This window comes from Lepidochelys kempii, chromosome 6 (genome assembly GCF_965140265.1).
Source record: "Lepidochelys kempii isolate rLepKem1 chromosome 6, rLepKem1.hap2, whole genome shotgun sequence".
Taxonomy (NCBI): Eukaryota; Metazoa; Chordata; order Testudines; family Cheloniidae; genus Lepidochelys; species Lepidochelys kempii.
Window position 1 is genome coordinate 28,847,029 of NC_133261.1, and position 288,358 is coordinate 29,135,386.

General features: G+C 42.7%; 1 protein-coding gene across 7 annotated transcripts; it reads right to left on the reverse strand.

Moving 5' to 3' along the window:
- Window positions 1-3,867: 3,867 nt before the first annotated feature.
- Window positions 3,868-224,934, reverse strand: OSBPL5 (oxysterol binding protein like 5). Of its 7 annotated transcripts, none has more exons than XM_073347292.1 (23): window positions 223,758-224,266; window positions 143,088-143,261; window positions 106,144-106,300; window positions 87,800-87,873; window positions 70,425-70,505; window positions 68,975-69,076; window positions 65,621-65,824; window positions 56,949-57,033; window positions 38,850-39,021; window positions 31,254-31,470; window positions 27,304-27,488; window positions 25,813-25,894; window positions 24,964-25,062; window positions 24,102-24,198; window positions 22,699-22,797; window positions 20,318-20,415; window positions 18,125-18,214; window positions 15,370-15,506; window positions 10,993-11,178; window positions 10,116-10,254; window positions 8,548-8,665; window positions 7,679-7,781; window positions 3,868-5,190 (listed from the first exon to the last, which is right to left on the reverse strand). In XM_073347292.1, exons 3-23 carry the CDS (start codon window positions 106,277-106,279, stop codon window positions 5,055-5,057), a joined length of 2,640 nt encoding a protein of 879 aa, XP_073203393.1. In that variant the 5' UTR covers window positions 106,280-106,300; window positions 143,088-143,261; window positions 223,758-224,266; the 3' UTR covers window positions 3,868-5,054. The 7 variants fall into 7 exon arrangements, with proteins under 7 accessions (XP_073203393.1, XP_073203394.1, XP_073203395.1 ...); XM_073347293.1 differs by having other exon boundaries at window positions 143,088-143,264; XM_073347294.1 differs by lacking the exons at window positions 143,088-143,261; window positions 223,758-224,266 and adding an exon at window positions 224,822-224,934.
- Between the last annotated feature and the right edge of the window lie 63,424 nt (window positions 224,935-288,358).

The window sequence follows — 288,358 nt, forward strand, 5'->3', positions numbered from 1 at the left end:
CTGGGGTAAAAACGGCACCTGGGGCTACTGCTAGCCCAAGAACACACGGTGCAGGGAGCATTTTTTTTTTTCAAACATCAGAAATCCTTCTTTCTTAAACAGACCCATGAGCTAGCCTTTCTGCTGAGAAAACAGCCCAGATGAGGAGGGTGTTATATACTGAATTATACACTGCCTTTAATGAAGCCTATGGGCTTGTGTCACTGCTCATAACTATGGATAAGCCCACAACCCTATTAAGAATAGGGGCACCATCATGCTGAATGCAGGTGTAGACAGATGCAGTCCCTGATTCAAAACAATGATAGTGTAAGAAGCATGCTGCAGTTGGGTTAACTGGGCCACCAATGCCATGTCCACACTTAGGGAAAAGAAAAGAAAAAGTGTTAAAAGAAGATAGGACACATTTTAGTTTCACTTTAGGGTAGCTGGTTGAAATGAACATGCCTACTTTTCCCTAGTGTAGATGTGTCCAGAAATTAAGTCACAGCATTGTTGCTGAGAACTTTTCACGATGCAGAAAAAATGCCCCAAATCCAGGGTTACAGCTGCTTATAGCTGCAGTGAATTTGACCCCTGACCTTTAAGGTCAGAGCATATTCACTTAAAAAAAAATTCACCAGATACTAAATAGTAGCTACTTTTGTCAGATAGCAAGTACCAAACCTGAGAGGCAAAGATATATTGATCTCACATTACCTTGCTATGACTCATGCAACTGTGATGTCTGTGGGAGAGGCCTATCATAGAATATTAGGGTTGGAAGAGACCTCAGGAGGTCATCTAGTCCAACCTCCTGCCCAAAGCAGGACCAACACCGACTAAATCATCCCAGCCAAAGCTTTGTCAAGCCGGGCCTTAAAAACCTCTAAGGATGGAGATTCCACCACCTCCCTAGATAACCCATTCCAGTGCTTCACCCCCTCCTAGTGAAATAGTGTTTCCCAATACCCAACCTAGACCTCCCGCACGGCAACTTGAGACCATTGCTTCTTGTTCTGACCACCCACAAAACAGGGTCATTAGAGTATAGGACTCAATATGACCAGTTGTCTAAGGTACTTATATGGCTCCCATTGCTGGAGTATTGGAGCACCTCACAATTCCCCATTTTTACAACTGGAAGGGAGGAAAGAGGCTCAGTGACTTACCTAAAATCATTCAAACAATTCAAACACTTGTGGCAGAGCAGGGACTTGGAACACCAGTTTCCTAAATCCTAGATTAGTGCCCTAAACATTAGACCACCTTTCTCCTCTTCTTTGTACACTTTAATCTCCTCTTTACAAATTAAAGGCCTAATGCAACTCCCATTAAATTTAATGGGAAATGGCTCAGGCCTTAAAGCCACAAATCTTGCAAACTCTTATGCAGAGCCAACCCACAAGAGGACAGTGAGCTGTATTCTTTTAGTCCTTTTTGCACATTAATCTCAGAATTGTGTATTAAATGCCAAGCAGTTGCACTTGTACATTGCACTTGAAAACAAGGGGACTTCACAGCAGTTATTGATAGTAGGATTTGTACTGCAAAACTTTTATTATGGATGGGCGACGAGCTGCTTCCCACTTCTAAACTGCATGAGAAGATAAAAGTACACTAAAATTCCCCAATAGCACTTTTCAGTTTAAGCAATTCCTATGGACATATCAAGCAATTGTGAAGCACAGGAAAAATGGTAGGCAAGGCATTGTTTCAACTGTGTCCATTTTGTCATTTAATGCGAGGGATTATCCTCTGTGAAGGTGGAATAAGTAGTGCAATATAATGCCATGGCTTTACTCTGATCATGTCTGCCTACACTGGCTAGCCCCAGAAATAGTAAAATCCTGAGATTTAAAGGTGTGTCTCCTCTAGTTTGCATGGAAGGGCCTTGTACTTTTACCTTCTAAGGACCTACGCTGGATGCTCACAGATGACCATGAGAAGTATTTTCCATCTATGCTATACACTAAAAATGGCTCATCTCCCATGCCTGCTTGAATGTTCCCTTTCTGATTTCCATCTACAGCAATTGCTTGTTGATTATAATCCATCTGCTGTTTTAGAAGAATGTATGGGTTGTTTTTTTTACACTGGAATAATTTTGATCCCATGTGGGGAAACAGTGATAGATTTTGGAGACTTCCACCACGCCCCACTGCTGATGTGAAATTGGGGTATGTAGGTAACATTTCATTGGCTGCACTGCAAATCTCTTTGTAAAATCCTCTACAAAATTACTGCTAATAGGACTAATAAAAATAAATAATAGGTTTTAATGGAATTCCTTGAGAGTGCATATTGTTTCTTAAAGTGGAAGAGTTCCAACAACTTCAAGCATTTGCTTACTCAGCACCTGTTAATGGCTTCCCAATCAGCACCCCTGGCCCTTTGATTCAGACTGTTCTTGATATTCTTTTCCAAAATGTATGTCATAATCCTGTCCTGAAGACATAACACTCCTGCAAAAGAGAACAGGTTTCTATCAGCACATTCTTCGCTAGTCTAATGCAAGGTCTGGAAAGGAGATAAACACAAAAATATGAAAACATAAGAAAAGGGCACAGACAGCATTGACAGACGGGAGAGACCAGACAAGTGCCTGCTGCTGAAAATGAAAAGCTTGGAGGTAGGTTGTTTGGAATGAACACTCGTTAGAAAGTGGACGCTGGAACTACACTTGTTTGTGAAGCAGGTAGGCCAAGATTTTCAAGAGTGATTAGTGACCTTGGGCGTCCAGACTGAAACATTTAGGGTATGTCTTCACTAGCAACGTTAAAGTGCTGCTGTGTAGTCACGGCAGAGCGCGGGCGGAGTAGCTACCAGCACTGGGAGAGCGGCTTCCAGCACTCATGCACTGTCTACCCTGGCACGTTACAGTGCTGAAACTTGTAGTGCTCAGGGGGGTGTTTTCACACCCCTGAGTGAGAAAGTTGCAGCTCTGCAAAGTGGCAGTGTAGAGAAGGCCTTAGAGATGCTTGATTTTTAGAAAGTGCCGAGTTCCTGCCCTCTGAAAGCTGGCCCCCCTCATGGATATTAAGGCAAGAAGGGATCATTCTCATCAACTAGTCTGACCTCTTGTATGTCACAAGCCATAGAATTTCAGTTACCCCCTGTATTGAACCCAATAACTTGTGTTTGGCTAAAGCATACCCTCCAGAAAGGCTCTAGTCTTGATTTAAAGACCCGAAGAGATTGAGAGTCCACCACTTCCCTTAGTAATTTATTCATAACGTTAATCACTTAGAATTTGTGTATAATTTCTAATATGAATTTGTCTGACTTCAGCTTCCAGCCATTGGTTCTTGGTATGCCTTTCTCTGCTAGATGAAAGAGCCCTTTAGTACCAGGTTTCAGAGTAGCGGCCGTGTCAGTCTGTATTCGCAAAAAGAAAAGGAGTACTTGTGGCACCTTGGAGACTAACAAATTTATTTGAGCATAAGCTTTTGTGAGCTACAGCTCACTTCATCGTATTTTTTCCCTGTGAAGGCATTTTTCAAGAAAGTGCTAACTACTGTGGATCTTTAAGGTGTTTCAGCAGGACAGACATCCAAAAATCACCTGTTGCATTTGAAAAGCATGGCCTAATTTGAGAGTCAGAGAAATGTCAGATCATAGAATTTTGCTATTCCCATTCCATGCAAGATAGAGAACATCTGCCAAGCATTTCCATGAACCCCATCCATGAGCTGTTGCTCCTCCTTCAGGGAGGAAGACAACTCATTGTGTCACTCAGAACTTAGCATGGAATGCTTCTCTCTTCTGTGTACATACGCTAGCCAACTGTACATCTATTACTGTATACTATCTATTAGGAAAGCACGGCATAACTGCTACAAAATGAGAAAAATCCCAAACACAAATAATCCATCAAAGAAATGGTCATTGAAAGTTCGGTGTAATTTTATTTCAACATATCAAGCACAAACAGGTTTCCCCTAACTGGGGAACATGACAAGGAATGTAGTTAAAAATTTGGAAACATTTACATTTAAAGTTTGCCAATCTGGCACCATCACTAAGTATTTTAAGGCTGTATATATAGCAGTACTTACCACTTGGAACTACTTCAGGCCAGAAAATAAAGGCTTAGTACTGACTGCATTCTACAAAGAATATTGCAAATCTTTTAAAAAATGGTGTAAAATAGGAAGACTGTTAACAGAGTTAACAACGCAGTGGCAAAACCCTTACCCTTCCTGACCTTTAATAATAGATGTGCCTACGATCAAACACACATACTTGCTCCCTCTCCAAGGAGGCAATGGGAAATTTCAGAGGAATTCTGTACAATTCTTGTGTTATTATAATATAAAAACAGCCATATAGCCAAAAAAAAAAAAGTGACCAGGATTTATAAACAAATATGTCTGACATTTGACTCAGTGGGTCTAGTTCAGGACATTATCGGCTCTGTAACAGAATGAGGAGCTTTACTGAATGATTCCCATTTCCTAAAGGTGGCAACTTTTAGGAAATCGTGCATATTTACAATCTCTGTGCAGTGGAGTGTCATGCACATTTTCAAGTCCAACTGTGTGTGTGTCAACAGCAAGATCCAGGAGAAACCATGACCAATAACCAAGTGGTTGGATTTTTGGACCGTCTGATGTTCCCCTCCCATAACTAAATGTACCCAACAGACATCTTGAAAATGGACAATGAGAACCCTTCCCACCTCCCCCAACCCTTAGAGCTATAAAACAAAGCAATGGAACCATTCTAAAACCATGTGGTTGTTTGCCATTATTGGGGCACCAATACTGCTTGGTAATTATGGATTGCATCAGAAAATGACAAGACATAGAAAACAAATTGCACAATTAAAGCTACATTTGGCTTTAGCATTAAGGCCCGTACAGGTAAAGAGGTCCTTGAAGATGTACATGTAAAAAGGCAAATGACAATCTGAAGGAACTAAACTCTGTTGGTTCCCTGGTCCCCTTTTAGCCTGGCTCTTTCTTCCATCTCTGCTGCATTGGTTTTAAAGTGCTTGGTGCCTCGATGGGCTCCTTGCGCGAGTGTCCCCCTCCTGCAGCCAGTAACTTTTATTGCTGCCAAACGTAGTGCTTTTATTTGAAGACATAATTAATGAACAATTGACATGTAAGAAAGACGCAAATGAGAAACCAGCAGCGAGAGTCCAGGAGGAGGTTTTCGGAAGAGGCTTTCCTGTAGAAAGATTTTTTGTTCAGAGCAGTGAGGTTTCTGAAACAACAAATAATAAAAAGAAAAGGAGTACTTGTGGCACCTTAGAGACTAAACAATTTATTTGAGCATAAGCTTTCGTGAGCTACAGCTCACTTCATCGGATGCCATTTGCATGTAGGAAAGAATTTTACAGATATTCTTCCCTGCCCCTGTCCGCCCTGGACACACATGAACACTCAGCTACAGTTCCCAGTCCTGGAGATCCTACATAGGCAAGACTCCCTATGGCTTAAATTTACAAGCCTGTTTGACGAGTACAGGATTGGGCCCACGTGCTTTTCTCTTTTAACAAAGGAATAATATTAATATGTCCTTTCTCCTATCCTTTGTCTATCTTTTCTATATAGACCATCAGCTCTTTGGGACAGGGGTTGTCTCCCTATGTGCATGCACAGAACCCAGCACAATGGAGCCCCGATGTCAGTTAGGGTCTCATGGTGCTACTATAATACCAACAATTATTCTAAAAAAAGGGTTGATTCCCATGCAACAGAAACAGTAGGAACAGAATTTTCAGAAGGGCTCACCACCTGGAAAATCTGGCCCTCATTGTGGAACAGCCCAGGTCGAGCTCAGGCACCAAAATAAATGGCTGGGTTTTCCAGCGATCTCAGCATGGGCTGTTCAGGGAATCTGGCCCTCTCACAATGGGGACCGCTGGGTGCCGAGCACTTGTGAGGCTCAGTACCACCAACTGGGGCCAGGTTCCTTGAAAATCTAGCACTAGGAGTGAGAAAGGCAGCAAAGGCCAGAGTGCAGTGCAAAATTCAGGAATTGCCAACTCATTCTAAGACACTAAATTCTGGGTACTTGTGGCACCTTAGAGACTAATTCTGGGTACTTGCCAAGATTTAGTAACTCGAGGGAAGAATAGGTTTCTTGGCCTTGTCTACTGAAACAACATAATCTGCTGCACTTTATTCAAGCCTAAACAAACTCATTAGCTTTCCAAAGTCATCAGGAGGAGTACTGCCATTGGAAAAATCTTTACTAGTCTTGTCAAACAGCCTAAAATAGAATTAGCTTCCCAAAGGGTGTCTGAATGGTCACTAACCCTCACACTCCTCCCTCTGAGCAGTACTTTTTGGAACCATTCTGATGGACAGAATCAGCCTTCAAAGCCAGATGGCATGAGGCTGAGAAGGGAAGGAGGGCACAAGACATCTCCTCATTCTTGCATCCCCTCCACCCACAGCCAGACAATCCCATTCCTTGGCCTCCCGTGAATGCAGGGACTGGCTCCCTGCCAGCATGTCAATGGGCACCAGCCACCCCAAACATGGGAATGAGACAGTAAGCCTATGGCCCCACCCAGAGGCACCGACTTCCCCAGTTCCCAGGTGGTGCTTGACCCCCGCTCTGCCCCGGGCCCCGCCCTTACTCCACCCCTTCCTCCAAGCTCCCACCCCAGCCCTTTCCCCATTCCACCCCCTACCCCCACCTCTTCCTGCCCCCACTCCTCCCCTCCCTCAACACCTCCTGAACACTTCTGCTGAACAGCTGATCGCAGCAGGCAGGAGGTGCTGTGGGGGAGGAGGCGCTGATCCATGAGGTGACCGGTGGGTGCTGAGCAGCTCCAGCCCCGGAGCACCCACAGAGTCAGCACCTAGGACTCCACCCACTTCTGCACCTGGAGACTCTGCTGACCTGGCTCCTATTCCTGCCCCAGTGAAGTCAATGGGAACTTTCCAATGGACTTTATTGGACCCAAGATCAACCCATGGTGCACAGGAGAATGAATGCAGCCCCCTATATGGTATGTAGCAGCAGCCATGTTTCCCCCTGCATGCCTGGGAGCTCCATTTCCTTATACTCCTGCAGGGATGGGGTGGCAGCACCCTGACCCCGAGGCAAGTCAGAGTATAAAAGCCATAATGAACCCCTGCTGAAAACATGACCATTTCAGAAGGTGTAGCTCCAGTTTGCCAGTGAAGTAACCAGGTGTGATCACCAATCTCTCAGACATGGTATTAAACAGAGACCTTATTGAAAGCATGAACTGAATCTGTCAATACCCAATTACAGGCCCTCAGGCCTCTGTTTCTCCTGCAATGACTGGGCTGTCAGAGGAGAAATAGTGAAAGCAGTGCAGTGAGATCTCTGTGCAGCTCCCTTCCTACCTGGGGTTGCAAGTCAAATGTAGGCATGTTGGGTTCCTTGACGAATAGGGCCTTCTATGGCCAGCTAGCAATCACACTTCTAGCCAGTACTCTGGTGAGCTCCCCAGATGTCTGCATCTATGCAGTAGGTTTAAGAGTTGGAAGATCTGTAATGCTCCCAGATGGGGCTAAGAGAAGATCCTCTCCATGTTTTATGTGAAGGCTTACTAAGCCTTTTCTGGATTTTAATAGGATACTTATTGTTATACCTTGAAACTGCACCCCTCTGATTTAACCAGACTCCAAAGGCTGGCTCAGAGGAGTTAAACACCAAAGGTTATTTTGGTCTTACTGAGATCATGGTGCTAACAAATGCAAATCGCTACCTGTGTATGTCCTGCTGGGCTTTCTGTAGGGATAAGACAGTCATGTGGATTTCCTTCAGGTGATTCGTTTCCTTTCCGCACCGAGTACATGGACTTTCAAAACCTGCGGCAAACCATTGAAGGGACAAATAGATTTACCACACATCTCTGGTGATTGGGAGACCTGTGACACATGCCACAAAATCCCCCAGCAAGTGAGCAGCTGTATGCAGTGAAGTACTTCAGATAAAGGACACCACTAACATGGAACTTAATGCAGAATGGAATTTTCATCATGAAAACCAAGCCCCAGAGTGAGGCTGATATGAAGTCAGACTGGTAGTACCCCCTCAGCGCACAGAACCCCTGCCCCCCAAATATCCCTAGCTTCCTCCTTTGTAGGGTGAGCGCAATTATATAGTGGTTTGCAACCCCCCCCGCCCCGCTCTCTTCATCTTCAAGGGCACCTTGCTAGCCCCTTCAACAAAACCTAATGGGGGGGGGGGGCGGAGGAGAAGAGTAGTGGAAAAGGAGGCCTGCTCTCTTCCTAAATCTAGTGGCACTGAGTGGTCGCAGTGCACATTTCTCTACAATGTTTCATGCCACAGAAGTGATTGATATTGCTAAGTCAGCCCTCGGGAAGCCCTCAGAGGCACAATAGCCTGTCACTGACATGTGTGTTACTACTAGGAAGGAAGGAAGGAACGGACAGAACACAGAAATAGTGAGTGAGACGTATTTCTAATACAACAATCAGTAAAACAACGTCAAAGGAAGTCAATGGGCCAGATTCGGACACCAGTAATGAGACTGGGAAGTACCTTAGCTCCTCAAAGGAATAAGGTGCTAAATTTGAGCAAAATCTGGCCCAACGTTTGCCAAGTACTTGCCATCATCGTCCGACAGTTCCTGCACAGACTCTGGTGTTGAACAGCTGCTCTCAGTGTTCTGGCTGTGGTTGGATGGTTGGTCACTGGTTTTACGACGCCTGCATTCTTTCGCAGATCTCTAAATCAATGGGCATGATTAAAAGGAACACTGTCAAAAATTTGACAACAATTTGACTAAGTGTTATCCCGTCTCGTAGGGAACATTCTCTGGAATCTAGGAGTTTGATCATGAGGGGGACTGAACACTTGCTCAGAACCTCTCAGGATCAGATCTGAAATATCTAGTTTAGAGAGAGAGAGACAGAGACACACCCCCCCCCCCCCAAAAAAAAATTCCCAAAAGCTAAGATTTTTCAGTAACCACAAAATCCAGCCGGCCAAATTCATCCCCTGGTGTAACTTCAACAGGCTTTTACCAGGGATGAATTTGGCCTGCTGGATTTTGTGGTTCTCTTGCTGGCTCTAAATTATGCCACTAGTGTACAACAGGGATGGGCCCAGACCAATAGCCCAGATCTGGATCCAAATCTCATGAGGGAGATTTTCAAACGCACCAAAGAGATTTTAGGAGCCCAAGTCCATTAGGAGTCACAGGTACTTGTGTTCTCATTTCCCACATGCTTTCGAAAGTTCTACCCCATCTCTCTAGAACGGGAGAACCAAAGCTATATAGCCAAACACCAGGGAACACGGAGTTTGAAATCCCAATCCAAACCTAAACTTCCCCAAATTTCAGAGGTGTGCAGGCCATTATAAAAAGGCGTGAGCTATGTATCAAGATCCAGGTTCAGGATTTTGGTATGGGCTATATCTAACTCATATTTAGCACTTCTATATAGCTCTCCACATTTCAGAAGCACTTTACAAACCATAAATAACTAACAAGAACAAAGCAGGGACGTAGATATTGTTCCCTTTTACAAATGGGGAAAGTGGATAGACAGAGATTGCCAGGCTTGTCCAGAAGGAAGGAAGTGATAGAGTCAGGATTAGAATTTGAGTTCCAGGGCCTCCGTCCTCTGCTCAGACCCCTAGATCACATCCAGCCTAAAGAAGTGCTTTGTAAGTATTGAACAGTAAAGTTCATTTCAACCCCATTCACCACCCAACATAAGAAAATAATAAAAGTTTGTAAAATTATAGCAGGGAAGATATCTATTACAAATCGCATAGTGTCAATTAATCAAGGATTCTGATTTTATTTTAGATGTAAATAAGAAGTGTTGCCTATACCAAGCTCTAGGTGTTCTAGCATGTAATTAGTATTACAACAAATCCCAGCACAATTACAATGATCCTTCAAACAGGAACTCACCCAGCCAGCCTCTTACCAAAAAAATATTAGCAGATTAGCACCTGGAGTAGGCACCAGGAAAATATCAGAGGCAAAGTACAGCTAGAGAAACAAGCCTCTAATGGCAGAGGCAGCCCTTGGATTTTGTGGTGTCTAAGAAAACATGAAAAAATCAGAGCTGAGCACTTGATCAAAGAAATACAGGTATATGAAGAAAGATGCAAAGAAGAAAAAAACTTCCCAGAGAGGGGCTTTCTGGCTGAGTGATGGTTACCTTGTGTCGTATAACTTGGTTGTTTATACACATGGTTTTGTGGGACAACATCCTTGTGGATAGGTGCCTCTCCATGGTTTGAAGTATCCCATCTTTCTCAAACTGGGCAATGTCATTTAGAGGGTCCCAGGGCCTTAAACTTTGGAAGCAAAACGAAAGTATTAAAAAACAGAACCGCAGCAGGTTTATTAAAAGCAATGCATGAATTCCAAACACACAGGAGCAAATATTTAGCCGTGGGCTTAATGGGTGTACCCACAGAACTGGGGTGGGGGCAATTAGGCATTTATGAACATAAGTTGCTTCCATCCTAGCCCATCTGGGTGCCTCAGCTCCGAGCGAGACAGAGAGGTAACAAATCTAGAGTAGGAAGGCAGGGAAGTCTTCAGGTTCTCCAAGTCCTTGGTTTCTTTTCTTTGCCAAGGCTGCTAACAAGGGTGCTTATGGAGAACCAACTGCGGTGGAGGTTTTGCAATACGGATGCATCTTCAGCAAATTGAGCTGAGACTGACAACTCAGATCACACAGACTGCTAAACCTCCTGCAGCTGGTAACACACCTTCTCATCACTACAGATCTGTCCTCTATTTGTACCAATACAAAGGAGATATTCCACTGATCTGTCTACTCCTTTCATTTGAAAGGACTGCATGTTCAAGTACTCACTGGGGAGAATTCAGGAGGAAGGTTGCCTGATCAAGGTGCAATCTGGTCAAGAGCAAGACCAGTGTTCCCAAGCATCAGATGGAAGTGCAGCAGGCCAGTGTATGCCGTATGCATGTAGCACTTTGTATTTCTGACTGGAGCCCAAGAAGCAATGTCTGCACTTAACCCATTATAGCCACACTTATAACTATACATGCTTCGAGTCACTCACTCTTCATATTTGTAGTGCCATTCGTTGGTAGCAGCATCGTGTCGGAAGAGCAGTGGCTTCCACTCTGTGCCATTCTCCTTCCGCTCCCGCGAAGCGTTCCTCTGCTCTTCTTCCAATATAAATTTCTCCTGAGTTGCCTTGTGTTGATCTCCTTTGTTTATTGCACTTGTTACATGCTGCCAAAGTCTAGAAATAAACAGGGAATCAAATACAAACGGCCTCAAAACCAGCAACACACCCAGATAGCTGGAGCCTTAAAAAAAAAGTTTGTCTAGTCCACTGAGAGGCACTAGGAGAATAATAATAGGTTTAGTCAGCCTGAGCTTTGGCTTAAAATGGACTTTTATCAGGAGGATGAAAATGAATACAGCATATAAAGACCACCTTAAGAACTGGCCACCTAAACACTAAAGATAGTAAGGCAGTAGTGCGTAGTTGTCTGAGGCCAACGGTAAGTTTAAAAGGTGACCATAGTAAAAAGGAAAACCTTTTGTTGAACTGGCCCTTTTAACTATTTAAGTCTAGGAGACAGAGATTTGAGTCAGAGTTGCCTTGCAACCAGGGCTAAATTCTAGGAGTTTATGTGGGAAAAAATGCACGTGAAAGGACTGCAGCTGTATATGCAAATTGGATATTTGCACATGAAAATGTCTATTTAGATGGTCTAAATAACCAATTAAATATGTAATTTGCTGATTTGCACTTGCAAACACCATAAACTGAAGGCACAAATGTAGGCATCCAATTGCATGCATATATTTTCCTGTGCAGAAGGCTTCTAACTTGTAAGATTAGGCCCTTGATATTTTATTGACACTCCCCCCACCCCCATATTATTCCCTTCACCTTGGAAACACAAGTCAAATTGTGCCTCCCTTTCCACTGGAATCTAATAAATAATTCTGTTGCACTCTAAGCTTTAAACAAACATTAGTAAAGGGCTGAATAAGACTTGAAACACTGGTGAGATGGATGGCCATCCAAAAACAGCAGGGAATAATCTAGTGATTAGATTTTTACTGTTTCCTCTCTATGTGGGTCTTTCACATAGCAACAGGGGAGAGAAAGTTTTTGTTTTTGTTTTTTAAAAAACCTACACACATGCAGGAAAGTGATTCTACAAGCACAATAATTGGCCTAGAGACTTCCAGGGCAGGTGCAATATCCAAAGCTACCCATTGTTCTGTGTGGTTTTTGTCAACACAAGCTCTTGTCACGAGGACATGCAACACCAGCAAAAGCAGCCAAGTGTGCAAGTGCTCCATCATTTTAGCAACGGTGGCAGCTGTAAGCTAGCAAAAGTTCTGTCACCAAACTTTCTAGTATAGAAATGGCCTCATTATCTGAGATGAGTCTATTTTAAACTGAGGGTGTTCTTTAATTTATGTTTGTAAAGCACCCCGAGACCCTCAAATGATACGGTATCTGTGTTCTAGAACTGTCCTCAGGTACACAGGTGATGGCATATTCCAAACACCTAGACTAGACAGATGTGCAGAGTGTTAGCTTTTTTATTTGCTCCTTGATGTGCAGTTCATGTGCTGAACTGAGAGCAAGTAGGGCTTTCAGGCAATCATGAGGAAGATGTGAGCATATTTAGTATTCTGTGGACAGGATGGGGAAGATACGGCAGAACTCTTGGAATCTGAATCCTATGATTAGAGCACCCAGGATTCAGCAGAGACAGAGCAGCACACAGCTGAAAACTGCCAGTTGTCTGTCTGCTAGAAGCAGCTCAACTACAAGGGCCTACCTAGGGGATTGATGGGTTTGCACCAGATTAGCTAATCTGAGAACAAACACTCTCAGAGGTCCTCAAGGTTTTGGTGGATCAGTGGCTTTGTTTGGGTCCTCAGTGAGCTAAGTGCTGTACATAACATTTAGGAAGAGACACTACCTGCCCCACAGAGCTCGTAATCTACATAGACAAGACAAAGGGCTGGAGGCACAGAGAGGGGAAGTGACCTGCCCAAAGTCACCCAGCAGGTCAGTAGCAGAGCCAGGAAATGAATCCAGGACTCCAATGTCCCAACCTAGTGTTTCATCCATGGGACCATTCTGCCTGCCAGTAGCAATTCAGCCCTTGGTTTCACCCTCTGCGTTCTAGATTTCTGTTTGACACTGTCCAAAAAGAGGTGCTGGGGTGGTCTGCTCATTTGTACAGAAGATTTGCATAGCAAGTTTTCCAGTGAACATATACGTGTTCCTTAGAGTAACTAGAAGCACAAGGTGCATTGCTCTTGCTGAGTTACAGATCAAAGCCTCCCTGTATCCTAGGACTCCCAGCAGCTGAGATGGGAAGATGGCATTTTTAGAACAATGACACCATTACCCTTGTTCCAATAAGTCTGTGAGAAAAGGAAATGGCCTCCAGCTTTTTAGAACCTTTTACAGGGAAAACTGCCCATTCTTCAAACCTCAGAGAGAAGTACTTCCAGGGTTAGATCTGAACCAGACAAAGAGATAGCAATAAGAAGCAAGTTTAAAGCACAAAGAGCAGGGAATCACATCAGTGGAGAGGTGAACAGCGGTACCCTCTCCCTTGTTTTTTTCTTGTTAGGGAGCCTATTGCAGTCACTGTAGATAACAGTGCAGGCAAAGGAAGGCAGTGGAGTCTAGTGGGTACAGTACTGTCCTGCGAGCTAGAAGACCAGGGTTCCATTCCTGGTTTGGCCACTAACCTGCTGTGCAACCTTGGGCAAATCAGTTCACCTCTGTGCACCTTTGGTGCAGAGACTCTCTCACACTCTGCATTTGTATAGTGCAGTTGTACAGGACAATGGGGCCTCTAGGCACCACTATAATATGAATAGTAATAGGTGTGAGCCTGTGTCCAATAGTCTTAGCCTCTTGATGTCTTGCAAAAATTAGTTTTTGGACCCTGGTCTCCACTCTGTTATACTAGTGTATTACTGGTATAACTGCACCACACATCAATGTAGTGAAGAGTTAGGCCCAGATTTTTAAAGCTATTTAGGCACCAGTGTGCTCAGCATTGCCTGACTTCATTTTAGGAAGAGATTTAGGCTCCTGGGAGTTGACTGTCATGGCAGCATCTGAACAGCTTTAAAAATCTGGGTCTTCAAGCCTTTATTCTGAGGCTCAGAAGCAGCAGGAAAAACAAATTTTGTGACAAGGCCAGTTTTCTCCATCCCCTCAGAGAGCTGCAGATTCTATACAACCTGAGGCTTTCCATGCTCTGCTGCACAACAGCATACGCGTCACAGACTGCAAAGCTTACCCATGGGCAGGTGATATTCAGGGCTGTGAGATGAATAGCTGATTCAGTATTAGACTGCAATTCATTCACACAGCAACCACCATAACAGCCACTTCCCTCTGCCCCCCAAATACAACAGGTTGCACATATTAGACTTTGGCATGCTGAAGGGGGTCAGCCAGCTAGGCAGCTTTGGTGATACCCTGGTAAATAAAAACTACAAACTATTTGCCCCAAATTTGGAGAGATTTTCTTTGTTTTGGGGCGCCGGCGAATTATCTTTCACAATGATTTTTTTAAACAGTCTATGTTCTTTTGAAGTCAGCTTTATTCATTCGGTATTTAGAGCACTGCATGTGGACCTTATTGGTACAGTACTTTCATTTCACAGCTATTCCATTGCAATGGAGGCCTAGAAGTTCAGATGGCATTTCCTGACGTGCCTGCAAAGTGTGCAGGGGAATTCATTTCCACGCTGCCCCTGCATTTATGTATGCGGAGGTATATTTGCGTGTGTAATTCAGGTAGGCAGTTTCCTGATCAGCGTGTTAAATGCTGGGTTTTATATGTAAAAATGGTGTCTGCACTGGTGGAGGTCAATTGATGATTTTGGGGCTTACACATCTAAAGTCTCTTAGATTTTCAAAGCCAGAAGGGGCCATTGTGATCAAGCAGTCTGTGTAAAATTCTATGGCCTGTGTTATGCAGAAGGACAGCGATTCCTGTCTCTAGTCTAACAATTTATGATTGAAGCAGAGAACTTCTTTTAAAAAAGATATCCAAACTTGACTTAAAGAACTCCAGGTGAAGAATCTATCATATCCCCTGGTATTCAGTTCAGGTTATAACAGAGATTTCTTTTCATGGTCTCTGGAGTCCTGAAAAATGATCTTATTTTACTTGACAAAAAAGAGTGGCCTCTACCATTTCTGAAACCTAGGACTTGGTCATGCTATCATTAATACTCCTTGGAAATATTACATCATCGCTAATACATGAGGAACAAAAAACAACATACAGCAGGGAAATATGCACAGGTTAAGCAAGGCCATAATCCTTCCAGCATCTTGCTGGAGTCTCAGGACCCTCGTATTTAGTTCCAACTGTATGAAGACCAGCAGGAAGCTCAGCAGGCTGGTTTCCAGCAACCTACCCACCTCTCTGATTCAGAGTCTGTTTGCTCTTCAAATAGCACAATGTGGCGTTTCAGTCTTTGCCGCCGCACCTCACTGGTTGGGTTCCAGAATATTTCAGTGTTCCCATTTTTCAGGTCATTTATATACACTTCCCCATCCTGAGAAGGAAAATGAAAGGCAAGGTTTAGTGACTGCAGGAACACACAGGCAAATAATCCTGAGGAACACTGGCAGAAGGTTGGTGCCAGGCTGGGGAGTGGCACTTAGTTCGAAGGTCAGTACCCTCCCCATCTCCAGACAGGTTCACTAAATGTTTTCTGAAAACTATCCAATTGGAGCAGGGAGTTTACTGAAAATAAGAAACACTGGCCAAGTTCATCAGAGGGCTAAAAGAGAATGAACCACATTCATCCCTGCTGACCACATGTTCATCCCCACAAGACCATTTATATAGGTGCTAACAGGGCCCCCCTCAGTTTAGTATCTGAACACAAATACAGGAACCAAAAGCTCAACATCAGGCAACCTCCTCTCCTTCTTTACCAAACCTTTCTCCCTATCATCACTGCTGAAACCAAAGGAAAATTGCACAGCAGAGACTACAAAACCTCACAGTGCAATGTTAACAGAAATGGGAAATGTACCATGTGAAAGGGGACTCCGTTCTTCAGATGCCACCACCAGCCTTTCATCCACATTGCTTGTCAATTTATTTGGCAACTAACTACTAATAGAGCTCCACCGCTTACAGACTGATCAGGTGATGTCTTAGAGTCTCTGCCTCACTAAGTGAGTCGTAGGCCTGCCTACAGACGAAGCAACACCCCAAACAAAATGAGCCAGACTGGTAATTTACACAGCATATAGTGAACAGTGTGACATCCACGAGGCTGGAGTGAGTTATATATTATCGCATTTGCTGAACAGCATGAAGGTTGATGCCATTCAGCGATCTGAACATAGTGTGAGTATTGTCCATGCCATGTTTAGATCACGGATAGTTATTGCACCCATCACTGTCTACCCACCTGTCTCCCAGCTGCTTTCCTTCCTACGCAATGGACCTTGGTACACCTATAACTTGCTTCTTAGGCTCAGCTTCATTCCCACTTTATGCAAAGCTCCCAGCCACTTTCTGTCACTTACAGCTCCTCTTTCATCCCACACAAAGTCCCCCAGCCTCCTCCCCACCTGCAGATTCCTTCCAGAACCTTAATCCCTTCCACAGCCCTTCTCAGGTGAGACAAGATCTCAGTCTGGGAGCCAATCCCCTGGCTGGGGAAGAACAGAGGAGTTGGTTCCAAGTCAGGATAACAGATCCCCAAGATACTCTCCAGCTGTGGAGCTTGGAGGAGGCAGGTGCTAATAGTCTGAATGGCAGGTTTATAAAATCTGTATTTACAAGCCCATTAAAAAAACCAGGTGCACATCTTATAACAAGTGGCAGGTGCTGACAGCTTCCATGTGTACCTCATAGCCCAGAGTCTAGGGAAGCTTTGGAATTTGCTTCTTGACCAAGAACCAGCTCTTCTCCTTGTCTCCTGGGGATTGTGCTCCCAAAGCATGAAATCACCAGTGGCTCCTTTAAATTATGGAGGTGGATGGACAAGAGAGAGAGATTTTGCATGATGCTGGAGCAAAGCAGACAGAATTCAGAGAATAGGCTGATATTCTTATTTCCTGAACAACAACATCTCCTCCCCCTGTGCCACCCCAACACACACAGCACCAAAACCAAAGAGCATCTTACAGATTTGCTCTCTTGAAGCCATGGAGTTTACATAACACATTGTGCAAATTGTTCCTTGCAAAAGGCAAAGGAGGAACAAATTGTTTCAGGGTTGATGAAACCCAATTACAAATGCAGGAAGCCGAGCGGCACGCAAATGGATGGCATCAGACTCTAGGACAGCATGACTGTTTTATGTAATATAATCAACTGATTCACAGAAAACAGCATGGCCAATGTAATCTATAATCCAGCACTACTCAAAATTGCAAAGGCGCACAAAGTGGTGATTAGAGTTGGAATTGAACATACACACACACCCTGCCCCATGGTGAAGAGTGAATACATTCTGACTAAATTTCAAATACAGGTTAACATTGCATTTGAGGGGAAGGATGGTCCAGAGGTTGGGGTGCTAGCCTAGGTCTCTGGAGATCTGGGTTCAATTCATCTACAGACTATGGCATGACCTTTGCCAAGTCAGTCTCTCTGTCCCTCAGTTCCCCATCTGTGACATGGGGAGAATAGCACTGCCCTACGTCAGAGGGGTGTGGTGAGGATAAACGCATTAAAGATTGTGAGGCATTCAGAGACACTGGTAATGGAGGCCAGACAAGAATCCTGATCAGTTTAGGGCTGGCAATTTGCCAGCTCTTGTCTGCTGCCATCAATATCTGCTCTGGGCTGATGCAAAGATCACTGAAGTCATTGGAAAGACTCCCGTTAATGCCAATGGGCTTCTAAAAGTGCAGGTACTCAGACTATAGTCACCTGCACTTAAGTCTGATGAGGTTACCAGAGCTTTAAAGACCAGAGGTAGTCAGGACCTCTGTTTTATGTCCCATTGAACTCCATCCTCCGCTGTTAACTACAAATGATGTGGGGTAAGGCAGAGATGTTAGTGTGGAACCAGGCTCCGTTTCAAAACAATGAGAAAGTAACAAAATGCTCTTAAAGTTTTCAAGCTGTAATCCTCTCCCTCCCCACGACCACACAGAGTGTTGTTTTTTTTTTTTAATGTTAGTAGTGCAGATTAAGATGTGTTACCCAGTGTCCATCAAGGCTTGCTAACACTTCTTCTCCTGATTTAATCTTCCCAGAGATTTGATTAATGCTTGTGCTGCCACCAAAGAAGGGCTGTTGAGAGGAAAAAAAAAATACAAACTGGAAGAGAGCCAAAAAACAAACAGTACATAAGAACAAAGCTGAAAACTTGTCAGATTTCCAGTGTCACTGGGAGGAAAGACAAGAATTCTGGCATTTATACCCCTTACCAATGTGCCCCATCCTATCTGCCTCTGATACTGAAGTCGCTGTAGCAGACACAAGGGAAGAGGGACAGACTTTCAAATATATTAACATCCAACAATGTCTATGCTGGGAATTTGCCTCAATTTCATCCATTGGTGTCTAGACCCTGATCTAGCTTCACCCACCAGTGCTAACTCCTAGTGCAGACCGAGTAAACTCCTCCAGAATTAAGTTTGCAATAGTGCAGCTTAAGCCACATTTCAAGCAGGTGTAAACAGCAGCAATACAAATAGTGGTTTTCCCCGTTTATAGCAGGGTTTTGAACCAGAGCAACTATATCAGTGTCTGGCCACCAATGTAATGGGTGCAAATCCTCAGTGTAGACAAGGCTTAAGTAGGTAATGCAAAAGGGTATTTCCAGAGATTCCTTGGAACAATATAAAATTACTTTTCGCGTTGCACCTGGTTAACACAGGAAATGAAGGCAATAGAGTGACCAGCTGCTCCATTTCCACCACCCAATGATATTTCTTCATCAGTTCTAAATGCTGCTTTTCAACATTGTTTGCAAGTTGGAGCTGCACAGCATTATTTTATACTGTAAAACATTCATTACTGCATCATCCATGAAAAAGGATTCTTTGGTAATTAGCATGGCAGGAACAAACATATGTGATCCACCAGAGAACAGGCAAGCATCCAAATTAACAAGGCCACGAATCACATCTTTAATTGCTCACAAGTCTATTGCAAATGTGGCTAAGGCTCTAAGAAATAGCCATAGTATAGTATATGTAAATATCTGACATGCAAGCTACAGTGACCTCCCCAAACCAGATTTGGGCCATGACAGACAATTTTTAAGCCAGTAAAGGCAGGGTCTACACACATTTCAGGGTCATAAGCATTAAGTTATATCAGGTACTTGGAGTTCAATTTTATATGTAGAGGGCCTGATGCAAAGCCCACTGAAGTCAATGGAAAGACTTCCCTTAACTTCAGTCTTTCCATGGGCCTGATGCAAAATCCACTGGTTTGAAACCCAATGGCAGCCCCACTGCTGAAAAGGTATTTGAGGAAGCTATAGTGAACTGTGTAGCTTTTCCAATACAAGTTGAAAACAGTAAAACATTGTCCTTCCCTGCAGAATCCCGCAGGGAGAATTTGTAAAGGATTCAGCATTCACCGGAAATCTGTAACAATGCACCAGTTCTGCCCTAAGGGATCTACCCTACCTTGTGAGGCCTGTTGCCATCACAACTCTACTCCTTTGTATTTAGTTTGCAGCTAGGCAGAGACTGTTCATCAGAATAGGAGATGAACTGATGCTTTGTAAAAACCAATTTGAGTGTCTCTGAAAAGTGACAGGCCACTGCCCTCTCCTTTAATCCTTCCTGAATGCCCACTTCTATCAGGATGCCTACAAGAGTCCCCAGTGTTGCCTGAAAGCCACAAACTTTGACTTCACAGGTGACCTAAACTGAAAGCACAAATAACTGCACCCACGAAAATAGAGTCCAGGGTCTGAAAATCTGGCCCTAAGGGCACAGCTATACTTCAGCGAGGAGTATGCTTCCCAGCATGGGTAGACACACAGGCACTAGCTCTGCTTGAGCCAACATGCTAAAACCAGCCACGTAGCTGCGGCAGCACAGAGCAGCAGCTCGGGCTCACTGCCTGAGTACCCATACTGCTGCTACGGTGCGCATGTTAGATGCGCAGGCTCTGCTTGAGCTGCCTACCTGCGCTGGGAAGCACAGTCCCAGCTGCAGTGCAGAAGTAACTTGGCCCAGCAAATCAGTGACAGAGTTGGATGTAAAACTCAGGTCTCCTGACTGCTGGCCCTGTGCCTTAAATCACAAGGCTATGCCTCCTCCCTCACTAATGGGAAGTCCCATTATAAGATTCTTTGTGTGATTCCCGGATGTCTGGCACTGATAAGAAAGAACTGGAGGGTCTGAGACAGATCAAGGGCATTATGTCAATTACCTTGAGCTTGAACTCCAGCTCTGCCCTGTAGCTGCTTTTCTCACATTCGATAGTAACTTTCCCTCCAAGCTCCATTGTCATGGTACCATATAAAATTCCTAAAACAAAACAATAGGATGTGATGTTTGCAGAGGCAATGGGCTGGTTTCTAAATTCAGACATTCTTATAAATTCATAGATTCCAAGGCCAGAAGGGATCCGTGTGCTTATCTAGTCTCACCCCTCCGTAACACAGGCCACAGAACTTCTCCCGAATAATTCCTAGAGCAGATCTTCTAGAAAAACATCCAAGCCTGACTGTAAAATTGTGACTAATAGAGAATTTCACCACAACCTTTTGGTAAATTGTTCCAATTGTTAATTATTCTCACCATAAAAAAAAATATATGCCTTATTTTCAGTCTGAATTTGTCTAGCTTCACCTTCCGGCCATTGGATTATGATATACCTTTCTCTGCTAGATTGAAGAGCCCATTGTTAAATATTTGTTCCTCATGTAGATGCTTACAGAAAGCAATCAAGTCACCCCTTCCCCTTCTTTTTGTTAAGCTAAATAGATGGAGCTCCTTGTGTTTAGCACTGTAAAGTATATTTTCTAATCCTTTAATCTCTCTCGTGGCTCTTTTCTGGACCCTCTCTCCAATTTACCTTCTTGAATTGTGGACACCACAATGATGTTTAGTCAAAAAGGCATGAATTCTACAGCAAAGGCCTGGGATTTTTTAAAATTGGCCATGTAACCTAAACATAAAGCATCCACTCCTGTTCGGCTTCTCCACATGCTCTCAAAACCCTGCAGAGGGGTTCCAAGATGTTATCTTTAGAAAGAGATCAGTCACTCACAAGGGATGATCCTAGCTGTAGGATCCTGAAGGCAGAGAGGGGACAGTTTCAGAAGTGCTCAGCACCCAGCAGCTCCACTTATTTCAGTGCCTATTCTGGAGCTGAGCTCTTGTGAAAAGCCCTGTGAGTTGCAATGGATAGGAGGGGGAGGACTTTAACAAAAGGATTCTGGGCGTTCTCTTCTGGTAGACAAACACTCAACACCATCAAATTAGGCCTGAATAAAGACAGGGAGTGGCTGGGTCACTACAAAAAATAATTTCCCCTCTGTTGATATTCACCCCTTCTTGTCAACTATTGAGAATGGGCCACATCCACCCTAATTGAATTGGCCTCGTTAGCACTGACCCCCCACTTGGTAAAGCAACTCCCATCTTTTCATGTGCTGTATATTTATTCCTGCTTACTGTATTTTCCACTCCATGCATCTGATGAAGTGGGTTTTAGCCCACAAAAGCTTATGCCCAAATAAATGTGTTAGTCTCTAAGGTGCCACAAGGACTCCTCATTGTTTTTACTGATACAGACTAACACTGCTACCCCTCTGAAACCACTCAAGTTAAGCTTATATGAATTCCATATTTTTGCATGCTCATCACTGTGTGTGTGGAGGGAAGGGGGAATACGTACTTTTTCTGCTGGTGCTGTAAAAAGATAAAGACTTTGTGCATGCATAACTCAAAAACAGCATAATTTATAAAAGCTGAAGTTGTCCAGGTGGTTAATCTTCAAGGAAGGCTAGTCTCCAGGCCAAGAAAAGAAAAAGTGGTCTGAGCTTCTGAAAAATTGGCTTTAGTCATGCAGACCAACATATCAAGTTTAGCATTATTAGGACAAATTCTGTATTTAGCTACAATGTTGAGTCAGCAGTAGCTCCACTGACTACAATGGCATTACTGCATATTTGAACTAGTATAAACAGAGTAGATTTTGGTCTATACTATTTACATACAATATTGAATAGTAACCTCACTGTGGGTTTGGGCTGCTATTTTACTGTGGAATTCCAATTTCACAGACCTTTACCTACACAAAAATGGATTCAGGGTGAAATAAATAATAATAATAATAAAAATCCCCAAGTCTTTCTTAAAAAGCCAGAGAAGGGCATTAATTTAAGCTTTGTACTTTAATATCAAAATTTCAGTTATAAATACTCAAAAGCCAGGAAGTATAAAAGAAAATGTTCATTGTCACCTCACCCACAGTGCACATGACATATTCTGGATTACTAATTTCTGCATAGTGTTGATAGAAACATGCAACAGACAAATTCTGCCCTTAGACATGCTTAGCAACGTCAAATTACTTCAGTGAGAGTTGCCATACCTCTGTAACAAATGAGTGTTGTGTAATCCCGTCACCAGTACAGGGCTTGACTGTTGTAACTATCAATGCATTTAGTGTCCACTGACTTCACGTGGGACACATGAGAGAGCAGAACTACTGCAGAACTGAACCCAGAGTCATTAGGAGCCCATAATATTATTCTGCCTGCTTTCTTCAGACATAATATTTGAACTCAGTTCACATCCTACCTTTACAATGGGCATATGGCATTGTAATGATGTAGTCTTCACCCCTATTTAGAAACGTAAGCTTGGCTTTCCCATCCAATAATGCAGAAAGTGAGTTACCTATAGATATAGGAGTACAGATTAGCATTTGTGAATATTTGTAAAACAAACGTCTAAGCTAATTCACTCATTTTCCAGTTCTTAAAAATGAGACTTCAATTTAATGTAGGATCACTAATTAAATGAAATAAATAAACCCCATTGATTCAGGGCATAAACCAGCCACTAATTAATGGGAGTAGAAACCTATCTTGTGGGTAGGTTATTTTAAAATACTCCACTACAGGGATTCTTGCACCTTCCTTTGAAGCAACAGGTACTAGCTACTGCCAGAGAGAGGAAACTGGACTTGGCAGACTGTTGGTCTGATGTGGTAAGGCAATTCTTATGTTCTTATGTCATTTAGAGCTCAGTGGATTTTTTCCAAAGCCTTTATTATATAAGTTCTTTTAATTAGGTATGATTCCGAACAAGCATGCCATAAACATTGTAAGGACAGCAGTGACTGCTCACAAATTCCAGCCAGTGTAAACTCCTTGATGGATGTTGTATCATATGACAAACTAGTTTAAATAATTACATTATCTTTAGACCCCAAAGTAGCAGTGTCCTTTTACATATTCATATCTGCAGAGTCTGTTGTGGAACTTTAGGGCCCCATTCTTAGAAAGTTGAGATCAGAGGCAGTTGTGTATTTACACGTGCACACAAGTCAGGTATTTTGTGTGCACTAATGGGTATATGTAAAAGGCCTGATTTGTGAATACAATTGTGGTAATTGCACATGTAAAGCAGGTGTACAACTGAACACCCACAAATCCCTAAGAACCTTAAATTCTGGAGAAATCAGACCCTTACAGTCCTACAGCTCTATCTGAAAAATGCAGATGTGAAAAATCTGAGCTGAGATCTCGCTGCCAATCTCATCTTGAAGAATCATCTGAGTTGTGAAGAATTGTGTTGTGGGCTAAGTTCTGTACTTGCTGACATGTACAACCTTACTTAAACAAATGGGCTTGTCACGTGTGTAAATGAGAGCAGAATTTAGACCTCTACCTATCATTCCGTGTGGGCAACACAATTGAATTATTTGAATTTTTGCCAAGAGACGCCATAGAGCATTGCTGTTTTTGTAGATGACAGTTTCCCCAGCAAGTGTCCATTTTGCCCTGCTTGGAGGAGGTAACTGGAAAATCCAGTGGGAGCTCCAATGACATTTTAGGCTATACTGCTGACATGGACTTTATTTGGGCATTTTCTTTGCTCTTAATCTTCACCGTCCACTGGCATGAGTAAGAAGCCCATCAGAGGAAGCAAAAGAAACCAGCATGTAACCTTAAGGGTGTTTAGGTTTGAGATCTTACCATAAAACTTGGACTTGGCGAGAATGCTGCCAGTAATGCAGAACCCATCCTTCCTGTTACTGACGTGAAAGGCTGACACTGGTGGGTGATGAGATACCTACAAGGAAAAAAGGTAGCTCTGTGAAACTCTCAGCTTCCTCCATCATTAAAATAATTACATGCCCAGTTCAACTGGGGATTCAAAACCCTTTGGCAGCTTTGAAGAAGGGAAGAAAAAAAAAATCAGCCTTGCAGCCTATGTCATGAAGGGCTAAATCCCACACATACCATCTCTTTCATCCATGAAGAATAAGGGGCTAATTCCCCCATTTACACTGGCTGATGTCAGTGGGGCTGGACTGGGGTCAATCAATGCAGAATTTGATCCAATGTGATTCATACCCTGTGTAGACGCAAACCATACTAACTTGAATAGTATTCCATTAGTCAGAAGCGAGTGATGTGGCAGGCAGGAAAAGAGGCTTTATTAAACAGTCTGAAAGGCCAGTGTTACATGTTGAGCCTCTACTATTTGAATGGCAGCAGCCTGGCTCTGGTTTACATTCCTGAGCCTCTGGTGCCACAAACTAGATAGATCCCTGTTACAACTTGTTCTTTTTCCAGTTCCACTCATCATATTAGAAAGCAGCACAGAAGGATTTTAGCTGTGAAAAATCTCTAAAAAGTGTACATTGAAGCAAATGGCAAGCTAAGGAAATCTGGAGAGGGGAAAAAAAAAGACTAGTTTATGGCCATAACCTATTCTATATCCCTGTGCAAAAGACTCAGTCTCAGAGAAGGAGTACGAAACACTGTTGCTCACCCATCGGTTCAAGCAGTTCTAGTGCTTACAAAAGTCTGGATTGCAAACAAAGTTATTTACCTGTTCCGCGATGTAAAACGTGTGACTGTTTGTCTGTGGGTGAAACCAACAGCAGCGAAAGGTCTCTCCCAAAATGGGGTTATATGGCTTTTTTATTCCCTATAAAATAAAAAGACACAAATCTTACACACACACACACACACACAACTATGGGAATATTACAGCACAGAATGCACACCTGGGAGCTGTGTTGTTCTTGGTGTGGACATGGCCCCAGGACCCAAAAGTTACTACCAATGAAAACTGATTATCCAATCTTACAAATGGGGAAAAAACAGAAATAGAGCGATCAAGTGACTTTCCCACGGTTCTACAGCAAATCAAATGGCAGAGTCAGTGACAGAACCCCAGCGCGTCTGATTCTCACCCTCTGTCTAGTCTAACCACTTCCACCTGATGCACAGACTGATCTATAGCCTCTACTAACTTGGACATTGAAATCTATTGATGAAAAGAGTTACATTGTTATTACACACAGCAAGTACATTCAGATACAGAGATCTAGCAATATGTTTTTAGCACTTGAGAAGAGAAAAAAAGACTCCTGATATTGCACCATAAGAAGAGTTGACCCCAACAATTAAACATGGTGTTCTCTGTGGCACACGACCAGCCCTAGCTTCCTTTGTCCAGTGCAAGAGAGCTGAGCCCATTTCTGATAACCTGCTGCTATTCCCTGCTCCCCCTGCCCACCATATCCCCCGTAAATTCAGTTTTAAATAAGTAAAATGGTAAGAACAACAAAAGGAGAAATGAATGATCAAGAGAAAGGCAAGAAAATAAATCCAAACTATACAAGCAGTAAGTTTGAATGTTTATTATATCTACAAGGTTTATGCAATGTCTTACCTTTGGCTTCTTATAAAAGCCTGACAAATACCATCTCAACACTTGCTTGATTCGACTGTATGGATCGTCTTCGAGCGCAGCTCTGTGGGAGAAGGGACACAGGACATTTACTCAAAATGCTTTTTGTACCATTTACATGTCTGATTCATCACTGTGTGACTCCAATCTAATTCCAGTGTAATGCTATTGATTTTTCAGCATTGCACCAGCATAAAACTGAAGTAATGCAGTGATGAACCAGGCCCTACATGTCTTGACAAACACTATGCTGCTACTATTGAGGGGGAAAGCACCCCTCCCCCCGCAGTGGATATTGGTTTCTTAGTGGTGTACGCAAGTCAAACACACAAACTGTGGGATTTCTTGGAATTGACTAGTAGGTGTGTGCCCCTCTAAAAATCCCAAAGCAATAATCTCATCTTTAGGGCAATAATTGGCTTTAGGGTTGCCACTTGATCCGAAATTGTGTAGAGGTCATAAGATAGTAACTGGTCCAGTCCTATCACTCAAAATCAACCAACACCTTTAACTTCTTGGGAGAATCAGAAATTTAGCACTTGCCTGACCACTTTAAATCTTCCCAGTTTTAGATGGAGCAGGAAGTGATTATGTGATGAAACTGTCCTCAGTGTATTTCCAACCAGATACAAAACTGGTAGTCTACTGAGAAGTAACATCCAGACTTCAAGATGCTTATCTGAATAAAACCTCCAACCTTCCTGAGGTTCACCTAACCATCAGTAAGAGCCAGGGTAAACACAGCCACCTAGCAAGCTGCATCTTACAAACGGTGTAACTGGATCTTGACAAATAAGCTTGAAAATGCCCTGGGATTTTAAGAAAGGCTGAAGGCAACAGAATAAATAATAATAAAGCACAAACCCATCCATGTAATGTTATGAATGAATATTGAATAATTTCAATTTGTTAGAACATACCCAGCATGCCCATTCAAGAGGCAAAATATTTATTATTTTCCACTCTACCCTCCAAAACACTGCTCAGTTCAACAGAGTCAGAAGAAAAGCCCCTATTTATCTCCAAGTGCCACTAATTATATTGGTTTCAGGTGGTGGCAGGTTTGCTTAAACATATTCTCCTGTAAACTTTGTCCAAAAATCTCTTTCCACAGGTACAGCAGAAGGTGGAGTAGTACTATTATAACAAGCTTATAATAAATAACAGAACCTCTGTCCATTCCAGCCCATACTCGAGGGAAGGGTGCATAGGAAGCTTTGTCTAGAGTTTCCCGTTTTCCTTACTCCCCCCACCACATCACTGGTTTCCACGGGAACAGTCTGTTTTTAAAGGTCACTGATGTTGATTCCTAACCTAATTTACAGCTACACAGATCAAACTAGAGACTCATGCATTATTTGTGGGACTTCTCAAGCGTACAAATGGCCCAGCCAGAAACAGACTAATGCTCTCACACATGTTCACACAGCTGGGAAACACATCCCTGCTAAGCCTGCCATAAGTGCTGCTTACTGGGAAAGTAGGTCAGCATGGTAGTAATAATCAGAGAGTTTGTTGAGGAAAGAACGTGGCTCCAGGATGAAGGTGGGCAGAACCACGCGGGACAAGTCCATTCCAGGCCGCAGCTGCTTCAGCAGAATCCACATCAAGCTCTTGTTTTCTTCCGAGACCGTTTCTGTTTGAGAGGATTCACCCGTCTAAATGAAAGGAGAAAAAGTCAGCACAGAAAGCAACGGTTAAAGCAAAGCACATATGCCTGGATAGCCCAAGGGGATTGAGAATGGTAAAACCCTCTATGAAAACAGTTCAAACCTGCCTTAGGTCTACAGGGAGCAAAAGTCATTACAGTGTGTAACGGTGGGTTGTGTAGAATGAGTGGTATTCTCACTCTTACTCTGGACAGAAAATAAAACGACTGCAAAACCCACCATGTTGTTGACAAACTTAGCAGAGGGACCAGTGACCGAACAGACAATGGAGAGTGGAAGCGGTCCTTCACGGTCAAAACATACAGTGGGGCAAGTGGGACACAGCTTACACTGCCGTGGCCCTTGTGGAGGCAGTCATGTGGAATTAATCAAGAACTATAGCCTGCAGGACTCTCAATCCAGCACCTTTCACCAGCAGAAGTCAGGGACCACGTACTGCTTTCAGTTACACTTCGGTTTTTCCCTTGATTTCAACAGAATTACATGGATATCACTGAACAGAATGCACAGCCCCCTCAAGCAGCAGGATTAGAAGTTATACCGTGAAGTTCAACATTGCTATTAGTTATCAGAGCTAGTACACAAAGGCCACCCTGGGCATTAGAGTTAAATGAAGAAAGGGAACATAATGGTCTATTTATCTCATAAGGATTTCTGCTGCTTTTAGTGGCCCACGCAAAAGATTTCTACAGGGGAGTGAAATAGGTCCATTTCTGAAAATGCAATTTAGTTCTGGGGAGCAATGTGTTTTTACACCCTGCAATGGCCAGATTCTCAGGTGGTGTAAGTCAGTAGAGCGAATATACACCAGCAGCTGAGAATCTGCTCCCTCACTTCTTGCATTAGAGCAAGGTTTGGAAAAAGGGAAAAGTAGTATTTTAGAAAACTTGGGAATGAGGAACAGTGTAACTTTTTTATTATGTTACCATCCTTCTGGTGACAGAGACTCATGCAGCTTAAGCCTCAGAGAAGAAATGGAAACCACTAGAGAACTTATTACAATAGTGCTAGCTAGGACTTGATAATTCTGAGTCTGTCAGCTTGTTTCTTATTTACCCAGCTTTTCAGGTGTGTATATCTTGGCAATACAAATTAATTCCAGATTGGACTTGATATACAAGGATTTACCCTAAGAGTGAGTCATGAGGGGAAGGGGAGGGAGTAGGGGAGAGAAGCTTTCCAAATGAAGTTCTTTTTGCTGTCAGTCCATCTTGTAAAGATGTGTAATTTTTGATACTATGGGACAAATTCTGCAAGCAGGAATTTTATTCCTGCAATGGGTTTTGTGCTGCAGATTTCTAGCACAAATATGGAAGCTTAGTTAAGGCAAAGCTGAAAGTTAGGTAGAAGTGCATGTACATACCCCTCAATTGAGCTTCCATAACTTTGCTGAAAATCTGCAGAAAAAAAAAAAAAAAAAACAACCTACAAAATTTGGGCCATAGCATCAAAAGTTTATACAGCCTTCGTAGGGTAGAAAGCATGCACATATTTTAGGAGGATTATGTTGTAAATTGGCTACTGCAGCTCAATATCTCAGAACCATCCCAGTGCTGATAATGAAGTGTGGTATTGAAGGGAGGGGTGTGCTTCACTCGGCAGTGGCACCATGTAGTTGAGATATTACACCTAGGTCCCTTTCACCTGTCTCAGGTGCAAGTCCAGGTGGAAAAAAGATCAAGCATTCTCTCTAAACAGAAATATGAAAAACAGCACCCAATGATCAAAGCAGTGTATGAACAATTTGAGGGCATACTGGGTGCCAAATTTGCCTGCACAATCTGCTGCCAGTATTTATTTCATTTTAGGCTACACTCAGCATGAAAGGTGCCACTCCATACAACCAAAGTTTATTCCATTGCACTGAGCTTTTCCTATAGCTTAGGTAAACTTATTTAGAATTAAAAAGGGCACCACATACTTTAGTCAGGTGTACTCTCCACCACTGAATGGAGCAATTACAGTCAGCTGGGTCAAAAATCCACTTCTTCAAGAAGTGCCAAATTATCTACCCTGCTAACACATGACAGTCTATCATGTGACACAGACACGTTTTAGAAGTGGTCTAAATACTAATTTCCATGGACGGAATTAATTTCTCTTTGTTCCTGTGCATATTCTTACTCTGGAGTCATACTACTTTGTGTTGTAATTGCTTGCTGTACGTTAGGATTTGAAGGGAGCAAGACACAGCAGGAGCAGTGACCAAGCAGAAGAATGGCTGCCCCTGAACAACCTTTTTATTTATTTTTTCTTCCAGTCATGCCTCCTTAGCCATAAACACAGGTGGGAGGTCTCAAGCCATGAGACAGAGGCCTTGACTACACTGGGAGTTTGTCATGGTTCTGGCCACCAGCGTAGCTGCACTGATGCAACCTACTAATATAGACAGGTAACGCCACTATTTGCACCTGTACATAGCTTATCTTTGCAAGAAACCAGGGTCCAACTGCACTGGTACACGTCATGGCTTGTAGCTATTTACCCCATCTATGCTAAAGGTTTGGACTGCTGCAGCTACAGTGCTGTCTGGCCAGTGATGGCTGAAATCAGAGTAAATCCCCAGGGCAGACATCTCTATAGCAGAATGCTTCTCTGTGATGCATCAACAGGAATTTAATTTAATTGTTTAAACAGTGGGCCACATTCCGATTTCAGCTTTCCTGGTGTAAATCCAGAGTAACCCCTCTGGCTCCCAGCCTCCTCCAGCTGACTCTCGTCCAATGCTGTCAACTCCACAAGCTGCTCTAACATTATCTTCATCAAAGAAGTCACAGTGACAAAGCCAACAAAGGCCCTCACGTTGGACATGAATGCATTCTAATGTTAAACAGTTTGAAAAATGGATTCCTAAATGGCAGTTTCACGTAGGAGACCAAGTGGCTCAGATGTTCATTAGGACACACAAAAGGTTCATTTTGTGTAACGTGAATAAGAAAGTCCCATATCTTGCAGCGGGCAATGGACTGAAGCATCCTAATTGGTGAGGATACAGGCTTGGAATCAGGGCCATCCCTAGCTATTTTGGTGCTCTACGCAGCCCCCACCACGGAGGCCTGGGGCCAGCTCCCCCAGCTCCTGGAGGCCTGGGCCCCAGGCTGCTCTACTCTCCTGGCTCCCAGGCTTGGGGGAGGGTGGGGAAACTGCCCCCCAACACTCGCTGGCAGCGCGGCTGGGAGCCAGGGGAGCTGAGCAGGCTGGGGCCGGGTCGCTCCAGTTACACTAGGTGAGTGCAGGGTCGGGCCTGGCTGCAATCTTCAGGGGAGTGGGGGCGGGGGCTGGGGGGGGAGCAGGGGCCTGGGGAAGAGCCGAAGCAGGGGCTGGAGCAGCACCCAGCTGTGCAGGGCACCAGGAAATTTGGTGCCCCAAATTTCCTGGTGCCCTACGCAGCTGCGTGCTTTGTGTATGGGTAAGGACGACCCTGCCTGGAATGATACCTCCCTCCTGCAGTGTAATGAGCTGTGGCAATGCTATATAGCTCCTTAATGCAATGCCCAGTAGAAGTGCTCACTGACCCTGGAAACATGCCAAGGGTCAACAGGGGAGCTGCTGTTCGTAACACGCAATTACTGAATAAGAACAATTCAACAAAATTTGGCAGAAATCTTCAGATAACATTACCTGTAAAATATCTGAACTCACAGAGCAGTTTTCGACTGTCCTGCATCCAGGAGGCTGAATACAATGGAGAGATGAACACTATGAACCCAGAGATATTTCAGTGGAATAGATAGAGTTCAGAATGCTTTTTACCTCCCCAAATTCCTCATAGATCTGCTCCATATAGGTCGTCCCTTTCCTTTCCTGGGAGATATCCCCATGGATTTCAGACTGGTCACTCTCACTTTCATTCGTCTTCCGGCTGTTCTCATGAGTTTCATTCTCAGACTCCTCTATGTTGTCTCTCTCAGACTTGTCCGAAAAAGCATCATTTTCCACGTGGTGATTTTCCAGGGCTGATTCATTAAAACTGAAATACATGGTTTGTTACATTGCTCAATTTGATTTATGAAGCCAGATTATGAAAAGCATTTTAGCTAATATGAAAAAAGCCCCCAGGACTCAAAATAAGGCTTGCAACCAAAAAGAGTGAAGGACAACAGCTTGCTGAGTGGTTAGGTCTATACCATAGGAGCAGAAAAACATTTAGGTCACAATTCTCCTCTCAGTCCACACTGTGGAGCTCCACTGCATATCTGCATTTGCCCCATGAGAAACTCCTATTGGCTTCAATCAAAACTCGACATACAGAATGAATGCAAAAAGGCAACAGTGACTGCTTCTTCAGACAGAGATCTGCAGGGTGTCTCAGAGAAGAGAGATTTTTGCCTGCATAAGAACCAGCCAGTAGCACATAACATGTGGCAAAGGCAAAGGACGGCAAAAAGGAATACATTCTTTTCATCGTCATCACCACCACCACTACTATTCTACTTCAGTAGAGGAAGATGCTTAGTCAAAACAATAAAGGTCAAAGGAACATTCAATGGTAAATTTACTACTGATAAAAGGAAATGCTGCCCCCCTTCCATGATGCACAATTAACCTGTGGAACTCATTGCCACTAGATATTGACAACTCCAAGAGCTTAGCAGCATTCAAAACAAGGATTAGACATTTATGTGGAAAACAAGACTATCTAGAGTTCTGGTTTTTGTTTACTACTATGAGTTGGAAAGGATATAAGCCTTCATACTTCAGGGCATAATCCAACCTCCAAATAAAGAGGGTTAGGAGGAAGTTCTTTGGGGCAGGTTATCCTATGAATTGCCAACTGCAGGGTTTCTTGCACCTTCCTTTGAAGAAGCTAGTCCTGGTCAATGTCAGACAGGATACTAGACTAGACGGGCCACTGGTCTGACCCAGAGTGGCAGTTCCTATGTTTCAAAGTAAAACTTAGTGCCTAGTGCTCAGTTATTTTCCATATTAATACTTAGTTTTTCATAGATAAGAAACACTATTACTTTAAGTTTAGTTAATTTAAAATATGGCAAGGAAGGGGCTTACCACTCAGTCAATTAAGGCAATTCTATCAAATCTCACAGAGTTTTCTTTTCTGTTCATGAACCCAATGTTTCCCCCTACCCCTTCAATGGGTTATAAGATGGCAAGTCATCTGTAGCAACACAGATGTATCTATGTTCCCTCCAGCTCAGAGTCATACTCTGGGTCTCTGTGCAATTTAGAGTGCCAATATAAGACTCCCCCATGGAACTGTTTTATTGTGATATGGCCCATGTCTCTGTGACCAAGTGCACCCCTGCATCCACACCCTACATACTCTTGTAATAATCTTTGTAAAAAATATGCCTTGTGAAGTATTATTTGAAAACTAGTAAGTCACTGATCAATAATATCGGTGACATGTATGTAGCAACACTGTGTGAAAATGACAGGTTTCAGAGTAACAGCCGTGTTAGTCTGTATTCGCAAAAAGAAAAGGAGTACTTGTGGCACCTTAGAGACTAACCCATTTATTTGAGCATGAGCTTTCGTGCTAGCTCACGAAAGCTCATGCTCAAATAAATGGGTTAGTCTCTAAGGTGCCACAAGTACTCCTTTTCTTATTGTGTGAAAAGTTATAAAATCCACCCTGTATAATGTTAAAGGTACATGATCAAACTCACATAGTTAAAGGGACCTGCTCAATCTCAAGCCCCAATTGGGCACAAGTGTCAAGCAGGTCTTAAACAAAAGAATGTTTGTGGTTACCTCAATTTGCATATAAACTGTAAACAGAGTCTTCAGACACCAAGAGAGAAAAGAGAGGAGACAAAGAAAATCTACATCTCAGCAAGAAAACAACATGAAGCATCTTCCCTCAACAGATATCTACTTGCTCTCGACTGAAAATAACTTTATGAGGGGGACTGAAGTATAGAAGTGAGGGCCAAACACCCCACGGTATCTCTTGCCCTGTCCACCTCCCTCTTTGCATTTAAGAGGGCAAAAGATACGGCCGCTGGACTTTGGGGGAGGGGTCCTGACCCGAAAAGGTTGATCGGTTATGCTGTTGGAAGAATGTGGTAAGGACTGTACGTTGAATGAAGTATAGTTTGTTAAGTTAGGCACTAGGAAGCATTTTATATTGATTTTTCTTGTAACCATTTCTAACTTTTATGCATCATTGTTTGTACTCACTTAAAAACTCTTTGTAGTGAAATAAACTTGTTTTATTCTTTAATTGAAAACACACTGGGTTAGTCAAGTTAAATTGTCTGGGTAATTCCATTTAAGGTGGCAAGCTGTGTATTGTTCCCTTAAAAGGACAATGGACCTAATATCTCTGGACTGTCCAGGAGAGGACTAGCCAGTACAGAACACACACTAGGGGAGATGGGGGGAAATCTGGGACTGGGAGCATGTCAGGTCACCCTACAGGAGTAACCAAGGTTGGTAAAAGCCAGATTGTAAGCGAAGTGTGGCCGGCAGCCTGCAGTTACACACAGACACTCAGGGTGTGGCTTCCATGCTGGACGGCTGTTTGTGAGCAGGCCCAGGATGGAGCTACTGCTGTAAGGCATTGTAAGGCACCAAGGATGCAGAGCAGGGGTGACAGAGTCCCTCACTAGCCTGGATTGCACTCTGGAATGTCACAGACTCCTATGAAGCCTCCATGCAGTGTCTTGTTTTATATCCTTGGGAATTATCCCAGTGTGCAATATCAATGACTGTCTTAATTTTAATCAGTAGGTGATATTGACAGTAGAGATCATGATCTCTTGAACTATGCAATTTTACTAGCATAGACAAAGCTTATTAGGTTTCATCTTGCGAATCCTAAGAGGCACACAAGCTCTATGCATAATTTAAATACACGAGCCGCTCACTTACAGTAACAAAAGACTTTCTGCATTACCAACGTATTTCAGAGAATCAAAGAAAATGGAGATCGAAGAGACTCATTAGGTCACCTAGTCCGTCTCCCAGCCAAAGCAGGATCTCTCTTAAGTATATGAGAATGCTTTGTCTAGTTTTAAATGGCTCCATGATGGGTTTCCCCACCAGCTCTCTTTGGAGACATTGATGTTTTGATTCTATATTACTTTGAGAACTCGCTTGTGGTTATTGTGAGCTTGCGTTTGTGTTCTCTCTCTCTCTCTCGAATTGGTGTCAGATTGTCAGTGCCCATTTAGGCTCCCATATAAGGGCCAGGTGTTCAAAAAGTGCTCAGCACCCAACAGTCTCCATGGCAACACCGCTGGTCAGATTTCTAGAATAGCCCAGTACTCAGTCCGTTGTGCTCTTTTGACAGTCTGGCCAGTAGCGTCTTATACACGTGGGAGCTGTTTTTCTAATCTCTATATTTAAATGATAGTTTTTCGCAATAATCAATATGATTATAGATTTAGGGGCAGAGGATTAATGGCTATTACATTCCAGCACCGATGCTCTGATATTATAAACTATGCAGCTCCAATGACTTCAGTGCCAGGATCAGGCCTCTGTGTTTTGTTTCAGACAATGACTACCAGGCATGACGACTGAAAAGTTAATCTGAAGTTGAGTTTAGTGTATATGTGAATTTAAGACCATAAAAGAAGTGGGGGTGTGGAAGGCAGGGGATGGTGAGAGATGTGGGAGAGAAAGGAGGCAAGAGATTATCCCATTATCTCACAGTGCAGATACTTGCTGGTTTGGCAGATCATTTGTTTGTTGCTGACAATTCAGGCTTGATTTATTTTCTTTGGGGTCAACAATCAACACAATTTGTCATTGTTCTGCATTTGGTTGTTATGCTCCCTTCCCTTGTGAAAATCTTCTCCTTGGGATGTGTGTACTTGAGAGAAAGGTTCACAATATGGGCTAGTGTCAATGTTTGAGAAATAGCACATGCTTAAATAAACAGCATTTGTAAAAAGCCCAACATCTGTTAATTATGATCTTCCTTTAATTTGTGAGATGATTTAAACTTTCTGCTGGGGCACATCTTACTCCTTTTGTACTTCTGCTCTTTCCTAACCAAAAAAATCCTTCTGCAAAGACACTTTTCTGGAATTTCAGTTATTCCAGAGCAGTGGAACAGGAGGGAGTTAACTCATCTAAAATTCCCCAATTAACAACTCTGTGCAGTAATTACCACATCAGCCTTTTCTACACGCCAAACCTCAATATACTCAGAGCTATAGCACTACTGTGGGGAGCACAAAGGAAGACACATGCTATTCAGCATGAACATCAAACTTGACAGATGGGGAGAATGAAATGGAGCCACGCCATTTCAAACAGGATCATAAAAAATGAAAATTAAAAAAAAAAATCAGTAAATACATACATTAAAAACAAAAGCCAAATTATGGCCCTGATTCAAAATCCTTTGAAATCAATGGAAAGGCTCCAATTGGCTTTAATGGGCTTTGGGTCAAATCCCAAATGCAGAGCTGTAATAACAGTGTTTAAAAGCAGCAGAAGACCTTCGCTCGCTCAAACAAGAGTAAACCCTTTGTTTCAGGGCTATGTTACTGCCCTCCATCCACGTGTCCTGTATCAAAAGGCAGATTAGAAGTCTCTATTCCCCGTAAAGCCTCATGCTTAACATCAAGACGGATTTGTGCAGTGTTTTAGCCACCAATTTCCCATTTATTTCTAGGGGAGTCGAGAGGCTGTGACCCTGCAAGGTGCTTTGAAAGTTCACCCTCTTTTCCATTATTAAATAGATTGATTTTTGCTATTGTTGTCTCCTCTCTTTTTCCCACCAATACAGGAACAGAAATAGCGAGGGGAAAATTACAGTATTGGCTCAAGAGAAGATTTTTCCCCCAGGGGGAGCGGCGGCGCCCCCACCCCCCAATATAGAACATCTGTCTCCATTTTATTTTTTGGCAGAGTAGTTTGACTAATCTGAAGATACAGTTAAATGTAATTAACTGGTCCTCTAATAACAGCATGCCAACTTAATTGGGCAGGATTCCCTGAAGGGAAGACATTTAATTAGAATGAATGAGTCCCTGTGAGTGGCAAACCAAGAATCTCCTCAACACTTGGATAGCTGGTTTTCCACATACTCCCTCCCACCCCATTTTGCACCGCTGCTGCTGCTTTGGGGGATTTGTGCTCTCGTTACGTAGCTGCCAAATTCTCCAAGCCTCAAAAAATTGAGAAAAACTGAATCCCGTGGTAGAGCCACACAACACACCAGAACGGAGAGCGAGCTACACTGCTCGCCAGGCTCTGAAGAGGGTTAGCACCCAGAAGTATGGCCAAGGGGCTGAGCTCTTTTGAAATTCTGGCCCTATGGGAAGCTGCTAAGTTCAGGAGGCCCAAGTAGGGCCCTTAAAATTCAACCAATGAGCAGAGAACAGAGTAGCTGTTGTACATGCACGATTTATGTTTGAGTTAGAAGCTTAATGCATTCTCTTCTTTACCCTATACTTTCTATTAACTGCAGCTGTGGGTCTGAATGCACATTCCCAAGGCACCATTTTCCTTTCTGATCCACAGACACAGTAGTGGATTTATTTGTGGCATGACATCATAATGGTGCCCCTCAAGAGAAGGGGTGGCATATGGACTGTGAAGTATCCAGGGTGGGGCCAGTCTCTTTTACTCATCTGTACAGCACCTAGCACAATGGGACCCAAACCCTGGTTGAAGCCCCTAAGGACTAGTATTATATGAACAAACAAGCACAAACATACCCTCAGACAAAACTGCAGTAAACGCCAATAGCATTTCCATTACCAGCACACAGTATCTGATTTTACAGTCTTACACAGGATTGGCATATGCACATAACTGAAGAAAGGCACAAACTCTCTACCAAAACATATATCTCAGTGTTTCTTTTTAACTTAGAACCTTACAGTCAACCAATCCCCATTTAAAGGTTAGCTACACAACATTCATTAGTTCACTATCAACTAAAAGGCTCTCAGTGGAGGCATTATTATTTGTATACTTATTCTTAAGAAGAGAGTAGGAGATCTGAGACATCAACATCAAAGGACAGACCCATAAGATAAACACATACAAGCACAATTAAATCTGCAAGGCCAAGTAATACATCTGATTTCCTGCTGCTCTGTCTCACGCCATGTTATACCTTGGGGAACTAAAGAAAAGAAAAAGAAAAGAAAAGACACTCGGATCATTGTTTATGGTGCAAATTATAGCTGAGTATTGAAGAAAGTTCTGCTCAGCACTGAAGAATAATGGCAAGCATAAAGTGCTGAAAATACAACAGCCCTGCAAAACAAGGGAACTGCACATACATTGCTGCTTTGAGTCACCGAGCTTCTGACAAGTCTGTGTCCTGCCTTGTGATTAGCAAAGATGCTTCCACATTCTGAAAAGGACCTGGATTCTCCTATTGTTATAATATTCTTATATTCATAGTGTGGTATTGTCTACAGGCCAACACTGTGCTAGTTGCTGCATGTACACATAGCAAAAGACAATCCCTGCCCCCAAAAGCTTACAGTCTTAATGGAAAAGAGAGACAAAGGGTCGGGACAAGACAGACTCACAGGAAGACAAAATGCCTTGCCCAAGGTCACACAACTCAGAGACAGAACCAGGCTGTCTTTATGTTCAGTGTCCTATCCTCTAGACCAGAGAGATTTTTAAGGCAACCTATCTAGCTGTAAGGTGCAGAGAAAACCCTTGTGTTTACTCCAACAGTCTTTAAAGTGAAGTGCTAGGACATGCTGCTATAATATTAGGAGTGTGGATAGCAAGATGGTGGCAGTGACTTCTTTAATGAAAATTTTAATCTTATGATGCAGTTGGGGAACAGGCAGGAAACCATGAACTCACCAACTCAGTGGAGACAGCAGTTACGAAACCGTAGCCATGCAGCATGTGTGCTCTCCTGACTATAACACAGTACTACTATTAGCATGGAGAGAACATCACTATAATAAAAAAAAATCCAGACTCATGGCCATATCTACCAATTGGTGCCAGATGCTAGAGTGGGTACGTCCAGTTAGCATACTCCATTTGTTGGCTGGACTCACTGGTAGACTGATACGCTTTACATAGGTTATCCCCACCCCTACCCACCATCAGCTTCAACAGACGTTTGGCCCAACTAAGGCAATATGGGTCCTTTGTTATGCACATTCACACAGCTGGAACTCTAATCAAGCTGTTCATAGTTTGTCGGCTATAGGACAGCACCCAACAGAGAGCTATTCCCCATCTCCTGCAAAAGACACCCAGATGTTAGTGATGGGTGTGGTATAAGAACCCAGACAGAGACAGACCTTGAGACAGGTTAGTCTATAGCCCCTCACCAAGCCTGTGGTGGCTAGTGTGGATTCTGAAAAAATAATATGGTTAAAATCAGTCAAGTATACAAACCAACCGACACCTTTACATGTACAATAGCTGAAAGCATAGTCTTACTGGAAGAGCTCCTGGTCAGAGATGGTGGCTGTGTGCAACAGGTTATACAGCCCAGCATGTGAAGAATCAGAAGAGCAGTTCAGGTCTCCATCCTTCCCCTGTTTGGAGGTGCTGAGTCGGAAGAGACTGGAGCAACGCAGGGCAAGTTCCAGAGCATCCAACCAACATCGGCCTGTAGAACAACAGGACTTGTCAAAGCATAGGAGGACAGAGATGACAGCAAAAATATTCATCTAAGGTTTCTCAAAAGCTTCTCATTTGGGAGTCAAGAGTTCTAATTAATTTTCACTAATAGAGACATCAGGTAGAGTACTTTAAAGATTTAAATAGCTCAGAGTCTCCACAGTAGCCTAACAAAAGCAGAGTAAGTATTAAGATTTATATCGTTTTACATTCAGTGCCCTTGTCCACCTTTCTAGGTGTTGAGGTGTCATTCTGCACAGAAGTCCCAGAACCCTGTTCAGTTCTCCATGTGATCATTGAAAAGTTATTAGCCCCCAAAATCATGATCAGGCTGCTATCATCATAATTAGCAGTAACTCATGATGAGAGCCAAATTGTCAACATTTGCAAAGTGACGAAGACAAATATGAAAGCCCACGGGGTCTATTTATTGAGTTCTTTTCTTTTTTCCATTATTGCTTCCCTTCTTTCTCTCTGCCATTCTGCCCCCACCTTTTCCTTATCCCTTTAGGTGAATTTGGTAAAAGTCAATAGTACTAATGAAGCAAGGGCACTTATCTTAATCTGCATCTCTCATAATTCATATTTTGGGTCTAATTTACAAACACAGGCCCCATGCCTGCAACTTCTTAAGTGTGGTTAGACTACTGCTCTTGTGCGGAGCTTCCAATAAGCTCTGAGTAGTCCAGCAGTCAGCTGGCACACAAGTTGCAGGATGAGAAGCATAGGGACCTTAACTGAGCGATCCCTCATTTAAACATGCCACTCCACATGTAGTCATGGAAAATGAATACTTAGATGCTGAGTGTTGATCTGAGCATCAACATTCAGGATATGCATGGAGACTTTTAAAGGCACTTGCATATTGAGGAAATGGGAATCTTCAACTTTTGTTTTGTTTGCCATTAAACAATTACCCTAGTCTGCTTAGCAAAGAGACCATCTGTATTTTTGAAAATTAAAATACGTATAAACAGGAAGAATCAGACTCACTGATGGGCTGTGACCCAGGGAGCCCCTCAGTGACAACCGGCAGAGGGCACACCATACCATAACTCATTCATTGCTCCAACTCACTGTTAGAATCTGTAACTAAAAGGTGTCCCAGAAAGGTATCCTATGCACACTGGTAACATGCTGGCCATTAATATCATCGCATATATATGTATGGGGTGTTGTACAAAGAATACTAGATGTGTGCTAGAAATACGGTCTTAAAATGTGGATAAGCCCAGCCTGTTCTAGGCAAAGCTGTTTCGCCAGCTTTACAGTCTCTTCAATGTAAACTGAGCAAGGTGAGGCTAGAAACAGTGGAAGCACATTTACAGACAAGGTAAACAAAGCAAGCAGACTAGCAAGTGGGAGAGATGACCACTTCATGATCACAATGGGGGATGGAGATTGTACCCTAGGAAACCTTCCTGGCTCCTGAAACAGAGACAATGGGCTTTCAGCCAAGGGGGCCCGAAGGCTCTGCGAACTATTGATGAGAAAGCGACTAAAACAAAGATTAGGAGTACTTGTGGCACCTTAGAGACTAACCAATTTATTTGAGCATAAGCTTTCGTGAGCTACAGGGTGCCACAAGTACTCCTTTTCTTTTTGTGAATACAGACTAACAAGGCTGTTACTCTGAAACAAGACAAAGATTGTAATTTGCTGAAGTTTTAGTCTCTAGAAAGCGTGTTTTGTTTGCAACCTTTCATCTCTTTTCCACTCTTCCTTGAAATCACTTAAACCTATGTTCTTTATTAACAAACTTTTTCTTGGTTTATTACAAACCATCTCAGCTCTGTTATAGTCAAGGGAAGTGTGGGTCTTCAGATAACCTAACTTCTGTGAGTGTCCAGTGAGAGGAACTGGACACTGCAGAAAGCCATCAGTGGGGAAAACTCTGGAATTGAAGGGGTAACAGATTGCTCCCTGCAAGGCAAGATTTGGATTGGTGGAGTCCTGAAGAGTTTGCTGGCAGGGTGGACAAGCTGGTGCATCAGGGAGCTGACACATTGTTTATCAGCAGCAAAGCTCACTCTTCCTGAGGCAGAGTGGTAACACAGCGGCTCAGAATTCTGGGTGACATCAACAAGAGATCACAGAGGCCAGGACACCTGGCAAATTTGCAGCACATTCAAGAACTGAGGTATCAAGAGAGATACTCCATAATTTCTAACATGTACAATAGAGATCTTTTTATGCATCTCAGATTACATTACAGAATAATTAAAAATGTATTTGAGAGGCTGTAAAGAAAACAAGGGCAGACATAGCAATAGCAATGGAAAATACTGTAACACATGAATTTCACTATGGATCAAATCCCACTCTCAGGATGCACTGCCATGCAGGAAAGCAGATGCTTAATTTCAAGAACACACTTAAATCTCATTGACTTCAACCGCTTTCATAAGCAAAATCTCCAGTGGGAAAAACTTCCATTGACTTTAACAGAAACCATGCCCTGTGAGGACAGAAAATAGAGCTCAAAATAGGTCTGGGTCATTTGTTTACAAAAGAAATATTTATAATTCTACAATGTTTCTATGTTCTGATGAATCACTTTTTATAAAAGGCTACAGAAGAAAGAGAAAAAAAGGAATGAAGATTTTGAAGAATTCCAGTTTAATACCAAACCTTAAAACATCAGAGCTCAGTAATTTAGTCTTATTTCATCTTTGAAATTCCTTCAGCACTGGCTTCCTGTTTAATAATACCATGCATAATGTTTAATAAATGCTTAGGCAGGGTCAGGACTGCTGTAATTGATTTCATATTATTTTGTATTTTACAAGTATTGCATATCAAATGCTTTACATGCAGAGATTTATTCTCTTCACGCTACATGGAAGATTTACAAGGATAACTCATCAGTGTTAATGGGTGTTCTGAGCACAAATACACCTCCCCCCACACACACCTGACTCATCGAGAATCAATTTAGTTTACTCCATGTGTGGAAAAATGCACGGTAATTTAATCTTTTATGATTCAGTCTTATGGGATGGAAACTGCAGTAGTTTGCCATTAGGAAACACTGCGCATGCTATATTTGTTGTGCATTTTGTTCAGGCCAGGATTTTCAAAAATAGGAGTTCAAAAGCTAGGAGCCTATGTTCAAATAAAGACCTGGAATGTGGTCTGGTTTACACATCAGCAGCTCCCACTGATGACAATGCTACTTATTTAGGCCCCAATTCAGAAAAAAAGAACCACCAATGCGTGTACTTAAAACCTACTTAAGTCAAGCACATGCTTAAGACTCATTAAGAGCAGACATGGCTTTAGGCTCCCAATAAGGATTTAGCACCCAGATTTACAAAAAGGTATTTAGACACTTCTGTAGCTCCCACTAGGTGCCTCTCTGCACCTTTAGAAATCTGGCCTACAAGCTTGAATTTAGCAAACTGTTTTTGAAAAGCTTTGTTAGGTGTTTCTACATTTGAGCATTAAGAATGTCATTCTTAAACCCTACTCTAACGAGCATCTATTATAATACACTGTCCTTAGTTAGCATTCAAACTTGCTACTCACCCACAAAGCATATCAATAATATTCAAAGTATGGCAACTTATTCACTTTAAGCCAAAAGTGCATTCAAGAGAGACAGATCAGGATAAAAGGACTATAGCACAGCCCCCTGTCCATTGCGTGGTGCTGTGAATCTCGACTCAAATACCTGTCACAAAGTTAGAAGTGAAATGCAGCCTTTCCTCTGCAAAGAAGAAAGGGTCCATTCTGTGTAAGCTAACCACAACTGTGTGCTAATTTCAGCGCATTACACTGAAAACATACCATCTATAATTTTTAGGACTTGCAGGCTAGATAAACCTGTTGTATTACTGAAGAGCTGAACAGAACATGTCATACTGAAGTGATACTACTTCTTTTGTGTATGCCCACGCGTGCGCACACACACTTGTGTTTGCACACGTGCAATGAAAATGAAAGGTTTCTTTGTAGTCTCCTGTTTGCAGGTACTGCTGCTTTGGCTGCTGTGGTGCTTGCAAGACGGGTCCACATTTCCATCTCACATTGAAATATGGAAAAACAGCAAGTGATCATGTCATTAAAGGCAGCATTAGAGTGCATATGTACACTGGGCCCACATTAAGACTGCACAGGCAACTTTAATTCTGGCATTTGCTTTTAATTTAATTCTGGCATTTAATTTTCCAGTGTTTGACTTTGTAACCTTAATAATGTTCTTTTAGTGTAGTTGTGTGTGGAAGATTCACACACACACACCCACACCCCCCGGGTTGAAGGCCATGAATTGATTCCTTAAGAGAGGCTGGGCAATGTTAGATAAGGCGGTTCATACCATGACAGTGCTTAAAGGCTAGAGAGGTCTGCTTGGCGCTTTTAAAATTGTAACATATTCAACAGTGCAGTAAAAGTTTTCTAAAGTCAATAAATAAAATGTGCTCTATTATATTTGCAGCGGACAGTGTTTTGCTCGAAGCACAGGCTAAGATGAAAGAATATATTCTCTCTAACTACAGTAGCTGGCAGCATTTGTCACAGGGTTTAAATGCTGATTATTAAAATTCTGAAATACAACCACTCCTTTATGATAGAAATTATGCAAAAGGTATATGTTGCTTCAAAAATACCCATATCTTCCCCTCTCTGGAGCAATGGAATCTTTCCCAAGAACTCTCTCAAGAGTCGTGTAAGTGTTTTGAGCTTGATCTTGCTTTCATTGAAGTCAATGGGTATTTTGTCAAAGAGCGCCGGGAAAGACCCTGATTACAGGACCAGTTAGAAAGGATGGATGGAGCTGAAATTCAGTAAAACCATCAGGACTCCACTATTGAATCCTGGCCCACCAGATCCCCAGGTGGCATCCTTAGCACCACAGCAATGTGCTGAACTACCGCTATTGACCAACAGCCTTAGTGCTAAAGGCCTACAGCCCTGCAGCAGCCACACCCCAGACCCCTGATTGGCTGGACAGAGAGCACTCTGATTGGGCACCTGGACTATATAAAGACCCCAACAGGAAGAGGGAGCTGTTTGAGCAACTGGTTGCTGTTTAGACCACAGTGCCTTGTCACCTCACCTGTCCTCGCCTTCCCAACCCACTATCCTGGCCCCTTGGATTGGTTCTTCCAGCTACTGACCCCTGCGAGAGTTCCAACCATTGCTCTGTACTGCCTGTAATACCAATTGACTTTCCAGCTACCCCCGACCACCTGCACACACTTCACACCACCCCTAAGCCCACCTCTGCCACCAGGCATTATGAACACAGACCATTCCCTTACCCTTTTCATTCACAGCTGACCCAGAGAGAGACAGCTACCATAGCTGTATATGTACACTGCAGGTAGAACTAATCAAAACCAGCAACACTATATTATGAAGAATTAGCCATTTTCGGATAAAATGTTTTTCAAAATTTTAACTAGATCTGATAGTAGTCAATAAGTGGAACGAAAATCCATGCCTGAGAGAAGAAAAAAATTCCGATAACTGAAGTGTTAAATGCTAAAACACTAAGGCCAATCCAAGACTACAGCAAGTGTATTTTGGATAGACACCAATTCACTTTTGAAATTCCAGAACAGTCATTTGCAACCTAGGAGAGGTCCTAGTGGATTACATAGCACAATGATGAAAGAAGAGGAGTCTCCCCAGACTTCTGGCACTGGCCTTACTTATGCTCCATCTCTGGCACTCGTGTGCATAATTCTGCAATTGTTGCAGTAAAAACAGTAACAATTGATTAAGCATTTGCAATAAAAATAGAGAGCTTGGGGGAAAAAAAGTCAAACATATTGCAGTACAGCAAAGGCACTTTGTTTTCAGTTTTTACTGAAAAATTCTTGGCTTTTAAAAAAAAGCTATTATTCTGTTTTTACTAGATTTTCACATAAATTTTGGACCACTCCTGAAAACCCTGATTATGTTAAGCAAATCCAGTCCATTACGTTAGGTAGATGTCTTAGCTTATCGTTAACAAAATCTGTTAAAGTAACACAATGTAGTGGAAGATGTGCATATACGTGTACACACGTATACATACTGTTAATGGACTATGCATGAAATAAACCACAGCATTGAACTGCTTTTACTTTCAGTACTCTTATTTTTCATTATTTGTTGCTTTTTTCTGTCCTCCTGTCCCCCAGTATTAACGCTGATATTTACCCAGAAAACTGGGAAGTTAATTTTTTGCACTGATTTTCACCCATTTTTAAATATTTGTAACAGACACTGAGAAATACCTGGGAAACTTTAAACAAAATAAAAACTGAAAACCAAGGATGTTGGGTACAGCTATGTTTTTATTTGTATTCCAAACTACACTCCCTAGTAAAAGGGCCTAAGCACGGTAACATGGGCTTGCATTTATTGCCTTGCCCTGCAATACCACAGCTTAAATTTGATGCGAAATATTCTATACATTTCCCCAGGCCTTTTGGCTCATTAGGCGTGGTGTCCAGACTAACTCTTAATGGCCATTTGAGACAACTAATGAAATACAGCCACGTATATTCAAAATCACTACCGCCCCCTGTGAAGATGCTCTAGACATCGCTCATGGGTGCACTGCTCATATCAAGGAAGATTTGATGCTACAGCTCTCAAAGCCGCTGCTACAGCTCTTAAAGCCTGGGGCTGTAAGTTTGGATGGGAGCGAGCATGCAGCTCAAATAATCACTGGTTTTTTTTTTCAAAGGGGAATGAATGATTGAACAAAACAAAAACAAAACAAACACCAATGATCCTGAACATCTCTCTAGCTCTATTCAACTCTTGGTCACAAAACACTGTAGGCAAGTCCTACTCATTCAACAGATCTATAACCAGGCTAATCAGATATTTTATAGGAAGGTCATCCAATTAGAATATTAGCATCTTTTCATCTTTGAAGTCCTTCACAAACATCAACTAATATCAGTCACACAATCAAGATGACCCTAGGTCTTCTTCATGTTCTGCAATATATGATAACAAATGGGATAACTGATGTTCTCTCAGTGCTCATCATTAACTCCAATGTAAAAAATCTGCTTTAGCCCGAAGCTTATTGCTGTGCACTAAAGTTTCAGTCTGGGAGCACTTTTTCCCCCATCCACAAAATTGTGGACAGAGGATGGCTGGTCTGAATCCCTTTTCCTGATTTTATTTAGAAGTCTTATTACCAAATGGCCATACAATACTCCAGACAGTGCATCATGAGGGGAATATCACACTTCTTGGGTGGTTAAAGTCATTCAGTTTCTGGCCTTGCTCCTCACACCTATTTGATTGATGCCTCTAACAGTGAGCCAACAATGTATTGTTATCTGATAACTGTATATTGTTTACAAAAAAAAAAACATCACATCTTGAACGATGGAGAAGACCCTGATTTCGTTCTGCTGTTGAACATTTGAAAGCCTATGTTTTCTGTTGACTGCCTCCCATTTTGCTATAACCTTTGGGCATCTGAAAACCTGATTTGTAGCTACTAACCATTCTTTGGTGATCTAGAGATTCATAGATTCCAAGGCCAAAAGGACCATTATGATCATCTAGTCTGACTCCTGTTTAACACAGGCCATAAAATTCCCCCAAAATAATTCCTTCTGAACTAGAGATGGTCTTTAAAAAAACAAAAAAAAACAAAAAAAACAATCTTGATTTAAAAATTGCCAGTGATGGAGAATCTACCACAACCTTTGGTAAATTGCTCTAATGGTTAATTGCCCTCACGGTTAAAAATTTACACTCTATTTCCAGTGTGAATTTATCTAGCTTCAAGACACAAAGACATGATTCCTCTGCAGGTGCAGAGTTTGGACTGAAGCTGGTTAAAATCCAGGCAATTTTAAACCATTGCCAAGTCTTAACCTCTAGCAATGTGCTGTTTTGAATAGTGCTCACATGGCACAGGAAATGTAACTTACACATTTTATTTCCTCTGACACCTCTGTACCAAACTGTGAAATCTATTTGGTCTTGCAACCTCCATCTTGAATTGTAATCTTCATTGTGACCATTTCGTAGAGTAACTTCCAGTTTGGATTAGAGCAACCATTTTTATTAGGGGCTTGGCACCTAGTTGAATGTCTATGACTAAGAAGCCATCAGAGAGCAATCTACGGCCATCCAAGTTGACTATCTCAACCACCAGCCCGTCACCCTGGGACAGTGAACTCTCTTCAGATAAGCCTATCTGAAGGAAAGGGCTGGAATTTTGTAGCTGGAGCACATGGGCAAAACAGGGACAGACTGTACTTCAGAAGGGTTTGAGTGAGCAAGAGGCTATCCATTGCCACATAGCAGAACACAGGGAAGAGGGAGTATAAGCAGCTGAGGCACTAGTTTTGGGGATTAAGGGAGACAGGCTGCGGAGGCCCACATCCCAAGGAAGGATGGGAGACATAGGGCCTATGTCTTGGAGTGTGCCTTAGAGTCCAGAGTTAGGAACAGTGACCTGGCTCTACCCAGACTCAGAGCCTTAGGATATGTCTACACTACGAAATTAGGTAGATTTTATAGAAGTCGATTTTATACAGTCGATTGCGTATGTCCACACTAAGTGGCTAGCATCAACTTATGGAGTGGTGCACTGTGGGTAGCTACCCCACAGTTCCTGCAGTCTCTGCCGCCCATTGGAATTCTGGGTTACGCTCCCAATGCCTGATGGGGCAAAAACATGGTTTCGGGTTTGGGTACATGTCATCAGTTGCCTCTCCCTCCGTGAAAGCAACAGCAGACAATAGTTTCGTGCCGTTTTTCCCGTGCAGACGCCATACCACGGCAAGCATTGAGCCCGCTCAACTCACCGTCACCACGGCTGTTGTGTCCTGGGTGCTGCTGTCAGCAGACGGTGCAGTAGGACTGCTAACTGTCGTCATCCACCACTTCCGCTACAACTCTGCTCTCCTGCAGATGCCATACCACAGCAAGTATGGAGCCCGCTCAGGTCACCATCACTGCTGCTGTTGTGAGCATTGTAAACACCTTGCGCATTATCCTAGAGTCAGTGGCGGATTAATGATTTTGCCGCCCCTAGGCCCTGAAATAATTGCCACTCCACCCCCGGCCCCCCCGTCACAGCTCACCTCCGCTCCGACTCCGCCTCCTCCCTTGAGCGCGCTGCTGGGTCCTGCTTCTCCCCGCTACCTGCCAGTGCTTGTGCACAAAACAGCTTTGTGGAGGGCAGAAGAGGGAGGAACGTGGCACACTCAGGAGAGGAGGTGGGGCCGGGGAGGGGATTTGGGGAAGGAGACCAATAGGGGCAGGGAGGGGGTGGAGAAGGGAGGGGGGTTGGGGCAGGGCCAAGGGTGGAGGGCGCAAACCAGCACCAGGGGAAGCAGCTTCTGGCTGCTGCTATAAATTTTCCGCCCCTGGCCGTGGCCTTGTTGGCCTAGGCGTTAATACGCCGCTGCCTGGAGTATATGCAGAACCGGGCTAAGAGACACCAGCACGAGGAGGATTTTGATGAGGACATGGACACAGACATTCCTGAAAGCACGGGCTGTGGACATCATGGCGGCAGTGGGGCTGGTTGATACAGTGGAACGCCGATTCTGGGCCTGGCAAACAAGCACAGACTGGTGGGACCGCATAGTGTTGCGAGTATGGGATGATTCACAGTGGCTGCGAAACTTTTGCATGTGTAAGGCCACTTTCCTGGAACTCTGAGTTGCTTTCCCCAGCCCTGAAATGCAGGAATACCAAGATGAGAGCTGCCCTCACAGTTGAGAAGTGAGTGGCAATAGCCCTGTGGAAGCTTGCAACACCTGACTGCTACCTGTCAGTTGGGAATCAATTTGGAGTAGGCAAGTCTACTGTGGGGGCTGCTGTGATCCAAGTAGCCAATACAATCATTGACGTTCTGTTATTAAGAGTAGTGACTCTGGGAAATGTGCAGGTCATAGTGCATGGTTTTGCTGCAATGGGGTTCCCTAACTGTGGTAGGGTGATAGATGGAATGCATGTCCCCATCTTGGCACCGGACCACCTTGCCAACCAGTACGTAAACCGCAAGGGGTACTTCTCAATGGTGCTGCAAGCACTGGTAGATCACAAGGGACATTTCACCGACATCAGCGTGGGATGGCTGGGAAAGGTGCATGACGCTCGCATATTTAGGAACTCCGGGCTGTTAGAGCAGCCGCAAGAAGGGACTTACTTCCCAGAACACAAAAATTACTGTTGGGGATGTTGAAATGCCAATAGTTATCCTTGGGGACACAGCCTACCCCTTGCTCCCATGGCTCATGAGGCCATACACAGGCAGCCTGGACAGTATTAAGGAGCAGTTCAACTATAGGCTGAGCAAATGTAGAATGGTGGTAGAATGTGCCTTTGGACATTTAAAAGCTCGCTGGTGCTGTTTGCAGACTAGGTCAGATCTCAGCACAACCAACATTCCCATGGTTATTGCTGCTTGCTGTGCGCTCCATAATATCTGTGAGATTAAGGGGGAGACGTTTATGGTGAGGTGGGAGGTTGAGGCAAATCACCTGGCATCCAATTTTGAGCTACCAGACACCAGGGCAATTAGAAGAGCACAGCTAGGCGTGCTGCACATCAGAGAGGCTTTGAAAAACAGTTTCATGACTGGCCAGGCTACGGTGTGACTGTTGTGTGTGTTTCTCCTTGATGCAAACCCACTCCCCTTGGTTGATTTTAATTCTCTGTAACCAAATCACCTTCCCTCCCCCCTTCGAAATAAAGTAACTATTGTTTTGAAACCATGCATTCTCTCTTTATTAATTAAAAAAAAAAGTGAAATAAATGACAAGATAACCCGAGTGGGGTGGGGTGCGGGAGGAGGAAAGGACAAGGCCACATTGCTTTTTGTAGCCACACTACAAATCAAACTGTTTGAATGACAGCCTTCTGTTGCTTGGGCCATCCTCTGGAGTGGAGTGGCCAGGTGCCTGGAGCCTCCCTCACCCGCGTTCTTGGGCTTCTGGGTGAGGCGGATATGGAACTTGGGGAGGAGGTCAGGCGGTTATACAATGGATGCAGTGGGGGTCTATGCTCCTGTTGGCTTTTCTGCAGCTCCACCAGATGCTTCATCAACCCCGCATACCCTCTTCACGCTCACTTAATGCTTTCCTGGTGTCTAACACTGAATGCCTCCATGCATTAAGCTGTACCCTATCAGTGTGGGAGGACTGCATGAGCTCAGAAAACATGTCATCGCGAGTGCGTTTTTTTCACCTTGTAATCTGCTATAACCTCAGGGACAGAGATGATAGCCGGAGCATAGAAACATTTGCACCTTTGGGGGAGATTAAAAGGGAGAGTAAAATTTAAGATGATACATTTCTGAGAACAAAAGGGATACTCTTTCACAGTGAACAAGCAATTCACAGCAGACAGCACATGTGCTTTAGGTACAAGGTCGCATTTTGCCTTTTATATTGAGCACCTGCCATTATGGTGACATCACACATGGCTGGGCAACAGAATTCGGTTTCCAGGAAGCCATGGTAAGGCAGAGTGTACGTGGGGTTGGCTTCTTACACATAAGATGTGGGAATGGTTTCAAACTGCAGTGCCATCCTTTCCCATAGTAAGCAATGGGTTGGGTTTCACATATAAAAGGAGGGGCTGTGGTTTTTGGGTGGATGTGCAACACTCACCTCCCCCCACCCCACCGCATGGCTATTATCTGGGATGATCCTTGCACCCCTCCACCTGCCATGTGGCTATTCTCTGGGATGATCCCTTTTAGCCAAGAGCAAACAGCCCAGTATGAATGGAGTCCTTTTACTGTTCCCTTACAAAAATTCCCCTATTTCAACCAGATGACCAAAAATGATATCACTCTACTGAGGCTAACACAGATAGATATAGACCGAATGTTGCTTGAATTTGACCAAAACCCAGGACCGTTCGCTGCCATGCTTTGTGCTGCAATGATTCCAGAATACTTGCTACTGGCTTGCCGTGGTAAAGTGTCCTACTGTGGAGGACGAAATAAGGCAGCCCTCCCCAGAAATCTTCTGCAAAGGCTTTCAGAGTACCTTCAGGAGAGCTTCATGGAGATGTCCCTGGAGGATTCCCGCTCCATCCCCAAACATGTGAACAGACTTTTCCAGTAGCTGTACTGGCCATGAATGCATCCCAATTCTTCAGGGCAAATCAAACATTAAACACTATTGCTTTTAAACCCTGTACTGTAGTTACAAATGTGCACTCACCAGAGCTGCCTTCTCCGGCTTCAGGGTTGGGGATCCTGCCTTCGGAGGATATTGGGTCCAGGGTGATGAAAAGGTCCTGGCTGCTGGGGAGAACGGATTCACCACTTGCCTGCTGCGCATTCTCTTCCTCCACAAAATCCTCCTCCCTGTTGCTTGAGACTCCCCCCTTGCAGGTGTCCACAGACAGTGGTGGGGTATTGGTAGGGTACCCCCCTAGAATGCCATGCAGCTGATCATAGAAGCGGCATGTATGGGGGTCTGACCTGGAGCGCCCGTTTGCCTTCTTTGTCTTTCGGTAGGCTTGCCTGAGCTCCTTAACTTTCACGCAGCAATGCTGTGTGTCCCTGTTGTAGCCTCTCTCCATCATGCCCTGTGAGATTTTGGCAAATATATTGGCATTTTTTCTTTTTGCTTGGAGTTCTGCCTGCGCAGATGCTTCTCCCCATACAGCAATCAGATCCAGTGTCCCCCTTTTGGTCCATGCTGGAGCTCGTTTGCGATTCTGGGGGGACTGCATGGTCACCTGTGCTGCTGAGCTCGCCACGCTGACCAAACAGGAAATGAAATTTGAAAGTTCCTGGGGCTTTTCCTGTGTACCTGGCTAGTGCATCGGAATTCAAAGTGCTGTCCAGAGCAGTCGCATTGGAGCACTTTGGGATAGCTCCTGGAGGCCAATACCGTCGATTTGCGTCCCCACTACTCCAAACTCGACCCAGCAAGGTCAATTTTAGAGCTACTCCCCTCGCCGGGGAGGAGTACAGAAGTCGATTTTAAGAGCCCTTTAAATTGACAGAACAGGGTTGGTTGTGTGGACGCATCCATTTTAAAATCGACCTACGCGGCTAAATTCGACCTAACCCCGTAGCGTAGACCAGGGCTCAGAGACATGAAGGATCCAGTGGTTGGATCCACTTACAACAGTCCGTACAGAAAGGGGGATTGGGCCATGTTAGGACAACTTCTATCAATACACTAAAGCCACTCACAAGAAGAAATCTTCACTGTGTAGCTTATTTACATAATGGCTAGTCTCCAGAATAAAATTCCTTTACTGGAAATGTCAAGAGAAAGTCCCTATATTTGTAGACGTTGAGCCTTGTGGGCTGTTTTGACCTTCCAGAGGCCTCCAAATACAACCGTATGTGACAAAACAAGACAGTCAACAGATTGCTACTGGACTTTATGGAATGTGAAATTTACTGTGGATTAGTGGCACTTCCATGGGCTGTCCATAAGCTAGGGCCCTAAATCCTATCAACAGTCTGTCACAGATGGTGCAGCAGAAAAATGTATTCTGAAATTGTAAGAGGAAAAATAGGACACCAAGCTGCTGATTGTGATATAGATGAATGTCTGGACTGTTCGCTAAACCTATCATGTAACTCAATACTCTAGAAAATAGTAATTCCTCATGAATTGCCATTAACATTACCAAATGTTCTCACTAGTTATTAGCATGAGAGGATGTGTTGAGAAGGACGTGATCAAGGCTGCAAGGAGACTGATTCATGATCCATGAATACACTGTAAACATATACTAACATTATGCAATGGGAAAGAGGCTATCTGGGTCTATTCATATCCCTAGCTCATTTTGCTCTCTCCAGTCTTCTTGACTGGCTTTTATCTGTAGTTGTCCAATGCATTAAACAAAAACTGTTTGTATGCAAGTGTCTCCTAAACCCCCTTATTTGCCTGGTCTTTTCTTACCTTCAGTTCATACCCCTTTATATTTTAATCTGTCACCATTTGACCACTGTCCTGTAGCTTACAATGACTTAAGCACAATCCTCCTTGCCCCTTTTTAAACTCAATCCATATTGAAATGAACATTTCTCTACTGTACAAGGCACAAGTCCCTACTTTGTCTGCCCCATTTTATTCAGGACTCTCTCCAGGCAACCGTTCCCTTCCTCTGTGACACTGACTGTACCAGTTTCATGTCATCTGCCAATGTGAATGCAGTGTTGTGTATTACATTTTCCAAATTATCAATACAGAGTATGGATCTTAACAGCGATGCCTTTGGCTATTTATATATCTCCTTCTCAATCCTTATCCATTTATCACTATTCACTGACTTCAGCTGCCAAGCCAATATTTTATCCAATAGAAATTTCCACAATCAGTACCCTACTCATAATGTTTCATGCTAACATCTTTTGGTGTGATATTGCATCAAAAGCCTTCACAAAGGCCAATAACACACAGATTATGCCTGTAGCTTCACCTCTGTCAACTCTCATTGACACCTCCTTGTAGAAGTTGATGAAATTTGTTAGGCATGACTTCCCTTCTCCAAATCTGTGCTGACTGCCCTTCATTATTCTTGTAGCCGTACAAGAGCATTCTCATCTTTCATCCTTAATCACTGTTTCTAGACTCTCTGAATGGAGATGTCATATTTCAGGTCTCTGGGTTCTTGCTTTTTCCCTTTTTTAGAGGTAAGAGATCACATTAGTTTTTCTCTAGGTCATATGCACCTGTTACAAGTGAAGAGGCAAAAATCTCAGGTACTAACTGTGATTTCACCTGAATGGTGTAGATCTGCTTCCTAAGGGTCCTTACTTAGTTTTGAACTTAAAGATATGCTACAATAACCCACTACTTTAATCCCTTGGTTATCACAAATTCATAATAATTCATTTGGCAGAAAGCTTAGAAAGGATTCTAAACACTGAAAACCCATCAGGGAGGGGGATTCTGGCCCTTTTATCCCTCTGGCATACAATATATCAGAGCATATTGTGGGTGTGCCAGAGGAATAGGGCACAACTGGAGCAGTGCTTTAGTCTAGAGATTCCCAACTTCTCGGAGGCCACAACTAGATGGTGTAGGTTAGAGCATCCCTGAGTCTGCTCTAACTTACACAAGTATCCCACAGCAGCCCTAGGGATAAGGGGAACATAAAGATGGCATGCAGCCATCACCCTTTGCCATCTTGGACCTAAAATTGTAGTCAGATGTGGAAAAGCTTTTTCCAGTTTGAAGTCTTCTTTTAGAAGAATACTAAAATGCTAAGAGGTAGTGCCCTGTTAAACACCAATTTTCCTTTAAAAACAAGCACACACCACAGAGACCACACTGCTCACATTGCATATCTTCAAATTAAGTTAATGGAATGGCAAGTAACATTGATCTCTAAGGACATAGCAGCTTTTAAGGCTTGGATAGATAGTAATTGAAGTCATTCCATTGCCTCAAAAGCCTGAGGAATAGTTCTGTTTGTTTCTCTATCAGATGGGCTGACTGAGATTTGAAATTCAGATATGCTTGCCAAAAAATATAAATAAGCTTTAAAAAAGGGTGTGTGTATTATAATCAACATACCTGTTTCTACATAGGAGATATTTAGAGTGAGGTGGCATTCTGTATTTCTTTCCACAAATAAGATGAGTGGTAAAATTCAGGGGGTGGGGGGAAGAGGGAAGGGACAAGGGAGGAATAACCATATTCAAATTAAAACCTGCACTCTTTTGGCTTTCCACTTAATTTCACTGCAGTGAACATGCACTTCTTCCATCAAAAATGCCTTTCCCCCCCACCATGAATAACTCTCTTTGCCCAATGGAAGAAAGGGCAGCAGGCACAGACCCAAAGGGAAAACAAAAGAAATAAACCAGATGTCTGGAATGCCTTCTCTTAGATTTGCTGGTGCGCTTAACCATGTTCCAAGTGCACCACCAGAAATGCATTCAGCAGCCCCAGTGTTTCATTTCACACCTATCGGGCTGGGAGAAACTTAACTGAAACAAACCTTTAGCCAAAGGACTGTTGATCTGAAGGCCACTGAAATAAATGAAAGGCATTTTATTCTTCCATTGGGCAAAGGGAGTTATTCATGGTGGGGAGAAAGGCATTTTTGATGGGAAGAAAGTTGCACCTCCATTTACTTAAGTAGATTTAAAATCAAGCCCAAGGTGCATGGATGGCCACTTAGGTGCCCCTTTGGGGCAGGCAGAAAATGTCTACAAGGAGCAGTAGAGGTTAATTTGATATGGCCAAGAATTACAGTACTTTGAAGGTCAACTGGAATGAAAACATGTTTTTAATCTTCTTATCTACTTACGAACCACTGCTTTTCTGTAGTCATTACAGAGTTAGAGAGATTTCCACATAGCAAGCTGGCATGTTTATCACACATTGACCTACATACACCTCCCTTAGTTTCGTGGATTCTAGAAGAAAGGCAGATGTGGTCCATTGGCGACTATTTGTGCTGACTGTATTTCTATCCCTGCAACAGTAACTTAGGGGGAAGGATGGGTGGAAAGACCTCTCCCCACCAACATATTTTCTTCTTTGGGCCCCTGCCTAAAGGAGGATCCAGGTGGATGCCCTACATATTCCCCCGTCTTATTTCAAGGACTATCTATAGAAAGAATGAATGAGTGTGAGACCAAGTTTTCTGGACTCAGGAAATTGAGTATTTGGAGCATAGCCCCATGAAATCAACACATGCTTCCTTCTCAAAGCTCCAGTGAAAGCGGCAAATATCTTGAAATTTCTCATCTTAGGCAGGGGATAATCCCTTCCTGATCCAAAATTTGGTGTTCACCTCCCTTCCATCTTCTACATGTCTGTTGACTCCGCACTTTTCCCTCCATCTGCAAGAGTGTATCTTGTTCCCAGACACACGGCCAATCAGTCCAGAAAGGTGGCCATTGAGTGATCCACCATCACCCAGCAGTATGTGGAGCATGTCTGTGACCCACCTGAGCTCTGGTGGCCCTTGGTGTGAAACCCTCAGATTCACACAGTCTGCCTGGATTTCCTAAACAACATAGTATCCGTGTGCTTCCAGGTTGGCCAGCTGCGGTAGATTGTTCATGTAGGGTGGGATTTTCAAAGGTGAAAGTCAATGAGAGTTGAGCATTTAATTCCCTTAAGCATCTTTGAAAACCCTAAGCATAGTTCTCAGCAGCATCTAGACAGGAGGAAGTTGCACCTTCAGTCAAGTCACAATGTAGCGTACAAACCTTTTACAGGTTTGTAATTTTGTTGTAGTACATACATCTCTCCACCTTCTATTCGGGGAAGTAAAGATGACGCATCCACGATATCATGATACATAATGCTAGTAACTCAAATAAATCTGTATTTTGTCACTGTGTGTGTCGATACAGATGGATTTATATATAAGCAAATATTTTTAATTATATGACTTGGTACAAAACAAAATTTGGAAGACATATGCCTAGAAGAAGAATAAATGCACACATGAATTAGAGTTCGAGCTGGATCCCTCACTGAATCAGTCATGTGAAATCTATTTTGCTTTCTTTAAATGTTGGAGAAGCAATTATTTATATTAGAGTAGAACCTATAAAGCCCAGATGGTGTGAAGTGCATAATACAACAGGGCACCAAAACACACAATAAACGAGTGCCTCTGCTCTAGAAAGCTTACAACCTACACAGACAAGAATAGGAAAAAAAGTATTATCCCCATTTTAACAGAGGCACAGAGAGTAAATGACTTGCCTGAAGTCACATGGAGAGTCTATGGCAGAACCAGGAATTTTACCCACGTCCCATCCCCTGCTCTGCTGAGTCCAAACCAAGTGTCTAAGCCATAAAACCATAGCCACATAAATCCTTCCCCCTATGCATTCCCAACCTTTATTTTCCTAAATAGGAAAAAGACACCAGAGAAGGCACTCTTGAGCTCCCAGGATCAAACTCTTATTTTGGATTCATGACGAACATTCCTATCTGTGGAAAAGAAGTGGAGAGAGAGGAGAGGCAGACCAGAACTCACCATCTGATTCCGAGGCTGCTCTGAAGATCAAGTAGCTGCTGGGAAGAGGCTGAGTGATGGAACCAACATTCTCTCCCTTTGGGCCCTAGAGTCACACAAACAAGAAAAAGGTAAGGCAAAAAGGAGGCTGTAACAGTTCTGTGAATTTTTCCCTTTCATGGGCCAAGTGTATTTGTGAGGGGGAAGAAGAGGAACAGATGGAGTAATTTAGAGAGATCCATTAGTAACCAGGATATTCCAGCCACTGCTCCAAAGTAGTAATAAGACGTTGACGCAAGTCTGGCTCAGCCCAAAGACCGATTTATTGTCAGTACCTCTAGCAATGTAGAAGTATACCCCCAGAACTGAAGAGTTTTGCTCCTTTAGCTTGTGAACAAGCCTACAGAGAAATGGAAAAGAAAAACGTGCAATTACTGCGTCTCTTACACAAGACTTTTCAGCACAGCGCTCGCTGCTGAGTCCATCTGCAGTATTGCAACACCAGTGGCAAAAAGCCTCAGCTTTCCTCCATCGCTGGAAGAACAGCAGGGGACACTCACACCTCAGATGGTGGCATCAGCCTTTCCAGCAGGCTGGTGCCATGAAAGCCGGTTTGCTCTTAAATTATTCAGTTAGTCCTGCTAAAGCTAATGTAAATCACTGTGTGTTGTCCCGTCCTGCTGTTGGCTTCCGAGTGCCTTGCATCTCTCTTTCTGCCAGTGTTAGAGGTGGATAAGCTTGGAAGTCAGCAGATGGGGATTGGAGTGGCCCAGTGCAGGCTCCTAACCTGGATCCTTCACTGGCTTCGTGTGGCTGACTGAGGGATAAATTCTGGGGCATTTCAGTGGCAGCTTTTCTGAAAGGCCACAACTGAAAGAAGGAAGAAAAAGAGAAGGATATGGTGCTTTGAAAGGTGAGCTAGGAGAGGGCATGAAGGCTTCACTGTAACTAGGTGTTCTGTAGTGCAATCTCTTTCCCTTTGCCCCATCTCTCTCTCTAGAAACACCTACCTCATGGGTTCTAAGCAGAGAATTACTTCAAGGACACAGAGGAAGGTTGTTTTTTTTGTTTGTTTTTTTTTTTACTTTGCAGTCTGCAGCTAGGAGGCAGACACTGACCCTCCTTGGGAAGGAGCATAAAAAATTCTCACAAAGGCAGACTCCAGCTAAGGTTTCCTTGGTACAAAGGGAAGAGTACATTCGCTATTACACCCCTTCAGGGGAGTGTGCATTCTCTCATCCGTGATGTACATTTAAAGGCAACAGCTATGCCTGATTGATGCACAGGTGTACAAGGGGTTGGGTTGGAGGCTACCTCTGCCCTCCACCTATATGCAGCAGGACACAACCTGGCTATGGACAAGGGGGAGCCTCTTGCCTCCTGGTTTTCTATTTCCAAAGTGACACCCTTAGTCCTCTGTTCCCTCCCTTCCCCACCAATGCACTGCAGGATAAATCACATTGCAAAGAAACAACATAAGCAGAATTTCCTTTGAGAACAAGGATGATAAATAAATTAGTCACTGTGTAGTAGGAGACATCACTGACTTCTGCACTTATTTATTCCACCTGCAGTTGGCCTAAAACAGATCTCTCCAAGGCCCCATTCAAAGTTGTATCTTTAATTGATAGAAAGCTGTGAACACAGCATTTGAAAAATGTTTTAGCACATGGATGTAAGGTAGCTTTTTCCATCTCTGCAGGCATCTCCTGCCTGACGTAAGGCTTCATATCTCCATATCCATATCCCATCCTCTCTAACAAACTGTTTTCTGTTTTCTCTGTGCACCATACTGCACCAATTTTTATCCCCAAAATTATAATTCATGCAGTGGGTGGGGAGGATCTGACTTTTTTCAGTGAGTTAAGAGGGACCCCCTGAGCCCCAACTCATACTAGAATTCTCCATCATTGCCTGCTACTCTCAATTGCTCCTGTGAATGAATGTCTGGCAGATGGATTGTGCAAAGTTACCTGTATTTTTTTTAAGCTGTTTGTAGGGCTGGGAATGGGAAGAAGGGCAAGTCAGAAGATGGAAGACATCTTGATATGGACACGGATTTGACAACATGTCCAGTAGTTTGCATTCATTCTCTCTGACCCAATTTCTAATCCCTGGGGTTTCCAGGCTCTGCAGAGGCTTCATTTACTGTCTTCCTCTGCCAGGGAAATGACAGGTCTTTATTACTCATCAAAACAGGGAGCACCAAGAAACACTCCTTTCACGAGGTGCTTGAGATTTAGAAACCAAAAACATCTGTATGGCGATTTGATATGCAGGACTGGCAAAGTTGGGATTTGATAAGTGATCCGCAGCCCAGCCCCTCAAGACATTACTACTGACATTGATGCAATCAGGCAGCATTCCTTGTGACATTTTTCCTTTCAGGAGCTTTCAGCTGAATGAGACTTTGGAGAATTGTTGATAACACCATAGTATGGATTTTCGATGCACAGATTGAAGCCTGCCTTATAGGGGGAAGCCCATGAACAGATGGTGCAGATCCAGGGTACTGACATTTAAAAGAAGAGTAGATGGCACAACGTTTCAAGAGACTTTTGTGCAAGTGGAAAAATATTACAGTGACCAAATAATGGTCTGTCAGACAGATTTAGTAGTCACACACGGGTAAAAGGATCATGACATTGAGACCACTCTTAACCACCCCCCCCTTAACAATTCTACAGAGTAAGTGAAGTTTCCTATCTGTAAAATAGGGATAACAATCCTTCCTTTCTCCCACCTTTTTTCTGTCTTGCCTATTTAGACTGTAAGCACATCAGAGCAATGACTGTCTCTTACCATTAATGTACAATGCCTCGCACAATGGGCCCCAATCTCAGTGGCAGCCTCTAGATGCTACTGTAATACAATTAATACAGGGAAGTCTTTGGGTCACTCATCTTCAGGGCAGTGAAGGGCATCACCCGAAAAGGATACGTTTGTGGTTCTAAAAAAGGATTGGATTTACGTTACCATGTCAGAGAGTAAGGACTCTGGAAGAATTATGAAAACCAAAAAAAGTAGTTAGTCGATGCATACGCGGAAGCTACAGCCATTCAGTATGTCGTTTTTAATTTTACTTTTGCTTTTATCACCAAAGACAGGCATTAAAAATACGATAGAGAGGTATCATCCACGTGGATGAAAATGAGCAAAACAAGTTTGGGCTGGAGATTAGAAAAGCGTGCCTAACGGAATGATCTAAACGATAGGAGCAGATGGTAAAAGTTTCCCAAGGAATGTGATAGATGCGCCATCACTTCAGTTACTTTAAAAATAAAATCTAAAGGGGGGGGGCCGTTCAAAACAATGGGTGTATTTCTTATTTTATTGATTGATTTCAATTTCACAGGTACCTACACTGGATTATTTGCTGCCATCGATAGGTGCCCGAGTAACTGAAACAAACAAACATTCCCACACTGTGTTGTTCATCCAGTTAAGTCAAATGAAAAAAATCTAAAAGTGTTTCAGGACAATAGGATGATCCAATACATTACCACAAATCTAACCACCTGACTGCTATACAGTGCATCCGTACACAGCCCCAAAATAATCACCATACTGGCATTATTTGGTACTCTGCCGTAGCCTGAGCAGGCACAGACCCAAACTACACTCCCATTATAAAGTGGTTTGAAGATACTGCCAGAATCATGCGGGGAAGGTCTCTAAGTCACTGCTTGTGGTGTAGAGAGAGAACTTAAGATCTCAGCGCTGTTAATTTAGCACCTGTCAAAAGCATGAGAACAGATTGGGCATTTTTATTTCGTTATGAAGCAGGAATGATCACATCCTAGACGAAAAGCAACTAACTTTAGAGAAGCTATTTATGTTCACAAGCATAGTGAGCCACATAAAATGAAGCGAACTCTCTATCCAGGCAAATGATTCTAATTTACAGTGTGGAAGCCAGTCATTTTTATCAAAAAGCATTTAATGCAAATCAGCTGGTGCTCTTTAAGTATGGGTTACACGGACATTTAGAAGGTGCATGCCCTAACAATATTATTGAAGTTACTAAATTCAGCGGTCTTTCACCCTAAATACACTGGTAATCAATTGACAGGCACCTCAGAGTTTGAGATTCTGTTTTAGTTTAAATTAAATGATAGCCCATTAAACTGAGTTGATGAACGCGACTGTAAATGCTAGTCTAGACAGCTCCACAAACATTTGTTCTAGGGCTTACGGCTGAGCCCTGGGGTAACCACAAATATCTGTGTCGTTTAACAAATGTTAGTGGAGCATCCAGACTAGCATTGACAATTGTGTTAACTGGCAAACGATTAACTAGAGTTAAAACCCAATCACAAATTCTAGTCTAGACAATCCCTACGTTTCAGGATCCGTCATCTTGTTTTAACAGGCAGTGGGAATTCTTGGCCACATCTTGGTTCCAGTATTATAGGTAATAATTTTAACTTGTGCTGGAACAAAGAACCCATCTATAATTCATGAGAAGTGGGCTCTCTTTGCACCATTAGACAAAACCAATTTACACTAGCAAATGCTCCCCTGGTTGCCTTACAACAGAGGTGGGCAAACTACGGCCTGCGGTCCACATCCAGCCTGCGGGACCATCCTGCCCGGTCCCTGAGCTCCTGGCCTGGGAGGCTCGCGCACGGCCCCTCCCCTGCTGTCCGCCCCTCCCCCACAGCCACGCCGCTGCGCGGGAAGTGCTCTGGGCGAAGGGGGTGCGTGCTCATACAGGGCAGCATGTCTGGCTCCAGCGCGGCTCCCAGACATGCTGCTCTGAGCAGCACGGTAAGGGGGCTGGGAGTCCTGGGGGGCAGTCAGGGAGCTGTTGGATATGGGGTGGGGGGCAGTCAGGGGACAGGGAGTGGGGCGAGGTAGATAGGGGATCGAGTCCCAGGGGGCGGTGGTCCTGGGAGGGAGTGGTCCAGGGACAAGGAGTGGGGGCAGGGTTGGATGGATGGGGTGTTCTGAGGGGGGCGGGAAGTAGGAGGGGGCAGATAGGGGGCAGGGGCCAGGCAGTTTGGGGAGGCACAGCCTTCCCTACCTGGCCCTCCATACAGTTTCGCACCTCGATGTGGCCCTCGGGCCAAAAAGTTTGCCCACCCCTGCCTTAAAAGTATGCAGTGAAGTGACACAAAATAAAAAACAGTATTTCTGGCAGCTTCAGCATTTGACTGCTGTCAGAGTGCAAACAGCTCCTTTGACATCAAGCAGTTCATTAGAGGTGGCCTTTTGCTGCTCTCTTGGTGTTCATCTTGTGGCCCAAAGTGGCTGTCACACACAGCAATCCAACCTGGGGGGTTCCTAATACACAGTTCAAATGCAGCATCCCTAATATCCAGCTCAAGATATCCAAATGAACTACTCTGACTTTAAAACCCAAATCTCTCATGATTTTCTTGTTTTCCATAACAGCGTTCAGGAAAATCCTTCCACTTTTTAATATACAGAATATAATATATGTATTTTATATGACTCCTTTCTGTTGGGTCAGTCTTGCTGAAGGAAAAAGCATTCTGACACCACAAGATGCTTCCAATTGCAAAACCGTACTACTTTCTAATCCAGAGGCGGGCAAACTACGGCCCGCGGGACCCTCCTGCCTGGCCCCTGAGCTCCTGGCCCGGGAGGCTTGCCCCCCACCCCTCCCCTGCTGGCCCCCCCGTCCCCCCGCAGCCTCAGCGCGCGGCGCCCCCGGCACAACGCTGTGGGTGGCCGGGCAGCACAGTTGCAGAGCCGCGGCCTGACCAGGGGCGGCTGTACTCCCATCAGCCACCAGTGTTCCAGGCAGCGCAGGAAGGGGGCAGGGAGCGGGGGCGGGGGGTTGGATAGAGGGCAGGGGAGTTGGGGGTGGTGGTCAGGGGTGTGGATAGGCGTCAGGATGGTCAGAGAGCAGGGAACAAGGGGGTTGGATGGGGCAGGGGTTCCAGGGCGGGGGCAGTCAGGAAGGAGAGGGGGGGTTGAATGGGGTGGCGGGGGCAGTCAGGGGACAGGGAGAAGGGGTGGTTGGATGGGGCAGAGGTTCCAGGGGGCAAGTCAGGAGTGGTGGGTCCAGGGGTGGTCAGGGGACAGGTGGTGGTGGATGGGGTACGAGTCCCGGGGATGCGGGGGCTGTCAGGGGACGGGGGGGTTGGATGGGGCAGGAGTCCCAGGGAAGCCGTTGGGGGTGAGAAGCTGAGGGGGGGTGAGAAGCTGGAGGGGAGGGTGGATAGGGGGCAGGGGCTGGGCCATGCCTGGCTGTTTGGGGAGACACAGCCTCCGCTCACCAGCCCTCCATACAATTTTGGAAACCCAATGTGGCCCTCAGGCCAAAAAGTTTGCCTGCCCTGTTCAATTTGTTCTTTCTCACTGCACTTTTCAGATGAATTCAGTTGACCTCTGTCTGCTCACAAGGAACTGTTGTGGTGATGGACAGCAAATAAATGACAGCTTTCTTGGATGCAGGACATGAACCAGATGAACAGAAACTTGAAGGCTGAACAAAAGCCAAGTGGTAGGTGAACTACAATGCCTCATACACCTTTGGCACAAGACCGTATAGTGCAAAGAAAAAAGAGTCAAGACATAGACTGAGGCTAGGCTAAAAACCTTGTGAGGAAACAATAGCTCTTACTCTTTGTTGCTGAGGTCCATTTAATTTTCTACCACTAGCTGGATTCAGTTTAGCAGAACTTTATCTTACAAATAGTTCCTTTGACTTCAAAGTGACTACCCATGAAGCACAGTGAGTAAGGTTGTCAGAATCTGGCCTCATACATCTGCTCTCCCATTTTTGCCAGACCCTTTGGTGCCAGAGTAATGAATGCCATCAGCCCTGGTACATGAATCCTTCCAGGCATCTCTGCTATGCTGGCCTCCCTGCAGTAACATCATAATCAGCAATGCCTTGTTTAGACTGGTAATATTTCTTAGGGAATTTATATCTGCAATAACTCTGTACAGATGCTATTTTTAATAGTGGAACAGAGTCAGAGTAGCTAAGAGCTTTTTCTTCAGGGCATCAGACAGATGTTACGGTCTGTAAGGAGTGGGGGCATCCTCCTTAATCACAGCTAATGGCAAATGCTGTTTCATCCCACCTTAGAGAAATAAATATATTTCTTTAAAACTTTGGGTGAGTTATTGATATCATAAGTTTCCAGAAATGCCACTCTGCATATCACTCTGATGCCTAAAACGTCTGCACAGTCAGCGAGAAGTGATGGAAACAGCTATATGCATGGTTAAGAGCTCTTTTTGTTCAGAATATCACCAGGCTGAATCATCACTGAGTTTTGCAGTCTGCTACTGTCCAATTGTCAGTGAGTTTCACGTAATGAATTATACCTTTGTGGTGTAAGTAAGGCATGCATCTATTCTAAGTCAAGAGTCATAGATCATATAGATATCACATGTAACTCAACCAATCACCACCTTTATTCTACAGCTAATTTGCACGCGACAATTTCATTGGTTATATGAGGGAGGCTGAACAGATGGTGGATTACTTGGCCCAAAACTGACACTCACATAAAAACACAAGTGTCCCAGTACAAACCGTCTTAAACATAAATCAACACAACCAGCACACACAATAACCGCAAACACACAGATCCCCTCACCATAGCATATATCCCACATTCACCACCCACACAAGTCTCCCAACACAACCCCCGCATAATAACCCTAAATATCACTCTGAAGCCTAGAATATCTGCTGCGTCAACCTGAAGTGACGGGAAGAGCAATGAGAATGGATGAGAGCTCTTTTTGCTTAGAATATCAGCAGGTTCAGTCATCACTGGTATTCCCAGTCTGCTACCATCCAGTTTTTAAGTTCTCAGCCATTTTTGGCTCTCAGCCTCCCCATGACTTTATGAATTATACCCGTGTGACAGCACAGCCTTTCAGCTACTAGTTAAAAAATATAAACTGCAGGATCTGTATCTTTCAGATGGGTGGAATCAATTATTGGTACTATAGTGGCACCTAGAAGCCCCAACGGAGATCAAGATTCCGTTGTGCTAGGCACTGTACACTGTCCCAAACAGCTTACAGTTACAACAGACAAGAGAGACTAAGGATAGGAGAAAGGAAGTATCGTTAACCCCATTTTACAGGTGAGGAACTGAGGCACAGAGGGATTAAAGTCACACAAAAGAAGTTTGTGGAAGAGCCAGGTTTTGAACACAGATCTCTCCAGGCCCAGTCCAATGCTGTAACCGCAAGACCAGACTTCCTCTCAATCACAGAACATTAGAGCTGGAAAAGACCAGATCATCCATTTCACCTCGCTTTGCCAGGGCAGATTGTCTCTTGTTCTGCACTGTACAGCACTTTAAATTCTACCTAACCCTCCCACATTCAGCAGATTATTCCACAGTCTAACACATCTGACTGTCAAAGAGCTTTTCCCTGTATTCAGACAATCTTTCCTCCTTTCTTTAATTTCAGTCACGTATCTATGCACCATAAATTACACTTATATAGCCCACCTCAATAGCTCCACATTCTTTTGATCTGGTATTAAAATCAAATTTAATCTAATCAAGTCCCTAATTTGCCTTAAATAACGTAATCTGTTTTACTAGGACAAGACAAAGCTGCCCTTCCAGTCTGCTGGGAACCCTGCTTCCCCTCCCCAAGCATATCCCCCTCTGCCTCAGAGAATTTGTTGGTTTTTTTTTTTGGGGGGGGGGAGGGGGAGTTGTTCATCTCAGCACGATTGTTACCTTCACAGCCCAGATGGACTGATCCAAAGGGTGGAAGAGTTTAAAACAGAAGCCATCCTTTTTGGAGGGTCTCTCAATCAGCTCACAGGAATGGAGCAGGATGGTGCCCACCCACTGACCGATCTTTGGTGTTTTATAAATCAGCAGCACTCCTGGTTTCAGAACACACCACAGCTTGGTCCAGCTTTTCAGGGTCCCACGGATCTGGGAGGGAAATAAGCAGAGATAGTTCGGGGTTGTTTTTTTTAAAATTCTTAAATAAAGTATTTTAATCCAGTACAACGTGTTCAGCATGTGCCTCTCTCTCAAAGACAGATTTTGATGCCTTTATTTATGCTGCCTAGCACTGTACTCCTTTCGTAGTCTCGTCAACTTCAGTAGGCGTATTCATGGAAGAAGATATTCCACATGAGTCAGGATATCAGAATCTAGCCCTTACCATTTTGTGAGTTCACAGCCCCCTTTTATTACACACAGACAGACACTTATTTTTTAGTTGTTGACCACATGAGAATGATTTGGGGACAATGCTGATGGACATTTCAATTCGGCCAGTAAGTATTTAAAAGGTTATGTCTAGGCTAAGTGGCCTTAGAAGTTACTGTAAAGATCCGCTGTGGGAAACCACAATTAATAAGTTTAATCAAATATCCTCATTTTGTGAAGCACCTTTTCTGACTGGTTTACTTTTTGGTCATGCTCAATGCAAATTCTATCTCGTAGGCAACACATGAAGTCGGATAGCATACATTGCAGGTCAACGGATTCGGCTTTAGCCATTTTGAGGGTAAAAGAGTGTCCCAGTAAAGTGAGACTTAGCTCTTCTTGCTCAACACCACACATGGGCTGAACCTCAATATGTAACCCTTTTGTTGGGGTTGCTGCTGTGAGAATACATAATAAATGGCTTGCTGTGGAGCTGAAGTTGTTTTAACAGCTTCGAACTCCTCAGGACAAAACTTTTTGCACATGAAGACAAATAATAAAATAAATCCTAAATGTTGTACAAAGACATTATTAATTTTAGTTCTCTAGCAGACTATGCTGTCTCCAGTCACCTAGAATCCACTGCTGATCACGAACAGCAGCGTTCACATTTGTAACAAATATAAATAAATCCTATTGTCTCGAAGTCCATAATTTAAAAACAACAACAATTTTGTTTTGTAAGTGTCTGAAACGGGGGGTTTATCATGGAAAGGGCACTGCAAACTGTAGTTAAGGGTCAGTTGTTGTTATAGCTGTGCTGGCCGCAGAACACAAGAGAGACAAGGTGGGTTAAGTAATATCTTTTATCGGATGGAAGATGGTCACCTACAGTGACAGGAATCAATGTTCCTATGATAAATCAGCAACGCTACACAAACATGGACGTATTTGCTAGTCTCCCCCATCCACATCCCACAATTTCAATCAAATATTTGTTCTGTGGTGTATAAGTTTCAGGGCACAGTGATAAATTGTCAATATTCATATATCTTTGGACAAGGAGCAATTACATTAGTCAACTGGTCCAAAGTTTGTTCTGTATCAAACGAAAATCAAAAGCTTAACTGCTACAAACTTCAAACATCAATGAAACATCTTGTATCTGTCTGCTTAAAGGCAACTGCCATATTTCTTCCTTGTGCAGTGAGTTAACAAAGTTTCTTTGCAAGGAGAACAAAAGGGTGGGGAAAAGACCTGCAAGTCTTTCCAAGATGGCTGCTGAGACCTGGTTCCCGTTTCATTCTTCTCACTTTGCCAAGTGACCCCAGGCTATGTGACTTACAGCATTAGTAGCATATAGCTTCAAGAAATGGAATCACTAGACAAGATTAAGCAGGGTATTCCCTATTCTCACAACATTCGACTTTCCCTCAGACCCCCAAAACAGAAAAAGATGAGCACTGGGGACACGACAATCTCCAAGGCAGAAGCCTGGGATGGAAGACTGAGAGGGGAAAGGTGCTGAGACTTCCACTCATCTCTTCATTCTGAGATGCCACATACTCCCACTTCAGTTCCACAGAGATTGTAAAATGACTTTACTGATAACTGTCAGGAGATGCAGCAGGAGCCATGTATATTCTCCTTGACCTTCTCATCTGAAAGGTAAATGCAGTTTTTCCCCAACTCCCAAAGGGGAAGGAGACTGGCATCCAGCAACAATGGGAGGCAGACATTTTGGGAAGGAGAGTGGAGGGAGAAACACAGTGGGGAACTCAGCAGCATCACAGGAACAAGAAGGTCAGACAAAACCCAGCCTTTTGGTAAAGTAACTCTTAGAAATCCGTAGGCAGAAGAAAAATTATATTTCTCACACACACACACACACACACACACACACACACGTGGAGAGGGGATTACAGGAATCAGTTGTGCACTGAACAGAGCTGGCTTCTAGGTTCTGGCCAACAAACAAAGCTCGGGCAGGCAGGGTGCAAATGAGCATTCAGCTAAGGCTGGTTGTTACATGAGCCACTAAGTATGGACAGACCACAATGGCCAAGGCAGGGAGTGGGAAACAACTTCAATATCCTGGTTGGAAAGAGTCCGATTGATGGGGTACTTGCTTTGAAGCTCATGCAATGAGAGTCAGGAAAAACACAACCCATACACCTATAGCAATCATCCACCTTGGATCCAACCCCCTTTATGTAGAGTATCAAAGAGGCTGAGAACCAGGAAAGATTAGCAAGAAGAGAATTCTGAATCCAACTCCTTAACATATGTGGGGAGAGGATCCAAAACTGCTGGACTTGGGGTAAACATGCTACCTCCAAGACACTGCATGAGCAGGGCAGTGGAAGGGGCAGATTTGACCAAAATGGGATGTGGTTTGCTCGTTTCTCAGGGGATTCTGCCATTTCACTTATAGAAATCAGCAAGGCCTTTGTGGTTGTCCTTCCCTTGAAGTTCTAGCTCCTTCTATTTGAGGACTAGAATGGAATCCAACACTACTTTTCAGTTAGCTACAGGAATTCTCTTTTCCCTACCTTGGTTCAATGTGATTCCTGTCTGCATGTGAAAAACTGGACATTTGATTTTCTTTTTCTACTGCATTACAGTTCTGTGCCTGTTTGGGACCCAACAAAAGAACTCCTCTGGATTGAGAGAGCTTCCAGAGAAGGTGGGATTACTTTTTAAACTACAACTCAGGACAGAACTAAGTGAAGCAAGTACTTGAGAGAGGATCTGAATGTCTTTGTTCCAATTCCAGTGGGGTTGACTGAGTGAAAGCAAGCAAGTCTTCTCTGCTCACTCGAAGGAGGATGCTCTTGGTACTACTGCATAAAACCCAAAATGCTACAGGATTTTCTCATCCATTTATTTATTCCTCCAGCCTCAGAAGTGATGTTTTGCATTAAATACCTTCAGCCAGTCTGCCATAATCACCACACTGGGATCCTTTAGAGCGCTGAAGAGTTGCTTGGTGGCTCTTTTCTTCTCCTGTCTGTAATTCTTCTTCTGTACCTGTTTCAGAATGGAGAAAATAGCAGCTATAAACAGGTCATTTACTGCATGCTTTACTTAGAGAAGGGAGGGAACTTCTTACATAAATGTATCTGGAAAAGCAATTTATTGTGCAGATAGAGCCCTCATGAAACTTATCAGGCCTCACACAGGTTCCCTAGAAATCAACAAAATTGTATGTTCTAGTGACAAAAGTATAAGGGAACATAGAGAGCAGCCAGGATATCAAGTATCTTCATTGATAGCAAAATTCTACAAGAGTTCTTGATTTAATGTTCTTCTTATTAAACTTAGTTCTGTCAGTTACAAAGGTTACACAATCTGCTGTCGCCCTGCCTACAGAGTGATGGAGGCAGACTAGGGAATCCCTGTGAGAAGCTATGCAGAAGCAGATTGGAATTGAGGCATATAATCACATTTTCACCTAGACTAAATCTCCTGGAAAGCCATCCCTCGTGTAGACAAATTGAAACCTTTGAATCACACTAGGTATAAACTTGGCCACTTGCTTTAGATCAACATGTCAGGCACTTAGGGTGTGACACCTGTGCAGTGGTGAGCAAGCAGTGGTGTCATATCGATGTCAATATTCAAGGTTTCTTTCATTGTGTGGATCACATAGGTTATACCAGAGGGGCTGGCTCTACCATGTGGGCAGAACTGCCTATGGCAGCTAAACATTTATAACTATATGATGATTTAACTGGGAATTGGTCCTGCTTCGAGCAGGGGGTTGGACTAGATGACCTTCTGGGGTCCCTTCCAACCCTGATATTCTATGATTCTATGAACCAAGGTACTTGAATGTAGGGAACAAGGTACTGATATTCCCAGTTTGCTGAAGGCAGCAAGAAGAGCCCTAAAGCTACTACCTACAATAATAATAGTAGCCCCTTATGCAAGACTGGTTTTATGAACCGCCTTCCTTATCCAAAAGCACCAGCTGACCTATTGCTTTGGGACGGTGATGAGAGCCAACTAGATGGTGTTAGAGCACACTCTGTGTGTTACTAATAAGAGCTAAAATGGATTACAATCCTCCTGTTGGTCGAAGGGCTCTGGAATATATAGGTAACTGTTTGGATGCATGGTGATTGTGTCGTTTTGTTCTAATTACAGAATATTAACGACTCCCACATGGAAGACTGGATACAGGAACAAACAGTTCTGAACCTGCTATGACCAAAAAAAGAACGAGCAGCTTGATGGGTCATGGGAAATAACACTCAGAAGTAAAAGGAGAAGTAGTTTATGAGATTTTTTTTTTCTAAAAACTATCCATATTTTCTAAAAGGAAATAGCTTGGTGACACCACAGCCCAAGGCAACCTTTATTGTTTTGTACATACCTTCAATGTCTCCTTCTTAGTAAATTTGGCTGTGGGAGATACACACTCTTTATCAGACCCATTGCAAAGCTTATACTCAGTCTGAAAAATAAAAGAGGAGCAATGTGTTAATATTAAAATGATTAAGTGAAATGCTTTAATGAAAAGTTGATTACATCTTCCAGGAACCCACTGAAGGCAGATTGTAGACTTCATCAGCACAACATTAGACAAACTCACTCAGGAAGGGCACGTTTGTAGTGTAATCTGTGAACTTCCTTTTACACTTACAATTACTTAGAACTTCCCCCACCCCACCAGGTCTCTACACAATTTCCCATTGCAGATTCCTATCTGTAAACAATCCCATTATTCTCACTCTCGTCTTTGAAAACAACTTGTCCCTTCTTGGATCACAAATTTTAGGACATTTAACATCCTGAAGTAAAATTGGCTTTTCCTGATGACCATCAATTTTACCACCACATGTTTTCAATAGTCTTTGTGTTCAGCAGAATTTCAGTCCTCAAGGAATCTAAGAGGACAGAAACTGCTTGCTTACACACAAAGTCTCTCCTTCAGGTTAGGATTGCATGCACCTACTTCTCTCCACTGCATGAACACTACAGCCCATCACTTACATTGAGAAGTAGAATTAGAGAAGAACTTGACATTTTATTGCTTCATTTCCTGTGGTTTAGCTAATGGAAACAAGGAGAGTTAGAAGCATATGTTCAGCCACTGGCAAATGGTCTGGAGACCACATTTTGAGAACTGCTGCAGTAACTAAAGACGAGGGGTTTGACCCCCATCTGGAGTATTTGAAATGCAAATTCCTAACCAGTCACTACTTTCTATAGGGTGGGGAAAATAAGTGCAAAAATTGCAGTTTACAATATGGACAGAAACACTGTCTAACCTATTACAGGTTCTTAAATACTTGCTTTTGGTATTCTTCCACTTGAAAAATAAATAAATTATAGTAGTAATAAATACACACGACACTTCGAAATGAAAACTTGAGTAGTATATAAATATCTTTTTTCTATAAATAGGTTTGACCAACAACATTACAAGAATTTTTATTAATTAGCCTCGCTCAGAGACCATTCCTGGAAAATTCTCAGCTTCTGCCTCCACCCAACTATTCAGTGTTTTAATTTTTCTGGAAGGCCATGTTCTCGCTCTCTAGCTGCGATGCAGTCTCTTGCATGTTCTATATTGACTCCACACATGGGCCACCTTCTGACAGACACAGGATTTACAACAGAGACCCATCCTGCAGCTAAGACCTCTACTAAAAAGTTAGGTGCGCATAACTAGATCATTCAAGGCTGCGAAAAATGTCATGCGTTGGCTTAACTACATCACACAGGGTAAGCCCTAGTGTAGACACTGCTAGATCAGTGGAAGAATTGACCTAGCTACTGCCCCTTGGAGAGGAGGATTTTACTACAGTGATGGAAGGGGTTCTTCTGTCAGTATCTACACAACAGCAAGTGGCTTCAGCATTAAAGGGGTCTGTAGACACGCTGTTACAGAGAGAATTCTGCCCTTAGAGTCTGTGTCACATTTCAAAGGCCAGCGTTACACATTTGAGAGCTACACGATTACATTTTTTTTTTTAAAATGAGGAAACTTCTGTAAGTGCCAGAAGGCTTTTTGGGAGAGAATTATCTGGGATTATAAAAACCATTATGTTTTTAATAAGACCAGAGAATTAGCCTCTAAAAATTGTCAGAAGAATTTTATATATTTATTTTGCACCAGTGTGCAAATGCCATGTTCTTGAGATGCAATTATGAGCCAAACATTGGGGGGAAGTGAAACACAAGGGATTAAGTACAAAGAACACTTCAGCCTGGTCAACATGAGGAAAATTAGGTCAGCATAACTACATCGCTCAGGGGGATGAAAAGTCCACACCCTTGAGGGGCATAGCTAAGCTGACCTAAGTGCCAGTGTAGACTGTGCTAGGTTGATGGAAGAATTCTTCCACTGATATCAATCACTACTGCCTCTCTGGGAGGTGGATTACCTACGCCAACAGGAATATCCCTCTTCTCCACAAAGGTAGTGTCTACACTAAAGGGCTGCAGCAGCGCCTCTGTAGCATTTTAAGTATAGACAAGCCCCTTCTGTACCCATTAGCTACAGTAAAGAAACAAGAAGTCACAGTTGGTCATCAGGTTCTGGGAAATCCTCCTCTAATAGGTATTTCTAAATAAAATATCAGACATTCTTTGTATCCTATGAACTGAACATTACAGGCTAAACTCACCCCTGGTGTTAGTGCAATGACATCAAATCACTGACATCAGGAATTACATTTGATCCAGGAACTGCAGCTGGCTTGCGTGACTTTGCTTGGAGACAAATTCAGCCAAGCGATCAACATTCGTCCAGTGGTGAGCTGGAGCCGGTTCGCACCAGTTTGCTAGAACCGGTTGTTAAATTTAGAAGCCCTTTTAGAACCGGTTGTTCCGCGAGGGATAACCGGTTCTAAAAGGGCTTCTAAATTTAACTGGCCAAAAGTGGCGCCTTAGGCACTGACTCCATGGGTGCTCCAGCCCTGGCGCAGCCAAGGGGAAAATTTGGTGGGTGCAGAGCACCCACTGGCAGCTCCCTGTCCCACCCCCAGCTCACCTCATCTCCGCTCCATCATCTCACCTCATCTCCCTGAACGCGCTGCCCCCCCCCGCTTCTCCGCCCCCCTGGCCCCAGCTCACCTCCGCCTTCTCCCCTGAACGCCGGGACTCCCCACCTCGCCCCCCAGCAGGTGCCTCTGGCTCTTCGGGGTGGGGTGGGCACCCACTACGGTGGCCCACAAGACCCTCCTACCCCATTCTGGGGGCAGTCAGGGGACAGGGGAGGGGGGTGGATGGGGCAGGGATCCTGGGGGGAGGGGGGGTGGGCAACGACCCCCTCATGGGGTGAGGAGGGAACCCATTGTTAAGATTTTGGCAGCTCATCACTGCATTCGCCCCAAATTATGTGACTCTAGCCCTAAGCTCCCTATCACTAAGAATTGTTGCCACAGCAGATCGTTATTTTCATGATTAAACCAGGGCTGAACACTTATGCCCACCCAGTGAACCTGGTCATGGCAACTGTCTGAGGTAAACTGACTAGGGGAGAGGTTTAAAAGGGCAAGCCACTGAAGTAACTTAAAATCCAGGATGTTTTTAAGAGGCCGGCACAAGGTTTCTGTTTATTTCAGAGGCTGTACTTCCATCTTAATGCATGGGGGTGCCCCACCATAATTTAAAAAAACAAAATACTGTGTGGAGGAGAGAACAATATTGTTCCAAGTACTGGCGCGGAATCTTTAGGGGTTTGGTTAATATTCAGAGTACAGCCAATTATATTTGTCTGAAGTCATCATCATCCAAGGACCAGCCACAACTGCCTGTCTTACGGAGGTGATTTTAAACTACGGATCAAGCTAAACTGGACTTGAAGCCTGGGGGGGGGGGGGGATTCTTTTAAATGGTCTCAAGACAGTAGGCTATTTGTTGGAGAAGTTCTTTATGGCAGGTTTCTGAAATGTCCATGTGTTTTTATCAAGTTTCACTGCACACTTTTTTAAAGAGTCTGTTGCCGCCCCCACTCCTCCCTGATGCTTGTGTGCGTGCCACTGGCTGGATTTGCTTAATGTATATTCTGAACAGTAACATAGAATCATAGAACCGGAAGAGATATCGAGAAGTCTTCTAGTCCAGTCCCCTGCATTCATGGCAGGACTAAGTATTACCTAAAGCATCCCTCACAGGTGTTTGTCTAACCTGCTCTTAAAAATCTCCAATGATGGAGATTCCACAACCTCCCTAGGTAATTTATTCCAGTGCCTAGCTACTCTGACAGTTAGGAAGTTTTTCCTAATGTCCAACCTAAACCACCCTTGCTGCAATTTAAGCCCATTGCTTCTTGTCCTGTCCTCAGATGTTAAAGAGAACAATTTTTCTCCCCCCTCCTTGTAACAATTTTTTAGGAACTTGAAAATTTATGTCCACCCTCAGTCTTTTCTTCCCTAGACTAAAAGAAATATTTTTTTGCTATCTTCCCTCATAGGCCATGTTTTCTAGACCTTCTTTCTTCTCTGGACTTTCTCCAATTTGTCCACATCTTTCTTGAAATGTGGCGCCCAGAACTGGACACAATACTCAAGCTGAGGCCTAATCAGTGAGGAGTAATGGGAAGGGAGTTCACACCAACTTAATGACTGACAACAAGAACAAGTGCCAATCATCTTCCACCCTGTCAGATGGTAATCCTCTCACATGCCGCCTCACTTTCTGCAGGAGAAATTCTAGGCATAGGGGAAAGAAAAAAAAAAAACCCAATACAGCAATAGCTTTTAACATGCTGACATTTTCCGAACTGCTAGCTAAGTAAGGAGATAGGATTGTTCTCTATAAATACATCAGAGGGATAACTTAAATAACTCTTCCTCCTCCCTGGTATTTAAGTGCCAGTGTGGACACAAAAACAAATAGATATAAACTGGCCATCAAAAAGTTTAGGCTCAAAAATAGGCAAACATTTTTAACCGTCAGAGGAGTGAAGTTCTGGAAGGGCCCTCCAAGGGAAGCAGGGGGGGCAAAAAAACAACTTAACTGGCTTCAAGACTAAGCTTGATAAGTTTATGTAGGGGATGGTATGATGGAACTACCTATGAAAGCACATGGCCTATCGGTGACTGGCACCAAAAATCCCAAATAGCTGGAGACAGAACACTAGATGGGGAGGGCTCTGAATTACTACAGAGAATTCCTTCCCAAGGATCTGCCTGGTGAGTCTTGCCCACATGCTCAGGGTCTAACTGGGGTCACACTGGGGTCAGTAGGGAATTTTCCCCAAGCTCAGATTGGCAGAGATCCTGGGATTTTTTCATCTTCCTCTGAAGCATAGGTCACTTGTAGATTTAAACTAATGTAAATTGTGAATTCTCTGTAACTTGAAGTCTTTAAACCAAGATTTGAGGACTTCAGTAACTCAGCCAGAGATTGGGGTCTATTACAGGAGTCAGTGGGTGAGGTTCTATGGCCTACAATGTGCAGGAAGTTGGACCTTGTGATCATGATGGTTCCTTCTGCCCTTAAAAACTATGTGTAAGTGCTTAGGAGAACAAAGCCTTAGAACCTTAAAATACTATTTGTTCTGCAAGAGACTTGCTATTCTACAAGGTGACTTTCACTGAATAGCACTGGGTTCTTGTTAAAAAAAATCTAAAAAGTACTTTCTCCAGGAAAAGTGGCATTTTAAGATTGCAGTACCATATACAGTAGCTCTCTCTATATTTGCAATCCCGAAGGTGTTGACGAACAATGTACATTTCGCTTAATGTTTAACTTAATTTGATTTCTTATTTATACATGAATCTGCCTTAATAACTTTGATTTAATTTCTTTATTTTTATTAGGTTTAGTGACTCCAGGGCCATTGCCTCTATGATGACTAAAACACAGCAGCCTTTGTATCATCAAGAAATGCCAAGTATATTTAATAATGTCCTTCTATTATAATGTATTGCTCAGAGTGGTAGAAAAACCCTGGAGTAATTTGTCAGCACCTGAAATCTCTAGGCTACACTCTATTCCCTGTTACACTGGAGTAAATCCAGAGCAACTCCACTGATGTCTCTAGAATTATTCTGGGTTTACTCTGGCGAAAGAGAGAATTTGGCCCTCTGTCTCAGGAGCATGTAAGGAACATTAACCAAGGCTGTGGCTTCGTTCAACTGAGGTGCATGGAACCTTTGTCCTTTAAAAAAAAATAAAATCAATGACAGACCAGTTTGTCTTCTAAAGAGATGGGCAATTGCAATGTTTTATGTTTATTGGCCTCTAATTTACAAGGCCAGGAGCAAGTTCACCCAGCAAAAGCATTTCAAAAAGCATGCTCAGGCACATAGGAATAGGGGAGGGTTGCTCTTCTTGGTTCTTTAACCCCATCTGTCATTTCCAGGACCGACTGATGGCCTTGGTTGGATGATTTCTGGCTGTATTCTATCCACTCTGAGGCACACCCTTACACTTAATAAAGCCCCGTTCGCCTTGATCTCAGTAACTGTATCCTCAGGTTTGGGTAATAGTTAGCAGTTATCAGGAAATCCTCAATTTACTGCATAAAGTTCTTTTGTGCCCTTTTGACAAGACATTAGTGTTCTCACACTAGTGATCCTACTAATCCAGTGTCTGAATGAACCGAAATTTCACAAACTACAAATGCAAAATGTAACCTGTTGGGTGCAGGACAGCAGCCACTTAGCACACAGGATGTTGGATAACAATGAGAGACATGGTAGTAGTCACTTGATGATCACTGACAATCTGCTCGGCACTGTGGTTATATAGAGAGACAGTCTCTACTCACAGAACTTTACAAATCAGATTTAGATACAGACCTAATAGTTTAGAAACACCTAATAGAGCAATTCTCAAATTGTGGTCTGTGAAATAATGGCAGCCCACAGAGCACTGGGTGCTTTCCTCCTGGTTTCCAAATGAGAGAAAGAACTAGATGTGAGGGGACTCGTGAAGAGCAGCAGCAGCCGGTCAGGTTATTTTTTCATGAAGGGATAAAATGCTCATCAGAAGGATGATGGCTAAACCTTCAGAAAGCACTTCCCAATATTTTCCCCATGTGTTTGCACGTGCTGTAGTTACCAAAGGGCTCTTTTACCATTGTAAATGGGGGGAGTGGGGGTGGTCCAAGAGACATGTCAAAAGTGACCTACACCATGAAACAGCTTGGGAACCCTTGACCTAACATCAGATGGAGGGTTTTACTTAGAAACAATATGGAATTGCCACGCCATCCTCAACAGCACTTAATCTGTGTTGTCTTCCATTTACCTTAGCTACTATTTGATACCAAGGCTATTTAAAGGCCTGATCCAGATACCACTGGAGTCAATGAAAAGACTCCCATTGACCTAAATGAGCTTTGGATCAGGCCCTTTGAAAGAAAGAATTGTCTCATGTTTATACCGGCCTAGGACTCAAGTCATCTGCATTCCAGTGCCAGCCCTGCCATAACCTTCCTGTGTGACCTTGAGCAGGTCACTTAATTCATGTCTCAGCTTCCTAGTCTAACATACTTCATGGTGATGGTAAGGAAAAATTCACGAAAGAGAGAGAGAGACAGAAGTACTCAGATACTACAGTGCTGAGCACAATAGAAAAGCCGATAAAAAAATAAAATAAATAAGATGAAGTGGCCGTAATATCTCAGAAAGATCGCAATTAAAAAGTTACAAATGTACAATAAGTACAAGTTACAATAACAGACCAAAGCACTAAATCTTACAATAATTTAGTTAAACACTTTGCCCCATTACACCAAAGCACCATAGCAATTATTATAAAGGAAGGTCACAGGTACTGGGTCATTCCTGTAGTGTCATTTCATTCTGGGGGATGGGTTGCACTTTTAGACATAAAAAGTTAATTTATTGTTAAGTACGGGCCTAAAACAACATTGAATTGTATTTCAGGCACTACTGAGAAGTTAGCTACCTTGGGATACTGAATCAGACTGAATTCTGAATAGAATTCTCAAGCAAAGAAATGCTTTCTGCTCTGCTCAGTGTAGCTTTGGTTTCCAGGTTGAGTTATCAAATTACTTGAGCATATCAAGAAAGTAGGCATTGAAGGGATGTTGGAGTTGGAAATATGCTTTGTCAAAACCTTATTCAAAATCCTTTAATTTTAGTAACTCTTCTGCCTCCCTCAGATACAGTAGAGTATGGAAGTATGATCACCATTAACCATTACAGGATAGTGCTATTCTGGCTTAACATGAGTTTTTATTGTTTTTAATGGGAAATTATTTCCATTCAGCGAAGTGCTCAGGAATATGAATAGCTGGGTGCATCTAGGTAATGTACTTGTGCTCTCTTGCTTTCCCCATATATGACTTCCTTTTCCCTTGGACACTAACAGCAAAATCCTAGCAAAATTGAAACTCAATGGCAAAAATTCTGTAGATTTTAATGGCACGAGGATTTCAGCTAAAGTGTTCACAATCACATATCACTGCTTCCACTATGCTTGCAGAGAATCCAGGTGTTCTTTCTACCACATGAATAGTTATCAGGAATGTCCATAGTAACACTCAACACTTATTCTGCCCAGTTACTTTAGCGACTATTTTTATATTCATGATTTTTAACATTACTTTCTCCCACTTCATTGACTCCTCCCTCTCCCCTTCCTTTGCATAGCTTCACTAAGTCAACCTGTGTTTTTAATTGCTTCTAACAAGCCAGAGAAACATCCTAAACCATTTGGATTTCTTCTGTTTTCCATGCAGGCCTCCTGTTTGTCTGTGTTCTTGGTAACCCACAAGCCACCCTGATTCTTCTCCTCCACCCATCCCTTTTCTTCCCATTCTGACAACCTCCTTACTACTATTCCTGCAACTTCCCCTGCATTCAACACTACCAAAAATCTTCCTCCAGGTCTTCAGCTCCCTTCTGACTACTACAATCCCCTCCCCAATGGCTTGCCAGAGTACAAGCAGACTACCCCTCCATATGTGCAGAATCAAGCAGCTCACCTTCCCAGAGGAACAGAAAAGCACTTAACACAGAACTCCACCTCAAAAACCTCCACTGGCTCTCCATTTATTTCAGGAGCCACTTAAAAATGGCTTTGCTTGCTTTCCGAATCTTCCATAAACTTGCGCCAGCCCACCTCACGGGCACAGTCTCTTCCTTCTTCTTGGTCCCTCTCCTTGCCTACCACCAGCTCAGTCTCTGCCCTCTAACTCAGTCTCACCACTCTTAGTATAAATGTTTTCTCCCCTACAACGTCTACCATCTAGAGTCCTTCTTGCATCGTTCCACCTTAACTCACCTCTTTTCAAATCTCATCTGAAAACCAGTCTCCTTTCTTGCCCGAGTCTTAATCGCCCCACATGCTATTTATTATTCAATTCGGCAGCAGTCATCATTCACTCCATGAGAAAGATGCTGTACTGAGACTGAAACTGGCAGAGGAGCTGCAGGACCAATTTAAGCATGGACTGATGGACACTGATGGCACCAGAGTGTGCCATTCTCTGCCTTGTGCTGATTGGCTGTTCACTCCAATCCTCTCCCTCACATTCTCAGCTCAGCCTTATTCCACACCTCCCCCTCCTCTCCTTTCCCCCTTATTTCAAATATCATCCCATACCTTGTTTTTTTATTTAGCGACTCCCTTTTCCATTCAACCCCACCCCTAAATTTTTTTTTTTTTAAATTGTGGCATTAACATGATGTTCTCATTACTCACTCTGCTTATGTGTTATACCCCCTTTCCCTTACACTGCCTCTGCCTTGCCCACCGAGACTGGAACATCTCTGAAGTAGGAACTGTCTGTTCCTCTGTGTTTGTACAGTATCTAGCACAAAGAGAGCGGTGCCCCATGGCACCGCTGAAACACAAATAAGGACTACTAATGTACAAATGGAGGGGCATTGTATTCTAATTAGTTCAAATGAAAAAGCACTCCTGGATGACTGTTAATGTAACAGTTACAATGTGCATGTTGCATTAAAATGTCACACACTGTACCAGGTGGAATCTGAAGGAGTAAGTTATTTCCCTCTCCTGGACACGGAAATTTCATATGCATGAGTAAAGCACGTGGATGCTGGGGAGGAATAAAACTCAAGGGTTTCTTCCCATGTTTTGTCGTGTTTTATTCAGCTTTCAGCCCTTGAGACTTCACACCTGATTTATCTTGTCCAGGTAAGTGAGAGCCCACAATGACTCGCATCACCGTGCCTCCTCCAATGGGAGCTGGCTTCCTAAATTGCTCGTGTAACTGGATTGACTCACTGTCACCTTCTGTGGCAAAATGCTGATGAAAGAACAGCAGGAGAGAATATACTCAAATCTTGACGGTGGAAGCTATATTATATAGTACATATCAAATTGTGCACACATTCTGCCCACTTTTGCATGTGAACTATTGCAATAAAATGTCAACAAGAACTGTGTCCTGGCAAGAGCAATGTTTGGAATGCTTGGACTCTTCTCTTTTAAACGATGCTCAGTGAGCACAAAGAACGTTTTGTTCCCGGATCCCGCATCTATCAGATCTTTCTGCCAGCTGAGTCTGGTCTTGATTTCTTGGTTCACTGGGTAAGCGGCAAAAACTTTGTAAGTTGCCAGACTTGTGACTGATCTTTTATAACACTTTTAAGCATAAACGTGGCTTTAATTAACTCAGAAAGGTTAAAGGCACACTGCCACTTGGAACTCAAAAGGCTGGTTTAAGACAATGTGGGATTTGTAGAGGCTCTATTAAAGCCAAACTGATATATCATAACACACTCTATTGGTAATTGCGTTGTAATTAAAATAAAGCCAATGGAGGAGGCTTCTAGCAAAAGTTTCAACTCATCTTTCTGAATACAAATCAAGCAATGAAACCAATACATAACAAACTCTAAACATACAAAAAACCCTCACTCCTGAGGAACTAAGCTTTCTAGCGTTGCTGCTAGCCCCTTTAATACATCATGGTACATGTGACATCTGAACTCATGTCCTGTATTAATTGTAGCTGTAATTATGACACTCATGTGGTGACTTAACAGGAACAAGAAACTAGCACTGAAATCCAACTTCAAGATTTTATGGTTAATCCCTTAGAATGAGCAACATTTTAGGTCTTTGCAAGCAAATCATGGGATCTCAACAGATTTCTGGGCACTAAGTAATAGTAACCCTGTGATCAAAGCAGCTGGAAGACAGGAAAGAGATTAATCACTTTGCTAAGGCACATATCACCTTGGTACCGACATTAAAGCACAATAACAGAGCTTGATGATGAAGAAAATAATGAGAGATCAGAGTCTGATGTTAGGCCCAAGTATGAAAGTTTGCATTTAGAGAAAGTTGAAGCTTGGCGGTGGTTTCGCAGTACTGTCACTGCCAGTCATGAGCATTGCCAGTAGGATTGCGATGGTCCAGGACTGTCCTGGAGTCTCCTGGAATTAAAGATTATGTCACTTGATGAAACCTCCAGGAATATGTCCAACCAAAATTGGCAATCCTAATTGCCAGTGGACAGCAAAGCTAAAAGGCCCTAGGTGAAGATGGGAAATATGTTAAAAATGTTTCGAATAATTAGAATTAAGAGGAAGAAGATATTATGTAAAAAGAAAGTGGTACCTCTTGCTTTTCCTGCTCTTATTGTTTATAATAGAGCATAGAAGCCCCAGCTAAGACCAGGGCCCCATTGTGCTGAACATTGTACAAACACCTGGAAAGAAGCAGTTCCTCCTCCAAACAGCTCACTATCTAAACAGACAGGAAAACAAGTGGGAGAAATGTAGCGCAACCTCCATTTTACAGATGAGGAACTGAGACAGAGAGCCCAAGTAACCCACTTGAGGTCACACAGGCCATCTGTGGCAGAGTTGGGAACCAAAGCCAGGCCTCCCAAGACCCAGTCAAGTGCCCTAACCACAAAGCCACCTTTCTTCTCCTTTGCAGGAGCCAGTAAAAAGGTCAACAAGCTTTGGAAAAGTACTTATGTCACAGTAACTAAGCTGGAGATGCACACATTTGTAATAAAGCCAGTTAAGCCTGCTGGTGCAAAATAAAACCCAGGAATTCACAGCCTCATATTCTCTGACCAATACTAAGGTTTTTCCTAGGAGAGAGCTTAATAATGCTCCCTCTCCTGCACTGCCAGAAATGAGGTAGGGTGGGATGACTGCTTTAAATTACTCTAGTTCTTCACAACCGGTTTCATCCTTGACTCTGAATTCCCTTTGAGAAGCGTTGTGACAGAGAAGTAGGGGACTTAGTGGGTTGGTAATGAGACACAGCCTTTCATGTCTAAATTAAAGTCATAGGAACAAAGCAAGCCCAGAACAGCAGTGGCTGAAAAGTATGACCATCTGACTGCTGATCACAGCCTATGTTAACGTGGTCTCAGGGCAGTTCCAAACAGACAGGTGTCCAAATCAGAATTGCGCTAACTAGCTGGCCAACTCAGAGAGGCCAAGGATTGGAGATGGAATCTAAGTCCTAGAGAATGCATTTTTGCAACAGCCCAGAGGCACAATTGTGGGGCAGGTGGAGAAGCTTGCTTGCCACAGTACCCGTTCCACTGGCCTGCCTACAATGTTGTCAGGCTGGCAATTTTCACCAGCAGGGAATTCACTTTAAATAAAAGGAATTAACAGGCTCCTTTCTTGAGCTCCCATGCCACAGCTGGGGTGTGCTCTGGCATAATCCCAATGCTGGTATACAGCAACAGCCCCTTTCTACACCACATCCAACCCTTCTCTTTTATCCAGAAAGGCAGGCGAGCAGCTGCACCAATGTGGATGCCAGTCATTAATTCTCTGGCAGGCAACCTTTGTACAAACAGGCTGGTGGGCTGCTGCTAAGAGCTATTGTTTGAGACCCACTGTGAGAGGATCTCAAGACTTGTCGTAAACTGCTTTGAACAGGGTTTTAACCTCCTAAACTTCCCCAGACATCCTGTTCATGCATTCAGCCCTTGGGAAGAGCGGAGGAAGGGATCATAGAATCATAGAATATCAGGGTTGGAAGGGACCCCAGAAGGTCATCTAGTCCAACCCCCTGCTCGAAGCAGGACCAATTCCCAGTTAAATCATCCCAGCCAGGGCTTTGTCAAGCCTGACCTTAAAAACCTCTAAGGAAGGAGATTCTACCACCTCCCTAGGTAACGCATTCCAGTGTTTCACCACCCTCTTAGTGAAAAAGTTTTTCCTAATATCCAATCTAAACCTCCCCCACTGCAACTTGAGACCATTACTCCTCGTTCTGTCATCTGCTACCATTGAGAACAGTCTAGAGCCATCCTCTTTGGAACCCCCTTTCAGGTAGTTGAAAGCAGCTATCAAATCCCCCCTCATTCTTCTCTTCTGCAGGCTAAACAATCCCAGCTCCCTCAGCCTCTCCTCATAACTCATGTGTTCCAGACCCCTAATCATTTTTGTTGCCCTTCGCTGGACTCTCTCCAATTTATCCACATCCTTCTTGAAGTGTGGGGCCCAAAACTGCACACAGTACTCCAGATGAGGCCTCACCAATGTCGAATAGAGGGGAACGATCACGTCCCTCGATCTGCTCGCTATGCCCCTACTTATACATCCCAAAATGCCATTGGCCTTCTTGGCAACAAGGGCACACTGCTGACTCATATCCAGCTTCTCGTCCACTGTCACCCCTAGGTCCTTTTCTGCAGAACTGCTGCCTAGCCATTCGGTCCCTAGTCTGTAGCTGTGCATTGGGTTCTTCCATCCTAAGTGCAGGACCCTGCACTTATCCTTATTGAACCTCATCAGATTCCTTTTGGCCCAATCTTCCAATTGGTCTAGGTCCTTCTGTATCCTATCCCTCCCCTCCAGCGTATCTACCACTCCTCCCAGTTTAGTATCATCCGCAAATTTGCTGAGAGTGCAATCCACACCATCCTCCAGATCATTTATGAAGATATTGAATAAAACCGGCCCCAGGACCGACCCTTGGGGCACTCCACTTGATACCGGCTGCCAACTAGACATGGAGCCATTGATCACTACCCGTTGAGCCCGACAATTTAGCCAGCTTTCTACCCACCTTATAGTGCATTCATCCAGCCCATACTTCCTTAACTTGCTGACAAGAATACTATGGGAGACCGTGTCAAAAGCTTTGCTAAAGTCAAGAAACAATACATCCACTGCTTTCCCTTCATCCACAGAACCAGTAATCTCATCATAAAAGGCGATTAGATTAGTCAGGCATGACCTTCCCTTGGTGAATCCATGCTGGCTGTTCCTGATCACTTTCCTCTCATGCAAGTGCTTCAGGATTGATTCTTTGAGGACCTGCTCCATGATTTTTCCAGGGACTGAGGTGAGGCTGACTGGCCTGTAGTTCCCAGGATCTTCCTTCTTCCCTTTTTTAAAGATTGGCACTACATTAGCCTTTTTCCAGTCATCCGGGACTTCCCCGGTTCGCCACGAGTTTTCAAAGATAATGGCCAGTGGCTCTGCAATCACAGCCGCCAATTCCTTCAGCACTCTCGGATGCAACTCGTCCGGCCCCATGGACTTGTGCACGTCCAGCTTTTCTAAATAGTCCCTAACCGCCTCTATCTCCACAGAGGGCTGGCCATCTCTTCCGCATTTTGTGATGCCCAGCGCAGCAGTCTGGGAGCTGACCTTGTTAGTGAAAACAGAGGCAAAAAAAGCATTGAGTACATTAGCTTTTTCCACATCCTCTGTCACTAGGTTGCCTCCCTCATTCAGTAAGGGGCCCACACATTCCTTGGCTTTCTTCTTGTTGCCAACATACCTGATCTGAATGGCTGATGAGGACCGACACTTCAGGTGTGTATTTTATCATAATGGCAATGGTCAGAAAATATCAACACACCTCACATCTACAAACCTGGTTAGGTGTGCCACCTCTGACCAATAGGGTTGACCAAGGGATACGTTTGTCTAATTGTCTGTCTCTCTACTCCCATCACAACTCCCCATTATTTGTGTTTATCTAGTATAGTCACTGTAACTCCATGAAAATTACAATTTGGGTTCTAAAAAAAGTGTTTTCTTCTCTATTTATTGCTGATCCAAATAGGATCTAATTAAATAAGCTTTTTTTGACTCACCAAAGGTGGAAGCACTATTTTAAATTTAAATACTAAAAAAAGATGCCCATTCCCAGCTCTAGACACTCTGACAATTAAGAGCCACAATTCATTTGACACAGTTTCTAAACAACGCAACACAAACATCTTAATAATGGACACGGATGCAGTGTTGAATTCACACAGGAAAATGATAAAAAGACACCATATCACCAGTGGGTGAACACTTTTCACAAAGCGATCGCTCTGTATCTGACCTGTCAGTCCTCATCCTCAAAGGAAACTTGACCAACAATTTCAAAAAAGACAAGCCGGGGAGCTAAAATTCATAACTTTGCTAGACACAAAAAATCATGAACTGAATAGAGAGATTGTTGTAATAAGCAATAAATCTAATCTATAACCCACTCCCACGACCCCCAGCTGCCTTTCCCCTCTCTGTCTAGAGGAACGTTAACAGACCACTTCACCTTTAATGGTCCCTTGAAATGTGTGTTAACTAGTTATGTTAATCAATCTGTCCCAACTTGTATTTAGCTGTGACACTCTGAGTACATTTCCCAAACCTGAAGAAAAGCTCTGTGTAAACTCAAAAGTCTCTCTCTCATCAACAAAAGTTGATCTAATAAAAGATATTACCTCATCCACCCTGTCTCTCTTAGTAATGGGCAGTCAGTCTGCTTACATCATTTAGGTAGGAAATGAAACAGGAAACTAACGACATCTTTCCAGGTCTAGCATGTTCAATCACCAATTTCCAATACTGGGGATGAGCTGAGGCAGCCAGGTTTTGATTTTCAGAAACCCTCAACATCTAAGTTATAGGGGCCCGGATGCATGTCAAAGGAGCTCTCTCTGTGTTGGTGAAGGAATTCACCTGCCTACCTCCCAATGCAGGATCAGGGCCTTGGTTTGGCAAAAGGAGAACCAGGCCTGGGTCTGACCTAGGTTCCATGTCATCTCAGCCTCCAAAGCTGCAGGAATGGGCTGGATAAGGTTTTCTTTTGCCTCATCTCTAATTATTAGGTGATAAATGCCCCTAACAGCGTATAGGAAAGAATAACCAATCAAAAGCCTGCCTGATGAGCAGTGAAAGCCCTTCTGGGTGTCTGAGTGCTCTGCAGCCTTCACCCCTTATCTAGACACATAAGTCAGAAAACAAGCACTCAACCTGGAAACATACAGCAGGGCAATATTCAAATCCCTGAAACATCAATAAATGCATTTCAATGGGGGGAAAAGCACAAGAATGTAACTGAGAAATCAAATTCTGATTTACATACCATCCTGTTGCCCATTATTTGTAGGCCAGTCCCTTGACTAGCGTGAGTGGCCTAAACATGGACAAAAATAAGCTAAGCCTCCCCGTCACTTTTCTAAGTCATAGGTTTCAGAGTAACAGCCATGTTAGTCTGTATTCGCAAAAAGAAAAGGAGTACTTGTGGCACCTTAGCGACTAACCAATTTATTTGAGCATAAGCTTTCGTGAGCTACAGCTCACTTCATCGGATGCATCATGAAAGCTTATGCTCAAATAAATTGGTTAGTCTCTAAGGTGCCACAAGTACTCCTTTTCTTTTTTCTAAATCATGGGTTTAATATCAGAGTCTAGTTGAGTCTCCAAGATGACTGAGATTAAAGAGCGTGCAGATCATAGCTATCAGGTGATTGTGGACAAATCACTCGACCTCTTTCTGGCACTGTCAAGCTATCTGGGAGCCTGGGTTCAAATTAGGAACTCAGCTGAAAAGCAGATGTTGGACTGGATCTCAGCTTGTCTAGGTACAGCAATAGCCTATATACATGCACACAAAGCCATTTTGTACTAAGAAAGGTTACTGTCCCCAGTGCTTTTCCAGAACAGCATCTTTCCCTACTGCTTCTTGATCAGGATTCCACTGTGGAAGTGTTTACAATCTTCTACCCACACTTAGAAGGGAGTCATAAGGCCTGGACAAGCCAAATGCATATAAAGGTACATGAAAATGTGCTCTGTATCATAAGAAATCACTTCAACCTCCAGCTGTTTCCTTCGTGCTGCATTTCAATTTCAGATGAAAAACATTTTATAGCTTCATTTCTGACTATATTAAGTTAAAATTATTAAGAGGCTTCTGTTTCTACGTCTAGCTCTGCAAATTAAGTAGAGACTGCCCAAACAAAAATTCCATGTTCAAATTTCAAATCCAGATCCAGGTTCACAGGTTGATCCCATAGCTACATTGAGTCAATCCTGACAGGCAGGATTTTTTAGGTTTGGATCCTGATTTTGAACTCTAAATTCAGGAGTGTTCAGATCCAGGTTTTCAGCTTCGCTTATTATACAGATGCAATGTTTTGATCTGGGATTTTGGCTCTTATTAATTATTTGTACTGTACTAATGCCCAGAGGTTCCATTGTGGTGGATGCTGTACAACGTGATAAAAGTTTTAGGCTCTCCTCCCTGACCAGAAACACGGTTTCAGGGGATGCCTCTTAAATAGCAACCTTATAGTGATCATTATTAATATCTACATTATAGTAGCCCCTTTGCCCCTCCAAGACCCCAAACAATCATGGCCCTATTGGGCTAGGTGCTGTACAGACATACAAGAAGGCATTGATTCATCTGTATCCTTCTAAGTATGCTCTCTTTCATATCAGACGCACACACCTGCACACAGCATTACTGTATGTACTGCCAAAGATGCTCTCTGGAGGAGTTTAAAAATGGAACAACTGATTAATAACCCACACTGCGAAGAGATGCAAATGAGACTAAGAACAATCCCCACAATACCTTACTAATGGAGATTGGAGTCTGTGGAGTCTCATCCTTCAGCACTGACAGACTGTTTCCTTCCATGTCTTTTCCTGCAACAGAGCAGTATAAACAAGAAACTGAGAATTTCTGTGGAAAGTCATGGCTACTCCAAGCAATTACTCTAAAAAGACCACTGCTGACAGAGAGCAGGAGAAATTGTCATAGGCAATAGACACAGCAGGCAGCTCCAGGAAGACTGCTGCTTTAAATAACCTAGTCCATATGCAAATTAACTTCCGAAAACACATTACAGATTTGCTGTAAGAGTTTCAGATAACAAAGAGCACTATTTAAAATGTTTGGTCTTTTCAATTGTTACTATTTAAAAACTGCATCCAAAAAAAACCACTAAAAGAAAAAGAAAAATGAGTGCTACGGTTGCAAAGTCAAGCACTCAGAGTAAGACATGCCAGAATTAAGAGAGGCTGCCTGCACACTCTTAATTTGGACCCCTATTCATTATGATATGGTCTTTAACTACATGGTCACATACTATTTTTCCACTGGCCTTCTGCCTCATTTAGTGCACAAAATAACCCCCTGGTGACTTAATAAGAAGCTTTTCAATATTTTATTGTATCCTCCTTGCTCAATGCATGGCCCCATACCTAAATGTATTTGACAGTGTACATTCTTTTCAACAAACATTAACCTGAATTATAAAATCTTATAGAAAGAGAACTGTATCCAAATGTAATTAAATAATAAAATAATAAAAGATTACAGGTTTTCTGGCATCAACTATTAAGATCCCCTGACCAAGAGGTTATTGGATACAATAAGAAATATTAACAATAGTAGTTAGCACTTATGTAGGGCTTTATATTTTCAAAGCAGAGTACATATATTTCATACATGTTGAATATTTTAATGTTACAAAATATGTAATTCTATTCAGGACAATTCACTGTCATTATCTACACAAATTCTATATTTTTGGTAAATTGTAATAATGGCCTTACACTAAAGGAAAACTTATAACTCCTACTGAAAAACCCATTCTATTAGACTAGATTATTATTTGTCTTGACACTATTCTTTCCCAAGTCCAAAGTAACTTTGTTTTCAAAATTATTATTGGTTAGGGATTCACAATGCTTGATACAGTAAATAACCACTAAAACTGCTGGCCAAAAGACTCAGTGACAACGTATTACCACCAGAGGTGTTCGGAGAGAAATTTCCAAACGCTACCGCAGTGTAGACAAGTCTCAGAGACACACACACAAAAAAAAAAAAAAAAACAGGGGGAAATCCTGGTGTAGCACTACTGAAGGCAAATGAGAGTTTTGCCACTAACTTCAATGGGACCAGAATTTCACCGAGAGCGTTCAGTGCAGTGGACTGGAAGTCAGGACTTGAAGCTTGATTCTTGGCTCTGCCACAGATGTCCTGTGTGACTTTAGGGAAGTCTTATCACCTTTGTGCCTCAGTTCCTCCATCTGTAAAATGTGGATAGTACTGACGGGGTGCTGTGCATAGTTAATTCATGTTTAGGAATGCTCAGATATCATGGTGATGAAGAATCACAGAAACTGGACAAGTAGTCCTATATATCGTACCACTAGTACCATTCCCAGCTTGGGCCAATGAAACAAGTGAGATGTATTAAATAACTGTACAACTAAATCAAGTACAAACTTGGCATGTCAGTAAGAAGTCAAGTCTTAAAAATATATCTAACAGCCATTTAAGAAGCCAAATGCAACGAGAAAAGCAGGCAGGCAGAAACTTGTGGAGGAAATTAAGTTTCTTATGACATTTTTTCTGTTAAATTTTCAGTATAAAATGGGTGGGAGAACAATCTGTTTGATTGGCTGGCTGTATTCATAAACAAATAATCAGAGTTGTGACTGTCAAGTCGATAGGATTTCACTGGTCAGAATTGTTGAGGTTCTGTATAGAAAACTGACGATTACAGTCACTGATCAGCAATTCAGAGCCTTGTCACTTTAGTTAATAGTGTAAATGCTTCTCAGAATTATTTAATAATTGCAAAAATGCGCTCTGGACTCAGGATAATGCTGAACCGAATGCCTTCAGCTTCCAGCATCATGGTTACGTGCCTCTGTGATTTCAGACACAAGTCCCTACGCTCCTCCAGCTGTGCAGTGCAGAAGCATTGGCCTAAGAAAGCAAATGCCTCCAGAAAAAAGAGAGGATAGGGGAGGGGGATTTATCTCCATTTTATACATGGGAAACTGAGACACAGGGAGGTTAAGTGACTTACCCCAGGAAACTAGAGTCACAGCCAGGAACTGAACACAGATCTCAGACTACCAATATAATTCCTTAGCCATGAATTCATCCTTCCTCTTAACAATCCTCTTTTCCCTTCAGAATAGGAGGCCAGAATAGCCACTTCATTCTCTGATGGACCCAGCTGCCTTCGTGCTTCATTTGTCATGTGTACCACTTCCCTGTCCTATGCCTTTGAGTTCAATATGCTACCATGGAGCATACCACATCATGCATAATACCACAGATCACAAGAATGCACTAAATTCAAACATAGGCATCAGACAAGGCTGAAGTTGGGTCCTTATTCACAGTTCCTTAGTTATGGTACTAGCGCCTTATTCATAGGTCCCAGCTCCTTATTCAAAGGCAGTGTCTTGCCGTGTCATATTTAGTCAGGCATGCAATTCTACACCTGCATGCAAAATGGCATCCTCCACACAGCATGACCTCACACATATGCTGCGTGCGAGGTCATGTTGTGTGGAGGATGCCATTTTGTCCATGTGATGGGAGGCTGGATAGAGCTGTTCTGAGGGCAAAGCTGGTCCTGGGGCATGCAATGCATGCCTTACATATATTGACTACACACCACTGAACAAAGGCCGAAGTTGTTTTAAAATAGAGCACTGCAAGATTAAGTTGTTAGAAATTAGTGATTGTGATAAAAATTTAAGTTACTAATTAATTATATATTAAATAATCACATAAGGAGCTGGGTTTTGACTGGCTGTACATGACAAATTAGGTCTCAGGTCACCTCAAGTGACATCCCTGCAACCATCAGACTGTTCTAAAGGAGCTAGGACATACCATTTTCTGACCTTACAGGAGTGTTGATACTTGGGCCTACTCATTTATCCTAATTGTAAACTCAATTGTAAAAAGTATAGGAAAGTTCACAACATGCTAACATTTGTTACTGCAGGTTAGTGTAACAGAAAATCAAGTTGGTTTCGATAACGAGTGTTATAAACAGGCATAAGAGAACCAGACGGAAAGATTAGAGGAGTCCAAACAAAAAGATTATGTCGATATAATTCAAGGATTATGCTGAAATCATACTTGGGAAAAAGCAGACAATGTTGAACCAGAAATTAATGAACCAATTTTGGTTCGTCGGATACTAGGCCTAATTGGTAGACAAAATAATGAGGGGAATGAGTCATTCCATCTATCCTTCTCTCTGTGGGTCCTAAAAGAAAGATTTGGGGAAAAAAAGAGAGAACAGATGGAAGCTAGTAGAATGAGCTTCACCCTCATGGCTGCTACTGCTACTATTTCCTGGAACCCTGCGCCTTTGTCATCCTCTTGTAATAACGGACTGTTGACAATCCTAGCTCCAGCCCATCTCAACTAACTTCTCTTTTCCCCAAAAGGACAGTTAATGCCAACTATGATACCATTTAAGACCGTGGTTCTCAACCAGGGGTACACAGAAGTCTTCCAGAGTGTACATCGACTCACCTAGATACTTGCCTAGTTTTACGACAGGCTAGTGAAGTAAGTACAAACTAAAATTTTATACAGACAACAACTTGTTTCTATTGCTCTATATATTAGACACTGAAATGTAAGTACTATATTTATATTCCAATTGATTTATTTTATAATTATATGGTAGTAATGAGAAAGTCCGCAATTTTTCAGTAATAGTGTGCTATGGCACTTGTGTGTTTTTATCTGTGATTTTGTAAGCAAGTATGTTTAGGGTACACAAGACAAATCAGACTCCTAAAAGGGGCACGGTAGTCTGGAAAAGTTGGGAGCCACTGATCTAAGAGACTGTCAAAGAAGGGCATTTTTCTTCTAAAATGGAAGGGCCCTCCCATTTACCCTCGTCCGACTTTATCTCCCAACACTTGTCCCTCATTCCCACCTACTCTTCCACACCAGTCACCTTCATAGAAAGCATGTGCTTGTGTAGGGTTTTTTTCTTTTTTGTTTTAAAAGTCATTTCAGAGCCTTCTGAATACTCTGCTGTATTTCCCAAAAAATAATAATAATAAAAAAAACCTTTGACAGAGGCAGATTGGGTGGGGATAGTGCTCGGATTAGAGGACCATAACATACCCTGGGAGCCACACAGTTCCTGTGACACAGAAGTTATTTTACAAATAGTTAGCCTCTCTCTGCACATGCACAGTGTAATCCACTGGGTGCATGAGCCTTCTCAGGCACCTAAGTTGAGAAGAAACTCTTTCAAACAACATTTTAATTTGATTCCCCCAAGGGGCTGGTGGGTGCCATGAACTCTTTTGAGGGTAACTCTTGAACACTGGAGATACTGGTGCAATGAGCTGAACCTTAGTTTGATCACTTTTTGCACATAAATAAACATTGCCAGAATGGGTCAACTTTAAGAAAAGTGGTTGCGCTGCCCCTCCCACCCCAACACCAGGCGTATTTTGGGAAACTTGTGGTCAAATGACCCCAAAGTCGAATGCCTAACAGAGCCCCATGACCAATTCAAGTAACCATGCAGACTTTAGAGCACTTACAGTTGAGCTTTAAATAGAAAACAGGGTCTTAACCTTAACAACAGAGCTATAGCTGTGCCACAATTAGATCCATAATTTAAGAGTACTCTTGGATTCCTTGCTGACGCTAAGTTCTCACATAGCAGCAGCTACAAGTCATGCTTTCTTGCCATCTCCAGTTGGCTAGGAGACCCAATCCCATCTCCATGGGCAACGACCCGGCCTCAATTATTCATTCCTTTGTCACCTCTCAGCTGGATTATAGCCACATCATAAACTTGGGCACGAAGCCTTCGGCATTTGGGAAGCTCCAGCTGGTAACAGAACACTGCAGGGCATCGCCTCCGCAACGCAGCTCCACAAACAGATCACATCTATCCTCTGCTCTCTGCAGTTGCTTCCCATAGAATTTCTAAGCAATTTAAAGATCTTGGTCCTTATCTTCAAGGTGCTCGATGGCCTGGGTTCAGGCTATCTAGAAGATTTCCTAAGATGTGGAACAAAGACTATGGTCAACTATGCTCCTCAACTATCAACAGACTATGCTCCTCAAGCACAATGTAACTCTCTACAATATGAGTAAAGCTTGTGAATGCAGTAGGCAGAACTTCAAGGGGGGCTGTTCTCAGACTGTGGAATGAACTCCACCAGGAACTCAGGGCAATCACAAAACTTCACCACCTTCTATTCCAGGGGTCAGCAACCTCTGGCACCCGGCCTGTCAAGGTAAAGCCGCTGGCGGGTTGGGTCGGTTTATCTGGAGCATCTGCAGGCACGGAGCCCCACAGCTCTCACTGGCCACGATTTGCTGTTCCTGGCCAATGGGAGCTGTGGGAAGCACCGCGGGCCGAGGGACGTGCTAGTCTCTACTTCCTACAGCTCCCATTGGCTGGGAACAGTGAATTGCGGCCAGTGGGAGCTGCGGGGCTCCATGCCTGCAGACACTCCAGATAAACAAACCGGCCTGGCCTGCCAGAGGCTTTACCCTGACTGGTCTGGTGCCAAAGGTTGCCAACCCCGTTCTACTCCAAGTGCAAGGCTCATTTCTTTGACTTTGCCTTCTCTAACACATACATAATAGCAACATGCATGTTTGAATATTAAACAAACCTAAAACCATGCAAAAACAAGACAATCCACCGCATTTGTTTCTATCCCCGGGGGTGGGGGAGGATGAGAAAACAAACACCAAAAGGCAGATGTGTAGTCACGTTGCTTAATATGCTACTTCAAGGTACTCAAATACTGCAGCAATGAATGTGCTATAACAATCTCTCTACAGAATTGATAGAATATATTTTAACCAAGTACTGTATGACATGTTGATTAAAAAGTGAGTGCTATACAATATCAATAAAGCAAATGTTAAATGGAATAAAACATGGCTAACTGACCAGTCTCAAAAAGTTAGTTGTCAATGGGGAGTCATCTTTGAATGGTGGTGGTTCTGTTGGGCTCTGCAGGGATCAGTACTAGGCCCAACACTCGTTCATATTTTCACCAACAATCAGAAAGTAAATATAAAAATCACTCCTAATAAAGTTTGTGGATGACACAAAAATTGGCAGAATGGCAAATGATGAGGACAAAACAGACCTACAGAGAGATCTGGATTCAAGCAAAATCCATTTAAATTCATCAAGAAACAAGGAATACTGGCCATATCTATCAGATGGGGGCTGTGTCCTGGAAAACAGTGACTCTGAAAAGGATTTAAGAGTCACAGAATCATAGAAAAGTAAAGCTGGAAGGAACTTTGAGGGGCCATTTAGTCCAGCCCCCCTGTTCCGAGGCTGAATCAAGTATATCTAGACCTTCCCTGACAAGTGTTCACCCAACCTGTTCTTAACAATCTCCAATGACAAGGATTCCGTAACCTATTCCAGTGCTTAACATCCTTGTAGTCAGAAAATTTTTCCTAATATTAACCTCAATCTCCCTTGCTGTAGATTAAACCCATCACTTGTCCTACATTCCTTGGACATTGTCATAAATATAAAGGGAAGGGTAAACCCCTTTGAAATCCCTCCTGGCCAGGGGAAAGCTCCTCTCACCTGTAAAGGGTTAAGAAGCTAAAGGTAACCTCGCTGGCACCTGACCAAAATGACCAATGAGGAGACAAGATACTTTCAAAAGCTGGGAGGGGGGAGAGAAACAAAGGGTCTGTGCGTCTGTCTATATTCTGTCTTTGCCAGGGATAGACCAGGAATGGAGTCTTAGAACTTTTAGTAAGTAATCTAGCTAGGTACGTGTTAGATTATGATTTTTTTAAATGGCTGAGAAAAGAACTGTGCTGAATAGAATAACTATTTCTGTCTGTGTATCTTTTTTGTAACTTAAGGTTTTGCCTAGAGGGGTTCTCTATGTTTTGAATCTAATTACCCTGTAAGGTATCTACCATCCTGATTTTACAGGGGGGATTTCTTTATTTCTATTTACTTCTATTTTTATTAAAAGTCTTCTTGTAAGAAAACTGAATGCTTTTTCATTGTTCTCAGATCCAAGGGTCTGGGTCTGTAGTCACCTAGGCAAATTGGTGAGGCTTTTTACCAAACCTTGTCCAGGAAGTGGGGTGCAAGGTTTTGGTAAGTATTTTGGGGGGAAAGACGTGTCCAAACAGCTCTTCCCCAGTAACCAGTATTAGTTTGGTGGTGGTAGCGGCCAATCCAAGGACAAAGGGTGGAATATTTTGTACCTTGGGGAAGTTTCGACCTAAGCTGGTAAAGATAAGCTTAGGAGGTTTTTCATGCAGGTCCCCACATCTGTACCCTAGAGTTCAGAGTGGGGGAGGAATCTTGACAACATGGAGAACAATCAATTACCATCCTCCTTATAACAGCCTTAACATATTTGAAGACTTATCAGATTCCCGCTCAGTCTTCTTTTCTCAAGACAAAACGTGCCCAGTTTTTGTAACCTTTCCTCAGAGGTCAGGTTTTCTAAACCTTTTAGCATTTTTGTTGCTGTCCTCTGGACTTTATCCAATTTGATCTATGTTTTTCTTAAAGCATGGTGCCCAGAACAGGACACAGTACTCCGCTGAGGCTGCCCAGTGCTGAGTAGAGCATGACTGTTACCTCCTGGTTTTACATACAACAGTCCTGTCAATATGCCCCAGAAAGCTATTAGCCTTTTTCACCACTGCACCACATTGTTGGCTCATATTCATTGCATGATCCATTACAACCCTTATGTCCTTTTCAGCAGTACTACTGCCTACACAGTTATTCCCCATTTAGCATTGGATTTTTCCTTCCCAAGTGAAGTACTTTGCACTTGTCTTTATTGAAGTTAAATTTGTTGATTTCATGTCAATTATCCAATTTGTCAAGATCATTTTGAATTCTAATCCTGCCCTCCTAAGTGCTTTCAACCCCTTCCATCTTGGTGTCATCCACAAACTTCATAAGCGAACTCTCCAGTCTATTGTCAACTTTATCAATGACTCGGCTAAATCACTGAATGCGAGCTCCCAATATGATCCTTGGATGTATAAATAGGAGTAAGGAATAAGAGTAGGGAGATGATTTTACCTCTGATTATGGCATTGGTGAAACCAGTATTAGAATACAGTATCCAGTTCTGGTGTCCACATTTAAAAAAGGATGTTGAAAAATTGGAGGGGGCACAGAAAAGAGACAAAAATGATTAAAGGACTGTAGTAGAAAATGCCTTACAGTATGAGTTAAAGAGCTCAATGAGTTTAGCTTATCCAAAGGAAGACTGAGATGTGGCTTAATTATGGTGTAAATACCTTAACACTGACAAAATATTGGGTCGTAACATGCTCTTTTAATCCAGCAGAGAAGAAGAACCAATGACTAGAAGCTGAAGGCAGACAAATTCAAATTAGAAAGATGTGTGCTCCATTTAACAGTGAGGGTGATCAACCATTAGAACAAACTACCAAGGGAAATGGTGGATTCTCCATCCCTTGATGTCTTCAAATCAAGAGTGGGTGCCACCCTAGAAGATACATTTTAGTCAAACACAAATTATTGCTGAGCTCAGTGCAGGGTAAATCGGGATGAAATTCTATGGTGTTATACAGGTCAAACTAGATGATCTAATGATCTCCACTGACCTGAAAAATCTCTAACTTTATGAAACCCTGTTACTGGCCTGGCTACACACACCCTTTTATCAAAGTTTCCATTCTATGGAAATGTTTGGTGCTATGGTTGTGTCAGGATTACAGACCATAAAAATCTCCTTATGGGGAGGCAGGCAGCACCTAGTTATGCAGCAATTTAATGCAGAAATTAATGAAGAAACATCCCTTCTGTGCAAAACAGGGTCTTACACAAGCCCTTAGATATGCTTAAATATAGGTATCACTAGCGATCAGTACTAACAGCAGCAACAATGGCTCAATTAATTAAAATATTTTAATTATAATAAATAGCAACTTATTTACTTATTCTACAATTTCAGAGTCACAGTAAACAAGGGCAACGCATTAGGTCAATTGAGAATGTAATTTCATTAAGAGTATCTCTTATGTATTACATTTGCAGTTAAGTCTGATCACAGAAACATTCAAATATTTGACCCTCTGATTTACATTAGAGATTTCTGTGCAAGATCTTAAGTAAGTTGAAAGAAAACAAGATACATCACAAACTAGTAACTCCTGTATCTTTTCAAATACCATTCACTGATCAGAGAAAAATGAAATGCTCTACTTCAAAAAAAATCCTTCCTCTGCAGCTCTTTTCCAAGTAAACTGAATATAGCATTAACATTTAAAGTAATGTTTCAAAATACTGATTAGTTCAATAAGCCATCAAATTATTTGCATGAAACAGAGTCTTTTGAAGCAAAGATGTTGTCCTTATAGCTACAGAGTTGTCAAAACAACATACCACACTGGGAACCATTTTGCATGTTCCCACAAACACGGTCAAACCGAGGGCTGGCATTTTTATGGTGAAATTTTGGGATGAACACAAAGAAAGTGAAGATATTCTAGCCACAGAGAGAGTTTTCCAAATTCCACTGAAGTGTACCAAGCCACATTGCTGCTGTACGAGTCTCACAGCTCAACTAGCTGCTTCAACTGACTAGAGTATAAAGGCATAAGTAATTTTCTATTTTAGAACCATCAGAAACCACTCAGAGCAGCAGTATGCACTGAGCTAGGCCTTGTATGTTTGCAGATTATTGGGAGCCAGCTGTGTCCAAACGGGTCTTCATATTATTTTTGTTGTGAAAGGAGCAAATGATGAACCACTAATACATGTTTTTGTATCTGTAGTTTACTCATGTTTCCTGTTCTTCATTCACGTAACAGCAAACCACAGATCCTATAGACTTCATTTGTAACTATTATAATTTCTGTGAAAACATGACAACTGTATTTCGCAACCAATTGGCTGAATATGGCTTTTTATTATTGATTTTATTGACATACCTATTGTACATTTACTAACAAAGAAAACTCAGATCAACATTGGTGTAATAAGTGTGTCATACCAAAATTAAAAGGTTCACCTCTGCGAGTGGCATATCCTCATCTCTTCATAATGAAAGAACTCTTGCAGGGAAGCATCATTTGGGGTGACCCAACATATATTTTGTCACAGCCAGCCAGTCAAAACTGAGCTCCTTGTTCAAGGCCTCTTTACAACACTAAAGTGAAGGGGGGTGGAGGGAGGGGTTGCATTTGGCAGCATATTATGCTGGAATATAGCGTCAAGTTAGTCCCCAATCCAAATGAAATCTCTAAATCCTGTGCCTCCTGACTTCACTGATGCCTTTGTGAACCACAGTTGGGTTGGCCCCCTACCACACACAGATTTTTGGGTAATTTATGCTCAGTCTACCGTAGCTTGGAGAGCTTCCGGTGAAGTTTCCACATACCCCTGTCCAACCCTGCAGACAGGGTACTCCAAAACCTCACACCCTCAGCTCATACAGAGAAAAGCCACAGTCTGGTAGCCCATTGCAGTACAGTGCCCAGCCCAACTGTGCTATCATGGCTGGTGGGAGAGGGGGAGGGAAGGGAGAGTACACAGAGATCAACCATGCGAATGGGAGCCTAAACTCTCAGTGATCCCTTGCCCTTGGTACCTTTGCTGGCACTTTCCTCCCCACATCCCTACAGTTCTCCCAGGCTAGGTGGAAGTTAGAATGCACTCACACATCTATGCAGTTGCTATACTTAGCTCATTTGTTCTCTTCCATGCAATGGGTCTTTTACACAGGAAGGCAACATATGGTCCATGAGTCCAATTAAACTTAATGGCAGTTTAAGCCTCAACTGCTATTCACCCCATGGGCATTTATTCTGGTGACATTTATAAACAATATAATTCACACTTTCCCCCGATGTCTTGTTACCTAAATAAAGTCTCTACACCTAGCTGGTATACATACTAGGAAATTGGATTGTAGGGATTTGTTTCACTAGGTAACTCACATGGTTAAAGGGATCTCAGCTATATCTGTGATTCAAGTTGCCCCTCTCCCATAGCACTATGCAGTCTGGAATTCTGCCCCAGCTGAATATATTCTTCTGGTTCACCCTACTAAATAACATTTATCAGTATGTATCAAATGCTTTGTGTGTCAGCATCTAGGTTATATTGCGTCCTTATGCTCTTCATTAATTGCACAGAACTTCACACAGGAAGATCTCAGTTTTCCAGGTAACTTTAACAAACTATCTCAAGCAGGCTTCTTGTGACACTGCAGAGAGACAGAAAGCCCTTCTTTTGATGGCAGAGGCAAAGGATCTTTGGAAGTTTCCCAGTATCAAACACAAAAAGTGAAAAAAGCAGCAGACCCCAAGAGATAAAACCCCCTCCACAGCAGAAAGCACATTGTCACCCAGAAAAAGAAAAATAAGCAGATACATAAAAGAAGCCAAACGCTTACCAGCTTTTAAAAAAGCAGCAGTTCCTTCCCCGCAAACCACAAAATGACTATATTAGAGCTACAACTCATTCCCTCACAGATTTAAAGGGCTAGCTACTAAGACAGACAGCATGCTGGGAAAGGCTCCTATAAAAGGATAAAGCAAAAGCTCTGAGCTCAGCATTAGCAATGGGTCCAGAAAGATGAATGGCTCTTATTGAAAGAGTAGTGAAATCACACTTTTCTGAGTGCTAAAAACATCCTGGAGAAAGCCTGTCATAATATAGCCTTGTGGTTATATACTACATGTTATGCATTTGAGTTGATACTTTCTGTCTGTTCTGCTATATAGTTGTAATAAATATCCTGACCCTTTCTGGAAAAGTAGCAGTTTTTTGTTTGTTTTTTTTTACTTAAGGCTTACTACCATGTCTTGACCCACAGGTTCAATTTACTTCTCCCTTAGTAAGTAAGTGACAATCTAATAAGCATGACGGATAACTGCTAGGGTCACTTTCTCTTCACGTGAAGCTAAATAAGTGGGGGATAAGGAGCGCACTGATTAGCGTAATACAATAGGAGAATTACAGCTTCACAATCTTTCTGGTATAGCATATAAATAACTACAGAGCAAAACATAGGCTATAATAACTAACAAGACAGTATGGAGCAAAACCTGCACTGATGCCCAGCTAGAGTGATCACAATGAGTTAAAATTGCATAAAGTAGATGTCAGGCTGAAATTTAGTTGTGTGTATGGATCTTGGGCCAGATTTACAAAGGTATTTAGGAACCAAAAGATGCACATAGGCACCTGGGATTTACAAAAGCACCTAAGCAGGTTAGGCGCTTAACTCCCATTAAAAGTCAATAGATATTAAGCACCTACCTCCTTAGGTATCTAGGCATTTCTTAGAGTATCTTTAGGCTCCTTACAGAAGTTTTTGTAAGGCCCTTATCCTTGTTCAGCAACTCATGTAGGCATAAATGGCTTGTCTCCAAGGAGACTCGCTGTAAGTTGTACAAAGTTCATTCTGTAGGTAATGCTGCTTCCACATTTCTGACTGTAGTAGCAGTTCCGGTACTAATCTTCTTGTTCCTTTGTAACTAATCATTCAAAGTGCTCATTGGTTTGATGGCTGTCTCATATTTGAAGTCTGAAAAGCATTCAGGGGCTGTAAAAAAAAAAAAAATCTCTATACCAAGTCTTGTTTTCTCTGATTCTGCAGGAGGAATTCTTAGTGGTTTGGAGTGGGAGTTCTCTTAGCCTGTAATTGAGAGGGTGGGCAGGTGTGAATCTATCAGAAAGAGCTTTTCATCCAAGTGTTTGTCAGGTGTTTTTGTTAAATAGGTGTTCATCAAATTAAAGAAAAAAACTCAGGGTTTTCATCAGCCAGACTAAAAATCCCTTTCTCAATTACTAACCTTTCATTGTTGCTTGTGACCTCATTATCCCACTAGCTCTCCAGTCCTCTCCAAAGTTCTCTGGCAAAGAGAGAACTGATTTTTTTTTATATGAACTATTTTCAAGCCTTCTTTATACATAACAAAGAAGTTAAAAAGGGCTTCCCCTCTCCCTTCCCCTTAAAGGGAGCTTTGGATGCATTCACTTGAAAGGTGCAAGGTTTTTAAATTTTTCCCTTAGTTTTCTTTTTATGAGGACTTATTTAGCTAACACTCAAACTTTAGCTATAACTGATACTATACACAGCAATACACTTCCACTGTAAATAGAGTCTGTGTTTTCTGGAGGCAAGTGTTACCCAGAATGCTGGAAATACCAGGGGACTATACTTATATGAACCTTTGGCCCTTTACACCTGCAGGTACGTGCTCTTAGGCAGGTGCTCATAGCATCTGAGATGTGGATCTCCAACACTGGGGAGACCTGTATGTGCCAGCTCTGATTTAAAGAGAGAACATCCACCTGAAGTGTAGCCAATTAAAAATAAATGGTTAATAGTGCTACTCCCCCTTCCAAATTCTGTGGTCTTCCGACCACATCCTACTTTCTTCTAAAAATGGTTTCTCTTCCTTATTGCTATGTGGGGGAAAAAAACATAAACAAGGGAAAATAATGAAACTGATTCTTCAGTTTGTGTACCTTCTGTAAACAGAGAAATATATCTTTCTCTAAATTCTTTCATCTACAACAATCAGAAGGGTTATATGTAACAGTAAGCAAAGAGCCAGAAGAGCTATTTCAGTTGATCTCCCCCTTTAAAAAAAAAAAAACAACAGTACTAGTTTCCTCACTTCAGAGAACCTTCCTAATGTAGTTTGACTGGGGTATAAACTCTGTCACTAACTTTTTACTATATTTATTTACATGTCCTAAAGCCACCCAGGGCTAGTTTTTGGGCTTGTGAAACCTGTTGTCCCAGCTGTGGTAGAGAGCAACTATGACTGACTTGATTCTGTGTGAGAAATAGCTGAACTTCTGCTGATGGTGATAGGCCACTGCAAGCTCCTTCCCAGCCGGTAACGGGGCTGCCTACAACTTACTTTAGTTCCTTCTCTGAGCTGAGAATACAGCATCTGGACACAAACTTGGGAGTGGGGAGGAAGTGATCAGTAGAAAAGCCTACACAACTAGAGTTTCACAGGGGACAGAGAGAAGGGAAACCCAGACTTCTTCACAGGAGTAGCAGCATCTACCAGAGCCCAGGGGAGGAGGGGAACTGGAAAGGTAATTCCCAGTGAGGAGAGACACCCTATTGGCCCTCGGAAAGGAGACAGAATGAGATACAGAGGAAAAAAGGGAGCAGAAGAAATGGAGTAAAGAGGAAGCTACAACACTCTAGGAGGGAGAGAGCTGGGGAAGAGAGAATTGGGGGTGGGGAAAAAGCAAATATAGAAGATGGAGGAGGAGAGTCTGCTCTTGCAAAGAAATAAAAGGCAAACTTAATAAGTGTTATGGAGATAGAATGAACTGGAAGGAAAAATAAATGGGATAAAAATCCAAGGAAGGAGGACAAAAGTAAGTCTTCTCCATCCCTGGACACACACCCAGAACTCTTAGTTAGAACAGTGTATTAATTTGTGCTTTTTTAAACTGTATCTCTGGCCTACACTCTCCTAAGTTGAGGACAGAGGGGTTGAAAGATGGGTGGCTGTTTTCATCACTTGTACCAATGTTGCAGGATCCTCTAGCTAAGCAGAGAAAGGCAACAAAAGCTCTAATCCAGCACACTGCACTTGTTACACACATACACCCGGTGGGTTTAGGCCAGGCCAGTTAGACTGCTCCCTCTACAAGAAGGAAGGAGAAACAATGTAGAAGGCTGACAAAGAGTCAAAGCCTGTGATAAGAGAGGACTTCACCCATGACGTGCTGAGCATCTACTGCAAACCCTCAGCTCCCTTTGGTTTATGCGGGTGTTAAAGAGCACTCAGCACCTCACAGATGAGCTAATTGAATTTTTGAGACTGTTGGTAATTATTCTGCATGGACCCCGTGACAAGCAGCTGATCTCCATTTACCCAGCAGCAGAGGAAGCTGATGACAGCAGGAAAACTCTTTGCCTGTGCTCTTCAAAATGTAAGTTTCCTAAAGTTGACTAATAGGCTTCCCAAACTCTAAAAGCTGGCCCAGCTCCTGGGTTGGCTCAGCAACGACAAAGTAGTCTATTGCCAAGGCTTTTTGCTCCTGCCACATCTCTATATGGAGTTGTAGTTATCTGCCATCAAACTTTTGAAAGTGGGCAAACATATTAGGTGTCTCAGCGTTTAAATGTTCAGGTGGAGATGCTTGTGGACTAATTTTCAACTGGTCAACACTGCTCAAAATCAGGGCCCAACCTGTCTCAAGCTGGACACCTAAATCAAAGACCTATTTAAATTATGGACTGGCGCTGCATTTTTTAATGGAAAATGCTGGTTTAATCAAAATCTAAATATTTTTCAAAGAAGAGATTGACACTGAAAATTCGAAATGGAAAAAAATGTTTTAGAAAATTACTGGGATTTTGGACTTTCGTTTTGGATTTCAAAATTTCTTTTGAAATTTTCCTCACATTTATATTTTTATGTTGTTTCATGACATGTGAGTTGCAGTACTGTATAATGCACTAGTACAACTGGCATGTCAGGCTGACATGATAGTTAAAATATCCTGTTATTTTTGTTTTATTTTTAAACTCATTAAGGGCAGCTGCTAGTTAAACTGTTTCATTACAACACAAACAGGAGACGTTTCGACCTACAGAAGATAACATGTTTCAATTGGCACAAAGTCGCAGCTGCCCTTAATGAATTTTACAGTAGAACACTATAGCATAATATGACACGTCAATGGTACTACTAACAACCCTACATAGTGTTAACGTATACTGACAGGTTTCAGAGTAGCAGCCGTGCTAGGCTGTATTCGCAAAAAGAATTTCTTTTAACGTATACTGTTAACCCTAACCTAGCACTACTGACAGATCATGAAATAATGTAAAAATACAAAAGTAAGAGAATAAAACTAATGAAATAAAATCTGAAATGAAATTTTGAAACTCTGAAACAACATTCCAAAATCCTGAACACATTTTCCAAAACTGATTTTTTTGTTCAGGAAATTCCAATTTAAGGGACTTTTGATAATAGTTATTTTTGTTCTGAATTGTAATTAATTTTGTTGTTCAAATGTTGAAATTTGCCCCAAAGCGAAAATTCAGCATTTCGGCCAGGCCTACGATTGACCCTCCCTTGTCAACTCTTTGGTTCCAGATCTGACCGTGTTCTCTGCTTGTGAAGCACTGAGGGCCAGATTTACAAAGGGGTCTCTTAGGTGCCTGCTGCCCAGTAGAATTCACAGCCCAGAGTTAGGTGCTCAGGCTCTCCCTGGAGAGAATTAGGTGCCTAAGAAAGGGAACAAGAAGCCAGCAAGCTGAGCATGGAGCTGCCTAAGCTAGCCAGTAAACAATGCCACAGAGGAAGGGCCCTCCCTCTACTTGGGATTCTCAGCCATAAGCCCTCTCCTGGAGTTACATGTCAGCCACTTTAGGTAACCTATGCAAGAGAAAGAGGCACCCCCCCCCACACACACACCTTTCCCATGCCATTATAGCCCTGTGGCTAGGGCACTTACCTGGGACATAGACAGCCTGTTTTCAAATCTCTGCTCTTTCTGATTTGTAGCAAGAACTTGAACTTAGGTCTGCTCATCCCAGGAGAGCGCCCGAGCTACACGCTGTTCTGGGGTGGGTCTCAATCTCTCCTGTTGAAACTGTTCCATTCAGTATGAATAATTAAATATTCATTAGGCCAAAGAAAAAAGTAGGACAAGATTGACTGTATATCCCAGTGGTTAGGGCATTCACCAGTGATGTGGGAGAATCAGGTTTGAGTCCCTGCTCCACATCAGGGATTCAAACTTGGGTATCTCCTATATCTCCCATGCATATACTAGGCACTTACACATAGGCTCATCCCTGATGTCTTTTGTGTAAGGTAGGCATGCCAGCAAGACAGGCAAGAAAATGCTTACTTTGAGAATCCCACCAGAGCTTAGATGTGACAGGAACCAAACAGCTTGGCGGCATCAGGATTTAGGCAGCTTTGCATATGCCCACTGGCAGAAACATCGATGTCTATGCAGTTTAGGCACCTACTGGGGGAGGTGGTACCTGAGCAGTGGTTTTGTGAATGGCATTGGTGCCTAAATGTTGGACTTAGGTGCTGAAAGAGGCAGTTAGATAGATCCCTTTGTGGATCTAGCCCCAAGTACCTTTTTGGGTGCTATATAAATACGAAATATCACCTTGCTTTTTGCAGGTGCTGTATCCTTTTCTCCTGAAATATCAATGTGCTGACAACTCACTGAGGTACCATTAGACTTGATTATTAAATACAGAAATGACAACCACAAATTATGACTTTGCAAAAATATGATTGCTCTCTCATCTAAGGTTAAAGCACATGTTTACAAACTGGAATCTGAAGCACTGTTTGCAGACTGCAATCAGAGAAACATTTTGATTGAGTATTTATTACACACAGCAAATACCAAAAAAATCATGACTTTCATTTCCTGTAGAACAGATGTTTGCTAGCAATTTTAGACTAAACCTGAAGGAAGTATTGTGAACTCTTGAAGCTGGTGTTACACTTACTGCAACTGAGCATATTGCCAGGAAAAATGCTGAAGATATTTTTGAACATTGGTGAAAGAGAATTTGCATTTGTACCATTTATTGTGCACTGTAGGGTCAAGTGACTTAAAAGTAGTAATCACAATTTGCAAAAGGGGCTGGAAATATTGGGTTCCTCAATTTTTGGGTACCCATGTGATGCCTTAAAAGGATCTGCTTTTTAGGGTGATCCTTTTTAGGTTCCTCAAATTGGGCACCCCAAAACAGAAATACCCAAAATCACTTCTTAAATTTTAGGCCATTCAGTGTTCAACAAGTTCTGAGCCTCATCTCTGAGGCGTGAATGTCCTTCATTCCCACTTAAATCAATGGGAGCGGAAGGCTTGTAGCATTTGGCAGGAGCCGCTCAGTACTTCATAGAATTGGGGGCCTCCTTTGCTGAACGAGTTTGATCTCCTGCTCATGCGTCCATATAAAGCTGTTTCTCTTTGTTTCTTGCAGATGCTCTAATAAAACCCACTTACTCTCACCCACCCGGAGGATTAGTTCAGTAAGTGGGGTACTGTTTGTTTGTGCACACGCATTGCACTGAGATTTGAGGTGATTGAAGATAGGCTGAGAGCAACATGTGGCACATTCTGAAGCCATGTAGCACGCACTGACCTGGGCTGAGTGGGTAGATCTCATTATCAGCTCCGAAGAACAGATTCCGTGTCAGCTTGCGAGGATCAATTTTCTGAGGGGTGGAAGACGCAGGACAGAGAGAGAACCTGCGACGAAGAAAATTCTCCTCCTTCATGGCATGAGCAGTAGGGGTTTTCTAAAAGGAAGGGACAGAAATAATAACAGTTAACGCCAAGACACAAGAAACCAAAGTTTCACAGGCAGATGACTCTGCTTCTTCAGAGCTACCTCAGCAGAGCACTGATTCCATTTTTAGAATGCCAGAGAGCTATGCAAACAAACTGCTATATTAGGAGGAACAGCCAAATTCCTGTTCTTCTGATTCTTGGCCATTCACGAACGGTGGGGAAGTGGAGTGACACTGGTACAAACTCCCGTTCATGGATCCGGCCAGTGTAACATCCATTCCTTTACGAGGCTCTGAAGATAACTCCTAGGTAACGGTTACTTCCTGGACCTAGCAAGAGCAGAACACTGAATTGCTTTGCTACCTTTTTTAAAAAGCAGGTTCTGGCTTTAGGCGGCACTCACTGAGACCAGAGTCCAGTCTAGGGTATAAAGAGGAAGACCCCCTGCCAGGATGCTGATATGAGTGTCTTGAGCTGCACAGGGACCGAGCACCGGAAAGGCAGTGTCCTTCCTGCCCGATTTCTTCATACAGCACATTTGAGCAGCATCACGTTTTCTTTCTAATGGCCATTAGATCAGCTTCAACGTTTGACCAATAGGGGTAAGCGCTGCCCCTCTCTTGGGCTACAGAACAGCATTTATCTTCCTGAAAACCTCCCTGCGCCTCAGTACAAAAGCTGGGTAGTGCTGTGCTATCTACCACTGCGCACCTGAAGCACAGATTATCCTGACTGGAATTAAAGGTTTCTTTTATACCTTTCTGACAAGCAGTTCTTTTTCACTCATCACAATGGGGTATTATGATCATCGCCCTGATTTCTAGGCTTTATTCTCCCTCTGATGTGCAACTGGCGGCAGAGTTCTCATGAGCAGCGATGGGAGTTAACTTTGCCTTCAGAGTTTGCAGAAGGGAATACATAGTATGTTTTCTCTAACAGGATGAATTATTGCATGAGAAAGAGATCTTGGGGGAGACCCACTAGAATTTCAGGGCACTGTTTCCTGAAAAATGGCCTGTAAGTTTGCCCATCTCTTCATGCTGTGAAGTAATAATGTGCCAGCTCTTTGGGGGTTGGACTAGATGACCTCCTGAGGTCCCTTCCAACCCTGATATTCTATGATTCTATGGTACAGCTGAGGATAACACAGCGGAAACAGCTCCCAGCATGATTTAAAGCAGCCTAGGGGCTCTTTAAATTACACTGGCTGAACTGATACCACATGGACCACTGGACTGGCTGAGGGTCATGGGGGATGCTGTGCACTCCAGCCTGCTACTGGGAAAACCGCCTCCCTGCACCTGAAACCCTCCCCACTCCATCGCTGATAGGAGAAGCCTCAACTGCCCCTTCAGGGGAGCTTTTCACTACTGAGGCAGTACAAAGCAGGCAGGGTGGGGGGCAAGAATCTAGCACAATGTGAGAAAACATCCTCTCGTATTTTGCTGGGGCTGTCTCTGGCACCTGCTATGTTGATCCATATAGGAAGCAATTACAATAATAATGTTTTTTGAGTTAAATAGCACTTACACGGCCAAAAGGTAAGTGTGAGCCAGGAATCTATTGGTGCCAACTGGTAATGGGCACCAGAGGGGGTGCATAAGGGTCTTGCATGTACAACCTAGTTCACCAAAGAGTGTCATGTGAGGTCTCAAATAAAAGCCAGTGTCACATGGGTCATAACTGCCATAGCTCCCTACATAACATCCTTACATATGTTTTGCAATGTATATACACTGAAAATTACGTTCTGAAAGTCTGTGTCTAGGGACTGGTCACCAGCAAAGGTAAAAAACGGGTTTTCTTTCAGACAAGAAATGCTAATCTATCCCGCTGTTTACATGTCAATTAGGTATTGTACGGTTCACAATGGGTCTCTTCTCACCAGTCTGAACTGAAAGCTAATGAAGGATTTTGTGAAAACACCAAAGAGAGGAAGGTCACAGGAAGAAGTAAACAGTGGAGGGGCGGGGGGCGGGGAAGGCGTGCACATCAGAGGTCTGCTCACGTATATTTGGTGGACATAGAAGACACTCTGGCATCCTTCAGCTAGGAAGTAAGCGGGGTGAGTTTGCTTCATGAAAAAGGGGGTCTCATCAAGACTTCGTTGAAAATGCTGGTGAAAACTTTGGGTGAGATAAGCTTCTTTAGACAGCGAGCTGGACTTGTTAGTTAAAGTTTAATCTCTAGAAAGCGTGATCTTCTTTATACATTATCATTTGCTTCCACTCTTCATACTCACTGTCATTTGAACCCCTGATCTTTGATAATCAGTTTATTCTTGTTTGCACTATAAATATATATAAGAGCTGTGCGTTTAATAGAGCTTTGTTCCAAGGGATAAGAAATAAATTGCGGTGTATTGTTCCTTTCAGGGAGCCCCAGGCCTGGTAATTCTGTGCCAGTTCAGTGGGTACGGGGCTGGACGCTAAAGGGAACATAGGGAGGAGTTGGGCCTAATGCTCCCCTGTAGAGAGAGTGAGGCTTGGAAGGCGGTGCTTGTGTTGCTTGAGGCTGGTGGTTTAAGGGAACTCATGCATAGACCAGACTTTCTTCACACTTAGGGCAGGTGGTGACGACGTGTCTCACAATCCTGGGGAGTGTCACAGTAAGAAAGATGTTTCCTTTCTTCCCCATGGACCAATTTTAGGGCATGTGAACCAAATTTACTATGCACTATTACAGTGGTTCTCAAAGCCAGTCCACCGCTTGTTCAGGGAAAACCCCTGCCGGGGCTGGACTGGTTTGTTTACCTCCCGCGTCCGCAGGTTCGGCCGATCGCGGCTCCCACAGGCCGCGGTTCGCCGCTCCAGGCCAATGGGGGCTGCAGGAAGCAGCGCGGGCCAAGGGACGTGCTGGCCACCCTTCCCGCAGCCCCCATTGGCCTGGAGCAGCGAACCACGGCCAGTGGGAGCCGCGATCGGACGAACCTGTGGACGCGGCAGGTAAACAAACTGGTTTGGCCTGGCAGGGGCTTTCCCTGAACAAGTGGCGGACCGGCTTTGAGAACCACTGCACTATTATATGCATTTTTACAGAAGCAAGGGCAGGGTCATCCAGAACAATGAGTTCAGTGTTGGTCTTGAGTTCTAATCCCACCTTTTCCCCCTGACTCACTCTGTGATCACTTCACCTTTCTTGCCTTTAGTTTCCCCATCTGTAAAATGGGGATAACTTCACTTACCTCACAGACGATGAATTAAGGTCTGTACAATGCTTTGAGCATACAGAGTTCTCTAAACTGCTAAATATTATTGTTATTTACCCTTCTGGAAAGCGGATGTAAAATGCTAAGGAGTCACAGTAGTAGCATTTCATTGTGACTGCTTTGCATGGGTATCCATGAACACAGTGGAGAATCAGTCCCAGTATTTGCTTTTGGGAGACAGAACAGCTCATTCTTAGATGGACCTGAGCCACAAAGTCCAGATCCAAACTGCTCCAAAGGTTTGAGAGAGTGCTGAGCCAGTGTTTCAGTTTGGGGCCCATTCAGATTGAGAGAATAATTGTATGGGGATGCTGACAGATCCATTTGTTGTGTAAATTTCTACATTCTGACTATAGAGTATTTGGGGAGTAACATTAAATTCAAAGTTAATTTAAATAGAAAGAAAAGGAAAATGCATCTATTCACATCACATGGAAAAATATTTAAAAATAACATGGGCTTAAATAACTCTTTTTAGAATACTCACACTGAGATATTTTCTGTCTCCATTCCCAGAAAGGCTGTCTGAACTTTCCACCTTTGGAATTGCTTTTAAGATGCCACAAGCAAAAGCAAACCCTTGGCATTTTCTCCCCAAATAACATTGGCCCAGACAGGCCAATTTTATCAAACTGAGCTACAAGAAATCATTCAGAAACATAATGTCCACCCAATGGAAAGAAGGCTAGGGAATAAGTGACAAGCTTTAACTCTATTTTCCATTTGTCTCTTATCACTTGTCCCTTTCACTGCAGAATTTCTCTTTGATTTTTTAATAGAAAGCTGAGAATGTGCATCGCTTCATCTCAGCAATAACACAAGAGACTCATTTCTAGACCTGTGGGCCTGCTCCCATTGAAATCAATGGCAAAACTTCTACGGACTCCAATAGGAGCACTGTTCTGTATTTGCTTAGGCCAGGTGGAATACATTTACTTTCAAAATATTTATCTACCGTATATACATATTTATTATGACAATGGGGCACATGTTTTATACACTACTGTGTTCTTCATTTATTATTTTGCATCACTTAGCCACAGAAAAACTCTCATTATTATGAAGTTACTCTCTCTTTCTTCCTTATACATACTGAGGGGACTTGTTTGCAGCAAGGACCATTCGTGTCCCTGTCAGCTGTGGGAAGCTACTGGGTGACAGTGTACTAACAGATTTCCCTCAGTGTACAATTTGTACAGGCTGTACCTTTTATTTATCACATCATAACCTTGCAACAACAACACATGTCCTTGTGACCATGAAGATTGATTCCTGTTATTCCCTCTAAATAGGGCTCCCTGACGCAAAGCATCTCCATTGCCTACTTGTTCAGAATGCAGCAACACATTTGTCCACTGGTTTGAACTCGTGATCGTATTCGCACACCACGCATTCTCTCTGCTGGCCTCCTTTCAAGTGATGGATTGGTTTCACATTGCTACTGTTGGTTTATAAAGCTCTTAAGGATGTAGTCTGTAGTCCCTGGCTATATTTGAGACTTCACCCTTGAGCCTCATCCTGATAAGCATCTGTCCTCATGCACCATCTACCTTTTAGTGACCCCATCATTGCAACTTAAATTTGACAGGTGACAGGACCTTTTCTGTGTTGGACCCTAGGGTGTAGAAACTCTCTGCGCCAGATTCACTTCTTCCTTATTTTTGGTATAGTATAGAAGACAGATGTTGACTTGGGTTCTTAGAGTATGTCTACACTGCAATTAAAAACCTGCCGCTGGCCTGTGCCACCTGACTCAGGCTTGCAAAGCTCAGGCTAAGGGGCTGTTTAATTGTAGTGTAGACGTTCAAGCTTGAGCTGCAACCTGAGCTCTGGGACCCTCCCACCTTGCAGGATCCTAGAGCCCGTATTGCAGCAAAAGCCTGAATGTCTACACTGCAATTAAACAGCCCCTTAGCCCAAGTCCTGTGAGATCGAGTCAGCTCGCACGGGCCACCCACAGGTGTCTAATTGTAGTGTAAAATACCTCTAGATTTCATTTCTCAAGAATGTGAAGAGTTTGGTTCCCATGACGATTCCTCGGCAATGGGCTGAGATATGCAGACTTAACTTGCTAGAGGCAGAGAATTTTACTCCATTCCCAAGCTCAGTGCACAATGCAGTAGAAAAGACATGAAATGATTTTGTGTTTGTGTGTGTGTGAACACTTTATTGTTTGGGGTCATTCAAATTCCTTTAGCTAGTTGGGATTACATAATGTATTTGTAATTTTTATAGCTGTCCATATGTGCTCTCCTGCCTGTTTCTGTCTAGAGTTATATAGCGCTCCTGAGACCTCTGGGTAATACACACTTGCAGGCACCAGAGGCAACGTTTTCAGAACTGACCTGAGTGGGAACTACTGGGTGTTGAGCACATTTGAAAATCAGGCCCTAATTTAGATGCCTAAATATGGATTTAGGATAGGTTACCATACGTCCGTATTTTCCCGGACGTGTCCGACTTTTTAGTTCTTAAATCGCCATCTGGGAGGAATTTTTAAATATCTAAAAACATCCGGGAAAATAGGGACGTATGGTAACCCTAGATGGGAGTTGCCGGAGCCGCGGAGCGGGGCTTGCAGGCACTGGCAGCGCACAGAGAGCCCTCCCGCAACCCGACCCTAAGAGCCGAGGGACCTGCCGGGGGGCGAGGAGGGGAGTCCCGGCGGTGCTTACCTGGGGCGGCTCCCAGGAAGCATCCGGCAGGTCCCTCTGGCTCCTCCTAGGGTCGGGTCGGGGGGCTCTCTGCGTGCTGCTGGCGCCTGCAAGCCCCGCTCCACAACTCCGCCAGCTCCCATTGGCTCTTTTCCCGGCCGATGGGAGCCCCAGAGCTTGCGCTTGTGGCAGGCGCAGCATGCGGAGACCCCTTGGCTGCCCCGATCCTAGGAGCCGAGGGACCTGCGGCAGGAGCGGTGAGTAGGTGAGTGGGGGGTGGGGGATGAAGAGGCGAGCGGCGAGGGAGCCAGCAGTGGGCGGGGAGGGTGAGGGGGCTGGCAGTGAGCCAGCGGCAGGCGGGGGTTCTCAGGGCAAGCATGGGGGTTTCTGGCAGGGGAGTGAGGAGGTGAGTCGCAGGTGGCGAGTGGTGACTGGGGGACTGAGGAGTGACTCAGCAAGCCAGCTGCGGGCCAGGGGGTGAGGAGGGGTGCGGTGGTGGGGCCGAGTGGGGATGGGGCGGGACTTGGGGCAAAGTGGGGGTGGACTGTGGGCGGGGCTGACAACACCCCAATGTGGAGTGTCCTCTTTTTTGAATGTTCAAATATGGTAACCCTAATTTAGGAGGCTAATTTAGCTTTCTGCTTTTGAAAATCCTGGACAATGCATAAGGCTCTGTTACTCTAGTGCCACAGTGGGGAAGGAGAACTGAGGAATATTCATGTCATCTGATCTTTGCTGATCTTCCTGCCAAGAACTTTCCACTGATTTGTCCCTAGGCCTCATTTTCACTCCTCCTCAAAACTGCACAGGAAGCCCCTGCAGACTTGTGTCTTGTGCCATGCTCAGGATGTGCGCCTCTTGCATGAGTTCCCGAATTCTGCCCATCCAACAGCAGTATTGCACTGGTTCCTCCATGTAGGAGGTGCTTAGCACCCATAGATCCAGAGCAGATTTTGCCCGTGAGAGAAACTTTCACGTATGGAACTCACTTTGCTTCCCACAAATGACATTCCAAACCCATTGCTACTTGAGAGGGGTCAAAAGGGGAATGGCAGGTGTGAAGCCCTTTGAATTTGAAAGGGAGTGGCTGGATTTCAATCTCCAAAACTAAACCCACCTCTATTGTTTTAGTTCCAGGTCAGATCCAACATTGGAAGAGGCCAGTTTTGTGGTTCGAATTTGGATGTGGGTGCAATTTCACAAGAACAAGTGATCCTGTGAGATTTCCACCATTCTAGATGACCAAAATCTCATTAAATCAGCTGCTCTCCTGAGATAGGGCAGGGTGTGGGTCCAAGAGGTATGGGTCAATTTCGATTAGCGCACACAGTCCCTAACTGGGCATGTTTTATATAATTTACTCCTGCCACTGTCCAGAATAATCTATATGAGATGGGAGTGGGGGCTGTGTTTAGACTGTAACCAATTCAGAACACAGGCTCATATTAATGTTGCCTTTGCAGCACTGATATATGACCATCTGGACCCAAAAATCAACTGGGGCCTGAATTTGGCCCTAGGATTTCAGCTGAAGAATATGAAACATCAGAAGGGAACTTCCAAGCACAAGCACTCTTGTTTTTTGGGCCTGAACCAAACACCTTGGATTTGGACATTACATTATTGCTATTGGTTTTAGGGGGAGTTGAATTATTTTGAAATCCTAGCCCAGATCTAGATATGTATTTTGGAGCTTGCTCCAAGCTGAAACAACCCCCTAGTTTTGAAAATATGGAGAGTGGGTTTCAAAATCTAGATCAGATTAATAGATTTTAAGGCCAAATGGGACCCTTATGAACATAGCCTGATTGCTTGTGTAATACTGGGTGAAGAATTTAACACAGTAATTCCTTCATCGAGCACATATTTTGGAAAGACATCTAAACTTGATTTAACGACTCCAAGTGATGGAGAATCCACCACATGTCTAGGTAAGCTTTACTAATGGTTAATTATCCTCACTTAAAATTTACACCCTATCTCTAGCCTTAATGTATCCAGCTTTAGCTTCTAGACATTGGAACTTGTCATGTCTTTGGTAGATTAAAGAGCCCTCTACCGTATTTTGTAGGTCAGGCCACTTAAAACATCCTTGGAATTTGTTAACATTATAGATGACAATTTCCTAACTCATAAAAAGTTGCAGTCAGCATGGGGAAATCTTTATTAGGCCTTGTCCTAACAGGTCAAGAGGAACTGATCACAGAACTAAAAATTAATGGGTAGTTTAGGTACAAGAGATCATGACTTGATCACATTTATAAATGTGTAAGCAGAATAAAGACACACACACACACACACACAGTGCTTTACTAGGGCTAATTTCACAAAGCTGGAAACAATTATGAGCCAAATCAGCTGTTAGGAAGAATTTTTCAGAAAAATGTGAATGATAATTGGGAATCATTTAAGAACACCATACTAGATGTCCAAAAATCAGAACCCCACAATTGAGGAAGAAGGGCCGTCTTGGTTTAAAAAACCGACCTAATTAGAGGGGAAGCAGAGGCAACAAATGGAAGAAAGGGGAAGTTGACAGTAATTAATATAAATCAGAAGTTAGTAATTATAGAAAACTGATCAGGAAAGCAAAGGGACACAAGGAAAAATCTATGGCCAGCAGAGTGAAGGACAATAAAAAGGAGTTTTTAAAATATATTGGGAACAAAAAGAATCCTGACAAATGGCATTGTCCATTATGAGCTGGAAATGGTAGAATTATCAATAATGATAAAACAAAAAAGGCAGAAGTGTTCAATAAATATTTCTGGTTTGTATTTGGGGGAAATAACAGATGACATAGTCTCATCAGATGGTGATGATAACACTTTTTCCATTCTACTAATATCTTTGGAGGATGTTAAACAGAAGCTACTAAAGTCAGAACTTTTTAAATCAGCAGGTCCAGATAACTTGAACCCAAGAATTTTAAAAGAGCTGGCTGATAGCTTGCTGGACCATTAATGCTGATTTTCAATAAGTCTTCGAGCACTGGGGAAATCCCAGAAGACTGGAAGAAAGCTAATGTTGTACCAATTTTTTAAAACGGTAAATGGAATGACCCAAGTAACTATAGGCCTGTCAGACAGACATAGCTCCTGAGCAAGATAATGGAGCAACTGATACAGGACTTGATTAATCATTAAAAGGGAGTAATATAATTAAGGCAAATCAGCATGGGCTTATGAAAAATAGATCCTGTAAATCTAACTTGATTTTTTTTATGAGATTACAAGTTTGGTTGATAAAAGTAATACTGTTGACGTAGGATACTTGTACTTCTGTAAGGCATTTGACTTGGTATCACACAACATTTGATTAAAAAACTAGAACAATATAAAATTAAATATAAAATATGAAATTAAATGGGTTAAAAACTGGCTAACTGATAGGTCTCAAAATGTCATTGTAAATGGGGAATCGTCATCAATCATGAGTGTTTCCAATGGGGTCCCGCAGGGATCAGTTCTTGGTCCTATGCCATTTGCCATTTTTTATCAAGAAAACATAAAATCATCACTGATAAAAGTTTGCAGATGACACAAAACTTGGGGGAGTAGTAAATAATGAAGAGGACAGGTCAGTGATACAGAGTGATCTGGATCACTTGTTAAACTCTGTGCAAGCAGCTGATATGTATTTAAATATAGCTAAATGCAAATGTATACATCTAAGAACAAAGAACATAGGCCATACTTACACGATGGTGGACTCTATCCTTGGAAGCAGTGTCTCTGAAAAAGATTTGTGGGTCATGGTGGATAATCAGCAGAACATCAACTCCCAATGTGAAACTGTGGCCAAAAGAGCTAATGGGATCCTAGGATGCATAAATAGAGGAATCTCAAAGAAGAGCAGAGAGGTTATTTTACCTCTCTGTTTGGCACTAGTGTGACCACTGCTGGAATACTGTGTCCGGTTCTGCTGCCCACAATTCAAGAAGGATGTTGATACACTGTAGAAGGTTCAAAGAAGAGCCACAAGAATGGCTAAAGGATCAGAAAACACCTTCAAGTGCTAGACAAAGAGCTCAATCTATTTAGCTTAACAAAAGGAAGGTTAAGGGTGACTTGATTACAGCCTATATCTACATAGGAACAAATATTTAATAATGGGCTCTTCAATCTAGCAAAGAAAGGTAGAACATGATCCAAAGGCTGCAAGTTGAAGCTAGACAAATTCAGACTGGAAAGACTATGTAAATTTTTGACAGTGAGGGTAATTAACCAGCGGAACAATTTACCAAAGGTCATGATAGATTCTCTATCACTGGCAATTTCTAAACCAAGATTGGAGGTTTTTCTAAAAAATACATTCTAGGAATTGTTTAGAGAAAGTTCTGTAGTCTCTGTTATACAGAAGGCCAGACTAGATGATCATAGTAGTCCCTTCTGGCCTTGGAAGTTATGAATCTCCAGCTTTCCACCATGTTCTTGACCATAAAGATGAGGGAAGAGAAATACAGAGAATATTGACAGCACTGCTCCTAAATAGAATAGTTTTCAAGGTTGCCCATTAGGTGTCAGTAGCTCTTTAAGAGAGTCAACATAAAATTAATGAGAGCTGTGTACCTGGTTCCCAATGTCCAGGGCTTGAACAAGGGGAAACACTCCAGTCACCAAACTGAACCCACTGAACCAAACTCTTATAAAATAGAAGGCAATGAACATGACAGGACCTGGTGTGCCTGGTGCTGTCTTTAGTCCATAAATGAATTCACCAGTAAATACAAACCAATGAAGAGGCAAACAAGTAAGAGTACTGCATAGGCTGTTCAGAGGTGCTGAATGCCCACAGCTTCCCTTGAACTGAATGGGAGCTGTCAATGCTCAGCATCTCTGAACAGCGGGCCCATTTTGGGTGGTCACGATGACTGCTATATTTATAATAGATAAACAATGGCACACACAGGTGCAGTGAAGCCCTCCGTGATGCACATGGTGCTTTCTGCACCTGTGGAGGAAGATGGCAGAAGGTTTCAGCTTTTAGCATCAAGCTAGGCAGCTCTGTCTTCACACTTTCTGGGTTGCTGATATGTAATTACCAAGTAGCTAGACACTGCACGGACATTATGCTGTCCATACTTTGTGCTAACTGGTGGGTAGATTGGTTTGCTTACTGTCATTTACAGGGTTTAAAATAGATTGGAAATATGCACATCTCTATAAATAGTTAATTAAAGGTCTGGCATAGCCTTTCCTGACTGTGTTAGTGAAAGGGGAGTATTTGATTTTATTCAAGGCTTGTTTCAAGCACTGTTCTCTTTTTCTGGTGATTCAATTTTCTCAGATATTAAATTAAACTATATATTGTATTCACAGTAGTAATTCAATCTCTAGAATCTGCATTGAAAAGGAAGATGAAATGTAAAGAAGATGACATTTCCTGATTCAATTAACTCTAGGAGGCAAAATTTCCATGTTCAAAAAAGCAAGGCAGATTGTTAGCTTATGCATTTTTGCTATTATAGACCCATCAGAGTAAAGATTCAGAATAGTCACGAACCAGAAAACAGTGAGCTATATCTCCAGCTGGTGTAAATCGTCGTAGCTGTTATGACTTTAATTGATCTTTGCCAATTTACATCAGCTATAGCAGTGTGACCAATGTTAAATGTCCCTGAATTCCACTTCAGGATGCTATTCCTAAAATATATGTCTAGCTACAGGATAGAAAATTGGAGAAATGCCCACCTAATCACAGCTCAATAAAAAGAAAGGAGTAGTATAGTGAATTCTGCCTCCCCAGACAAATTCTCCTCAATTAATCCACCTGTTTGGGTGGAAATATGGCAAAGTACACACCTGATAGCAGAAAAAAGAAATCCAGCATATTGCAGATTACACGTAGCCTTTTGTGATCCTGTACCATACTTTGGAGACCTGAACAAATAAAGTTTTATAACAAGTTTCAACACAAGCTGCAGCAGGTTGGGTACAAGTCAGAACATGCCAGCTGGACACTTAAGCTTGCGTACAGTATGAGATGCATACCAAGGAGATGAAACTTGTTTGATTTTTCAAGCTTGGGATCTAAACTCTTGCATATATGTGAGATTTGTCTATTTGCTGTCTGTGGCAGGGTGCTGCTGCAAACACACCTAATCAGCCCCTGCCATGCCAGCCCCAACCAAGGGGGATAGATTGAGGCTGGTTGAAAAGCCTTTTGTCTGCCTGGCGATTGGCAACACCTGCCACCCTGACAGGCAGGAGTTACAAAGGCTGGGAAGGGGCCAGAAGGAGGGAGGCAGCCAGAGAGAGAGAGAGAGAGGTCAGTCAGGGAGGAAGGTGGACGCCCTCTAGTTGGTTACTGACCCAGTCTGCAGTAGGGGAGAAACCTGTAAGGATTGTATATAGTTGGACACTGGTGGTAGGAAAATGCTTAAAGAATAAAGGACACGGGTGTTGCACAGAACTGAAGTCTCCCTGGACTTATTTGGGAGGGCAACTGGGCCCCAAAGAAGAGGGGCCAGCCATGCACCCTGTGACGCTGTCACATACCAACACACTGGATTGTACAAGTAAAACTCGTTTCTCCCAGCTAGGATGTTCAGAGTCATTCCAACTATGGAAAAATTTATAAGCAGCCAAGGAAAATTGAATCTTTGAGACTGTCTTTTGATCAACACTCTTCTTCTAACAGCAATGGACTACCTTCCTCACAAGTTATCACAGTTTAGGAGTTCCTCTTAATACAGATTATATTACTAGAATCCAGGTAAATTAATTACAGTAAACCAGACCCTCAGCTGGTGTCAATCAGCATAGCTCCATTCCATGACAACTGACCTCACCTGAGTATCTGGCCCATTGTATTTACACTGAGATTATTTTCACTCAGGTAATAAACTTTGCAGATATATGAATTTTAGCAATAATTACAAGTATCAGAAAGCAAAACCACAATGTAATTGTATGGTAATTACATGTGACCGACCATTTTCACATATAACCGGCTCAATGTTACAGCTCAGGTTGTAACGACGACTCGTTTTTTAATAGATGTATAATATTCCTTGGGAATTAGCTCAGTCATCAGATAATTGGCTAGAGCCACTTGGAAACTGTTCATGTCTAGTATGGCTTGACCCGGAAGAACATCTTATGAATCACCTTTGGATTGGATAAACATTTACTATGAGTAGGCACTAAACTGATACCAAAGCAATATGGGACTCGGCTTTAGATGACAGAACAGCTTTCCCTTTCCTTTGATTTATCATTGTATCAGTAGTACCATGTCTGGTCTCATGCTGGGAAACGTACTGCTTTTCAAGCTATGTCTTTCCATTTGTTGTGTCCTTACTTTCTGTTCATTCAGACAACTTTTACTCCCTGGACCTCTTTCCCTTAGCATAGACATTTTAAATCCAGCTTTAATGATGTGAAGCAGGAAGAGGAAGAAGAGAGAGGAGGACAGAAATAACCTTCTCACAACTGCTACTCTTATGACATTTGGTACCACACACCTCCCTAGTCATCTCCTAAGGAAGAATCTCCTTCCTTAGAAGTTTTTAAGGTCAGGCTTGACAAAGCCCTGGCTGGGATGATTTAATTGGGGATGGGTCCTGCTTTTGAGCAGGGGGTTGGACTAGATGACTTCCTGAGGTCCCTTCCAACCCTGATATTCTATGATTCTATGATTCATCCTATGCAGAACTGGGATCCAGTGGCTTGAAGTAGTGTCGTCAGGGGACATCGTTTGATGAAAACAAAATCAGGAATGAATCCTATGCACATTTCCTTTAACATGTTCCTGACTAGGCCAGGACAGCAGCCTAAGGCAATCAGTTTTATCAGTGTGACGACAGAAATCTGGAAGAATCAGCCAAAAGCGAATCTTACTGAAGACCGCCCAGGTGGCATCCCATTTTAAGTATTAATTACAATCTGACCTTAAGCGGGTGGGATGAAAGGGATGAAGAACACCGCAGTGGACCTTATTTTAAATGGCAGGTTTCAGAGTAGCAGCTGTGTTAGTCTGTATCAGCAAAAAGAACAGGAGTACTTGTGGCACTTTAGAGACTCACAAATTTATTAGAGCAAAAGCTTTTGTGGGCTACAGCCCACTTCACCGATGAAGTGGGCTGCAGGCCACGAAAGCTTATGCTCTAATAAATTTGTGAGTCTCTAAGGTGCCACAAGTACTCCTGTTCTTATTTTAAATGGATCTAATGTATTTACAGTAAATGTTAACTATATGATCATCCTTTGTTTTGCCTTGAATTAATTGCCATTTCCTCAGTGAACATTACACTGGGAGTTTATTGCTTATCCTTTCTAAGAATTAGAGCTGGGTTTGGAGGGGTCATTGGAATAAATGCTCCAGGGCTTTTACATCCACTTTTTCATTTCCTCTGACCTTTCAACATGTAAATTGATTGTTGTGCAGAAGCCCATTAATTTAACAAAGCACATTACATTTTCCACTCGCATTATGGGACACATTCCTGACTTAGCAATTTTACTGGTTGTCCTTTTGCTAACTGCAGAAATCAGACCTCAATTATCACAATTAAAGCTAGTATATGTGCATTAATCACTTCTCCTCATAAAAGGGTTCATCTGCAGGTTTCTGCCCTTTAGAATATCACTGACAATACAGCCTGTCTAACAAACTACTCCAGAATGGCGAGGTGGTTTATAGATACCTTTCACCTGATGTTGGTAACAACTTTCTCTATTATCTTTCTTCTACATCCTTCATTTTATTTTCAGCAAATTGAGCTTTTTATTAATGTCTTTCAGGCCCTGATTCAGGAAAGCACTCAGCATATGCTTAATTTTATGTTCCAGAACATGATTAATGTTAAGCATGTGCTTAACTGCTTTCCTGAATCAGATCCTTAGTTCTTTAGTCCTGTGTTATATGTTGACCAGAACACAACTAAAAATGTTGACAATCAAACCACTCTCAGTATAAATCATGTATCTGAATATTTTTTCATTCTACTCATCCCTTATCCATAGGCTACTGTTCGGCATTAGTTAACCCGTGATCTTAACTTGACTTTTACTTTAAATATATGCAATTTTAATAATCAAAATGCAAATTACTAATGCCCCCCCATATGAACCACCAAAATAACACATACAACCAAGAAAACCCATAATGCTATTGGATGAATAATGCAAATGTGATCCCAAGCGGTCTGTTCCAACTTTACACACTTTTATGGCTTCTTGAAAACAGTTTCCAGTAATATGGTTATGACAGGAAGTGTCAGTAAGGCATAAATGTGTGGGGTGCTTTTTTAACAGCTGTAAACTCATTCACTGTTGCACCGCACTTAGTGTAGTGCAAAGTAAGTGGGTGTAATGTGCTACAAATGAAGAAGGGTAGAGGTTAACACCAGCTTTGCATTCCTGTAAATGACTATGCAAGATGATAGTCAACAGTGAATCATGCCCAATATCTTAATTTCAGTCAAACATAGATTATCCAGACTCCAGTTAGACTGAAACTCTTGGTTACCCGAAGGTCAGATAAGTTTCCCAAGGTTGAAGTATGACTCTTGAGAAGTCCTAAATACCACAACAATGGAATATAGAGCTATCTGGCCTTGGGGAAATCTGCTTTCTGAGTGAACTGGCGTGTATGATCTGGAATCTAAACTCAGGGTTAGGGAAGCATGCACATGGATTTCAAAGCTTGTTGGGCTCAATTATCTGAACCCCGGAAACTGTGAAAGTTATAGGAGTCCAATGAGACTTTTGGATAATCAGATCTGTACTGTACGATATTTCAAATTAAGATGTCTGGAAGAATTAGATTTTATTTTTCTGAAGAATCTATTTATGCTGTATTAGGATACAGATACATGTATTCACTTAAAAACCTAGCTGGAACTTGCAAAACACTGGTAAAGAAGAAAGGCTGCATTTATTGAAGGATTAGAGTTGGGTGAATAACAAAAATAATCTTTGGATTTTTTTTTTAATGAATTTGTTTTGAATATGTTTATGCTCCTGCCAGCCTTGCTTTCTGCAATAGAGTTTACTGGTACAAATGTTCAAAAACGGCAAATTCCAGTACTGGTACAGCTAGCATGTCCATGCAATCAAGGAACAGAAACCACATCATGTGACTCACATGGCCAAACGCAACCAAACTATACAGATCAATATAGTACATTTATTACTCATCAAAAAAGAATTTTTTTGAAAAGCTATCAATCAAATACATTTAAATAACTAATACATTTGAGAAAAATATTTTGCTTATGGGTATTCTGCAAACAAGAAAAAAAAGAGGCGAGTGTTTTGAATAAGTTGTTTACTGTGAATTATTGTTCCGCTTTAAAAGAGATACAGTTTAACTTGGGATGAATCCTAAGGGACGCTGGGAAAGACATTAGACACATTACAAAATTAATCACCTTTTTTAAACCCATTTGAAGAAACAATCTTGAAAATGATTTTAGTAACATAGTTATGCTGGCCAGCATAGACGAGAAATAACTATATTAAATGGTCATTGTAAACGATTCTTGAGACTAGATAATGATGACTTGGTCTTGAGCAATTTTCAGCAACCACTTTTTATAACATTGTGTCTATGCACACCTATGCCTGTGTTACCTGAAACTATTTTTCAGCGATGTTCTTGAGAGTAGCTTAAGACCTCTGCTAACTGATTAGGGCAGATGAGGCTCAAACATCCGGGACCTGGATCTGGGCCTCTATTGTCTTGTTTGGCTAATAACATGTGTTCTGCTTTTTTATTTTCTTAAATTAAAACATCATCGAAGTGTAATACAAGGATTCATATGGATAGTGCAACTGACCTGAAGCAATCTGTTTAAAAAGGGTCATTACTCTTGCATTGCTATTATGGGAAATAGCCGATTGTTTACTTTAGAATGATAGATACTATTCTGAGTCATATGAAGTTAGATGGGCCATTCAAAATAATGACTACGGGTCTGATCCTTCTTCCACTGAAGTAAATGGCAACACTCCCACTGACTTCAGTGAGTGCAGGATTCAGCCCCATATGCGCTTTCTGAAGTCAGTAACTGAATATAAAAATGACCTAAGAGTTGAAGGGCTTGATCCTGCACCAATTAAATAAATAGGCGCTTTATTGATGATTTCCGTGAGCACAGGATCAGGTCCAAAGTGCAAAGCACTGAATGCACGACTCAAAAAATGTCTTGTCAAAACCTTTTTTCCATCTGACTTTTTTAATGTCAGTACCATTGTTGATAATTCTTTCCACCGGGAAAATTATTATTTGAAGTATGTGCTGTAAATGTGACACTCAATATCTATTTAGTTTAGCTTTGCCCTTTTCATCTTGGGTGGATTTATTGAATAATTAGCAAGTTTCCAAACCTGATTAACAGTATTAATGAGCTGGGTAGCTGGTAAACTACATCCACTTTTGACACACTGACCCTTCCAACAATTATGCACGATTCAATATACACATCCATTGGAGACTACCTCTTTTACAGTCCCCAATGCCCTGCATTTGTTATACCACTAACAATTACCACTGTCTTTCAGCAGCAACCCTTTTAAAGAGCAGTTGACTATATAAAAATGGAACCTTCCTACTGAACAGATCTTATTATTTGTATTATGGTAGTACCCCAACTGAAATTTGGGCCCCATCTTGTCAACTGCATAAACATATATTGAGATCTTATAATGTATAGAAACGCTCTCTGACTGTATCACTCTCGTCTTAATTTAGGGCCAGACTATGATATGCTTACTCATGCTGAATAGCACCTTACTCCTCAAGTACTCCATTGACTTTAACGGGATGTCCGTCGTATAAGAAGCTATACAGATTAGAACAGACCTCATAGGGAAGGTACTATTCAATGTGAGTGAAGTTACCACAATCTGGCCCATGGTAACTATAACACATTTTTTGAGGGTTCCTATTATTTATTGTTGTTCCTGTTCTGCGGCAGGGCCAATGCCGTTAAAAAAGTGAGCTGGAGTTTATTTCTCCATGTGCAACATCAACTGAATTGTTTACTAAGGGTATGGCTACGCTGCAATCAGAGTTATGGTTGTACCTTCAGTAAACTTACCCATACTAGCTTTAATCTAGCTAAAACTGATAAAAGTTGCAGTGAAGACACAGTGGTATGGGCTCCCGTGCAGGTTGTAAAAGCCTGTTCATCATCCTGATTACATATTCACGTTGCTAGCCGGCATCTTCACTGCTATTTTCAGCTGTGTTAGCTAGACTAAAGCTAGCATGGGTATGCTGACCCGAGCTGCAGTTACTCCTCCACTTGCAGTGCAGACATAGCCTAAGTTTCAAATTTTAACACCAGTGCAAACCCACTGAAGACAACTGTGTGATACAGATGTCACTGAGGAAAGAATTTGGCCTTCAGAATAGTTATTATTGGTGCTGATGATGATGCATGGGAAGAAAAGAGCCCAGCCAAGGTTGAGTCTGCCAGGCTGGCAATTTGCAAAAATACTTTTAATTTTCAAACCGAATTTGTCTCTGGAAATCATTGAGAGACAAACATTGAGTGATAATAAATTTGGGATCCACAATCCCATTTTCACATGGCCACTTCTCAGAGGAGAAATGCATTTTAAATCTTGATTGTGATATTGTTGCTTATTTCAGAAGACATTTCACTTGTGGTTTTGCACAGATTTACTGAATGCCTTGGATATAGTCTATGTTTGCATAGTATAGACTATGCACCCATCCATTCATCTCCTCAAAAAGACTGTTTTTTGCGGGCCTAATTCTGTTCTCATTCACGCTGGTACAACTCTGGAGTAACGCCACTGCTATCAATGCAGATTTGCAACAGAGCAACTGAGAACAGAATTGAGCGCCATCCATTTGTGGGAAATGCTCTCCTATTTGCTGAGTTGTGGCTGGCAGGCCCTTAGAGTGGTGATTGGTACCATCTGTTCATTGACTTTGTTTAGAAGTTTTCTTTCTGTGGTCATAGTTCTGGGCCCAAGACTGCATGCCAGTAGGACTACACAAGCGAGTAAGAGTTTGCTGGTTCAGGCCCTCTGTTAGTAGCTCTTCAATTCTCACTGACTTCTGTGGAAGTTGAATGAGCAAAGCCCCCAATAGGACTGGGCCCCTGATTAATACTGAGTATAGGTCAAGTGCTAGCTGGGAAATTGCGCATACATAAGTCATGTGGAAACATTTTTTTTTAAAAATCCAGGAATGACAAATTAACATAGTTGCCTTATCTTAAACCCATTGAACTCTTAACCCCATAACAGAACTAGCTTCTTTGGTCACACAATTATGTCATTTTCAAGGAACCCAAAAACTTCAGGGTCATTTTTGCCTTGCCTTTTTCTTTAAAAGAACATATGAACAACATCATTACTGCTACACATTGTTATCTAAACAACATAATAAGAAAGTATCCCCTCTTAAAGGAAGGACCCTACTTTATGCTTTAATGGCATTTAATGAAAACAGAGTACTGCAAGCCGCACTCATGGCTTTCTGCAATACCCACCTTCGCTTTCATATAATTAAATAGAGGAGAGATTATGCCTCAAATCTAGGCTCTCAGCACACCATTACTGGGAAATACCAATCTCATTTTAAGACCTGTTTACATGCTTAATAATGTCTTCTTAGCACCATCCTAGTTGTTGTTGTTTGTAAAGCATTCTTCCGTTGTAACAAGTTATATTCAGAAAAGGCCAGATGTGGACTGTCATAAATATAAAGGGAAGGGTAACAACCTTCCTGTATACAGTATTATAAAATCCCTCCTGGCCAGAGGCACAAAATCCTTTTACCTGTAAAGGGTTAAGAAGCTCAGGTAACCTGGTTGGCACCTGACCAAAAGGACCAATAAGGGGACAAGATAGTTTCAAATCTGGGGTTAGGGGGGAGAGAAAGGTTTTGGTCTGTCTGTTCTATGTGCTTGCCGGACACAGATCCAGGAAGCAAGTAATTCAACTCCATTAGAATTAGTATGTACTAGCAAGGGAATGCGTTAGCTTATTTTTGTTTTGGCTTGTGATTTTCTCTGTGCTGAGAGGGAGATGTATTCCTGGTTTTCTTTTTGTAACTTTAAAGTTTGGCCCAGAGGGAAATCCTCTGTTTTCTAATCTGATTGCCCTGTAAGATTATCTTGCATTCTAATTTTACAGAGGTGCTTCTTTTACCTTTTTTCTTTCTAATAAAGTTCTGTTTCTTTTAGAATCTGGTTTTTTTTTTGATGTTCTAAAAAAACCCAAGGTTGGTCTGTGCTCATCTTGTTTATTCTCAAGCCTCCCCAGGAAAGGGGGTGTGGGGGTTTGGGGGGATATTAGGAGGGAGTAGGAACATCAAGTGGTCCTTTCCCTGAGTTTGTCTAAATCACTTGGTGGTGGCAGCATTACCTAATCCAAGGTACAAGAGAGAATTTGTGCCTTGGGGAGTTTTTAACCTAAGCTGGTAGAAATAAGCTTAGGGGGTCTTTCATGCAGGTCCCCACATCTGTACCCCAGAGTTCAGAGTGGGGAGAGAACCCTGACACTCAAATCTAGGCTCTCAGCACACCATTACTGGGAAATACCAATCTCATTTTAAGACCTGTTTACATGCTTAATAGTGTCTTCCTAGCACCATCCTAGTTGTTGTTGTTTGTAAAGCGTTCTTCCCTTGTAACAAGTTATATTCAGAAAAGGCCAGATGTGAACTCTCAAATCCTGTTGACTGCATTGGGATTTGAAGGCGTTCACAATTTGCAGGTTCAGACCCAAAGGCAGCAAGGCGGCAGTACAATGCAAACACACAGCAGGAATGCTAAAAATATCAGGGAGACAACGTTGAAAAAAGAGCGTACAAGTGCTGTGCAGTCTCACAAAGATTTCCCAGGGCATAGATCAATTCAGGATCATTCACAGGGACTTTGGCTTGATCTGAAAATATGGCAAGTTATCTTTTGTGGATGTATTTTCCACCAGGTTTTCTTCTCAGGAACTCCCTGCCATACGAAAGTCAAAGCAGCTGAGACAACAGCAAATTTTTAATTATAAATCTCCCATCAAAATGTCCTGTATATTTCATCCATGCACCTCGCTTCATAGAATCGTAAGACTGGAAGCGACCTTGAGAGGTCAATTTAGTCCCGTCCCCTGCACTCATGACAGGACTAAGTATTATTTTAGACCATCCCAAACAGCTGTTTGTCTAATCTGCTCTTAAAAATCTCCAAGATGAAGACTCCACAACCTTCCTAGGCAATTTATTCCAGTGCTTAACCACCCTGACAGTTAGGAAGTTTTTCCTAATGTCCAACCTAAACTGCCCTTGCTGCAATTTAAGCCCATTGCTTCTTTTCCTATCCTCATAGGTTAAGAAGAACAGTTCTTCTCCCTCCTCCTTGTAAAAACCTTTTAGGTATGTGAAAACTGTTATCATGTCCCCTCTCAGTCTTCTCTTCTCCAGACTAAACAACCCCATTTTTTTCAATCTTCCCTCATAGGTCATGTTTTCTAGACCTTTAATAATTTTTGTTGCTGTTCTCTGAACTTTCTCCAATTTGTCCACATCTTTCCTGAAATGTGGTGCCCACAACTGGACACAGTACGCCAGTTGAGGCCTAATCAGCGTGGAGGAGAGCATAAGAATTACTTCTTGTGCCTTGCTTACAACATTCCTGCTAATACATCCCAGAATCATGTTCGCTTTTTTTTGCAACAGTGTTACACTGTTCACTCATATTTAGCTTGTGATCCACTATGATTCCCAGATCCCTTTCCACAGTACTCCTTCCTAGGCAGTCATTTCCCATTTTGTATGCATGCAACTGATTGTTCCTTCCTAAGTGGGGTACTTTGCATTTGTCCTTATTGAATTTCACCCTATTTACTTCAGACCATTTCTCCATCAATGATGAGTTATTTCATAGATTTTGTGGCCAGAAGGGACCACTATGATCACCTCTAGATTTTCTAGTTGTTCATTATTATTTTTATATATAGAGAAGCCCCAGTCATGAATCAGGCCCCTCCATTGTGCTAGGTGCTGTACAAACACAGAACAAAAACATGGTCCCTGCCCCAAGGAGCATATAGTCTAAGTATAGTCTGACCTCCTGCAGATACAGGCCATAGAATTTCAACTAGTAGTTCCTATATCAAGCCAAATAAATTGTGATTGAACTAGAGTAACTCATTTAGGAAGACCTTCAACCTTTGTTTTAGAGATTCCAGGTGATAGAGAATCCACCAGGTCTCTTGGTAAGCTGTTCCAATGGTGGGGAGAATTCTAGTCTCTTGCTTTCTTGTCTCCTCTTTCATATTCAAACAGGCAATCTAAACGTCAGGGGTCTTAACAGGGAGGGTTGGATAAACCAGGCCAAATACATTTTAAGGAAGTGCATCTATTTTTGAAGAGATCCTTATAAGTCCCTGATCTAGAGTCTCAGATTTCTGGAGTCTGTTGTATACAAGCACCCCTTGTGAAGTAGTAGTTTATGAATAGCATGCCAACTACACTTACTTTGAAGTGGTGACCATCCATCAGATTCGAATGGAGATTAACACGTACATATATTTTTTTATAAGCCTCACTAAAGCATCACGTTTTCCCATCCCAGTGGCTAAAGAACCACACTGCAGTTGTTTCAGTTCCAGATTTAAAATGACATTTTCTAGGGGAGAAAGGCAGTTACAACCTGCAAAGCACATTTAGGGTGGAATTCATCCTGTATTACCCAAATCCAGAGGAACTGGGCTCTGTGCATGGAATTCTGCAGGGGCCGGGGGCTGGAATCCTCATCCCCCAGTACAGCCCCTCTGCAGCATATGGCACTTGGCTTCTGATCCAGGGTTTTGAGGCTGCTGCAAGGATCTACATAAACTTGGATGTATTGGCCCCTCCCCGTGCCCACTCAATCACTCCTTCCACACCAGCCTATTCAGAGCAGATCCAAAGCTCAGCTATGCAGCAGTCAGAGCTCGGGGAAGACTCCCTCTGTGGTGATTTCTCCTCTACTCCTCAGGGAGGGCTCACAGGAGATTTCCAGGAGTCGAGATCCTGGCGCAGGAGGGTGAACCTCACCCATAATGATCACAGCTCGCACACACACTTGACTTTGCTGAGAGCACAGCGAGTTTTCTAGCTATCCAAATAGTTACTACAATAGTACTACTGCTGTCTCTCAGTTACTTCCAGGAGAGCATCCTGTGAGTATTCATCCTTGTGCGCCTGCTGGCAGGCTGCTACTTTCATGGAGCTGGATGAGATAAGTCATTGTGTTACTTATCAACCATAAGCAAAAGCCTGGGAGGATCACAGAAATAATGCAATTATAATGCACTGCACATTTTGTTGCTGAATTCATTTAGATGAGAAAGGAAGGTCCTCAAGTGATTTAAATATGCTCTGCACAGATTACAAACTCTCTTGTTAACAGTATCAATATATTTCAGTGGTTATTATCTGGAAACATCCGCTACCTAGGGCCTGGATCGGGTTCTCACTTACACCACTCTTATACTGGGGTAACTCTATGGGCTTCAGTGGAGTTACTCCTGACTGACACCAATGTAAGCAAGACCAGGCTCTGGCCCCCAGACTCTCAGGCAGAAAGATGGCAATACAACTCTTTACAAAAAATACAAAGCTGAAAGCAGTGCTAGATTTAGTAGGAGGATCTTTAATATCACTAGAGTCGAGCTATACTGGTCCAGGACTTTTATGTAATTAAAAGGAAGGATTTAAGCAAAAAAACTGAATAGTATCAAACTTTGCAACCATCCAAACCCTACAGCATGGAATCTTTGGGTGTAGGGACCATAGAGGTTCCCTATGTGGGCAGTTGAGGATTTTCTGGGAGGAATCCTTGGCTTATCCAGCATAGCATGCTCTATGTCACCTATGCAACTTCCCCAATCAGAGGGGCACATGCCAGTGGAGGCAGAGAGTGTGGCTGGATCATGCTGTGCTCCTACAATCCCCAAGAGGCTTGTAGGGGCCACTGTAGCAGGTCATAATTTATGCCATGGGACAGATTAGCCTCCATCACCTCCAGGGTCTAGGAAAAATACAAAGGCTTTAATTTTTTAAATTATCTTTGCCTCCCAAACTTCCTCAGCTGTGCTGAGTAGAGCCTTGGCACAACCAAGGATCTGGTCCTGACCCGTTCAGCTATACTCTGGTTGAAAGGAAGCAAAACACAATGCAGACAGTTACAGAATTTCTTTACCACAACATAAGAACAGCTAGACAATGCTTTTCAATACAGATCACAGCAATTTATCAAAAAGAGATTTGAGCTCACAGGAAACTCTTCCATTATCTCCACAGTGAAGAGGAAGCAGTAGGGGGAACTGGTGAAAGATGACTGACAGTTTGAAGTGGAGTCAGAGAACAGCCACTGTGTGGGTTGCCTGCCTAATCTTTTTTCTATCGCAGGAAAAGGACATTAAGATTACAAAATAGGGGACGGCTGTAGCTGCTGCACTATCACTTTCAGCAGGAACAAAGCACATCAAATGAATATAACAACAGTGACCTAAGGCTAGATCCTCAACTGGTGTAAACTGGAAGAGCTCCAAGAACTCCAACAGAGCTTTGCTGATATACACCAGCTGAGGATTGAGCCATTACAGTCAAACTCAAATAATTTGGACCAAAAGGGAACCATACCAAAAAGATCTATAATGTTCTAACAGGGGCAGGGGAGGGTGAAGCTCACAATTCATTCTGGGGACAATTTGGTCTATATTACAAAAGCAGACCCTAAAAATGCTGTTGTTTAACAGTTCCAAACCCAGCACAATTTAGAGTTTCTGGGAGGAATCCCTGGCTCATCCAGCATAGCGTGCTCTATGCCCCCTATGCCAATTTCTCAACCAGAGGAGCACATGACTATCAGACTACAGTACACCCCATTTATATACAGTACACACACACATATGTATGTATTTATAGGCACAAAGACTAAAAAAAGACTTGATGGGTTTTGGAGAGAAAAGGGAAGGAACGGAAGAATAAATAACCCTGGTGTGAGGCAATCCCCACGGACCATAATCATATTCAGAGTGGCAGAGGGTCTAACCCAGAGTCTGTGGGAACATAGATTTAATCGCTAACATTCCATGGCTGTGTACATACCGTCTACTCTGCATACATCTGGCATAAACACAGACTTCTACTACCAGAGCTAAAAGAATCTCCCTTAATTATTTATCATTCCCATCGCAGTAGTTGGTGGCAGGTACAGAATTCATGTCTCCTGAGTACTAGTCCAGTGCTCTGTCCACCATGCCTCTAAGTATTGTTCTTACAAAAACCCATAACAAAGAACTTGGTTTCAGCGATTGTGCTGGTCACTGTACAAGTAGACAACAAATAGCAGACCCTGCCCTATTACTGTGGTTATAATAGCCTCCGATACCTAAACAGGCCTGATTCCATTCAGCAGAGGGCAGCAGTACACGTACACACCAAAGAAGTAGCGAGTCCATTGTGCTGATAGCGTGGGTGAAGCCAGAGAAAGCTGAACAAGAAGATACTTTAATTTTAACCTCTTCCTCAAGATTACAACTCTTCATTCAGTGCCTTTCTCAGCGAGAATAATAATGCAGTCGACTCTTATCCTTAAGGAAAGCTCTGGATATATTGTAGCATGTATTGTAACAATAATAGGCCCTTTCCTCAGGGGCGCGCAATGTGCTTTAACAGACATTAATGATGGGATTTAGGTAAGTATTATTGCTATAATATCCATTTTACAGATTGAGAAACTGCAGCAGTGAGGGATTAAGAGTGAGATTTCCAAAAATGCCTCCCACACTGTTCTCCTGCTCTGCTCCAACTGATTTAAAGGAAGCAGAGTTAGGCCAACACTATCTACTTTGGAAAATCCCATTTTATGGGTCCAGATTGTGAACTCAACTGCATGTAAGGGGCAGATCAAGGAACATAAGGGACTCCTTTACTGCTCGCATGGGCCACCCACATTACCAGAAGCTGCAAGGAGGGAGAGCAGCACCCGCCAGCCTGCCAGTGCTACTCCCATCCTCAAAAAGATGGTGGGCAGAACCATAGCTCCATCCCTCAACTGCCAGACTGTGCACTGGAGCCAGTGCAGAGGGGAAAGTTATCTGAACCAGCAAACGAGCTGCAACAGATCACTTCCCCCCGAAGCATAGAGGGAGCAGCAGAGACCAGACTCACTCTTTTATGCACTGAGCCTTAGTGAGCTGGACTGTAGGGTTACAAACCAGCTACAATTGTCTTGCTTGAGGTCAACGGCTTTGAGCAGTTCTGACTCCCAGTACCTTGCTCCGACTATCAGACTATACCCCAAGTAACATATAATGACAAATACATAATGTCTAGAAAATATCATCATCACGCGTCAACAGCAAAGATGATCTTTATTTGTGAAGATCCAAGATTTGAATATGCAAACTGAATATGGAAATGAGCACAAATAATTATTAAATAATTAAAGGTCTGGTGTTGAGAGAAAGAAAAAAGCTTGGCAAGCACATGTAAAGAAGTATTTCTAATGGGGAGAGTGCAATACAGAGTGTGTGGGAAAGTAATTTGTTTACAGTTTGGAAACTGAAAACATATTGCTCAGCCACGACTTTGCCTGTCTTGAGGTTTTAGAGAAATGTGGTACGACAGGTCCAGAAATGCAGCCTTGAAATGATAGTAACAGTAAGTACATATGTGAATTAAATAGGATAGAGGTGTCACTAACTCAACAAGTGGAATCCATTAGGTTTAGGTTCTGTAAACATTATTTTCCTCACCAGCCACTCACTGTAATTATTTCAACAAACCAATCAGCTGATCCCAATAGCATCAGCAACACAGTAAAATGCATCCCCAACAGGACAGCATTGTAGTCCAAATGCCCTGTCTTTTCTTCTCCATTAATCATTCCACATCTTCCAAAATGTCATAACTTATGTTGCTCAGGGGTGTGCATAAACCACCCCCTTGAGCAACATAAGTTACATCAACATAAGCGCTGATGTGCACAGTGCTATGTTGGCAGGACAGCTTCTCCTGCCGACGTAGCTTCTGCCGTTTGCAGAGGTGGTTTTATTATGCCAACGGGAGAGCTCTTCACCAGACATGCTGCAGCGCTGTACGTGTAGACATGACCTAAGACATGATCTACATACAGTTTTTGTAGCTGTATAACTATGTTGGTTAGGGGTGTGATTTTTGACCAAATGTAGTTATACCATTACAACCCCGAGTAAGGATGTAGTTATGCTGATACAATGGTACCTTATACCAGTAGAGCTTATTCCCTTTTCCCATATGGGAATAAGCTATACCAGTATAAGAACATTTATTGTGGTATAACTGCATCCACATTGGGGGGGGGGTTGTCCTCATTAACTATAACTTTAAGGTTAAAGCAGTACATCTTTTGTGTGTACACAAGGTGTGGGCTTATTCTAGGTCTGATTCTGCTTCCCTTGAAGTCATTGGCAAAACTCACAGTGATATGAGTGGGGGCAGCTTATAGATTTAGGGAAGGACCAGGGCAAAGGGACAGTGGAACTGAATGAGATTTTTGTCTGAGTAAAAAGATCCCAGAATCAGGCATAAGCTACTTAAAAAATAAATGACCTCTCTATCCCATATCGACAGCTGGAAATTTACCCAAATTATTTAGAAGCAGAGGGCAGTCATAAGGCCAACCATTTATAACATACTAGCTTAACGACAACATCAATTAATGAAGCTAATTACAACATACAGCTGCTAAGATATCTATAAATCCTGCAAACGCAGTATTGCCACTCAACAGGTTTCAAACACAACATTAGAAACATTCAAAGAACCTGGCTTATTAGGATGATGCTGCATCCGATTTTAAAGGGGAAGGAACAGAAGCAAAGAAAGGAAGGGTGGATGCGAAAGACTAAATGAAGATAAAAAAACATGGGAGTGAGAGGGAAAGAAGAAAAGATAAAAGGGAAAGAAGAAAATAGAAAAGAATGAAGGACTGAAGAAAGTGTATAGTCTCAAGGGAGATTTACAGAAAGACATAGGAAAGGCTATGTGCATGTGTAAACCGCACACCTTCTGGGTGTGATGTTCTGTCCCAGCTAGTGGCACCAAGACCACTTAAAGAGAAAGATAAAATGAGTCTGCTCTACAGCCTTAGCTTTTAGCTCCTGTGGTAGAAGCTCATGCACTGAGCTCCAGAGGTCCCCAGTTCGATCCTGCCTGCCGACGCCTGGGGTCTGTCGGCATTACACGTGCAGTGACTCTGGGGGTAAGAGAATTCATCTCAGAATGTATAGTCATAGAGAACAATCTTTCTTCTCTCTCATGATGCACCTATGCAAGGATCACTGTCACTTTTCAGGAGCCATTCTGCCCATTTCCTTGAGTGTGCATACAGGAGGGCTTTCTGTTCCCTTCCTGGGTATTCGTCTCTCCTAAGATCCTTCAACCTTCAAACCACAGAATCACAGAAACTTAGGGCTGGAAGGGACCTAAAGAAGTCATCTACTCCAACCCCATGCACTGTGGCAGGAACAAGTATAGGCAGACAATCCCTGACATGTGATTGTCGACCAAATCTTAAAAACCTCCAATGACGAGCATTCCCCAACCTCCCTTGGAAGACTATTCCAGAGTTTACCTACTCTTACATTTAAATGTTTTTCCCTAATTTCTAACCTAAATATCACTTGCTGCAGATTAAGCCCATTACTTCGTGTCCTACCTTCAGCAGACATACGGAACAATTGATCACTGTCCTCTTTATAACAAACCTTAACAGTTTTGAAGACTATCAGGTTCCCCCTCAGTTTTCTTTTCTGAAGACTAAACATGCCCAGGTTTTTTAACCTTTCCTCATAGGTCAGGTTTTCTAAACCTTTTACCATTTTTCTGTTCTCTTCTGGACCCTCTCCAGTTTGTTCACATTTTTCTTAGTGGCACCCAAACCTGGACAATACTCCAGCTAAGCCTCACCAGTGCTGAGTAGAGCAGGACAGTTACCTCCCATGTCTTACATATGACATTCCTGTTAATACACCCAGAATACTAGTCTTTTTTACAACTACCTCACATTGTTGGCTCAGACTCAATTTGTGATCCAGAGAAGACCTGTACACGCAGAGCTCATATTGGAGGGGGCATGTAGGTATGGAGCATACCACCCACAAGTTGCCATCATGTGTCTAGAATCTCAGCTTTTTTTTTTAAAGTAAGTTTCTAACCATGATGGCTTTGTCTACACTTACAAGTTAAATCAGCATAGCTACAACCCTGACCGAAATAGCTGTGCTGACAAAATCCCCAGTATAGACACAGGTATATCAACGGAATAGTGCTTCTGTCCATTGAGCCAACATCTTTCAGGGAGGTGGTGTTCCTACATATAGCCTATGACTCTGGAGAACATTAAGGGAGTGCAAACCGATGCTGTGACATCTGTCTGAGTTTGTAAAAAGCCCTGAGAGGTGTGAACTGCCACCTTCATCACAGTGAGTTTATAACTGTTATGCCCAATGATGATAAATGAATTGTCATCATTGTTAACTACTTCACTGCTGATCAAGGCAAGAAAGAAAGAAGAGAGACTATCCTATTATGAAGATCTGCACAATCCAGTGTGTGGCATCTCATTTTGGCGACTCAAGTAGGAAACACTTGGTTCAGAGGAGAAACATAGAAACCTATCACTCCTTTTTCCCCAAACTAAGCCTTCTGGATGAGTATGCAGCTGCATTTCTGAATTCCCCTCCTTTGGGCATCAGCAAGAGGCAAGACAAGGGCAATGAAAAAGGAAGGTGGAATATGTACTTATGACTATTTCCAGGGTAAGTGAAAAGCTGTAGAACAGCATGATGGCACAGAGAGCACTAGAACTAATAGGATCTCCCTGACTTGACATTACAGTGAGTCAGCAAAAATAACACGGCACCTCTTTGCAGGATTCTGTTTTTGCCATTTACAGTATATCATTTAAAAAAAAAAGTTTCTTGGCTCACAAAAGCTTCAGGCAAACTACAGAAAAGTAGATCAATCTGTAGTCGGAGTTATACATTGTATATGTATTGATTACTTAAGAATCCCCAGTTATCATTTTGAGTGTTGACAGGTTTGTGTTCCAACATCAGGCCCAGTATTATTTATATAGTTGGGAACCCCGATGTGCGCAGTTGCAACTCTTACATTATAGGAACTTGTTTATATTTACAAATAGTTTATTAACACATTTAGCACAGTTACAAACACCCCAACTCAGTAAGGTAGATAAAAATACTACAGAATGTACATATGCACATCCATATACTCACACCATCCCTTGTAGAACAACCTGAAATGCTATCCATCATCTTCTTCATCAACATTACCTTTTCCCTCATTACCAGTGGCCATCGTTCTGGCACGTCCCAAGGACTACATCTCCTTCTCCCCGCTCCTCTAGGCTGGGATGCAACGTTTATAATATGTTATACTGACAACGCTATGTTTGATGCATATTCAGTAGGGGATTTTTCCCTTTTCCTTATTTGCATTTTCTTACCTCATTAATATTGGAGTGTTTTTCTTCTGTAGGTTAATATATCAATTATTTCAACTTATTAACATGTTTCAGAGTAGCAGCCGTGTTAGTCTGTATCCGCAAAAAGAACAGGAGGACTTGTGGCACCTTAGAGACTAACACTTTATTAGAGCATAAGCTTTTGTGGGCTACAGCCCACTTCATCGGATGCATAGAATGGAACATACAGTAAGAAGATATATATATATACATACAGAGAAGGTGGAAGTTGCCATACAAACTGTAAGAGGCTAATTAATTAAGATGAGCTATTATCAGCAGGAGAAAAAAAACTTTTATAGTGATAATCAAGATGGCCCATTTAGACAGTTGACAAGAAGGTGTGAGGATACTTAACATGGGTAAACTTAAAATAGACTCAATATGTGTAATGACCCAGCCACTCCCAGTCTCTATTCAAACCCAAGTTAATGGTATCTAGTTTGCATATTAATTCAAGCTCAACAGTTTCTCGTTGGAGTCTGTTTTTGAAGCTTTTCTGTTGCAAAATTGCCACCCTTAAGTCTTTTTACTGAGTGGCCAGAGAGGTTGATGTGTTCTCCTACCGGTTTTCGAATGTTATGATTCCTGATGTCAGATTTGTGTCCATTTATTCTTTTATGTAGAGACTGTCCAGTTTGGCCAATGTACACGTACGTCAATTTGTTACTATGGCCCTCTTGTGGTTAGGTCATGTACATGTTATATACGTTAATTTATTGCCATGACACTTTTGTGGTTGTATCATGTACTTTTGGTCAAAACTTCCCCTTAAACACTTTATTTTTGGCTCCCCGATACTTGGGGTTTTCTTTGGCTGTTTATCTGTGGTTTATTTGTTTGAAGGTCACAGGCCTCAAGCCTTACGCTAACTTGCTGAAGCTAATGTCTTACAGGATACAGGCCTGTAGGTTTCTTGCATTCCTGCTAAAAATAATGCAAAGCAGAATATAATGCAAAGCAGTAAATATAATAAAGACAAACTAGCCCACTGGGCTACAAATCTTTCCTGTAATTCATCTATAAGGACAAGGCAAATCCCTGCAACAGTGAAAAAAAGTATTCAGTGAATTTTGTAAAGGTCCCAGCCATACCCAAGTTTGATAGAAACCTGTCAGTTGATCTACACTGAGAAAAGGTGCAAGCTCCATTTGCCAAACAGCTTGGAAGTCATTTTCTAGGGGACAGTTTTCCAAGCATCAAGTAGGTAAGACAGTTACAGTGCATAACATGCACATATCTCAGCACCAAACACCAATGCCACAGCTTTCAACACAGGACCACTAATGTATTATTATTATATCTTCAAAAATAGTAAAACAGATATTATTCACTATCTCCCTTTGCAATACATACACAGATCCCTTCAGAAAGCAAGTGTGTTTACCTGCTCTTAACGCATCAGACACTGGAAGTGGTCCAAATTTCCCCCTGCCCCGGGTTTCCCTTTATCACTAACTTAAGTGACAAGCATAAAATGTAAATGTAAGCTTTTGGTTGAATGTGGCTGTTCCTAAGGTTTTTCCCTGTCGAACATGTTCCCTCTATCTCAGAGAGAGGCTTGAATGTTGGAACTAAGAGAACTTACCTGAACCAATATCAGAGTAAGTCAGCAAAAATAATCCTGCATCTCCATGGAGGATTCTAGCAACTGCCCCCACAATTACACGACCACATCTGCAATCAGCCAAAAGGCCTTATTATTATCAATTATTATTTTTGTTTAATATTCTTTGTATGGTGAGAGGATGTTGTATTTGTAGTCCTGGCTCTTCTGTAACTACCTGCTTGGCTTCTCCAGTTGTCATGCACCAGCCTATTTGCTTTTGCATCATATCAGGGTTACACTGAGACATCTGGCATCACGTGATTGCACACAATCTGACCAGAGAAGGTTTGAAAAACTCCCATTTGTTGCACAGATTTCTCATGAATAACGGCTGTTCAAAACTACTGGAGAGTAAGATAATAATAACTGTAGTAATAATAATAATAAGCAGCTAGCATTGCTATATTTTACATTTTCAAAGCACTGTGCAAACAAGAAATAAAGTGAGCATATAAACATCCCATATGCTTGTCAGTACATGGTTTGATGAAACCATAGTACCTGTTGAGACAAGAAGATCTTTCATCAAATCAGAAATTTCAGCAATCTCAGAGACTCTTGCCTGGGGATGCTGCTGAAATCCATGTGGGAGGCTATATTCACATGGAAAGCTGCCCAAAAGAACACCTCCTAGAGTCTAATGACTGCTCCTTGACAGGAAACTATTACAAACATGCACGATCCTTCGTCTAGGGGTGCCGAGCCTGTACCTATTCCCTCAACAATGGAGTACAGAAGAGGGCATGTGAAAACTCGGGGTATGTCTACACTGCAATCAGAGGGGTGAGTGCAGCACCTGTAGACATATCCAAGCTAGCTTTGATCTAGCTCGCTGAAACAACAACAGCAGTGAAGCTGTGCTGGTGCCGGAGACTGCCCAGGCTAGATGCTTGAGTCCGTATCCAGAGTCCCGGGTGGGCTTGTACATTCCATGTGGCCGCCTGTGCTTCTGCATGGCACTCACACCTCTGCCAGCACTGCAGACATACCCTCAGACATTTGCAGATTATTGCCATGCTTGCACTTGGTTATTAATAAATTATGCAGTTGTCCAAGGTTCAGAAAATAAAAAAGCACAATCCCCATCCATACTTGAAGTAGTTAGACTCACATTGTGCGGCTGGCAACCACAGACGCAACACAATCAAGAGCTAGACTGGACTTAATTTGCAGCCAGACTGTGGCCTGGCCTGTGTATATAACCGTATATAAACCCCTCACAAGCATGGACGGGGTTAAGGAGCTGCTTTGGGCTGGAACGGCCCTACCCCTCCACACCTGCAAATCATGGCAGGACTGGAGGAGGAGTTAAAAGAGAGGGAACTCCTCTCAGACTTGGGCAACCCGAGGAAGGGAACAGGCTGTTGAGCCTCTCCAGCCCTGAAGAGAAGAGTGACATACTGCAGAGCCCCTCCTCGCAGATGCATGGTGCAGGACCCCTGAGCAGAGGGGGAAAGGGGACTGATACTTATACTGGAACCTCAGTGGCCTCTGAAGTGGACAGTGATATTCCCAGGGTTTTTCCTGCAGGTTTTTTCTTTTCCTTTCTTCTGTTTCACCCCGTTTACTTACTGCGGGCTGTTCTGTGGTTTTGCAGGGGACCCCAAGAAGGGACGAGACTCCAGAGGCCTCAGCTGGAGGATGGAGCACCAGCCCTCTACAACACCTGCTAGGGTGGGGGATAACTGGACTCACATGTGTGTGTTCCCTGTGTGGTTCCCAGAGGGGGCACTCTATCATGGACAGCTTTATGATGAGGTGCCCAAAGCACAATGAGGATTTCTCACAACTGCAGCCCCTGCTAGCACCCCTTGGGGCATCAGCTACTTTCACATGGGAAGGAATAGAGAAGTTTCCACGCAGTGGACATGCTCCCCTGGAGTGTCAGGAAACCCCTGTGGACCCTATGTGATGACATTAGGCAACAGAGGCTCTATTTAGTCTTGGAACTAGAAAGCCAGAGAGCACTACAGGGTCCGGTCTGTGTCCAGCAGCCTCCACAGAGAATTCCCTTTTATATTCATTCCAACAGATTTCTGTCACTTCTCTACCATGATGGACCCTACAGATAGGAGTACTGCACATGAAGGGATGTCTGGATTGGGAGTCAAAGTATACTACCACCAGCCAGCACCTCTGGTGGGCTCTCATCTTTTCACTCAGCCCTTGGGTTGCTTCAGCCCTTGCTGCTGGGTCCCTAGAAAGCCAAAACTCTTCCTGGGGCAGACCCCCCCCCCCGACCTGTTTCTCCAGGAGAGGAGACTGGGTCTACTCTTTTGCCTTCTGCTGACCTAAGTTGCACCAAAGATGAAGGGAGAAAAAAGGTTAAGGTGCTACTCATTGCAATATCACTCCTTAGACTAGTTGCCTTCTCCATCACACACTCACTACATCCTCAGCTGGTACAAGCCGTCTGTTGATGTGCAGAGGGTTAGCCATTATGCCATTCTAGGGCAACAACAACCCATACAGCAGCAAGAACTGCATCAGGTGACTATCAAGGCCACTGAAATCTACCAGTGCTCACCTGTTTAATGTTAAGCAAATGCGCAAGTGTTTATAGGATCAGGGCCATCGTCTCCCAGTCCCAAACCCGAGTTGCTGTGTGTGAGTTTATGAATCTTATAAAGATGGAGTGAGGAATGTAGTGATGTCAGAGCATGGAAATATGGGCCTACTGACATGTGAAAGGAAAGGGCTTATCCACAGGGCTGGATTTACACCTTACACGCCCCTAGGCACAGCATCTTCAGCCCTGCCTGTAGATGACCTTCATGTTGCACACACTTTTAGAGAGGTAAGGCACCCCCAGAACACCAGCGCCCCTAGGCACGTGCCTACTTTGCTTGACTGGAAATCCAGCCCTGCTTATCCATGAAGAATTAGGCCTTGATCCTGCAGTGGATAATGTGCGTGTGGATGGCTGTGCCCGAGCAGAACCCCACTGGCTTTAATGAGGCTCCGCGCTGGTATAGCACTATACCCCACATGCTCCGAGTTGCAGGATTGTGGCCCCGCAGCTCAAAACAGTTCTTAAATCAATGCAGGATTTTACAGTTCAACTAAAAATACATGCAGCCGTTTTCTGAATAACAACCAAAAAAATCCCATCCTGTACTATCCTGTATAGTTCTACCCAGAAACCTCACCTTGATGTAGACAGTTGAAGTGTTTTGATAGCACAAAGGAGAAATGTAAGGCCAGATCCTCAGCTGGTGTAGCTCCACCAATTTATTCCATCTGGAGATCTGGCCCTTAGATAATAAGATGAGATAGATGCAGAAGTGGGTTTGTTTGTTTCAATTTGGCTGTCTCCACTCTATCCTTGACAGGCACACGAGAGACAGGTGGGAATTTTCAGTTCAGGGACATTGGCCCCACCACTCTCTGAAACCTTTCTGGAAGGTACAGAAGCATGGCCAGACCATAACTAAGTCACAAAAATACCTCTCAGGTAACTGCAGAGTTGTCAAAACAATCCAACCAGTGTGCTACAGCAGCCAGCTGTGGTAGGTACAGCAAGGAGAACAAAAAAACATGAAATTCTTCTCACAATTTGGCAACTGGAGTCATTTGCCTTGGAGCCTATAGAGCACGAGAACTGTAAGGCAAAGCAGAGTGACTGTGGCACCCCCAACAACATAAGAGGCCAGAGATCTTGTTATTAACATACTAGACAAGGAGCCTTGGTTTAATTCTTGGGTGTGCCATAGAATTCCTGTGTAGCCTTTGACACTTCGTTTCTCTCTGCCTCAGTTCCCCAGGAATATGGGGATAACAATACTTTTCTCCCAACCTTTGTCCGTCTTGCCTATTGAGTCTGTAAGCTCTTCAAGGCAAGGATTGTCTCATACCTAGCATGATAGGGACCAAATCTTGGATGGGACCTGTAGGTGCTACTGTAAGATAAATAATAATAATAATAATAAATTGCCACTTTTGAACAGCCATGCAATTTCAATGGGAGTTTTCCCTGAGTAAGATCTGTAGCAAATCAGCAGTATTTTGCCCACTTAATTACTATTATTAATCTGCTCTATTTTTCAAATATTAACTAAGCCTCTTCTCAAATGACTTTGTACCCTGTATTCTGATTCTCCATTCCACAAATCTGTGTGAAAGTCATTCCCTCGATGGCACAGGACTCACCGCCAGCAAGCAGCCCCGTCACTCAGGTTCCATGTAGACATCATAAAACCGTTTGTACTAGCTTTAATTTCTAGGGCTCAGTCATGCTACTCATGTTCTCACAAGTGGTGCTTACACCCACACGATAGTTATGCCAGTGCTCACAGGAGTAAGGGTTGCACAAAGCTCCTGGGCAGGTATCAAATTTCTCATGGATGAATGACAGTTCCCAATCTCCTCCACAAACAGTGACAGAGCTGAGACAAAGGGGCCCACCCACCACCTTCCCTTCCCACCTCAAGTCCCGAGGAGCAAATGGGCTCAGGAGGCAGGACCCCATCCTTGTTATTCCCCGGAAGTAACAGCTGGGACAGCCCCCTCCTCACACACACAGGAACCCCATTTCTCAGGAAGGTGAGAGAAGCAGCTGGAGGAGATGCTTGGGGAAACTCAAGATCTTGATGGGAAATTCCAGAGTCAGCTGCATGAGTAGTGGGATGCTTTGCTGTTAGGAAGATGGGATGCCTGGTGGCTCCTGGGGAAACAGAGTGTGTGTGTGTGTGTGTGTGCACGCAGGGGGTGCTTGAGAAGCTGCGTGCATGTGTGGTGAGATGGCTGGAGGATTCTGGGGCACCTTGCTGGGTTGGGTACCTGGGAGATTATGGGGTTGAAGCAGGTTTTTTCTACTCACCTTCTGTCCTGCCCGCTCTTTCCTGATGCCCACCTGCCACTCCCTGATGGCTGTAAGTCACCAAGTGGAGCAGTGGGACAGGAGGCAGAGAGGCATCTGGTTTTGCTCCTCAGCAGTGGTCCCAGGAATCCAGAGGAATCATTGCTGGGGAATCCCTGCTGACTTTCTTTAGCCCTGCTGGGTGCAAGAGAATCCACATGGGTTTCCAGGCACAAGTGTCACGCAAGATGATTTTCTTAAGTTCTGAGCTCCCACAGCTCCACTTTAACCAGTGGGTGCTATGGGTGCTCGACCTCTACGAAAATCAGTTTCCAAGTAGTTATTGAGGATATTTGGGTTTTGTAGTTCTTCCTTCAGCATAACCAAAAACAAGCAGTTCCTTAGTCAGGAGTTCGTGTGAAAAGGTGATGAATTTTTGGTTGGCTGAACACAGAGGCATCTCTAGGAGTCCCCTGCCCGCCCTTAATCAGATCAATATATGTCAGCCCCTAGCAGCCTGCAGTCACTCTTACAAACAGTTTGGGAATGTTCTGCTGACCTAGGCAACCACGAGTCCTGTCTTTGTGACACATCTGGCCCTGGCTAGAGGTGATACAATGCTTTCTAATCTGAAAAGGAGAACCAGGGGAGCCTCATTAGCAAATGATGACACCCGCCTCAGCCATCTCAGACATGATAAAATGAGAAGAAATCCTCCAGTGTTAGGTTTATGGAGAAATACAGCCATTGTTAGTTAGATGTGCTTCCTTTCCCACCAAAATGGTACAGGGTTAAAACCAAAACTGAAACCAACTTCTGATTAGTCTGTACATGGGTGCAGTCTCCCTGGTTTATAACATTAGATTAGACTTCTGACTTTGAGTCAGTCAGTGGTGGTTTGCTTGGATCCAGTCCATACAGATTAAATCTTAACACTGATCTTGGAAACTCTTGTTGAAAGTCAATGTCTACATACAGAATATTATTATTACTATTAATTTTATTTCTTAGTTTGATTAGGGACTGTTTTGGTAGAGTACCATTGTACCAGCTTCTTTTATTCTACAAGGGATTTCTGCATTCCCCTGCCATATGCATGTTTACATCCGACGCTTTTCTTTATATGTTTTGTTATATTGTTTGCCATTCCAAAAATTAACAAACAACTTGATCAAGGGCCTGATCCAAAGCCCTTCAAAGTAATCTTTTCATTGATTTAATTGAATCAAGCCCCCACCCCCAAAAAAGAAAAGTGAAAATGACTAATGTTTACTAATATAAAATACTGATTTAGTAAAACATACAGAAGCACTGTGCATTTTTTGCTTATAAACTACTCAATCAGCACACTATGTGGAAACGCATCTTCAAGTAGACTGACTTGACTGCAGGCCAGTAGGCCTTTTAGAAATTTAAGACAAGAAAAGAACTGAGTTTCAAACTTTGATTTATGCACCCCAGTACGGTTCCTTTTCTTGTACTTCTAGACTGAATGCCAGTGAACATACTTTCAAAGGCACATTGACCACTGTAAGAAAAAAGAGAATAGACACCACCATACAATGGTTCAAATTTGCTGATTCTTGAGCCCACGCCCAGTTCAGTAACATCAGCAGTTTCAGGCCCAGTCCTGCACAGTCTTTCCTCATACATGTAGTCTCACAGTAGTCAATAGGACTACTTGCATCAATAAAGACTGCGTACACCAATAAGGGTTTGCAGGATTGGGCCCTTGAACCGCAAGTCTTCAGTTAGTACAGTCTCAATGGTGTATTTTTAGCTTTTAAAATAAGTGACTCTTCTAAATGCCTTTTGAAATACCACAAAGGCAAAAGTGACTCAGGCTTTGAATTTTTTTGGTGACCACAACACCACACGCACACAAACAAAAAGAACCTGAATTCAACCCTGCTTTTCTATTGATTGAGAAGGAAGTAGACTTGGGCATAGCTGCTTTGCGCTGTAACCCTTGCCACGTCTTACTGCTGCTTCCAAACTCTCCATTAACTGCACACATTCAGGACTCCACCATTTATAATGACAAAGGAACCAGCCGCTCAAAGGTTAGCTGGACCTTCTTGTACTATTCTCAGCCCAATGTTGGATTAAAAAAAAACAAAAACGACCAAACTTCATTGGGCTATTTTTAAAATTGCTTCTTGTAAGGACACTTACACTTTATAACCAGGGTCCCGTGTACCCTACCATTCCACCAAAAAGTTGTCTCAGATTTCACGCCTTTCTGCAGAACTGTGTTTCAGAAACTAAGCTTTCATTTTTCAAAAACATATGGGCCTTTATTGGCTATCGTTTGGGACAACCTGCATAACGCACCTGGTGACTTTGCTACTTGTGAATAACGCAGCCATTCTAGTCTCACGCTGATAATCATCACCATGAGTTCCATATCTAATCAATCAGATGACTCTGCAGTTTATTATTATATATAATACCACTTTGGATTTGATATATAGCTTTGCACAGACAACTTGGGGTGCAATACTGACTCCACTGAAGTCAATGGGAGTTTTGGCATTGACTTCAGTGGAGCCAGAATTTCACCCTCGCAGTCCAGTTCCTCTGGATGGAAATCATTAATTATTAGGGGCCTGATTCTCCTCTCACATCAGTTTTACAACAGTCTACCTCCATTAGCTTCACTGGAGTTACTCCTGATTTTGCACCAGGGACAATGAGTTCAGAATCAGGACCAAGAAGTATTATAATACATTTCCAGCCACTGAGATTACTATTCATTGCACTGTGCTATGCCACCATGGACGTATAATAAATATAATAATGAAAATAAGGATCAGTGAAAAGAAGCTGAATGCTACATATGGAAAACCTTGCTGCTTCATTTCTGAAGAAATAACACTGGTGAGAGCAGGCAGCCTGGCAATATGTCATCCTTTCATTATTATGCTAAACCTGGATGCTCAGGACCCTACATGCTTCTAAAAATTAATTTCTTCCAAATATTACCTTTTCTTCACTTATCAATTAATATGGCCTTAGGAAGCAGGATGTGCACAATAGTGAACCATACTTTGTGCTTGGCACAGAGAGCATCTTTGACTAAGCTTTGCAATGTACCGGTAAAGCTGTCTGTTAACAATTTAGCCTATGTTGAAAAAGGAAACTTTCTAAATCAGAGTGATCTCAATTGTCAGCTATAATAATAACATTAAAAACAGTGCCCATCCTATAACCACATCTGATACAACAACAGTAGCACAGCTCCACAACTGCAATTCTTAACGAGCACGATCATTCAGTTCTGTGCTAATTTATGTTGCCATGAACTATTTCATAACACTGACATTCTCCCCATTACGTATTAATGCATGCGACACATTTCCATTTCATTACATAGCCAATCTGTCAGAAGTGCCATATCCTACTAGCCTTCAAAGGTACTCCACAGCACATACACAGAGAAATACTGTAGTAACAGGATAAAGAAGTAATGATAATGACAGGTATATTGCGCAATTAGTGGAAAAGTATCAGACTAGAGAGGTGCAGGTTTGGTGATGCAAAGATAGATACCTAAGAGACTTCATGAAAAATGAGGCAATTACAGCCAGTATATCTTGCAGTTCTGAGAAACAAGGAGCCCTGCAGCCATGTAGGAGTGTAAGGAGAACTAGTGTGAAAATAACAAGAGTTATCAGAAGGCAACAGATAAGGGTCAGAGCCCTGAAGGTGTATTAGACAATGATGGGGATGGATTCAAGAGAGTGGACAAAGTAGTTTCACCAACTTGTCTAAACACCTTGTTAAAGCTAATAAATCACTTATCTCTGGATGTCTCTGGCTTACTTACGGCCTGATCCCACAAACACTTTCTAACAGGCTTAGTGCTCACTACTGTGAGTGTGGTTGTAAAAACTAAGTCCTTTAGAATGTTTGCAGGATCGGACCTTTAGGCTCCAATTCAGAAGAGAATTTAAGAATCTGCGTAAATTAATTGCTTCTTAAAAGAAAGCATTTAAGCATATGTGCTTAAATCCCATTGACATCAATGGGACTTAGCATGTGTCTAAAGTTAGGCATGTCCTTAAGTGCTTTCCTCAATAGGCATGTTTTCCTGTATTGGAGCCTTCGTCAGGAAATATTGCTTTGTGAAACATGTGCTTCATTATAGTGAAATGCCCAAACGATGTACTAAATGTCATTTAATACATACTCTAGTCCTGCCTCAGGGCAGGGGGCTGGACTAGTTGTCCTCTCGCAGCCCCTTCCAGCCCTACATTTCTGTGATTCTATTATTTATACTGAGAATGAATTCCTGTGGCCTGACTCTCCACTGCCTTGCACCTGGCCTAATTATTACCTCCACATAAAATGGATGTAAAAATGATACCAAATCTGAAAAGCAATGTTTTACACTCACTTTTTGCTCACTCTACACAGGTGTAAATTACTTGGAAGTGGAGAATCAGGCTCATTTTTCTACTAAAGACAGACTACAAACAAAGTTTACCCATAGCCTTTATACAGATAAATCATCAGGTGGTGAAACATACATTAAATACTAGAAAGCAAAAGCAAACTCCATGGAGAATCTAGGCTAATACCACAATGTGAGACCTTGAATTACTGTAGCTTTATTTTCTTCGTTCAAAAGTGTTTCAGTGACTTAGGAGGCTAAATTCCATTTTCAAAACTGATGCAGGTTCTTAGAAGCCTAAACCTCATCGAAAATCAATGGGACTTAGGTGCCTTACTGTTTAAATCACTTTTGAAAAATGGCAATTAGGCTCCTAGTATGCTGAAGGATTTTTGAAAATTGTACCCATAGGTCTTAGATGCATGTCTATTTTCCATGACAAGAAAAAAAGTGGGCAAAAGCATTTTTGTTTCCTTTAATAAAAAAGTAAAACTAAGGCAACGTCTGACCTTCATTTGAGCTTCCATTTACGTAAAAGCCAATATGAACCACTGAATGACATTTGAATGCGACAGTGCTTACTCTGTCAACTTCAATCTGTTGCCATTGGACTCCAACAACTGGATAGGCTCCCTCTGGTGGCTAATTCAACATCAAATTCCTTGAAAAAAATATAAACAAAATATAAATCCGGCCATGGACTCAAATCTAGTGGACAGACTGTGCTAGAGATCAGTGAAAGTCCAAAACCCTTTACCTGTTAGCTGCTCTGCATAGGCAGATCCTGTACTTTTGCGGAATCCCTTGCCCAATTTTAGACTCAGACCTATTGTATGGTTCTGAAATGTTTGGTTAATTACTTTACGTTTTTGTGCAATTCTGGGCTTCTGGATTCTGACAAGAAACAGAACCTCAACGGGTGAAATACTGCAAAAAAGCCTATTTTGCTAAAGGTTTTTTAATCCATATTTGGCAGACTCCAGATAATCACCTAAGTATCCAGACTTTGAGGTACTTACCCAATCCCTTTTGAGGTTTACCCTTCAATATCCAAGACCTTATGTCTTTGAAGCCAACAAAGTGTGTGTCAGTTATTTAGATGCCTTCTAACATGATACTGATATTTATGTACATTTTAGTGTTTTTAAAAGGTGGGTATTTAACAGACTACATTAATAGTTTGTTCTGTGGTCAGGGTTTTCAATCCAGCCCATATTTGACCTGATGAATGGAACAGGCATTCATGTTACAGTGTTCTGCTTCTGAAGCATAATGCTTAAAGATCAAACCATTTACTGATCAATCTATAAGAGGCTGAACTATTGTTATTAAAACAGAAAGCCAGGAACTCCCATAAAAGCAAACAGTCTTCTCTCTCCTAACACCCTTGTTTTTCATCAAGCTATATGCTTTTTTAGACAGACAAAAGCTGTGTAGAATATTTTAAAATGATGTCAGCACCACAACAGACCAAATGCTAGATCTCTGGTGCACCCGGCAGTGAGTAATCAAAGCCAGACACTCCTTAGTTTGTTTACTATTAAACAAAGCCTATGGCTTTAATATATTTTCAGATCCACAATGCTTTTCTCTAAAAAAAAAATACCACCTTCAAAAATAACCCATTATAGATAGGTATTATACAGATTATAATGGAAAGTAATTCAATAATGGGACCATGCTTGAAGGAAGGTCATTGGTGAAAGCTAAAAACCATGATAGCATCCCTTTTAAGTAGTCATTGCTGGAAAAAAACCCACCAGGTATCTGTGGCACCAGGCACTGACCTGAATGGAACTACGCCTATTTACATCAACTTAGGATCTGTCCCTTTGTGTTTAATAATGAACAAGGGCTGTTTAAGAGAAGACCGATATTCTATCCTGTCCATGGAGGTTTATACACTGTCTGTTGCTATAGACAGACAGATATCGTCTGAGGGAGTATTTGTTTGGGTTTCTAATTTTAAACCAAACAGGCAGTTCTTTAAAATAGAGAGCATTTTCCACAAAACATACTGTTTTAAAAAAAATGCAACATAGTGTGTATTACAAAGAATTATGCTCTAAAGACATGCCTGCTATGAACTCTTCTGCCAAGGAAACCTTCCTCTGAGTCTGAGAAAATGATGTTAGAGATACCAGAGATGCTGTCAAGCCATTGAACTGGCTCTGCTAGTGGTCCAGTGGGACTGCCGTTGAGGAGCAACAATTGACTGCGCAGAGTGGTGAAGGTAGGTTGATTATACAGAGGGCCAGGCTGGCTCTTGGATTATTTACTCTTGTGTTAAACAGAAGAAATACATGAATTAATACAGGTTTCAGAGTAACAGCCGTGTTAGTCTGTATTCGCAAAAAGAAAAGGAGTACTTGTGGCACCTTAGAGACTAAACAATTTATTTGAGCATGAGCTTTCGTGAGCTACAGCTCACTTCATCGGATGCATCATGCTCATGCTCAAATAAATAATAAATAAATAATAAAGCTTATGCTCAAATAAATTGGTTAGTCTCTAAGGTGCCACAAGTACTCCTTTTCTTTTTATGAATTAATACGAAGGTGGAAGCTTGGTTGGAATTCTATAGCTAGGTGGCAGCTGCAGGGATAAGGGCAAGGAACACAGCATTGCTTTTTGAATCACTTTGTTGCGAGTGGTGTACTTTTGCAGCTATGAGCAGAGCAAGCCCGAGTATGGTATTTTTAGATATGCTATTGTAATATATGCCTGCTCTTGCTTTGGCATTGTGCAAGAGTGGGCAGATTTTTAATAGTGAGAACCAAATGTGTTCGCTCGAGTCTCATCATCTTGCCAAACAGCTTGGGAGATCTCGCTCATGAAAAAGAAGAAAATCTTCCAAGTTTTCATCAGCAGCCAAAGCTGGGAGAACAGCAGCTGGTGTGAACCAAGGAAGCTGCCCACCTTGATTCAAGTGGTAGAGAAAGCTTTAGGGATGCTCAATGCCAAAGTTCCAAACTCTCTGCAGGCTTCCCAGTGTGTTAGGGAATTAAACGAGGCTTCTGAACTGCATACCTGTATTACAAACAGATACACAATGGCAGCTAATTGTCCACAAAGCAGTCTACTAGTCTGCATGTGTTGAGGTGGGTTCCATTCAAAACAATACTTCAGTTCCATATTAGTGATACTAAGAAGACAAAGAAAAGATAAAAAGTGTTCAGTGTCCAATCTTTTTCTTTTTTTTTTTCTTCAGGAGAAGGACTGAAAGCAATATTCCAAGTGAGCTTCCAAAGTATTAATGTCAATTGAAGATGCCCTACTAAGCCCTCCTTCACACGAGAAACTCCACAGTCATTTCCAAATTATATGAAATATATGTAGGTACAAGGAGGCTTAAGCCATGATCCAAAGCAATATGGCAGTTAAACCTATCAAAAGAACAGACAGTGAGTTGCTTTACTTTTCCAGTAGGGTTATTGTATAGAGAGATCTAAGACCGTTAGTCTACAGCCCTGCCAATACTTGACTCATTTCACTGAAGTGTCAGGAATACCATGAGTTTTTATTACATTACCCAACTCCCAACTAAGCTATGCAAGATTTTTATTGTTATAATAAATACTGCCAACTTCCTCTCTCACCCCGAACCATCTGTGCTCAGTATACTTCCTTCAGAACCAGAATATACAGTTCCTCCTTCTGGCATAGTTCTTGATGGTTCACCCAAGGCTGGGTGACTCAAAGATCAATAGATAGCAAACATCTGAATGCATTTTTGGTAGCCTATTTTGGTAGTAGTACTGACTCAAAGATCAATAGATAGCAAACATCTGAATGCATTTTTGGTAGCCTATTTTGGTAGTAGTACTGTCAGGTAGTAGAAATATTGCTTCAAGGTATCGGTCCTTATCTCCAAGGCACTCCTGGCCTGGCCACAGGATATCTAAAAGATTGCCTAACCCTCTGTGGTGAAATCTGTGGCTGATAACTCTGTTTCTCTAGCAGAAGAGAACTTTCCACAATGAGGGTAAATTTGTCTGTGCAGGAGACAGCAGTTTCTCAGGGGCCAGTCCAAGACAGTGGGAAAAATACTCCCACAAGAACTAAAAAAAAAAAATCCTTACCAACTAAAACTGCATACACACTTCTTCCCTTGAGACTGGGATGGGAGAGACAACAGATGACAGATGATAGTCATAATCCTTAATGCACTACTGGAAGGCACTCAGATACTATGGTGATGAGTGTGGAATAAGAATCTGTAAAGAACAGAATAGAATAAAACTACCTGGAAATGGCCCTGATTCCCAGAGCCAATGGCTGAGTTTTACCTTTCACCCAAAAGCACCACATTGCACAAGTCTAGTTGACTTCAGACTTTGGCTCTGAGGATTCTTTTAATTTCTCATAGGATGACACACGTTCTTTTGAATTTGTTCTCCTGTTGATTTGGGGCAGTGAGTATGGCAGGGAAACTCCCCTTTCAAAGGGGTTCCCCCACCTTCTGACTGAAGTTTTTTTTTTGCTGGGGGGGGGCAGTAAAGGAAGAAGAGGAGTATCTGACACACTAACATAGTACCCTTTCCAAAGGGCTGGAAGGATAGCCTTGTGGTTGAGTCATTGGCTTAGTCCTCAGGAATCCTAGATTCAATTCCTAGTTCTATCAGTCTTTGATTTCCTTCATTTGTAAAACAGGGAAAAATAATCTTTCCTCCCACCCTTTATCTGATTTGGGTAATGCAAATTGTAAGCTCTCTGGGGCAGGAACTTTTATTATGTGTATGTACAGCAGCTAGCAGCATAGGGCCCCAATTTTGGTTGAAGGCTCCAGGTGCTATTGTAACAGTATTAATACTAAAATAATCTTTAATATAGATTATTGTTATTATGAGATCTTCATCAACCCTCAGTGCTGGAGTTTCTTGCTCACAGTAAATTAGTCTAGAGGCATAAGGAAGACAAACAGGATTTGACCCTTAGGGTGGGAGTTTCTAAGAACTGGATGCTCAAATCCCTTAGGTGGTTTTGGGAACTGGGCATCCAGTTCCTTTAGGCAGCTTTGAAAACACCACTCTTGGCTTTCATGGTCCAAAAGGCATGGGACATGACCTTCAGGCTAGCAAACACCAGTTGTCCAGGTACTATTTAGATGTATTGTAAAAAAACAAATAAACTCATTGGAAGCAGTGAGAATAGGAACTCCTGAAAGCACACCCGCCCCTTTGTAGTTGTAAGCACAAGTTTTCCCTTAAAAACACCACTAGTTCTTCACCACACAACGACCTCTCTCTTCTAACTCAGGATAAGAATCAGATTGACTGTCTTCTAAATGTTAAAACAAAAGGAGTACTTGTGGCACCTTAGAGACTAACAAATTTATTTGAGCATAAGCTTTGCTCAAATAAATTTGTTAGTCTCTAAGGTGCCAAAAGTACTCCTTTTCTTTTTGCGAATACAGACTAACATGGCTGCTACTCTGAAACCCATCTAAATGTTAGCTTCTTGAAATCCCCTCATTTCCAGCTTTAAATAACTACTGTATACTACCCAGCATAAAAAAATCATTCCAAAGATCTTTCTTCTAGGCCCACTTAAAACTCTCAAAGTCCTGACTCAAATCTTTAAGGCTATTAGCTCAGGATTCAAAATCTGATTCCTGGAGGATTAAATCCTGACTTAACTTAGTTTTATTCACTGATTTGGTTCCTCAGAATGTCTGCCTGTGGTTCCTCAGAATGTCTGCCTGTAGGATAACTTTGTGCAAGTTCCTCAGGAGAGTACTTTGTTCACCGTCTCTTTTCTGCCATCATATTCTGACGCTCAAGAAGCTGCAGCAGGTGAAATAAGTAAACTTGGAAAGACAATCAATAACAAACAAGCCCACTCCTTTTATGAAAAGCGTTAAAGTCACTAGAGATGATGAGATGGGAAGATTTTGTTCAATCAAAAACTGATCCACAATGATGTACTCACAGGATTGCTTTTCACCCTATGTCCCAACAAAGTAATATAGATCTGTGAGGTTGATCTTGCTCATTTTTCTGAGGTTCAATCTAAGTCAGGCCTTCTCGGTGGCAAGCTGTCCTCACTGAAACTCCCTTCCATGAGTGGATGATTGGATTCCCTTGTGTCGCTATTTTAAGAACTGAAGTCCTAGTATGAGTCACTTTGTTCCTGACCATTTATCTTCTCTTGTTTCTGCCTATTCTGCACAGATGGGAAAGGGCGGAGACAGTTGATGTTGAGAACCCTGTAACTCAGCCACTGAACCTGGTTTATGATTCTTTATTTTATGTACAGCATCTGGTGCCTTTTTGGTGACAGATGCTTGGTAAATAATTGACATAAACTCACAGAATATGGAAGATGGAAAGCTAAAGCAACTGCTGTCAGTGAAAGCAGAGACCATTCCCATCGGCACATAAATCTAGCAGAAAATGAGGGAATAATGAAGTCCTCGATACTTTGATGAAAAACATGATAAAAGAAGAAGAGGACAGTGATTTGTGAAATGTTGATCAGAATAACATACTGGCCACGATGGTGAGTTAACGTACCACCTGAGTTCATAACCTGTCATAAGACACAAATGGCAATAAGTTAGGGGTCATCTGCTGAAAAGGACCTGGATGGAGCTAGGCTGTTCTCAGTGGCGGCAGACAACAGAACAAGAAGCAAGGGTCTCAAGTTGCAGTGGGGAAGGTCTAGGCTGGATTTTAGGAAAAACTATTTCACTAGGAGGGTAGTGAAGCACTGGAATGGGTTACCTAGGGAGGTGGTGGAATTGCCATTCTTAGAGGTTTTTAAGGCCCGGCTTGACAAAGCCCTGGCTGGGATGATTTAGTTGGGGTTGGTCCTGCTTTGAGCAGGGGGTTGGACTAGATGACCTCCTGAGGTCTCTTCCAGCCCTAATATTCTATGATTCTACAATCAGAACAGCCCACCTAACAAATGCCACAGTGCAGTGAGGATGTGCATGGCGGGGGCGGGGCAAGTTAACTGAATATTTTCCAAACTAAAAAAAAAAGTATAAATTCAGAAAGTCTAAGTTTGAGCAAAATATCAAGCTGGTTCTGATTTTTATCTCAACTACTTTGCTCACACCCAATGTATACTGACTAACCAACAGAAATTACAAATTGAGAAGACCTATTAGATCATCTCATCCACCCTCTACCAGAGTAACATGGTTCTTTGGAGTATATTTTTTTGTGCTTTGTGCAGTCTAGTTTTAAGCATGCCATGTACTGGGGATTCTATCAATGCCTTTGAAAGAGAATTCCTCAACCTTGCACATCTCTCTGTTAGGAAGTTCTTCCTGAAATTTAGCCTACAGATTCCTTTTCTTAATTCTATCTTATTATTTCTAGGCATCACCTTAAATAATTCTCTCCATCCTTGGTGTTTACACCCATCATATATTTGCAAGTCACTGATATATTTAATGAATTATTTAACAACATTTGAACCACCACTCATAAAAATAAGCAGACTTGATGTTTAGTCTAATTTGACATATCATTGAAACTGGTGATTTCAAAACACAGGAGCCAGTTCCCACTCCCACTGAAGTCAATGGCAAAACTCTAATTGACTTTAAAAAGAGCAGGATCCAGCACAAGGTAATCAAATGTGAGTGACCATGTGTATTTTAATACACAATGATACCTACTCACTGAAAGACAGGAAATTATCCTATTTTTGGAATGCAGTATTGCGGTGAGCAGACTTTACCACAAGACAAATACTCTCATTTTAAAGTCAGCAAAGCCTTACTCACACAAGTAGCCACTTTGAAGTTAACAAAGCTACTCATTTGAGCAATGGTTTGCGGCACTTGGCTTCTGCTTTGTACTCCTTCACATGCCATTATAGCTTTGTATAAAACTGATTTAAAAATAAAGAACAGAATGTATAGATAAATTCCTGTTTGTCAGAAAAAAATATACCGAAGGGAAGAGCTGTGTGGTGTTTTAGAATTGTCTGCAACAAGCTAAAAATATACAAGAATAAGGATGTTTACCATTATGGTTATACGCATATACAGTGTCATAAAATGCAAAATACTGGGTCGTGGGTTAAGTGTCACAATTTTTCTTTTCTTATGGAGAAATATTCTTGCAATGCTACAGAACATTCATCAGTAAGGTACAGTAAAAAGAGGGGTACGTTTTAGCTTATTAACATGTACTAAAATAAATTGTGACATACTAGAGGTAAACAACAGACAAACCTTGACTGAAAAATTCACAGGCAACAGTACAGTTACTCTAGGAACCCATATGAGATAGGAAATTACCCTGTCGTGAGCCACTCTAGATGGAGGTGAACTACTGAGGAATAATGGAAATCCAGACTGGAAATATTAAATTCTTAGTGCTCCCATTAGCTGCTGCATCCTGGCTGGTAGTGAAAAACTCACTGATGTGGACTGGCATAGGGAGTGAAGCTAAAGTGTTTATTATCCCATCTCCTTTACTGTTTTGCTCCAGCTGACACCTCATTTGCCTTTTACTTTTCAGTCATGGGAGTTGGAGCTGCTCAGCACCTCTCAGGATTTAGTCCCTAATCCCAATTGTTGGTATTATGAAGCATAGGGTATCAATGAAAGGTTTTTGCATTAGTTTCATAGGAATTAGGTTCAAAGAATAAAACCAATTAAGTCTATGAATAATGCTGGCTGTACGCTCTCCACAGAGAGAGCTACAACTTTATGATCCTAACTTCTGCCAGCTCAAACAGCATGCTCCTCTTAATACCCTCGTCTCCCTCTGGAATTGTTATCAACAACCCTCTAGTTACTGAGCTAGCAAAGGCTCCTCTTTGATCCTGAGACATCTGTGAGCTTCCCTGAATATCCGGTCCATAGCAAATCCACCATAAGGAAGCTTTCAAGATGAAAAAAAGGGCTTCCCTCCTCCTCTCCCACCTCACCTCACCTCCTTGTCCTTAGATGACATTCACACAAATCAGGACTCTAACTTCAAAGTCACATATCTTCCTGGCGTTTTACTGAGTCAGCGCACCAAGTTTGCTTTGTGAATGTGGAGTATTCACAAACAGGAATAACTTTGCTTGTAGAAAAAGACCAAAATGTACAACTTAGTCTAATGCCATGGCAGCTGACTAACTTGGGCCTTTCTGTTAAAGCAAATCTGGTAATAATTATAAGCCATTTCCACACAGGACACAGTCTAAACTCAAATATCATGTTTATTTGTCTAGTCTTAAGAGCTGAGCTTCAACCGTCTTAATTTACTCTCATCACAGGACTTAGACCTTCCTCAGAGCCAAGGCTGGAAATGTATTTAAAGGCAACTAGGAAGTAAGAGACTGTCGGGGTGAATGTATCTCAGCATCTTTGCAAATGATCAACAGACAAAACTTCAGCTAGTATAAGTTGTTGCTATGACAACATATGCCAGCTGAGGATATGCCTTTCCGTCTCTTTCCCAACAGCATTTAAATACACACAGCTAAACTAATAACACGGGGCCAGATTGTCAGCTGATGTAAACTGGCATAACTTCATTGAAGTCAATGTTGATTTATACCAGAAGATCTGAAGAATGCTTGGCTGACACTGGTTGAATATGTCCTGTGATTCCACAAAAAACACACAGAAAAACCAAAGATTTCGTAAAATGGGACAGATTATGATAACCTCATTCACATTCTCCTGAGTAGTCCCATTGATATCAAAGAGACTATATGATGAGTAAGATACTACTCAATGTGAGCAAGGGTGACAAAATCTGCCTTTATTTCTGCATTTAAGAAAGAGGAAGTGTTCCATGAGATGAATCTAACAGCATGTGGGAAGTGGATACACATATTAACTCTGCTTTCCTCTTTAAAAAGACAGTAATTCTTAAAAGGATAGATAAAAAAGGAAAATAGATCCCATGCAGCATACCTTGAACAGAGTGTAAGATGCAAACAGTTTTTAAAATACATAAACAATAAAACCATTTGGTCCTCTGCTTTTACACTTTTTCATGTGTTTTGTAACACACAAGTTATATATAGTAGATAGCCATACAGATAAAATCCATGATGGTGTGGCAGAAAAATGATCATCTAGTGACTCAGTATGTTATATCAGCTAGTCTCAGATGCCTAAACTATTCTGTTTTCTTCACATTAACCAAGAGGCCACTTCCCTTCCTAAATGACCATCTCACTCACCATACACTTTCCCTGGGACTATTTATTTTCAGATAGCATAACAATTATTAAATGTAAATGTCCACAGCAAGTTTCATAGGAACTCCAGAGAGAGAAAGATGATCCTTAAAATGATACGGGCCATCAGTTTGAGGACAAAACAACATATTTTTTCACAGGTAATATTCAAATCTAAATATATATAATAGACATTAAACGTCGGAAAGAAGTGAACTCCTGCAACACTCACTCTCTGATTCTTTTTCTCAGCATCATAGCATTGACAGTTCCACCAATAGGACACACTGGAAAATAGCACAGTAAATGCTTAAAGCAAGTAGGAAACATTTCCCTCCTGTTTCTTCTCTCTCAGCCTCATCTCATCTCCATCCATTGCTGGCTTATCTTCACCAGGGCATCTTACGTTCAAACATGACAGGGAGGAGTCTACCTAGCTGATGCGATGCTCACCGTGACTTTGTGGTCAGCATGGACAACAACAAATCATGTTCAGCATGACGTCAGCTAGCCAGAGAGGCACTGCGGTCTTGTGACTAATGTACTGGATTAGGAGTAAAGAAACTTCCACTTCTATTCCTGACTCTGCCACTAATCTGCTGTGTGACCTTGGGCAAGTAACTTCACCTCTGCAAGGTCTCTGGGACAGGAACTTTCTCTTAATATATGTGTATGTGTCATAAATATAAAGGGAAGGGTAATCACCTTTAAAACCCTCCTGGCCAGAGGAAAAATCCTTTCAACTGTAAAGGGTTAAGAAGCTAAAGGTAACCTCGCTGGCACCTGACCAAAATGACCAATGAGGAGACAAGATACTTTCAAAAGCTGGGAGGAGGGAGAAAAACAAAGGGTCTGTGTCTGTCTGTGTGATGCTTTTGCCGGGGACAGAACAGGAATGGAGTCTTAGAATTTAGTAAGTAATCTAGCTAGGTACGTGTTAGATTATGATTTCTTTAAATGGCTGAGAAAATAGCTGTGCTGAATAGAATGAATATTCCTGTCTGTGTGTCTTTTTTGTAACTTAAGGTTTTGCCTAGAGGGATTCTCTATGTTTTGAATCTAATTACCCTGTAAGGTATTTACCATCCTGATTTTACAAAGGTGATTCTTTTTTACTTCTATTAAAAGTCTTCTTGTAAGAAAACTGAATGTTTTCATTGTTCTAAGATCCAAGGGTCTGTGGTCACCTATGCAAATTGGTGAGGATTTTTACCAAACCTTCCCCAGGAAGTGGGGTGCAAGGGTTGGGAGGATTTTGGGGGGAAAGACGTTTCCAAACTATGTTTTCTCAGGAGCCCAGATAAAGTTTGGTGGTGGCAGTGGAAGTCCAAGGGCAAAGGGTAAAATAGTTTGTACCTTGGGGAAGTTTTAACCTAAGCTGGTAAAAGTAAGCTTAGGAGGTTTTCATGCAGGTCCCCACATCTGTACCCTAGAGTTCAGAGTGGGGAAGGAACCTTGACAGTATGTATAGCATGTAGCACAGTATGGCTCTGGTCTCAGTCAAGCCCTCTAAACTCTACCATCATCTAAATAATAGTTGTGGGTTAAACTCTATTAAGACCGGGGTTAACCATGACTAGCTGACAATGAGGATTCTTGTCTATGATGAATCATCTGTTGTGGGCTGGCTAATTATTCCTCACCATCATTTTTTATACACAGTGGGTTTTCCTAGACAAGCTAAAAGGGAGTCTCCCCAGCTTTTTATTTCCCATCTCCTCTCCCCTCTAGCTTCTTTCCTCCTGTCTGAAACCATGACACACCAAGAGACATTACAGGAGCTCCTCCTTCAGTCCGCCTGCCTGTTGCTCCCCTTCTGTGCCCCAGCATCTCACATTGCTTTGTGCAACAATAAGAAAAAAATGAATCTGCTCAGTCTAGGAGAATGAGAGGAGTGAACTGGAGAGGGATGGAGAACACTATCAGCACAGTAAAAGGAGGAAGAGGCAGCGGTGGTGGGTCAGACGGCAGCACCAAGAAGTCTCCTACACCTAGAGAAATATCAGCATCAAGAAAACATAGCCAGGATGGCAGCATTCAGTTCAAAATCTTGCCTCACTTTTCTTATCTGGCTTTCTGTTCCATAGAACCTGACCCAGAACTCGCAACAGAAGCATAGGTAAGAGGAAAGCACTGTGCTTCCAGCACAGCTGTGAGACCACGAGAAGAAACATAGGAAAAACGTAACACCCACATTCTGCAGGCCAGACTTTGATAAACCCTTAATGTGAAAACACTCTCTGACAGGAGCAGTCTCAGACCTGAACAAATACATAATCCCATGTGCATATATCCTGGGAATACATACACAGGGATCAATTTTGAGTGCAGCTAAAGTTCAGGAGCCAGATTCTGGCATTAGCCAAAGGCCAATTCAGTCCCAGTCTTGATGGTGTTCCACACCAAAGGTTCCCAACATTTTCCCCAAGGGCCCCTTTGGCATCTTACTGAATGTCCTGTACCCCTGTCACCTTGGCTCAAGGGACAGACCCCCACATAACCCATACGGTGGACCCTCAGGAGTCCCAGCACCCTCCTTTGAGAACCACTACTCTAAACTATGGCCCAGCTGCGACATTTTCCATGGGACTGCACATCAGCCAGGGACTACTGGATGCAACATACTCCAGCCATGGCCTCTCACAATATGTGCTGTGCTTCTTTCCAATGCACCTCCTAGGAAAATAATCTGAGAGGGGGTGCCGTACCGCAGGCTACACTGTTTAAAACAGCCTTTGTACCACCAGAGTGACACATAGGGGCCAAAGCGGGGCTCAGGTTTGAGACCACTCTCTCTCTAGGCAGGTGACAGTTGTTTGTGGAGGCTTCAGATACAAATCTAACAGTTAGGGGTGTGCTCAAACCACAACCTGAGAGCCAAACATCCCCAACGTTTGTGGTGCTTGAGCTGCTGGTCGAAATCCTCCATCTGGTCTATTGACTCAAATTCTGCTCCTAGTTCTTCTGTTTATAGGCAATGCAACCAAAAGGAAGATATGACCCAACAGCATTTTGGTTTTCTCATTTTATAGCATCATTCAGTTAATTGCCATCATATTCTTCTGGAAAAAGAAAAAAAAAACCCAGCAGGTTATTTTGCGAATACAATGCCCCCAGAAGAGTCCCAGCTGATTGGAGCAGGAGAAGCATACAACACACACAGGCCGACATGTGTTTCACTTGAGTGCTTCTTGAAATGGGGTGATGTCTGCTCTATTCCACAGCTGCTGCTATTCGATAAACAGATGTCACCCAGTAATTTAAAAAAGATATAGCCCAAGCATTCATCTCTCGGTACGACCCTTTTTGTTTGTTTGTTTTCCAACTATATCCCTCTCCTCCTCCACCCAAATATCTGGTACCTGTTGTTATCACTACCGTACTGTGGGATGGGAGGGTCAGTTAACTACAAAATATGGTGCCTTTTTAATAAGAGCTTGTCCTTCGGTACTGTAACACAAAACAAATAGCCATTTAAGGCAATACTAATTAGGGCAAGCTACTGTTGGACACGCTCAGAAATGCACTTTTAAACTTACAAATACATGTACTGTGACAACAATGGCTCAGACAGTGCTATGAAAACAGACACTAAATGAATAAATGCATCAGTCCAGTGTCTAAAGGACAGGTGTCCTCACAAAAACACACCCGTAATGGGTGCTATTTGGCACTCTTGTTGGATAGGATGAGAGGGACATTATCGTTCTAGTGGAACTGGTAGCACCACCTATTATTAAGGTTGCCCAGCACTTCCCAATATAAGACCCTGTTATCAGTTGTTTAAACCTTGCCAGACTTGAACTATTTGCACTAACATTTCCCATGCTTCAGGCTGAATATTTCTGGAAAATTTCAGCCAAGATACACCAGCCATTTCTGAAAATGAAGCTAGGGGAAAATATATTGTTTTGCCCATGCTGAAAAATTCTGACCTTTCTTTTGAAAAGCTTCAGCACCCCCATTGTTTGGGGCAGGGAGTTGCTCAGTACACTTCTTAGATTTTAATAGCTAAATTCCCAAAGATTCTGTCTGCACTAGGCAGGCTTCAGTCCGGGGCTGAACCAGACTGATCCTGAGATTGCTGCTTTCAGCTACTCTGGGTTGTGCTGGGTCCAGGCACTGGAACTGACAGCAGGGATCTTGTCTCTCCAGTGCTCTCAGTGACCCCCCTGTTGGGTCCAGGTATCAGCGGAGGAGGAGACTTCTTGATTAGAATGCAGAGGGACAACAGCTTTACTTGTGGGGAGAATAGATTGGGACAAGGAGCCTGGAGTGGGAGATTGAGACTGAGGACCAGCAGCAGGAGGAAATGGAGTGAGACTGGGAGTTGGGGGTAGTCTGGGACTGGCTAAACAAGGAGACTGTGACTAGGATCTGGGGAGGGAAACGGGGGGGAGGCCTGGAAGCCAGCAGGTGTATGGAGATTATCAATCTGTAACCATTAAGGGTTACTGGGAAACAAGCAAACAAAGCAAAAGCTTTGAATTCTCTTGTAGTAACTTTGGTGGCAGGAGGAGGTAGGAAATGGGAGCTCTCAGTGATAGTATAATTAATAAAGATGTATAACCCTGCAGTAAATGAAGAGAGAAAAGCAGCAAGAGAACTACATCAGACAGTGATATACCTAGTACATCTGTTTCAAAGCATACATGTTACCTGTTCATATAAAATGCATCCCAGATAATAACCTGCAATATATAGTCTGAAAAATACTACATTATTATCTATATTGACAGCAGGACAGTTTGCACTTAGGAAGGTAACAGCAACAATAAGACGTTTTAGGGGTGGCATCTAGACAAGAGTATTAGACTGTAGGACTATACCTCTCAAAGCCTTCTGGATTTTGCTGCTCATGATCACCAAAGACTTACTCTTCCATTATACTCATGAGTAGCTTGACTCATGTGATTACTCACATTTATGAGTCATAACTTGTAAATTACTCTTGTATGTAGGTGTCCCTATATATGAAGGGTGCGATTTTCAAAAGCACTCAGCACTAGCCTAACTTTGCTCCCATTAAAGTCAATGGTAAAATTCTCATTGATCTCAAAGGACCTGATACAATTCCATTGAGGTCAATCGAGAGTCCATCTACTTAAAGTACACATTTACTTAAAGTAAAGCATGTTTACTCAGTGTAAATGTACACACCTAAAGTAAATGCATTTCTGGGTCAGTCAGAGTGCTCAGCACCTTGTAGGATTAAGCCTAATGGGCCAATGCCCATGAATAAAGTTACTCAAGTGTGTGTTTGCAAGATTGGGGCCCAATCATACATTTGAGCGCAGAATTCAGCCCACTTTGTGTGTTCATTTGAAAGTTCTAGTGTGTATACAGCACAGCACAATTCAGAGTTATTTGAATATGTAAGAACTGAAATAAGCACAGAGCTGTGCCCCTTAGAACACTATTAATAGTTTAGTAGGAAACTATTGAGCTTACAGAGTATGTATTTGTCAAACACTTGTAACTCTGACATTTCTAAACCAACTCTTTTCAGACATGTCCTAGGCACTTGTCCTCACTGAAATATAAGGCCATGTAAACTTTTCTAAATAAACCATTTGCATTACCAGAGTGTGTAAATAAAACACCTGAGAAAATTCAGCACTGGTTAAAGGCAACATTTTGTGACATTAAAAAACTCAAAAGGGGCTAAATTTGGATGATGCCCTTTTTTCCACACCCCAAAAGCGTACACGTTTGGGCTGTGAACAAACATCAGAAATTCGGAAGCAGTGGCCTTTTGGTTAGGTTCATTATGATGTCAGTTTAATGCTGGGAACATGCTTTACCGGGATCTATTTTGCCCTTGTGGGGAGTGGGACTTAACGATCTAATCATTTTTTTATACCTTTTACTCTTATGATGAACTGTAGCTGTGGCACTATGTTAACAATGAACTAATCAAGCCCTTGGTTTCACAAACAAGCAGTCCGTCAGCTTGAAACCATATGCACACGAAGCAGTAAAACCAAACCCACATTACTGTTTGCCACGGTAATTCCAAGATGAAGAAAATGAGAACAACCACTTCTTTTTAAAGGGGAAATTTAGTTTCTATCATAACAGAAGAAGTCATAATTGACCACAGATGTGTATATCTTACAGTAAAGCACTGGACTAATGCCTGAGTTAAACAGAGCTTACACCAGGCACGATTTTGACTCTGTAGGCTTACTGCATTACTTGCCCTTTAAAAATGAAAGCAGTACAAAGCATAAGTAAAACCTTTCTGAGAAATATCCATATAAATATGGTGGGCATTTCCAAATGCACAAGTGGTTGTGTACACGTAGCGAAATGACAGCTCTAAAATGAAAAGCCTGGCATTTCAGAAAATAAGTGGACATTCCCAGAACAACGTTTTGCACAGAATGACAAATTTAAACAAACAGTTGCTGTAAGTTGCTAGATGTGGAAAAATCACTGTGAAAGAGGCTTCCATGTCACACACGAGGGCTGCCCTGGAACAGTAACATGCTCACAGTTAAGAGGTTGAGCTTTAGTTATAAACGTACCTCATGAGCCAAAAAAGTCCCTGGCAATGGTGAAAGGTATTGCGAGGCTAAAGTGCAGCTTAATATTTCAGACCTTTGTTGTGTAGGTATATCATGCTCCCCCTCACAGTCCTCTTTACTATGTCTGCTGATAACGGATCTAATCTGGAAAGAAAAACCACTGACACTAAATCCACCTCTTTCACCAGGCTACAAGGAAATAGTTCTGCATGTAGTGACTGTATTATCTTCCTCAACTTGTATGGCCCCTGCCAACTTTAGGGTTGTAAATCTAGGCTGGAGGTATCCCACAATCCCATGGGAAAACTGCCCAGAACGGGGGCCTCAGAGTGGTGCCAGCCACTTTGGCATACATACCCAGAGGTCAACGAGCCACAACTCATGCCGTGCCGTGCCAGCATGGACAACGAGCCTGCTCCAATGCCCACTGAAGACAACAGAAAGATTCCCATCAACTTCAGTAGACTCTGAATCAGGCCAACAGGGCAGAAGTTCCTGGTAATCCATACCATTGCATCTCTAACTGTTTGAACACACTTGACTTGGAGTTGGATACATGGAATTAAACTCCGTCAATGGATATTATACTGGTAATTTTCTAACACAGACAAGGCTTGGCATGCTCACCCTCTGCTTCTTTGAGGCAGGCCTAGGAAGGGGTCTCATTACCAAATATAGGGAAAAAACTTACCTGGTGTTTGTGTTTAAAATTACCAAGAACTCCTCTGCTTAACTGTAGTGAGGAAAATCAGTTGATAAATGGCAATATCCTTGATTTGTTGACTAAAAGCTGCCTTGCAACATACAACTGGAAAATTCGCACCAATTAATACCGATGCAAAGAGAAAAGAGAAAGCGTTTGGCAAATTAATTGAAACCAAAACAGCAGCAGTTCATAGTACATATTCTACACACTAATGTATTTGTAGTATACCAATGCTTTGTGGACAGTTACGCTGTGGCTCACCAGGTGGTTAAATCTCATGAACCAGGTCGCTTACAATTGTCTGGGCTAGTGCGGACCTCCACAGACATTTGGCTGGAAAGATGCTGTGAACTTTCACTCTACATACCCTATCAAACTTTGTTTTAGATGACAGTTGTTCTATGCAGCTCCCTCAGGTACTGATCTCATTCTTTGCAGGACAGTGAATAATAAAAGCTACAACACTAATTACGGCACACTCAAGTTTACAAAGGCATCAAGACAGACCCATTGTCTACAGAAGTCCAAAACTGCCTGTTGCTGCAAATGACTTGCTTTCTATACTCCCACTGGCAATCTATGAAGATGATTAACGTAGACCCCTTTTGGTACTTGCTTGCTTCGTGACTGCAAGCACTTTCTTCCCAGTTGATGATGTGGATTTTTGATTTTGTGTGGATGGAATGTAAAAGGAAGGAGTCATTTCCTCTGAATAGCAGAATGTTTGCTTATTCTGACTCATTCTTAACTCAAGTGACTTCAGCTTAATCCAAACAGCATTGGTTACATTCAGAGTTACAACTCTAGTCATTAGAAGCATCTCTTAAAAGAAGAATCTGCTCCTTTCAAAAGGGTATTCTGGGAGTATGTGTAATTCCATGGGAAAGTTAATGATAGAAAGCTAAGGGCTACAAAATCATAATTTCAATGGGGCCACCCTCTGCGGCATGGCAGGGGGGACTTGCTGCCACCCCGCTTCCCGCTCCAGGTCCTCCGGTTGGTGGAAATTTTGATAATACAGTGTTGTCAGAAATGGGTAAAGTTGGGTATCATTTGAAAGCCCATTCTCCCACGAATACAATGGTACTGAACATGAAAAACCTAGAACAAACGGTGTTGATATATATTGGAGAAAAATGTTTAAAAATCAGTGGTTTTTGAATAAACTCTATCCGAGGGATGCATTGCTTACAGCTCTGAAGGCAGCGGCATCGCCAGCAGCAGCACAGAAGTCAGGGTGGCCTGGTACGGTGTTGCCACCTTTACTTCTGCACTGCTGCCCTCAGAGCTGGGCCCTCAGCCAGCAGCTGCCACTCTCCGGTCACCCACTTCTGAAGGCAGAGCAGAAGTATGGCTGGCAACACTGTGACCCCCAACAATAACTCTTGCGACCCCACCCCACATGGCCCCCTTTTGGATTGGGACCCCCAGTTTGAGAAAACCTGGTCTCCCCCATGAAATCTGCATAGTCTAGGGCAGGGGTCCGCAACTTTTGAGAAGTGGCGTGCCAAGTCTTCATGAATTTAAGGTTTCACGTGCCAGTAATACATTTTACATTTACAGGGCCCCCGCGATGGAACCCCAGACTTGCAGCGGGCTGAGCGGGGACGGCGGCTGGGACCCCGGCTGGCAGGGGCCGGCAGCCGGAACCCCAGACCGACAGCGCGCTGAGCGGCTCAGCCCACTGCCAGTTTGGGGTTCCAGCCACCGACCCCTGCCAGCTGGGGTCCCAACCGCCGGCCCCGCTCAGCCCACTGCCGGCCCAGGGTTCTGTCCATCCAGGCTGGCAGCGGGATGAGCAGGGCCAGCGGCTGGGATCCTGGCTGGCAGCAGAGTGCCACTAAAAATCAGCTGATGTGCCATGCTGCAGGTTGCCAACACCTGGTATACAAAAGTATACAAAAGAACAGATTTCACGGTCCATGGTGCATTTTTCACGGTCCATGGTGCGTTTTGCATGTCCGTGAATTTGGTAGGGCTCTACGTATAAGAGATATGATTAACATCTATCACACATGTGGTTTGTTCTTTCTCTCATCCTCTTCCATAGCTACACTGAATTCAATGAAGCTGTGTTAATTTAAATCAGCTGAAGATCTGGCCAATCTATAAACACATATATGAGTAGGTGAAATTGTCAACAATGGGCCTTATTTGCTACCCAGTTACATAAATTTTATTCCAGTTTAACTTCATTAAATCCAAGAATACTGTGGGAAAAATCTGAGTAATAGAGTGGAGGGTCAAGCCCAACAGAGTTTTGCACAAGCAAATTCAATGAATAGATCTTCATGAGATGCCACATCCGAGGCATTATTTATTCTGTTTCACTTAAATACAAAGATGAAAATCAACAGCTTGTTCATGACTTTGGCCCTGAGCCTGCAAAGATTTAGACACATGCTTAATGTTATTCAGGTGAGTAATCCCAATGAAGTAAATGAGAATACTCATGTGCATAAGAGTTTGCAGGATCAAGACCCTACACATTTTGCTGAAATCCACAAACCTTATCTGTGAAATCGAAAACGACTGCCAATTCAGCATGCGAAGTCAAAGCAAAGCTGTACCCACAGAGCGTTCTGTTCATAGAGTATGTGATCAAAACAGCATCCTTTTAAATCTCAAATATATTGCTGATATTTAGCTCTTGTAGGCACCTTTTCTCTCTCTCACAACCCACACCATATTTAAACGCAGAGAAGAATGTTTATCTCTGTTAAGATTGTGTCAGCATGTTTTGATAGATTTATTTAAGCAAAAAACCCAGATCTTTTACTTTTGTCCTGGTTACAACTATAAAAAGCAACAGAATAAAAATCCGGGGGACAGGGGGTCAACTTAAATGAACATTTTCTAAAAGCTTCTCAAACCCCCACAGGGCTATACATTTCAGGAGTTCCCCCTGAAAACTGAAAAGGAGGACTTGTGGCACCTTAGAGACTAACAAATGTATTTGAGCATAAGCTTTCGTGAGCTACAGCTCACTTCATCGGATGCATGCAGTGGAAAATACAGTGTGGAGATTTATATATGTAGAGAACATGAAACAATGGGTGTTACCATACACACTGTAACGAGAGTGATCAGGTAAGGTGAGCTATTACCAGCAGGAGAGCAGGGAACTGGAACTCTCTTTCCCTTTGTGAAAATGATGAATGATTTAATACCACTGCTACTACCACTATTATTATTATTATACAGATAGTTGTGGAGAGAAGTTAAGAGCATTTTATTTGCAAAGCTATATTTAGGGCTGTGTCAGGACTTCCATTCTAAACCCTTATTTTCAGGGATTTAAAACATCTCTGCTTCTAATGCAAAACTCCTCCCAGGTTGAAACTTAGCATACAGATTCTCAGCATCTAGGCGCTTTAGTTTTTCTCTTGAATTTGAAGAAAATGGTCTCCTCCCCTCACCCCCCACTACTCCCCTCGCACTCTGTCTATTCATCAGTGTATCTTCGCTGTTCACTCACACCGTGGGTCATCACTGGTGAAAATGTGCTCTCCCCCGCTGCTCCTGCCACTGGGAACTGCCTTATGTCTGCCCCAGTGACTCATCATTTATTTTAAACCACAGCTTGAAACATCTTTTCCCATTTGCATATACCTCATAATTTTGCCCCTCTGCTGTTTATTACTAGACTCCGTTGCCAACTGTGTCCACATATCTATTCAGGGGACACCATCATACGGCCTAATCACATCAGCCACACTATCAGAGCTCGTTCACCTGCACATCTACCAATGTGATATATGCCATCATGTGCCAGCAATGCCCCTCTGCCACGTACATTGGGCAAACTGGACAGTCTCTACGTACACAAATAAATGGACACAAATCAGACATCAAGAATTATAACATGCAAAAACCAGTTGGAGAACACTTCAGTCTCTTTGGTCACTCGATTAAAGACCTAAAAGTGGCAATTCTTCAACAAAAAAACTTCAAAAACAGACTCCAACGAGAGACTGTTGAATTGGAATTAATTTGCAAACTGGATACAATTAACTTAGGCTTGAATAAAGACCAGGAGTGGATGGGTCATTACACAAAGTAAAACTATTTCCCCATGTTTATTCCCCCTCCACCCCCCACCGCTGTTCCTCAGATGTTCTTGTCAACTGCTGGAAATGGCCCACCTTGATTATCACTACAAAAGGTTTTTTTTCTCTCCTGCTGATAATAGCTCCCTTATGTGATCACTCTCATTACAGTGTGTATGGTAACACCCACTGTTTCATGTTCTCTGTGTATATAAATCTCCCCACTGTATTTTCCACTGAATGCATCTGATGAAGTGAGCTGTAGCTCATGAAAGCTTGTGCTCAAATAAATTTGTTAGTCTCTAAGGTGCCACAAGTACTGCTTTTCTGTTCAGAGAGAGATCCTCAAGTTCCATAAATCAGCACAGCTCTTTCAACAGAGCAACTCTGATTTACACTAGCTGAGGATCCAGAGAGACCTGCATACATGCATTACGTATTTTAACTTGATATTTAAAGCATTTGGGGATACTGCTCAAATGAAAGACCCAGTGTAAAAACCAGTTATATTGTAATACATCACATGATTATTTATTGTGAGGGAGATGGGGATCTGTTGGCAAGAACCAAAAAAAAAAAAAGTTACCAATTTTCTATCACCTATGATAGATAGGATCATTTTAAAAATTAAATTGGTCTGGCACTTGATCTGAACGGAGACCTTTTCCACATTTGAAAAAGGCTGTCATGGGGAACGTTGTGACAGGGACCTGGGGAAGAGGTTCGGAAGATTCTATGGCAAGTGGAAGGCAAGCGATGAGAGGGGGAGCAAGACGAAGTGAGCATTCCGGGGTATCAGTTGAGAGCCACCAGACGAGATGTGACATGAAACACGCTGTTAGCAGAAGCACTAAGGAAAGATTTGGGGGTATAATTGCTGCCCTGTAGCTCATTAATTTTGTTATCTCACTGCCTGAGGAGATTCCAGAATGTCCAGATGCTGCTACAGCTATGTATAGAAGGCCTGGGTCATAGGGACCTTTTAAGCAGCACACAGATAAGACCCAAGAGAGAAAGGGAAAAGTCATGAGGGTCTGAGCAGAGACACAAATAATGCTGTTGTATCGCTTTTAGGGCTGCAGTGGCAACGTCAACAGTTAATTCTGTAGGGTAAATAAAGTCACAAAATATTCATACCACACAGGGAAAACCTAACATATTGGTACCAAGGTAAGAACCCAGTCTCTTGGAAGCATTACCAGGACATCTGTGCACACAATTCTGCTTGCCCTTAGGATATGGAACTCCCATTGAGGCCAATGGAAGTTCTTTGTGGCGATGGTTTTCAGAATCGGGCCCTTTGTTTATCCAGATGAGTGAGAGAGCTTTAGCCTGCGCTCCTGACAGCTTTCTAGATCCTGTTTCCTGTAACAATTCCTATCCCTAGTTCATCAGCCCCATCTCCCACCTGCAAGGATTTTCAGACTGTACAGAGAGAAGCTGTTCTTACAGTTCTTGGCATGCAAAGTTCTGGAAGATTTTGAATGCACATTTAGACCCTGTTTTTGAAGTATAATTTTCTTTTGCAAGCAAGTTACCTTTATAATCTAGAAAGAAACACTGTGCAGCATTGCTCAGCAAGTAGTATCTTCTGGACTTCATAGTTAGTTGGCGACTTACATTTTCTGCCTTATTGTTGAAGACTTGTCAAGAGGAAGGAGAGTAACATAGCAATCTGAAAACCAAGCAGCTGCAGAGCACCCCACGCATAATTTCCTTTTGGAAGAAGATTAAAATAATTTTGAGTGGTTCCTCTTATAAGACTATTTCTGTGCTTGCGTGTGTGACTCCCAATTACTTCAATAGGATCCCCACATGCCTACTGGAATGCCAAACCACAACGTTCACAAATCCATGAGTCAGACCCCCGCAAAGCGAATGAAATTGACTTAAAAATCAAGAGATTATTTTTTTACAATAATACATTTTGAGTTTTTTCATACGCATTTTGATTTTGGAGCCTATGAAGATTTGAAAGTTTCCAGTTTCTCTCTGCAATCATGAGTGACCCCATGAATCGTAAAGCTGGGGCTTTAAAGTAATCACCAAATATTGTGGGAATCACAATAAAATTGCAAGAGTTGGCAACATTATCCCTATCTAAGATATGAATTTGGGGCCTGGTCCTGTTCCCATTTAACTCTATTGGAGATCAGCCATTGGATATAATTAGGGGCCTCAGCCTTTAGCTGTCATGCCAACTTCAAATAGGAAACATGAATGTCCCCAACTCCTTGTTTAGGCCTAAAGTAAAGATATACTTGTTGTCACAAGCTTCTAAAGGATCGCTGACTCTGAAGAATGTATTAAACTTTAAAAATATCTCAAGATGTCTCTGTCTGATAAGGTGCTTCAGAAGTTTTCATTGTTGTGAGCCAAATACAATTCAATAAATCTTTCCTCTTTTATTCTGGAGGGTGGGACCCTGAATTCTCGAACTACTGTTTTCTGGCCAAAAGGCAGGGAAGGCACAAGGATAGAGCATCATTAGAAACTGTATGAAGTAACAGATCAGAAAAATAAACTGGAACAATATGATGGAGACTTCCAGGACAAAAAAAGAGTCTTGCATTTTACAATGGATAATGGAGGTAAGCAACAAATTTAATACAAAAACGCTCAAACTGTGACCTGTGGACCATGGGTGATCAGCAGAGCAATTAGTGGTTTGTAAAGTTTTAGCTCGTCACATGGTGCTGGCTTCACCTTATTTTCAGCGGCTAAATCACATTAAGAGAATTCTATAAATATATTAAGTAAACGCTTTCCCACGTAAACAATTTCAGTAATTGTCAACGGGAAGCAATACTGTCATGAATGGAAAAAGGAGGTGGAGCGTGCAACCACAAATGGGAGGGAAAGTGGTCTATGAGACAACCTCTGTGGTTAAATGTGATCCACTCTATGAGCACATCTTAGAATTCTTGACTTAATAAAGAACTGCAGTACTAGCTTGGAGATAACTAGCACAGGGAAGAGGTATGGCTGTTGAGTTTTGATTAATTTGCAAATGTTTCACAAGTTCCTCAAGAAGACCAGGATAATTTTTAGGACTCAGAAAAAAAATCTGTGTGTATTTAGATCATATGAGGGGAAAAAAACAACAAATCTCAGTGCCAATGTCATTGCTTAAAATAAAAGGAACATCACTATTCAAAACAAAATGATCTGAGCTGAAAATGAATGCATGTTCACCTCAGAGATAGAGGGCAATAAAGAGAGATCAAAGCTTTTTATTAAACTTGGACAGTCCCTGAAAATGCCTTTGCATTAAAAACTTGAAGAATTTACATAGTACAAGGAGAGTGTGACAGAATGTCTATTAGCTTTAAAAACATAATAACTGGCATAAAAAGCTAGGGAAGTTTCTTCTTCTGAACAACTCATTGAAGTTCTTCATTAGGAAATGACCTAAAATAAACTCCATCTCTGCAACTTATCAGATAAAGAAAATCTATTCAGCAAAATATTTAAGCATACGCTCATATCCATCCCTGTTCACTAAAGCACAGAAGTATGTGTTTAATTTTAAGTGCATTCCATTATGAACAGTTGAATTGGAACCTAGTAGATTAATCTGCAACTCCTACATTCTGGATGGATCCTGGAATAGTAGTATAGCTCCTAAGCCAAAGCCCATTGAAGTCGATAGAAAGACACCCAGTGATATGAATGGGTTTTAGATTTGAACCACAAAAAAAACAGAATGGAATGAATAATTGATTGTAGACAATGCACAGGAACCTCATCAAGGGCTGTCCACTGGTCTCTGCAACAGTCTGGTCTTTGCCTAAAGTACTTTCTTCCTAAACTCCTTTCTGAAGGGTACTTTCTTACCTTCAGTTTCTGCTCCATCAAGGCCCAGGATTACGAGTATGTTCAACCCTCCCCTCTCCTTCCCAAGTCATTATAGAGGCTTTGATTTACTTTTAGTCTCGTCTATCTCATGTATTATGATGAGTACTGTTGTGTTGGTTGGAAAAGTCTATGGCTTTAATTTTATTTAGTTTTATTTTATTTCCCTCCAGTTTGTACATGCATTGCACAAAGCAGAGTGCCTATTTTTTGTTCCTGGTGCTCTCTGCCACATTTTAAAAACACAATTATACAACTAAACTACTCCAGTTACCTCCCTTCACCGAATAAGCAACATAGATTATACACCAGTCAACAACCTATTTCCCATCTTAATGAATGACATGGTTGAGTACTGTAATAAAAAAGAAAAGGAGTACTTGTGGCACCTTAGAGACTAACCAATTTATTTGAGCATGAGCTTTCGTGAGCTACAGCTCACTTACTGTAATAAAGTGACCTTTAAAAATAATGAGGGACTATGGTAAACTTAAAGATGATTTTCTTTTTTTATAAACTATTTAAGTCATCAAGAGAGAACAGTCTATGAAAATGATCCAAAAACTACCGAAGTCAATAGGAGTCTTTTCATTTACTTCACTGGACTTTTGATCAGTCAGTAAATCAAAATCTACAGTAAAGACCTGATCCTGGACCACTGAAATCAAATGGGATTTTCAGTATTTACTTCAAAGGGTGCAAAGGTTGAGTCTTGAATGAATATAGCCTTGAAGACTGTAGTTTGTCAAGAACCTGGAATGAAAAGATATCACAGCCAAAATGGCAAAGCTAGATGCTTCAATTTAGGATTCTAAACCCACCTAAATAAAAGTGGCCTGATTTTCAAAGCTCCTATTGACTTCAATGGGAATTGCAAGAGCTCAGCACTTCTGAAAACCGGGCTGCTTCTATTTAAAGAAATATGGATGTTGGTCTGCGTTTAGGTGTCCTGCTTTAACGATCTAGTCTCTTGTTTTTCCTGGTTAAAAGTATTCTGAGATTGGGGTGTTGAAATGTAATATAAGGGTCAGCACTGTTATACATTTACAGCATTGTTGACTCTCACGATTTTATTGCGAGACTCATGAAATCTGATGTTCTTCTTAAGGCCACAGTTCCTGGAGTCATGTGATTAGTCAAGCATCTCAGCTTTCATTTAAAAGAAAATGTAAGTTTATAGCCCTAACGTTTGCTCAGAAAAGCCAGAAAAGTGAACTGAATGAGCCCTAAAGACTCAGAAACCAGAAGGAAAATGAAAAATCTATTTATTCTTTTTTTAAAAAATCCTCGGATTTTTATGACAATCTCATAATTTTTTGAGTGGTTGGTGTTGGCAGGACAGTATTTTCTATTGTAACTGGGCCTGTAAGAAAAAGAGTAAGCAGTCTTGATATATTAAAAGAAATTCAATTAAAATACTGTTGTGCTGGAACCAAAACTCCAGGGGAAAAAACCTATACAATGAAATATCATTGAGCCCTTCTGCATGCTAATTGTGCTTTTCAGGAGGAGGCATTTGGAGAGCTGTAACGTTTGGCTTGCTATAAATGGGTGAGGAGAGCATTTACTTGCGCACAAGGCTCAAGGCTTTGGCAGCTGCTACAAACTTGTTCAGGGAGCAAGTCTGGCATTTGCATTCCTGGGTATGTCCAGAGGGAATAAAACATGCTGACAAGACTGAGACGGCAACCAGAAACAAGCGTGAAAAGCCTTAAGCCATCCCCAGAGCACCTGCATGAGCCATGGACCTGACAGCATACAGATCAACCCCATCACCAGAAAAAGAAAGACAGTCAGATCAGCTGAACATGGGTAAATGCAATGGAGAAACAAAGCACATCCACATGGGTTATTTTTAATGTAAAAATGTCCGCATTTTATTTCTTTAAAGGTGACCATTAAGATTTAGAGCAAGAGTAATTTTTTATGAACATTTTTGACAACTGCTCTAATTTTAAGTACAGTATAACAGCAATGATCATATTTCCTGCCTTATCAGATAAAGAAAATCTATGAGGCCTAATTCTCGTATACACTAAGGATGCTTTATGCCACTCTGGCAGTGCAAGGAGGACTTAAAGTGAATGTAAAGGAAATTTACTCCCAACCTTAAGGCCCCTTTGCACAGCCAGAGTAGTACAAAGTGGTCTCAGTGTAAGTGAGAATCAGGCCCACTATACTGAAAAGGGACTAAAATGCCTTTAAAATTAAGGACAATGGATAGAAATAAAAATAAAACATTCTATTGTGGCCCTTCAAAATCCTTTACAGTAGCTAGTTAACAAGAAAAACTGTATATGGTCACAAATAATGAGCAGAAAACATAAAAACATGTAGATTTAATTGCAAATTAGCGTATTTTAAAACAAACCACGGTAGCTGAAAATCAGTTCCTTTAGTTACCTACTAAATTCACCATTCAGGGTTCTGAGTTTTGCCTGCCTCAAACAGTGCTGGCAAAGCAGGTCAGTGGGCTGCTATAATAATGTCTACCACAGCAAGGGAAAACAGATTGCTGCACTCAGGTCTTGATTGGTACAATTCCTTTCATTTCACCTTTTTCCTTGTAATATTTAAGGGCCTGATCCTATACCCATTGAACTCAATGCAATGACTCTCATAGACTCCAATGAGCATGGGATCAGGCCCTAAACCTTCACAAGTGTTTGGGTCGGCAGGGGGTGTGGCCCATCCTGCACTCACGACCTGCATCACAGGTAATAGTACAAGGGAGACGGCAGCTGCTGCAAAGCTGCCAATTCTCTCACATAGATGAATGGAAAATGCGTGTGGCAGTGGTGGGCAACCTGCAGCCCATCAGGGTAATCCGCTGGCAGGCCGCCAGACAGTTTGTTTACATTTGCACAGATGCCCGCAGCTTCCAGTGGCCGCGGTTCTCCAATGGGAGCTGCGGGAAGCAGCGCGGGCCGCAGGGATGTGCTGGCTGCTGCTTCCCACAACTCCCATTAGCCAGGAACGGTGAACCGCAGCCACTGGGAGCTGTGGGTGGCTGTGCAAATGGAAACAAACTGTCTGGCAGCCCGCCAGTGGGTTACCCTCACGGGCCACAGGTTGCCTACCACTGGTGTATAGCCTCGAATCTGGCTCCCTCCTTCCCCAACATGTCAGCTAACACTGCTGCTGAGCCAGGGCACTTGGGGGAAGTGATCTATGCCAAGTATAGGTCTTCCTTTCCAGAGCATAGGGGGAAATCAAGGAACCACAATACGGTTCCAGCCTGTTCTTGAGGTGGTGCAACTATATGCTGCCCTTTGCTCAGGGCTTGTAGCAAAACCATCTTATAGCCTTTAATGAGTTGAGCTATGATACCATTTTAGTATTCACTGTTTTTTTTTAAACACGTCCATTCTCCGAAATATTTTGGCATTTCAGTGTTTATTTACTGTATTGTATCTGGAAATATTCCTGGTTTATCCCACTTCTACAGCAGGGAAATCACAATTTGTTCTATCCAGCGTATTTGAAATCTGCAGTAGACACTTACTATAAATCCTGATCACATTTGCCCATCTCTGCTTCAGACGTCTTGCCAGTTTCCAAGCAGAAAGCATATAAAACATGACTTGTAGGCTTAATAGTTAACTAATAGGACAGCGAGAAAGGTCTGCATTAGATCAGTGCAGAAGGTGCTGCACTTTATTGCCTCATTTAGGAAAGATCTGTTCCTTTGGGAAGCATGGTAGAGAATCCCTGATAGTTATTACTAATTTGATAAGACATTTAAAACATCTCTCTCTCTGTACACTGACAGCTTTTGCTGAAATTATCGCCACATACATTTTCTGATGAGCTTGTGCTCCTCTCTGCAATTTTGAAATAGACCACTGCATTAACAGCTCTGAGACAGATTTAAACAGCATGAAAGCAGTAGCAGTGGAATTGTAGGGGTGGTATTTAAGAGCCATCTGAAATGATATCACTGATATCTAAACTTCTCTCACAAAAGGACCTGTGTAAAATTAAGTATTGGCAATGAAAACTGAAGTCAGGATTTCTTTGCTTGCTTAACAAATAGCTGGGCTATTACTAATATTTGACAAGAGAAACCTCAATGAAACAGAAATGTGGTGAACTGTGGAAACATACATATTAACAGTATATCCATTTCTACCTCAATGCCTGCATTTCAATAAACCTGCCCTCCTTTTGCTCAATGAAAAATCTGGAAAGTTTCCACAGTGATACACACCTGATTACTGGATAAAAGTCTACAAGAAATTGACATTTTTCCTGCACATAGGTATTTCTGAAACTCTTGCTGACACCCATGTGCATCAGAATCAAGATTGTGCAGTAGATCAATGTAAGGTCCGTATCTAACTGAGGGGGAAACATTCTCCCCCAAAATCTCAACTTTAACTGAAGAGAAAGGATAAATTCTGGCCCTTTACAGTGCAAAAAAACCTAGAAAACGGAAAGCTATGTCCCTAGAGTTGAAAACTTGTCATGGTGATTTTTCCTATGGTTTAATCACAGTCCCCACAATTGCCAGGGACAGGTTTGGGGCCTGTAGGTGTAAGTACCCTTTTGTTTTTTTCACCCAGAAGGCCATTTAACAATCTGCAGCTCTGTGGGAAGGACTAAAGCTAGTGAGGCTAGACCTGCTGCAAGCAAGGAGAACAGAGACAATGCAGGGAGCCAGCCAGGGGTTAAAAAATAATGAGGTACTCAGCACCAGGTGCTGAAGGCTGGAGAGGCCTGAGAGAGGTATCTGAAAGGAGAAAGTGGGGAACATAGAATTCTATTGGCTCTGCTGGGAAGGAGACACCACACCCCCACCTGCATCCCTGGATCGCTCGATGCTCAAGCCACTGATCATTTTTTCCATCCCCACTCTGCTGCCACTTCAATGTTCCTGCATCCTGACAGCCTCCATCTTATTAAACAAATGCATGGAGGTGCAAGTGACTGTCAAAACCGATGTGTCTCCATCCTGCTGTAAAGCTCCAACAACCTCACTGCATAACAAAAATAAAACGTGTTGCATTTGAACAGTAAAACCCCCAAAGCCCTGTGATTTTGAAACTGGAGTTAGAAAAGGATGAAAATATTATTATTATTATTTAACTTTTACATGACAGTAGTGACTACAAGTGAGCCAGGTCAAGGCCTGATGATAGCAGAATCTGTACAAATATATTGTCAGTGACAGTCTCTGCACCAAAGAGATAAGTAGAGACAGCTACCGGAGTCTCTTTTTATTGTGTGTAGGCCCTCTGGAATCCACCCTCTCCCTTCCGAATGCCTGCCCTGCAGGCCCTGTGTCACCAATTAATCATGTTTTTTGTGATGCTTGCCAGCAGTACCAATCAGTGCCAATTTTGCTGGTGGTCTGTGTGATGTGGATACCTGGCATCTAGGCAGTAGCCTGAGGATACCAGTTCATTGAATGCTGGCCAGCAAGCAGCCAAAGTATGGTTCTTTGTGGTCCCTCCTAAACTGGTTTGTGATTTAAATTAATGATCTAGAAATTAAAGACGTTTAGCAGCCTCCTGATCCATCCTGTCCCCAACCCAATGACTCTTTCTATTCAGATTAGAAACCACTAAAAAAAATGCCAAGTCCAGAAAAAAACCCAAAACCCCCACAACTTTGCATTCCAATATAGAGTTGTACCAGACAGTGAATACTTCTTGCCATTGGACCAAAATAGCTCTGAACAACCACACAAAAGGAGAGTGGATCTTTCCTTTAAAGTCAAGTTTCAAATGGCCTTTGAAGTTCATCACCCTCTGAACTGCCTCCTACTCTTTTATGCATCCTTCAACAAGATTCCTTTCAGCATCATTTCACCATTCACATTCTCTGTGAAACTAAAAAGAAACCTTATTAAGGGAGGGGGAATCAAAACACAAAATGCAATAGCTTACTAATATGTACAAGGTCTAAGCCAGCAGTGGAGGATTAGCCACTGGGGCAACGGGGCCCATGCCCAGGAGCCACAGCCAATTGGAGGTGGGTCTGGAAAAATGGGCACTCTGACCTGCTCCGCCCGCCCAGCACTCCTGCTGGGGAGCAGGGCAAGCCCCCACGCCCTGATCCCACTCCCCGGCGGGAGCAGCAGCTAGGCAGAGAAGGGCAAGCCCCCACAGCCCGACCCTGCTCCCCAGCAGGAGTCCCGGGTGTGGGGGCAGGGTAAGCCCCCGTGCCCCCATCCAATTTCCTCGGCAGGAGCACTGGGGGGACTGCAGGCAGAAGGGGTAAGGAGGGGCCCCCGCTTGCTCTGGCCCAGGACCCCATAAAACTGTAATCTGCCTGTGTAAGACAGCTATTCTAATGCAACCTGGGAACACTATCCTAACAACCTGAAACTGTTAGTATATAGTATCTGTGGCTGTGGCTCATTTTACTGCAGCATAATTCCACTGTAAAGTTGCTGGAAATCACTCAAGTAAATACCATTCTCCTCCTCCCACAGACTCCTGACCCTCTGAGGCAAGTGCCAAATCGTATTTCAATGCTTTCTGGTTATGCTCGTACGTTAGAAAAGTCATGTGAAGAACTACTGCAAAAACAAAGATATGTGCACAAACATATGCATGATGTACAAGAAGTCTGAAAGATGCTAATTGTTTGTTACACTGTGTTTGTCGGAATTCCCAAAATCCCACCCTAGCAGAGCTCAATAGTATACTTTGTGATGGGGTGTACTCTCCACAACGGCCCTGCAAGAGCTGAATTAGGCCAAGAGGGCATGATCAGCCAATTAAGCTGCAAATGGGGGAGATTTAGGCTGTGTGGGCAGAGCTAATTAGAAGAAAGCTCACCTTTGAGGCGACAGGCAGGGCTTCTATAAAGCCAGAAGGCCGGCAACAGCATGTAGCAGGGAGAAAGCTGACAGTTTCACACACAGAGGTAAGGGGAAAAGAAGCATGGTAGGAAGGAGTCCAGGGGTCAGAGCAGTCAGGCTGGTATAGATGCAGTCCTTAACTGTTCACTAAAGGACCCTGGACTGGAACCCAGAATAGAGGGTCGGTCTGCGTTCCACTGCACCGTGGCATTGCTAAGGGCAGTGGATATGAAGACTGTTGGAGTCGCTGCTGGAGCAATACTGTCAGGACCGTGGGTTTGAGAACTGCCTAATGCTGCTTGTGGAGAGAAACCTTGAAAGACCACCCTAGAAGAGGAAACCACTTAGTGGCCTGGCTGGATGGCTGAGTCACGAAGAGGAAGCAGCAGTTCTTGGAGGGAGAGAGGGGCTGTAGACACAGAGAGAGAAAGATGGCGTGCAGCCACAGGAAGGGGTGTTGGCCTGGCAGCGCTAATCCCCAGAACAGCCAGGAGGAGGTGCCATCGAGCAGTGAGCAGAGCACTCTATCACATACTTCTCCATAAATGATGAGAGAGAAATGGAGAGAGAATTGTGAGGTAAAAGAGTTCAGCTAGCTAGACATGAGGCCACCTGTGACTGAAGCTTCTATATCTGTAATATTGATAAAGAAGGTTCCAGTTCTGAAAGTCTAGATAAGCACCTACATATACAAGAATTTCATTTTTTCAGCCATATAGAAGAGAAAGATTGGCTGCATGCACGCAGCACTTTTCTAGTTCTATTGGTAACTGAGCACTCAGCAAAGGAGCCAAGTACTAGTACAAGACCCTGATAAAAGTTAGAGGTGGCTTTATTCTGTTTAATTCCATGACTCCAAACCACTGAAGTCTATGGAAGCCTCACAAACAAGGCCTCCGGCAGTAGGAAATCACTGTACCATGTAGCAGCCCGTGAAATGAAGTGTATCTGCTACTTTTAAAAAGGGCATTGACCCTAATTTTTATAATTATTTTCTTATTGTTGATAACACAGCCACCTCAGAAGTCAAAGCTGCTAACAGGGAATGGGGTTTAAGTATGTGGCATGGAATTTTTTTTTAAGGATTTGGAATTGCAAAGGATAATGTAAGTGAGGAAGTGATATCTTCTAGAGTATGAAATGCTCAGACAGCCTTCACCAGAGATGCTCCCTGAGACTAGTAGAAACATGTCCATACTGTTTAAAATAAACACAACCTGCCTCTCATGTTTGGTGACTGGTAAATAAGAATACTTCTAATATACAAGATTCTAAGCCTTTGGGTCCCATTGTCTAAGGGAATCATATGGAATCCCAGAATTAGGGCTGTCAAGCGATTAAAAAATTTAATCATGATTAAATGCGCAATAAAAAAATTAATCACAATTAATCAAATACCATTTATTTAAATATTAGAAATAATATTTAATAATAGAATATCATTTATTTAAATATTTTTGGATGTTTTCTACATTTTCAAATGTATTGATTTCAGTTACAACACAGAATACAAAGAGTACAGTGCTCACTTTATATTTATTTTTATGACAAATATTTGCACTCTAAAAACAAAAGAAATAGTATTTTTCAATTTATCTAATACAAGTGCTGTCGTGGCATCTCTTTTTCATCAAAGATGAACTTACAAATATAGAATTATGTACTGCATTCAAAAATAAAACAATGTAAAACTTTAGAGCAAGGGTGGGCAAACTACGGCCCAGGGGCCACATCCGGCCCTCCAGATGTTTTAATCCCACCCTTGAGCTCCTGCTGGTGAGCGGGGGCGGGGTCTTGCCCCGCTCCTCACGGTTCCCGGAAGCAATGGCATGTCTCCCATCCGTCTCCTACACGTAGGGACAGCCAAGGGGCTCTGCACGCTGCCCCTGCCCCAAACACTCCCCCGCAGCTCCCACTGGCTGGGAACCAGCCTGAAGCACCCTCCTGCACCCCCAATCCCTCATCTCCAGCCCTACCCCAGAGCCCACACCTCCAGCCAGAGCCCTCACCCCCTTCCACACCCCAACCCCCAATTTCATGAGCATTCATGGCCCGCCATTCAATTTCTATACCCAGATGTGACCCTTGGGCCAAAAAGTTTGCCCACCCCTGCTTTAGAGTCTACAAGTCCACTCAGTCCTACTTCTTGTTCAGCCAATTGGTCACACAAACAAGTATGTTTACATTTGCAGGAGATAATGCTGCCCACTTCTTGTTTACAATGTCACCTGAAAGTGAGAACAGGCATTCGCATGGCACTGTTGTATCCAGTGTCGCAAGATATTTACTTGTCAGATGCGTTAAAGATTCATATGTCCCTTCATGCTTCAACCACCATTCCAGAGGACATGCGTCCATGCTGATGACGGGTTCTACTTGATAATGATCCTAAGCAGTGGGGACCACCACATGTTCATTTTCATCATCTGAGTCAGATGCCACCAGCAGAATGTTGATTTTCTTTTTTGGTGGTTCAGGTTCTGTAGTTTCCACATCGGAATGTTGCTCTTTAAGACTTCTGAAAGCATGCTTCACACCTCATCCCCTCAGATTTTGGAAGGCACTTTAGATTCTTAAACCTTGGGTGGAGTGATGTAGCTATCTTTAAAAATATCACATTGGTACCTGCTTTGCATTTCATTAAATCTGCAGTGAAAGTGTTCTTAAAACGAACAACATGTGCTGGGTCATCACTAAAGACAGCTATAACATGGAATATATGGCAGAATGCATGTAAAACAGAACAGGAGACATACAATTCTCCCCCCAAAGAGTTCAGTCACAAATTTAATTGACACATTATTTTTTAACGAGCATCATCACATGGAAGCATGAAGGGGCATATGAATGTTTAGCATATCTGGTGCATAAATACCTTTCAATGCTGGCTACAAAAGTGCCATGTGAAAGTCTATTCTCACTTTCAAGTGACATTGTAAATAAGAAGCGGGCGGCATTATCTCCCATAAAAGTAAACAAACTTGTTTCTCTTAGTGACTGGCTGAACAAGAAATAGGACTGAGTGGATTTGTAGGCTCTAAAGTTTTACATTGTTTTGTTTTTAAGTGCAGTTACGTAAAAAAAAAATCTGCATTTGTAAGTTGCACTTTCATGATAAAGAGATTGCACTACAGTACGTGTATGCGGTGAATTTAAAAATATTATTTCTTTGGTTTATAATTTTTACAGTGCAAATATCTGCAATAACAATAATGATATGAAGCGAGCACTGTACACTTTGTGTTCTGTGTTGTCATTTAAATCAATATATTTGAAAATGTAGAAAAACATCCCAAAATATTTAATAAATTTCAATTGGTATTCTATTGTTTAATAGTGCGATTAAAACTGCGATTAATCACGATTAAGTTTTTTGAGTTAATCACATGAGTTAACTGCGATTAATCGACAGCCCTACCCAGAATTCTTGACATGTTGCTCTTCTTTTGGAATTAGATATGGACTCAAACAGATCAGGAGCTTCGGAGAACAGGACTTGATGGAGAATGCACCAATTGAAGCATGTGTTAAAGAGCTGCAGTTGTTTGTGCAGGTTCTAAGAATCAAATTCCTTCATGAACAAAGTGAAAGAGGCACTGAATAAATCAGCGACTGATAAAAATGCAATAGCAATGCTCAGTTTTATTTTATTAGCCAAACATTAGCTACTAAAAATCTGAAAAAAATACTGTATCCATATATGTCTACAAATACAGACCTGGGTTAATGCATTTACCCTCAAGTGTTTTTGAAGGATAAACACAATGAAAATGTAAGTAGGCTGCAAGCTTATAGGGCTGCGGTTAGCATCGTGCTTTAAGTGGGAGTTAATTTTTGAAAGCAGTGACTCTTACCCAGCCGTTAGATGTTGACGCCAAAGGTGCAAAGAGTCATAAAAATACATTGTAATATTTTAACTAAGGATAATCTTTAGAAAAAAATCATATCAAATCATTCAGTGACTCTAAAACATATAGAAGGGGACATTTGGCCTCCAGAGCTGTATACATAACACATTACATGCTACATATGTCTCTGCCTAGGGCCATCTTCTCCCTATCAATCCAGCTCAGGGGCCTGATTATCAACTGCACTGGGATATCTTTGGTGCAGAGAGCTGGGGACACGAGGGAGCCTGTTGTAGCTCCCTGATTCTCAAGCTGTCCAAGCTCTCACATCTGGCACTGAGGTGAGTTAGAGTAGCCTAGGTGCTCTTCTAACTTACAACAGCTGGCTATGGTCCTCAACAGTTGAGAACTGCCATAGGAGAGCTCCACTCCACCCTCTTCTTATCCTGTTATGCTCCCTCCCTCCTAGGACACTTCCCCTATACCAGGTTGGCAATTAGGGCTGCCAACCCTCCCGCTTTTGCTGGGAGTCTTTTGCCTCGGGCTTTGCAAAAAGTAGCTAAAAAGACTTTCTAACCTGAAAAAGCACTGTTAACAGTCATCAAAAGGCAAACATTCTGCTGAAGGCTGTTTCACCTGGAAAAAAACATTTCCTAGAAATTATATTCCATTTCTCTGCTAGTCACAAGCCTTTTTCACTTTATAGCTAGAGAGCTGGTGTGCTGCGACTGCTGCTTATTCTATTAACCTTGAATGTTTCTGGGTTACCTTGCTCCTTCCCTCCATTTGTTTGTGTTATTCACCTGTTGTCTCTCATCACGTGCTAAGATTTAAGCTCTTTAGGGCAAGGGCTGCTTTTTTTTTTTTTTACTAGGTGTGTACAGTACCTAGTACAATGAAGTTTTGATTCCAGAGCAGGGCCTCCAGGCATTACCACAATATAAATAAATAACAGTAATAATCCCATATACTAATAGTAATCTATGTCAGTAGAGCTCTGTTAAGTCGCCGAAACTGACAACTGCATGGCAGAAAATAAACAAAAACAAATATACAGAATGAAATGGAAAGGATTAGAATGGCACTGAAACTTCCCCTTGAATATTCCATTAGACTGGATGTAAACTCAAAACTCTCAAGTCTTTGAAAATCATGTTTCCTAATGTAATTTCTTCTTCCGAAAACTGATTAAGCCATGCATTCCAAGAAGCCATTGCAAAATGCTGATATTTGATCTTTGTCTCTTATTACACACCGATATTAGTATGTTTCTCTGTGGTATAGTATGTGGGGGAGGGATAGCTGGGTGGTTTGAGCATTGGCCTGCTAAACCCAGGGTTGTGAGTTCAATCCTTGAGGGGGCCATCGGGGGGCGGGGGGGGGGGAAATTGTGCCTGCTTTGAGCAGAGGGTTGGACCAGATGATCTCCTGAGGTCCCTTCCAACTCTGATATTCTATGATTCTATGTGTATAGTATGTATGCTGCCTAGCCTGGTAAATGAGCATAAATCAAGCAGGCAAATAACTGAGTATGCCACGCTTTTTCCTTCGATTATCAGTAGCAGTTCCATAAACCAATAACAAGCATAAGACAAGTGAGCATTTTTATGGGTGTTTAGGTACGAGCCACTTAGCTATGTCAGGACAGATCAAACCAAAACTCACGAAGTAGTGCAAAGCAAACTGTGTTTCAGAACATGGACAGCTCCAGTTCACAATGGCTGTTCTTTTAAACCGAGCACAGCAGATTTTCCCCCCCAAACCATCCCCTGAATGATAGCAATTACTTCCCTCAACCTCTGTAAGACTCTGATCCCCAGGTGATTTAGGAAAGATGTACAATAGTTTTACTTTGGGCTATATTGGGTCATTGATTTTTAAGCCACACTCCTCATTGACTGCTGTGGGGAGTTCAGTTTAAAAATTCCAATGGCACAATACAGACTACAGTCTGCAGAACCAAGCTAATGACTGGGAAGGGGCGGGAGGGAAGAAGAAGAACATGAGTGAGCCTTGTGTGGTGTTGATTTAAAAGATGAAAAGGGAGCATTTTACTTCATCTGTGTAGTGGTGGTAAGACCAAGGGGCAGCTTTCAAATGGCTGCAGCTGACATGTGTGCACAAGGGAGAATTTTGATCAGGATCCAGAAGAACTTAGTAGAGCAAGATAGTCATCTTATGGTACATTCAGGATCTGACTCTCTGCCAGCCAAATGTAAATGAGCCAAAACTTCAGTAAGGTGCCATCACCAGACGAATTCCTAGCAGTGGCATTTTATACACCATTAATTGGGCATCAGAGCCAAAGCACTTGATCCTACTGCTGTTGATTTCAGTGGAAATTTTGCCATTGATTTCAATTGGGAGCAAGCTCAGGCCCTGATTTTTCAGGTTAGGTTAAGTATCCAAACTTTTGGGGAGTTTATCTGAACACAGCTTCTCTGATGTTCAATGCTATTTCAACTCAGAAATTTGTGAGCTTCTTTTGAGGCTTCTGTTCTCCAACTCACATACACACAAAGAAGAAATGTTGATAAAGCCTCAAATAAAAATTATTTTCTTTGCTAAAATGCTATTCTCGAAAGATGCTGGGCTCACGTCAAATGACCTCACTTTCTGAGTAAATGGCTCAGTCTTAGGTGCCGCAGAGGAAGCTTCTGCTTATCTAGAGATGCTAAGGGCTGCTTCTTGAAAACCATCCCCACCTCATTCTGAAGCACTGACTGGATTACGCAGCCAAGTGTAATGAATGGAAATAAAGCACAAGAAATGGAAACAGTGGCCGATCACTTTTCTTTATGCTAGTGGTAAAATAAAATATGTATGGGGGCAGGGAAAACTCATGTCTCCCCTTTACTTCGGTAGATGAACTGTTTTGTTCAGCATTGGCATCCTCAGGGCCTTTTCTATTTACTTCTCTTCACAATCCAAACCATTATGGAAACTGTTCTTTGGGCAAGGAGCCCCAATTTCTCTGTCCACCCTCTCCCCATCCCCCCCAGTTTTTCTTTTGCAAGAATTGTGCACCTTGTTATGGCAAAATATTTTGAATTTTAACATCTACCTTCAAGACCCCATGTTGCAGCTATCATGTGAGAAAGACTGAGGCCTGGTCTACACTACACAGTGAGGTTGACATAAGCTGCCTTATGTCAACCTAATTATGTCAGTCTACGCTTCAGTCTTGTCCCGCCAGTGTAAGTGCCCTACTACCCCAACATAATAACTCCATCTCCATGAGAGGCATGGGGCCCGAAGCAGTTTCTGTAGATAGAGTTACTTCCATTGGCTGTTAGCTCTCTTGTCAATTTCATGGCTCCAGTGGAGCATGAAATTGACAAGAAAGCCCAGAACCTAGCTGGCCCCCTGTTCCACTGGAGAGCTGGGTGACTGGACCCAGCTCCTGGCAGGGAGCTGTGGGGGCTAGGGTGAGGGGAAACAGCCAACCGGGATCCCAGAAGCCTGTGGGGCAGCCGGGCACCCAGCCAGGGAGCTGCCAGCAGAGCTGAGACTGGGCTCTCAGCTTCCCACACTGTCCCCTTATGTCAATGGAAGTGCTTCTGGTGAGGGGACACACTGCCGACCGAAGGAGGACATGCACCTCCAAAGGAATTACTGCAATGGCTGTATGTCGACCTAACATAGGTCAACTTAAGTTTTTAGAGTAGACCTACCCTGAATGGGGCTCCTTCCAGTGAATTCTGCTGCTTAATTGCCTGGAGGAAGGAATACTGAGCAATGCAGTATATCCCCTCCCCCACCCCTGAAGCAGCAGAACACACAAATCCCAGCCCCTGATGTTTTAGGATTTGACTGTGCAATACTTACGCACACTGGTGGACAACTTGTTCACATGAGTGGTTCCGTTAGCTTCAGGGGGATTGCTTGCATGAGTAAGTGGGCCTGAAAGAGAGGAAGGGTCAAACTAGCTCTTAAAGAACAAGAGACAAGGGGAGTGGGAATTTAATTCACCATCCCTATTATTCAGGAACTTCGTTTCCCCCTGAATAAGGCTTTGTCCTCTCCATCTCCTGCATCCTAACAAACTTACCCGCCTGCTGCTAAGGTACTTCCAAGATCGGCTATTAGGAAGACATGGGGTGAGCATGCCGCAAAATGGCCCCCACTCCAAGAAATGGAAAGAGTCTCATCTGTAGTTTTGCCAGCTGCTGCCCAGATGGGAAACAGAAGTCTCAGCATCGCTCCTGTGCTCAGATTTCCTGTGTGGCCTCATAAGGTGCTACTGGCAACAGCCCCTGGGCTGGAAGTTTAAGCATTCCTGAACAAAATGAGGAGTACACAGGAAAAGCATTCTGGTCGGGAACCACATGGGCAGCTTGGATTTAATACGATGTCTGGCACCTGAGGATTATCAAAGGTGTATTCAAAGCTCTCTATAGCAATAGCAGGCTCCAAACACTTACTTCTCACGAGAGGAAAAAAAATCAAGTATTTTTGATATCACTACTTAATGCATTTCAACATTTCTGAACCCTTAAAGTACATCTCGTTTAACAAAGATGCTCCTCCAGATATCATGGAGAAACTACTCTTGACTCAGCAATTCACCAGCTGTCTGTGTTTCCTTGATCCATCCTATGGTAACACTGAGAGCTGCAAATAAGGAAGAGGAAGACAGGGAGAGAAAAGCAGGGGAAGCAATGCTCTTTCAAGCTTCCTAGTAGAGTATAGCTCTGTTGATGCCAGACTTTTCATCTCTCAGTACAGACAGGCTCAGTGGTATAGCTGTCAGATTTCCAAGGTTTCCATTAATCATTTCCCTAGGAGTTCCATTCTCAATGGCTTCATATTTCATGGGTGCAGGGAATAGACAATTCAAGCTTTGCAGTACATCTTCATATGGGACCTCTTGCTGCTGATGTGACAATACACACATGGACTGCTAAATAACCAGGGACCAGTCTGTACCACTGCTAAATACCCTCAGCCTTCAGAGGAAGTTTGGATCTGTACCCAAACTTTGGTGCTCATGCCCATACCTATAATTAACAGGGTTGCAGTTCTAGCACAAGGGGTCATACTGTCCATCAAGGTTCTTATAGTGAGACCATCACCATAGTATGTGAGTGCTTCAATTTACCCCAGTTATAAGGGAGGTGGCAGGAACAAATCAGCTCTTCCTCATTCGTACCTTTAAGACGGGATGGGCAAACTTTTTGGCCCGAGGACCACATCGGGGTATGGAAATTGAATGGCGGGCTATGAATGCTCATGAAATTGGGGGTTGGGGTGCGGGAGGGGGTGAGAGCTCTGGGGTCTGGCCAGAAATGAGGAATTCAGGGTGCAGGAGGGGGCTCCAGGCTGGGGCAGGTGGTTGAGGTGCGGGGGGAGTGGTGAGGGCTCTGGCTGGGGGTGTGGGCTCTGGGGTGGGGCTGGGGATGAGGGATTGGGGGAGCAGGAGAGTGCTTCAGGCTGGGACCGAGGGGTTCGGAAGGTGGGAGAGGGATCGAGGATCAGGGCTGGGGCAGGGGGTTGGGGTGCAGGAGGGGATCAGGGGTGCAGGCTCCAGGTGGCGCTTACCTCAAGAAGCTCCCAAAAGCAGCTGCATGTCCCGCCTCTGGCTCCTACATGGTGGCACGGCCAGGCGGCTCTGCGCGCTGCCCTGTCCTCAGGCACTGCCCCTGCATCTCCCATTGGCCGCGGTTCCTGGCCAATGGGAGCTGCAGGGGCAGCGTTTGGGCCCCTCCAAACCCCTCGATCCCCCTCCCGCCCTCAGAACCCCTTAGTCTCAGCCCGAAGCACCCTGCCCAGCGGGAATTTGAGGGCGGGATTAAAATATCTGGGGGGCCGGATGTGGCCCCAAGCTGTAGTTTGCCCACCCCTGCTCTAAGATCTATACATGTGAAACATAGTTTTTTCACTCACTGAGCTCTCCTGTCCTGGAGAGAGTCCAAATGCTCTATTCACTGTACAAATACAAATATTAAATTGCGGTTCCGGTCCTTTTTCTTTTTATTATATTTTTATGCCCAAACAATATGCTTACATAGGAATGTAAGAACGGCCATACTGGGTCAGACCAAAGGTCCATCAAGCCCAGTATCCTGTCCTCTGACAGTGGCCAATGGCAGGTGCCCCAAAGGGAATGAACAGACAGGTTATCATCAAGTGATCCATGCCCTGTCACCCAATCCCAGCTTCTGGCAAACAGAGGCCAGGGACACCATTCCTGCCCATCCTGGCTAATAGCCATTGATGGACCTGTCTTCCATGAATCTATCTAGCTTCCTTTTGAACCCCGTTATAGTATTGGCCTTTACAACACCCTCTGGCAAGGAGTTCCAGAGGTTGACAGTCCGTTGCGTGAAAAAATACTTTCTAGTATTTGTTTTAAATCTGCTACCTATTAATTTCATTTGGTGGCCCCTTGTTCCTGTATTATGAGAAGGAGTAAATAACACTTCCTTATTTACTTCCTCTATATCACTCATGATTTTATAGACCTCTATAAAACCCCACTTAGTCACCTCTTTTCCTAGCTGAAAAATCCTCGTCTTATTAATCTCTCCTCATACAGAAGACATTCTATACCCTTAATAATTTTTGTTGCCCTTTTCTGAATCTTTTCTAACTCCAATATGTCTTTTTTGAGATGAGGCGACCACATCTACACACAGTATTCAAGGTGTGGGTGTACCATGGATTTATATAGAGGAAACATGATATTTTCTGTCCTATTATCTATCCCTTTCTTGATGATTCCCAACATTCTGTTCGCTTTTTTGACTGCCACTGCACATTGAGTGGATGATTTCAGAGAACTATCCACAATGACTCCAGGAAATCTTTCTTGTGTGGTAACAGCTAATTTAGACCCCATCGTTGTATATGTATAGTTCATAGAATCATAGAATATCAGGGTTGGAAGGGACCTCAGGAGGTCATCTAGTCCAACCCCCTGCTCAAAACAGGACCAATCCCCAACTAAATCATCCCAGCCAGGGCTTTGTCAAGCCTGACCTTAAAAACTTCTAAGGAAGGAGATTCTACCACCTCCCTAGGTAACGCATTCCAGTGTTTTACCACCCTCCTAGTAAAAGTTTTTCCTAATATCCAACCTAAACCTCCCCCACTGCAACTTGAGACCATTACTCCTTGTTCTGTCATCAGCTACCACTGAGAACAGTCTAGAGCCATCCTCTTTGGAACCCCCTTTCAGGTAGTTGAAAGCAGCTATCAAATCCCCCTTCATTCTTCTCTTCCGCAGACTAAACAATCCCAGTTCCCTCAGCCACTCCTCATAAGTCATGTGTTCCAGTCCCCTAATCATTTTTGTTGCCCTCCGCTGGACTCTTTCCAATTTTTCCACATCCTACTTGTAGTGTGGGGCCCAAAACTGGACACAGTACTCCAGATGAGGCCTCACCAATGTCGAATAGAGGGGAACGATCACGTCCCTTGATCTGCTGGCAATGCCCCTACATATACATCCCAAAATGCCACTGACCTTCTTGGCAACAAGGGCACACCATTGACTTATATCCAGCTTCTCATCCACTGTAACCCCTAGGTCCTTTTCTGCAGAACTGCTGCCTAGCCATTTGGTCCCTAGTCTGTAGCAGTGCATGGGATTCTTCCATCCTAAGTGCAGGACTCTGCACTTGTCCTTGTTGAACCTCATCAGATTTCTTTTGGCCCAATCCTCTAATTTGTCTAGGGCCCTCTGTATCCTATCCCTACCCTCCAGAGTATCTACCACTCCTCCCAGTTTAGTGTCATCTGCAAACTTGCTGAGGGTGCAATCCACACCATCCTCCAGATCATTTATGAAGATATTGAACAAAACTGGCACGAGGACCAACCCTTGGGGCACTCCACTTGATACCGGCTGCCAACTAGACATGGAGCCATTGATCACTACCCGTTGAGCCCGACAATCTAGCCAACTTTCTATTCAACTTGTAGTCCATTCATCCAGCCCATACTTCTTTAACTTGCTGGCAAGAATACTGTGGGAGACCGTGTCAAAAGCTTTGCTAAAGTCAAGGAACAACATGCCCACCGCTTTCCCCTCATCCACAGAGCCAGTTATCTCGTCATAGAAGGCAATTAGATTAGTCAGGCATAACTTGCCCTTGGTGAATCCATGCTGACTGTTCCTGATCACTTTCCTCTCCTCTAAGTGCTGCAGAATTGATTCCTTGAGGACCTGCTCCATGATTTTTCCAGGGACTGAGGTGAGGCTGACTGGCCTGTAGTTCCCAGGATCCTCCTTCTTCCCTTTTTTAAAGATGGGCACAACATTAGCCTTTTTCCAGGCGTCCGGGACTTCCCCTGATTGCCATGAGTTTTCAAAGATAATGGCCAATGGCTCTGCAATCACATCCGCCAACTCCTTTAGCACTCTCAGATGCAGCGCATCCGGCCCCATGGACTTGTGCTCGTCCAGCTTTTCTAAATAGTCCCGAACCACTTCTTTCTCCACAGAGGGCTGGTCACCTCCCCATGCTGTGCTGCCCAGTACAGTAGTCTGGGAGCTGACCTTGTTCGTGAAGACAGAGGCAAAAAAAGCATTGAGTACATTAGCTTTTTCCACATCCTCTGTCACTAGGTTGCCTCCCTCATTCAGTAAGGGGCCCACACTTTCCTTGACTTTCTTCTTGTTGCTAACATACCTGAAGAAACCCTTTTGGTTACTCTTAACATCTCTTGCTAGCTGCAACTTCAGGTGTGATTTGGCCTTCCTGATTTCACTCCTGCATGCCCGAGCAATATTTTTATACTCTTCCCTGGTCATTTGTTCAGTCTTCCACTTCTTGTAAGCTTCTTTTTTATGTTTAAGATCAGCAAAGATTTCACTCTTAAGCCAAGCTGGTCGCCTGCCATATTTACTATTCTTTCTACACATCGGAATGGTTTGTCCCTGTAACCTCAATAAATATTCTTTAAAATACAGCCAGCTCTCCTGGACTCTTTTCCCCCTCATGTTATTCTCCCAGGGGATCCTGCCCATCAGTTCCCTGAGGGAGTCAAAGTCTGCTTTTCTGAAGTCCAGGGTCCGTATTCTGCTGCTCTCCTTTCTTCCCTGTGTCAGGATCCTGAACTCGACCATCTCATGGTCACTGCCTCCCAGGTTCCCATCCACTTTTGCTTCCCCTACTAATTCTTCCCGGTTTGTGAGCAGCAGGTCAAGAAGAGCTCTGCCCCTAGTTGGTTCCTCCCGCACTTGCACCAGGTAATTGTCCCATACACTTTCCAAAAACTTCTTGGATTGTCTGTGCACCGCTGTATTGCTCTCCCAGCAGATATCAGGGTGATTGAAGTCTCCCATGAGAACCAGGGCCTGTGATCTAGTAACTTCCGTGAGTTGCCAGAAGAAAGCCTCGTCCACCTCATCCCCTTGGTCCGGGGCTCTATAGCAGACTCCAACCATGACATCACCCTTGTTGCTCACACTTCTAAACTTAATCCAGAGACTCTCAGGTTTTTCTGCAGTTTCATACTTGAGCTCTGAGCAGTCATACTGCTCCCTTACATAGAGTGCAATTTCCCCACCTTTTCTGCCCTGCCTGTCCTTCCTGAATAGTTTATATCCATCCATGACAGTACTCCAGTCATGTGAGTTATCCTACCAAGTCTCTGTTATTCCAATCACATCATAATTCCTTGACTGTACCAGGACTTCCAGTTCTCCCTGCTTGTTTCCCAGGCTTCTTGCATTTGTGTATAGGCACTTGAGATGACTTGCTGATCGTCCCTCTTTCTCAGTATGAGGCAGGAGCCCTGCCCTCTCGCGCGCTCCTGCTCGTGCTTCCTCCCGATATCCCAGTTCCCCACTTACCTCAGGGCTTTGGTCTCCTTCCCCCGGTGAACCTAGTTTAAAGCCCTCCTCACTAGGTTAGCCAGCCTGCTTGCAAAGATGCTCTTCCCTCTCTTGGTTAGGTGGAGCCCGTCTCTGCCTAGCACTCCTCCTTCTTGGAACACCATCCCATGGTCAAAGAATCCAAAGGCTTCTCTCCGACACCACCTGCGTAGCCATTCGTTGACTTCCATGATTCGACGGTCTCTACCCAGGCCTTTTCCTTCCATAGGGGGGATGGACGAGAAGACCACTTGCACCTCAAACTCCTTTATCCTTCTTCCCAGAGCCACTTAGTCTGCAGTGATCCGCTCAAGGTCATTCTTGGCAGTATCATTGGTGCCCACGTGGAGAAGCAGGAAGGGGTAGTGTCCGAGGGCTTGATGAGTCTCGGCAGTCTCTCCGTCACATCGCGAATCCTAGCTCCTGGCAAGCAGCAGTCTTCTCGGTTTTCCCGGTCGGAGCGGCAGATAGATGACTTAGTCCCCCTGAGGAGAGAGTCCCCGACCACCACCACCCGCCTCCTTCTCTTGGGAGCGGTGGTCGTGGTAGTTAGGATTATGTTTTCCAATGTGCATTACTTGCATTCATCAACATTACATTTCATCTTCCATTTTGTTGCCCAGTCACCCAGTTTTGTGACATTCTTTTGTAGTTCTTCGCATCTTTGCTGGATGCTATACAGGACACAAAATGAGGTCAGTCCCTGCCCCAAGGAGCTTCCAGTCTGGATACAACAGGTGCTGAGAAGCCCCAAGGAAGGGGTTGAGAAATAACAGAGTGTTCTGTTTGATAATGCAGATCAAGCAAAAGTAAATTTACTTTTGACAAGATTTCAGTAATACAGACCACAACTAGGGATGCCAAGTTTGGTTGGAAGTATTCCTGGAGATTTCATCACATGACATAATCTCTAATTAAAGATTAATCTGTAATTCCTGGAGACTCTAGGGCAATCCTGTAGGGTTCACAACCATAATCACAATAGGACTGCATTCACAGAGCAAAAGAAAACACACTTACGTTGAGGTCTGAGCATAAATAAAATGGTAAAAGTACACTCTGGGGGCCTGATTTTCAAGCGCTTAACAAATGGGACCAGATTCTCACCAGAACTCAGATCCCACTTAGGCACCTTAATGAGAGCCAGATTTTCAGAAGTGCTGAGTGCCCTGCAGTTCCCCTTGCAATGCTAATGGCCAGATTTTCAAAGGAGCTGAGCTCATCTGAAAATCTGGCTCCTGAGCATGGGGGCCGAACCTTTCTGAAAATTCTGGCCTCGCAGTTGCAAAAGTATCATATTCTTAGCTCCTATTTCCTTGCCTTTAAACCGAATGTAGAGTCATGTTTTCAATCAGTTTTTAACAGTGTTTGGCTGAACAGTGAGGGTCAAACGGCACAGCAAATGGCTTAGCTCCTTAACTCAATCTGAGCCCCACTGAGGATGGAGCAGTAAGCCAGATGGAGCAAAGTCATACATTTTCCTGGGTGTTGTGCAAGGCTGAGTTGACAAGCAACAACTCAGACTACCCCAACCTGCTTCACCCCAGCAGGACTGACTTTCTACTTGCTAATTGCTGAGGTAAAAAGGGAAGCTATTTAAAACAAAATCAATGCAGAATAGAAAAAATAAGATTAGAGTGTTTTTCCCCCGGTGTGTTCAGCTTATTGCTTCCTATCTAGACAAGAGAAGAGATGCTCCATCATTATCCATTAGGAGTTCAGTGAAAACCTTGTCATTTGATTAATTGTAAATCAGCTCACATTACATCAGCAATGGGATGTTCTGAGGTTATCAGTCAATGTTACTGCATGTTCTAGTGAAATGTAAAATGAGTCGGCCTGACCTTAGAAAAATGAGGACACTCAAGCTGTTGGTAAAACAGAACATTTTCAAATTATGCTAGCACTGAGCTTTCCCTGCTCTGTATGAGAATTTGCTTCTATGGATCCTATACGTGACACATACAGCCCCCTATCAGGTACCAGTCACACAGCACGTATGCATAAAATTCTGCTACTGCTGTTAACTGCAATGCACTGGGGCTGACTGATGCAGCAGTCTTTCCAATGACTTCAACTCGTTTTGGACCAAGCCCCAGCAGTTGGTGGCATTTTCCCCTAGAGAATCTGCCAGGGTGCAGCGCTCACATTCCCCAAAGTAGTTTGTCTGTTCCTGAACCCTACCACAGAAAGGAGCACTTTCCCCAAAATTGTTCTCTAACTGCATCATATGCAAGGATCATCTTCCATAAGAGCAGACACTCAAATACTATGATGATGAGCATGACAGAAAGGCCTGCAAACATATACACTTTCAGAGAGTCTGTGCAAGGTTGTAGAAGTGTAGCTCTAAGTTGAATCAAACAGGATGTGTCAGATGGCTAAAACTATGCACAGCTCTAAAAAGGTATGAGCAAATGGTGAAGGAGTGAATTCCCATCTCAAAGCCAGGGTGAAGAAAAAATGTAAAAATCAAGGATTTAGAAGTTACAGTGCAGTGTATTAACTACCCCAAGTATGCTGGCTCTTTTCCTCAGAAACATATTTGCAATATGTGTTGTATTTTTCCTCACTGGAGCATAGGTCTTTTAATCTCTTAGGGTCTAATCATGCAAACTGGTCTATGTGAATGGGCCTTACAGTAGAATTCAACAGGACTCTGCCTACGCGTCTGCTCATGCAGATTGGATTGGAGGATTACAGTTTAGATTGTAAACTAAGGACTGTGTCTACCCCCAGAACAGGACACTGATTTCATAGGCAGTTGCTGAGCATTACTGCAATATGCATAATAAGTAATATCTATCTTGCCAATGAATTCATGTCAAGATCAACATAGTACCTCACTAATTAACACACACTGAGCTAATGAAGGTCCATCTAAATGTAGTTTTCATACTGTTTGCACATGGAGAAAAGGTCAGTCTCCAACAAGCTCTATTCATTGTACTCGATAGAAAAAGATCCTCTTTTTGCAGGCCAAACTCAGAAAATCTCTCTGTGACAAGATGCTGTTTTATTTAGCCTCTTCCCAGAAATATTTGTTCCCCCGCCCCAACACACACACACACACAGTACTCTGGAAATAGAACCCTTTGTTCAAATTCCAGTTCTTGGAAATATATGCAGATATTTGAAATGGGGACTTGAACAATGTTTCTGAAAATGACACTTCAAACTCAGTCAAAGTGGCCTGTCTCACCCTCCTCTGGATGTCGGATACCCTGTCATTTAAAACGACACAGCTGCTTTACTCTGCTCAGTTGTTTAAAGAATAGCACAGAGCTGATATTCGGCCCTCTCCCAAAGATTAGGAAATATACCTGTTCGATGGAAATAGGGGTTGGCCATCTTTCCAAGGGAGCGGCACATGGGCGAACATTCATGGAGCTTGCCTGAAAGAGCAAGGGAAAGGAGAACAGAAAACCATCCCGCCTGCCCCCACCCACTGTTCTTAAATTAAATCAATAAACAAAATCCAGAAGATCACAAATCTACAAAAAGATATATGTACATGCTTAAATTAGAGATGAAAATCTGCCCTTCCCGGCATACTTAGCTGCCAAGATCAGCGTTTGGTGTCGTATGTTTCTTCTGCAATACTCGGTGGCATTAACAACACTCAAAGCAGCATAAAGTGTGATGCTCTGTATGCTGATGTGGCAGTCACAGAAGAAGCACAAACACTGAGCTGAAGTCTTGACAGGTTAAAAACCTTCCAGTTCACACAGTACATTCTCCAGAAGAAACGTGACAGAGACATACAACTAAACTAAACCAGGGCAGCTGTCAGTTGGGGCCAGATTGTGACCCCTTTACTGACATTGGTGAGCAGTTTATTCACACAAGTAATCCCACTTTATTTATATAAACAAACTCTGCGAATGATTCCAGATTAAGAAATTAATTGACAGGACACAGACGAGGCATTTACACCTTGCCACTGAAACCTTTCTCTGTCTTTATAGTCAGTATTTTCCCACTAGTGCCTCTCTACTCAGGGGCCTCTCTTACTGTGGACAACACCACCTATTGCAATGGCCTTGGAGCACCTGCAGACTCCATTACCAGTGATGAAGAGTCCTCTCCAGATTTAACAGTGCAGGACATTAAGCCCCGATTCAGCAAAGCTCTTAAGCACGTGTTTAATTTTAGGCACCTACTTAATTTCCATGGACATCAAGCACATGTGTAAGCGCTTCACTGAATCTGGACCCTAACCTAGGATTCCTTCCTTCTCTGGGACAATCTTTCCTATAACGCACATTGACACCACTCCCTCCCCGCCAGCCAACATTTCTGGATCCAGATCCAGAAATCGCTCACAGTCAAGTTATTTTAAGTCCCTGAAAGGAGTCTTGAACTGAGGGTACTTAGAAAAGCTCAGCTCATGCTGATGTAGACCACACCACATTCTCATGCATAATCCGGATAAATGTGGGCTACACAGAGGAGCCACTGCAAGAAGCAAGAATCCACTCTACGAATCCAGTCATTTAGAAAGACACTACTGCTGTCCCTGGGCTATATTAGCGGCTCCAACCCCTGTACAACCCCAATAAAGGGCTCTTAGGTTTGTGGAGCTGCATAGCAGCTGCTCCCCCCTCCCCGCTAAATCTTTGCTATATCCATAACCCCACAATACTGCAGTGCATAGCGACACCGTGGAGTAGAATTCCACCCCAGGCCAGGTGAATGGAGCTTCCTGAGCATTCTCTCAGGGTATGTCTACACTGCAATTAAGCACTTGCTTCTGGCCCGTGTCAGCTGACTCAGGCTCACGAGGATCAGACTGCAAAACTGCAGTGTAGATATTTGGGCTTTGGCTGGAGCCTGCGCTCTGGAACCTTCCACCCCCATCCCCCCCAGCAGAGTCCCAGAGCACAGGCTCCAGCCGCAGCCCAAACATCTACCCAGCAATTTTATAGCCCTGCAACCTGAGCCTTGCTAGCCGGAGTCAGCTGACACGGGCATACCCCAGTGGCCCACCCCACCACAACAATCTGATTGAATTTAAGGCTTCTTTTGTCTAAATGTGAGCGGGAAGGAGCATTTAGTCCTTATTGAGCCCAACCACTGTGAGCTGGCTCCTTCTAACTTCTGAACCACCCATCCTCTTGTTTCTGGTGGCAATTACACTGTGTGTTCTAAAGAAAAATAAACTTTTTGTGTAGCATTCATGAAAAAGAAGACAAAAAGCCTATTTTAGGCAACAAAGGCCTGACATTTCAAAATGATGTATTTGTGGCCTTTGTAAGGAGCTAGCCTTGCTATTTCCAGCCCACATTATAGAGCAGTAGAATTATTCATACAAATTTGCCAGCTCTGGGATTGCACTTGTGTGCTTGGCAGTTATGGAATATTCCAGGATTTCCCAGGTTGCTGAGTGGACACATTCTAGATGCACTTGCGATGTGTGGAAGATAATGACAACCCATTCCTTGAGGGCTTGGGGATGTGCAGATGGCTACTTTTAAGAACAGGAGGCCAACAGTGATAGTATTCTTTTTTTTTTAAGTCTATTCTCTTGTTGAATAGATCACACCCGCCAGGCCAGCAAAATGCAGGGAAAAACCAGCTATGCACTGCATGGTATTTATAAAGAATTTGACATTTCCTCAAAGCTTTTGTCTGTCTAAAGCATAAAGACCAATTTGTCTGGATATATGCTTTATCCAGTTTGCATTGTCCTCCTTTGTGTTGCATCGGTCACTTCACCCAGGCTATGCCATACAGTCTGCTTGGACTGTTTACTCTCTGGGGCAGAGGATCTCCAGCTTAGTAGCTTCCATAGAGAGATGGTCCATGAAAGAATCTCCCCTTTTGTCATGACCGCACAGGTCACCATCCCTTCCATTCATGATTGCAGAACATCCCTATGACAGCTGATTACATAGAAGAGTAATAATAGGAAAACATTTAATGTACTTTAATTCTTTTTTATTGAGGTTAGCAGCTGGAAATAAGGCAGAGAGCAAACACAATGCAACTAGCTAGCTCTCTAGGAACCACCAGAAAATGATCTGCCCCATTGGTCCCTGGACCAGAATTTGAGGATTTCTGATCTAGAGACCAGCAGAAAATGCCTACAAGGGTCCTCTTTAGATGTGCTGATGCACCACAATCTCAGTAGCAGAGATGGGCCAAACCATATCTCAAGATCTAAACTAGAACTTGTCTCCATAGTGGGCTGAGCTAACAGACCTAATATCAAAACACCTCCATTCTTTGAGAAAGTTGGGATCTGGGACCAAACCTGGATTTTGCACATATCTGCTCCATATGTACAGATTGGGCCCATATCTGACCCATATGGTACAGTTCAATCCCCCCTCTGCTTCATACCTACTAGCCAAATGAGTCCCTAGTCAGGAAGGGTAGGCCCTATTTATTTTTATTTTTCAAAATGCTTTTCCTTTTAATACATACTCTCTCCGAAGATCTCTCCTCGAGTAATGTAGTTATAGGGTGTGTCCCTATGCATAGCCTTTCAATGTTGGCAGTTGTAAGTGTAGACATAGCCTAAATATGTATAAAATGCCATGGGCTAGATCACCCCTCCCCTGGGAAAACTTCCAGAAGGAGGTATAAGAGGGAAACTTTTGCCCCATAAGTCATTCTCTCCGTAGATTAGGGGTTTGTCCTTCCCAAATAACAGATTGGGTGTGTAGTCCCAACAACACAGGCCTCAAAGTCTACTGGAGCCTAAAGCCGTCTTGTGTGGATGCCCTTAGAGCTGGTAGGAAATTTTTTTCAACAAGATGTTGGTTTTTTTGGTTGGGAAATGCTGATCGGTTGAAACTGAAACTGTTCACAGAAATGTGTCAGTTTGACACAATCTTAATTGGTAAGGTTTCTCAGGTCCAGAATTATTGTTGATGGTGGGCTTTTGTTTTTTGGCAAGGAATGGGGAGGAGAGGCGAGGAAAGAGAGAGAGAGAGACTCTATAGCCTATTGGTTATAGGGTACTTACCTGGGACGTGGGAAAGACAGGTTTAAGTCCCTGCTCTTAATCAGGCAGACTTGAACCTGGATCTCCCACATCTCTGGTGAGTCTACTTTTTGTTCCAATGCAGAACGAAAACAAATGTTGAAACCTGGAAATTTTTCAAAATCAGACTCCTTGTTTTCCAGCCTGCTCTAAATGTCCTTTGCATTTATACCAGCTCTGATGCCCCCTGCAACCTGGACCCTGGCAGCTTGACTCCATTGGCAGCTGGCCTCTGCCTTCCCCAGCTCCCTCCTGTGTTCTCCAGCATGGCACAGGCAGGAGAATAATGCCTCTAGTGTGAGCTCACTGGGGGAAAGGGCCCCAGCACCCTCTTCAGGGAAAACCACAATTCTGTCCTCTCTGTATAGCCTTGGATAAGTCATTTTAATGTCTCTCTTATTTCCTCTTCTGCAAGTTAGAGGCAATACTTCCCTGCATCACTGGGGTGTTATGGGATTAATTACTGAGTGTAAAATGCTTTGAAGATCTAAAGTGCTATATTCAGTAAAAGCCAAGTATTATTATCAGACAAGTAGGGTTTTTTTAAGGCAAAATATGGAACTGGTTATATAATTTAAACGAGGTATCTTCAGAAGCCACTGTAGTGCTTCAGCATGGACGCTCACAGCAGCGACAGGACGGGTTCTCCCATTGCAGTAGTTAATCCACGTCCCCAAGAGGTGGCAGGTAGGTCAACGAAGAATTCTTCCATCCCACCTGGCACTGTGTACACCTGGAGTTAAGTTGATATAGCTACATCTCTCAGGGGTGTGGATTTTTCACACTTCCGAGAAACGTAGCTATACCAGCGTAAGTTTCCAGTGTAGACCAGCCCTTAGGCTCCATTCCTGTGAGTTAATATACAGGAGCTGACCTCTGGCCCAGCGTGGAACCCCATGAAGGCAACAGTGCTCCATGTGGGTGCAGTTGAGTCAGTTCGAGATGGAACATTCTTTTTCATATAAGTATTGAGTCTCTATATGCATACACATGCATTTATACTTCCAATTGTACTACAGAATACAATATGTATGGTACTATATCACACAGATGAATGTAGTATTTATATTCGATGTTGAATATCTCAGTGCTAATATATATATGAAAATGTGCCTGACTGAGTACAACCAGAACACTTAGTGGAAGTATAGGGCCCATGAGGGTTAGGGGCCTCTAGCTATCACATATGCTATCGAAAAGCTGGGTATGATATTATCTTCCACAATATGCAATCAACAATGATAACACAATTTACAGCATATTTTAGAGCACAAAACAGACCATTGATTTTTCTCTATGCCCTTCGCACCAATTACAGGGGAAACATATAACCTAAATATGAAGTGAACTGAAAATGATTTCACAGGCACTGAACAAAATGCCAGGGGGACATGGTGTCTGGTTAGATAGAAAGAAGGCAGGGATATAGAGAGGAATGACCTTGTTCTGCACAATAGAGTAATTCATATGGATGAGCCAGATCCCCCAAATTACAATGTACTTGGAAAAGAATCGTATTATGAATGCAGCTCAGCCCCCACCATTACAAACACTGAATCAATTCTATTTGTTAAATGGGAAAAAGTGGATAAAATAAAGCAAGTTGTCTGTCTGAACGCGACCGTTCTCCAAACACGAAAGGTGTAGTGGCACATTCAGCAACAGCCTGAGACGGTTCAAATCAACACAGCTCCACTGAAGTGATGGACTTACCCAGACATGTCAGTTGAGGCTCTGGCCCCAAATACTCCTTTGGGGTTACGGGTAATGTTTTTCTGTAATACTTATTTTCCTCCAGCATGAACTGTCTATCTGATGAAGTGAGCTGTAGCTCATGAAAGCTTATGCTCTAATAAATTGGTTAGTCTCTAAGGTGCCACAAGTACTCCTTTTCTTTTTGCGAATACAGACTAACACGGCTGTTACTCTGAAACCTGTCTATCCCCAGGGAGTGCTATCTCCTCTGCTGTGTGCACGCCTGCATGCATTCCATGTGAACTCGCTGCAGTGTTATGAAATACACGGAGTTCAGTCCCACCTCTGTACTGCCAAAGATGGAGAAGTAGAGGCCCATAGACTCTACCCTGGGCTGTCCCCTTTGTACAGCTGAAGGGATGGAATCTGTTGCTATCTCCAGTCTCCCGCAGCAGGTACAGAGCCAGAATAGCTTATGTCACCTTCCTTTACAGCTGCTGGTGCAGAGATATATTGTGGTGAGGACAGTCATGACACTTGTGAGAAACAGATGCAGTCAGAGCACTTTCCTCACCTACTGGACAGTCCCTTGGGAACCACTGCCAGCTGGCACAGATTAAAGCAACTCTCAGGCTATTCTAACCTGAACCAGGACCAGGTGGAGAATCAGGGAGTCTCTAACTGACTTCTCTCCTATCTGCTAACCCACGTGGAAACTCAATGCAGCTGACAATCTGGCCGAGAATTAAGGACACCCTCTACTACGCCACAGGAGCCTGTCGGAGGAGACAAGCGGGGAGACTAAAAGATTTTTTTTAAAGTTTCATGGTTGCAGCCAGCACTAAGTTGCTCCAGCACATCCGCTTGGATGTGAACTTGACCGTCTCCTTCCTCAGCCCAGGGAATACTGGGAACAATGATACATCTACAAAAAAGCTATAAAATTGGACATATCAAACCAGCCCAACTCATAGCAGTGTAAATGACTGCTGCCTCTAGGCTAGAATAATGTACACACCTTCCTTTTTCCATCTGCCACCAACAAAAGTAGTAGAGAACCTCCCTACCCACCACAGGTCTGCTGTGTCAACACAAATAATCACAGCACAAGATAGTACCAAGGTATTTGACAGATAAACATGCTTTCCCCTAAGCAGAGAAGGACATCTGTGAAAGGCTCATGAAATACAACAGCAGAAGTTGCCCATTCCCTGAATAAAACAGTACAGCCCAAAACTCACAGAAAATACAACAGCACATGAATCAAGGAAAGTGCTCATACAATCCTACAGACAACGAAAATGCTTATCACTCATTCCAGCTATCGCCAAATACATAGCAACTCATTCCTTTTTGAGCCCATCCCCGCATCCCGGTCCATCCCCTTGGTCTGCCTGGATAAGAATGATTGATCATTCATGCAATTATTATTATTACTACTAAATATTGCAGTTGTGCCTAGAAGTCCCTATCACTGATCAGGGTCCCATTGTGTTAGACTCTGTATAAACTGATCCTCAGAAAGCTCACAGTGGAGGATGATAAAAAAGGCAAACAGACAAACAGACAAATGGGGTTGGATGGGATTGGTGAAGCTGTATGAGTACAATCAGGCACAGCTGCATAAGTAGTCTGAGTAGTCAAGATGGCCACAATTAGCCACCAGTTTAGCTATAGACTGACTCCTCCTTTACTATTACCAAAGTTGGTATGCAAGCTGCAAGCCTGATCACTATAGCCCTGATTCAGCAAAGCATTTAAACACATGCTTCACTTGGAACGTGTGCTTACGTCCCATTGCAATCAATGCTTTAACGAACAGGGATGGGGTTACTCATGAGCTTACAATTAAGAACGTGTTTAAGAATCTGCATTTTCTCTCCTCTCCTCCAAAAAAGGATTTAAATCTCATCAGATACTTTCTATTAATTGATCAGGACTGGGATTTTTCATGAGAGCCTAAATCAGGCACTCAAATCCTATTGACATTCATTGGTAGTGCCTAACTCCCTTAAGCTCCTTTGAAAATCTCAGCATAGAAAAAGACACAAAAAATTGTATGGGGTTCAGAAGCTTCCTCCTTTTCTCCCCACCCTACTCCAACTCTAAAGCAACGTAAGGGACCCTTACTAATTCACATTAATGACTGGGAGACAGAGATCATGTATGACTAGATGTTGCAAATCAATGAGTCTGTAAACAAACAATTAAAACAGCTGCGACAGTGCATTGTGAAATGTACTTTGCTCATTTATTTGTTAAATTTAGCATTAGTTGTTTAGGAGAATATCGCCAACTCCAAGGCCTCAAAAAAATCAAGAGATTGTGTTAAAAATGAGATAAAAAAATAATAAATGTGGGGTTCCTTTTCATGGCCTGCTGAATTTCAAGTCATTAGGTTACAGTAAAATCACTTTTTCATCCGGGAGGATCAGAAATTTATTTTTTCTTTTTCCTTTTATTTCTTTTCCAATGAAAGCTGAGACCCTCATGTAATCCCATGGCTCCAGGAAATATGTCTTAAAGAAAGACACAAAATATCATGAGATTTGCAAAAAAATTTCAAGAGTTGGCAACAGTGAATACTTCACAAAATACTGCTAAATTCTCTGTAGTGTATTTTTTAACAGCCTTGAAGCCTTGACTATTACCCTCTGCTATTAAAATTTGGCTAAGAAGTGGGAAGAGATGCTGTAGTTTTTTGTGCAAGTTAGCTAAGTGTGGATTGCAGAGATTTAATTAAAAAACCCTATACAAACCAACAACTCCTGTGCATAATGCATGTTTTAATGGCAGGGGGTTAGACTAGATGACCCTTGCGGTCCCTTATATCCCGTCAGTTCTAGGTCTATGACACTGTCTCAACCTTGACTCTACACATTCCTGGTGTAACTCATATTCTTGAAGGTGGTTTTTTAAGCATAAGTGTCTGTGTTCTATTGTTTTTAATTCTAAATCCTAACTAGATCTCTTCTTAACAAGGCAGTTCCAAATTAAATGAATAATATGAACTCTGCTTCCTGTTATAGCAGATTGTCTGTAATGGTTTTAGAGGGGCCTCTCCCATTAGACATCCACTGATTGTGGGTTACAAGCTGGCTTCATTTAATTTCTGAAATGTTGCGGCACCACTTTTGCCCCATATAAGGGCTCCATGGGGGGAGTGTGGGCAGGGATGCCACAGAAATGGTTTCTGTGCCCTCAGTCAGCACTGTGGAGCAGCAACTGTCTTTTCATTATGTGTGTGTACAGCGCCTAGCAAAATGTGGGCTGTGTTTGAGGCCTCTAAGCACTATGAATAAATAATAATAATGAATCCCTATGATGGTTAGAATGCACAGTAGCACAGAGTCTATACCCCGCCTATATCTCATTAAAGGTAAAAGGATGTATATGGACACCTCAAGAAAATACAATGCCCAACAAGATTCTACACTTCACTGGCACCTTGGGACGTGATTGGAAGGCAGAAAGTCAAGCACAAATGGAGAAGGGGCCTTTCCTTGAATTATTCTCAATAACTGTGGAGATTGGCTGCTCTTCCCTTGCTGCTGGAGGACATCTACGTCAGTTAAAACTAAGATCCCCCAAAGATCATTATATCTCTTGCAAACATTGAGAATTAGCAACGTTAACCTGCAGTCACTTAGGGAAACACTTCTGCTGACTGCAGTGGAAATAACTGAAATCACCACTTTACACTATGTGCTTTTTGGACAAAGAAGAAGAAACAGGTGGGGGGATGATTATACTGGAAGAATTGTTCAATGACAATTAATCCATGTAGAACTAACTTCTCTGTGGTACTGTGCCAAAATCAGTATTCTGTGCTCTGCTCACTGAATGCAGGTCAGCTCTGCAGATTAAAGCTACCTACTGGAGATCAGCTTTCTTGCATAATTTGAATCAGAGATATTTCAGCTCTCTCAGTCATTCACATGATAATTTTAGACAGATAAGCAAGACAGCCTCTTACATCCTGAAGAATTCAAAAGCACCTAACAAATTACAGACACACCCACGACTGAAATCAGCTACCTCTGGGGTGGAAAACAGTACAGACTGCACAACAGGAAGGGAAGAAGAAAGTGTAAGATGTACAGAGTAGGAGACATACGTGTTTTTTAGACAAAAGACAGATCAGACCATTGTTTGCAGCCCAACCACCGACATTTCAGCATTCTCCATGCTCCTATATACAGAAGGGTTTGTCTACAGAGAGAAATTTACTGGCAGAAGTATACCAGTATAATTATACTGTATATCACTATAGCCCCGTGGGCACTAATTCTGGAATAGAAGTGCCTTTTCCTAGTTTAGTTTATGCTGTTTCCAAAGCAACGTAAGCAAAACTGGAAAAAGGCACTCTTGTTCCAGAATAAGAGTGTCCATATGGGCATTTATAGCAGCCTAATGCTACCAATACAGTTCTTCTGGTAAATTCCCCCATTTAGACAAGCCCTAATTCCCCTGATTTACTTCAGATGGGAAGTTAACAGTATTGACACTTAGTGAGGGGGAAATCTTGGGCCAAATTCTGCCCTCATTTATACCCATTTCTCCCTGCTGATGTCAATAGGATTGTATGGGTGTTGTTAAGGGTAATGTACAGTGCAGCCAGAGAAACCCATTCACAGTACAAATAACAAGATGTATTGGTCCTACAAAACCCTCTAGCACCTAACTGATTAACTATTTACATATATGCAGAGAGAGCATTCCTGTAACAGGTATAACTGAGGGCAACATTCGGACCTTTAAGTTTATGAATTTCTACCATAGCAAAAAACGAAAACCAATCAAACTAATTTTGTCATTTCCTCAATGTATATCTCAGTCTTGTCCCATGTGCTTTGAGGAAGCTGTCTAGAAATGGGAAAGAAAAAAAATCCAGACTCCCCTGCAAATGGGAATTAATAATCCCCACTATCCCTATTCCTCTCCTTCCATTGTGAAATAGGAGCCACTGTAGTTGAATATACTCAACATGAATGAATGAATTCAATGAGTCAATGAATTCAGTCTGGTTGGAACTGGGCTAAGTTAACTGATGTTTCTGACTCGTGCTCCCCCTCTGGAGCCTGAACCCATACTAGGACACGCAAGGCTGCTCTTTGCATAGAAACCTGAGTAGCCAATTCACCCAAAGCTACTCTGAAGAACAGAGGCCACTGTGCGTGTCATAGGGTGTTGTGTAAGACTTGTTACATCACGGATGACAGAAAAAGTGGACAAGTTAGAGGTGAGTCAAGGCCCTTATGGAGGTTCTGCACGTCCAACCATGCAGTTATGGAGGGATTTGGGAATCTGGCAATTACATCACCTCCAGACAGGAGAGGCTACACTCAGAAAGTTTTTCCCCTTGAGGTCTAAAGACACTGCATCTCCCAAACCTCATTAGGACTGACTGAGACGAACTCTCAAGTCTGCAGCTGTAGGGTGCTCTGGGTTGAACAGTGAAGGGTTGAAGAGGATTGAAACAAGTTGTGGGTTCAAATGTGTACAAAGATAAGGTGCTCCTATACTCTTGTAACAAGTACAATATAAGTACCTGATACATCTCCCATTCAAGTCCATGTGAGTCTTTCCACTAGTTTCAATTGGAATTGGATCAGGCCCTACTTACCTAGATATATTAACCAGAAGTAAAGTGTGTATTTCATACAAGTGGGGACCAGAGATGCTTTGCCACTTCCTTTGCAGAGTCTCCTGAGAAGACCAGCTCTGAACTGTGGGCAATAACAACACTTATCTACTGGGAAGGTTTGAGACAACACAAAGGGAGAGAATTGTGGGAAAAGAATGAGAGGCTGTGGTTTGCTGAAAGTTAACATAACTCTGAATTAAGAGTACCTGTGCTTTTTATCTCGATTTATTACACCAGAGCAGAGGTACTGAGACATTCCTCGAGTTTCATTAACCTCGCTTTTTCCAGTGAAATAGCAACTGACAAGTTATTCAGCATTAACTGGCAGGTTTTCCAGAACTGGCACTGACCATGGCAGTTTCTCACAAACTCAGAGACATAAACACGTAGGAAAAAAAATCACCATTAGCTAAAAATGTCTGAATGGAAAATAATAATTTTAAAACTTTAAATGCCAGGACACTAGTCTAAACTCCTTTACTGTGGTAGTTAGAATAGTTTCTGATGTTTGCATGGTTATCTAAATATTGTATCAGATAAGAGAGCACTTTTATAAGAGAAGGCAGGAGAAATTATTTTCTCGGACTACGTTTAGGAATGTAGGAGTGCCTGATAAAGGCTTTAATGTTTACAATTCAGCAAAGACATATTAAGAACCAATGAAAAACTCATGGAGGATTGGGAAAATTGGAGGCTGGTAATAATGGTTCCTGCAGCACTGTACCCCATTTTCCCAGACCTGACAGAAGCAGTTCTGTGGGTCCAAAGTTTGTGTTGAGAAAGGGGACAAGCCACAGAAGTTCCCACGAAAAGAAAATACAGCCTGAAGTTTCATTAGCAATAAGTGAAGCAGCCCTCAGGCAGCACTGTAGGAAAGAGATCTGTATTGAGCGTGCCTAGAGGCCAGTGTTGCATGCAGAGAGGCCTGCATTTATTCCATAGCATCCTGGCCACTAACTTGCATTCCTGAGGTGTCACTTACCAACTAGGTCCTCCTGAAACCAGACCCTCTTTCACCAGTCCCACTCATTATACTATATTTGCATTTCTGGGGGCACCTGTGATTCGGGAGAAGATGAGGTAGCCCTGGCCTACTGAAGCTCTCTGGTGAGGAATCAACTATATTTTGTGGGGAGCAACATACTATGGGGAAGTGGAAACAGAATATGGGACGATCAAGGGAATCCTCTTACAGGCCCCCTTATACAGGAGGGGACGATCTGGGTCCCCTAACACACTGGTTCTCAACCAGGGGTACATCAACTCAACTGGATATTTGCCTAGTTTTACAACAGGCTACATAAAAAGCACTAGCGAAGTCAGTACAAACTAAAATTTCATACAGACAATGACTTGTTTATACTGTTCTATACACTGAAATGTAAGTACAATATTTATATTCCAGTTGATTTATTTTATAATTATATGGTAAAAATGAGAAAGTCAGCAATTTTTCAGAATTAGTGTGCTGTGACACTTTTATATTATGGTGTCTGATTTTGTAAGCAAGTAGTTTTTAAGTGAGGTGAAACTTGGGAGTACACAAGACAAATCAGACTCCTGAAAAGGGTACAATAGTTTGGAAAGGCTGAGAGCCATCACTCTGAAACAAGCTGTCTTTAGAACAGGATGCTTAACAAATAAATAAACAAACAAACCAACATTTTAACTTCAAACCTTTATGCATTTTCCATTAAGTTTCTGTAAGTGCGCACACACACACATACACACGCTTACTTTGAAGCAGCAGGATGGACTTTTAAACCATTTAGATATGAAGGACTGGTAAAGCAGCCCTGAATGTGACTACTAGTCCCCCGGGGATGCCAAGACACTGGGACTGCTTTTTCAAGCCTGACACAGATGGTGCATCATTCTAACTACAGTATATTTCAGTGTTTTATAATTCAGCAGCCACTGCCAGAACTGACAGGTGCAGAGTCCCAGCACATATGATGCCACCATTGAAAAAAAAACAAACCCCACTGAGCTACCCAGGAGTGCTTTGGATAAAGTCATTGAAATAGCAAGCTGGCACATTTTGAAAGCAATCCACTTTGAGTAGACCTGGCTTCCCTCCGACACCAATTAATAGCGACACGAAATCCTTGACTGCTAAATGTGGAGATTCTCCCCATTGAATTTACACTTAATGACATCTCTCAAGGCTAAGCAATCTCTAGGAAACATGACGCATTTATCACGGAATTATGTATGTTGTTTCCCCCTTTGGAAAGAGCTTCTGCTCAGCTGCATTTAGAGGATTGTTTGGAACCATGTACAATATGTATGTCTCCTGTCTTCCCCCTGCATCTTTGTGGTGAATGTAGCTTTGTAACTGCTGTCATTTTGTTTTCTGTGTATTGCACCTCCAAAGGCCTAGGAATCTTCTCTTGGCTGAGGCAGCTGCCATTTTGGGAGGCAGCATGTTATTGAGCTGACTGCTCGTTCACAAAGACTTTACTTTCGTTCTTTCCCCTTACTCTAAAATAAAAGGCATTCCAACTGAGAAGTATAGTTGCTTTTTTTTTTTGTATAGACAAACAGAACTCTCACTATGTTCACTTCAACGGCCACAAACAATCCAAACCTAAACCACTCCCACCTTTACCATGTAAGGCACATTTCACTGCCCCCAACTCACAGTCCCAGCTGTTTGTCCTGCCCTTCTGGATGGACATGGCACATGATTATCTCCATCAGTTCCATCTCCAGCTATTTTCAACTCTGTCAGCATAGCTGGTGCTATAATTGAGCTATAACCCTGTCTCCAATGCCATAATTTCAGTATCGTTAAAGGCCATTTGGATTTGCCAGGAAAACATTACGGTAGTTTCAGACTTAGGCTTCAACATCTGCCAACATTTCAGAGCTATAAATAGGGATATTTGGGGAGAAAACTAGGGATGCAGCTTTTAATTCTATTGAAATACTGTACTTTGGGAATGAGGGAGCTTCCTGGAAAGACAGCATGGAAAATTATGAATTCATGGCAACCTGAAAACTACAGAGAATACAGTTAATTCTAGGGATTTTTAAAATGCCTTAATGCCTTGTTTTCCAAGCACAAACATTTGCTCACTTCTTTTTTGTTATTGTGGTCACTCCTCACTTGCTTTCCGCTGCCCACTTTCTACTGGGGATAAATGCAATAAGCCAGCACCATTGCAGCACATAAGTAAGAAGCTACTTATGAAAACTGCTGCAAGCCTTATTTGCATTCATTTGAACCAATTACCAGTCTTTTACCAAAGCTGCGGATGGCTGCACCTTCCTTGCAAGCAAGGCATGTTTGCTTTAAAAAAGGAATATTCGAATGCCACAATTTGAAGGAGAAAACTTTTTTCTTGATCTTTTTATTGCCTGCAGACTGCCAGCAGATAATTAAAGTGATGTAAGAACAGTAAAAGAAAGAGAGCATAGAAAATAAAAAACTTTTATTGCCTCAGAACAAACCAACTGTCCACACCCTTTCCAGGAAGGTACCTCAGTCTTCTGCAAAGGCTGTGACTTACAGCTCTTGGTAGATAAACAACTGAACTGGAGCTCCTCATATGATACCATGGATAAAAAGGGATAACACAATCCTTGGATGCATACATGGGAGAATACGGAGCAGGAATAAGGAGATGATATTACCTCGATGTGTGGCATTGACAAGACCATGGCCAAAATATTGTGTGATGTTCACCCTTTAAAGACAATACTGAAAAATTGGAGAGGGCTCAGAGAAAAGCTACAAGAATAATTCAAGATCTGTGAAACACTGTACAGGGAAAGACTTAAGGAGTTCAACCTATTTAGCTTATTGAACAGAATGTTAACAGGCAACATGATCATGGTCTATAAGCACATACACAGGGAAAAGTTGTCAGATAGTAGTGGGCTCTTTAAACTAGCAGTGAAATATCCCGTGGCTGAAAATTAAAGCTAGAAAAGGCCAAACTGGAAATAACGTGCACATTTTTAATAGTGAGGATAATTAACCACTGGAACAGATTACCATGGGATGTGGCAGATCCACCATCACTTGAAGTCTTTACATTAAGGTAGGATGTGTTCTTAAAATAGATGGTTTAGTTCAACCACAAGTTGTTGAGTTTTATGCAGGACATGCTGGGTGAAATTCTATGGCCTGTGTTACGAGGCAGTCAAACAAGATGATCGTAATAGCCTCTTCCGGTTTTAAAAGCTATGATATTACATGTCTTTTGAGAAACACCAGTTCAAATATGGGAGTTCTAGCCTTTCTATTGGTTCTCATTCATTTACAAGGAATGCATATAACTAGAGTACACTCCTGAGCTCTAACAACTCCATTCTCAGGCACAATGAAAGCAGTGCATATAACTCATTGCAAAACAACTGATAAAGCACTCAGTGATGAGGAGGTAGTACTGTTGAAATGGCTGAACATCCCTAGCCCTGTAACACTGCATGTATTTGCCACTACCTCTGTTGAATTGTTCCATTTAAAAATGTCACAGCAAAATGGCTTTTAAACTTTTTTATTGTTTCATTTTCTATTATGCATTCCAGTGCTTCGTAATAAATGGTATTGTTATTTACAATATTGAGTGTCTCATCTGCAATGTACCCTGCATAGAATCAGTCACCCATATGTCTACAGACAGCACTAGAATTGTCCATGAACCACTCTAGAATACGATTCTCAGTCTCCTGAGGGCACCAGATATATTTATAATTACACCTCAACTCATTAAAGAAATGTTATAAAAGCTAGTTTGAAATGTATTTATTTAATTCTCCATTTAGTTTTTACTCACAAGGTTAACAGAAAGACAAGAATATCATCTGATGATTTTATCACTGGCTTTATAGAGAGAGAGCAAACAAGTGTATTGTGATGTGAATATATTGAACAGACTAAGGATGAATGAATCAGCTGTAACAAGAGGAGTCCTGAGCTTTCAGTCCACTCAACAAACCACTGAAAGTCAACAACCCAATAAAACATTTGAACAACTTGTTTTTCCTCCTTACTTTTAAATTGCAAATACCTCTAATCCAGTTCAGGTTTATATATATGACCCCGGCCTTTCCAATACCACAATTTCTGAGCATCTCTCAGGGTATTTGTGGATTTACTCTCACAACACCCAAGTGAGGTAGAGCTGGTTTATATTTTCTTTAAATGGGGAACTGAGGCATAGAAAGAGGAAGTGATTTGCCCAAGGTCACAGAGGAAGCCTGTGGCACAGCCAGGAACTGAATACAGATCTTCTGAACTTAAGGCTGCTGGCTTACCCTCTTCACTCTAACTGGGACCACATCTACCAAAATATGGTGAGGAAAACTATTCTTGGGATATTTCCAACCCATCTAGAAGCAGATCCCAGAAGTATCAGAGACAAGCATATGACTACAAGCTTCCATACAAATATTGCAGGCCAGAGAATTTGGGACAAAGATACGAACTTTTGATGCTGATCTGAACTGAACCTCTGAGCCTTTTGAAGTTCATCCAGGGCCAATATGGACTTCATAGTAATTAGGTGAGAAGACTTATATTGCTTAAACTTTTTTAGGCTGGGAACTGGAATGCTCAGCAGATTAGTAATGCACTGCTGAGCCTTTAACCTCTAGGTGACCGATTCAAATCCAGTCTAGTAGTAGTCTGTGTGAAATAAGGGAGTGTTCTGAGTATAATTCCTAGAAAACTAGTGTCCATATCATGAAAATCACCATGGATCAATTTAATGGCAGTCCCAGCAGAGAAGCCAAGTAATGGATGGACGTGGAGAACATTGTAATAAAGCAGAGACTAGACACTGTGGTGATCTGCACACTAGAAGTATCAAAGGTTGATAGACAGAGGAGCAATCCATATGCTCCCAATGACTACTTAAGCTCAAAAAGGGTTGAATGAAATTTCTCCCCCAAGTAATCATTTTTAACAACATGAAGAACTGGGCTGCACTTGCAGCAGTTCCTACATCAAAAAACTTAGAACTGAGTTCCTGCCATTTATTCTAAACATGAAATAAGAAAGTGTATTTGGGACGCAATAACCTGTGATTTTTAAAAAATACAGTTGTGGTCTAAACTGCGATTTGGATTATGCATCCACTCAAGGGAATAAAGGATGGGTGGGGTTCTTACTCCCCCTACCTCTCTTCGTAAGTTATCTGGACCTTGCGTTCAGGTGCACAGGCGTGCAGTGCCTACCGATTTTCCCTGACAAAACAGATGGTTGGGGACTGGCTGTGAGGGAGAAGAGAAATGAATGGAGCCAAGGCTATACCACCAGCTGTGCTGGAATAGGGGGTCAAGGTGTTGTAACTTTCAACAGCAAATTACAGCTTCCCCTGGAGCAAAGGGGAAGAAGGGAGGGAACTGAGCCTCAGAGATGCCTCTCTGAGGCAAAGTGCCTCCTGAAGCTATTCCGAGGACAGCACTCCATATGCAGCACCCCTGCTTCTGGGCTGTGCCTGAAGGTATAATCTAGCCCTTTAGATCTATTTCCAAAGCCATTTTCACTTTGAGTGCCTGGTGATTTCCCTTTAAAAACTGCCACCTCCCTAGGGCAGAGCACAAAGTTTTAAAAGTGATGCAATATCTTTTGGGAATCAGTGTTGCAGTTTATTATTGGGGAAACTACACTATGAAGTCCCACACTGGTCCAAATATGCTTTCACAGTTGGAGAAAAGCTTCCTTTTCCAGCCTTGGCTACAGTAATACAGCACAACTATTCATTACCCTCATCACAGAAAAGGCCCTCTCAATTTAGTACTTAATATAATTATGGCAAATTAAAAGTGTTTAGAAAAGGAAACTCTTTCCTTTCCAGAGCTACTACTTTACCTCTCTTAAACCCTGTCACTTGAAAATGGGCCTACGTATTTAATAGAGTGACCTTTCTTTCTTGTTTCCGCTCAGTGAGTAGACAACTCAGACGTTAGCATGGAGGAGGTTTAAATTCTATTTCTGAATTTAATGTTACATGTCCAAGAGAATAGCAGCACAATGTTCCCCACATATAGCTAAGAAGGCTTCAGTTCCGACACCGAGACAGCTGTTAGAAGGCAATTTTCATCTCACTTGCATTTGTTCACATTGACCTCAGTTAAGTTTCCCCCTTTTCACAGAATCATAGAACTGGAAGGGACCTCGAGAGGTCATCTAGACCAGTCCCCTGCACTCAAGGCAGGACTAAGTAATATCTAGACCATTCCTGACAGGTGTTTGTCCAACCTGCTCTTAAACATCCCCAGTGATGGAGATTCCACAACCTCCCTAGGCAATTTATTCCAGTGCTTAGTCACCCTGACAGTTAGGAAGTTTTTCCTAATGTCCAACCTAAACCGCCCTTGCTGCAATTTAAGCCCATTGCTTCTTGTCCTATCCTCAGAGGTTAAGAAGAACAATTCTTCTCCCCCCTCCTTGTAACAACCTTTTATGTACCTGAAAACTGTTATCATGTCCACTCTCAGTCTTCTCTTCCCCAGATTAAACAAACCCAATTTTTTCAATCTTCCCTCACAGTTTATGTTTTCTAGACCTTTAATCATTTTTGTTGCTCTTCTCTAGACTTTCTCCAATTTGTCCACATCTTTCCTGAAATGTGGCACTCAGAACTGGACACAATACGCCAGTTGAGGTCTAATCAGCATGGAGTAGAGAAGAAGAATTACTTCTCATGTCTTGCTTACAATACGCCTGCTAATACATCCCAGAATGATGTTTGCTTTTTTTGCAACAGTGTTACACTGTTGACTCATATTTAGCTTGTGATCCACTATGACCACCAGATCCCTTTCGGCAGTACTCCTTCCTAGGCAGTCATTTCCCATTTTGTATGTGTGCAACTGATTATTTCTTCCTAAATGGAGTACTTTGCATTTGTCCTTATTGAATTTCATCTTATTTACTTCAGACCATTTCTCCAGTTTGTCCAGATCATTTTGAATTTTAATCCTATCCTCCAAAGCACTTAATTGAAGAAAGAATTCAAATTTGGCTACAAATAAAAATGTGTATCTTTGCAGTATGAGCAATTTCAGACTAATGATGTGGTGTTAATGTGGTTTTCCTTCAAAAGATACAGGGTGATATCCTGGCTCCACTGAAGTCAATGGCCAGGATTTGACCCACAGTATCATCAGTGAAACATAGAAGCCAAGAGGGGGATGGATATATATATAATATGTTTGTATGCCAGTTAACTGCATGATATTAAACTATAAGGGCTCAAAGGTCCTGCAAACCTTTACTCACATTTGTAGTCCCTCCTTAGGGAAGAGAGCCCATTAAAGTCAATGAGACATTCCATGTGAGTAGGATTTGTAAGACTGGACTCCGCGCTAGTTGGTTTTGCACCACAGAAGGCTGTGAAAATCCCAAAATGAGAACTTTCCCAGAAGCCCAGCCCATCTTTAAAGCAAGTAACTTGACAGCACTATGGGAAAAAGTGATAATTTGCCTGGAAGCAGCTATCCAAGTGACACTCTGAAACATGGTGATTTGGTGTTTTCATAAAGAAATAAAACATTGGCTTGTAATATTTGAAGTGCTATTGGAAATATCATTTTTGACACAGTATGTTGATACCGGTCATAAGAGGAAATGTCCTTATTGCTACCATTGTTCAACACTTGACAGAACATTACCAATAATTAGCAGCAGCTCTCTATTAACTATGTGTCTTGTAGATAACAATGAGGTGCATGTTAACACAATGCAATCACTTGAGGACAGCTTTATAGCAGAGAACAACATATTGTGCTTTTCTGGGAAGGGAAATTTCAAGCACTGCGGGGATTAGTTTGGTTAAACTGCTTGAGTCACACCGTCCGTTTGTTGTATTTACAGCGTTGTTCACTTGCTTTTCTCATCTAGTCCCTACCTACTTTATACTCCTTCATGAAGATGTACCTGGTCATAGAAAGGACAAAATTGGAACAGTTGCACAATCTCTCCCCTCATCTGATCGGCAGTCATTATTCTCAAAAAAAAAAAGGAGTAATTGTGGCACCTTAGAGACTAATAAATTTATTTATTTATTCTGTCTCTTCTCCATCATGAGGTGCATTATAAATAGTGTAAAACAGATACACTGGGCCAAGTTAACTGGATTTACATCAGGCAGGTCCATTATAAACAGAATCGCAAACACAAATATTGTACTTTTCCGACCCCAAACACCTATGTCCCTCTCTGGACTGACAATAGTAGAAATCTGTTTGGAATGCAGCTCAATTTATTGGCCTGGCCTGCTAATGCTCCAACCCGAATGAGATGAATTCATTGTTTGGAGAACGCCTTCTTAACCTAAGTAAGGATTTTCCCCTTTATGAGAATTTTTTTTAAAGCTAATGTTGTTCAAAACTGAATTGACTTTGACTCACATATAAAAGAAAAAGGTCACAGAATCAGAAGAAATCCACGTACAAAATAAAAAGGTCACAAACTTTTTTTCCCCACAGTGAAGAAGAGGGGGAAAGGTTCTTAATATCAGTTACAGACTTACAATACAGTGTGAGGTTTCCTTTTAAAGCAACGTGGCAAGAGAAAGCTGAGAGATTCATCTTATAAAATGTAAATCTGTTCTACTTGTGCTTGTGCCAGGAGCTTATCAAAATGAACCCACTAGTCCAGTAGTAATTCCAGTGGTAATTTCACATCAGACTTCCAGGGATTTTGTGGATCATTCAGCAGCCTTTCCTCAGTGAATAGCAACACATTTGCAAAGATGTTAAAAAGCCTTGGCTCCTTAGAGTCACATCCCGCTGCCTTAAAAAAATTATTCAGGGTATGTGCCAGACAATTTTCAAGACAGGGAGAAATTGTTCCTTCTATTTTGCCAAGATTTTCCATAATGACTAATAGCTAGCCACACCATGCTGTACAGCAGAGTTCCCTAACCCTAGTGAAGGAGACGTGTAAATTGTCTACCAACAGACTAGAGGACTGTGTCATTACAATCAAAGAAAAGAGCAAATCAGCTGAACAGCTGCCACGCTGGCTTCTGATTTTTTTATTTTTATTTTTTGGTGTGGTCTCACTGGCACTCACCCACAACTAACAAAAATCATGACCTCTTTGTAGCACTGAAAAAAACCCCAGCACCTACCAGAGCTTCTACTGGTACTGCGTTAGCGTGGGTGTAAAAATGTTTTTAGATTAATCTTGACTTTCAATTTGAAAAAATAACCAGCTAACAGCGTTCAGATTGTTATCTCAGGGTTTTATTTACATGCGTTCCTCAAAACCACACAACCTCCACTATAGCTATACAAAAAAAATTACTGCTTTTAGCCACATTCTGCATCAAGGACTCTTCTGATGCAGAAGTTGTGCAGACAGTTACCACGTGTTGTATCTTTATTTGGGGAGGAGGGTACTAATTAAGGGAAGAGTTAATTGAAGAAGGATGGTTTTATGGTTAAGGCAATTGACTGGGACTCCAGAGATCTGAATTCAGCTCCCGGTTTTGCACCATGCTTCCTGTGTGACCTAGGGCAAGTCATTTAAATTCTTCTGTGGCTCTGTTCCCCATCTTGTAAAATAAAGATAATAATCCTTCCTTTTCGCTACCCTTAGTCTGTTTGACTGTGTGCTCTTCAGGACAGAGAATGTCTCTTAGGCTATAGCCACACCAGAGAGCTTACAGCTCTGTGCCGCTGAAACTTCACTAGTGTAACCGTTCTAAGCCGACAGAAGAGAGCTCTCCCATTGACTTAATCTATCCCCAACAAGTGGAAGTAGGTATGTTGATGGGAGAAGCTCTCCTGCCAACATAGCACTGTCCACATTGGTGCTTCGGTTGGTGTAACTTATGTTGCTCTGGGGGTGGGGGTGGCTTGTTCACACCCCTGAGCAACATAAGCTACACTGACATAAGTGGTACTGTAGACATAGCCTCACTGTGCGTACATACATCTCCGAGTATAACGGAGTCCGACTCTCAGTTTGGACTTCTAGGCACTAACAGCATACAAATAATTGAATTACTATGATTTCTTTGGGGGGATTTTTATAGTAAATGTATTTGATTTTTCCTGTTTAATGAATCAACACTGAGCTCCGTAAGTGTACCAGTGATAGTCGATGCTAATTAAGGCTACATAGTATTTCCAATCTTAACACTCCCATTCCAGGGCTGATTGCAGTGTGTTACTTTTACTCAGTAACACAAATATTATATCGTTCAAATGGAAACTGAATTGCTGCAAAACTGTCACTACACTAGAGTTGATTTACAAAAGGACAGAGTTTTGTTTTGAATATATTTCATAAACATTGAGAAGGCTGCTTTAAGCACCAAGAAAACGTTATTGATCTTGGCTCATAGCAAAGAATTACAAGAGATTCTCATATCTTAGAGAGCGAAAAACTGCATAAGAACAACTTGCACCCGTCAAAGGTGCTGTACCATGAACATTATATTTTATAACTGAAAAAAAAAAAAGAATCCCAAGCTAAGACTTTGTACGTGTTAGTTTTCAGCCCAGAGCAAAATTTTGTCTCCACATTACAAAGCCCACAAACCAAAGGGAGTACAATGGAAATATTGACACAACCTCCACTATAGCTATACAAACATAACACAAATAATCTGAGATTTCAGAGCACTCCAAAGGGAAGGCTCGGTCTCCAGAACAATGGGTACCTTTTAGTTTATCTTTATCCACCTTGCTAATTAAACAAGTAGCCTGGCAATTCTGGCTTGGAAAAATCCTCTTTCATCCTTACGAAGGCCTGAAGTCATGTAGAGGCAATATTAACAAACATATCAGTCAGATGCTACAAATTCTGCAGACTATTCCTTCTTAATCACCCAGTTTCCTTATGTTACACAGATACCTGCACACACAGTATCTGGATCCAAATACAAGTACTATAAAAGGCCTTTAGACAGTATGTGGGAATAACTGATATAAAGTCTCGGTCCCTGGATCCATCTTTAATGAAGCATTCTAAATCTGGATATGTTATTTCAGGATTTTTTGTTTGCATGTTCTCTCACTTGGAAGCCGGGCAGGAAGGAAAAAATGTCGCATCCATAGATCTTTTTTGTCTCCTGCCATCTGCAAAGTGGCAGCTCACGGAAATGTCTGAAACAGTCTTGTCAGAATGCTGGCTGGAAATTTACAGTGTGCTAAAATGTTTCAAATTATCATCATGGCAGCAGAATGTGGGTAATAAACTTTGCAGTCAGGAAAAGTGTACTTCAAGAGAGTAACTGATTAACAGAGATTCAGAAGCGAGAATTAGGAATATTTATAAAGTGGACACCAAGATGACAAAATCAGGGCAGCAGGCATTTCTGCTTAGTGGAACTTTGTTTGTTCTCTGGGGTCTACACTTTAGGAGCTCATCCTACAGAGCAAGAGACAGAACGTGGAAAAGTTTGGAGGTGCTGAGCACTGTTCCTTAAGTGCTAAGGAATTTAAGGTCAACAGCTGCCCAGAGTGTGCTGAGAAGAGGGTGAAATTCAGCCATACCATTCTGAGCCAGGTTTGTCCTCTGACTTTCACACAAAAATCTAGAGGAGTGTCGAGAGGCCAGTTAGGTACACAGCAACCACATTGCTCCATAAAAATTACTACCAGCTTCACCCCTAGTCGCTTCTTGTAGCAGTGTGCTCAGTGTCGGGAGTCATGCATTCTGGAAAGCACAATGCAAATCCCAGCACAGGCAGTCTGGAGAGCACCAGCCATGCGTAAGAACAGCCGCAGTTCGAGATGTGAGGGTAAAACAGGCCACTGTAATTCCTTTCCAAAAGGACACATTCTGATTGCCAGCTGCCCTTTCTTAAGATGTATCTTGTTTTCCTTTACAATCTCCTTAGTAACCACTGCAGGAATGTGTACACACCTGAAATATGCTGCAAGAGACATCTTGCCACAGAAAGCGGAGCCATGAAAATCAGCAGTTTTCACTGAGCAAATCCTGTGATAATGCACACAAGGCAGAGAGGTAACACTAATGAAGAAAACCCCAAATTAGGCTTCTTGCCCTTTAACAAAGTGACTATAAATTGCAGATACTGTGGCTGGAATAGCTTTCTACTGGCTTGGTAAATCAGAAGCAGGTAAGCACCATGCCCAGGATACTTGGTAGCGGTTTAATTTGTGCTGCCTCCTAGTTGCCCTAGAAGAGTGAGGGCCTGGTCGAATAGCCACTGAAGCTGATGGGGGCCTTTTCATTGACTTGAATGGGCAATGAATGGATCCCCTAGACAATGAGTCAGTTGAACGCTAAATCAGACTGATCTAAGTAAATACTGTAGCATAATATAAAATATGCAGGACTAAATTCTATCCTGGAATGCAGGTACTACTGATTTCAAAAAGATCCCCCTGGGTATATTCAGGGGCAGAATGTGGCATTAACCTGAAGGTATTGCAGATTCCAAACCATAAAACCTTTTCCGGAGCTCTTCAGAGAGACTCATCCTCTCTTATGCTCTGTCCAGTAACGCGCCTTGTTAAACACACAGCCTAGTAATAGAAACTGAAATTCTGTTCCTCTCTCCCACTCAACTCATGATTCAATGTTGCAATAAAACATATGGAAATTAAACGTAGGGGCCATAAAAAGAATACAGAAGCAAATCCTTCCCTCAGCTATGTTTGTGCAACCCACATTGAATAAATCATTCCATAACCTCAGTACATTTACACAAGACTGAGGTCTCCAGTTTCCAAATGAAACCCAGATTAAGGTGCCTGTTTAAATCCTATTTTGCTGAATCAGACGGAATGTATCCTTGCAGTCCATGTGGGGCAGAGGAACCACAGGGATGTAGCTTCCAGCCAACAAAGGGACAGGAATACATTGCAAACCCCACAGATTTATGACCCAGTTCAGATATTATCCTTCACCTTCACCTTCATTCCAGGGTCCCTCTCACCAACAATGGCTGAGTGGCTGCCATTGTTTGCCCATTCCCAGTGCAATCTGTGAACCACTGTCAGAGTTTCACCAAGCCTAAAGGGAAATGCTTTGGGCAGCATTAACTGTCTGCAGGTTTTTGGTGAGAAAAAGCCTACCTGTGGAGAAAGAGGGAAATAAGGTTCAAAGGACAGCTCCCCCCCCACCAGGCACTTCCCTCCTCCATTGCCTGGCCTTGCCTTCTGAGAATTTGTGTGTCAGGGAGAAAGATGCGGGGAGGAAGGGCACCCCACACAGGGGAAAATAGTGACTATGTGAACCTCTGCAGCTTTGTTCCTTTCTGCCCTGTGCTCTGGGGTGAAATGAATGGGCCAGAGTGTTGAATTTGAGTTGGGTGACATGAATGTGTTGATGGTAAAGGTTAGCGATTTGCTAGTCCCACACTGATCTCTATTACTAGTTTCAGATTATTCTGTACAGCACTTTTAGTCTTCAAAGCAATTGACAAATATAGGTCCTGATCCTCCAAACTATTAAACACATGTTTAACTTTAAGACCATTTACTTCACTGGGTTTAAACTTAAACACAGGCTTAAGTATTTGGATCAAAGACATAATCTACCTACCCTTCATATTACAGGAAGTGTATTGAAAATGGGTCCCACCAGCCAGACATAATGTATTTTGAAAGGAAACTATGTCACTTACAATAGCTCTCAATTCCTTTTGCCAAAACTGACAGTCTGTTCAAATCCACCTCTAGCTCTAGTAAAAAGGTGCTCTGCGTGCCTGATTGATTAGTTGTTGGAGAAAGAGTTGAACTACAGTATTCTGACTGTTCACTGCTCCCACTGCTAAATCCCAAAGTGCAACAAATGCACTTTAAAAACAGTAATATGCTGTGTGTGTGCTGGCCTTGGTGAGCCATTTCACAAGCATGAGTAAATTTAGCCACTACGCATTTCAGATCTTAAAGATTTTTGATTATTTTGCTAGTTGAGCATTCCAAGCTCTTCTAATCTATTTCACATTGCCTCCTTAGCTCTTGTTTACAGATATATAGATATAATTTTGTAGGTAGCTAAGCTGTGCTGTCAGAGAACAAGATATAAATAGCCGGAGTTTAAATTAAGATCTATTGTAACAGCAGACCTTTAGGTTAAACTCATTCAGAAAGGAAACTATTCTCTTTTATATACAGAAGTGACAGCTAGAATTAGTATACATTTCACTTTCAGCACAAACACAGCCTTTCCTAGGATGTAACAAAACTGTGATCTGGATAAACAGGAAAATTCCATGGTCTGGTGTTTGTACAAATAGAACCACTATGGGGTACTGATTCTAAGAACAATTATATTCTCTGGCATATGAATGAAAACAAAAGCAAATGCACGTAATTGTGCAGTCAGATGAGATCTCATTTAAAACAAAAAGAAAAGACTGAGTTGTTCTGTAATTATGTTCTTCTTAACACAGTGTCCCAGCTTTCAATGAGATTTTGTTTTCTTTTGTTTTCTGTACATCTTAACTCAAGCAAAATTCCTAGTGATTTCAATGGGGATTTTTGCATGAGTAAGGAATGACAAGTCAGTCTCCACAGGAACTGAAACCTCAGTTTCGCCAAGTGTTTTCTTAGACGTATGGCTTCTAATTGCAAGCGTGGAACTGTGGACATTTTATTTTTTTTTAAAGACAGCAGTGATGCTATGTTGCTATGAATGACAAAAATGCCACAGAAAAACAAGTGCAACATTCATTTAATGTGTGAAGATAATGGCATCATAAAGCAAGTATTGGTGCATTTCTTGTCTGATTCACTGGGGAATGGATACATGATGCATGTTATATGCTGTCTACACGGGTGTTATTATTATGGTCTATTGAATTTTTGTGAAGTGCAGCTTAAATATTTGTACCTGTGCCCCATGCAAAGGATGGGTAGGCATTCCAAAAGTAAAGTATTATACAAATTAATATTCCTGAGGCTTCTTTGCAAATGTTAATTTTCTGCCTGGGGAGGATTCCCATATTTTTCAAAGAAATAGATCCCAGTGAATGCTGAATGCTCCATTGTGTGGGTGCATTTCGAGAAGCGCAGACTCTGAACGATGTGAGGTTGAGTTCACAAGGATTTAACTGCTAGCATTGGCAAGATTCAGTTATTACTACTGCATTAATAAAAGAGAGGCAAGACTGTAAAATCTTATCTTCAACAGCACGGGTATTGTTCGTGGGGAGGGGGAAGATCTGCCCGTTCACAAGGCATTAGAAATCTCAGCTATCTCAAATACACACACACACACATTTATGGCCAGCAGAAAGGATGCCTTACCTTCTCAACGCGTAATCTCTGACAGCTCGGGCCGACAGAGCCCCTGCCCCAAATCCTGCTAGAGATCAGTGGAGCAAATTTCCCATGTCCTTACCGCCTCCTCCTCACCATAGTAAAAAGTTCCTCTGAACACCTCTCCACCGGGTGTCTGACATGATGCCCAGCTCGGCGGTGGCTGCCAGCCTCCCTCCCCCGGTCTTGGATGTAAAGATCCTTCTGTGGGGCCAGACACGTTTCCTCTGCCCCCTCCTCCGACCTGTCACCGTCACCAAGTCTCTCCCAGGCACGGCTCGGTGCCCGGTGGGCTGTGCTCTGCCAGTGGCAAGCAGCCCCCTGCCTTTCCCGAGCAGTTGTTGCTCCCCTTGCCCTAAACCCCTTCAGTCAAAACACGCTGGCTGTGTGCGCGTTAGCCGGCCTCCGGAGCTGCTGCCCCTTCCCGGTCCTAGTCGGAGGGGCGGCAGCGGCGAGAGACAGCGCGGAGGAGAGAGGCATTTACATTAGAACGCCGTACAGCTGTTTGAGGGAGTCTGCAGCAGGAAATACCAGAAGACTTATCCAACCACATTGCAAAGGGGGGGGAGCTTCTAAAATCTGGGCAGGATCATCGAGTCCTGGATTGGATTTTAACATGGTGTTTGCCCACTTTTCTAATTGAATGGGGGAGGGAAGGGGGTTACTTTACGTGGAAAAATAATAATAAAATAATAATAATAATAATAATAATAAAAAAGACATCAGGAGCAGATCAATGTGTAGCAAAGAGGTATTTACCCAGGAGTGCCGGGTATTGCTCACCGAACGTGGAGCTTTTAGCACCCTAATAAACCCTCCTCTGCCGTCTCTTCCCCCAGAGTTTGAGCCTTTCTTTCTCTTAGACGTTCAAAGCCCGCAGAACAGAATATGGGAGCAGGCGTACGCAGCCAAGGGACATGCTACCCCCTGTTGGACAATCAATCTCCAAAAGAGGCATTTAATTCAAATCTGAAACAACTGGGGAGGGGGGAAGCAGAGGCCAAAGTAAAAGGAAGCCAATGGCGAAGGTCTTACCAGGAACAATAACTTACCTATGATTTACACGCCGCTTTACTCTGCGAAATACACAGTTTAAAACCCTCTCTAATCCGGCACTCTCTGGTCCGGCAACATCCATGGTCCGGCATGATTTTAGTTTCTGGTTTTTATGCTTTCATCTACTTATTTCCTTGTGCCAACACAATACAATTGTGTAACGCCACTAACACGGTGTGATGAAGACAGCCGGCAAGCCTTGGCGAGGCTGCGTTGCAAGCGTTGTTCCGTTCATTCGCCTCGGCGAGATACAAATAAAAAGAGACCCGCTGGCTACAATACTGGTTCGGCAATTCTCTGCTTAGGCACCGGTCAGGTCCCGAGGGTGCCGGACTAGAGAGGTTCCGCCTGGAGAATAACCCTGGAGGTGGAGGTCATGTAACTATCCTGTAGCAGGCGTAGTGGAGAAGACACCGCTTTAAGCTGTGTGCATTGCCTGGTAGCAGCACCACCCAAACCTGGCCAAATGACACTGCCTGCCCAACGCTATCTCACATGGTCTCCTCGGGCTATGCAGTGAATCACGCTCTGAGAACAGGCAGGAGTAGTGACACAATGGCCATTCTTATTCCACCAAGGGCTTGACAGAGCCCTGGCTGGGATGATTTAGTCGGGGATCGGTCCTGCTTTGGGCAGGGGGTTGGACTAGATGACCTCCTACGGTCCCTTCCAACCCTGATATTCTATGATTCTATGATCCAGCGTAGGGCTCTGATTCAGCATAGCACTTAAGCACATGGTTAAGTTTAAGCATATGAGTAGTCTCACTGAAGTCAATGAAAAAAAGAAAAGGAGGACTTGTGGCACCTTAGAGACTAACCAATTTATTTGAGCATAAGCTACAGCTCACGAAAGCTTATGCTCAAATAAATTGGTTAGTCTCTAAGGTGCCAAAAGTCCTCCTTTTCTTTTTGCAGGTACAGACTAACAGGGCTGCTACTCTGAAACCTGAAGTCAATGAGGTTGCTTACATTTTTAGGTTAAGCACGTTTGTGTGTTTTGCTGAATTGGGGCAAAAATGCAGCAGGGCATCCCCAGGAACTAGAAAGTCTTTTAAACACCATTACTTAGCTTGTGAGTCAACAGACATATTATTAATCTACAGGCTTCCAGACACAAATGATTCCTTAAAGAACTGATAGAGATACTGACTTATATGGCAGGGAAGTCCCCAAAGCTCATTGTCTTGAGAGACCTCAGCATCCATGCTATGACACCTCTGATGCTATGGGCCAAAAATCCATACTGGAATCCACTCTAGGTCTCCTACAAGCATTATCCAAATTTAAGCATAGAGCTGGGCATACCCTACCCCTAGTCAGATTTCCACTGAATACAGAGGACACAAAAAACACTCCTATGTCAAGGACATAGGTACACATAAGAACTCGAGCCTCAGAGCAGGATGACAGAGTACCATCCTGGTCCACTGCTCCTAGATCCCATCTTCTCAAAGAAATCTATGACTGTCCAACTGGCCAAGTGGAAGATCTGGTGAAACCCTAGAATCATACATTGAGCACAGCTATAGTTACACAGACATCTAAACAGCACTCCCCTTCCCATCACCCTGTAAATCACCATGGTTTTTTGATGATGAAGAAGGAGCAAAGGAAATTTGAACATCAATGATGGAAATCACAGGAAGAAACAGACTTCAACTCAAGACCTGCCTGCAAAAATATCATTTTTCTCCTCAGTCATCACAGCGACTAAATCATGACCAGCAGAACTTCATAAGTGGAAAATTGTTCAATCAACCCTAATGGCCATCTCACTACCTGGGAAGCTTCACAGTCTGAAGAGCTGCCAACCGATTTCATGGAGAAGATACCTGACTCTCAGATCATCTCCCCAGACATCAGGAGGCATAAACCAAAGCCAGAACTATCCTCTCGCTTTCCAGTCTTTGGCCCATTCATATAAAAAACACATCCTAGATGTACTACAGGGAATCAAAACTACCTCATGTGACCAGGTCTATGACCCTCATGTTAGTAAAAGACACCTGAGATCACCAGAGCCTTCTCCTGACGAGAGCTGAGGGAATAACTGATTTTTAGTTTGGGAGCCGAACTGAACCACCCCCCCACCCCCTGCACAACTGGTTTGGTTCCAACCTGAACTGAAGAATTTCAAAAAAAGAAAAGGAGTACTTGTGGCACCTTAGAGACTAACCAATTTATTTGAGCATAAGCTTTCGTGAGTTACAGCTCACTTCATCGGATGCATACTATGGAAAGTGTAGAAGATCTTTTTATATACACACAAAGCATGAAAAAATACCTCCTCCCACCCCACGCTCCTGCTCGTAATAGCTTATCTAAAGTGATCACTCTCCTTGCAATGTGTATGATAATCAAGTTGGGCCATTTCCAGCACAAATCCAGGTTTTCTCAACCCCCACCCCCCCCCCCCCACAAACCCACTCTCCTGCTGGTAATAGCTTATCTAAAGTGACCACTCTCCTTACAATGTGTATGATAATCAAGGTGGGCCATTTCCAGCCAAATCCAGGGTTTAACAAGAACATCTGGGGGCGGGGGGGGGGGGGGGTGGAACAAGGGGAAATAGGCTTGAATAGAAACTGGGAGTGGCTAAGTCATTATGCAAGGTAATCTAAGTTAATTGTATCCAATTTGCAAATGAATTCCAATTCAACAGTTTCTCGCTGGAGTCTGGATTTGAAGTTTTTCTGTTGTAATATAGCAACTTTCATGTCTGTAATCGCATGACCAGAGAGATTGAAGTGTTCTCCGACTGGTTTATGAATGTTATAATTCTTGACATCTGATTTGTGTCCATTTATTCTTTTACGTAGAGACTGTCCAGTTTGACCAATGTACATGGCAGAAGGGCATTGCTGGCACATGATGGCATATATCACATTGGTGGATGTGCAGGTGAATGAGCCTCTGATAGCGTGGATGATGTTATTAGGCCCTGTGATGGTGTCCCCTGAATAGATATGTGGGCACAGTTGGCAACGGGCTTTGTTGCAAGGATAAGTTCCTGGGTTAGTGGTTTTGTTGTGTGGTATGTGGTTGCTGGTGAGTATTTGCTTCAGGTTGGGGGGCTGTCTGTAGGCAAGGACTGGACTGTCTCCCAAGATTTGTGAGAGTGTTGGGTCATCCTTCAGGATAGGTTGTAGATACTTAATAATGCGTTGGAGGGGTTTTAGTTGGGGGCTGAAGGTGACGGCTAGTAGCGTTCTGTTATTTTCTTTGTTAGGCCTGTCCTGTAGTAGGTGACTTCTGGGAACTCTTCTGGCTCTATCAATCTGTTTCTTCACTTCCGCAGGTGGGTATTGTTGTTGTAAGAATGCTTGATAGAGATCTTGTAGGTGTTTGTCTCTGTCTGAGGGGTTGGAGCAAATGCGGTTGTATCATAGAGCTTGGCTGTAGACGATGGATCGTGTGGTGTGGTCAGGGTGAAAGCTGGAGGCATGTAGGTAGAAATAGCAGTCAGTAGGTTTCTGGTATAGGGTGGTGTTTATGTGACCATCATTTATTAGCCCTGTAGTGTCCAGGAAGTGGATCTCTTGTGTGGACTAGACCAGGCTGAGGTTGATGGTGGGATGGAAATTGTTGAAATCATGATGGAATTCCTCAAGGGCTTCTTTTCCATGGGTCCAGATGACGAAGATGTCATCAATATAGCGCAAGTAGAGTAGGGGCGTTAGGGGACGAGAGCTGAGGAAGCGTTGTTCTAAGTCAGCCATAAAAATGTTGGCATACTGTGTGGCCATGCGGGTACCCATAGCAGTGCCGCTGATCTGAAGGTATACATTGTCCCCAAATGTAAAATAGTTATGGGTAAAGACAAAGTCACAAAGTTCAGCTACCAGGTTAGCCGTGACATTATCGGGGATAGTGTTCTTGACGGCTTGTAGCCCATCTTTGTGTGGAATGTTGGTGTAGAGGGCTTCTACATCCATAGTGGCCAGGATGGTGTTATCAGGAAGATCACCGATGGATTGTAGTTTCCTCAGGAAGTCAGTGGTGTCTCGAAGGTAGCTGGGAGTGTTGGTAGCGTAGGGCCTGAGGAGGGAGTCTACATAGCCAGACAATCCTGCTGTCAGGGTGCCAATGCCTGAGATGATGAGGCGCCCAGGATTTCCAGGTTTATGGATCTTGGGTAGTAGACAGAATATCCCAGGTCGGGGTTCCAGGGGTGTGTCTGTGCGGATTTGATCTTTTTCAGGGAGTTTCTTGAGCAAATGCTGTAGTTTCTTTTGGTAACTCTCAGTGGGATCAGAGGGTAATGGCTTGTAGAAAGTGGTGTTGGAGAGCTGCCGAGCAGAATTTCAGGTTTTCTCACCAAAATGAAAAGAAAGAAAAACCTGAATTTTTTTTTTCGGTTTTTAAATTTCATTTCCAGTCATTTTGGGATGTTTTTCATCTTCTTTTTAAAATGTAGCTACATTTCTAAACACAATACCATTTTAATATGAAAAGTTGAAATGTTTTGACTTTTGAAATTTTGTTTCAATTTTTTTTTCAACCAAAACACTTCACTGAATTCAACCCAAATTCTCAAATAGTTTTGATGCTCTGAAAAATGTATTTTTCAGCAAATTTCCTATTCACAGAAAAAATGCCATCTAGCTCTACTCCTGACAAAGGGACAGCAGAGTACAGTCCCCATTTTTACCTCTATATAGGCTACCTGAAGGTAATTATGGGCTCAATCCTGCAAAGTATAATGCTCAGTGCTTTGAATTCAGTGGGACTTTTTCACAGCAGTAACCACTGTGTTCAACAGTAAGCGTCCGCAAAATCAGGCACCCTGATATCAAGGGAGTGAAAAAGTCCACCCCTTTCCAGGAGTGAAAGACAATTCAGATTCTATTTTAACTCCTTCTTGGTAGTTTTAGTACAAGCCAGATCTGTCTTTATGTGCATTGTAAACTATTCAGGGCGGGGCTAGTGCCTTCCTGTTTGTACATTTGTGGACGCTACTGCAAACAAACAAACATAAGCATGCATGGCATGGCATACTAATTTAAGGCCTGTTGTTTTACCTACTAGAGTCAATGGCAACATTCCCATTGACTTCAAAGGCTGCAGGATCAAGCCCTTAGGCACAGATAGCAGTTTTGTGTGGTGTAGAGGAAATACAGAGACCAAATCCAAAATGAAATCTTGGAAGGAATAACAATCTCTTGTGCTTATACTATCCCTTTCATTCAAGGAACTCAAATTGTTTTCTATACACTAATTAAATAAGCCGCCCAATCTCTTCGAGATAGGTAATTATTATTATACATGGTTATATTTACACTTGTATTTGTACTTAGTAATTTCAGTGAAGTTCTGCAAGGGAAATTTTGTGTGGAAATACCAAGAGGACTCTGTATGGTACAGTCAGGCTTCTTCTCTTCCCACTCACTCCTAACTTGTTCAAGGCAGGAGGTCCCTTTTCTCCATTGCTTGGAATGTCTTCTCTCTCCTCCTACACACCTCATCATGTTCTACAAAAGACAGATTTGGGGTGAAATCCTGATCCACTTAAGTCAATGGGAGTTTTGACTTCATTTTCACCCTTACCTGCTAAAGTGCGGCAACTAAAGAAGAGAATGCAGTGTTTGGCACTCTGCAAACATTATCAGATTTATTCTCACAGCAGCCCTGTGACATGTGGTATTATTCCCATTTTAAAGTTGGGAAAACCGAGGCACAGATGTGTACTGCCCCATGCTTAAACCGACAGAGCACACAATTTAATCAGTTCACCTGCTTACAATTTAATCTTATACATGATTAAAACACTCTCCCCACAGGTTTACTTGCTGATCCTTGTACCTTTTGTCCCTAACTACCCCCTCAGCTCCTTCCCTCAGACTGTCCTCCCACACACGCACCCTGGATCTTGTTTGGGTGAAATGCAAACATCCATCCATTTCCGATTGTTACACAAGACTTGTATTTTATGCTTTTCTGATCTCACAATGTACCCAACATGGAACAATTAAAAAATGATTGTGGACACAATCCTCATTTGTAAGCATGCTACAAGCTCGTATGTATAATTACAAAGCAGATTAGATTCTGTAAAAGTAACCAGATGTAAATATTGTTCCCTATTAAAATGGAATCTGAGAACAGCAGCTCTGTTGCCATATTTATACCACTATAATTTACACAAGGCCTCTGCAGTCATAACCATATTGATCTGACACCACAGTGGGTCTTGCCAGCAATGAAAGTAATTTGTCCTTTAGTTTATAGCTGATCACGGACCAAAACCAAGAGTCATTTAATCATTTCACTATCCATAACACAGACATATAAAATTAATGAAACAGAAAGATTACAATTTTACCTTTAAATGTTTCCTAATGCAGAATTCATTGGCTAAAATGTTTAATGCCATAGCTGGACAGAGAAGTCCTCGTTAGCAAATATCATTGTGCCTCTTCAGAGCTCACTAGTAAAAGTGAATGCTAGAACTAACACATTTGCTCATTTTGGAAAACAATGATATTGCTAACTAGGGCTTTAATTGCAAGGTTGCTAGAGCTGTTCTCTGGGGAAGTTAGAAAAAATCCCACAAACAACCCCCTGGAAGCCTCTCGAGACAGAGAGAGGCCTCTTGCGGCAAGAGGTAGCGGAAAATTTTCACCAACCGAATGCTGATGAAAACTGGAGCCTTATTTAGCAAGCCACACAGTAACTGACAAATATAGGGAATTCAGCTTTGCAGAGATTCTCTTGTCATACTGCACAGCATAAATGCAGCATCGTGAAGACAGCATACATGGCAACGTGCAATCATGAAAAGCAACAGAATCCCATAGCAACTTGTGTTTTGATAATAAAGATTGCTATACTGTCTACACTGTGTGCGTCTCTCTCTTGGTGTGTGTTTCCCTTTGAGATGACAAATTATGACTGGGCTTTCTCTGGCAACCACAGGCCATTTTTCTTGAGTGTTCCATTATTAATAACTCTTCTTCCAACTTGTGTGCTCACATAAATGGTACCACAGGGCAGTTCCTGGTTTTGTTTTCTTTTTACACTCGCTCTTTGAGTTGGGGGATGACATAATTTTAAGGTCTGGTTTAAACTTCACTGCTACATCTCATCTATTTTTCCAGGGTCCCACGAGTGTAGGTAGTGTACCTGTAATGGTACCTGAGTGACACGTTTGTGTTGGCTTGGGTTCAACTTAGAAAATATTGTGCTATAACTGACAGGCCTGGGCAATGTAGCCATTACCCAGAGCTCCAGGTTTTCAATAGAGCAGTCCTGGACAACATGGAGTGTGCAAGTAATCTAAGGGTTATTCTGGTTGAATCACAGCAATGGTCCAGAGTGGCCTTCACCATCTAGGATAGCATTACTTGCTTATGAATTTATTACGATGGCCTAACCACAAAAAGGTTCAGAAGTCTGAGATGGTTCTGATACGCCCCTACAGAAAAGTCTGAGTTCTGTTTTATGTAGGAATTGCCAGACTGGATCAGATCCAACGTCTATCGAGTCCAGTAGCCTGTCTCAGACAGTGGTCAGCACCAGATGCTTCAGAGAAAGTTATAAGAGCCCTGCAGTAGGCAGCTGTGGGGCAATCACATTAGGTCTCAGCTGATCTCTAATGACTCAATACCTCTTGTGTTAGCATAAACAGTTCTAATTCTGGATACTCTTCCTATCCATATAAATGTCCAATCCCTTTTTTAAATCTTGCTAAGTTCTTGGCCTCAGTGATTTCTTAGGGCAATGAGTTCCACAGTCAAATTACAGGGCATATGAACCAGTATTTCCTTTTATCAATTTTGAATTTGTCACCCTCTAATTTCATCGACTGGCCCCTCGTTCTTGTGTTACGAAACTGGCAGAACCGACATTCATGATCTATTTTCAGAGTAGCAGCCGTGTTAGTCTGTATTCGCAAAAAGAAAAGGAGTACTTGTGGCACCTTAGAGACTAACCAATTTATTTGAGCATAAGCTTTCGTGAGCTACAGCTCACATTCATCGGATGCTCAAATAAATTGGTTAGTCTCTAAGGTGCCACAAGTACTCCTTTTCTTTTTGATTCATGATCTAATTTCTCTGTACCATTCATTATTTTATATACTTTGATCATGTCCTCTCATTATTTTATCATGTCCCCTTCCTACAAACCCTACTAAATCCTAACCTCTGCTCCATGAATCTCAACAGGACTCCATTTCAACTTCCTCTCCCCAAACCCTTTTTCCTTCTCCTGAATTCCAAACAGGTATCTTGTTATGTATCTTCAATGAGATTTAATGGGCAGCAGGTGCTTCTTGTTTTTTGTGTTCTCTCCCTGCTCTGTGCCCTGGCTAGCACAGTCTTCAAATCCCATGTGTGCTAGGGCTTAAGCTAGTGACTTCTGGTTTGAGGGTTAGATTGGTTCTTCCAGCATGGTTTGCACAAACATAGAGCTCAACCCTGCTCCCTCCAAAATCAAAGGGAGCATTGCCATTAATTTTAACAGTAGCAGGATCAGTCCTTTTTTTCTTGTTTCTCTTCTGATGACCAGTGATAGTAAATGAAATACAATTGGTCTGTTTTCATTTCTTATAACAATCGGAGATGACAAGTACCGCAGAATGGTGCCAGCAGGGCTCTGATGTTAACAGGTGGATCAAAGGGTTTGCTGGCCATTCATTCTCCCTAGCAGGCCACCCTGTTAACTAATTCATGGCATTGGAGTAGATTGTGCACCTGCCCACACAGCAAGAGGGAAAATATTACGATAATTGCTGAATGATACTTTTTCAGAGAAATATATGGGGTAGTGGATAGCTAGAAAGCAAGGGTGATCCTGGAATCAGATAAATAGTGCAACCCAATCTGGGCCAGACTTCAAGAGCCTTACTGGAGAGATGACATAAAAATGCAAGATGCATGGCTAGATTAGATTTCAACATCAAAATCAACAGGGATAACTAACATGCTCCTGAATGATCCTAGATTAGATATTTCCCTAGTACAAAAGGTAAATCTCCATGTGAGGTCAGATTTACAAGACTCTTTTTTTTTTCCAGTCTATTTCCCCTCCTGCTCTAGAAAAGTTTTAGAGCAGATGCTAACAAGATTAGTCTGTCTGAAGCAAGTACTGTTATAAGATACGTTTCAGAGTAGCAGCCGTGTTAGTCTGTATTCGCAAAAAGAAAAGGAGTACTTGTGGCACCTTAGAGACTAACCAATTTATTTGAGCATAAGCTTTCATGAGCTACAGCTCACTTCATCAGATGCATGAAAGCTTATGCTCAAATAAATTGGTTAGTCTCTAAGGTGCCACAAGTCCTCCTTTTCTTTTTACTGTTATAAGAGGCACTTACAGTCAGTTGTTCATAAACTTATGACTTGGGACTCTCTTTATAAACTACTTGATTAACAAACCAGATATGTATAGTTTGGCTCTGATTTATTAATCACTTGACTGTCTTTTTAGACTAGCATTTTGATTTTCAAACTATTGAATCTGGTTATTGTCACCTGAGCTAATGTGATTGATGGGTCAGTCAGGTCAGAGATTGACAAATCTGATCCATCTCTAGCTTTACAATAGCACAAACCATATTTCTGTGTCTGCTGCTGCTTCCAATTATTATTAGAAGTGTTTGCTCTTATTTTTGACCCCTTTATCTTTCCTGAATCTTTCCTGAGGCACGCTAAATTCCTGTAACCTCTCACATACCTCTTGCTCTCAGACTTTAAATTGATCTTCTGCCTCCAGCAGAGATTAGGATAAGAATCTGCTTCACTGTTATAATTAATCTTGAGGCTGCTATTATTGTTGGTGCCCCACGTGAACAGAACACCTGCTATTGCCACAGGGATACGGAAGAGCTCAGAAAGATAAAAGTTCAATAATATTCTCGACAGCCTAGAAAACTGCTGAAGGGCAGCTGGCTTACTGGTCTATCTGTATTTCAGGGAGGCCTGTATTATTTCTTAGGATTTATATAGGGGCACCTGTCTAAGGTCCCTGCTGCAAATTACAAGCACAAAAATAAAAAATTAAATAACAGTGCCCAGCCCCCAACAGAACACAAAATTCCCTTCCACAGCACAGATCTCACCCCATGAAAACCCACCATCAGCCCAAATGGATACACCTTGCCATGTGCCATGAAGGTCAATAGAACCAGGCTGTTTTTTACCTGTGGAGGGAGATAACCTCAGAGCCAAGGGTCCCTCTCTTTTGAACCCATGGAAATCCATCTTGAGCATCTCCACTGATCATAACTGTGCAGTAAAGCACAGGGAGATTGGCAGTCTCTCAAGTAGAAAGATCCCAAACCACAGTTCTCTGGGGATGGCTAGATTTACCTAATACTTGACTCTGAAATAGGGTAGAATTTGATGGTCACTGTAGAATCCTGTAAGTATTTTCTCCATTGCTGGTAAACAAGATTAATAATGTCTCAGCTGTCTTCAAGCCTGATGCCTTGTACTGCCCCACTGCCATTTGTTGTTTTTCTCCAATAATGCAACAACTCTTGCTGTGTTGCATGACTCTCTGGGAAACTCACATCTGGATCCATGCTAATTTTCGCAAATTGAATGTTGATAAAACTAGGGGGAGAGAGGGATGAATGGGGAATGATCAGGAGGCTGACTGAGGTATGGTAGGAGGGGAAATGGTGCTGGGATTCGGGTTATCAAGCAGAACATCTGTTTTATGTATCTATAATAAACTGTGGGGAATAGTCTTGTCTTTGCTTGCAGTCTTTTTACCTGCTGAATGCTTTTGTTTATTAATGTCTTTGTGCAGTGCCCAGAGCATTGGATGGATGTTTAATAAACCCAGATAAATAAAATAAATATATAGGGAACATGCACACCTTGGCTACCAGAAAGCTTACTATGGGAGCCAATGGCCTGATTCTCCAGTGGATTACATTGACACCCTTTTTTAAAGTCAGCATTTAGAAGTTGACTTTCATTAAATGTAATGACCTTCCCCCATGCCTTCCATGATAGAGGAGCAGCTGTTGAAATCAGGTGGGTTCCTAAGAGGGGACACCTTCTAAACAAAGATATAACAAAGTAGGCTGATTTTCACCTGCGAGAAAATGTAAATGAGACATTTTGAGAGCAGCAAAATGGGTCTCCCAGCATGATTTCCACATACTAGATTAAGTGAGGCTGTGAGCCAAGCGCTTACAGTCATGTAGGCAAAAATTTATCTGTATATTTCCATTCAATTACTTTAACAGATAAAATCCCACTGTACCTTAAAAACCATACTTTTTGAGGTCTGAAGATAGTTTCTCTCCCTGGAGTTCCCTGGTCTGGTCTTGAGCAATAGACTCAATATTTATCTTCCTCCATCACTGGAGCTTCAACTGTCAACAGGAGAGCAGACCTAGTCCCCTGTCCTAGCCCATACAGTAAGTGCCCCCCACCCAAAAAAACCCTTTAGAAAGCATCTCTCCCAGGAAGGGAGCTGGTTCTCTGGGGATCCAGTAGCTGGAGCCTTAGGAGTCTGGTAAGCGGCCCAGCAAGCTAAACAGAAGCTGCCACAACAGCAGACTATAACAAGCCTTTCCCAGAACCCCTGGGAAGCAACAGAGATTGGTGCAGGGTTCACACAGCTAGAAAGCTGAATAGCAAGATGCCTGAATAAGGCTGTCAGGAGCACAGAGTCAGCAGCTCTATAAGGGTCTGAAAGGGGCATTTACCTTTAGTAATCATGGCAGCCAGCATGGCCCGGACACGAGTATTAGTTTAAGGAAGAATTTAGTGGATCTGTCTGGGTGCTGGGCCTCCAGTTAGATGAACTATGGCACTGAACCCAAGCCAGTGGGGCCTGCAAGGATGGGGGCTTGCTCGTTGCTTTTCTGGAAGAATGGACAAAAAGGGGACCTGCTAGGCCTGAGAAGTTTCAGCCTTCTTTTGGACACCTACCAGAGGGGAGCATCAGATTTGTATCAGATTAAGCCTAATTGTAAACCACAATTCTAAAATATTAAGCCACTGGGCCTATGGTATTTGTGATCTTTCTTGACAGCCTCCGTAAATTAGCCTTTCATTTCAGTGAAGCATCGGAGTGACCCAACCCACTGGGCGCAAGAACCTATAAGGCCTAGCATCTAAATTGCCTTCAAGTCGCGGAACACCTGATGCACTACTGAATTTCTGAGGAGGTAAGGGTGCTGTGGCACACCAGAGACCCCATCACATGGGGACATTTACAGCAACCACCACGATGGTGGGGTTGAGCTTCTCCTCCCCATTAGTCCTCTGTGAAGCCCAGTGGTAGCTCTCAGTGAAGTCTGTTTACCCCTACCATCACATCTACAGGCAAATACCATGCATATTTAAGAAGAACATAGGAGATATTGGTTATTTTTATGAATATTATGTGTACTTCTATTTATTTGATTCTTATCATGCTGCTTTCATAGAATCATAGAATATCAGGGTTGGAAGGGACCTCAGGAGGTCACCTAGTCCAACCCCCTGCTCAAAGCAGGACCGATCCACAATTAAATCATCCCAGCCAGGGCTTTGTCAAGCCTGACCTTAAAAACTTCTAAGGAAGGAGATTCTACCACCTCCCTAGGTAACGCATTCCAGTGTTTCACCGCCCTCCTAGCGAAAAAGTTTTTCCTAATATCCAACCTAAACCTCCCCCACTGCAACTTGAGACCATTACTCCTTGTCCTGTCCTCTTCTACCACTGAGAATAGTCTAGAACCATCCTCTTTGGAACCATCTCTCAGGTAGTTGAAAGCAGCTATCAAATCCCCCCTCATTCTTCTCTTCTGCAGACTAAACAATCCCAGTTCCCTCAGCCTCTCCTCATAAATTATGTGTTCCAGACCCCTAATCATTTTTGTTGCCCTTCGCTGGACTCTCTCCAATTTATCCACATCCTTCTTGTAATGTGGGGCCCAAAACTGGACACAGTACTCCAGATGAGGCCTCACCAATGTCGAATAGAGGGGAATGATCACGTCCCTCGATCTGCTGGCTATGCCCCTACTTATACATCCCAAAATGCCATTGGCCTTCTTGGCAACAGAGGCACACTGTTGACTCATATCCAGCTTCTCGTCCACTGTCACCCCTAGGTCCTTTTCCGCAGAACTGCTGCCGAGCCGTACGGTCCCTAGTCTGTAGCGGTGAATTGGGTTCTTCCGTCCTAAGTGCAGGACCCTGCACTTATCCTTGTTGAACCTCATCAGATTTCTTTTGGCCCAATCCTCCAATTTGTCTAGGGCCCTCTGTATCCTATCCCTGCCCTCCAGCGTATCTACCACTCCTCCTAGTTTAGTATCATCCACAAATTTGCTGAGAGTGCAATCCACACCATCCTCCAGATCATTTATAAAGATATTGAACAAAACCGGCCCCAGGACCGACCCTTGGGGCACTCCACTTGATACCGGCTGCCAACTAGACATGGAGCCATTGATCACTACCCGTTGAGCCCGACAATCTAGCCAACTTTCTACCCACCTTATAGTGCATTCATCCAGCCCATACTTCTTTAACTTGCTGACAAGAATACTGTGGGAGATCGTGTCAAAAGCTTTGCTAAAGTCAAGAAACAATACATCCACTGCTTTCCTTTCATCCACAGAACCAGTAATCTCATCATAGAAGGCGATTAGATTAGTCAGGCATGACCTTCCCTTGGTGAATCCATGCTGACTATTCCTGATCACTTTCCTCTCGTGTAAGTGCTTCAGGATTCATTCCTTGAGGACCTGCTCCATGATTTTTCCAAGGACTGAGGTGAGGCTGACTGGCCTGTAGTTCCCAGGATCCTCCTTCTTCCCTTTTTTAAAGATGGGCACTACATTAGCCTTTTTCCAGTCATCTGGGACTTCCCACATTCACCACGAGTTTTCAAAGATAATGGCCAATGGCTCTGCAATCACAGCCGCCAATTCCTTTAGCACTCTCGGATGCAACGCGTCCGGCCCCATGGACTTGTGCACGTCCAGCTTTTCTAAATAGTCCTTAACCACCTCTTTCTCCACAGAGGGCTGGCAACCTACTCCCCATGCTGTGATGCCCAGCGCAGCAGTCTGGGAGCTGACCTTGTTCGTGAAGACAGAGGCAAAAAAAGCATTGAGTACATTAGCTTTTTCCACATCCCCTGTCAGTAGGTTGCCTCCCTCATTCAGTAAGGAGCCCACACTTTCCTTGGCTTTCTTCTTGTTGCCAACATACCTGAAGAAACCCTTCTTGTTACCCTTAACATCTCTTGCTAGCTGCAGCTCCAGGTGTGATTTGGCCCTCCTGATTTCATTCCTACATGCCCGAGCAATATTTTTATACTCTTCCCTGGTCATTTGTCCAATCTTCCACTTCTTGTAAGCTTCTTTTTTATGTTTAAGATCCGCAAGGATTTCACCGTTAAGCCAAGCTGGTCACCTGCCATATGTACTATTCTTTCGACACATCGGGATGGTTTGTCCCTGTAACCTCAATAGGGATTCCTTGAAATACAGCCAGCTCTCCTGGACTGCTTTCCCCTTCATGTTATTCCCCCCAGGGGATCCTACCCATGAGTTCCCTGAGGGAGTCGAAGTCTGCTTTCCTGAAGTCCAGGGTCCGTATTCTGCTGCTTACCTTTCTTCCCTGTGTCAGGATCCTGAACTCAACCAACTCATGGTCACTGCCTCCCAGATTCCCATCCACTTTTGCTTCCCCCACTAATTCTTCCCAGTTTGTGAGCAGCAGGTCAAGAAAAGCTCCTCCCCTCGTTGGCTCCTCTAGCACTTGCACCAGGAAATTGTCCCCTACATTTTCCAAAAACTTCCTGGATTGTCTATGCACCGCTGTAGTGCTCTCCCAGCAGATATCAGGAAGATTAAAGTCGCCCATGAGAACCAGGGCGTGTGATCTAGTAGCTTCTGCGAGTTGCCGGAAGAAAGCCTCATCCACCTCATCCCCTTGGTCCGGTGGTCTATAGCAGACTCCCACCACTACATCACCCTTGTTGCTCACGCTTCTAAACTTAATCCAGAGACACTCAGGTTTTTCTGCAGTTTCATACCGGAGCTCTGAGCAGTCATACTGCTCCCTTACATAGAGTGCAACTCCCCCACCTTTTCTGCCCTGCCTGTCCTTCCTCAACAGTTTATAACCATCCATGACAGTACTCCAGTCATGTGAGTTATCCCACCAAGTCTCTGTTATTCCAATCACGTCATAATTCCTTGACATCACCAGGATCTCCAGTTCTCCCTGCTTGTTTCCAAGGCTTTGTGCATTTGTATATAGGCACTTGAGATAACCTGCTGATCGTCCCTCATTCTCAGTATGAGGTAGGAGCCCTCCCCTCACAGACGTTCCTGCCTGTGCTTCCTCCCAGTATCCCGCTTTTCCACTTACCTCAGGGCTTTGGTCTCCTTCCCCCGGTGAACCTAGTTTAAAGCCCTCCTTACTAGGTTATCCAGCCTGCTCACAAAGATGGAGCCCGTCTCTTTGTTAGGTGGAGCCCGTCTCTGCCCAGCTCTCCTCCTTCATGGAACACCATTCCATGGTCAAAACTTTGCTATATGGGTTCCAAAGAATCAATTCCTGCAGGAGCTCACTGCATCAGATAACCCTGTCACCGGTACTTCACAGACAATTCAGTTATCAATGCCTTTGAAGTTTAGCACTGATCACACTGGGCCGAAACTGCTGGCATGGGACAGGCGAGGGGGCGTTCAAGCAGGAAAACTAAAACAAAAAACTGCAGAGCAGATAAAAACTTGAGCTCAGTCACAGTCTTCAGGGAAACAGACTGAACCCCAGTCCCTAATAGTAGGGGTACTTGGAATAAATGGGGCCTACCTAAGCTTTGACATAAATACTAACCTTTAAGTAAGACAGATGCATATAGGCTTGTGATATGCAGAAGGTCAGACTAGATCTGGTGGTCCCTCTGGCCTTAAACTCTCTGAATCCTATGAGGCCTTTTGTTATTTTAACCCTTTTCTCTGAATACTGTGCTTCTGTGGATTTAAACAATATTTTGTTTTGACAAAGTTGTTCTGCGTCATTGCATTTACCTACTAAGTGCAACCAGTGAGGAGTCAAAGGTGCAGCTTACCCTGTAACTGTGACAACATTTTTAAAAAATATTAAAATGCCAGGACCAATGGGCTAAATCCTGCATGATCCTGAGTGCCTCCATTCCTTGCTCTCAGCACCATAAAGGGGCAGCACTGCAACCCCAAGTGTTCACAGTAATGAATTATAACAATAACCCTTTGGTTGCTTTTCATTTTACTGCTGGTTTCTCATATGTTAGGATGTATTGACTTCACCTTTGCTAGTTTTTTCCCACAACCCTCAGGGCTAGAAACATACTTTTTAAAGAAGTGCAGAGAATTTCAAGCAGACTCTTGAATCCAACACCAAATATTCCAAGACATGCAATAAAATGAGGAGAGTTTGCAATGCGGCAGGGAGTACATGGCAGATTGCATCACTGAGCTCCCATGACTCTGACAACCAATAAAAAGACAAGACACACTCTCTACTAGCTTTGAGCTTTTGTATGACAGAGCCATCTCCATGACTGCACAGAACCTGAATTTGTACTAATTGCTCAAGTTCATGAAGCATACAAGTTCAAAGTACTATTATTTGTATTTACTTTAATGTAACTGCAGGATAGCTAGAGAGGAGCTGTTGATTAGATGAGCTTTGGAGGAGACTAGATCTCAGGCCCTTTATTGATCTCTAAGCTGCCCAGAACGAGAGTTGCGGCAGGACTCGATTATATTAAGTTTGTCACAACCGCTGTTCTTTCTCACCTCCCACTACTCTCCACTGGATCCCCTGCTTGTTAAATGCTGCAAGGAACAGATCAGAATAAAATCTTTTCATTAAGCTATTTCAGGAGGCAAATAATTACAATTAAATATGCAATCATAACCTTAGAGACAGTGCGTGACAAAACCTTAAGTGACCTTCAGCAAGAGTGTACAAAAGTTTCATTACAAAATTAGAAACTAAATGAAGTTTACCTGGTCTGGGGTTTGGTCCCAAACTCAAAGTTCACCCCATCTTCATGAAAAAGTTCTTTAAGCTTTGCCAAGGGTCTGAGCAAACCTGAGCCAGCTTCTGGTCTTGTAGCAAAACTCAGAACTTCATACAGTTTTTCTGCAAAACCAGGTGAAATGCAGTGGTTTCTGAATCAGCCAAAAAGCTCCTTGGGAATGTCAATGAGTTCTGGAAAAAGAAAAAGAGTACTTGTGGCACCTTAGAGACTAACCAATTTATTTGAGCATCAGTTGCATCCGATGAAGTGAGCTGTAGCTCATGAAAGCTTATGCTCAAATAAATTGGTTAGTCTCTAAGGTGCCACAAGTCCTCCTTTTCTTTTTGCGAATACAGACTAACACGGCTGTTACTCTGAAAACTGAGTTCAGGGTTTCAGCAATACCTTTGCAATGTGGGTTCTGTAAAAGCCAGAGTAATCCTATAAATCTATATTGATCTTGAAAAATTCTACTCACTGAGGGGATGAAATATTATTTTCAATGGGCAATTTACATTTACGTCCACTCTGCAAGCAAAAGGTGTGTTTGGAACTCACGGCAGCTACTCAGCTTAAAATAGCAGTGAAGACATGGCATCTCAGCTTGTAATTTGGAATATTAACTTGAGTTCAACCCCAGACTCCTGATAGTCTTTAACTTGAGCTGCTAAGCTGAGTTACAAGCTGAGTTGCCATGTCTGACATCATAATCAAAAAGGCTGACAAAGGAGGTGCTGTTGTCATCATGAATAGGTCGGAATATGAACAAGAGGCTGCTCGGCAGCTCTCCAACACGAGTTTCTACAAGCCATTACCCTCTGATCCCACTGAGAGTTACCAAAAGCAACTACAACATTTGCTCAAGAAACTTCCTGAAAAAGCACAAGATCAAATCCGCACAGACACACCCCTGGAACCCTGACCTGGGATATTCTATCTACTACCCAAGATCCATAAACCTGGAAATCCTGGGCGCCCCATCATCTCAGGCATTGGCACCCTGACAGCAGGATTGTCTGGCTATGTAGACTCCCTCCTCAGGCCCTACGCTACCAGCACTCCCAGCTACCTTCGAGACACCACTGACTTCCTGAGGAAACTTCAATCCATCGGTGATCTTCCTGATAACACCATCCTGGCCACTATGGATGTAGAAGCCCTCTACACCAACATTCCACACAAAGATGGACTACAAGCCGTCAAGAACACTATCCCCGATAATGTCACGGCTAACCTGGTGGCTGATCTTTGTGACTTTGTCCTTACCCATAACTATTTCACATTTGGGGACAATGTATACCTTCAGATCAGCGGCACTGCTATGGGTACCCACATGGCCCCACAGTATGCCAACATTTTTATGGCTGACTTAGAACAACGCTTCCTCAGCTCTCGTCCCCTAACGCCCCTACTCTACTTGCGCTATATTGATGACATCTTCATCATCTGGACCCATGGAAAAGAAGCCCTTGAGGAATTCCACCATGATTTCAACAATTTCCATCCCACCACCAACCTCAGCCTGGTCCAGTCCACACAAGAGATCCACTTCCTGGACACTACAGTGCTAATAAACAATGGTCACATAAACACCACCCTATACCGGAAACCTACTGACCGCTATTCCTACCTGCATGCCTCCAGCTTTCACCCTGACCACACCACACGATCCATCGTCTACAGCCAAGCTCTGCGATACAACCGCATTTGCTCCAACCCCTCAGACAGAGACAAACACCTACAAGATCTCTGTCAAGCTTTCTTACAACTACAATACCCACCTGCAGAAGTGAAGAAACAGATTGATAGAGCCAGAAGAGTTCCCAGAAGTTACCTACTACAGGACAGGCCTAACAAAGAAAATAACAGAAAGCCACTAGCCGTCACCTTCAGCCCCCAACTAAAACCCCTCCAACGCATTATTAAGGATCTACAACCTATCCTAAAGGATGACCCAACACTCTCACAAATCTTGGGAGACAGGCCAGTCCTTGCCTACAGACAGCCCCGCAACCTGAAGCAAATACTCACCAACAACCACATACCACACAACAGAACCACTAACCCAGGAACTTATCCTTGCAACAAAGCCCGTTGCCAATTGTGCCCACATATCTATTCAGGGGACACCATCACAGGGCCTAATAACATCAGCCACACTATCAGAGGCTCGTTCACCTGCACATCCACCAATGTGATATATGCCATCATGTGCCAGCAATGCCCCTCTGCCATGTACATTGGTCAAACTGGACAGTCTCTACGTAAAAGAATAAATGGACACAAATCAGATGTCAAGAATTATAACATTCATAAACCAGTCGGAGAACACTTCAATCTCTCTGGTCACGCAATCACAGACATGAAGGTCGCTATCTTAAAACAAAAAAACTTCAAATCCAGACTCCAGCGAGAAACTGCTGAATTGGAATTAATTTGCAAATTGGATACTATTAATTTAGGCTTAAATAGAGACTGGGAGTGGCTAAGTCATTACGCAAGGTAGCCTGTTTCCTCTTGTTTTTTCCTACCCCCCGCCCCCAGATGTTCTGGTTTAACTTGGATTTAAACTTGAAGAGTGGTCAGTTTGGATGAGCTATTACCAGCAGGAGAGTGAGTTTGTGTGTGTATGGGGGTGGGGGGGATGTGAGAAAACCTGGATTTGTGCAGGAAATAGCCCAACTTGATTGTCATGCACATTGTGTAAAGAGTTGTCACTTTGGATGGGCTATCACCAGCAGGAGAGTGAATTTGTGTGGGGGGGTGGAGGGTGAGAAAACCTGGATTTGTGCTGGAAATGGCCCACCTGATGATCACTTTAGATAAGCTATTACCAGCAGGACAGTGGGGTGGGAGGAGGTATTGTTTCATATTCTCTGTGTATATATAAAGTCTGCTGCAGTTTCCACGATATGCATCTGATGAAGTGAGCTGTAGCTCACGAAAGCTTATGCTCAAATAAATTGGTTAGTCTCTAAGGTACCACAAGTACTCCTTTTCTCATGTCTCTACTGCTATTTTAACCAAAGTTAGTTAATGTGGGTTAGAAACACACCTTTTTTTTTTTGCCTAGACCGACCCTAAAATACCATAGAGCAGACCCTTAATGGAGTTATGTAAATTTACAATCAGCTGAGGATTTGGCAATTTTATCTTTTTATAATCATGATCTTGCTAATTCTGGGCAAGTAGATTTTGTGATTAGGCTGATAAATTGTCATGACAATTTTGCAAAACTTTATACATATAATGTACATATGTGTCTGTCTACACACACACACACACACACACACACACACTCTCTCTCTCTCTCTCACACTCTTCCAGAACAAAGTCTTATTTGTCATGTCTTATTTTCCATTCAATACAGAATGCATCCTGGGCTCCTCTTCTTCTTTGCATGAATCCCGTCAAATGACGTTCATGCTATTAACATGAACATTATTTCAAAAAGTGTATTCTGTGAGTGTGTACAAAAACTTACAGCACAGCAGGAGGAAGAATGGCCTTATAAGGAAAGCAATGTACAGGGATTCAGCAAATCTGGATTCAGTTCCGGGTTCTTCTGCAGACTTTCTGTGTAAGGAGTTTGACAGAGGTCTTGCACTCCAGTGATCCCTGGAGTACTTCATAGGGACCATTCCTGCCAGAATGAAGATTTAGGGTGCCAAAAGATGCAGACTGGAGATAGGACTCAGGACATGTAGGTTCAATTGCCAGCTCTGCCACAGTCTTCCTGTGTGAACCTGGGCAAGTCACTTAATGTCTGCGTGCTTCAAAGTTCCTCATATATAAAATGAAGATAATAATACTCTCATCTCTTGTCTATTTATATCGAGAGCTCTTTAGATCAGTATTGGTTTCTTACTTGCAATACCTAGAACAACAGCACCCCAATCTTGGTTGGGGCCTCTAGGTACTGCTATTCTGATATAATTAATAATATGGAATTTCACTAAAAGACTCCTTTTGCATGATTTATTGTAGATATTCTAATTTTTTTCTGTTTTTCAAATCTCTTTTGCAGGGTTGTCATTTTTTCCAAGTACTAACGAGCACATATGCCCTAGTACAGCAGCCTCCGAAAGCCAAGGAAGTTGCTATGTGGAAGAGTTGCTTTTAGAGACAGGAAAAACAGCTAGAGAAGTCTGTTTCTAGAAAAAGAAACTGCTAGGGCCTTGCAATAATATATTATGTATACTGGCAGAGCCAGTCCCTGGGACACAGTGCGTGAGAGACAACCTTATTCACGATACAATTCAGCAGCAAAAACCATTAGGTCTGGAAACAGAAGCAGTACAATTTTCCTTTTTTTAAAAAAAGATGGGAGGAGTAAGTGTGATAGGAACCTTCTAGAAGAAGAAAGAAGCGGGAGTGGTAGAAATTCTAGGTCAGTTTACTCAAAGTGTGGGGTGAACCCCCTCTCAATTGTTCTTCAGCATTTCAGATCTCATTCTTTTTTAAAAAGCAAGTCTTGACCTGTTATGGTTGCAAAGTTGTAAAGAAAACTTTCAAAATGTAGAGTATAACTGATGCAGAGATGGCTACCTGAGGGCTTGTCTATACAGGAGATTTTTCCAGTGACACTGGTCTAATTATACTGTTAAATTTATACTGTTACAATTCCACATGGGCGATCTTATTCTGGAATAAGAATAGCTTTTTTTCCAGTTTAGCTTAACTGCTTTGAAAGTGACAAGCTAATGTGCCAGCAATGCCCCTGTGCCATGTACATTGGCCAAACCGGACAGTCTCTACGCAAAAGAATAAATGGACACAATTCTGACATCAGGAATCATAACATTCAAAAACCAGTAGGCGAACACTTCAACCTCTCTGGCCACTCAGTAAAAGATTTAAGGGTGGCAATTTTGCAACAGAAAAGCTTCAAAAACAGACTCCAACAAGAAACTGCTGAGCTTGAATTAATATGCAAACTAGATACCATTAACTTGGGTTTGAATAGAGACTGGGAATGGCTGGGTCATTACACATATTGAATCTATTTCCCCATGTTAAGTATCCTCACGCCTTGTCAACTGTCTAAATGGGCCATCTTGATTATCACTACAAAAGTTTTTTTCTCCTGCTGATAATAGCTCATCTTAACTAATTAGCCTCTTACAGTTTGTATGGCAACTTCCACCTTCTCTGTATGTGAATATATATATATATATATATATATATATATATATATCTATATCTTCTTACTATATGTTCCATTCTATGCATCCAATGAAGTGGGCTGTAACCCACAAAAGCTTATGCTCTAATAAATGTGTTAGTCTCTAAGGTGCCACAAGTACTCCTGTTCTTTTTGTGGATACAGACTAACAGGGCTGCTACTCTGAAAGCTAAAGTGGAAAAAGGTCCTCTTATTTCAGGATAAGACTGCCTGCATGGGGAGTTATACCAGTATAACTATCGTGGTTTAAAATATACTTACATAGTTTCCCCATGTAGACAAGCCCTGAGTTTGCAGAGAGTCTGAAACAACACCTGTGAGGTATAAACTCCCCGTTCATTTGAAAAGATGCTAACTCAGAGGCCAACAATGATATTTTAAAAGTCAGTATGGTTAACTATTTCATTACTAATCAAAACATGTAAGAAAACTGGGGAAGTATCATATTATGAATGGCTGCAGCAGCATTTTCTAGAATGTGAGGCATGAAGGACTAGCCAGGGTTGCAGAACATGCATAAATTAAGATAGTTAGGTCTTAACAACATATGGCAAAGTTGCAAGCTGGTGCAACTGATTTTATTTTCTTGAAGGTAGGGCTCAGCTTTCAAAAATTGGGGAAACACTGCTCTAAGTAATACTCACATGCTAGACTGGCACTGTGGCCTGGCAAAAGTGGTTTATTAAACACAGCAATAGCTGTGTGTTCTTCAGTAGTTGGAATCTGTTTAAAGCACTGAGAGAGGGTTCAAATAAAGGCAACATGTGGGGGAGGGGGAGCAGAGGATCAACACCAAAAAAGTGAAGATGAACTGGACTGTCTGCTGAACTTATTGAGCCGTACCAAAATTACACACTGAGGAAACCATATAACCTTATCTTGATTAGAACACCTTTCAATGAACATAGCATGTAGTATTGACTGCTCTGCGGGACTTATATTTTACTTTATTTGAGGACTTCTGTGAGCAACCTTCTCTGAGGTTTGAGAGACTAATTACTCCCATTTGGATCACCTGATTTGAAGAGCTTGATTAGGAATCTCCACTATGTTTTCATGTAGCTTTGAAATAAGTATACCTGGGTGAGCTGAGAATAACCATAATCTCACAAAACAGACGTGCCATGCCACAGAATGGATTCACCAACATAGGGGGCACACTTAGAGCACCGGGAAAAAAAAGAAGTCCATCCCACATCTCCAGGAAATTTAGGTCTATATTGTATCCTCCCTTGGGTAAAACCTGAAGGAAGGGGTTAAAGGGCCCAGCAAACTCTATGAGGGAGTTTCTGACAAAGGATCCCTGTAGGGGAGGACTCAGGGATACAAACTCCCCATGTGCATGCCACCACTTACCCCCATGCAGCATTCTGTTGTATTGGGGGCCTTCCGAAGACATTTCACCCAAGCCGCATATTTATAAAGGAATTTGCCTGACCAGTGAGATTCACACACACACGCATACACAACATAAGCAACATTAAGAAATTTGCAAATCACGTCCCCTCAACTTGCAGCTCAACAGCCAAACTGTCTACTCTACCTAAACTAATTAGATAGACACAATGCCATCAGAAAATTGCCTCATTTTGATGATAGGGAACACAAAGAGATACATGAGATAGTCACATCAAGCATTTTGGCATCCATGGTAGCCTTCCTAGATGAAAGGCAATTTCAGTAAAATAAATTTATGAGTTTGAAAGTTTTTACTGTCTCAGTTATAAATCACATGGCAGGACAGAATGGAAACAGCTGTCTATCCACTGGCTCTATTTAAGCCTTTAGCTCAGCATATCTGAATATCTAAAGTTCTGTGGACCCCAGCACAGTTGTAAAAGAAACACATGTGAGCTTCACTGAACAAAAGGAGACGGACAGCTAGGTGATAACATGGCCCTACAACTGCAAGGAAAACATTTTGATTCTTCTCTTTGCCTCCTTTCCAGTAGTGTTTACCTTCTACTGGGGTGTAACTGGAGAATGAACATGCAAAAACTGAGAAACACAATCTTAACTAAATATTCATGTGCAAACTGTGGTGAGGCACGCAAAATTAGGCTCCTGAGCCTGGAAACCCTTAATCATATAAATACTCTCATGGACCTCAGTAGAGATTTTTTTTTTAACCTGATTAAGGACTATTCTTATGAGTAAAGGATTGGCAGGATCAAACTCTAGACTTATGCTTCAGCAGCCTTTTTGCTTTCCTTCCTGTCTTTAACACAAATTTCAGCTCAATGACTATGAATTTACCTAGCTGTAAAAGCAAAACACTGCTTTGGAAGGGCAAACTAGAACTAAGTGTAGTTTGTTTTTTAAATAAGAGACTAAAATGTACAAAAATAAATAAATCTGGAGTGAAGGCTGAAAAGTCTATCAATATTTCACTCCTATTGCTCCTTAAACGATTAGTGAGTACTATTGTTGCTCCTTAGAATGTAAAAGTAGCTGGATTAAAGAAAAATGTTTCTAATCAAACTCCAAATGTCATGGAATTCTAGAATCGGATATTGGAGATTGAAAAAAAAATCTATACATTTTATACCTACTCTTCTCCCTCACTCTGTTAATGCAGGGTTGTTCCAGTATTTTCTCTAGTCTTTGATAAATTTACCTCAGACCCCCAAAAGAGCCTGGTACATGCTACCCATTTGCAGCATAGGACTTCAAGCCTCCAGTGCCAAACAGCTGACAGTCCCAGTAACAGAGCTGCTAATGGACCACCCACTTCTCAGATCCCCTAAGTCCTGCCACCCTCCTCAGCCATTCTTCTTTCCCATCCATCTGTGGTCTGGTGCAGCATCCCTGGCTTCAGCTGTTTTGAATGCCAGCTAGCTTGTGAATGCCCCAGAAGCCTTTGCATTCATTTGGCAGCCAGGAGGTGAGGTCATAGTGTGCAAAAGTGAGAGGGGGTAGTCACCAGTCAGGAGGGAGTTAGAAGGGGCCTCACATATCTTACTTCACATAGGGCCTTGCAAATCCTTTGCCACATGCCAATAGCCTGCACATTTTTATTTTAATGGAACAAGCAAAGCTATTGGACAATACCAGGAGCACAGAATGTGCTAAGGGCACAAAGAGACTGGAACAAGGAACTATTTTTTTCTTTGCACTTCAGTAACCTAAATAAAACAAAAGACAACTTGTATTTTAGGTGTTTTTTTTAAGTGTAGAAATTTATTTATAGGGAAGTTATAATATAAACTACAGGAAGGAGACATTTCTAATGAAAATGTGATAGGCTTTCAACTCTAGCCACAGTTGTAAACTCCACTATATCATAGTGGAGCTTTCCATTTGGACAGATCCTGAAAGACATCTTTCTGAGACTGTTCAGAATAAATTGTGCATTTAACTCTTCTTTCCATTTCACACTCCATTTGTACTGATTAATGCTTGCATTCTGGATGGATGAAAACTGAAACAGATGTTATCCAGTTACAATGCCATTCCAATAACCCCAAGCTAAAGGCTGAAATCTACAGCAGATTAGTGGCTGAAATAAAAAATGGATACATAAAATGGGAGATATGGGTGCACATGCTCTTACAGGTTTTATTTCAGTGGATAACAATGCAGAGTAAGATGAAATGGCAACATTCTAGTACTCAAAACCTACAACTTCCTGTCTTCTGGATAGCTGTATATTGCAACAGATCTTTTAACAGAAAGTTACTTTATAGACTTTACAGTGTGGTAAAAATTGAATGTTCTGGGTTTTAAAAATAAATCAAAGTGACAACAATAAAATAATATGCAGCTTTTTCGAACACTTTATCAAATTAGCCAGAAGATACATTTATATTTTTACCACATAGATGTACTTAGTTACAATATGCTGCAACCCGCAGGGATACGGATAGGAAAAATATTCTGTCAACATTCAGTGGGTTTCATCAATTGAGACACCTCTGAGCATCTTTTAGATGATTAGGAGCAGATTTTGCATCTCCTTCCCCATGGACGTGGAGGTCTTCAGAGGAAATGAAATTGGCACTCTTCTGCCTGGCAGAGAATAAAATATGGGGAGTCCACGCAGGCAGTATAATGTGGTACATAATAACCCTATAGGATTTCCCACCATGCTGTCATGGAGGGAAGGATGGGCCAGGACAAATGGATCTGCTACTACCTGTCTCTTGCTCCTCTTTGGCACCTGTTTCAGCCTGTCCCTTCACACTATTAATCAATATTTAAAGATCAATGCCTGCCCTACATACATAAAAACTCTTATGACCACTGCTGGCCTCTTAGGCCTGATCCTGCAGTGACAGCCACTCAGGCAGTCCTCTGCACCCTTGCAGAGCCCTGCTGTCACATAGGCAGGTCTCATGGCAGGAACAGGGCCTTATCTATTACCATCCCCCTCATTCCTTTGACTCAGATGCCCCTCTCTTTTTTAAAAATTGATGGGTGTTCCAGGGTAGAGCTGTCTGAAAAACAGGAACAATAATTCCTGAAAATTTTGTTGAAACCTTCCTCCTCTTTAACTGTTTTGGTCAACATTTTAAAATATCAACAAAAAATGTCACTGAAATGTTTTCAAATGTGGATTATTTCTGGTTTTTAATAATGTTTTCATTACATTGTTGGCCAGTGCCACAAGTATGTCTGCAGAAAGGTGAGGTTATAGGCTTCTATACTGAATTATCCATGATTCATTATCATTATAAACCAGTTTGGCACTAAGAGATGTGCTGTATGCAAATAAAAAGGCCTGAAGATAAAGACCCAGATGCACAGATAGTAGAAATAAGTATCGTTCCACTGAAGTCCAGGGTCTAATACTGCTCTCTTTTAAACAGAGGAATTGCCATACTGGATCATTGCCATACTGAGATCCATTGCAACCAGTATTCTATCTCAGACAATGGCTAAAACCAGATTCTTCAGGGGAAGGTGTAAGAACCCCGGAGAAGGCAGTTGTGGGATAATCTACCTCCCACATTAGATCACATCCTGGTCCCCACTAGATAGACAGAGCTGGAAGGGAAATAATATCTAAGAAGCTGCATTAGAGATAAGAAATTTCTAAAGAAAGAATCCCCTTTCTGCAACCTCCAAATCTCATTTAGATTTCTTATGCAGCCCATAAAATGACTTAACTGAGGAACAAAGCTAGTTTGAAGGACCAAGCAACTCATTTCCTGAAGGAAAATCTCCAGATCTTCAATCAGCAGGTAGCTGCTAGAATCCCCTGCTACACTCATGCTTATTCACTTTCCTCATATTTTTGCAGCGATTATCATTAGATTTCAGTTTCTGAAACAAATATTTCATTGTTATTAATTTTCACCTATCTCTTTGCCCTATAGTGACACCTGCTGGGAGAAAATGAACCAAAACAAACTCACTTCTTCCCCAGCTGCTATTTCAAAAAAATGGTAAAGTTGGATATTTGGGAGTGGCTGAGGTTCCCAAGAGGTGCTAAGCCTGTGTAAAATCCCAACAAAATTAAAAACAGTTGCAAGATGCAGCTGCAGAAAGTGTTTATTTCGTAAAGAATCAGTAAACACTGACGTTTTTATCACATTCTGGTCATTTACAAATTGATTAAAATTGACAATTGGAAAAAAATATAGAAATATCTAGGAGTTGGTCGGGCCACACTAATGAAAATAACAGAGATGATGGTGACATGTAATAACAAAAAATAATACTTTCCACTCCTAAGAACTGTGGCCCAATGCTTGCCTGAGGACCAGTCTTGGTGCTGCCTGTCTCACACCTCAGCCATAAACTCCAATGATTCTACGCCACTATACAATAACTGAGGATCTGGCCTGAAAATATTAGAAATATCTAACTTTGCTACTTGTCCACTACATTTTAAATACCCCAGAGGTTGTGGTCTATCAACTACGAGTTTGACACTGTTGGGAATTTTCAGTTTGCCTGGTGTGGAATTCATTACACTAAAAACTTTGTAAATTTCAAACCAGGAGCCTAATTCGCTGCTGCCCTTTGCCTTGAGTAGCCATTTATACCAGTGCAAGATGAATGCAAAGTTGGTGTAAAAATGCAACTTTTCTGGCATTTTAGAGTTTTACATGCACTTCACCCTCATTTTGCACTGGTATAAATGATTATACAAGGAGCAAGGCAGAGGAGACCTAGGCCCTGACTAACCAAGAGAAATTTGCATTGATATAACAGTGATATAGTTACACCAGACCAGACCACTAACATAGAGGGACAGCACCAATGCGGTCAGGACTCCATTGCTCTGCCTTACTCCAGTGAGTTACTGAATTACGTCACCCCAATGCAAATCCCTCAGAGACACTACATCTACATTAGAATCTTGCACTGGTGTAACTTACACCAGTGAAAATTTTCCTACTGTAGACAAGATCCAAGGGCTTTGGAAATGGCATGACAATTAGAAGAAGAAAACAGCAGGGCTTTCCTCATAGAAAAGATCTAACTAGCATTAAGTGTCTGGAGCTTGGAGATGTATTGGTGATAAATTGAGTGTGCTATACAGAAGTGAGAGATACAGAGGGTGTCTGTTACTATTATTACACAATGTGATTTATGGCCATTTACAACCAAAGCAGAAAGCTGTCATTCACGACATCTTATCTAGATTGGTGCATTTATGGGACCTGTTTCTTTGATAAAAGGACTCTAATGTAAACACAAGAAATGTATGAATCATGATCAGTTGTTTTTTTTTAAACTAGAGATGAAACTATCTGGACAAATACTTTTGCTACTGGCTCCCATCCATTTCTTCCCAGTAGCAGCCAACTGGCTGTACTCTTTGTCCACATGAGGTATCCCTATTAAGTACATGCACTGAACCTATGAAGTGTCAAGTTAACTGCTGAGAACTTGAAAAGAATAGAAATCCCTTTCTGTGTACGTTTGATTTTATGTATTTCAACAGCTGAGAAACATGGATCTCCACAATGCTCCTGTATCAGTCAGATGCAGGTCTCTGTGTCAAGCCTCAAAGTGCAAAGAGGGAATGTCACAAAAGTGATTTACGTATGCATGGGGCTTCTGAATGGGAGAACTCTTGGTGAGTAGATGGAGTCTGTTTACATTAGTGGAGGCTCCAGCCCTGGGTTTTGAATTGTACAACGAGATGAAAGATTTCCTTTTAACATTTCACTCCTGGTCTTTCTAACTAGAGGATTATCTATCGTCCAATAAACCTGAATCCTCAATATGCATTCTGGGCCCAGTCCTGAAATCTACAGTTAAAGTTATGGGGCATTTTTCCTGGGTAAGAATTTAACGACTGGGGTCTCTGAGTATATCGGAGCCTAAATACTTTAATATCCAAGCATTGTTTGTCTCCCCTCCTGTAAGGTTGAAAAGGGTATTTAAAATTACATTGCCCCCCAGCAAACAGCCCCTTTTGCCAGGATTACTGACAATGCTATGGTACTTAGAGCTAAGAGCATTTAGGCAAAAAGCCTGGGGTGCAAACTGCAAGTATTTATCTTTTTTTTAATTTCCTGCTATGCTGTAGCCATGGAAGTTTAAAGGGAGATGGCCATATGATTATTATTAACCTTTTATATTACAGAAGCACCCAAAGGCCCCAGTCATCATTGAGACCCCATTGTGCTGGGTGCTGTACACAGAATAGAATCTAAAAAACCCCAGATTTGACCTGTTTTACAGTTGTTATGATCTGGTGAGGAATGTTCTCAGGGGCATCTGCATATATTCTTTTTAATCCTCTTTGCTCAGTTCTCCTGGGAATGGTCTGATGGAGAGATCGCTCCCTGACTGCTGTCCTCACAGGCTAAAAGTGCACCCTGGAACTTGAGCTTTCAACACTTTAGGGGCCAAATTACACCTGCTTTTATTTGGGTGAGCTAGAGGGAGTACAAGGTACAGGGAGCCTCTTTCCACTCTCCAGCACATGTGCACAGGAAGTAAGTCACAATTTGTCTACAGAAGCTGGGAAATACAAGCAGGGGTTCCAGAAAGAGCTGCCTGCAGCATTAATGGACCCAGAGTAGATGTGTGCTGGTGGGACAAGTGCTGTTACCACCAGTTTCAGTGGAGAATCCTGATCTGGTCACACGTTAAGCCCACTTTGTACAAGTGGTAATGACTATACCAAGCACAAGGCAGTGGAGAATCGGGATCACAGGCCTAGTTATTACCACAGCTGGCAAGAAATATCACTCACTGTAAGCTGCAGCCAGAATATAGCCCAAACCTCACATGAAACACCAAACCTAATAGTAAGAAGGAAAACTTGGGGCAGGGACTTGAACGTGGGTCTCCGAACCCAGGCAAGTACCCTGACCACAAGGCTATTGGCTATACTAGGGTCTCACTTGTTTTTCATGAAAACTTCAAAAGGTCTCAGTTTCATCCCACTGTGGAACAGCAAAAACTTTTGAAATCGCTAAAACTTTTGTGGGATGGGAAAATCATTACCTACCCAGCTGTCTATATCAGTGCTACTCAAAGTGGTAGTCCGCGGACCTGTGCCAGTCCGTGAGCCATCGGCTGTCGGTCTGCGCACACATTGGAAAAAAAATTGCCAGTCCCCCACATCAGATAGCTTGAGTAGCACTGGTCTATATAATGCATGGCATGACAAACATGGCTGCCACAATAAACTGAGTCCTTCTCGAGGGTGAATGGTCTAACGCAGGGTGCCTGGGATTCCAAGTCGCTGATCTGTGGGGCTGTAGAGGGCTACACTGTGAACCGTCACACTACCGGTAGTAATCAGGTCATAGGGCCAGATCCCATACACACACCCTTCAATAGCCAAGACTCTAATTGAAGTCAGTGGGAGTTTGCCCAGAATCAGCAAACAGGATTAGGCTCTGTGCCATGGAAAACACTGAAGTAGTTGAAGACTAATAAAAACATTCTAATCTGGGTGGGTGTTGTGAAACCCCAAAGATTTAATCCTCTTGTTAGTACAAGTCACTAAAACAGTCAAGCTGGCTGTACTCAGCCCCTGTGAAGAGACGTCATCTGGTTCAGACATGCAGAAATCCTACAGAAACATTGCAACAGGAGTAATGGCCCGTCACCACTAAAGATGATGGTTGAAAAACCCTCAAAACATGTAAAGCCTAGGTTTTTCTTTAAACATCAATCTCTTCTGTGCGTCCACAAGAAATAAAGCTAAATGGAGATTTAACATCCAAAAATGAATACCAGCAGATACTGTAGGTCTGGAGAGATGAAAGGGATATTCATTAGATACACTCTATTTATTCCACCCTTCAACCTTTGGAAATCTCTAAAAAAGTAGTGGTATGAGAGTGAGTGAGTGTGTGTAAAATAATTCAGTCTTATTCCTACCACATTGTGGGCCTGATTCTCCTCTCATATATACCAGTCAAAAGCCTTGACTCGGGAAAGCACTGAAAGCAAATGCTTAGCTTTCAGCTCAGGTTTAAATCCCATTGAAGTCAACAGGACTTGAAAGTTAAGCACATGCCTCAGTGCCCCCTTAAATTTGGGTCTGAATCAAGAGTAACACTATTGAAGCTAATGTAGTTATGATAGCGTAAAATCAGTGGAGGAACAAAATCAGACCCTGTACGTTGAAAAACTGATTACTGCTTTGAAAACATTATAGCTCCCCTGAGCTGTTCGGATAAGCAGAGTTACCCTTTCCAAATTATATTACACCCCACCTCCATGAAACAAATACAAAGAGAATGTATTCATGGCCACACATTGCTCTGGATTCCTTTGTATAACTCTTACTGACATCAAGGGGAGTTCTGCTGCAATTTGAGCCCAAAATATAGCCATAAATCCAGACAGAAAAGCTTAAAAATATGTAATGAAAGGCGGTTAAGTTGATTGAAACAGCCACACACAGCTCCTGATAATTGATAGGAGTTAATCAGCTCACCTGAGATGCACAGTCTCCTTCAGGAAGCATCAGTTCCAAGACATCCAAACAGATGAAGGTGTATGCACAAATCATAAAGACCATAAATCAACATGGGCTTAAGTCCCAATGAAATTAAAGAGCTCATAGCACTGGTGTTCAGCACCTTCCTGGATTAGGCCTTAGCGCTGCTCTTTTCAATGAAGAAGAAAGTGGCATTTTCTGGCACTGACAAGACCTTGGCATGACATCCAAGAAAACTGCAGTGGTTTAAAAAAAAAAACAAATTACCATCCTGGATCATTCAAATATATTGATTTGTCACTGCTTATATTTTCTAACAAATAGCACTGCAATTCATATCAAGGGCACAGACATGTACAAACACTATTTGATGTATAAATTATAAAGCAAGAACTTAAAAAAAACTGAATTAAGGTTTTAAAGTGATTTTCCAATGGAATACTTATGGCACTGGAATTTTGCTGAACATTGGAACCGGGTCCTGGTCCATCACTAGGGCTCCTATTTGTACCGCAGTACAAATAAATATAGATAACATCCAAGACCTTTTTCACACAGAAACCCCCCACAGGGTTTGCTCACCGCTGTGTATTTTAGTGTGTATGTGGGCACTGTGAATGTGAGCACATATGAGTGAGGTAGAAGAATCTGACTGCAAGGACAATGACTGTGGAAGATAAGAGACTGTACCAGTAAGAGAATGTTGCATGTGTGATAATACACACATCCCTGTATGGCTGTGAGAAGAATGCATCTGTATAAGTCAAGTAATTGCAGATGCATATGACAGTCTGAGAAGTACGTATAAAGCGTGTATAGCCAAATGTTATAGTTAAAACAGCGGGAAAAAATCTTACAGTAAGTTAGTCTACATGTAATTAGTTGATGTCATATGTAATTAACTCTGCCCTAAACTCCGGGGAGGAAGGATGGTGGTCTGGTTACAGCACTGCATTGGTATTCAGAAAATCTGGTTTCAGTTTCTCACTCTACCATAGACTTCCTGTGTGACTTGGGGAAAGTCAGTTACGTTCTGTGCCTCAGTTCCCCTCTGTAAAATGGTAATAAACAATTCTCCCACCTATGCCTGCCTTGTTTGTTTTGATTGTCAGCTCTTTGGGACAGATCGTATCTTTTGATACCTATTTGTACAGCGCTACTGTCGCAAACATAACAACAACGACCTTTTCAGACAGTAGTTGATATTTATTAGACAAGTTAGTTCTAGATGTTTGAACTTGAGTTGTGCTGCCATACAGCATGATTTAGAGATGAACAATAAGAGCTGTGCTTTTGAACTGTTCAAACTGGTTTGAGACAGATACCTCAAATATCGTCTTGATATCTGCTGTGATCTTCCTTTGTCCTTTTCACAAACCTGACACTTACCTTCTAAAATTAGATCTAGTGTTGCTAAAGTGCAGCCAAGTGTCAGAATCAAACAGATTCCCAGTGAGATCAGCTACTCCCAGGGGAGGATGCTTCATTTCATGCAAAGCACGTGGAGGCTACCATGAACGGCTCTGACGAGAGATGGGTGGGGGCACAAGAAGGCTGCATTGTCAGGGACATGCTGACCTTTCTTTCAAGTCAAGAGGGCTGTTGCCTGGCACACCGAGCTGGAAGGATCAGTTTGTCTTCTGCGTAAGGGGGATGGTAGTTATTGCTTAAAGACTTTATAGATTCCTGAATGCAGAAAGCTAAGTGTAAGCAGGAGAAGAGTCTCTGAAACTGTACAGACTCAGTGAAGTGAAAGCCATTTCTGGCTTCCAGGCTACGAGGGCCAGGGCCAGCACTTCACATGTGACTGCACAGAGCTTTTGTTCTCCGCAGGGACCTCAGTTTATCAGCCTCTGCGACAACCTGCCTCCTTTTCTTCCCATGAACACAAACCTTGTAAAATAAGCTGTGAAATGAAAGTGCCTCCTACTTTCAGAACTCCTCTTAGCTACCCCAATACTGAAAAACACCCTGCCCCTTCCTCACTTCCCAAAACCCTCCTGCATCCACCCGCAATGAAAGGTGCTAGTGGCTGCCAGCTGTGAGTCTTGGATCCAAAAGCAATCAGAGACCTCATCAAAGCCAATGGGTGTACCAGGCACTTTCCTTCAGGCTCTGCAGGAGCAATCAAGCACCTTTAAGTAATAAGACAGTTGCAAACAATGGAGGCTACCACCCAAGGACTAGGTCGCATGGCAGGTCACAGCTAGACTGTGTGGAAGGAAATGTTTCTTTAGTTGCAAATGTGGCAGCTGGGATATCAGTTTGTAGTCTGTGTGTGCTGGAAGCAGAAAAAGCCTGGAGGATTGGAAGCATGATCCTGAGACGAAGCTAAGAGACAGAGGAGATCTTCTTGGGCATGGAGCTCACAGAAGCGGCAGGTTCAGAGGATTTCTGAGCAAGGAAACTGCCTAGTGTTGTTTGTTTCTACTGTGTTCAAGAAAGCGGGAGTCTGTGTACATTTTTGAGTAATTAAGATTACACCAAGGATATACTTTGCTTGTGTCATCGAGTTCTCATCCTAACAGAAACAGCCCAACAAGGCCCCACATATTGGCTAGCCACTTGGGTCAAAGGGGCAACATTAAACTTCTGCTACCAAACAGTCCCACCCCCTAGTTCTGGGCTCCTGCATGTCTGATTCAATCGTGGTCTTTGAAACCTAAGGCCAATCCTGTGCAGAGAGCTCTTCAGGCCAGGGCACTGGCAGGGAACTTAGTGGATGGAGTAGAAGCCTCATGATTACAGTCTAGACAAGTGTCCTTTTCTCTTCTCAACAAAGCAAAGCAGGGGCGTAATAGGAACAGGATGGATTTTTTTCCCCCTCTTCTCTCTTTTGTCCAGTTCTTTTCCTCCTCGCAGTCTTGCTCACCTGCTCATTCTGCTACAAGTGCCTCAAACCACAACAGTCAGGAGCTTATTCAGATCTTTCTGGCTAATGTGCATCTTTGCTTTTGCTGTGGACCACCTCAGAGTTCACTGGAGATGCTTTTCTGCACAGCATCCTGTTGTTTGAGTGGGTGAAATGCACAGCTGTAGAAACAATAAAAACCAAATGCAGAGGTAGATTTCCCTTTTCTGGTCTCTTTTAGATCCCCACAGTTCTCTCTGTCAACAAGCCCACTATGTTTGTTTGCCCATGGAAAAGGAGGAAGTCTTGACACTCTTATGACTGGAGTATAAGATAAAACCGCCCTTTGGGGGCTAGTGTGTGTAGTCACATGAAAGGACAGGGGAAAATAAGCTCTTTTAGGGACTCCTCAGTCAGAAATGAAACATTTACAGCCAAGAGTGGTGACAGCCCCAGAGAAGGACGTGTAGGAGCACCAGAGAGAAGCAATAGCAAAACAAAGGAGGAAGGCCTCACAGAAGTGCATCGGACAAGACAGACAAACAGACAGGAACAACATTACAGGCCGCCCAGTATCAACTCGGGTGTTTCAGATGATGCCTAAAAACATTAGTGCAAATCTTGCCTCAAGTGACGGCATGCATCTGCTAGCCTTTTTGGGGTAAAGGAAAAAATGCAGCACCCTTGGGGTCAGATTCTTAGCTGGTGTAAATAGGGATGGCTCAATTGAAGTCAGCTTTATACCATCTGAGGATCTGGCCCTGTGTAAGTCACTGTCTCACTTGCTTATTTCTAAAGGCAAGCCAAAGGAATTTTTCTTGACTCTTATTGATGCCACTAGCCCCTGGGTGAGTTCTAGAGCTGGTACCTGAAAGAAGGGTTTTGTTCTGTATTTTTGTTTCTTTGAAACTGCGGTTCCCCAGAACATGATGCAAAAAACCCAAGACATTTTTGTCTCTAATGCTAGTCGGCGGATTCCTCATTTCAGACTGAAACACATTGTGAATGAACCTTTTGATTACTGTAGTTCAGCTCTGGCAACAGGTACATGGTCTCACCAGTCTGTCACCCACCCGTTCAAGTTGGTGTGTAAACAGGAAATTAATGCAGCTAGGCTAGTGGACATCTGAAGCTAGTACATTACCAGCACTTTATTCTGCATGGTGAAACCCCCCTACTTGGATCAAGCCAGCTTTTCTTGTTTGTAAAACAAACCTTCCCACCCCTGCACTATAATCTCTTCCTGCAGCCTGAGCCAAACTAGTTAGCAGAAAATAGGACACAAAGAAGTCATCTCTTTCTAAAATAGTAGGGGACCAGGCCAGACCAGTTACTTCCCACAGCAAACAAGATTAGGTTTCCAACATATTTCCATACTTGAGTACTGAGGCCTTAGTACTTTAGTACACATTCTGGATGTACATACTTTGTACATGATGATATAGAGGGTTATAGAGGTTATACATTAGTATAGTTAATGTCTGTTCAAAAATTCCTATTTAAATATTGAATTTGGGTGGTATTTCTAAGCAGTTCCAGAAAGTTCCCCTACTATAAGTTGTAGGATCCAACAGGGAGGTTTGAAACATCTGTCTTGCCACGTCAACTGGGGACAGTGCCCAAAAACACAGTCATTAATCAGGTAACCCAATTCATTTAGCACCCAAAACTGTATGGGTTGGTAATTACATACTGATAAAAAAAAAATCTCTACACAAAAGTGTGAATCTGTGTGTACTGCTGGAGCACTTGTTTATTCATTAACGATCACACCACTGGAGTTAACTTGCTAGATTTTAAGCTCTGTGGGGTATAGACTTTGTTTTCTTTCCTGTGCATAAATGAACCAATACACTTTCACCACTATAATAATAATAAAATATTGCCCATCACCTCAGCAGCCCTATCCCCAGCTAAATCTCAGCTTCCTGCTTACTCCTGCACTTCCTTTCTCAACTCTGAGCAATCATAGGATACATAGTTTAATCCCTGAAGCCCACACTACGCTATTGCTAATCTTTAATAAGACTCTCAATACACTGGTCTTCTGTAATGCTTGCCTCCATTAATGCTCCTCCACAGCCCTTCCATGCCATCTTATGGCTCTTTGCTAGCACACTGCTCTGAACAGTACTTAGATATTCTCTACTATCCTTTATTGTATCTAAAATTACACTTAAATAGCAGATACCTGAGTTCACTGTGGACTCAGTGTCTACTCTGAAAACTGGAAGACACAGCTCTCCAGAATTCACAACTACTTTGAATTTAGTTTCACTCATTTTACAGCTAAATGCATTGCCAGTAAGCCATGCATAGAGCATTCACATTTACTCCTTGGCAGAACATGTCGTGCTGAAGTAGAAAGCTTTCGTTTTTGGCTGTCTACTGTGGAAACAGCTGTGTGCTGAGGCTAATGTACAGATGAGCGTGGAGGACACATTCGTGCCAAAAGCCTTAGGGGCCATCATGCTGAATGTATTCAGCACCTCTGATACTGAGCCAATGGTGACATACATCTATTTCTGAATATAGTGGCTGAGCATTTGTAAATCTTCAGTTTCCAGGCTTAACCTTCATTTTAGACGAGAGGACAATAATTCCATTTTGTGGCAACTTTTGAGGTCTCAAAATGTGTTTTCATTCCGCAATGGAAGAAAACCCCCCAAAATGTTTCAAACATTTTAATGAAAAGAGAATTGTGTCATAGGCAGAGAGGGTGTGTGAGAGTGACACTCTATGGTACTAGTTTTGTAAAGGCACTGCTCAGTTCAACTAAAACACCACTTTACTCACAGGACTGCAGGCTGCGAACTTGCTGCTTTATTTAACTGCATCACAACAGAGTGGGAGGGGGAAAACTCCCACTTAAAAAACAGGGAGTAAAGAACAGTAGAGGATGGCTCCATCCCATAATACTTTGGATGACCCAGTTAATCCTGTCATGGCCACTTTACTGAAACTTAAGTTGAGAGGTCAGAGACCCAGGCTTAAATCCCTGCTCTGATTGATTCAGAGCAGATTTTCCATTCTAAACCAATTCAAATCAGGCAGAGCAAGAACTTGAACCTGGTTTTCCCACATCCCAGTCTCACACCCTAGGTGCTCAACAACTGAGCATGTGTGTGTGTGTGTGTCTCTCTCTCTGTCCCCTCCCCCCAAAACCTTCCCAACTAAAGTTTCAAGGAAACCAATTTGCCTTTGACAAGACAAGCACATTTTGCCAAAACGTCACATAATGACAGTATTCTGACTAGTAGTAACCATTCTTATTCTTGAGATAATGGAAGAGATGGCCTGGTGTTTAGGGTGCTGAATTCTATTCAGCAAAATATTTGTGTTAATTATTTATGGTAGCAGTTTCTTTAAGGCTCCAGAACTGCAGTGAGGCTTTGTCATTGTCTCCACTCAAAACTAAAGCCAACTTTTGTGAAGGCAGTCAATGATTTTGAGTGCTTCAACTATAAACACCTTGGGCCTGATTTTCAAAATTTCTGAGTATCCACAATTCCTACCGATTTGTCAAAAGGAGAGACCTGGACAACATAAGATAAAGTAATCTCTTATACTGCTTTATTATCTTGCATACATACTGCTGCTTGTTTTTCTTGCAGGAAAATCTACTATAAACTCACTATAGTATGAAATTCACCCTATGCAGGGAGCCAGGTCAAGACCTATGTACCATTTAAGTTCCACTTACACCCTCTTTTGAAGGCTTAAACAGAGATTTTAAGGGATGCTTAAGTTTTGTGCTGGCCTTCTGCACAGCGTTAAATTTCACCCATAATACACAGCTCTCTCAAATACACAAAAACCTTAGCTCTTAAGAACTGCCTTTGAGAGAGGAAGCACTGTATTATTCTAGTGTCAGATAGACTGGCTAGAATAAATGAGGGCTAACGTAACTAAATCTATGAAATATAAAAAGATAAAACTACATCCCAGTGCTACTAAAGATATAATTAGATGCTGTCACATGGAACTGTTAAACAATAGAAACTTTTCAAAAACAAATCCTTGGGCTTTCAATAGATATGCCTTTTCAATCACAGATTCTTTTAAGAGGTGGCAGGTTAAATGATTGCAACACAAATTGATGGAGACCATAACAGTCACTTAACATTGCTGATATTGATTCCATTTCATTAGCTGGTATGCATTTTATATCAGCCAATAGGTTTCATCCTCCTTTAGGCATTTATTTAAGAGAGCTATAATATAGATAATGCATGGTGGGAGCCTGCGTCTAAATATATTTTAAGAGATTTTTTTTCATTTGCCAGTATGAATTTTATTGATTTACTAGTAGTGAGAGCAGAATGAGACCACACTATTTCTGGAATCTAAAAGCATCTGGTTCTCATTGTTAGAAACAGATTCCACTGATGTGTTTGCTACAATCCTGTTGCCATCCAAAGAGAATGACAGTGAAAGCCATTAGAAAACATTTATAGTCCAAAGAGTGTCAGAATGTGTGTAGCAATTAGAATATAGCAGGACACTTTTAGGTTCTGTTCCCAGGAGTTAGTTTTCCCAGGGTTCTATTCTCTGTCCTGCTACTCACTCGCTGCCTAACTGTGGTCAAGTGACATATTCAAAAATGGACTCTAATTTTGGAGTGTCCAACTTTAGATAGCCAGGGACTGATTTTTAGAGATGCTGATCCCCCACTGTCACCATTAAATGTGAGTAGATGCATCTGTGCCTATAAAAATCAGTCAGAAATAAAGGCATCCAAAATTAAAAGTCCATTTTTGAAAGTTTGGCCCTTGATCTCACCTCTCTGTGCCACAATTTCTAAACATGTAAAACTGGTATAATACTCATGTGTAGCAATGGGGTGTTGTGACAATTAAGAACAAATTCCACTTTAAGTTATACCTGTGCAATCCCACTGAAGTCAACTGGTGTAAGTGAAAACAGAATTTGGCCTTTCTTCATAAAGTACTTGGACGTTTTTGGATGAATGGCAGTAATATATAAGATTAACAACAAGAAGCAATGACCAAAGGCAACGTATCCTCCCTAAGTGCTTGGAGTTACTGAGTGGGCTTATATAGTAGACAAGTGGATATTTAAGTAGAAGAAGACCATTTAGAATTTGTCAGCATTTTGTCTATTTCATGGGTGATGTAAAGAAGTATTGGGGAGATGTGATGTATTTTAGCTGTAATATGGTAGAGAGATTGGCTGTCAATACAAACCATATAATTTTAAAAAAACTTCTGAATGCTTTTAGGACAGATTGTAAAGGAGCCTATTGAAATTCTGATAGACACTTTTAATTAAGGAATAAACTTGGATAAATGTGGCAACTGGAAAACAGAAGGGTCAATTAGTTTCTAATGCCACCTGAGATCTCAAAACACTTTGGAAACATCAATCGAGCTTTGCAACAAATTTATGAGATGGGGAAATATTATTACCTTCATTTAAAGATAGGAAAACTATGGCACAGACAGATTATTTGACTTGGCCAAGGTCATATGGGGCAGAACCAGGAAAAAAGGGTACAAATGTCCTAAATCCAGGATCTTTGCCTGGACCAGAGGAACATCTTTCTTCAGGGAATGAGCTAAAAAGGCAAGAAAGATCCAATAAAGTGATTAAGGGACACTGATGTAGGTCTTTAGGCAAATTATAGTTAATGAGGTCTGTTAAAAAGGAAACATATTAAGATTTCAATGCTGATCAGGATAGGAATAGGAATTGTGGAACAAATAAGGGAAAATGCTTATTTTTGCTGTTTTCTCACAGTAAAAGGTTGAAATACACACAAGTTAACATTGTTCAGAAATGAAAACCATCTAAGAAATAAAGGAAATAATATGGCACATAAGACTATCCTACATTGTTCAAAGAGACACACAGAGATTCACCTCCATGGCTCCCATTAGCATCAGTAGAACTCACGTAGCTACTGTGCAGTGCAAGTCTTTGAGATTCTAGTCTGCTAAAACTTAATCATCACAGTCTTGCCAGATCTCAGAGTCTTCTTGAGTGCAGGTGCAAAAGGCAGTAAGGAAAAATAATCCATGTTCTAATTAAATTCAGTGCTAATATGAACTCCAGCTGTGTATTTTTGTTAACAAAAGACTGATTATGCTTAGCCCTTTTTAAAAAGCCTTTTAAAAATAAGTGTATATGTTAAAGAGTAAACAATAAGTCTCTGAGTAAACTCACTAATAACTTCTATAGCTTTAAAATTCCACTGGTAGGATTTTCAGACACTCAGTGTTAACCTAACTTTGCTTCTCATGAATATTTTCATTGCCTTTAATGGGAGCAGAGTTAGGCCAACTCCAAGTACTTTTGAAAATCCCACTCTTCAGTGTTCCACATTAAATGTTAAATGCATGGAAGGAAGAATCCCATGCACTGCTACAGGCTGGGGACCGACTGGCTAAGCAGCAGTTCTGCAGAAAAGGACCTGGGGATTACAGTGGATGAGAAGCTGGATATGAGTCAGCAGTGTGACCTTGTTGCCAAGAAGGCCAACGGCATATTGGGCTGTATTAGTAGGAGCATTGCCAACAGATTGAGGGAAGTGATTATTCCCCTCTATTCAGCACTAGTTAGGCCACACCTGGAGTATTGCATCCAGTTTTGGTCCCCCCACTACAGAAGGGATGTGGACAAACTGGAGAGTCCAGCGGAGAGCAACAAAAATGATCAGGGGGCTGGGGCACATGATTTACGAGGAGAGGCTGAGGGAACTGGGGTATTTGGCCTGCAGAAGAGAAGAGTGAGGGAGGACTTGATAGCAGCCTTCAACTACCTGAAGCGGGGTTCCAAAGAGGATGGAACTAGGCTGTTCTCAGTGGTGGCAGATGACAGAACAAGAAGCAATGGTCTCAAGTTGCAGTGGGGGAGGTCTACGTTGGATATTAAGAAACACTATTTCACTAGGAGGGTGGTGAAGCACTGGAATGGGTTACCAAGGGAGGTGGTGGAATCTCCATCCTCAGAGGTTTTTAAGGGCCGGCTTGACAAAGCCTTGGCTGGGATGCTTTAGTTGGTGTTGGTCCTGCTTTGAGCAGGGGGTTGGAATAGATGACCTCCTGAGGGCTCTTCCAACCCTAACATTCTATGATTCTACTACTGATAGCTGGCCATCAAGTGTAAAAGCTCATTGACCCAGATCTTCACGAGGTGTAAATCAGCATATCTACACTGATTTCACTGAACCTGCACCAGATCACACCATAAGAGGATCTGGCTTATTCATAGTGACCAACGGTCAAATCCAGTCTCTAATAGCTTCCACAATGAAGACCTATGAAAAGTTCATGGGCCATCTGGATTTCACATCTGCACAAGAAAGCATTTGACCTAAGAGCCATATGTGGCAGAGGCATCTCAAGGATGGAGTCACACAGAACCCAGCCTGACTGTCATATATATTGCCAGGGCACCGAGGGATGCTGTTTGGGACAGCACTGAACATGCTGATAGCCAGCTGAGGAGAGACTGAACAGGCCACATGGCCCGACTTTGTCTCTCAGCTTAGCAGTGGGTCTGACTAAGCCAAAGATTTCCTCTCCATTCCCAAAGCCATCAGGAAGGAGCTGGGGAGAGCTCATTCACAAGTCATGATTAAAAAAGATTCAGTCCTCGTCTCTTTACCTCCCCCTGTGGAGGCCCACAGAACTGAGACAGGGGCCCTTCCATCCAAAAATCAGGCCCCTTCCATGGTAATATGAAAAGGTGTAAGACTTTCCCAGGGACCTCCTAAAATGTGTAATAGATTTTTTCCATTTCCCCTTCTGCCCCAAGGCTCCACCTGGGAATTGCATGAAGATTACTGCAGACCCGAAGGCTTTAGTAATGCCATGCCCCCAGCAGAACTGAGAGACTGTTACCAGAGATGAGTAGGATCACTTGAGGTGGAAAGAAAAAACCCCGTGACAGAAGGTCCTTCTCTCCACGAGCAGTTCCAGGCCCTGGTCTCCTCCTCAGATCCACTGCACACTGGGCCCAACCATCCTCAGTGTAAGGGGACTGTTGCCCCTTACTAACATTCAGTGGGGGTGTTTTAGTTGCTAGCTCCCAGTAGTAAAATGGGGGAAGGGTCGATGGGGAATCAGGACCCTGAGACTGACAGTCCCCAGGAACAATGGGGAGAGGCCAATGCTCAGGTCAGCCTGAATGACAGGGCGGGCAGGCTAATCCAAATGGTCAGGGAGTCAGGAGGCCAGAGAGGTCCTGTCCTCCACGTGAGCTGGAATTGGCTGGGTCAGACAGAGTGGGGCCGAGCTAAGGAGAAAGCAGGGGTGAAAACTGAGCTGGAGAGTAGAGCTGGGCCAGACCCAGAGAGAGCAGACCCTGTCCTGGGAGCAGAGCTGCAGCCCCAAAGCCAGAGGCGCAGCCCAGAGAGAGCAGATTTGCCCTGGGAGCAGAGCTGCAGCAACCAGAGCCAGAGGGGCCAGAAAAGCAGCCCATGAAGCAGGTCAGTGCTGGGAGCAGAGTCACAGAAGCAGCCTAAAGAGCAGACCTGTCCTGGGAGAAGAGGAGCTGTAGCAACCAGAGCCAGAGGGGCCAGAGAAGCAGCCCAGGGAGCTGGAGGCAGAGCAGCAACCATGTTGAGGCAGAGTGGAGCTGGAGTTGGGGCTGGGGCTGGAGCAGTCCGGAGCCGGGTGTCATGAGCAGCTGGGGAGAGCAAGGGGGGACCCTGAGCAGTGGGCCCAACACAGGGAGACACCTCAGCCAGGAGGTTCTGCAGGCCAGACTCGAAGGGGGATTGGTAACCCTGACAGGGTGGGGGCAACGCTGGGAAGAAGGCCCCTGCCACCTAGAGACTGTGGCCACCACCAGAGCAAGTGTCCAACCCACAGCATCCCTGCAGCACAGCCAGAGCCTGAGAAGAAGGCCTGGGACTTACAAGGAACAGACTGTGAACTGCCCTGACGTTCCAGAGACACTGTTTGTGATGTTCCCTGCCACAGAGCGGGTTGATGTGTTTCCTTTAACCTTTCCCATTTCCCCTTATTCTTTTTAAAATTAATTGTTAATTAAATAACTAGCATTTGCTTCAAATTGTATGTAATGCTCCGTGGGTCAGAGAAGTGCCCAGTGCAGAGAGAGTACCCCGGAGTGGGGACATCCTAGCCCCTGTCCTAGGTGACCACAGCAGGGTTGGGGGGTCAAGCCCCCCAGGAATCCTGGGCCCAGCCTTGTTGGGGTTACAAGGACTCTGCCAGACAGGAGAGTGGAAGGGGAGTCCTCAAGGGCAGGGAGGCCACAGGGTAAAGGAAGTGGGAGCGAGGACTCAGATCCTTTCGCTAGCCCACTTCACCGGGGTAGTACAGAAGCCAGGAAAGTTCCCCACAATAGCGGGACTATTCCCCCGCTTACATCAGGATCAGCCAGTACAGCCTGCAAAGACTTAGAGACCCCACACCGCCACATTAGTTGGAATCAGGATTGGGCCTTAATTCATATCTTTTGTTTCAAAATGGAGCTTTGTTACACACTGCTTTTGAGGACTGAAACATTGCTGAATTTAGCATAATAACCGAGTTTCTAGCATGAGGCTGTAGAGAGAGGAGACTTGCAAGTTTGACCAATAGGGCTAGTGATTTGTTGCTCCATAAAGCAGAGGATATAAACAGAGAAAAGTTTAAAATTAAACTAAAAATACTAGCGAAGTTGGGCCAGCTACACTGATTTACACCAGCTGAGGATCTGACCTGTTGAGTTTATCACAGTTGTGGCAGGGAAAGTTATGCTAGAACTGCTTTTGCGTATCTTATTGAAACCAAGGGCTATCAACTTACAGCATTGTCATACTACTACTGTTCGCCACAAGGAAACTCAGGGGCAAAAAGCTAAAGTGAAAACTGATGTTTAACATTCCTGGGCAGAGGACCAGCCTAGCAAGGCATGGCATCACCTGCAAAGCTCAAGCAAAAGCAGCTTCAAAGATATACTTCAAATGAATGTACAAGTTTGCATAACTCCCTCCCCCAGAAATCAATAACCTATTTCTCTCCGTGGTTTCTGGTAGTGCACAGATTTATTTTGGTAATAAAGCAACATATCCACAAGAAATGCTGCACCTTAACTTTGAATTTTCAACCACTGCAGAAGAGTTGAAAGTAAAAAATAATAATAAAAAAAAGGAGTACTTGTGGCACCTTAGAGACTAACAAATTTATCTGAGCATAAGCTTTCGTGAGCTACAGCTCACTTCATCGGATGCATTCAGTGGAAAATACAGTAGGGAGATTTATATACATAGAGAACATGAAACAATGGGTGTTACCATACACACTGTAACAAGAGTGATCACTTAAGGTGAGCTATTACCAGCACACACAATCAGAGGCTCATTCACCTGCACATCTATCAATGTGATATATGCCCTCATGTGTCAGCAATGCCCCTCTGCCATGTACATTGGTCAAACTGGACAGTCTCTACGTAAAAGAATAAATGGACACAAATCAGATGTCAAGCATTATAACATTCAAAAACCAGTTGGAGAACACTTCAATCTCTTTGGTCACCTGTTTACAGACCTAAAAGTTGCAATTCTTCAACAAAAAAACTTCAAAAACAGACTCCAAACGAGAGACTGCTGAATTGGAATTAATTTGCAAACTGGATACAATTAACATAGGCTTGAATACAGACTGGGAGTGGATCGGTCATTACACAAAGTAAAACTATTTCCCCCTGTTTATTCCCCCCACTGTTCCTCAGACGTTCTTGTCAACTGCTGGAGATGGCCCACCTTGATTATCACTACAAAAGGTTTTTTCCCCCCGCTCTCCTGCTGGTAATAGCTCAGATCAGGTAATAGTGACCTTACCTGATCACTCTCGTTACAGTGTGTATGGTAACACCCATTGTTTCTTGTTCTCTATGTATATAAATCTCCCCACTGTATTTTCCACTGAATGCATCCGATGAAGTGAGCTGTAGCTCACGAAAGCTTATGCTCAAATAAATTGGTTAGTCTCTAAGGTGCCACAAGTCCTCCTGTTCTTTTTGCGAATACAGACTAACACGGCTGCTACTCTGAAACCTAAAAAATAATAATTCAGTTTTTGAAGTTCTCAGGCAAGATATTTTTTCTCAAGATATGAAGTTCTAAGGCAAGATATTGTAGCACGAGGGGGCTACAATTTGGGAAAGCAGCTCTGTTTATGCACCTGTTTAAGTCTTCTTGACTTCAAGTGCTGTGGAATTAAGTATGCATTTAAGTGCTTATCTCAATCACAGCCCAGGTCCTACATACACAGGAAACTCCCTGGGTGACACTGTAACAGGATCAGCAGCCTCCTGACTTCCCTGTCATAGCCTGGGGTCACTCTGCAGCCCTGTCTGTTTCCCTCTCTTCAGGGCCCATTAAACACGGCACAGCCCACAATATTTCAAACAAAATTACCCCTTCTGGATGGGGGAGGGTCTAGTTTATTTAATCTTGCACAGTCTCCAGTGGCCCTCTAGACCGCCAACCTTCCACTCTTCACTAAGGGAACCCCGCAGCCCTCCCTCAGGGGCTTGGGCTGTCTTCTCCATGGTCCCTGTGATTTGCCCTTCACCAGTTGCACTCAGGCTAGCAACAACGTCTGTCATGAACAGAACTCAATAATATCCTTCCCCTAGTAGCCCCAAAACACAAAATCTTCACAACACTTTTAAACTGGTCCCAGTCCAGCCCTTTCTTCCAATCCTGAGGGGTCTGCCTTGTCTCCTCTGATTCAACTCCCACTCCCACCAGGCTTTACCTACCCGGAGCTCAGTCTTCTGGCTCTAGCTTCCAAATCCCCCTGGAATCAGGGTCTTTCCTAAAGGAGCCTGTCTCACACCTTACAGTTTCCTGAGCTTCCCTATTGAAACTTCCTGCTGCTCTTTTCAGGCAGATCACCTCATTTCTCCCACCTTTGACTCTTTCAGTAATCGGGGGGGGGGGAAGCAACCTCCAGCCCTTAAGGGGCAAGCCACCCTGTTACAGAAACACATACATCACCAACCATTCCATGCTGAACTCTCCTTGAAAGTTTCTAGAATCTTCTGCAGCTCTGGATTCATGCCACTCTTCCCAGCCCGAAACTCTGAAAATTTTACCCCCCATACTAACAAAGGGATACTAAGTTGGTGAAAGTTCAGCCCTCCTGATGAATCGGGGCAGTAGTGGCTGGTTCCCTGCCACACAAAAACTGAGGTAACTGAGGTATTAAAGCAGTGAGCCCGGCAAGTTAACATACTTTCTGGGCCAGCAGCCACTAATTCAAATTCTGCCCTCGAATGTTCGACATGCTGCTCCTTTTGAAAGCAGTGGGTGTTGCATCTATTCAACCCAGGGCAAAATTTGGCCTAGTGTTTTCAAAATTAGCTCTCTTTCCCCCAGGTCACAACAAAAAGGAGGGAGACAAATGATGGCGAGGCAGTGGTGAGAGAGGAAGGAAAGAGATTATGGGCCCAATGCAATGCCCACTGAAGTCTTTCCATTGAGCTCAATGGATGTATGATCAGTATTATAACTCTAATATACGTAATACATGCATTTTTAAAACTCCTCGTTGGTTGTGCTTATGTCTGTTAATACTAGAGATGAGGCCAAATGGGGACTGACATTTTGGGGAAGTCAGGATTCTGTAATGTTTCTGAACAGTATGACTTGAGCCCCTCCTTCTGTACACAGATCTTTAAAGTGATTTTAAAAGATGTGGAAACATTTATCCATTTTATGCCAAAATAAATTAAGAGCACATTTCTTAGTTACGAGCATTTAACTGATCACCCTGTATTTGTGACTCACAGCTAGGATTCAGATTTCCTTGGATTCAGCCACAGAAATAAATGTGCTTCGGGGGGAGGGAAATTTATATTATACAATAAAAAAAACCTAAGCAGCATTCGTTCATCCCCCTCCATTCCATTTAGAAAATGAGAAAGTCTAGAGATCAGATGTCTCATTGTGTTCCAACAATGAAAGGGATACGATCTGCACCTCTGACTAGGCTGAAATTCAGATATGCTTCCCAACATTAACTGCATTGATTTGTGAGCACCATTGATTAATTCACTGTGCTCAGACACACGGTTTCAGAATGGCATGCACTGTCGTATTTAACAGGGCTGCTTACAAAAAAAAAGAGAGAGAGAAAGAGAACTTGGGTGTGTATGACTGATAGTTTTGTGGATGTGTAGGGGAAATATATTGGTTGGCCTTTATGGGCAGTTTATTGAGTGTATTTTTGTTAGCTTATATTAGTTTTATTTTGGTGTCCCCAGCTATGGCGTATGCATGGGTTTTGACTCAGAGACCCTTATATGAACTCCTCAAAAAGTTGGAGTTGGAGAAGTTTGTTTTGCATTCTCAGTGCAAATCCTGATCTTAAACTAACAATTAGGTCATCTCTGCACAAAGTGCTGAATCAGAAACCCAAATGCAAATGCGCCTGAACTCCCGGGCTGATTCAATATCTGGATGAATCTAAATCTGAATTTTGCAACCCAGGTTCAGCTCTAAGAAAAAGTCAAAGAGCTAGTTGAAGCCAGAGGTGTGGTTTAGCTGTCCTGCTCTCTTCTAATCCTAGCTCTGATAATGACTCCTGCTATGGCCTTGTCTATGTGACATCAACCTCTTTGCTAACTAGCTTCTCTGTAAAATGGGGGTGAGACTAACCATCTTTGGGGTATAAGAATTAGTTAATGGAGTTGATTCATCTCCACTGGTGTAAACTGTACACACACATACCTTGCTCCAGTTGGGGCTGCTCCCCCTGTGCTAGCCGTGTTTGCAATACCAAACTCCCCTTATACGATGGGAAGTTTTAAACTACAATCAGCGATCTCTCAAGCCATGCTGGTGTTGGTTACCTGAGGATACTCTGATTCCAGGCATCCTGTGGGTGTTGTGGCTTCTTTCCCCTTCTCACTTCATCCAGTGGCATCCATGTTGGGGGCTGTCAGACCCCAGCAGAGCAGAGGGTGCACCATCACAGATCTCTCTCAAAGAAGGCTGCCTGCCACTAGGAATCTCTTGCTGGTGGAATCAGGCATAGCCCAGAGCAGGATCAACTCCAATGTTCTAGATTTGCTTTGAAGATGTAAAGGGTTAAGTATTATTATTTCATTTCTGGATTTGCCACACTGGGTCAGAAAATGGTCCATGAAATCTAATGGTCCATGAAATCTAAATTCAACAGTGACTAGACAAATACTGGATCCCTGAGAGGACGGTAAAGCCCTTTTCATGAACCTGCAGTACTGGAGGAGGAGAGTAGAATTCCCTCCGGACAGATGAGTTGAGCATTAAAACAAAATCAGAAGCTGTTTAAGAGTTTTGATGTCCAGAGCCACTTTATAATGCAGCAACAGATGGTCCAATTAGACAGGCCTGCATGTGCTTCCCAACAAAGGCCTGGATAGTTAATTGACTCGTTTCCAAACTGCTGTATGTTTTCAGCAGTTTGCCCTCAGCCAGTCAGCCTTTTTTAAAATTATATTTTACTTTTTATTTCAGTGCTTAATTTGTGCCTAGGCTGAGCCCCAGCACCTCTAGGCTTGGCAGTTCATAGCCCTGGCACCTCTGGGCTTGCTGCATCAGTTATGAATGTAAAGAAATTGCTTGAGACCTGGCACCTCTTTCATTACAAATTAAGCACTGCCTTATTTCCCTGTGGCCTAATCCATTCTGTAATGAGCTAGGCCTCCCCCATCCCTCAGATGGAAAATAAAAAGAGTGGCTCTTGGAGGTTTGCTATTAACAGTCAGAAAAATTACTGTTATTTTAAAACAAATCATGTGGAGAGGCAGCAACTTCTCCATAGTTAATGTTGCATCCAGTTTCTGTTATAAAGCTCTACTTTAGCACACTAGAGTTTTGGCTTGGTCAATTGATGTGGGCTCCAAATTGCCAGATTTATGCTGAAGGGGAAATGAGAAACTCTCTGCATAATAGATGTGGTCTATCTGTGGTCAAATAAAGTATTTATGGGGACTTGCATTTGAGGGTGATCAATAAGTGCCATTAATCTCTATATTTAGGGCCAGATGCTCAGCAGGTGTAAACTGGTGTAGCTGCATTGACTTTAATGCATCTACACCAGTTTAAACCAGGTAGAATGCTGCCCATAAAGTTTAGGTTTCTTTTTCAGAAAGTTTTGGCTTTTTTTATTTTGTGAGATTTCTGTTGGAAAAACACTATGCATATTGGGTCAAACTTAAGAGTTGGCTTGCCGTGCTGTGGTAAAATACACATTCTTTATAAATAGCGAGGAGTCGTTGTGGTACCTTAGAGACTAAAACATTTATTTGGGCATAAGCTTTCATGGGTTAGAACCCACTTCATCAAATGCATGGAGTGAAAATACAGGAGCAGGTATAAATGCATGAAAGGATGGGGGTTGCTTTACCAAGTGTGAAGTCAGTCTAACGACTACAATGTACACTGGTACATTGGCCAAACTGGACAGTCTGTACGCAAAAGAATAAATGGACACAAATCAGACGTCAAGAATTATAACATTCAAAAACCAGTTGGAGAACACTTCAACTCCCTGGACCCACTTGATTACAGACCTAAAAGTTGCAATTCTTCAACAAAAAAACTTCAAAAACAGACTCTAACGAGAAATTGCAGAACTGGAATTAATTTGCAAACTGGATACCATTAAATTAGGCTTGAATAAAGACTGGGAGTGGATGAGTCATTACACAAATTAAAAACTATTTCCCCATGCTAATTTTTCCCCTACTGTTACTCACATCTTCTTGTCAACTGTTTGAAATGGGCCATCCTGATTATCACTACAAAAGTTCTTTTCTCCTGCTGATAATAGCTCACTTTATTCGATGAGTCTCATTAGAGTTGGTATAACAACACCCATTTTTCCTGTTCTCTGTATATATATCTTCCTACTGTATTTTCCACTGCATGCATCTGATGAAGTGGGCTTTAGCCCACAAAAGCTTATGCTCAAATAAATTTGTTAGTGTCTAAGGTGCCACAAGTACTCCTCGTTCTTTTTGAGATAAATCAATTAACAGCAAGATACCAAGGGAGGAAAAATAATTTTTGAAGTGGTAAGAAAGTGGCCCATTACAGACAGTTGACAAGAAGGTATGAGTAACAGTAGGGAGAAAGTAGTATTGGGGAAATTAAGTTTAGGTTTTGCAATGATTCAACCACTCCCAGTCTCTATTCAGGCCTAATCTGATGGTATCCAGTTTGCAAATTAATTCCAGTTCTGCAGCTTCACGTTGGAGTCTGTTTTTGAAGTTTTTTTTGTTGAAGAATTGCCACTTTTAGGTCTGTTATTGAGTGACCAGAGAGATTGAAGTGTTCTCCTACTGGTTATTGAATGTTATGATTCCTGATGTCAGATTTGCGTCCATTTATTCTTTTGCGTAGAGACTGTCTGGTTTGGCCAATGTACACGGCAGAGGGGCATTGCTGGCACATGATGGCATGTATCACATTGGTAGATGTGCAGACGAATGAGCCCTTGGTGGTGTGGCTGATGTGGTTAGGTCCTATGATGGTGTCCCTAGATATGTGGACAGAGTTGGCACTGGGGTTTGTAGCAGGGTTTGGTTCCTGGGTTGGTGTTTTTGTTGGGTGGTGTGTAGTTGCTGGTGAGTATTTGCTTCAGGTTGGGGGGCTGTCTGTAAGCGAGGACTGGCCTGTCTCCCAAGGTCTGTGTGAGTGAGGGATCGTCCTTCAGGATAGATTTTAGATCCTTGATGATGCACTGGAGAGGTTTTAGTTGTGGACTGTAGGTGACGGCTAGTGGCATTCTGTTACTTTCTTTGTTGGGCATGTCTTGTAGTAGGTGACTTCTCGGTACCCTTCCGGCTCTGTCATTCTGTTTCTTCAATTCACCAGGTGGGTATTGCAGTTTTAAGAACGCTTGATAGAGATTCTGTAGGTGTTTGTCTGTCTGAGGGATCGGAGCAAATGTATCTTAGAGCTCGGCCGTAGACAATGGATCATGTGATGTGGTCTGGATGAAAGCTGGAGACATGTAGGTAAGTATAGCGATCACTAGGTTTCTGGTAAAAGCTGATGTTTATGTGACCATCGCTTATTCGCACTGTAGTGTCTAGGAAGTGGACCTCTTGTGTGGACTGGTCCAGGCTGAGGTTGATGGTAGGGTGAAAATTGTTGAAATCTTGGTGGAATTCCTCAAGGGCCTCCTTCCCATGGGTCCCATTATAGCGCGAGTAGTAGTGTAAGGGGACGAGAGCTGAGGAAGTGTTGTTCGAAGTCAGCCATAAAAATGTTTGCATACTGTGGGGCCATGTGGGTACCCATAGCAGTGCTGCTGACTTGAAGATATACATTGTCCCCAAATCTGAAATAGTTGTGGGTGAGGACAAAGTCACAAAGTTCAGCCACCAGGTTTGCCGTGATGGTATCGGGGATGCTATTCCTGTTGGTTTGTAGTCCATCTTTGTGTGGAATGTTGGTGTAGAGGGCTTCTACATCCATAGTGGCTAGGATGGTGTTTTCTGGAAGATCACCAAAGGACTGTGGTTTCCTCAGGAAGTCAGTGATGTCTCAAAGATAGCTGGGAGTGCTGGTAGCCTAGGGCCTGAGGAGAGAGTCCACATAGCCAGATAATCCTGCTGTCAGGGTGCCAATGCCTGAGATGATGGGGCATCCAGGATTCCCAGGTTTATGGATTTTGGGTAGCAGGTACAATTACCCCTGGTCGGGGCTCTAGGGGTGTGTCAGTGTAGATTTGTTCCTGGGCTTCTTTAGGGAGTTTCTTGAGCAGATGGTGATTGCTACATACTTTATAGAATTATGGAGCAAAACCATGGCAAAGAAATAACTTGGCTGCATTTAATAAATACATGCAAATGACCACAGCATGATCCTATCCTATTCAAAAAATTAGAAAGGCATTTCCATGATAGCTCTGTATTATTTACTGTTCTTGAGAGATAAACATCATAATTTAAAAAAAATTCAAGAGATCAGACCATTCTAGACCAGTTGGTGTAAGTCAGCAAAGTTCTACGGAAGCCAGCTAAAGCTATAGCTGCACCAATACAAACTGCTAGTGTAGATAGGATAAACCACTAGAAGCCACGATTTGCACAAATGCAGCTTAACCCCAGTATCATGCAAGTAAAAGCAACACTGACACAAGTAGCAGCTTCGTTTTGTCCTCACCAGGGGTTTGCATTTCTGCATCTACACCAGGGGCTATAATCAGGTAAAGTCCACAGTGTATACAAAGATGAGGAATTTGAGGCACACAGAGATGAATGACTTGCCCAGAATCACACAGGGAGTCGATGGAAGCCAGGCCTCTTAACTTCCTGTCCTGTGCCTTACACACAAGATCATACATATTGGGTGGTCATACCATGCCTATGCTTGTCACTGGAGCCAGGAGAAAAGCAAAATCAGAACTTGGTAAGATGCCTGGCCATTGTTTCTCTCATCACCGGCCTCAATTAGATCACTTTGAGAACATAAACATAGATTGAATCACCATTTTTTGGAGCAGAATGTTCAAGAAAAATATTTTTGGAGAGAATGGGGGGTGGGGAGGAGAGAAATGACAATGAGAGAAATTGGCTAGCTGATGGGAAGACATTGAAATAGAACAAATGAGCCACAAATGCATCCATCCAAGCCATGCGATATTATGTTTGTACAGCGGGGGAAAGTTGGATTCTCCATATTGGAGCTGACGTTTGACTAAAGGTTAATGCATTAAATCTTTTCCTCAACCACAGTCTTTCATGTCTTCGTCCCTCAGCCAGAAAGGGCAATTCATCTTGTAAAGAGGGCGAGACATTAACTAAATCCTCCATTTAAAAAAAATTAAATTAACCTTTGCTGGCATTTTTCAGGTGGACACAACATTGCATAAGGGCATGAAGAATGAGCAGTTACAGTCCAAACACTGAAACAGTTCAATCTGAAAATCTAATTTCACAGGATTGAGCTGTGTGAGAAAGCTCCCATCACTGGCAAAGCCTGGGAGGGAAGGAGGAGGAAATCAAGTGTACACATTTCTTTTTTTTAGTCTAGATTCAAATTTCATCATTTTTGTCAGAGACCAAGTCTAAACAAACCTCATACCCCTTTTTGTCCTTTCTTCACCATCCCAATTCACTTCAAAATTTCAGTCTCCACTGGCAAAATTTCAGCCTGTGTCCTATTAGCAACACGTTGCAGTTTAGACAAAGTTAGAAAGTTGTCTTTTTGTTGGAAAACCCCACCTTCTATTCACTGTTTACTAACACCACTTGTGAAATTCTCATCTTTGCACATGAAAATTCACATAGTGAAAATATAAGTCTAGGTATAATAATGGCAAAAGCACCAAAACCCCTAGGCTTCAAAGCCCAAGCCACAAAGTCCACGCTTCTATTTTTAGCATGCACCTGCTAGCATGAGTCTGTCTACCTGGGCTAGGAGGCTTGCTCCCAACTGCTGTGTAGACATACCCAATACGGGGAACTTTTTGAACTTTATTGACTAAGGGTTTGTCTATACAGGAAGATTTACTGGCATAACTATAATGGTAGCTAGTTTACGACACTTTGGAAAGGGGTTTAAGCTAAATAGAAAAAAAGGTTCTCGTACCAGAATAAAAATGTCCACATGGGGAGTTATACCAGTAAAAGTAGAGCATTTTAACTGGTGTAACTAGTAAAACTTTCCTATGGAGACAAACTTTTATAGTGATGGGCTCCCCCGACCCCATCCCACCCCGCGCCCCCGGGCACAACATGGAAACTTCATTGTATGTGGTTCACTCTGACTGGAGAGGCAAAAGATCCTTTGCATTTCCCTTCAGGAGTGATGCCAGGACCTCTATTAATCTCCTGAAGCTTCAGTGGATATTTGTGAATGAGGTCTCTGGGTAGCCAGAATTTCACTGCCATAAGAAAATAACTCTAGCAAGACCAAGAGCCAGGGTTTATTTTTTTCCTCCCATGAAGTAGTGGCAACATCGCTTTTCCCACACCACCACCTCTCTACAACCAGAGCAGAAGAGGAGGAGGGGGAGGTGATAATCTTTTAGGAGTGCAGCATTTAATACTCATGTGGGAGGTGATCATTTTTCAAACTTCCAAAGGGATTAACACAGTGGAACAGAGTAAACTGCAATTTCACTAGGAGAGTGGACATCCATTGGAGTTAGTTTAAGAGTTTCACTCTGCCTCAGTTGTAAGTAAAGCTTTATTACAACTAAGTTCACTGTAAGCAAGGTTCACTGTATGCAGACAATGCAACATATTGTAAGACACATATCTGTATATTAGCAGAAGAAATGTGCAAGAACACATTTCCTCCCAAAAGATGGGGGATTGCTTGGCAAGCTGTGTGTATGAGAGAGAGGCAGAGAACTGGTGAGGGAAGGCAGCAGACAGCTAGAGAAGCAGTTTTAAGTGTGGTCCTGAGAGGGAGCAGAAGAACCAAGCTCCTTGGGGTACAGGACTGCTGTTTATTTCTACTGTGTTCAGGGAAATAGGACTTTGTTTACAGCCTTTATAAATAAACGGGATTGGACCAAAGAAATACCTGACTTGTACCATCGATTTCTCCTCCTAACAGAGACAATCCAGCAAGACCCCAAATACTGACTAACTCAGTGGTTCTCAAACTTTTTTTTACTGGTGACCCCTTTCACATTGCAAGCCTCTGAGTGCAGCCCCCCTTATAAATTAAAAACACGTTTTTATGTATTTAACACCATCAGGCCCTCTCAGAGATCCAGAGAGACCCAGGCCACTTCCAGCTTTTGAGGCCCCTTTCAAACGCACTTTACCCAGCACCAGCCACCGTAGTGGTGGCTCAAAATGCTCAAAAATTTAGTAGATTTTTGATCGGCCTTAAATGTGACTAATGAGGCTTCAGTCTAAAAAGGGCACCAGGGGGATACTTTTTTCCACATCAATGGCATTCCTGACAGGTCCAATTCCAATTTAAGACATACACACAAACCCCAACGGAATTTCAAAACTAATTGAAAATTAGTGGCCAGCTCTGATAGCTGCATACAATATGTTTGTGAAAAGCAACAGAATATACCACTAGGGCTATTTATTAATAGTGGAAAATAAATGCACCATTTGTTAGGGTGGCAGTATGAACTGAAAAGTGATATTCCAGTTATTATCCCAGTTATTAATCTGGCCTTTTGGATCACACACAGGGAACACACTCCATGTTTCATAGTCAGGCTCCATGTGTTGTGTATTATTCCCGAACTGTACTCACAACACATCAGGCTTCTGAATGAGCATTGGTAGTACGTTTCACATTATAGCTCAATAATATGCTAGTCACAGATTCACAACACACAGTTTAACAGATCCTCTGTTGCACACATATTAATAGAATTAAAATCCTTATGAAACAAGATTACTGCTGAGTTACTCTTTAAATGTCAATATCTCCTTTGACCATTTTAAAGTTTCATTCTGTTAAATACCAAAATAATTTGCAAGACTGCATTCTGAACTCACATATTACAAAATTATATTAGATAAAAGAGCTTTTTTAAAGTGCCCAAAGCACAAAATGATGGAACCCTGCCCCACTCACTGTCAAAAACACTCTAAAAGGACCCCTTTTATTAGACTCTTTAGTTTAAACTGACCAATGTTCACCATGCTGCAGCATTTGTTTCGGGACTCATCCTCAGTGTACCGTGCACCTGGGAAGGACTGAGGGTTGGGAAGAGTTGTGAGTGTTAAGAGGTGGGAAGTGTGTTGATTTTTTGATGTTTTAGTACTTATTAATTAATCTTTACTCTTTCCTTTCCCTTATCCTATTTTCCTGCTCTCAATAAAATCCCCTTTGTTATACTATTATTTTGGGGTGTGTCATTTCCTTTTTGGGGTTTGTGCTGATGTACTTTATCATTTCATGTGTACTGGGTTTTAGACTCCTTGCTGGCAACAGTGACATTAATCATTTTCCCAAGGGACAGCACCCCTTGTGTCCCAGGCACAGTGATGCGTCACCTTGGGTGGAGGCACCAGGCATCACAAAAAGAACCCATGTGAGGAGAGGGGGAAAAGCCACTCCAATTAGCAAGCACCGTGTGCCAAAGGTTGCCAATCCCTGATCTAGACCTCTTCGGAACAGATTAGAAAAACATAGTGGTTACAAAATCAGTAGCTGATCTTCGTTAGTGCTCCCACTATTGCTACCTCTAGTGGAGCTGCACCAGCAGTAACAACAATGGGGAATTGGAAAAGAAAATAGTCTAGTGTGGACATAATAGGAGAGGTGTCATCAGTGGTGAGATGGAGCCGGTTCGCACCGGTTCACGTGAACTGGTTGTTAAATTTTGAATCAGTTTTAGAACCGGTTGTTAAAAATTGTTATGCCTCCCTGAGCTCCCGGCCGGGGAGGCTCCCCTGGCCTCTCCCCCACCTTCCCCCCTCTCGCAGAGCCTCAGCATGCCTCACTGCCGGCATCAGCGCTCTGGACTGCTCCTGGGCAGCTCGGCAGCTCCTGCCGCTTTGAGCCGCAGGGAAAGGGGGTGGGGCTGCGAGCTCCAGTGGGCTGTGCGGCATCCATACACGCTGCCCTGAGCAGCATGGTAATGGGGCCGGGCAGGGGCTGGGAGGAGGGGTTGGATAAGGGTCAGAGAGCGGTTGGAGGGGGCGGAGGTTCGGGGGGGGGGTGGTCAGAGGACGGGGAATGGCGGGGGGTTGGGTAGGTGTGGTAGTTCTGAGGGGGTCTTTCAGGCAGGGCCGGTGCAACCACTAGGCACATTAGGCGGCTGCCTAGGGCGCCAAGTGGTTGGGGGCGCCAAAAAGCAGTGTCTCGCAAATTTTTTTTCAACAGTGGAGCACAAGGCTGCCGCTGCTCCCCGCCTCCTGGCTCCAGAGGGGCTGCCTGCGGCGCGGCCAGTCCCTCCCCTTGGGGGAGCAGCCGGCGGCGGAGCAGGGAAGGGGAGGATCTAGCACTAGCAGCTGCGCCTTCTTCCCCATGCCGTGGGCCTAGCCAAGCTCCCTGCCGCCCCCGGGGCTCTCAGTGGCGGCTGCTGCTGCCGCCGGTGAGAGCCCCAGAGGCAACGGGGAACCCGGCTCAGGCATGGGGGAGCTGTGTGCCTGCACCGCCACTAAGAGCTCTCTGCTCTTTGGGCAGAGAAGCTGGGTGTCTACTCTGCCTGCAAGGTACCTAGCTGGGCCGCGGGGAGCTGCATGGGCCTGCGGAGCACCGGGGGTTGGGCATGTCCAGCCCCTGGCCTGGGGAATGGTGTATGTGGGAGCAACCCGGGCACCCCTCCCCCAGCCAGTGCCACCCCTTCCGACACCCACCGACCAGCTACCTTCTCCCCTGTGCACCACCCGCCCCAACAACCCACCCTCTCCTGCCACTTTTGCCTCTAGGCAACCTCCACCCGACAAACCCCCCCCTCCACCCCCAGCCAGCCACGGTCACCTTCACCCCTGCATCAAGCTCAGGGACCCCCGCCCCGCCTGCCATCTCCCTCCTGCCCACTCCTTCCTTGTGCAAACCCCTCCCTGCCACCTTCACCCCCCTGCAACAACCTCGGGCACATACACCCCCCTGCCTGCCAGCCCCTTGCAACAACCCCCTCCTGCTCACTTCTCCCTTGTGCCACTCCCTCCCGGCCTCTGCATCCCCTGCAACGAGCCCCTTTTGTCTCTGTGCAATCTCTTCCCTGCCACTACACCCTCGCCCCCTCCACCTCTTGGCACATCCCTTAAATCAGAACTTTATAGGGAACCGGTTGTTAAGATTTTGGCAGCTCATCACTGGGTGTCATCATTATCATCTGACATCCCACCTAACAGAAATGTCTGGTTGCTTTCAGAAACTTCGCATATAAAACCAGAGTTGGTCAAAATTGTTTGTTCAAAAACATTTTTAAATGAAAAATGGCCTTTTCCCCCAAAAATGAAAATTTTAATTTCCTTTCAATTTCTTTTTCAATTAAAATCTGAAAATCAATTCTATTTCTCCCCACATGCCATTTTCTCTCCCTTGTTTCCTTTTTCCCCTGGCCCTTATTTTACCACCAAAGGGTGGCAGGGAGAAGCAAAAAGGGAGAAAAAAAGTAAAAAAAGTAAGAGAAACAGGGGAGAAATGTATATTTTTTCAATTTTCATTTTTAGATTTTTGTTAAAAAAAAAAAAAAACATTTTCACAGAGGGTTTTGTTCTTCAAAGATGACTGGTTTTAAACCAGGTCTATTTATAAATCCTGCACACATAAAACAAAACATCAAGGAAAGACGTATTTTTGCTTTTACAAACGAGAGAGAGCAAGCGATGCAGGAATCATCTTTTACTTAAAGGATATTCTCTAATGGATCAGACATTTTATTCCCCTCCCTCTTGCCCTCAGATTTTATTTTTTCCAATATTTGTAACTATGGCATCACTGGTTCAAATAGCGCATGACTTAGAAACTTTCAGCAACCCCGAAAATATGAGGCAATAACACAAGCTGTGAGCTTCTCAGAACAATGACCTTCTCGCGTGGCTGGAAAACACCTAGTGCATTGTGAGTGCTACCATAAACAAAAATACTACTATATAAATACTACTAAAAATACTAAGGGCCTGGTCCTGTGCTCACTGACATCCTTTGAAAAGCTCCCACTCATTTCATTTGGAGCACCTTAACAAAGAGAAAAAATAGCTTTTGCCTTCACTAGCAAGGTATTATTACTTCTTTCCAGGAGCCTCTACAATATACTGTACAAACACAAAGAAGCCTTTGTCCCCACCATGCCAAAGACCTTACACTCATAACAACGTTCAGAGAAATCCTGATCCAAAGGCCACTGAAGTCAGTGGGAAACATTTCATTGACTTCAGTGGGCTTTGGATCACGCCCATAGTGAGGGAAGTGATGAACACAATGTTTTTCCATGTTCATTTAGAGTTAAAAATAAGCGTGGGGTGGGGGAGGAAGTCCAGACAAATATTATACAGCGATAAGAACAAATGGGAAAACGCATGTTTACAAAATTAGAAATTACTATGTTACAGGCCCAGTCCTGCCCATAGGAAGGCCATGGCTTCGAAGGTGCCTAAGGGAGCTTGAAATTCAATGGGATTTGGGTGCATAATTGCCTTTGGCTCCTTTGAAAAGCCCAGCTGATTAGTAACTGTATGTGTGGAAATGTGTAGCAAATGGAGCCCATATTTTGACCATTTCTAAGGTCAGAGAAAGGAGATACTCAGCAATAAAAGGGTGTCCGGCTGCTTTGGCAATCTCACCTTGCCTGGACAAAATGCAGCTGTCTCCGTCATTTCTGAACCTATAGAGAAATGGGCTGTAGTTTCCTGACAACCAACAGCATTTTGACACCAGAGATATCCCAGCACCACTTCTATACTGCACTTCCTACTGCTGGCAAGGGATTGGGAACAACATAGTAATTTTCCAGCATGGTTGAAAAATTATTTGGTCTTGTGCTACCGACAGGACTAAATTATGTTTTAATCATGTCCCAGCATTGGGCTACAGCACTGGACTTTAGCAAGGACGTTGCTTGTTTGGAGAGCGCTGTTAAACCATGGTTTGCCTATACAGTATGATCAAACCATGTTGCAACAACGTGCCTCACACATGGTAAGAATTAAGAATTACAGTGTAGGTGGGGCCCCCAATCTTTCCCTTTTTAAGGGGTAGCATTGTTATTAATTCTACAGTTAGCAGCTTTGTATAAGACTGCATTTTCCTCTGTTCCCCATGCCCTAAAAATACAAGAGCCAGATCCCATCCCCTGCTCTGTCCCCTTTAAACAGCTCTGATGGCACAAAAGGGATGAAAAGGTGATGTAAATAGCCAGCTGTGGATCCCCAGAAGGTTCATAGCCAGTGTAACCGGCCCCATGCCACCGGTTCCTGGGTCCCTGGTGCAGGGGCCTCAGGGCTGCTCTCATTTGCATTGGGAGTTACACCTGCCCCCTGCTGCCCTCAGGACCTCCCACACAGGTGCACCAAGCACAGCTCAAAAGTACTTGAAGAGCTGGCTCAGGATGTTTAGAGACTGTGCAAAGCTATACTTTATTTTAGCAATGGGAATTCTACGTCGTCTCTGCACTGTATTCAGCGGCAATTTGTTCACAGAAATGTTTGCACAAAAAATAAATTATGCTCCCCCAAAGAGTGATAAAACCACTTTCAGAGCATCTTCTTTTTTCCAATACGAGGTGATAAAAGGTTAACTCCAAGAGCTATTAAGAAGTCACAGTTTCCCACACCACTGGCTTTTAGGAGCATTGCAGGCTGTTAGAGTTAAAGTTAATATAAATAGTAGCAATGTTGAAGCAGCAGATCTGCTGTGTTCTCAGGTTTCACTGTAGCTTTAAATATTATAAAACTACTGCAGTCTAAAAAGCTGCATTCCTTCAATCTGCTCTAGTGCGTTGGAGCACCCATCAATTCCTTAGGAAGCAATAGTTTTTGAAGTCACTTCCATAAGGAGAATGGTTTGCAACTAATTTAGGTGCAGTGCAGCATCCTGCCACTTTAAACAGAACACATTTGGGGAGGGGAACATAAATTAAAAGCATTTTCTTACTACTTCTGTCCTATTTTTGCTCAGCTGGAAACCAAACTTGCAAAACCACCCACAGTATCAAACTTCAAAGAAGTTATCCATTTTTTTTAAAAAAGCAAAATTAATCAGCAGTTTTTAGGAGACTGCAGAATATATTATAAACAAGCAACTCTGCGTTTTTGGTTTTTAAGAGCAAAAGGCTAAAGCTTAAGAAAACATTTTAAAATAATTATCTTTCAGCTGTATTTTTTTTAATGGCAAAGCAACATCTTGCAGCAAAGGGGTTAATCAGAGGAGACAAATGCAGTATTTCAATTTAGATAGTTGCAACAGTAATGGAACATTAGTGATGGCAAGTAATTTATTAAGTACTGTACATTTTCACACAATTAAGCAGTGAATGAGACAGACTGCAGCACCTGTATGTTTCATTAAATATTTCAGCAACAATACTATAAAATGGTATATATAGTCTCCTAATATACTCACTGTACAGCAAGGCATGAGTGTTTGTTGGTCTCAAAACAAGTCCTTTAGAGCCCTAGGCAGAGCAACCTTCCTTTCATTTTAATCGCAGGCAATCCAGTGCCAGTGGAAAGTGGCCAGACAAGATCTGATTCATCAGCCAATAAAATTGTCTAAAGCTGCCATTCCACAAGAGACTATTCCTCTATCTGCTTTGTCTGTGGGCTCAGCCATCAGCCAGTAAAGAAGAAAATCAGCATTGGAGTGCAGGAAAACACTGTGCTTGATGCAAAGGTGATACTCTCCAAATACCCAGCCCCTCTCAACACTACTGCTGTGCACAGATGTCCTGCCTGGAAAACAACTTGCCCTTGACTCCTCTAGTTAAAATGGATGGAGAGCAATTCTCAACAGTAACAGGGATAAAGGACTCAATCGGTCAAGCAGGTGCTTCATGAACTCAGCATGAAAAGGCAATACAGCAGGTTCTGGATTCACCAGTCCATGCCAGTGTCACTGTTTGACACAGAAGAGGCATGTCAGTCATAACAGCGAGGGGGGTGGGCCTAAGAAGGAAATTACAATGAACACAACCCTGGATTATTTTGGGGGGAGGGTAGGAGGCTGTTTGGGGTGGGCATTATCTGTGTACCATTGAAACATCAGTTTCTTTCTAACTTCATCAAGCCGCCAGTCTCTTATTCTCTGGTGGTTTACCTTGCCTCGTGCTCTTTCCAACGGTTCAAAGGAAAGAAAGTGTTTAACAATAACTGGAGTTCTCTGAGCATATTGCTCCTGCAGATCCACACTGCTGGGTGAACGTGCCCCTGGCACACACCGTTTCGGCATGCCACGTACCTCTTGTGGATGCGAGCACTCAGTGCAAGGACAGAAAAGGAGCCTCAGACCCAACAGCTCTCAGGATCATAGTACCAAGGAAGTGGGGAAAGAGAAGGAGCGGATCTGCATAGGCAATGAATTCCCAGAAAATTTTGGCCTTTGGGAACTGCCTCTGTAGATCCCCACCTGATGAGATTAATAAGAAACAGAAAACTCTGAAGAGGAGGGCTGAGGGAGTACTCATTAAATAAAGACTGAAAAGGCGGTCTCTAGAAGCACAATGGGTGTGACTCTGCAGTGCCCCCAATGCAGGAGAATGGCTAACTGCCACAATCTGGTCTTTAGAGTCTTCTGGAAAAAGGTCCTGTATTCCCTGCATTCTCTGGACTTAAGTTCTGTGGTACTATCACCACGTCAAAAAGTGATAGAAAATTTTGTGAAGTTGGCATTTGGGCTTGGCTTAAATATCTTGTGAAGCCCGAGGCCTTACCTACACTAGGGGAAAAGGGTATTGTCATGGAGTGTGGGGGAGTCCGGGGCCTGCACCCCTCTTCCTGGGTTTCACTGTGACTCTCAGCCAGCCAGTAAAACAAGAAGGTTTATTGAACAAAAGGAACACAGTCTAAAACAGAGCTTGTGGGTGCAACCAGGACCCCTCAGTCAAGTCCTTCTGGGGGGCAGGGAGCTTAGACCCCAGCCCTGGGGTTCCCTGCGTTCCACCACTGCGTCACCGATATGTTCTGACCTCATGTTAGCTAATACAAGGCAATATCTTAGTGAAGACAAGACAGCCTGTAGTTTTCATATATATATTAACAGGTCAAGAGAAACACTAGGCTATGGCTTCATTGCCAAAAAAAGGT

Bases quoted from the DNA above. Each gene is read 5' to 3' on its own strand.
- OSBPL5 (XM_073347294.1), bottom strand. From the start codon at position 106,279: ATGAAGGAGGAGAATTTTCTTCGTCGCAGGTTCTCTCTCTGTCCTGCG. The intron at 65,825-68,974 runs GTATTTAATGCA...TTTCCCTCCCAG, and splicing joins TTATGGCAGACTGGCTGAAG to ATCCGTGGGACCCTGAAAAG. The intron at 7,782-8,547 runs GCAAGTACTTGG...GGTTTGCCGCAG, and splicing joins GGAACTGTCGGACGATGATG to GTTTTGAAAGTCCATGTACT.